Source organism: Cricetulus griseus, assembly GCF_003668045.3.
Source record: "Cricetulus griseus strain 17A/GY chromosome 1 unlocalized genomic scaffold, alternate assembly CriGri-PICRH-1.0 chr1_0, whole genome shotgun sequence".
NCBI classification, from domain to species: Eukaryota; Metazoa; Chordata; class Mammalia; order Rodentia; family Cricetidae; genus Cricetulus; species Cricetulus griseus.
This window is the reverse complement of record NW_023276806.1, coordinates 41,502,201-41,790,558: the sequence shown is the minus strand read 5'-3', so window position 1 is coordinate 41,790,558 and position 288,358 is coordinate 41,502,201. Positions and strand designations below refer to the sequence as shown.

The window sequence follows — 288,358 nt, the reverse complement described above, 5'->3', positions numbered from 1 at the left end:
GCCCAGGGAAGGTGTGGAAGAACAATTGATCTCTCTCCTTCCCCTCTCCTCTCCTCTCCTCTCCTCTCCTCTCCTCTCCTCTCCTTCTCGCTCCTCTCTCCTCTCCTCTCCTCTCCTTCCTCTCTCTCCTCTCCCTCCTCTCCTCTCCTCTCCTCTCCTCTCCTCTCCTCTCTCCTCTCCTCTCCTCTCTCCTCTCTCTCTGGGTACACTGCCCCGTCCTCCCAGCACCTCCAAGGGTTCACTAATTTGAAAGCTCTCCAAGTCACGAGTTTGTTTCATTAAGAGGTCCTATTTTCTAGGAATAGTTGATAAATCACAAGACGTTGGTGATTCTGTTAAATCTCCACCCCCTCCCTTCTCCTCAGATGGGTAGGGCCGAATGCAGGGACAGCTTGGTTTCTCATCCACCATCACGAAATCATCTGGATCACCCCCAAAATATAAACTCAGATGTAGTCTGAAGCCCCTTATAGATTATAGATATTCTTATGACCCTTATCAGTAAGGAGCTTTTAAGAGTTTTGGACGTTCTGTATCAGGAAGCAGGAACAAAGACCAAATACGTGTTTTATTGCAACAAATAGAAAAGAAAGCCTAGGAATTGTTAGCAGAAGTCTTGTAATCTTGCAGTTTTCTAATGCACTGAGGGAACTTGCCCCCCCCCACACACACACACACAAGCATGCGTTAAGACTTTCAAGCACAAACTTTGCAAACTCTACACTATCAGTTAGCATTTATTATATCATATGAATCAGGAAGAGGCAGCTAGAGAGGAATCAGGAAGGTGCGGAAAAGCAAGGAGCTTCCACACTCTCGATAGTGTAGCCCTCCCAGCCCATGGGGCCAGAGAACATCACTAAATTTTAGACGATATTTAAATATGAGGTATCTTAACTTAGGCTCCCCTGAAACAAAGATTCAAGTACAAGTAATTTATTTGGGAATTACAGGAAGCACCATCTGGAGAATGGGGGACAATGAGGACAGGAAGGAAGAAAAGACAATCGATAGAGGATGTGTCTGCAAGCTTAGCAACCGCTGTGATCAACTGGAACATATTTCCCATGGATACACTACACAATGATGTAAAACCACTGTCTTAAGCTCCACCCACCTCCTCTTTCCCCAAATAGAAGATTTACCTACCAGCTCCCATGACCCATTGGTTGAGAGCTGTTCCCTGGGATATTATCCTGGCACTTCTGTTTGATGCACGCATATAAGATTCAAGAAACAAAAATAACCCCACACATAGAGAGAGACAATGCAAGCCAGAAGGGACAGTGCATGGGACCAAAGTTAACAGAAAGGTATGAGAAAATAGCCGGATTTATTGTGTGCCTCCCCTTGCATACATGAGACCTCCTGATTCAAACCCCAGAAAAAAATAAAAATAAAAAATGATAAGCATCTCTGGATTATTCAGATAAAATGCTGTTTCTCTGGATTTGGGGGGATAGCTCAGTTGGTAAAGTGTTGCTGCTCAAGCCACTGCCATCTCTAAATTCAGTTTCCAGCACCCATGTAAATAGCCAGGTATGGTGGCACACTTGTAATCCCAGTGTTAGGGAAGCCAAGGACAGGATCACTGGGGCTTGCTAGTCAGCCAGCCACACCTAATCCATGAGCCCAGGTCCTAGTGAGAGATCCTATATCAAAAACAAATAAAACAAGGCCAACAGGAGGAGGGACATCCAGGCTGTCCACTGATCTCCACATCTGCCTGGGTACAAAAGAAAGCCTATTAGAGGTATGACACTAACATACCTCTTTGTGTGTGTGTGTGTGTGTGTGTGTGTGTGTGTGTGTGTGTGTGTGTGTGTGTGTGTGTGTGTGTGACAGAGGGGGGGGAGGAGAGAGAGAGTAGTTTCTCTGCTGCCTTTCCTAGCGAAATTCCTCAAAATTTTTCTAGCTTCTGTCTCCAAATGTTCTCAGCTTGTTTTCACTTTACATACTGCCCTTAGATTTCTGTACCACATCACACCAAAGCTATCAAAGCAATCCTAGAGGCTGTCACCAGGGGCCAGGCTAATTTCCCTAATTCTTACTCTTCACTTTACTTCACTTACTAGCGACACTGAACCCTGTTTGTTTGTTCTCCCCCTTTCCAATCACTCTCTTCCTTAGCTTCCATTATTAATCTACTGGTTCTTTCTTTGTCTAGTGGACTCCTACTTTGATCGACTCTGGCCTTATTTGCTCAGCTTTCTAAAACTGGAGCACTGGGAGCTCAGAGCACGAATGCTTCTGCTTCAGCCATTCCTTTTATGACCTCATCTAGTCCTGTGACTTTTGACGGTGATCTGTATGCAGTCTTGCAAATGTTGTTCTCCAGGCCGAAAACTTGTGAAGCTGAAAATAAAAAGTTTAATCCCTGTACAAGCATCACTTCATTTGATTGACATTGGGCCTTTCCAGGGCCTTGGGCCTTGGATTTATCTTTGACACCCTCCTTTGTCACATGACACATAGAGTCTGCAACATACCCTGCCGCCTGTAGCTTAAATATGTATTCAGAGCTAGAAATGGTAGCTCACACCTATAATCCCAGCCCTTGGGAGGCAGAGGCAGGAACTTGAGGGTTCAAGGTCAACCTTAGCTATTCGGTAAATGTCTTAGTTTTCTATTGCTGTGATAAGATATCATTACCAAGGCAACTTAGAGAAGAAAGAGTTTATCCTGGGGCTTATGTTTTTAGAGGGTAGATTCCATGATGGCTAGGCAAAGGAATAGCTGAGAGCGCTCATCTTGAGAAACAACCAAGAGACAGACAGATACACACACACACACACACACACACACACACACACACACACACACACACACACACAAGTGCTATGGGTGATTGGGGAGGAAGTGAAGATGAAGGAAGGAGAAGGTAATCAAAACATATATGGACTAATGAAGTTCCCAATAAAATTGGCAATCGATAAGGTGAGAAGAATCAGAGGCAACCTGATAACCACATCAGCCTCCACTCTCTTCTCTCACTTCTCTTTCTGTGGCCTCCCTGCTTCTCAATCCTTCAGTGGAACCTTGGCTCTGAGGACAGTTACCACTCAGGAGAACCTTTACCAGGTGCTGTTCTTAGCTGTATGACTGCCCTACATTGTTTCACGGAAACTATGCTTGTCTTCTTTGTCCAATGGGAACAAATGAAAGAGCTGTCAGGCCCAGGCCTGAGAGAGAGCATTCCAGCTACAGGCTGCAGGCAGCAGGTGCCAGTTGCTATTCTCACTCAGTAGGCCTCTAAATACTTGTAGTATCAGGAAGGTCTTATAAGCAGTGTGAAAGGATACTGTAGAGTGAGGCTAATAACAGCAGGGCCTCTGCAACTCTTCCTAAAGGTTCTAAAATGTAGAACTAGAACTGTAGTACTGACCGAAACATATGGCAGACCTTGAAGTTTTAGAGTATTTAACTTTTTCCCACAACTTCTAAAGGATAAAAGAAACACACAGCCACACACACACACACACACACACACACACACACACACACCACACAAATTGGGCAGTCATCTACTGTGCAATGAATTCAGAGAAGTCAGAAATGAAGTGGTTTCTATGAAACACAGTAAATTTTATCTTGATGGCAAACAGGACAAAGGGACACTTACCCACAAAAATATATACCTGTCAAACTCCCTTTTTCAAAAAAGGGCAACATCTTTGACATTTAGCCCATTAAACATTGTTATAGGTCATGCACATAAAGGTGTTTCAACTCCCTGACAAACAAACATGCAAATTCTAGTTATCATTTCTTAAAATGCCTCCAGGTATGTTAAAGATACTCACATGCACACGTATCTCACTATCCTAAAAATGAAAACAGGCAAATCAATGGCTTTTTTTTCAACACAAGCTATTTTAAAAACTCACAGGGAGCAGGCAAAACAGCTTCTGAATTCTGAATTCTGAATTCACACTGACCTGCAATCTGTGGAGCCCATACTTCCTCTTCTTCATAGGGATACCCTCCTGGGCTGTACGGACCCCACATATTCCGAGTTACCTTTTCATCCTTCTGGGTGGCACAAGCCTGTTGTACTCAGGTGAGAAGACAGAGGAATTCTTCCCTATCACATGGGCAGAGGTGGTATTGGATTACCTTCTATCAGATAGATTATGGGGTTAAGGAACTTGATCAACTTACAGTCTGGGAGTGTTCAGACACCGTAATGCAAGCAAAGGGGTGGATGGCGGAGCACTAATGCTCTGCATTCAGGAGACAGCAAATTGAACAAAGAATGTGCTAGTTTTTTGGTTTTTTGGTTTTTATGAAACCATAACTGTCCAGGGACTATTGGTGAATCGGAAGTGGAGAGAGAGAGGTTGAAGCCATGATGTCTTTGGTAATGAAGACGGGCTGGCTGTGCCGGAGTTTGTCAGCCTGCATCTGCTATTTATAGCTCTACTGTTTACTCTGTGTCAACACAGCCATCTTGGGATTGGAGACGACTAACAGTTTGGGTTGATTTGGTTTAATTAGATGGGATTAATATGGCCACTGCACAGTTGTGTGGGAGGACCCATTAATTAATCATCTCAACTAGATGTTGCTGTTTTAGCGTGTAAAGCACTCTTCCCCCAGCTTTGGATTGAATTTATGCACTTGTACGACAACCTCTTTTCCCTCAGATTCCCACCAGAAGCCTGTAGCCCACACAAGCTCACAAAAGCAACTACTAATGAGCTGAAGGGAGAGCTCCACATCTGAGCTAAAACTAAAGGTGTCACTGGTGGTGAAGATGAGGAGGTACAATTCCTGGGTTCCACAGAAAGCCCTGCTCTCACCAACACAAGACAATGTGATCTGGTCCATTCTCTAGTTGAGGTTTCTACTTCCTAGATGACTTCAGGTCTGTGTCAAGTTGACAGCTGAATCTAATATGGCACCATTCATCCATCTGTTTGTCCATCCACCTGAAAAATGCTCAAAAGTGTGCCTATCTGTCCATTTCTTCATGATGTGCCTGGCACTGAGAACATGGAAATAAGCATGATACTGTTTTTCTTCATAGTATTGTATTAATAATAAAGAAAGAAGTAATTTTAAGACATTTTAAGCTACTAGAATGAGACCTTGCGGAAAGCTTTCCATCTCTTGTCCTTTCACTTGCCTGTCTTCTTTAGCAATGCTAGGCATTGAACCCAGAGCTTCATGAACACTAAGCAAGTGTTCTACACTGCCCCCACCAGACGTTGTGTGGGTGTCTTCATTTGGTTCTTAAAATTTAATCTCAACAGGGGAGAATGTAAATGCAGTCCCCACCACCACCACCACTGCCACAAATTGTGCAGTTGAGTTTATAGAAAATGCAAGGGTCAGCACATTTGAAGTGCATTGGATAAGCCTCGCCATGGGAAAACCACCTTCATTATCGTGGTCTCTCCCCTGCCAGGTAGTATGTATGTGTTTCTTCACCCCACCAAACTTATCTCACCTCTAAAGTCAAGCTGATAGTGATGTCTACCCTTTGGGGGTTTCAGAGTTAAGTGATATAATCAGTTGAAATGCCTGCCACAGCCTGAACAACAAATGCCAGACACTATTATTAGAAATAGCAATGGATATTAGGCTGAAGGAAACTTTATAGATAGGCTCTGATGGACACATTTAGATTGGCATATGCAGTAGACAGGGCTTTTAAGCCTCAGCTCTGTTCACAATTTCTTCAGAGATGGAACCCAGGGCCCTTGCACATGTTAGGCGAGCATCCTCCCTCTGAGTCACACCCCTAGTCCTATCTGTCCATAATTTGGTCTCAATAATTCTTCGTTGTGGGGGGCTGTCCTGTGTAGCGTGGGGTGGTTAGTGGCATCTCTGACTCTAAGCCGCTGCATCTCCTCTTCACAACTGAGACAAAACCTCTTCAGATGTTGTAGAGGGTCTCAGAGTGGCAAGATCACCCCATTTTGAGAATCTCTATAGAAAACAATTGGTTACTGCTTTGAAAACATATCATCTTTGTCATATCAATCTCTCTATTTGCCTACTTAGCTATATCCTGTGTAGCTAAATGATAAATTACACAATAAAAATGTCTTAAAATTACTTCTTTCTTTCTTATTAATACAATACTATGAAGAAAAACAGTATCATGCTTATTTCCATGTTCTCAGTGCCAGGCACATCGTAGAGAAATGGACAGATAGGTACACTTTTGAGCATTTTTCAGATGGATGGACAGACAGATGGGTGAATGGTGTCATATTAGATTCAGCTGTCAACTTGACACAGACCTGAAGTCATCTAGGAAGTAGAAATCTCAACTAAAGAATGGACCAGATCACATCGGCTTGTGTTGGTGAGATATTTTCTTAACTGCTAACTGATAGAGGAGGATCTGGCCCACTTCTGGCAATGCCATCTGTAGGCAGGTGGGCCTGACCTATGTAAGAAAGATAGCTGAGCAAACCAGAGGGAGCAAGTCAGCAAGCAGCATTCCTCCATGGTCTCCACTTCCTAATTCCAGGTTTCTGCCTTGAGTTCCTCCCTTGGCTTACCTCAGTGATGGAAGTGTAATGTGAAATGAACCCTTTCCTCCTCAAGTTGCTTTTTAGTCATGGTGTTTATCAAAGCAACAAAAAGATAACAAGGACAGAAGGACACATGTTTGAACATTTTCAGGTGTGTGTTGTGCGTGTGTGTGTGTGTGTGTGTGTGTGTGTGTGTGTGTGTGTGTGTGTGTGTGTGTGTGTATGAATTTACCTTTGAGTATTTTCACTTGGCTAAACCATTGTGATCACCATGTGAAGTTTACTCTTACTCTTTGACTCCAGTCCACTCACAAAGGAGCTAAGTCTGGTTGCATACCCACTCACAGACACAAAGAAACATGGCAAGCTGGCCTGGCACCATGGAACTTAGAGAGGAGAGCAAGGCCAGAGCTGCCATCCACAGACCTTCACACACAGTAAGGAGCCAGAGGCTAAACACAGATTGTCTCCAGGAAACTGAGCCAAGGTTCTAGCTATGGTCAGAACAACAGAGAAGAAGGAATGGGAACAGGAAGCGGCTCAGAAAACTCCCACAGTTAGGCAGAAAGGCATTTGGGTGTTCCAGAGAATGTGTGATTTGATCAAGATGGGATAAGACCTGTTGTCTGAATTAACCCCACAACTTAGCATCAATAGTGTCCAGGATGGAGATAAACAGGGAAAATAAAACTTTTTCCTTAGACACTATTATTTGATTAATGGCCCATTAATTGAAAGTATTTAATTATGTAAAGAGCAACATAAACACAGAACAAAATAACGCATGATTTGTGTCGTTCAGCAAACAATTATCAAGTGAACATCCTTTCAACTATTTCCATATGAATCAAAGAATGATGCAACTGTGCCAGCCGATTGCACGCTGTTTCGAAGGCACACAGCCAGGGTTCTTAAATCCCTGGTTATTTGCTACTGCGGCATAAATTGGTAAACAAACACCGGTCTCCTGAGTCTTATCATGTACACTCACTGTTTCCTTCATACCTAAAGCACAACTTACATTCCCTCATTATTTTATTCAATTAAGACTTATTTCCTTTTAGTTTTATACCCATTATTATGAAAAGTTTTGTGGAAACTGTGAAGATATTGAAACATAGAGTGTCATATGAGAACTTTCTTCTGGGGGGTTATGTCTTAGGCAAAGCTGTGTATACTTTCCCTAAGAAGCTGAGTGTTTGGAAAGGGTAGGAGGGGTGAGGAGAGATCGATGTATACATATCACGTCTCCCTTTTCACTTTCACCCGGAATCCTAGACCAGTCTTGAAACTTAATTCTAGGGGTTCACTTGAGTTCTACTTTTATGCCTGGCCATGACTTTCTACTGTGGTTCTTATTTCTCTAGGACTGATTTATAGGTTACTATTTTAAAGTCTGTGTTTATTATTATAAGTGACCTCATGTACTTTGAAAAAAATTGAAGCAAGATCTGAATAAAAATTAAATAAAACAATGATCAAAAATTTTAAAAAATTACCTAGCCCTATTTTTAGAAGAACAGGACAAAACAGTCTTGGGCAGATAATTTGTGGGGAAGAAGCATTGGGAAGCTTCATTCATTTAATTACTTATTTGTATATTTTAGTTTTGAGAGCTTTTGATTTTGAGAATTCATGATAAAAAAAAAAAGCATTCAATTAAGGAGGTAACCTAGTAGTAGAGCACTTTCGAAGTGTGCCCAAAAGCCTAGGTTTGGTCATAGCCCTGAAAAGGCAAAGCAAACAAACATTCTTTGGAAGGTTAACATGTTAGACTTTATCATGTTGCAGCTTCCTGGGTACCCACTCCTATGTGCAGAATTGTGTATGAGATTCTGTGAGAAAGAAAAGACACAGAAAGGGAGGTAGGGTAGAGTTGAGGACTAGCTTCACTTTGTATTTATCAACATGACTCTGAAGCCTCAGGCCACGTTTTACCATTTCTTTATCAAACCTGGAGACCATCTGCTTCCACCGTCCTGAAGGGATAACTCCAGTAATGGAACTTTATTCTGCAAGAGAAGCCTTTGGCCAGAATGCAGCCAACTTTCAGTTCATCTTAGTGTAACAACACAAAAGTTTTGTTATTCAACCTAATTCAGCATCAGAATCCCAAAATGTAGGTGGAGTCAGTGATAAAAATCATAGTGTTACTAAAAATATTAACCCTGGTGTCTGAGAGATGACTTATGGGATGGGTGGGACTAGAGGCATGATTCCATAGTGAAGAAGCCATGCTGCTCTTCCAGACGACCAGAGTTCTGCTCCAAGCACTCACATCTGGAAGCCCACAACCAACCACCAGTAGCTGCAGCTCCAGGGGGCTCCAGCACCCTCTTTTGGCCTCTGTAGGCCTCTGCATTCACTTGCACATACCCATACAGAGACACAGAGACATATGCTTAAATGAAAAAAATTCAGTTTAAAATTTATTCTTTTGTTTTGTTTTGTTTTGTTTTTTGAGACAGGGTTTCCCTGTGGCTTTGGAGGCTGTCCTGGAACTAGCTCTTGTAGACCAGGCTGGACTCGAGATCTGCCTGCCTCTGCCTCCCAAAATATAAAATTGATTCTTTAAGGGCTGGAGAGATGGCTCAGAGATTAAGAGCACCGGCTGCTTTTCCAGAGGTCCTGAGTTCAATTCCCAGCAACCACATGGTGACTCACAACCATCCATTATGAGATCTGGTGCCCTCTTCTGGCCTGCAGATATACATGGAAGCAGAATATAGTATACATACTAAATAAATAAAATCTTTAAAAATTGATTCTTTAAGGAAAATATTATCCCTGGTTAAATCTGAATATCATATGTGAGCTGAATGCCACCTGCTATTCATCCTGTGAAAACTGTAGAGTATGTTCTATGGATACATACAGAGGGTAGATTCCCAAACATGTCTATGTGAAAAGAATGTCTATTCCCTAGGATTTGGTTGAAATCAGTTGAATGGGCATGGTTTGAGTTTCTACTCTCTTCAAGGTCATTTGTAGGGTGACTTGCGTGGTTCTCAAAAACTCCTTGAACCTCAGAAGCAGAACGTTGAGAGTGGCAGCTAAGCTCGTCCTTTTGGCTGATGTCTATCTTACAGTAACTGGCGTGAAGAGGGCACCAGACTTACCCCTGGAAAGAAAAGGGGAAAGTGAGGTTAAATAGAATTCAACATGCACCGAATGCGCTGAAAGGGGAAGGGGAGGGGGTGGGATTAACTTCTCCTAGCTCTTGATTTGGCCTAGCCACAGCCCTGGTTTTCCAACTTCTCTTTTCCTGGAAATAGCTATTCAGTCTTAAAATTAATACTAAAATCATCATCGCCTGGTCTCTGCTAATCATCCAGTAGGATCTTCTCCAGGTCACACCTGCATTCAAATGAATACTCTCTGTAGAGAATTCTATGCCAGCCCAAGGCTGTAACTTCTTCCTGGCCACTTCAGCGGTTCTATCCTTGTATCTCTGCTGTTGTTTTCTTTTCTTTTTTGGATTTGCTTCATTTTTAATTAGTGGAGGGGAGAGGATCTATGTGAGTGCAGATGCCTATAGGGGCCAGAGAAGGGCATTGGATCCTTTAGAGGAGTTGTGAGCCACTCAACATGGGTGCTGGAAACCCACAGGGGCTTGTTCCTAAACTACTGAGCCATTTCTCCAGTTCCCAACACCCAAATTCAAGAGTCAGAACTATTCCTCTTCTCTCCCAAGCTCATCCTCCAACTGTATCCACTTCCCATCCCTTTGCTCTGCTGGTATAAGACCTTGACCTTGATACCACCTGTTGTTCATGCTCCCAAATCTCCAGTTTCACCATTTGTAGTGACTTCACTTCATCTTGTAAATCAATGAACCCAGCTGTCTACTACTCTAAACATTCTGTCAAGGACACCTCTGAAGGCAATGAGATTATGTGCGAGCGCGCGCGCGCGCGCGCGCGCACACACACACACACACACACACACACACACACACACGCCCGCACTCTGGAGTGTACCCTTCTGAAAAGAGACTACTCTCGATGACTCCTGACCATGGGTGGTAGCCCTGTTAGGATGACTCCCTAGTGACTTCAAGGTTTATCTCTCTTCACAGGGAAGAAAAGACAACGCTAACTTCTGATGGGACACACTGACAATTAACTTCTAACATCTCAGTAATTCACACAACTATGATACAGCAAAAAGAATAGACAAAAAAAACCCCTAGAATATTAGAAACAAATTTTGTAGTATCTATGTTATCAAGTTAAATCAAAATTATCACTCGATGACTCTTTCCAATCAGAGCATCAGTTGTGACTGAAGAATATAGCCCATTGCCTGGAAGCTCCACAGGGCCTTCTGTACATCTCAGCCCTGGCTCATACATACATCGGCTCTTTCTTATTCTCTGGGCATCTAATCTTATCATCCCAGAGCCGGGTCAGTCAGTACACCTTCCATTGGCATTCTGTCACCAGGCCCAAAGTTGAGAGTGGGCTTTTGTCTCTTCAGCTATTTTATCTTGCTGCCCTCAAAAACAAACACCAAATCAAAACAAAACAAAGAAGGATATAAAATAAATGTTGAGGTTTTCCTGTTAATATTATGGAGCTGAAAAGGACCAAAGCAAATTACGTAGAAGATTTCAAAGATAAAGAAACCCCAAAGCTTCCCCAACTTAACAGTCTTGTCGGACTGTGGCCCCGGAATGGATTCCTGTTTTCCATTTGCTCTGTGTGGTGGGGTTTTGTTTTGTTGAAACAAGGTCTCATTCTCTAGCACAGGCTAGCCCAGGACTCACTATATAGCTGTTCTTGTACTACATACCTCCTATCTTAGCCTCCCGGGACTGCAGTTGTGTGCCACCAATGTTTCTTTATACAGAGTTCAATCTACCAAACTTCTTGCTTCCGTTGTGCCCCTACATAAAGGGGGAAAGTGTGCTCATTCATGTCCTGCAATGTTATTTCCCAAAGTCTTAAATTAAATCAATGCAGAACAGCAGGCAACATTCCCTCAAGTAGCCCTCACAAGTTTCAGGAATGATCAGAGAGGGAAAGTGGCATGAGAAATGGATCAATGGACAAGAGTGTTTGCTGCACAAAGATAAAGACCTGAGTTTGATTTCCAGCACCCAATTAAAAAGCTAGGTACGGTCACAAAGCCTGGCTTTGTGAAAGCCATCTTAGGGATTGGTGGCTGCCAGCCTAGCTCTAGGTTCAATGAGAGACCCTGATTCAAAAGAGTGATATAAAATGTGACGGAGCAAGACTCTGATGTCCTTTGGCCTTCCCATGGGCACAGGTGCACATAGCCACACATGCATGCCCATATACCATATGTATATACCACAGACACACACAAAAAGAATAATCAACTCACAATAGTCCTTGATACATTAACGTTGGTGTTAATGCATCAGCAAAGTCCATGGAAATTGGGGCTAGAGAGATGGGTCAGAGGTTAAGAGAGCTTGCTGTTTATGCAAAGGACCTGAGTTCCATTCTCAGAGCTCAGGGCAGGCTGATCACAACTGTGTGTAGCTCCAGCTCAAGAAGATCCAAAGCCATCTCCTTGATTCCGTGCCATCTGCACTCACATTGCACACACCCATAAGCAGGCATGTACAAGTACAGTTGATCAAAATAAATCTTTAAAACTAAGTTTGTGGAGGGAGGGTGGGCAGCAGCTAAGCAAGCCTTCTCTGTCACAGTTTGGACTTCTGCTCTGTAAATCACTTCTGCTCAGTACTTCTGCACACTCTCGGCCAACTTCTTGCAACTACATCTGAAATTGCAGAGTTACCCACACAAAAAAGTAAAAGTCTCTAGGCATGTCTTGGCCAAACACACTCCTGAAAGTCTTGTTTGCTGGGGAGGGGGAGCACCATAGTAATTCACAGGCCTTGCCCCAGCAGCAGAGAAATGCAAAGAGATGACTCTAGTCACTTGATCTTTAGCAGGGTAGGGTAGTCAAGTGTTCAGGGTGGATATGGTGCCCACTGTCCGGATTTGAAATATGGTTCACTGGGAATGAACTTGTCTCTCCGTTTCTACATCTGTCACAACTGACTGTAGTGAGGATTACATGAATAAACAAATATGTCAAACACTAAGAACAGTGCGGGGTATAAAGTATTTGATATTGTTAATAGATCCATTAGCATTAGATTTATAGGATAACTTCCCCTTCCCCCTCCTCCTCTTCTTCCTCCCCCTACCCTCCCCCTCCCCCTCCTCCTCCTCTCCCTCCTCCCCCTCCCCCCCTCCCCTTCCCCCTCCCAATTCCCCTCCCTCCCCTTCCTCCCCCTTTCCTTCCCTCTCCCCCTCCCCCTTCCCCTCCTCTTCTTCTTCTTCTTCTTCTTCTTCTTCTTCTTCTTCTTCTTCTTCTTCTTCTTTTTGCAAAGTCTCATTCTAGACTGGCCTCCAGGTTCCTACACAGTGGACAATGACCTCAAACTTCTGATCCTCCTACCTCCAACTCCTGAGTACTGAGATTACAGGCATGGGCCACCATGCCTGGAGTACATAATGCTGGGGACCAAACCTAAACCTGGAGCCTTGTGCATGCAAGGCAAGCCTTTTTAACTCTTTTCTTAGTAAAATTCCCAAAGCACTAAATACTAGTCACAGACTTCTTCTTTATATATTTTATTTTATGTATGTATTTTGCTTGCATGTATGTCTGTGTACTACAAATATGAAGTACACCTGGAGGCCAGAAGAGGGTGTCAGATCCCCTGAAACTGTAGTTCAGTTGTTGGTGCTGGGAACCAAACCTGGGTCCTCAGGAAGAGCTGTCAGTAGTACTCTTAACCACTAAGCCGTCTTTACTGGTCCTAGTTATACATTTCTTAAAAAGAAGAAGGGTAGGAGGAAATAGTAGGAAAAAAGGGAGGAGGGAGGAGGGAGGAGGGAGGAGGTGGGAAGACTGTGGAGGATAAAAAAAAAAGAGAGAGAGAGAAAACAAACTACCCTTTACTCACAGCTGAGCTCCACTTTGATTATTTTCCCAGTGCCATCTATCCTGTCCCCAAGATCTAAGAATTTATTAAGTCTTTAAAGTTCAGTATTGTGGCACATGTACCTGCTACAAGGTACCTATAACACAGAAAATGAGTGCTTCACATCAGAGGTATTTGACAGATAATTGTTGAGCAGATGAATGAAAATAATTGGGTCTACTCAGAGATAACATATAATTCTAGGAGACAGTGTGTAATTAAGGACTGAAGTCTACAACACATTAGAAATTCAGAGAAGACTAGAGTGGGGGCTAGAGAGCTCAGAAAGGTTACTGAGAAAGGTTGATTTGGACTGTATTAATAAATGTGAAGGATTGAAAAGGCAGAATGGGAGGCAAAAGGGTTAAAGCAAAGGGATAATAGGAACAGAATCTCAGAGACAGGAAGGAGGATAGCATTTCCTACAGCAAAGAAGAAACAGCATGATGACAGAGAAATTATGCCAGCCTTAGTGAGCTTTAATACTAAGACTCTCAAGAGCCAGGTATGGCCAGGCATGGTGGCATGTGCTTTTAATCTCAGCACTCTGGAGGCAGAGGCAGGTGGATCTCTGTGAGCCTGGTCTACATAGCAAGTTCCAGAACACCCAGGGCTATGTAGAGAGACCGTTTCTCAAAACACACACATACACACATGCCAGGAGCCAGATATGGTGCAAACCCCTGACTCAGTAGTCCCTGGAGTCATCAAAAGCTGTGTACAAGATTAGTCTGTATCTTGTGCTTGGATAAATGGAGAAATAGAGGCAATACTAAGAAGGGGCCATGCTGGAGCTGGAGAGATGGCTCAGTAGATAGACACTTGCTACCAAGCTTTGCTGCCTAAGATCAATCCCTGAGCGAGACTCACATACTGGAAAAGGAGAATAGACTCCTGCAAGTTGTTCTCTGATCTCCACCTCCATCCCAAGGCACACATATACACACAAATAAAAATTAAAGTCAAATAAATGTAAAAAGGTTTTCAAGACTATGATGTCCACCTAACCACCAATGGTCAGGGCTATTAGAGTAACTAAGTAAAGGAGAACAGGATAAGGGACTGGGGGCAAAGCTCAGTTGGTACAGTATTTACCTAACTCATACAATGCCCTGAGTTCAGTCCCCAGCACCACATTAAACAAGGTACAGTGTTACCTGTCTGCCATCCCAACACTCCAGAGGTACAGGTACCCTTGGATACACAGCAAATGGCCAGCCTGAGCTATAGGACACCTTGTCTCCAAAACAAAATAAAACATGAAAGGGGCTGATTAGTTGATTATATTTTGAACTTAACCTTTCTTTTTGTTTCCATTGCATAAATATACTTCACTCCATGGACTCCTGGGGCATCTCCTCCACATCAATGCCCACTGTGTTCAGGAACCTATCCTGGCCTGTCCTTGGGGTTCTGACAGGATACGTCCTCAGCTGCAGCCACTAAGAGCACCACCTGTGCACATTCACTGTGTTCTCTTTTAAAAGCGCCCTGTTTACCTCCCATCTTTTTCTCTTTCTCTGATTCTCTGCCTGTCTCTCCTTCTCTCCCTCCCCCTCTCCTCTCCCCACCCCTCCTTCTCTCTGCCTCTCTCTTCTCTTCTGCAGCTCTTATCCCCAGAGGCCAGGCTCCCTTTTCCTGTTCACCTTCCCCTAACAAAAACCCCTCCACCCAAGCTCTGTCATCTCTCTCTACAACACTGTGTAACCATAAACTTCCAAGCCCATAGACTCAGCTCTTGTCTCATCCTCAGTATCTAGACACATCATGGGGCCTCATGCTTCTTAGATCAAGACAAAACAACAGCAAAGGGAGTGAGAGGAAAGGAACTCAGAGTGGGCACTGGAGAAAGGGCAGAATCTGATTTTATTCTAATTGGATTTGGGTTGAAACAGTAAGAAGAAGCTTACTGGAATTACAGTAAGCAGCGATGCCTCTGCAAATTAGAAACCATGCATTGAGTGGTACTCTCCAGGACTCACAATACCTTTGCTAACACTAAATGAAGATAACTGTTCATGTTCCTACTTTCATGTGGGTCTCCTGTCTTAGTTATGGGTGTCATTGCTGTGATAAAACACCATGACTAAAAACAACTTGGGAAGGAAAGAGTTGATTTGGCTTGCACTTCCATATCACTTTTTATCATCAAAGGAAGTAAAGACAGGAATTCAGATAGGATATAAACCTGGAGCAGGACCTGATGCAGAAGCCATGGAGGAGTGCTGCTTACTGGCTTAGTCCCTATGGCTTGCTCAACTCGTTTTCTTATAGAACCCAGGACCACCAGCCCAGAGATGGTACCACCACAAAGGGCTGGGCCCTCTACCATAAATCACTAATTAAGAAAATGCCCTACAGTCAGATCTTATGGAGATGTTTTCTCAATTAAGTTTCCCTCCTTTCTGATGACTTAGCTAGTGTCAAGTTAACATAAAACTAGCCTGCACATCTCCCTAAAGCAGTGGTTCTGAACCTTCATAATGCTGCAACCTTTTAATACAGTTCTTCACATTTGTGGTGACCCCCCAACCATAACATTATTTTTATTGCTACTTCATAATGGTAATTTGTTACTATTATGAATCATAATGTAAATATCTGTGTTTTTCCATGGTTTTAGGTTTTAGGTTGAGAACCAAAAGCCAAACTAGCAGAACCTGGCTGGATGCATGTGGGACTCTCATACCTGTCTTAGGGTTACTGCTGCTGTGATGAAACACAATGACAAAAGTAACTAGGGGAGGAAATGGTTTACTTCATTCACTGTTCATTCTCAAAAGCAATGAACTCAAACAGGGTCAAAACCTGAAGACAGCAGCTGATATAGAGGCCATGGAGGGATGCTGCTTACTGGCTTGCTCTCTGTGGCTTCCTCAACCTGCTTTCTTATAGAACTCAGGACCACCAGTCCAGGGATGGACCTACAATGAAATGGGCCCTCCCCCATCAATCACTAATTAAGAAAATGCCTTACAGCCAAATCTTATAGAAGCATTTTCTCAATTGAGGTCCTCTCCTCTCTGATGACTGTAACTTGTGGCAAATTGGCATAAAACTAGCTAGGACACACACTTTTTCCTTATCTTCCAACAAACAAGCAGACGAAAAGCAGGGCAGCAGTGTAGCTAAGTAGTATGTACTTGTCATGGATCTATAAGGCTCTAGCACTTCAATAAATAAGTAAACAAACAAGCTATGTATTCGGCAGACCTCTCTTCACTTACTTTATTTTTTGTTGTATTTCCTGTTTAATTTTTCTTTACTAAAAAAAAAAACACTTTTGCCTCAGACCTAGGACTCATAGATCTGAGTAAGCCCAGAACACAAATGAAGACACAAACGAATCACTCAGGTTTATCATGATATCCAGTGGAGGGACTCAGAAGATTCACTATCCACTGAAGAACAAAACAGCTTTTATTTCTGCCATCTGCTCTCTGATCTGGAGACAGTAGAGTCTTCCAGAGCCTAGAAGTCACTCAGGGAATTCTACTACTGGTCTAGAAAGTAAAGTTAACTAATAACACTTTTGAAGCATCCTTCCTGAAGGAAATAAATATAAAGGGAAAACTGGACAACTGGCTGGGTATGGTTGTGTATGCCTTTAATCAAAGTATTTGGGAGGCAGAGAAGAGAAGCACTGGTAAGTTCAAGGTCAGCTGGGTCTGTGTATCGAGTCCCAGGCCAGACAGGGTTACATAGTGAGACTCTGTCTAATAATTAATTAATTAATTAATTTAAAATCTAAACAACTATTTTGACTATAATCCTTTTAAAAGAATATTTACTTGGGGCTGGAGAGATGGCTCAGTGGTTAAGAGCACCATCTGCTCTTCCAGAGGACTTGGGTTCAATTCCCAGCACCCACATGGCAGCTCACAACTGTCTGTGATCTGGCACCCTTGCACAGATATACATGCAGGCAAAAATTTCAATGCATATAAAAAGAAAGAAAGAAAAATAAACCCTTTTTAAAAAAGAACATACTTATACATCTTCCATTTTACATTATTCATTGCCTTAATTAGGATATCTATTGCTACAATAAACACCATGACCAAAGCAGCTTGGGAAAAAAAAAAAACAATGTTGTTTATCATACACTTCCAGTATACATCATATACAATCCATCTCTGAAGGAAGTCAAGGAAGGAACTCAAGGCAGGAACCTGGAGGCAGGAACTGAAGCAGAGGTCATGGAGGAGTGCTGCTTACTGGCTTGTTCCTCATGGCTTGTTCACTTTGCTTTTTACACATCTTAGGACCACCTGCCAATGGCACCACCCAGAATGGGCTGGGCCTTCCCACAAGAAGAAAATGCCCCACACCGATATAGGCATTTTCTCATTTGAAAATGAGGTCCCAGATGACCTTGTCTTGTATCAAGTTGACAAAAACCCAACCAGCATATTTATCTTGTTTTACTTTTTTATTCAAGAGTGGAAACAGAACCCAGTACCTCATACATGCTATGCAAGTCAGAGTACTTGAGCCATTCCCCAAGCCTTCTGCTTTTATACATGAAGAAAAACAAATTGTTGCTATCATCCTGTCTTCACAGGAAAGGTAGTTTAGAGAACCTAACACTTTAGGTTGTAAGAATCTCAGAGTGTCTTGTGTCAGTGATTGAGCCAGTTCCTCACATATAACAAGCACAGGCGTTACCACTGAGCTAAACTTCAGCCTTTACACTAATTGATTGTTAAATTGTGTGTCCAGGGATGGTGATGTAGCTCAGTAGTGGCAAGCCTAACTGATATGCATGAGGCCCTGGTCTTGACAGTGATGAGGATGAAAAGAAAACAAACCTTTTGGAAACTGGCCATGTAGAATCTTAGGCCAGTGTAAACCACATAGTGAGACCCTGTCTAAAAATAAATATGTACTGGGAATATGGCCCAAATCCTCAACCATTGGGGAAATGAAAGCTAAAACCTACATTGATATCATAAATTAAGACTGCATTGGGATTCCAATCATTCCTAAGTATGTACCTAAAGGAACATTGCAGCATACGATAGAGATGCCTACACAACCACATTCACTATGTCAGTATTCACAACCAAGCTATAGACTCAGACTAGGTTCTCAGCCAAGGACAGGTGGATAAAGAAAATGTGGTGCCAACGAGGTGACTCAGTGGGTCATGGTGCTTGCCACCAATGCTGACAACCTGAGTTCAATCCCTAGGATCCCCATGGTGAAAGGGCAGGGCCATTCCCCTCAAGTTTTCCTTGGATGTCCACCTGTGCATCATGGCACATGTGTGCCCACAGATACACACAAAGATAAATAAGTACATTTTAAAAATATTTTGTTATTTATTATGTATACAACATTCTGCTTCTGTGTATATCTGCACACTAGAAGAGGGCACCAGTTCTCATAACGGGTGGTTGTGAGCCACCATGTGGTTACTGGGAATTGAACCGAGGACCTCTGGAAGAGCAGTCAGTGCTCTTAACCTCTGAGTCATCTCTCCAGACCCAATAAGTACAATTTTTAAAATTTAAAAGCATACACAAAAAAATTTTCTATTTGGTGTGTCTATTTGACAGATTGTTATCCAGTCATGAAAAAATGAAATTATGTGATATGCAGAAGAATTGATGGGACTGGCGAGCATTGTGCTAAGCACAGTAAGCCAGACTCTGAATGATATATATTTATATTCTTAATCATATTTATAGTTTCAATGTAAAATATGCCCTCGAAGCCTCCTATTTCATTCACAGCTAAAAGGAATGATTTCAAGAAGGAAGGAGTAAGAAGATGGAGTGGATGATGGGAGTAAAGATGAGCCAAACACATGCACTTAAAACCCCAATTGTTCTGTACACTTATTTTCAAAAAGTAATTAAAAAAAAAAGAGCTTAAGACAAGCATGGTAGCACATGACCATAATCTCAGCACTTGGGAGGTATGGCAGCAGGATCAAGAGTTCAAGGCCATCCTCGAGATTTATAGCAACATGGGCTACAGAGTGAAGCCTTGTTTCAAAAAGCAAAACAAAACCCTAAACACAAAGTTGAAAGTTTAAGAGAAATACAACCACCTCTGTACTTTTTAGAACGGATGTCATCCTATGAAATTATAGGACCAAACTGATAAGGATGAGCAGCAACACAGGCTGCATTCAGGACTGGTGAAGATGCAGCCATCCCATAGATGGCCCAACAAGTCCTTGTGAAAGTAAACATACTCTTGCTATATGCAACATCTGCTTTCCTTGACATCCACCCAAAAGAGCTGAAAACTTATGATCGCACAAAGCATGGGTGTGTACACACACACACACACACACACACACACACACACACACACACACACACGCACACACACACACACACATTTGCACATACACACATGCAAACACCTGGAATAGCTATAAGACCATCATAGGAAATCTTTCAACCCTTCACACCAAAAAAAAAAAAAAAAACAAAAGCAAAACAAAACAAAAAAAGAAGACAGAATAAATGGAGGACATACTACGTTTATGAATTTAAAAAAATCACAGATCTGTAGATTCAACTTGATCCCATTAAATATCTATCTCGTTTTTCATACAGATGGTTGCTATCTACATCATCAATTCCATGCCATGTGGCTGTTTGTTTAAACAGTCCAGTCCCCTTTAAAGAGCTTTAAGGACAACAGTAATGCATCCATTTACCAGTGGCACTGCCATTTCTGATATGCCACCCTTACAGGTGCCCATTTCTTTTGTGTTATTTTCTCCTTCTACCTAAGGGACTTCATGTAACATGTTTTTGTAGTACAGATCTATTAAGATTAGTTATTTTGGCTTTTACAGGTCTGAAAAAGTATTTCGTCGTCACCTTAAAACATATTTTTATCTATAATTATTTTTTTTTTAAGTTTCCAGCACTTTGAATATATTCCCAAACACTTTCTGCCGGTGTTGCTGAGAAGAATCTGCTGTGATTCTGTCCTTGAGACTTTGGAGTTTCTCTTTTTGTGTTTGGGGTTTGCTGAGCATGCGTGGGTTCATAGTTTCTATCACACTTAGAAGGACATTGTCATCATTTGCTGTTTCCTTTCCTTGCTCGCTATGGTTACCAATATATAGTTATATTAGCTTGACTTGCCCCCCAGATTCTGCTTTCTGATTTCCCTTAAAATCTGATTTTTTTGCTGTGTGTTTCACTTTTAAATGAATATTTTATTGCTGTGTCTTGAAGTTTACTAACATGTTTTTCTACAATATTTAATTTGCCTTTAATTACTTTCTGTGTCTTAGTCATCTCACATGGAGTTTTTGTCTCTTTGTCTTTTGTTATTCAGTCTGTTAGTTATGTCTTGTTTCTTTTTCTTTTGTGGCTTTTCTGAAAAAAAAAATGATCTCAGGCTGACCTTGAACTCACCATGAAGACAAAACTAACCTTGGATTCCTGATTCACCTTCCAAATGCTGAGAGTTCAGGCTTGCATCACTGGAGGTAGCTTGTTCAAGTATCACAGATTTCATCCCTGAATTTTACTTGGGTTCTTTCTATGTGTTCCTTGTCTCCAACCAACATGTTTAACTTTCCCTTTAGCTTTTGAACACATGGAATATAGTTACAATACTATTTTAATAGCATCTGCTAATTCCTACATTAGTATTAGTTCTGAGTGTGTTCCTATTTTTTTTTCTAATCCCGGCTCATATTTTCCTGCATAATTGCCTGGTGATGTTTGTCAGTTCATTTGCTTCCATGCTAAACATGTTCTCTACAATCAAGCTATTCCTTGACTTTGGTCATTTACTTATTTTTTTTTTATAGTTAACACTGTTGGGATTTTTATCTTTTTGGTGGCTGGATTCTTTTTTTTTTTTTTAATTCTTTGAATTTGTTCTGGGCCATAATTACCTTACTAGAGAATAAATGTCCTTTTGGATGTGTCCTTTTGACATGGTGGCAAAGTACTACCCAGGTAGGAGGCATGTCTGCCCTGAACACTCTGCACACAATTCACTTATCTGAGAATCGTGGTGTTTTCCAGGCCTGTAGGAGTGCATTTCCTCTAATCCTCTCAGATGACTCTTCCCCAGCCTAAGGTAGTAAGGTTCAATGCTCTACAGAGTAGGTGAGGGGAAATGTCTGCAGGTTTCTCTTTAAACTTTCATATTTGTGATGCTTTTTCTCATCTCTCTAGTACTCTGTCCTGCCAACTCTAGGCAAGCAAGTCCCTTCAATAGTCCATCAATATCCTCAGCTTGACAAACTACCATCCATGTAACAGGGGTTAGTTAGGTAGAGAGTTAGAGACTAGGAGGGAGGGAGGGACCTCCCTAGGAAGGGGAACTAGGATAGATGGTTGTGGATGGATAGGGTATATGTGCTGGAATGGGAGAGCCAAACAGGGAGGAGGAGAAGGGGAGAAGAAGACAAGGGAGGGAATATGGGGAAGGACAGATAAAACTAAGGGCTATTTGAGGGGCAGTAAAGAGACCTGATACAGTAGAAGCTTCTTAAAATATATGCATATGTAAAGGTGATCTAAACAAAATTCCCGAATAACAAGGGAGACAGAGCTCCAGCTGGATATCTCTTGTCACCAAATGAAGCTTCCAGTACCAGGAATGGATTACATCTAATCAAACTCTTGGCCAAAAGGGTCCCAGGGGAACCACCAAATAATCCAAGCTATTGCCGAGGCTCTCCCGATTGCTGAAGACAACACCTACACAATACATTGAACATGGAGAAGTTGAGCTTGTGCCTACCTAGAGCCTTCACCTTTACAGACAAGTGTCCATGGTACTGCAAGGTGCTCTGCAAGCCACCAAAGGAAAAAAGTAAACAACATCCCAGCTACAAACTCTTTGATGTACAGTAGTGACCTGCCTGCAAAATACTCTGGTGTAATAGTGGAGCAAAGCTTCTGGGAGTAACCAATCAATATCTGATTTAAGGCCCATTCCATGAGATGGAAGCCATACCCAAGAACTGAGACTAGATAGGCCCAAGGACCTAGGAGAAAACCAAATACTGCAGTTCTGCTAAAGGAAAGTAGCAATTAAATGACTTCGAACAACATGCCACCTTACTCATAGACCCACGTCTTACTCAGCCATCAGCAGAGAAGCTTTCTCCTGCAGGAAATAGGGACCAATACAGAGACCCACAGCCAGAAAATATGCAGAAAGTAAGAGACCTTGCAACACTAAGTCCCAAAAAGATGTCTCCATCAAATCCCACCCCTTAGGGCTCTGTGGAAGAGACAGAAATAATGTAAGACCCAGAGAAAATGGAGGACACCAAGGAATCAAAGCCTTCTTGACACAACAGGGCTGGTGCACCTATGAACTTACAGAGACTGAGGCAGCAGGCACAGGCCCCCACACAGGTCTGCACCAGATGGGGTCCTGGAGCTGAAACGAGAAGTAGACACATGCCTTCACCCCTAACTCAAAAGCAACCTCCAGTTGATAGCCACTTGCAAATGACAAATTTGTTTTTTTCCAAGGGAGTCTCATAAGGGTAGGCCCCATACCCAAGAGTAGATGGCCAACAGAAAATGAATCCATGGCACCCTTGAAGTTCTTGTCTGATAATGCTAAGTCAGGGCATTCTTTTAACGGTACAGGACCTTTGCATATATATTATGACTTCCTATTTTGTGGTTTTGTGGGCTTCCTCTGTGTACAAAAGTGTGTCTTGGTCTCTATATGCATTTCTTCTGCTTTTTCTTTGGCTCTTCTTTTCTTTTCTCTTTCTTCCTTTTTTTGATTTTTTTGGTATATAGATATAGATATAGATATAGATATAGATATAGATATAGATATAGATCCCCATAAGATCCACCTGGGTCTCTTTTCACTATACTATGCACTGAGAACTTTATCTTGGCTGCAAAGAACAATCTGTGCTTGTTTTCCGTATCTCAAAGAAGACTGTCTCTCATTGCTTGATAGCTAATATCTTGAAACTTATCATGCTATATCTGGCTCACAGTTTAAACTATCACAGGAAAGGGAGTAGCTCTAATTTCTCTCTGTCTCCTGTGTGTGTGTGTGTGTGTGTGTGTGTGTGTGTGTGTGTGTGTGTGTGTGTGTGCGCGCGCTCACATTTATGTATGAGTGCTGGCACATGAGTGCCATGGTGCCCTTGTGAAGGCCAGAAGCTATCTCTGAGCCAGCCTTTACCTTCCACCTTCTTGGTACAGGTCTCTTTTTTTGTTTGATGATTCTCCTTTCCCCTTCTCCCATCTACTGTAGGAACACTGGGGTTACAGGTGCACACCACAATACCTTGTACATGTGCTCTGGGGATTTGAACTCAGGTCACTTGCACATCAAGTACTTTGCCCACTAAGACATCTCCCAGGCCTCTAATACCTCTTACTGCACTTTGGTTGGAAGCAGAAGTCTGATCCTTTGTTTTTACTGCAATATTATATAAATATATATAGAAAGATAATTATATGCCATTTTGCATATGTTCTAGTTTGATTTTCCATTGCTGAGAGAGGATTTATTTCGTCTTGCAGTTTACAGACCGTCTTCAAGGGAAGTACAGGCCCAAGCTGTTTGCCAGTTTACTCCTTTGCTCACATTAAGCTGCCTTTCTTACATGGCCCAAGCCCACCTGCCTAGGAATGGCACCACCCGCTGTGGGCTGGACCAAACCTATATCAATCTGTTGTCAAGAAAATGCCTCACAGACATGTTCATGGCGGATGAGGGAGGCCCCTTTTCAGCTGAGGTTCCCTCTTCCCAGGTGAGTCAGGTGGACAGGACAGCACATAAATCTTTGTATCATTTATTGTTTATAATGTATGGGTGTGCATAGTGTGTGCAGACACATGTGCCAGTATGAATGTGGAGGTCAGAGGACAACTCTGTGGAGTCGGCTCTGTCATTCCACCTTTACATGGGTCCTAGGGATGGAACTTGGGTGACCAGGCTTCAGTGACAAGGTCTGCTGCGCTATCTTTGGGGCCCACATATAGCTCTTAAACAACTAAAAAGGCTGTTTTTACATTTCACAGATGAATTCTAAAAATCCAGAAGATAAACAAAAGTCAAGTTAATTGCTTCAATTGTAGGTGACAAATATGATTTGGGTTCAAACTAGACAAAGCACTGACTGCTGTGTTCCAGGAGTGAACGGGCTTTCACTCCGTGCACTGTCATGATTCATCTCCCCTCTTCATTTGTCTGTGTGAATCACTGAAGAACATCCATTCATCTGCACAATGTACCATGACGTCAGTCAGCCTCCACTCAGTTCAAATACATCACTTACGAGATGAGCCTAGCCCCGCTTTCTTTGCTGCCTGTGCAATTACATGTGTAGCTGAATATGAGATTGTGACAGTGCTTGGCTATTCAAAAGGGCATGTTAATCATCCTGAATATACTTAGGTATTTTTTAAATAATCATTGACTTAGAAAAGTGAACTTAAAAAATAACCCCCCAGAAAACCATGCTGTTTGATATAAACGCTTTCAAAACAGGACCATAAGATATTTCTCAAGTTGGTTGCTGTGTTGAGAAGGTCATAGATGCATTTGAATCAAGAGAACTGTTAAAAAGAGGTATCCAGTTTGTTCAGAGGCCCTGATAATGAGGAAGGAATAGAGCACAAGGGTGTAATTAACTACATCATTCTTATGAGAGAAAAGACGGGAAATACTAAGAAATGACCTAAGCAACTGCACAGAGCAGAGAACATGATGATCCAAAGAGGTAAGAGGGGTTCTTTCCAAAAGGGACAAGACAAGGGGTACAGTCTGGCCTGAAAGAAAGGAAAGGAGAAGACAGAGGGAATAAAGGAGAGGTTGGGAATTTGGAAAAGAAAGAGGGAAGGAGTGGTGAGGGAAAGGAAGAGGAGGGGGGAGAAAAGGGAAGAGGAGGGGATAAAGAAAAGGTAAAGTATCCAGGATCATTGTGACTAAGGAAGGTATGACAAAGGCAAACGAGGTAAACTGGCTGAAGCTTTATCAACAGCTAGAATGTGTGTGTGGATCGTGAACGGGACAACACTGAGGCCTCTGACGGAAGGTGAGTTTGGGTCAGCCTGTTCTTGTATCACAATTCAGCAAGACAGCAAAAAGCATCTTGAGACACTACCTGCCTGAGGTAGACTGCAGCCATTCAGGATCTCTGTGTCTATGGCACTCTGTATATTCTTCTGGTTTTCCTCGCTTGATCTGTAATTGCTCCTCAACCTCTGCCTTTCGATAAATGTTGTCCTACTGTGTGACTCGAGAGCCCTTCCATCTTCTTTTGTGCTTCATTCTTGGCATACTCACTCTCTCTCTCTCTCTCTCTCTCTCTCTCTCTCTCTCTCTCTCTCTCTCTCTCTCTCTCTCTCTCTCTCTGTGTGTGTGTGTGTGTGTGTGTGTGTGTGTGTGTGTGTGTGTGTGTTTACCTGTATACACACTTGTGGAAGCCAGAGTCAATGTTAGATCCCTACTTCACTCACTCGCCATCTTGGCTTTTGAGACAGGATCTTTCACAGAACTGAAGCCCACCAGTTCAGTCCCCAGGATCTGGCTGTCTGTTCTCTACCCAGGACTGGGGTTACTGGCACCTTTGTTGCCTGGCATTTGCTGTCTTTGATGGATCCAAACTCTGATCCCCATACTGGCTAAGCAAGACTTTTACTCCCAGAGCCACCTCACCAGCCTTGGTGCTGTTTTGTGTCTTTGTTTGTTACCCTATCTTGCCTATTCTCTTCCTCCTTGATGTTGTCTGTGGACAGTCCTCTAGAGAACAGAGAATTCGCTAGTATGCAGTGGGGGAAAGGTAGCATTCAGCCAAAAGTATAATTCCCAGAGTGAGGTCCTTGAGCCAAAAGAACTCAATAGAATGCTAGGAAAACTATCTTGGTTAGCCCTTTAAACCCCAAGCCGTCTTGGCAAGCATGTATGACTTGTAATTTTAATAACTATGTAAAGCCAATCAAATAATCTGAAGTCTACTTGAGAGAAACAATCTCAAGTGTTTGATTCTCAGAGCTATGCAAGAAAGGTCAGTTGTCTACATCAACTGGACAATACACCTTGAAGTTGGGGTGGGAGATTGCCAGAAAAGTAAGAGAAAGAACAAACAAGTTAGAATCCAGGCTCCTAGGCTTTGATAGAAACTCTCTTTATATTTTCTGTCATTGACAGAGGATGGGGAAATCTGAGCTGCTCCAGGAAGGAGATGAGATGCCATGTCCTATTTCAGCTCAAAGCCTCTTCAGGAAGGTCACGTCATTCACTGTTGACACAACCTGCTTTGGAGGCAGGGACAGTCAGTGTGACACAACTCCAGTTTCTCATCACTGGACACTTTTACTGTGACGGTAAGTTCACTGAATACATTGGCAGGATAATTCCTGCCTTATTGAGTTCATGCAAGAGCTGCCATCTAAAATGATTAAATATTTCAAATCAAATTATATTTCTATAGCAATATACATATTTTTTCCCAGGGACAGAGAAGTGCTTGTGGCCAAGCCTGATGATCCAAGTTCAATCCCTGAGTCTGACATGGCTGAAGTAGACTTTTATATTATCCCAGTGAAATAGCCAAGGTTAGGTTATTAACCTTAAATAGAAAACGGAAAATCAGTGAGGCTGGTTTTGAGTCAGATCTGTCTCTGCCAGCTCTGGAGGCAGCTGTGATATGGTTGTGGAAGAGCAATCTGATACCAGCATGCATTGTGCTGTGGGCCTTTCTCATGCCCATAGACAACTGCTCTGCAGACCCAAGCTGGTAACATGAGCACAAGGACGAGCTACTTTTTGAATCAATGCTAAGCAGAGAAGGAAAAGAGATTTTGGGTTCTCTTTCTTCTTGTGTTTCTGAAATCTGATTCTGTCAACAAAAACTTGCACCTGTTTCTTCCATGTCTTAACTTAAATTCTCCCTTAATCCTTCTAGCCTCAGAACCACCTGAAAATCTGGGCTACTGTTCCTCAAAGGTGTGACCTTTAAGGGACCTCTGAAGCCTGAGTCATACCGGAGTCCTGTGGAAATATAAACAGATTGGGACCATTGAAATGGGTAAAGGCACTTGCCACCAAACCTGACAACCAGAGTTGGATCTGTGGGACTGGTGTAGTAGAAGAGAACCAACACCCAAAAGTTGTCCTCTGACTTGACACACATGCCATGCCAAGCATGTGTGAGACTGTGCACACACACACACACACACACACACACACACACACACACACACACACACACACTGTGATATATTGTTCATGATCTAACAAAGCCACTGAAGATCAGAATGCAAAGCTAGCCACAGCCATAGAAGCTAGGAGGTTTCGGCACACACCTTTAATCCCGGAACTCAGGAGACAGAGGCAGATGGATCTCTGTGAGTTCAAGGCTACTCAGAAGTACATGAGAGTGAATCAGTCTAAAAAAGAAACAGGGCTCATGCCTTTAATCCCAGCACTATAGAGTTATATAAGGTAGGAGCAGGGCATTCAGTCTTGGCAATTAGTCTCTAGCTATGTTGAGTACAGGATCCCCCCCCTTCTAGCCTGACTACTTTGCTTATCTGATCTTCAGCTTAAATGCTGATATCTATCTCTGGGTTTACATTATTTGTGTTACACACACACTTGCTAAATTACTATAATAAAAACTACATATCCCTGGGTCACACCCAGATCTACCCTTCAGAATGTCCTGGGAGAGGAGTGGACTGGACTTTTATATCTATAAAGATGTGTATTGCACTGAAGCTTGAGACTCACAGAGAAACAGCATCAGGGGGAACAGAATTAGTTTCAGCCAGAGTGATTGGGACATTACAGCACTGCAACCCCAGTTAAATCATCAGAGCCTCCAATGCTCCTTTCCTGGTGAGGGAAACTGCCCTGCGAGCACCGCCCCTTAGAACCTGTCTTGGTACGTGCCTATAATCCCAGTAGTGAAGAAGGAAAAACAGGAATATTGAGAGTTCAAAGAAGTTGTGCTACATTGCAAGTTCAAGGCCAGGGTGAGCTACAAGAGCCCCTGTCCCAAAAGCAAAATAATAAAAATTATCTTCATTTTATTTTCTTCACAGCTTATTTTGATATGTTTTTCTAGGCACATGGGAACTTGAAAAACAGAAAAAAAAACTGAACTATATGATTATCCTAATTAGACAAATGTTTTGATAAAGTACTTTGTGTGTGTGTGTGTGTGTGTGTGTGTGTGTGTGTGTGTGTGTGTGTGTGTGTTGGTTTTGTTTGTTGAAGCAGGATCTCACAGTCCAGGCTAGCCTTGAACTTACTCTTCCAAAGTTCAAGAATTACAGAATTACTGGTGTTTATAGACATGTGTGACCACACTTAACTTATATACATATAAAAGCTGTTTTATCCGGGCATGGTGGCATACACCTATAATCCCAGCATTCAGGAAGTTGAGGCAGAGCTATGAATTCATTGCCAGCCTGGGCTGCATAGCAAGGCACTATCTCAAGAAAAAAAATACATTTTCCCTAACATAAGGATGACTTAGAAATTATGTCTTGATCAGAAAAATGCTGTCTCAAATACCCATTGGAACAGACATAGTTACGTGGGTTGAAACATCATAGTTGGGGAAGGAAGCCCATATCCTAAGCACACATTTTCCAGGCAGCTGCAGTTGCCATCTCTTCCACTGTCACCAGCCTGCCTCAGGGTGGTTTTCTGGTCTCTCCCAGGCCAAGGCGCTGCCTAGAGGGCTCTGTCCTGCACTCAGCACCAGGACAGCTAGACCAGTGTCAGAGAGAGAAGTCCATGCTGCCGAGCCCATGCATAACCCGTATCCCCTCTATTGCAGCCACTGAAACAGCATGAAGGTAACTGCAAATGACCCGACACTGGTCATTTGGTTCCCTGGATACTAGAAGGCTCCTGCGTGGTGGATACTTTTTGCTGAGTATTCACGTGGGCGTGTAAAACGGGATATCGGGATATCGTGTATAGAGTACCCACCCTCTGCTCTTCACAGTATTCATTCATAGCTCTCTCCACCCCATCCTCCTTGTCATCAACCTACAAGACATTTTTCCAAGTCCCCAGCCAGTGACAGTCTGTGAGTCCCAATACTTGGATTTCAGTTTTTCTAACAGACGAGAGGACAACTAAACCGAATGACATTCTGAGCAGCAACAGCAGCTGGATGGGGGTGCGGGACTGCAGACGTCTGTGTCTATCAATGCTAACACACTGCACTCATCTGCAAGTGATGTCACCTTCCATGAGCTGCACATCATCACAACTTCTGCTTTACCTAATCTCATCTTTCCACTTGGTGCCGCATTGCTGACGCCTCATGGGACAACCTTTATACATAGGTGGTTCAGAAAACACCCAGTTCGTGACAGGCAGTTCCATTGTGTGTTACCATATGTCACATGATCAGAAGTTCAGTCTCTGCCATGGCCTGGTAGCAAACCAAGATCTGCTTCTACAAAGAATAATTAACCGATTCCCAAACACTGGGTCTGAGCTTCTGCCACTCTGCTATAGCAGCCTCTAAATGCTTCCTGCTACCTCTGGGCTGAAGAGTCGCTGTCCCCTCAGGGATGTGCTGGATTGGTGGCTTGGTTCTAATTAATTGAAAAATGGAAGGATTACGGGATAGCACTTCTGACTGGCTTCCATTTAGGGGCTGTCTTTCTCTCTACCTTTCCCTTGGATCACTCACCCTGAAAGCAGCGAGCTGTCATGTTGTGAGAAGTCATGGCAAGATCCAGGTGGCATGGCAAGGCACATATTACTCCTAGCTTATCAGCATGTGACAAAACAAAATCTGACAAGGATGAGTAAGGTTAGCCATGATTCTTCCCCCTCATGCACATCTGGAGATGACTGCAACTCTGCCAAAAGCTTGAAGGCAATCTTATGATCTTTAGCCCGAAATAACCAGCTAAATTGCCCCTGGATTCCTGAACAACATAAATTATAGAGTAATAAATATTTGTTGTCTCAAGGTGCTAAATTTAGGGGGTGGGACTTGTTACACAGCAAGAAACAGTTGAGAGTGTCTGTGGACTTATGGGTACCCTACACCATATTGCTTCTGAGGAGAAATCCATTTCTCAGCCATACAGTTGTAACATGGCTATAGGTTGTTGGTCTTGTATAGTAGCATCTTTCAGAGAGGACAGGGCTATGAAACAGCTTACTAAAGAAAGGTTCACAGTTGCAATTGCTAGTTGAGGACAAGACTCTGGAAGGCTAGACCCTGTCCTTTAGAACATGTGCTATTCTTAGATTCAGCAAGGAACATGGGGTACGCTTTCTTCCACAGACAGAATGCACTGCACAAAAGAACAAAATGGGGATGGCCTCCTCCGCTGTTACAGTTTATTTCCAACCCACAAACCCGTGTTTCTCACCCTGCAACTCTAATCACTATAGTTTACTTGAATTCTTCCCCCAGAGGCCACAACAATGGCTCCACTGAATTAGAAGATGAAATTTCCACAGGCCACACTGAGCTTTTTGTATTATTAAACCAGCAAACAAAGAAGGGCTCATCATCTTTGCTGTAAATTGCTCCAAGTTGCTAAGGGTAAATTGAGTGCCTGCCACGACAATGGAGGCTGGGAAGCCAATGTCCAAAGCCTAAGATGCTCTGAGGTGCCGTTGAGTCCCATCAAACCCAATACTAAGCATTAAAGCAAACCGTGGCAGGAAGTATAAAATGATTACTAATATTTAGAATCTTGGGAGCAAAGAACTGAATTAGTCCACTAAGAATGACTGGTGAGACTCCATTGCCTGTGTAGCAGACATAACAACACAGGACTGTAGCAACTACATAAATTGTCTTCCTTGCTTGCTATGTGTATATTGATATTTGCTTTTCTCCTCTCCTTCACTGCTGCCCACCTTTCTTTCATGTCAGGATTGTTAACTACCTCCCAACCAGCTAGTTTCTGGTCAGGAAGACCTCTGAGGCATCTAAAACAACACCAGCTATTCTCATTCCTCCTGGCTGTCCACCAGAACCAAATCCTTTCTGCTGGAGACACCACACACGTTGGCCCATGACAGAGAACTCAATCTTGAGCTGATCAGGAAACTCACTGCTGTTCAAAGTGCTGAGAATAAGTGACTGTGGATGCTCTGTGGAAGGCAGGACATCTATATCTACTCCCCCACCTGACCCCGGCCTCTGTGGACAACAAGGACAGGAAGACTGGAAGAGCCAGAGGATGGGGAGGAGGATGAGAAGTGCCGTCCTCTGGCTGAGGCACATAAGAACCCACAGCAGCAGGCATTACCTGCGCAAGATGAGGCTAGTCAAAAATTCCAGCAAGGAGGGATGAGTTCCTGGGAACCCACTCTTAGCCGGAGAGCTAGGGTTAGCTGATGGGTGTTGGGACAGGCACTTTTCTTTGGGAGTGTGGCCACTGGCTGGTTACTCGTGCCCCAGGGGATGAGCGCACATCCATATACATCTGGCAGCACTAGTTAGACTGGGTGGGCTAAAGGAAGAAATAACTAAATAAATCATCAGAAAGAGGGACGTGAAGTTAGGAGGGAAATTTGATGAGAGAATCCTCTTGGAGAGGAAGATGGGGAGTGAATATATTCAAGATACATTATTTACATGTATGAGATTTTCAGAGAATAAATAGATACTTTTAAAAATATTGTTACTGTCCTTAACTTCGTAAGTCACTGCTTTAGAATGCCTGGGTGGGACTGCATAGAACCGGCACCATCACCCAAACAAGGCTATGGTGACAAATCTTTTCAGAAGATGGAAACATCTTTGTGAAAAGGGTGGCTGTGTCTTACTGGGCCAAAGAAACATGCTACCCAAATAGAGGTGTGTAAATAAGTGCTGTATTAGTAACTTTCCTTCATGGTGTGATCAAATATCTGAAAAGAGCAACTTAAGCAAGGGAGAGTTTATCATGGCTGAGAGCACAGTCACAGCAGGAGTGTGAGGCAACTGGTCACATGACATCCACAGTCAGGAATCAGGGAGTGATGAACACTGGTGCTTAGCTTGCTTCCTCCCTTGTACTCTGTCTAGGATTTCAGCCCATGGCATAACGCTGCTCACATTTAACGTGGGTCTTCCCACCTCAATTAACCAGTCAGAAAACATCCTCTGTCTTAGTTAGGGTTTCTACTGCTATAATAAAATACCACCACCAAAGCAAACTTGGGGAAGAAAGGGTTTATTTGGCTTATGCTTCCTTCTGTATCATAGTCCATCACTGAAAGAAGTCAGGACAAAAGCTCAAGCAGGGCCTTGTCTTAGTGTTTTCATTGCTGTGAAGAGATACCATGACCACAGCAACTCTTTTTTTTTTTTTTAAGAATTATTTATTTATTTATTTATTTATTTATTTATTTATTATACAGTCTTCTGCCTGCAGGCCGGCAGAGGGCACCAGATCTCATTCAAGGTGGTTGTGAGCCACCATGTGGTTGCCAGGAATTGAACTCAGGACCTCTGGAAGAACAGTCAGTGCTCTGAACCGCTGAGCCATCTCTCCGGCCCCACAACAACTCTTATAAAGAAAATATTTAATTGGGTGGCTTGCTTACAGTTTCAGAGGTTCTGTCCATTGCCATCATAGACGGGAGCATGGCAGCATGCAGACAGACATGACGATGGAGCGGAGAATCCTAATCTTGACTCAGAGGCAACAGGAAGTTCACTGACAGTCAAACTGAGTGAAGCTTGAAAAAAGAGACCCCCAAACCCCCTCCCACAGTGACACTCTTCCTCCAACAAGGACACAATTCCTAATAGTGCCACTCCCTTCGGGGGCCATTTTCTTTCAAACAATACAGATGGGAACCTAGAAACAAAAGCTGATGCATCGACCATGGAGGAGTGCTGCTTACTGGCTTGCTCACCATGGCTTACTCAGACTGCTTTCTTATAAAACCCAGGACCACCTGCCCAGGGATGACACCACCAACATTGGCCTGGGCCCTCCTCTATCAATTACTAATTAAGAACGTGTCCTGTAGCTGGGTCTCATGGAGGCATTTTCTAAATTGAGGGTCCCTCCTTTCAGTCGACTCTGGCTTGAGTCAAATTGACACAAAACGAGCCAGGACAACCTCACAGACACACCCAGAAATGTGTTTTTATGTGATTCTAAATCAAGTTGAGTTAACAATGTAGATTAACCATCATAGATGCTGAATGAACAAGGAGATAGATCAGTCTCATAACTTAAGCATTATCCCTCCAAACTCTTATTTCATGGTTGAGGTGCTATCTATAATTTCCAGACTTCCTTCCCACATGGCTTACAGTTAGGGCTTCTGAAAAGGGGAAGGCCTGGGTGGAAAGGGGAAGAAGGTAAGAAAGAAAGGGCTTTTCGGGCTTCCAGTTCCTCTTGGGTCCTTTGCAGCAGCAAACTATGGTTCTGTGCTTCTCCAGCCTTATCTCCTGCCCTGCCATGCCTTCGCTATGTCCCTTGGACAGTAGGGATTACCCCCCAGTGTGCTCTACACCTTCTAGGCCTTGCCATCTGAACCATAAAAGCACCTGCCATATTGCATCTGCACCTGGATGTCAGCCAGAGTGCTCTAAGGCTCCATCACCTGCTGAAAAGCAGCCTTTCCCAAAACATGTCAGCCTCAAGGCAGGGGCTTCCCAACTCCTCAGTTCTAGCGTCAGCACCTGACCCTTCTGTCTTTCTAACCCGAAGAGTATTAACTGCCCCTAGCACTTTCTGAGCTCAGGCTACCTCAATGTCTCTTCTTTGTTCTTTTAACTTTATAGTAACTACAGAGCTAGTGTCCGGTAGAAGATCATCTGCTTGCAATACCAAATAATAATAATAATAATAAATGTTTACAGAATAGGCAAGAGCAAACTTAGCATTTTGAACCTGATTGACTTTGGGGACTGTTAAAAACAATAGTAAAGAAAACTCAAATTAAGCTTCATGAGTAAACCCTGATGGAGGACTGCCTCAGTTTCTACCCTGAACTCCTGCCTCTCAAACTCTGTCAGGCCAATAGTCTGCATGTGTCTGGTCAATAGTGGGTTAAAGTTACTATAGTTCACAGTGGTCCAGACATTTGTGTCCTCTGACTTCCTGCTGAGGTGCTGTAGAGTGCCTGAACTTTGCATGTATTAAATGAGATGTCCATACTGCTGCCCAGTTATGACCACAGAAGATATCTTCGAGGGTCCAAATAGAAAAGGGAGAGGTGGTGCTACTGTTGCAAGAGGAAATGCTGATTTGGAAAGTCTCCAGGATGGGAATGGAGCTCAATGGTGGAGCTTGTCTAGGATGTGGGAGACCATGGAGTCAATGCCTAGCATTGCAAAATAAGATAAAATGAATTTACATATATGCACACATGTAATTAACACCATATAGCGTCTGTCTTACTCCACTTTCTTAGTTAGCTTTCTATTGCTATGATAAAACACTAACCAAAAGTCAGGAAGTTAGAACAGGAATTAAGCATGCATCTGGAGGCAGGAACTGAAGCAAACATCCTGGAAGAATGGACTTAGTGGCTTGCTCCCCATGGCTTGCTCAATTTGCTTTTATACAAGTCATGACCAACTACCTTGGGGTGGCAATGCTCACAGCATGCTGGGCCCTCCCACACCAATCATTAATCAAGAAAGTGCCCCCACAGATTTACTCACAGGCCAATCTGATAGAGGTGATGCCTTGATTGATGTTTTCCCTCCCCTGATAACTCTAGCTTGTGTCAACACCTTGTTGGCATCTGCAAAGACTACATATTAACATTTTCCTTTCACTATTGCTCTTAATGTTCATTTTAATCTGAACACAGAGGGGACAGGGGGACTTCCTGGTCCTTCCTCCCTCCTTTGCTGTAGGGAGACTCTTCTTTGGGTGAGGTGAACTATCACTAGGAAGTCAGATACTCATCTACCAGACCTTTTGTTTTGTTTTGTTTGGTGTCTATATGTGGTGTGGTTTTTTGTTTTCAAACTAAGACCAGCTATCATGGATGGATTGCTGGAATAAAAGCAACATGTAGTGGGAATAACAGCAAAAAAGCTATCAAGCAAATATGGGACTTAAACTGTGAGGATTATTCATCAGCTATTCCTGATATAGTATAGAGCCTTCACTTTTTGCATCTGGTAGGAAGAAGGGAAAACAAAGAAGTGACTGGTTCACAGTCAGTGCTATACTTCCAAAGTTGATCATTTGTTTATTTCTTTTAAAGATTTGTTTATTATGTATACAGTGTTCTGTTTGCATGTATTCCTGCAGGCCAGAAGAGGGCACCAGATCTCATTTATAGATGGTTGTGAACCACCATGTGGTTGTTGGGAATTGAACTCAGGACCTCTGGAAGAATGGGCAGTGCTCTTAACCCCTGAGCCATCTCTCCAGCCCTTTTTTTTTATTATTAGTTTTAAAGAGCTTAAGCACGCTAACAGGGGCTGTGCTGGGCATAGCTCAGTGGGTAGAGTGCTTGCTGTGCAAGCAGGAGGATCCACACTTAGATCCTTAGGACACAGGTAAAAAGCTGTTGTGATGTTCTGGAGGGGCAGCTCAGAGGTTAATAGCACTTGCTGTTCTTCCAGAGGACCCAAGTTTGGTGGGGTTTTTTTTTGGGGGGGGTGTTGCTTGTTTTGGTTCTTTGGGGTGGGTTGGGGATTTTTGTTGTTTGGTTGATTGGTTGATTGGTGGGTGGGTGGGTTGGTTGGTTGGTTGGTTGGTTTTCAAGACAGGGTTTCTCTGTGTAGCCCTGGCTGTCTTGGAACTCAGTCTGTAAACCAGGATGGCCTCCAACTCAGAAATCTGCCCGCCTCGGCCTTCTCTGAGTTTTGAGATTAAAGGCATGTGCCACCAACCACTCAGTTCCAGGTTTGGTGCTTATAACCCTAGCTCCTGAGGCAGGCATCCTCATGTGGACTCTCGGCATCCACAGATGGAGTACTCCCTCCCCCTCCCCCCGGCCGCCCCGCGCCCGCCACCACCACACACACACATACCACATGCTCACATACACAACAGATGATCTAACGGGCTTTCACAAATGTTTCTAATAATCATAAACATTAGCTTTATTCACAGATGCACTGCTAAAATGATGATTTAACACTGAAGCTCATTTTATATAATATACAGAGACATAAATGTGTATCTTTGAGTAGGCTTTCAGAGAATAATAAATGAAGTTTCTATTTCTGGTGCCCTGGAGATTTTTACAGTCTAGGAGAATGCAAGGTAAAATAATAGCAATATTAGAATGGGGACAAAAAAAAAAAAAAAAAAGACTCTGTAAAGAGGAAGAAGAGCAGGTTGTGCAGGAGAAGCTAAGAACCCACTAACCCGATCTGCTTTCAGGCACCTCAATTTGAGGAAGAAATAAGTAAGCAGGGAAAGTTGGAAACCAGTTCTCTAAATTTACTACCGACACAGGCAAATAGAAACCAAAGACTTGATAAAAAGCAAGGTTATGAGTTTAAAGAATATTAGTTTTAGTTTTTGTGGGCATGAGATTCAACACAGGTCCTCATGAATACATTACAAACACTCTATCAGTGAGTTACATTGCAGTCCCTAAAATATTCTTAAAGAGCCAAAGCAGGCTGTTAGGGTATGTCATTAGTGCCGCAATACCAGCACTTGGGAGGTGGAGGCAGGAGGATCAGCAGTTCAAGACCAGCCTTGGCTAAATAGAGAGCACATGGCCAGTGTGGATTGTATGAGAACCCTGTCTAGTAATGTTAAAAGAGCTGTCCTGAGTCAAATCCACAGAACTGTTTGCTGGTCTCTTATGAACACATGGAAATAAAAAGTTTTAATTAAAATAGAAGCTGAATTGTTTTAGAAAAATGCAAACTCAGTTCCCTGAGGGAATAGCAAAACTTTATGGTTGTCCTTTCTTGAATAGCTGAGATCCAACAGTGGCATCCCTTCCAACATCAACCATACTCTCACCATCCATACTGTTGAGTTGTAAGTCTCGAGCTCGGATGCACAGGCTGCTCTCCAGGTTCCCTCAGCACTGCTGACAACATCCTACCAGCAGAAAGGGTCACACCAGCCTGAAGGAGACCCTGAGTTACCATAATTCTAAAAGCTTTACTCTAAAGATCAAATTCTATCTCCTAACTCAATTACTACAGAGCGAGCAACTTACAAGGCTTACTTACTTTAGGAATATGTAATTAATTATTCTTCATCTATGATGAAAACTACACCTACTATCCCAGGCTATAGAAACCATTGGCCAGGATAATGACCATGTTTTGCTCCTAGCAGACTGGTCCATACATAGAAACTCAAACTTCCTGGATATTATTTCAGCACCCTCTCAGGATTGACTTGGACCAAGACAGATCCATCCACATTTTTATGAACTACACACAGCACTGACATACACAGCATACTGAGCTGAAACATCAGACCTGCTAGGGATACTTAACGGAAGCACTTCTTTTGGGTACACCTGAGTGGTCAGTGCCACTGCTCCTGCACACTGGAGCCCTTATTAATTCTAGCGTCATTTGAATGCAAACATTGTAATACTACAACAATTGACCTGACAAGCAAGCAGCTACCAAGTGTGTAATGAGCAAGGAAGTGGCATGGGTAATATTGATATACTGCACAAAGGGATGATTCCTGTCCCAGGTGGACACAACAGAGGGTATGCAATTTCATCACGCTACTCAGAAAGGAGCTGCGTTCAAAACTGATGGGTTAACTTACGTTTTCTACTTAATATTTCAGGACCAAAGTTGACTCTAGGTAGCTCAACCTACAGAAAGTAAAGCTGCAGGTGAGGTCACTAGTACCACAAATTGCAGATCAAATCTATGTCCCTGGTTTAGTTTATTACATTAAAAAAAGAGACAAGTCGCAGCACATACTTGGAGTGTAAACAACATTTGATTTCAATACTTTAATATTGAAATTTATTGTCATGTCCATCCAGTTTGTATCTTGGAAGTTATTCGAGAGGAACATGATGAAGCACTGTCAGCAGCTGAAACTACTATACTTCATCTCCAAATTCAGTCCTGAAATATCTTACTTCTTATTCACTGTGTTGCAGCAGGTATAAAATCAGTTAGTGCAACATGGAGGCACCGCTTAGGTAAACACCCTAGAGATGCGGATTTGCCATCCCGATTCCTTCACACTCGATGATGTAAGCGTCTTTGGAGGCATCTTCTTCCTCTTCTGATTTCTTCACAGTAAATTTGGCCTGGAAGCAGAACATTAGTATGTAAGGACACATGAAAAGCACAGAGTGACAATTCTAGAACTCCAAGGAGACAGGGTTAATATCGAATCCATTTGTTGAAGAAGGTACACACATAAAAATCAAAGGACTTGTGAAGAAATTCAATAGCTTATTTTGTCCTAGGACCATGGTTCTTGTTCACGGTTATGGAGTCTGTCAGAACAGAGAAATCAAGCTCACCTCCACGCCCAGTGATTAGGAACACAGAGGCATGTGAGCCAAGGCAAGTGTAGCTCCTGAAGCATCGATTGTTGTCGGCACCTTTCTCTTCCCCTTTGTTTTTCTAAAACATGGGTCTGAATCACTTACCTGTCAGATATGACAGTATTTGCTCTCAGTAATTTTTCCTGCCATTTAATTCTCTAAATGCATAATTCCAGAAGCTAGTTCAGAAAGGGTAGGTGAGGCGGAGGGTGACTAATATCCTTCATCAGTGAGCTTAACGCTCTAGTTCTCACTTGTTTGCTAAGCTGGCTTGGGAATATGTGATCTATCATGCGCTCTGAAAGCATCATTCTTAAGGTAAATGCAGTTCCTTTGAACAAAACTGAATTTAAGTCAAAACAAATGAATAGGTTTGAGATTCATTATGCCTGAAGTTTTAGGAGTCTCTAAACTACCACTTGAAACCATCCTCCTGTGGTCTTACTGACAAGCTTTCAGTTTTTGTTTATGTAACCGTGTGCTGTACAAGTGAGCATCTAAAAATCACTGTGGGATGAACAAACACTGAACACGGAGCAAGGGAGTCAAACTCTTCATGTAGTTATGCGTCTGCCTTTTTCAAATTACAAACATGAAAATATGAAAAACAAGTAATACGAATCATTTCAAGTTTATGTTTAAGGATACTTCCAGAGCCTAAAAGATGATCTACTTGAAGTCCCATATTTTTACAGATGTGCTAGTTGCACTGAAGCACAGAAAAAATGAAGACACTTTGGCCCAAGTCACCCAGTTAAAATACAACAAAGAGGCTGGGTGTGGTGGCACACACCTTTAATCCCAGCACTCAAGTTGTGAGTTCAAGGCCAGCCTGGTCTACAAAGCGAGTTCCAGGACAGCCAAAGTTATACAGAGAAACCCTGTCTCAAAAAACCCACACACAAAAAGAGCCAGGTGTGGGTGGTAAAGACCTGTAAGCCCAGCATGCAGAAGGCTGAGTTTGAGGCCAGCCTAGACTATAGTTAGTAAGACCCCTTTTTAAGAAATACCCCCCTCTCCCGGCACACACACATATGCAAGCACACAGTTGAATAAGAAACAAAAGCCATAACTGCCCCTGCCCCCCAGTTCAGGGTACTTTCTGCTCTGTACTCACCTAAGTGATATGTAAGTGGCCATGAATATACAACACGCTGTAAAATGTACCATGTGGACAGAGCTGACCTCTGACCCCCAAGTGCTGGATTCAGGCATTCACTACCATGCCACATGTGAATCACTTTTATTATTTTAAAGAAAGTCAGCAACCTCATAAAATTTGAGTCATAAATTTTACAGAATTATATTACAGAGGATACAGCATCTGGGTGTGGTAGCTCCTGCTGTATCCCAGCACTCCAGAGGCTGAGGCCAGAGGACCCCAAGTTCTACTGGTCTACCTAGGAAGTTCAAAGTCAGCCCAAAATACAGACCGAGACCTTGACTCAATAAAACTAAACTAAAATCATGCAAAATATAAAAAAGAAATTCCAAAATAAAAATATGCTACGGTACTGGAAAAGGAAAAGAAGAAGCTGTGTGTATTCCTAGTAAAATACAGTGAGAAGCAACTTGAGAAGGAAAAAAACTCGACAGTGGCTTTACTGGCCACAGGAAATATTTTATAAATTTCCTACAAAGAAATTAACGTTAGTTTCACAGCAAAGAAAAGGTATAAACATGAGCTCACACAGTATTAAAAACAGAATGCCTCCACTGATGGCTGCAGAACCACAGGGCCTTCAAAAATGTCCTCCTGATATGTTCAAAACCCAGGCTGTGAATAAGAACTATAGACCTAAAGCAATCTACTCTCTGCCTTGCTATACTCACAGGCACCCACCGTGGTTGCACAGAGTATGGCACAGACAGATGCTGAGGTAGCTAAGAGCCCGCTATGCTTATGGGTGGTGTCAACTGTGATTACTACTGGGTTTCCTGTTTATTAACCCAGTTGGTCTTTCTAACACAATACTCACCTTTGCTAGTTGCTCAGCAAAATGTATAGCAGTCTGAGTGTGGAGTGTAACTGGTCCTGTTTTTATTCTGGAAATTCCATTTGCTAGTGCCATGAAAATAATCAGCTATTAAAAAAAAAGAACAAAGAAGAAAAATCTCACAAATATGGTAATATTCAAAATTTCAAATTCTATGGCCACCCATAAGGAAAATGCTACTAGAAATCAAAACAGCTTTTAAAGGGAATTAAAAGAATAATTTCCATTTTCTTTATGTTTCCAGAAGCTTTAGAAGGAGACGGAGAGTATGTGTCAACCAGAGTCTATGACCTGATGAATGTTTAGCCAGACTGACTTTAAAATCTATGTTTAAGAATAAATTAGAGAGCTGGACACTACTATACTAATCAGACTGCATATTTCTGCCAGCTGGTATGCTTGACAAGTTTTTCTACTCTGCTAAAATTACATTTCAAAAGGTAAATGGAGACATCAGAGTTCCTGGGATTATGGACTTCGACCAGAAGGCAATGACTAAACATAAGGAAAACTGTCCCAAGAAAATGGTCAAGAAAACCTGAAGAACCCTTCCTCTTCCCTTTTCTTCTTCGTTCTGAGGATCAACCACATGATTCTAGGCATGTTAGGCAAGAGCTCTACCACCAGCAGCCGTAGCACACATTTCTAACAGTAGACTGCGAACTAGAGAAGAAGGTATGGTAGAAAGGAAAACACACAGATAGTGAAGCATAAAAACCCGTCTCTGTCAGGACTGGCAGAGCACACCTGTAACCCCAGTGCTTTGGAGGCTGAGGGAGGACAGCCAATGTGAGGTCACAGAGACCTTGTCTCAAAAGGAGAGTGGAGGCATAAGTGTTCAAGAGCATGTCCCAGTGTGGGTCCATCCTTGAGAAGGTGTGACATAGCCCAGCCAAGGCATTCACAGGAAAATAATGATGAGCACTTAAGAAAGGTCTGGGCAGTGACGAATCTGGGAGTTGTCACTATACAATTGGTACTTAAGTCATGAGACTGGAAAAGGTAACCAAGGAAGGACAGGTAAGAAAGCAGGAGCCTCAGGCGCTTTAAAACTGACAAGAGAAAACAGCAACTAACTAGCAAAGTGACTAGAAGAGAAGAGAAGAGCATTTCAGAATTAAGCAAAGAAAACATACCAAGAAGAAAGCAAAGGTGCTAAAGCCGGGCCAAGAAAGGCAGGGACTCAAATTCCAGAAATACAATTTTTGTTTTCTTTTGTTTTTCAAGGCAGGGTTTCTCTGTGTAACAGCCTTAGCTGTCTAGCAACTAGTGCTGTAGACCAGGCTGGACTCAAATTCACAAAGATTCATCTGCCTCTGTCTCCTGAGTGCTAGGATTAAAGGTGTGTGCCACCACTACCCAGCCAGAAACGTAAATTCTAAGAGAAAACTTTTAAAATGATTGAAATAAGACTTTCTACAATTAAATAGCATGTGAAAAAACTATATTCAAGCCAAGTATGGTGACACATATCTGTAATCCCAGTATTCAAGAAGCAAAGTGCATGTTGAAAATTCAAAGTTAGCTTGGACCAGAAAGCAAGCAAGCTCCTGTTTCAAAAAAAAAAAAGTTCCAGTATAGACACATCTAGACTGGAAATACCTTGCACTGAGACCAAGAGAATGAGACAAAAGTGTCTGTATACTTGATGCCACAGTTAAAGAAATCTGTATTCAACATAATTGTGTTCAAACCTAGCAAGAAAGATGGTTTTGACCCTGAAAGTGTCGTTGACGTTACCTGGTCTTGCAGATACTCGTCCACAGTGCCGCCATGTCTGAGATTTGCTAATAGCACTTCAGCAGCTTCAATTCCAACCTTGTCTGCATTCACACCTAAAACACCAGGAGCAATAACAAACAACATAACAACAAATTACTCCACGTCACCAAGTTTAACTGAACTGAATAAGGTGATACACCCTTGAAATCACAGCACTTGGGAACCTACACAGGACTGTTCCAAGGTCAAGGCCAGCCTGGGCTATAAGAGTGGAATTCTGTCCCAGAAAAACAACCAGAAAGTTTATTTAGTACATCCATTTCAGTTAGCACTGAGGTAACATGTTTTTAGGCTCTGGACTTAACCAATGCACTTTTTAGGAAGGATCTTACATTATTTAATCTTCTGAAACTTGAGAAATGCCAATGTGTCAATGCCATAAGTATAGGAAAAATAGATTGTTTGGTCCCTGCTTAAAAAACACTAATTATGGAGTGAGATGGTTCAATTAGTAAAAGTACCTGTGGTCAAGCCTGATGAACCAAGTTCAAGTCCCAAAAACCACACGGTGAAAACATGTGAAAAACACGGTGAAAACGGACTCCTGACCTCCACATGTGCTCTGTGGCATGCATTTCTTAAAAACAGTTCTCATGGCTGGGGATGTGGCTCAATGCTGGAACACCCACCTTGCATATGTAAGGCTCTAGCTTACCCAGAGCTATGAAAAAACAAGTACAAAAACAAAACCACAACAAAAACAAAAAAGCAGGGGTTGCAGACAGGCAAGAGCACTGGATACTCTTCCAGAGGACCCAGGTTCAATTCCCAGCACCCACATGGTAGCTCACAATTGTGGGTAATTTAGAGTTCCAGAGGGCCCAACACTCTCTTCTGACCTCCCTGGGTACCAGGCACAAAAGTGCTGCACAGACATATATGTATGTAAGCAAAACACTCATGCATACAATTTAATCTTTTAAAAATTAATTATAAGGTCAGACATGTCCTACTCATTTTGAATATGTCCCTTTTCTTCTGTTTCCTACTTTTCTATGCATCCTAAGTCTTTGGTACAAAGATGAACACAAAGTAAGTCTATCAGAAGTAATGAAAGTCAAATTCTCCCATATTCTTTAAAAGAAATACTTGGCTGCAGATAAAATGTCTTAGAAACTCAGAATAAGGCAATTTTGTATTTATTTTATATCTTTACATTTACTGGGTCATATGTATGATCAAGTGTACACACACACACACACACACACACACACACACACACACTTTGAAAAAATTGTCCAGAAAAGCTGTACACAAAATCATCTTTGCAAAATCCCTCCTAAAAATGTTCACAGGTAAGCCCTGAGCATGAGACAACCAGACAAACCCAAACCTCAAGGAATTTTGGTGAGAAAAATGTCCTGAACTTGTCCAAATGTCAGTGTCGCCAGAATTAAAAAGAAAAGTCGAACAGAGAATCCTGTACTAAAGACAGGCTCAGCAGGCACAGAGGCACACACCTGCAATCCCAGCACTTGGAAAGCTAGGACAGGAGGATCGCCAGGCTGGGTTACACAGTGACTACCAGGCCAAAAAGGGCTGGTAGTCTTGTCTGAAGAAAACTAAATAAAGTAATAAAGTAGAATGAAAGAGTCAATAATCACGACATCCCAACACTATGTCAACATAAATAAACAAGTACATCTCACATTGTTTCTAGGCAACTTAAGTTAATGTGTGGGCATGTCTGTATAACAAATTCTTCAGGGGTAAGGCTGGCATTGTGAATCTGTGGGTATTGGGAAATGCAGGCTGCAGTTTCATGATGGAGGCCTGGCACCCACAATGAACACTGAAACAGTTCAGAAATGTACAAGACACGAAGCTAAATATTCACAACTGGTATACCTAGGAGAGGGTGTGTGAATGACTACACCCTAGATGTGAGGTCTTGAAATTTTCTCAAAATAAAAGTTGGGAGAAATGAAAAATGTGCTAACTTTTATACCCGACTCTCTCTTTTAAATATGTCAGTCAGCATTCTCAGCAGTCTACCATGAAGAGATACAGATGTTTTTAGTGACAGTGGGAATTACAGACCCCTCTCCTTCATCTTTACCTCTTTTGCCAAGTGATGAGCCAGCAAACAAGCAGCCAGTAGATGTCTCAGCAACAATGCTACACAGGAGGAAAAAGATATAATTACCCCCACTGTAATACTCTGAATTTCACATACAAGAGGCTAGTTCTTGTTAAACAGGCAACACTGAATCTGGTCACTACACTGCAGTAGTGAAACTCTTCCCACTGACAGTGAAGTCACTGACAATCCCCCATCGGCCCTCTCGGGGCAACAGGACTCCTCTGGGCAAAGTGTCAGCAGATTCTAACCCACTCACATGGAGAGTGCCGCTACCCTCTCCAAGCAGTGCTGTTCGGTCATCAGCACTGAGTGTCTACGAACACTCAATGTTACAATGCACTCTGTGGTCATCTTAAATAAAAAGGTATTTTCACAGCCTTGAGTTTTGCTCTAGGTTTTATAGCATTTTTATAGCATAGTATTATAGGCAAAGAAAACAAGCACTTACTTTAAACTTTGTAAATTTCTGAATAAAGTAACTTGAAATGTAAGTATCCACAAAATACTGTACTTATACACCTCAAAAACATCAAAGAATTTTTGTAACTTAATTCCTAACTGGATTAACATAATATTTTTAAAGACATCATTACCATACTAAGTATTTGTAAATTAATTTCATACTTAAGTTATCTTAAAAACTGGAAACATTTCTGTTAGTGTTAGTTTCAAAGATTATTTCTGATTAGCTTAAATATTTCAATTCAGCAGGCTAGAGAGACAGCTCAATGGTTAAGAAAACTGCTCTTGCAGAGGACCCAAGTTCAGTACCCAGCACCCACTTAGGGCAGCTCACAGTGCTTAGAACTCTAGATGCTTAGAACTTAGACCTGATACTTTCTTCTGTGCTCCATAGATGCCTGCACTTACATAAACATACCCACATGAAGACACACATACACATAACTAAAATAATAAATCTTAAACAAATTTCAGTTGACCACAACTGACCCTCAGTATTCATGGGGAGTTCTTTCCAGGATCTACACAAGGATACAGAAATCAAGGATGTCCAAGTCCTTTATTTAAATGGTATCCTAACAACTAGCTCACACCTCTAATTCCAGCAGTTGGGAGGGGAGGCACCAGGATTGCTGACAATCTGAGGCCAGCCTGGACTTGATAAAGAACCCAAGCTGCCTTCAAGCTTGCTATGTAGCCTAAGTCTAGGCTGCCCTCAAACTTGTGACTCTTGCCCCTGTCTCTTGAGTGTGGGACACACAGGCAGGTGACACAAGCTCCTGCCAGAATAATCACATTAACTCACTAAACTGTTGTTTTAGGTAGAAATGTCCTTACAAATATGCTGTAGAACCCTAAACCGAGCAAAAGGCCTTTAATTCTTTGATGGATAATGACTTCAGGATAATGTCTAAGTCCATGCTCTCACATGATTCCACTCCCGTTGCCGAAGGCTTGGTCCCTGGACTCCTGCAGAGGCTGGATGTTGACGTACAGATCCCTGATCTCCTTTCTGATGCATCGTACGGCTGCTGCTGCCATATCTTTTGCTACCTATTTTGGCAAATCAGAAAAGGAGAACAAACTCATCACTGACTATTTGGACAATTTGTTTTTAAACTTTATTGGTCTTTTTTTTTCCCTTTTTTCTTTTTATCTATTTATTTTTATTTTCCAGATAATGTTTCACTCCTGGCTGTCACAATCGCTTTCGATGCTTCAAAATCATGTAACATAGTTAATTTTTCCATGCATCGTTTTAAAACTTCTAGAGAACACTGACTTTCAAGAAAATTTTAGAAGAAAACACTTTCACATTAAGTTCTGGGGAACTGGGGGGATCGTTCAGCAGTTAAGAGCACTGGCTGCTCTTGCAGAGGCTCTGAGTTCAGTTCTCAGCCCCCACACCAGGGCTCACAACCATCCCTTAACTCCAGTCCACATCCTCTTCTGACCTCTGCAGGCACAGGCACACACACGCAGTGTACATACATACATGAAGGCAGAACTCATACACATAAAAATAAAATAAATTAGGGGCTAGAGCAACAGTTCAGCAGTTAGAACACTGTCTCCTCTTCCAGAGGACCCACTTTTGATCCCAAGCACCCACGTGGCAGCTCACAGCTATCTCTAACTACAGACCCTCTTCTGGCCTCAGAAGACATTACATATACATGGAACAAATATACATGCAGGCAAAATACCCATACACACAAAAAATAATAAAACAAAGTTTACAAATTGGGCGGTGGTGGTGCATGCCTTGAATCCCAGCACTTGGGAGGCAGAGGCAGACGGATCTCTGTGAATTCAAGGCCAGCTCCTACAGAGCGAGTGTCAAGCAGCCTCCAAATCAATACAGAGAAACCCTGTCTTGAAAAACACTAAAAACAAACAAAAAAAACCAAATAAATATGTTTCTTGGGCCATCTTGGTTGAGACAGCTCAGTGGGTAAAAGCACCTGCTGCCAAGCCTGCTGACATGAGTCAGAGACCCAGGGCTCCCATGACGGAGGGAGAGAAATGCTTCCTGCAGGTTTACCTCTTTACCTCCACAAACACTCCATGGTGTGTGCTCCAACCCCTACTTCCACATGTGAGCCATGCAATGCAGCCCAATCCCCACCCACACAAAAGAAATACATGTGATTAAAAATAAAAGTTCTCAAACTGGACATGTAGCTCAGGTGGTAGTATTTGCCTAGCTCACATAAATCCCGGGTTTACTGGGCCTGTAAGTTCAAGACCATCACCAACTACATCAGAGCTACATGGGTCCCTGTTTTGAAAGCAAACAAACAACATTTAGAGGCAGAGATGGGAGGAGCAATGAAAGTTCAAGACTGTCTGATCTACCCAGTAAGTTAGAAAAAGTCTGGGTTATTTATGAGACCCTGTTTTAAATAACAACAAAAAAACCTCACAAAGGAAGAAAATTAATCAAACAAAACCTCAAATTGGCTGAGACTCTTATTTTGAAAGAAAAACAGAGTATTCGGAAAAAATTCAATGTTGTAGTAATATCAAGGTGTTCATACACAGCATTAAGGCAACTTACTTTTAATGGCAAAACTCCAGCAACAAAAGCTCTCCCATAAATCTTGGTCACAGAGCCACGATCAGTCAGATTTATTGGGTCCAACTGTTTAACTGGTGACATTCGGACAATCACCTCACCGCCCCCTTTTGGGTAATAGCCCCTAGGAAGAATAGAACAAATATCTACTTCGTAACTGAGTACATAACAAAGTAAAGTTTGACAATACATTATAGTAACAGGAATTATAACAAAAGATACATAAATTGTGGAGATTCATGGAAAAGTCAAAATAGTATTTGCAGTCTCTGGATGTCCCCTGAGATCTTAAGATACACGTGACTAGTGAAATTATAGCCAGAAGTATAGCTCCGAGATAGAATGCATACTTAGTATGTGAACAGGAGGCCCTGGGTTCAACCCACAGCACTCAAAGAAGTCACTGTCCCAGCTATGTGAGACTATTTCAAGTGTTCAAAGGGTACAGCACAGTGACAACTACTTAAGACAGTGTAGACCATTTTCCTCGATATAAGACACTTCTACTCAAAGAGCTGTTTTGGCGCATAAGCTCTGCAACACTGACTCTGCTAGTTTCTGTCTTCCTGGCCTAAAACAATAGCTGGCATATGACAAGCACTCAGATTAACACCTGATGAATAATATGTAAGCCACCAAACACTAATAAACTTTTAGCTCAGTTCTATTCATCGATTGCAGATGCTGAGAAGCACCTTCCATCCTCAAGAATCTCCATTTGGTAAGGAGATGACGTAGTTTACAACCTACTAAGATTGTAAGTATTGCTGCAAGGAGGTACCAGCAGATGAGTAAGCATGGATACATCTATCAACAGTCCAAATAGGAACTATTATTTCTGATTATTTATTTATTTATTTTAGTTTTTTGAGACAGGGTTTCTCTGTTAACAGCCCTAGCTGGTAAGGTCCCATAGCTTTACATGTTATCTCTAATCCACAAAACACAATTACTTTCTGTAAAAAACTTATCATGAAGTCAGAGGTAGTGGTGCACACCTTTAATCCCAGCACTCAGGAGACAGTGGCAAGAGGATCTTTGTGAGTTTGAGGCCAGCCTAGTCTACAGAGTGAGTTCCAGGACAGTTATATAGAGAAACCTCATCTTAGGGAAGAAAAGAGAAAAGAAGAAATTAAAACTAAAATTTATCATGAAAGACAATTCATTACACATTAACAGTATCAGAGTAACGGTTCTCTAAATGCAACTTTTCCACTAATTTTGGAACATGTAGTAGACGAAAAAGGTTAAGGACTGGAGATGTAACCCATCGACAGGGCATTGTCCTGGCATGCACAAGCCCCTGGGTTGGGTCAGATGGCTGGGGTGGGGCACTAAGAACTGCGGAACTTACCTCATTTTAATGTCACAATCAAATTTGAAACCAAATTTCTCAACGATTGGCTTGAAAACCTGAAAAAGACAGTTGTTACTTTAGCCACTAGTATGCAGATTCATCAAGTTCAAATGTTTTTCTCATTATTTATTCTTTTAAATTTCATTTTACATTCCAACCACAGTTCTCCCTCCCACACCTCCTCCCCGCCCGAGCCCACTCCCAATCCACTTCTCCTCACCGGTAAGGGCTCCCATGGGGAGTCAACAAAGTCTGCCACAATAGGTTGGGGTAGGGCCAAGACCCTCCCCCACCAAGTTCAATTATTAAATGGTGCCACAGACACAAAGGGACAACAAACACTGTGACCAATTTTATTGTTCATATGAAAAATCTGTTACACAGCTACTCATTTAACATTTAGTTAAACAAGTCTATCTAATAATCCCAGACTGTATCAAAAGTGTACACGAAAAAACACAAGAGGGCGCTGGTGAACAGCCTTCCGTTATGCAGTTTCTCAATACTACAGAAATCTTATTAGACAGACACTTCACCCTCGATTTTTCTCATTTTATATTAGAAACATTTTTTTTTCATGACATCCTAAATTCTTCCCAAGCAATATTTAAATAACATGACACCTGAGCAGAATTTATTGAACCCTCCTCTAAGGCAGTGGTTCTCAACCGTCCTATATTGTGACCCTTTAATATAGCTAGCTGCTCATGGTCTGGTGACCCCCAACCATAAAATTATTTCATTGCTACTTCATACCTGTAAGTTGCTGCTGGTGTGAATTGTAATGTAACTATCTTAGATGCAGAATATCTGACATTCGACCCCCAAAGGGGTTGTGACCAACAGGTTGAGAACCCCATCTAAGGTGTCATGCCTAGGTATGCCATACAGTGACACCACAGTTTATACAAGGCTATGCTCAAGGATCTTTAACATTCACCTTTCACTGTAGCTTATACTGAGTAGTTTCCTCTATGTGAACGAGTGGGTAGAGGAAGAGACTTCCATGACACATCTCAGCACACTGACTAAATAGATGACGCCATCCATCAGACCAGCAGTGCTTCAGGAGACGGTAAAACATAAGAGCCCACAAAAACAAAAGCCATCCTCTCAAGAGTTTTGTTCCTTTCTCTAGGTTATCTCCATGTGTATAGGAGGTATAGACAGCACTAAATTTCTGGATTGTTTCTTTCAAAAACAGGAGTGGTGACAGAGCCCACCAGGGCACAGCACTTGCCTAACAAGTATAAAGACCTGGGTTCCCCCCATCAAACATTTCAAAAACTCAAACTGGGGGGTGTGGTGGGGGGGGTGACTTAAGCACAGAGGCCATCTAGTGCTGGGTAAAACGCAGGAGAGGGAGCTTTCATGGGATAACAAAAGGACAGGGCTAAAAAATACTTTGGCAGTGTCTGCACATCTCAGTAGTGAATTTGTTCCAAATTGCCAAAAGATGGAAGCAATTCAAGTGGCCTTCAACTCATGAGCAGATGAACAAACTGGTTCATTCACAGAAGGAAAACCACTTGGCCTTTACTGCAGTAACACTATTGAGTCTCAAATTTATTATGCAAGTGAAAAAAATTAGATCCAGGAACTAGTAGTATGGGAGTTCCATCGGTAGAGCACTTGACTAGCAGGCACACTTGGCTGGCATGCAGGCTAGAGTATCATGCACCAAGTCATTTGCCAGCATAAGGTGGCCATGGTGGTGCACACGGGCAACTCCAGCTCTGTAGATGGAAACAGGAGCATCAGAAGCGCAAGGTCACCCTCCCTACATAGCAACTCAAGGCCAGCCTTGGATACACTGACCCTGTTTGAAAAGAGGAAAAGAAGTTCTAATTCTAAGGTTATATATATAGAGAGAACATTTCTACTTTAGATGATATTGTGAAAAAGGCAAAACTAAGAGAAAGTAGAATAGCAGTTGCCAGGAGTTGGGACAGGTCTAGCTACAAAGGGTATGCAATTTTTTAAAAAGAAAACTATCCTACATTTTAGCTACGGAAATTGGTTCACAGCTATCTATATGTACAAAATTCCTAAAACTACATTCAAAGGAATAAATTTAATTATAAAGAATTATTGTGGTGATTTTTTTTTTATGATCTAATAAAGTTTGCCTAAAGATCAGAGTGCAAAGCTAGCCACAGCCATAGAGGCCAGACAGTGGTGGCACACACATTTAATTGCAGCAGCCACACTAGCTAGCCATAGAAACTGGGTGGTGCTGGGCATTGGTGGCAAATGCCTATAATCCCAGCACTCAGGAGGCAGAGGCAGGTGGATCTCTGTGAGTTCAAGGCCAGCCTGGGCTACAGAGTAAGTTCCAGGACAGGCTCTACACAGAGAAACCCTGTCTCGAAAAACAAAAAAAGAGACTGGGTGGTGGTGGTGCATGCCTTTAATCCCAGCACTAGAGAGTATTCTGTCTGCAGTCACTCTGAGGTAAGAACTCTCTAGTGGTTGGTTGCTTTGCTTTTCTGATATTCAGACTGAACCCCAGTATCTGTCTCTCTGTTTTTATTATTCATGCTACAAATTATGCCACAATTAGTACAGACTGAATGTCCTTACCTGAAAATCTCAGACCCACAAGTGCTTTGAGCTTCTGACTTTCTCAGATTTTGTAGTATTTGCACATACACAACGATGGGATGCAAACACAAAATTCACTCATGTTTCATACTCGTTATACACAGAACTTGACTCAATGAATGCCACCTGTACCTGGGTTGTTATCATAGCTCATCACATGAAGTCAGGTGGGAAATGCTCCACTTGTGTTCCTCGAAGGAAGGGTATATGTGCTCCTGCACTGGTGTGGTGGTCAGCTCTGGCCTTCTGCTGTGTGTTCTGGGGGCTGAACTGAGGTCAGTTCAGTGCTTTTACCCAGTGAGCCATCTCACTGGTTCAAATTCTGGTTCACTTAATATTTCAGTGGTACATTCAACCTGTACCATGTCAATACTAAAGTAAAAATAGGTGATTTATATAACAACTGATTTTATATGTATGTATGTATGTATGTATGTATGTTTGTATGTATGTTTTGTTTGTTTTTTGAGACAGGGTTTCTCTGTGACTTTGAGGCTGTTCTGGAACTAGCTCCTGTAGACCAGGCTGGTCTCGAACTCACAGAGATCCGCCTGCCTCTGCCTCCCAAGTGCTGGGATTAAAGGCATGTGCCACCACCGCCCAGCAACAACTGATATGATTTATATAATTATACTTTCAGGTCCTTAAAAAACTCAGTCTGAACACTATCCTAATAACGCAAACCCTAAAGTAAACCTTAATCTGTTCCCTCTCCTGAAACAGAACCAAAAAAAACATGCCTCAACAGGAATGTCCACGAAAATATTCCAGCCATATTTAAAGATGTGCCCCTTACCATCATGGTGTAATCAATCTGCGGTGCCATTTCAGCATTAGTTCCACCTTTCAAGCGAAGCTCCGATGGAGAAGCAGCAAACAGAACACAAGGCATTGAAACCTGCATCAAGAGGCACACACTCCTAAGGGAAAGGCAGAACACGCATAACTGTACTATCTTTTGAGTCTCAGAACAGCTATATTCGTTACTGCACCACAGTGACTTGTAGCCCAGACAATGGAGAAGTCAGAACACTACAGTGTCTGAAGGGTCAAATCCTGAATCTTAAGGAAATATTGTAAAGTAGAAAGACGATAAGTAAACTGGATTAAGGCAATAAATCAATAGGAAAAGGCTTGAGCCTCTCATCTGTGAGGCCTTAGTTGAGTACCCAGCACCACCAAAAAATAATAAATTAAAAATAAAAATGTAGCTGGGCAGTGATGGTGCGCAGCTTTAATCCTAGTACTTGGGAGGCAGAGGCAGGAGGAGCTCTGTAAGTTTGAGGCCAACCTGGTCTACATAGCTAGTGCCAGAGCTACATAGAACAACCTTGTCTCGAAAAACCAAAATAAATCATGTAAGTAAATAAAAATGCAAATCTAAGTTTGGATTGAAGGATAAACACATTATCTATGTGACTCTGGCTAAGTTCTGATACTTCATAGTATCATTGTTATTAATAAGTAAACAAATAAAGAATAAAAGCTTCAAATCTTTTTCTAAAAGTATTCTTGAAAGCAGTTTATGAAAATGCATTCAGAATAGCCAAGACTAGAAATATTCAACTGCTTATACCTGGGATGTTACCAGGCACAAGACACTGCTCAAATATTAAGTCACAGCGCGTTCCTACCATCAGAGTTCATAGGTCAGGGTAGCCTTTTACAAAGACTGGAAACTGGACATTTCACATGGAGTTTCTCATTATAGTCAACATGAAGAATCACAAAAAAATTAATCACAGAATATAAAGTGTTTTTAAAAATGAAGTATTTGGTCAGATTGTTTAAATGAATGGTTATTGCCCTTCTTCAAAATGAAAACGATCACATTCCTAAGTAAGTCACAGTTTTAAAGGGAATTAGATATAGCATCTATAAACAAAAGAAATTCTTTTACAATATACAACAAAGATACAAGTACACTAAACTACAAAGTCTCTATTTCTGGACCCTGACTGCTTCTCAAAAAGACTCTTGTTGTCTGTCTGTCCCCAGTGTTAATAACTTCTAATGAATCTTTTACTCTAAAGGACATTTTAAAGTCTCTATTACTGATAGGTAATTTCATCAATTCTCTAAATATTCATTGGCTGAGTAATAAATGTAGTATTGGAAAAGAAAATACAGGCAATGTAATATATTCCCCTAAGAAATGGAGTCTAGGAGCAAACAGAAGAGATGTTTAGCTTACTTACAAACCAGTATTCAGTCTCTTCTAAGCAATCCAACATTTAAAGTGCTTATGTTCTCCTAGATAAAATTAGAGTTTGAATACCTCACTTTTAGAAGAGTAAGGAACCACAAAACCAGACACAGGACAAAACTCTCAGTACTGCAATCACAACTAGGGATAAAATGCAGTGTGATAAAAAATAAAATGGGCTTTCCTGCTAGGACTCTACTTCTCTCCTATGTAGAAGTGGACTATCAACTTCAAACTAATGCCTTAGCCAGGAAAGGCACGTGCCACAAGCTAATGAACTGAGTTCAATTCCTGTGACCAAGATGGTAGAGGAACAGAAATGATTCCCACAGGCTGTCCTCTGACCTCCACACACTCCGCAGTGTTTATGCACATGCGCGCGCACACACACACACACACACACACACACACACAAATAAATGTAACTTTTAAAAATTAGGAGGCAGGGCGGTGGTGGCACACACCTTTAATCCCTGCACTCGGGATGTAGAGGCAGGCAGATCTCTGTGAGTTCGAGACCAGCCTGGTCTACAAGAGCTAGTTCCAGGACAGCCTCCAAAGCCACAGGGAAACCCTGTCTCGAAAAACAAAAAACAAAAACAAAAACAACAACAAAAAAAATTGCAGTTTTAGGCTGGAGAAATGGCTCAGAGGTTAAGAACACCGACTGCTCTTCCAGAGGTCCTGAGTTCAATTCCCAGCAACCACATGGTGCCTCACAACCATCCCTTATGAGATCTGGTGCCCTCTTCTGGTGTGCAGATACACATGGAAACAGAATGCTGTATGCATAATAAATAAATAAATAAAATCTTTAAAAAAAATAATTAGGAGACAAAAGGCTTAAATTCTAATGCCAGTTCTTACCCTAACTCCAAGACTGTGGGCAAATCACTTAACACCAGGGGGGTTTGACTCCCTTATTCACAACATGGAAGCGTTATATGATATTTTGTTATCACACAACATGGAAGGTTTGGAATAAATGCTTTCTCTTACAGCTTCAAATTCTATGACTGCTTTAGTTCATTTTTAGGAAGATAACTATGACTTTTTCCTCCTTGTTTGTACAGAATAGTAAATAATGGGCTAATGATAATATACCTGAAATTCTTTCCTTACCTTAGTTCTCTCTTCACAGATGAGAACTGTGAAGAGGCCCAATCACAGGCCCCTCTGCACTGAAGTCTACTAATACCATAGCTCAGATCTCACTTGTTACTAAACATCTTCCTAAAATAGTCATAATTCATTTGAAAAGTTACTTCTGAACTGACAAGAGGTTTATAATTTTCATGTCTTACTTAGTCAAATTCTTAATAACAGCACATTACAGTTAAAAGAAAAAGCTACTTGAAAATGCTATCAGGGCTGGGGATGAATTTCAGTGGTGGAGCACATGCCCAGCCTGCTTGAGCCAATGGGTTAGTGCTCCAGTACCAGGGGCAAAAGATGGATGCAATCAGCCAAATAGCTCACAGAAGCAATATAAATACTGGTTCCTCTCCACATTCTGTTATGGTCATTCTGCTGTTATTGGGGGATGACATGAGGGATACTTAGAAATTTGTTAAGATAACCATTTCCCAAAAGGCTGGGTGGTTTTCGCTGGGGGTTTCGTTATCCTTGTTTTGTTTGCTTTCTGGTAGTGGGAATTGAACCCAAGTACTTCTACATGCTAATGTAGCACTCCAGCACTGAGCCAGGCCCCCAGCTCCACTTCCCAAGGGGAACAGGGGTAATCAGGATATCTACAATTTCTAGGCTTGAGCACTTTGTCCCTCCTGCAGTGCTAGAGATTCAAGCCAGGATCTTGGACATGCAAGGCAAGCCTCCAAAACTTCCTAGAGTCAAACATATGTTTATTAAGACAATAAGGGGAAACCATCTGTACAGTGCTCAGCACCTGGGATGGTGGAACAGGAGAATCATGAATTCAACATCAGTGTGGAAGATATAGGAGACCTGGTCTCAAAAAAAAAAAAAAAAAAAAAGAAAGAAAGAAAGAAAGAAAAATAATAATTGCTACAACTGCCAGGTGCAGTGACAAATGCCTTTAATCCCAATATCAGGAAGCAGAGGCAGGTAGACCTCTGAGTTTGAGGCCAGAGTGAGTTGCAGGGCAGCCAGGGCCACACAGAGAAACCCTGTCTCGATAAATAAATAAATGCTACAGCTCAACAAGCAGGCACCCAAAGGTTCACATCCCTTGTCTTGAACCTTGAAAGGTCTATTATTTATATTTTAAAGGAGAGAAAACTGAATATCGAAAGGGTTAAAGAGCATCCCCAGGAAGCAACAGGACTGACATCTGAGAAGCCTGGATGGAGTATTAGGGAGACATACCCTGCTGTCTTCGTATCTGCAGTGTGGATTCCACCTCTGATCTTCTCTGGTATGAAGGTTATCTCTGTTGAGCCGATTTCTGCCCCCTCCAGGTGCCCATCACACAAATCTCGAACCATTTCCAGTCCAGATAAATGCTGAGGCCTTCAGGTCATAATACTGCATCAAGACGTGTGTGATCAGACTGCCTATACCCCACTCTATGGCACAGTTACAAAAGCCACGGCCAGAAAGCAAGTGTGGTATCTTCAATGGCAGAGCTCCAATTGGAGTTTTTAATGCACTTGGACTCACTGTTTATGGGCAACTTAAAGGTTCCAAGATTGGTTATTTAGGCTACAAACACACACTGATGAACTGTTACAAATCCCAAGCGTGCAAAAAAAGGAAAAAGAAAACCACCTCGAGCCACCGCCCTTGTTTGCATTCCACTGAATAACCAACTCATGACACCTGTATGGCCTGAATTATGTATTATCCCCTAAATTTCTATGTTGAGGCGGCAACCCACAAAAATATGATCATTTAAATACGACCCTTTAACTTAAAGGGAGGCTACGAGGGTGTGGTATCTTCAAATTGTTAGGTGTGCTAACAATTTGACAGCTATTCTTATAAAGAGATTGATTGACGGCATAGGGGTGTTGATCAGTGCCTACAGTGCTTGCATAGTATGGAGGAGGTCTTAGGTTTGGTCCCCAGAACCACGTGAACTGGGCATGGTGGCACACAGTTGTAATTCTAGCATTTGAGAGGTGAAGGCAGGAGAATGAAAAGTTCAAGGTAATTCTCCCCATCTAGGGAGTTCGGGATTACCCTGGGCCTGAGAACTTGCAATAAGAATGAGATCCTACAAGGAGACACCAGTGGACAAACTACCATGTTTCGATGCGTCCCAAGGACAACCCGCAGCCTGTCTTAGGGACAGAAAAAGAGGGCAAGGGCTGCACTCTGGACACTGCCGGGGTGTCCTCCGCCCCACAACCCGGGCACTGATCCCGGGCCTCCCAGCCCGCCGACCTAGACTCTGCCAGGTCCGGCTCCCCGCCCGCCCTCGGTACCTGAGGCCCGGCGTGCTGCGGCCAGCGCGGATCTTCTGCACGCGCAAGGGGAGGCCCAGGAGGCAGCTCAGGGCGGTGGAGACCCTGAGGATCTGGCCGCCCTGCAGAGCACCGGGGAGAAGAAACGAGAGACGTTGAATGGAGGCCCCACCGCCACGCCACGCCTCGCCTCGCCCCGGCCCCGCTCAGCCCGGCACTCACCCCTTCCATGATCCCGCCGTCCACCTCCACCCGCTGCCCCTCCATCGCTGGCACGCGTGAGCCCGGCCCGCAGCGACCACGCCCCGACTGCCACCGGGGAAGGACAAGGAGCCGGTAAGTCCGCAGCCCCGACACTGCGCTTCCGGGCCGAGCTTGCCGGAAAAAGAAGGAATTAGTGCCTCCGGGAAAACTCTTCCCCCCGGAACAAATATCTCCGTGGACCTGGCCCCCCGCAGCCTGTACGCATGCGCGCTGCCCGGCGCTCAGAGAGGCTGCGCACGGAGTAGCCGGCCTGCTTCCCAAAGTCATAGGGAGCTGGGCTGACCGCAAGGGGGTGACACAGCCGCACCTTCAGGTTCCAGAAGACATTTCCCCAACAGGTACATTCTTCAGTTGCCCCTCAGTTGCTAGTGTTTTTTGTTTGTTTGTTTTGTTTTGTTTGTTTGTTTGTTTATTTTTTATCTCTCGCCACAGTTGTGTAGCTCTTACAACAGCATCCTCGAGTACCCGAAAGACTGGGAAATGAGTCTGAATTGTGTGATGAAAGCATCACTGTCTTCTAATCTCAGAATTGTGCTACCTCGATATTCTGGGAACAGGTAGATTACTTCTAACCAATCTAGAACATGCTCCAAGATACTAATCATGGAAGTATTCATAGTTGAGATTTGGAATATTAGCTACGGCTGTATGGTTACTTGACTTGTTACCGTCAGAGCCCATGCTCTGGAAGCCCTAACAAAGTAGGTTCAGCCATCCCTCCTCAGTAGCTAATCCAAAAAAAAAAAAAAAAAAATGAATAATAATGAAAAGCAGAAAACGGAGATTAAAAGCAGAAAACCAGATTAAATATGGCCCCTTTGACTATCTGTAATAGCCAGAAACTGGAAGCACACTAGATGCCCCTCAACCGAAGAATGGGTGGAGAAAATGTGGTACATTTACACAATGGAGTACTACTCAGCAGAAAAAAAAAAAAAAACAATGGAATCTTGAAATTTGCAGGAAAATGGATGGAATTCGAAGAAACCATTCTGAGAGAGGTAACCCAATCACAAAAAGACAAACATGATATGTACTCACTCATATGTGGATTTTAGACATATAGTAAGGGGTTACCATCCTACAATCCACACTGCCAGAGAAACTGGTAAACAAGGAAGACCCTAAAAGAGACAAACTTTGTCCCCTGGAGAAGGGGAAAGGGTCACCATCCCCTGAGCAAATTGAGAACATGGGAAGAGGGGGGAGGAAGCTACGAGAGTGAGAAGGGGAGAAAAGGAAGGATGCAGAGGTCATGAGGAAGCAGAAATTTTGAGTCAGGTGTAGATTAGAAGAAAGGACATATGATAGGTAGGATTTTAGTTTGGGGGGTGGTAGAGGAGGAAGGGAGGGAGAGGGAACTGGGATTGTCATGTAATTCAATCTTGTTTGTAATTCAAATATATATTAAATAAATAAATAAATATGGCCCCTTTGGGAAGAGACCAAATAGACCATGTCTATCTTCAGGATCCTGATGTAAAGTTTAGGTTTAAGTAGGGGGCAATAGAGACACACAACTAAGTAGCCCTGGTTAAGGTGTGGTCCAGGCCAAAACCAGGCCATCATTGACTGAGTCTCTCCTGCAAGGTGGACTAGCAGTTTCCAGAAATGTGAAATCTCTTCCTGGGAGGCAAGCTTTTTTTTCTCCCTCTGGCTGGCACGAGGACCCCAGCTTTTCCCTTGTCCCAGCATAAGACTCTTAAGAAAAACTTCATTGTCTTACAGTGGCAAAGCCCTTTATCAGTATGAAGAAGATGAATTAGAGGCCTAAGAGCCTAACGGAAGAAATACCAGTGATGTAATTTTACAGGCAAGAAATAATGAGAAGTTGAAGCAAGGCTGTGGCTTTGAGAACAGAATGTAAATGTTGTGCTTTTTTAAAAATTAGTTTTTTAGGTATATCTACATATTGCCTATAAATGTCTCTGTGCAGCACATGTGTGCCTGGTGCCCACAGAAGCATGAAGAGGGCATAGAATTCCCTGGGACTGGAGTTACAAAGCACAAAGTGGGTGCTGAGGATCTGACCTGGGTCCTGTGGAAAAGCAGCCATCTCTCAAGCCCCCTACCCCACCTTGATTATCTTACATATTAGGTTCCTATTGCAGAAACATAACCTCCTCTGAAGAAAAGCTTATCCTTTTTTTTTTATTAAATTATTAATATTTTCACATATACTTTCCCTCTCCCTCTCCCTCTCCCTCCCCCACCCCCATTCCTTCTCCCCCACCTCCAACCTACCCCCCACCCCATCCACCCGCCACTCCCCAGGCAGGGTAGGGCCCCCAACCAGGGTTCCACCAAGTCCACCAAATCTTCCTGTGCTGGGCCTAGGCCCCTCCCCATGTGTTCAGAGACAGAGCGAATCCCTTCAAGTGGGATGGGCTCTCGAAGTCCCTCCCACCCACCAGGGCAAAACGCCAGTCCACCTCCCTCTGGAGTCATTCATGATTTCTAGTTTCCTTGGGGTAGAGGATTATAGGCTGGTAAACCTTTGCTCTATGTCTAAAAATCCCAGGAGTGCAGGGGCCTCCCCATTGGCATCCATGATCAGGGGGCTGGATTAGTCCTGTACTGTCCTCCCAAAGAGCATCTGGGGTCGATATGCTTTCCCTTTTTCAGGCCAACTGTTTCTGTGGGTTTCTCCAACCAGGTACAGACCCCTTCGTTCTTCATTCCTCCCTCTCTTCAACTGAGTTCCAGATTTCAGCTCAGTGTATTTCTGTGGATGTCTGTCTCTGCTCTCATCAGCCACTGGATGAGGACTCTAGAATAGCATAGAGAGTATTCATCAATCTCATTCTAGGGGAAGGGTTTCTAGGCCAACTTCTCCTCCACTGCCCAGACTGTCAGATCGTGTCATCCTTATAGGTCTCTGGAGATCTTCCTAGTTCCAGATCTCTTCTCGGACCTATAGTGACTCCCTCTGATATGGTATCTCTCATCCTGCTCTCTCTCCTCTATTCTTCCCCCAACTCAATATATCTGCTCCTCCATTTCTTCTCCTCTACTCTTCATCTTGTGCTCTTATTGTGGCAGCACCCACTTCCCTACCCTCATGCTCTCAATTAGCTCGGGAGTTCATGCCATTTCCCATTCCTGGGGTCCATTTATCCCTTAGAGTCATTCATGATTTCTAGTTTCCTTGGGGTAGAGGATTATAGGCTGGTAAACCTTTGCTCTATGTCTAAAAATCATATATGAGTGAGTACATACCATGTTTGTCTTTTTGTGATTGGGTTACCTCACTCAGGATGGTTTCTTCTAGTTCCATCCATTTGCCTGCGAATTTCAAGATTCCATTGCTTTTTTCTGCTGAGTAGTACTCCATTGTATAAATGTACCACATTTTCTCTTTCCATTCTTCAGTTGAGGGGCATCTAGGTTGTTTCCAGGTTCTGGCTATTACAAACAATGCTGCTATGAACATGGTTGAACATATGTCCTTGTTGTATGGACAAGCAGTATTTGGGTATATACCCAAGAGAGGAATGGCTGGATCTTGAGGTAGATTGATTCCCATTTTTCTGAGCAACCGCCATACTGATTTCCAAAGTGGTCTTACAAGTTCACACTCCCACCAGCAATGGAGGAGTGTTCCTTCTTCTCCACAACCTCTCCAGCATAGGTTGTCATTGGTATTTTTGATTTTAGCCATTCTGACAGGTGTGAGGTGGTATCTCAGAGTTGTTTTGAGTTGCATTTCTCTGATGGCCAAGGATTTTGAACACTTTCTTAAGTGTCTTTCAGCCATTTCAGATTCCTCTGTTGAAAAATCTCTGTTTAGTTCTGCACCCCACTTTTTAATTTCATTGTATGGTGTTTTGGTGGCTAGCTTCTTGAGCTCCTTGTATATTTTGGAAATCAGACCTCTGTCAGATGTGGGGCTGGTGAAGATTTTTTCCCATTCTGTGGGTGGTCGTTTTGTCTTACTGACTGTGTCCTTTGCCTTACAGAAGCTTCTCAGTTTCAAGAGGTCCCATTTATTAATTGCAGACCTCAGTGTCTGTGCTTCTGGCGTGATGTTCAGGAATCGTTCTCCTGTGCCAATTTGTTCAAGGGTTGTTCCCACTTTCTCTTCTAAAAGATTCAGTGTGGCTGGGTTTATGGAGAGATCTTTGATCCATTTGCACTTAAGTTTCGTGCATGGTGACAAGTATGGATCTATCTGCAATTTTCTGCATGTTCGAATCCAATTGTGCCAGCACCATTTGTTGAAGATGCTATCTTTTTTCCATTGTATGGATTTAGCACCTTTGTCAAAAATAAGGTGTTCGTAGGTGCGTGGGTTAATATCTGGGTCTTCAATTCGATTCCATTGGTCTATCTGTCTATTCTTGTGCCAATACCAAGCTGTTTTCAGAACTATGGCTCTATAGTAGACCTTGAAGTCAGGGATGGTGATGCCTCCAGAGGATCTTTTATTGTAAAGAGTTGTTTTGGCTATCCTAGGTTTTTTATTTTTCCATATAAAGTTGAGTATTGTTCTTTCAATGTCTGTGAAAAACTGTGTTGGGATTTTGATGGGGATTGCATTAAATCTGTAGATTGCTTTTGGTAGAATTGCCATTTTTACTATGTTAATTCTGCCTATCCAAGAGCACGGGAGATCTTTCCACTTTCTGGTATCTTCTTTAATTTCTTTCTTTAAAGTCTCAAAGTTCTTATTGTACAGGTCTTTCACTTTTTTGGTTAGTGTTACCCCCAGATATTTAATGTTGCTTGTGGATATTGTGAAAGGTGATGTTTCCATGATTTCTTTCTCATTGAGTTTATCATCTGTATACAGTAGGGCTACAGATTTATTTAAGTTAATTTTGTATCCTGCTACCTTGCTGAAGGTGTTTATCAGCTGTAGGAGTTTCCTGGTAGAGTTTTTCGGGTCACTTATGTAGACTATCATGTCATCTGCAAATAGTGAAAGTTTGACTTCGTCCTTTCCAATTTGTATCCCTTTGATATCCTGATCTTGTCTTATTGCTCTAGCTAGAACTTCAAGAACAATATTGAAGAGATATGGAGAGAGTGGACATCCTTGTCTTGTTCCTGATTTTAGAGGAAATGCTTTGAGTTTCTCTCCATTTAGTTTGATGTTGGCTATTGGTTTGGTGTATATCGCATTTATCATGTTTAGATATGTTCCTGTTATTCCTGTTCTCTCCAAGATCTTTATCATGAAGGGATGTTGGATTTTGTCAAAGGCCTTTTCAGCATCTAGTGAGATGATCATGTGGTTTTTCTTTTTCAGTTTGTTTATATGGTGGATTACATTGATGGTTTTTCGTATATTGAACCATCCTTGCATCCCTGGGATGAAGCCCACTTGATCGTGGTGGATGATTTTTCTGATATGTTCTTGGATTCGATTAGCCAATATTTTATTGAGTATTTTAGCATCAATGTTCATGAGAGATATTGGTCTGTAGTTCTCTTTCTTATTCTTATCTTTGTGTGGCTTGGGTATCAAAGTGATTGTAGCCTCATAGAAGGAGTTTGGCAATATCCCATCTGCTTCTATTGTGCGGAACAGTTTGAGGAGTATTGGTATCAGCTCTTGTTTGAATTTCTGGTAGAATTCTGCAGTGAAGCCATCTGGTCCTGGGCTTTTTTTGGTTGGGAGGCTTTTGATGACTGCTTCTATTTCATTAGGGGTTATGGGTCGATTTAAATTGTTTATCTGATCTTGATTTAATTTTGGTAAGTGATATTTATCCAGGAAACTGTCCATTTCCATTAGATTTTCGAATTTTGTGGAGTACAGATTTTCAAAGTATGACCTAAAGATTCTCTGGATTTCCACAGTGTCCGTTGTTATATCCCCCTTTTCGTTTCTGATTTTGTTAATTAGTGTGCTCTCTCTCTGCCTTTTGGTTAGTTTGGCTAGAGGTTTGTCTATCTTGTTGATCTTCTCAAAGAACCAACTCTTTGTTTCATTGATTCTTTGTAATGTTTTCCTAGTTTCTACTTTATTGATTTCAGCTCTCAGGTTGATTATTTCCTGGCGTCTACTCCTCCTTGGTGAGTTTGCTTCTTTTTGCTCTAGTGTTTTCAGTTGTTCTGTCAGTTCTCTAATGTGACTTTTTTCTAGTTTCTTCATGTGGGCACTTAGTGCTATGAACTTCCCTCTTAGGACTGCTTTCAGAGTGTCCCATAAATTTGGGTATGTTGTGTCTGCATTTTCATTAGAATCTAGGAAGTCTTTAATTTGTTTTTTTATTTCTTCCTCAACCCAGGAATGGTGCAATTGGGTGTTATTCATTTTCCAAAAGTTTGCAGGTTTCCTGCCATTTGTATTGTTGCTGAATTCTAGCTTTAATGCATGGTGGTCTGATAAGATACAGGGGGTTATTTCAATTCTTTTGTAATTGTGGAGGTTTGCTTTGTTGCCTACTATGTGGTCAATTTTGGAGAAGGTGCCATGTGGTGCTGAGAAGAAGGTATATTCTTTTGAGTTTGGATGGAATGCTCTATAGATATCCGTTAACCCCAGTTGGGCCATGACTTCTTTCAGATCCTCTGTTTCTTTGTTAAGTTTTTGTCTGGTGGTCCTGTCTAGTGGTGTAAGGGGGGTGTTGAAGTCTCCTACTATAAGTGTGTGTGGTTTTATGTGTGGTTTGAGCTTTAGTAATGTTTCTTTCACAAATGTGGGTGCCTTCGTATTTGGAGCATAGATGTTCAGGATTGAGATTTCATCTTGATGGACTTTTCCTGTGATGAGTATGAAATGCCCTTCTTCATCTCTTTTGATTGATTTTAGTTTAAAGTCCATTTTGTTAGATATTAGGATTGCTACACCTGCTTGTTTCTTGAGGCCATTTGATTGGAAAATCTTTTCCCATCCTTTTACTCTGAGGTATCGCCTGTCTTTGAAGTTGAGGTGTGTTTCTTGTAAACAGCAGAAAGATGGATTCTGTCTTCGTATCCATTCTGTTAGCCTATATCTTTTTACGGGTAAGTTAAGGCCATTGACATTTAGGGATATTAATGTCCATTGTTCGTTGGTTCTTGCTTGGTTTGGATTTATTGTTGGTGGTGTCATTGTGTGTGGATTTTGCTCTCCTGCTTCTTTTTGTGTTTGGCAATATTAGATTATCTATTGCCTGTGTTTTTGTGCATGTAGTTATGTTCCTTGAGTTGGAGTTTTCCTTCCAGAACCTTCTGTAGAGCTGGATTTGTGGATATGTATTGTTTAAATCTGTTTTTGTCATGGAAAATCTTGTTTTCTCCATCTATAGTGATTGAAAGTTTTGCTGGGTACAGTAGTCTGGGTTGACATCCATGCTCCCTTAGTGCTTGTAGTGTATCTATCCAAGACCTTCTGGCTTTCAGAGTTTCCATTGAGAAGTCGGGTGTGATTCTGATTGGTTTGCCTTTATATGTTACTTGGCCTTTTTCCTTTGCAGCTCTTAATATTTTTTCTTTATTCTGTAGATTTGGAGTTTTGATTATTATGTGTCGGGGGGACTTCTTTTTGTGGTCCAGTCTGTTTGGTGTCCTATAAGCTTCTTGTACTTTCATAGGCATATCTTTCTGTAGGTTGGGGAAGTTTTCTTCTATGATTTTGTTGAATATGTTTTCTGTACCTTTGAGCAGTGTTTCTTCACCTTCTTCTACACCTATTATTCTTAGGTTTGGTCTTTTCACGGTGTCCCATATTTCCTGGATATTTTGTGTTAGGGATTTGTTGGTCTTGAGGTTTTCTTTGGTTGATGAATGTATATCCTCTAGCGAGTCTTCAATAGCTGAGATTCTCTCTTCTGTCTCTTGAATTCTATTAGTTATACTCACATCTTTAGATCCTGCTCGTTTATCCAACCTTTCCATTTCCAGCATCGCTTCATTCTGTGTTTTCTTTAATGTGTCTAATTCAGCTTTCATGTTTTGAACTGTTTCAAGAGCTTCCTTCACTTGTTTGGTTGTTTTATCTTGGGTTTCTTTAGCTTCTTTAAGAGATTTGTTTATTTCTTGAATATTTTGGTTTGTCTTTTCCTCCATATCGTGTAATTTTTTGCTTACTTTTTCTTCTATTTCTTTAAGGGATTTTCTTGTTTCCTCTTTGAAGGTCTCTATCATCTTGCTCAGATAATTTTTGAGGTCCATCTCTTCTTCATGCACTGTGTTGGGCTTTTCAGATCTTGCTGGAGTGGAGTCCCTAGATTCTGGTGGTGTCATATTGGTCTTTCTGTTGTTGAGCGGGTTCTTATTCTGTCTTCTTCCCATATCTTTTTCCAGTGAGTGCAGGTAGGATCTCTCTATCTCCTCTTGTTACTCTGTAGTGTGTGTGGGCCAGGAATTCAATGTCCGAAGCTCTGGATGGTTTTGCCTCTCCTCGTAGCCTCCTCACTCTGATGGCGTTAGGCCTCTTGGTGGATCGGTCGCTGGTCTGCGGTGAGTCCACGGAAAGGGAAGGAAGAATGTCCTGAACCAAGCCAGATTCAGGAAGCTCCACCCTGCCTGGGCGTGTCTGTTTCAAGCAGGGACAAGCCTGGAGGGATCTGGGTGGATGGCGCTTAGGACAAGAATTGGGTAAAAGCAGGGGGTGGCTCACCTGGTCTGCGGTGAGTCCACGGAAAGGCAAGCTTATCCTTTTTTAAAAAGGATTTTTTTATATTTATTTAGTATGTATACAACATTCTGCTTCCATGTATATCAGTACACCAGAAGAGGGCACCAGATCTCATAATGGATGGTTGTGAGCCACCATGTGGTTGCTGGGAATTGAACTCAGGACCTCTGGAAGAGCAATCTTAACCTCTGAGCCATCTCTCCAGCCCAAGCTTATCCTTTTTATTTATTTGTTTAATCACAGTGCTGGGGACTGGTGTTGAGATTTCATGCACACCAAATAAATACTCTACCTGAGAGCTGTGCTTCCACCCCAGCTTGTGCTTTCTAATTTCTAACTCTGCCTGTGAATCCTTGGCTCTGATCTGTTTGCACCATTGTAGCTTCTCTAGGTGGTAGGAGGAAGTGGACAAGATAAAAGTATGGGGTAGAAACCAGCCAAGAAACTATAGATAATATTGTAAGGACCTTGCAGGAATGAGTGAAGTCTGCAGACATTTGAAATTGGGATTTCCCCAGGAATCTCATGATGGAAAAAGGAGGCTAAAGCTTGGTGCCAGCCAACAAGAGAACTTGTCTACAGGAAAGAGATTTCACACAGTTCTGACAACTTGTCGGACCACCCTGCAGGACAGACTGGATCTGAGACACAGATGCATCATCAGTAATGGGCAGGATCACACCCTGGTGGGACTGCTTAGCTAGACAGTTCCAGCTACTACTTCACACCTAAACTACAAAGACTTGGAGGTGTCAGTTGGGGTTTTTATTGCTGTGAAGAGACACCATGACCACAGCAACTCTTATAAAGGAGAATATTTAATTAAGGTGGCAGCTTACAGTTCAGAGGGTCAGTCCATTATCTTCATGGCAGGGAGCATGGTAGGGTGCAGGCAGACATGGTGCTAGCTACATCTTGATCAGAAGGCAACAGGAAGTGGGCTTTGACACTGAAAGCAGCTTGAGCATTGGAGAACCCAAAGCCCACCCCCATGGTGACATACTTCCTCCAACAAGGCCATACCTCCTAATAGTGCCACTCCCTTTGGGGGCTATTTTCTTTCAAACCGCCACAAAAGGGGTTATTGGATTTTCTCGTTCCTTAACTCACCCCATTGTGGCTGCATTGCAAAATGCCTGTCTCTCCTTTTTCTCTCCTCTTCCCCCTACCCGGTCCTCTCTTAGTCTCTTAAAATGGCTTGTTGAAGATGAGTAACTGAGCCTGGCTTGTTAGGGCTTCCAGGGCACACACTCTGACCCTAATAACACTTATAATGATAACAAGCCTATATAGTTCTATGCTAATGACCACAATAAAAGCTGTGGGGTTGGTGTTCCTATCTTTGAACCCTTATGGGTTCCAGGTCCAGCTCTATGTATGCATTCTAAATGAATTTCCAAAGGACAGATCCACAATCAGGCTTTAATCACAGCTCTGGACAGAGGCAGAGGAATCTCTGAGTTAGAGGCCAGCCTGGTCTACAGAGCAAGTTCCATGACAGCCAGAGCTGTTATACAGAGAAATCTTGTCTCAACGCCGCCCCCCCCAGCAAAAAAACAAAACAAAACAAAAACAAAAACAAAAACCATGTGTACTTCAGAAACAAAAATTATCCCAGAAAAAAAGTCTGGGATAGGAAAAATGGTGAACTGAGAAATTGTCAGTATGATGTAAAATGACGTAGGATAACAAAGCAATGTAAGTCAAGATGTGGAAGACTAAATTTAAAGAATCCTCACATCTCTATTGGAGTTAAAGCGTAAGTTCAGGCAAATTGATGGGGTTATGACTGTTGACACACTATCTGGGTGGGGTGGTGCATCCTTTAATCCCAGCACTCAGGAGGCAGAAGCAGATGGATCTCTGAGCTCAAGGCCATCCTGGTTTGCAAACTGAGTTCCAGGACAGCCAGAGCTACACAGTGAAACTCTCTCTTGAAAAAAAAAATAAGGAAAGAAATGCTGTTGATACAAATTGCAGTTCTCATTTAAAAGGGCATAAGAAGCTGCTAAAAAGTATCATGCTGATCCTGTATCCCTGGCTTTCCAAGGATCATGCCTGAGTGGGTCAGTGGCCAAATACACAAGAAAAGATAGTAGCAGTCTCAGTGTTAGTCTTGGAACAAATGGGAAAAGGGCATATAGAAGAATCTAACAACCCATTGAATTCTCTTGTTTTTGTGATTAAGAAAAGCGAAGGAAAATGGTGTTTGCTGCAGGACTTTCTATTGTCTTAAACCCAAGTCTGAGCACTCTCTCTGGTGAATACCCCACAACATTGTCTCAAATAAATAAATAAAATTCAGTATCACTCTATTAGGCTTAAAGAAAAGTGCCGCCATTGACTAAAAACAGTCAAATAGAAGCATATATATATATATATATATATATATATATATATATATATATATATATATATCATCAGGTAGATAGAAACCAAAACTATCGTGAAATAGCATGTGAAATCTGCTAGGATGACTCCAAAGAAGATAACGACTAGTGTTTAAGGATGTGAGGAAACAAGAGAATCTTCATAAACTACTTACTGCTGATGGGGATGCACAACGATAAGTCCCTTTTGAACACAGCCTGACACACTTCCAAAAGGTTGAATGTTGTATTACCCAGGACGTTAGCAATTCTGTCCCTGACAGAAATGAACATGTGTTTACACAGCTGGGCAGTGGTGGTGCACTTCTTTAATCCCAGCACTAGGAGGCAGAGGCAGGTGAAGCTGAGTTCCAGGCCAACCTAATCCACAGAGCACAGGACTATATAGAGAAAAACCAACAAGGAAGGAAGGAAGGAAGGAAGGAAGGAAGGAAGGAAGGAAGGAAGGAAGGAAGGAAGGAAAGAAAATGTGTCTACACAAAAGCTTTTGTCTAAATGTTCAGAAGCAAAATTATTTGCAACAGTCCAAAAACAGAAATAACAGCGATGTTATAGAAACAAAAACAAATACAAAAAAAACAAAACAAAACAAAACACAAGATCATTTAAGTTAGAGCTTTCATGTTATTGTGTATATGAGAACTGGAAATTGTCAAAGGAAAACATAGCAGGAAGTCTCAGTTTTACAGAAGTAATTGCATGGGTTTAGAGAGTTACTATTCATGTCAACAAGAAAATCACAAAGAAGTCTGGGGGTGCAGTGTGGTGATATTTTGTTTAATATCTAACAAATAATTGGCTTGCCTGAAGAGCAGCATGCAAAGTTAGCCACACTAGTTAGCCATAGAGGTCAGGCAGTGGTGGTACACACCTTTAATCCCAGCACTCAGGAGACAGAGGCAGATGGATCTCTCTTAGTTCAAGGCCAGTTTGTGCTACATGAAATTGATCCAGTCTAAAGAAGAACAGAGTTCACACAAAGATGATCTTAGCACTTGGGATCCCAAGCCTTTAATCCCAGCACTAGAGAGGAATATAAGGCGTGAGAAGACAGAAGCTCAGTGTAGTTGTAGGATTGGTGGAGTCAGATGCAGTTTCGAAATGCAGTCTGAGAACAGGATCGCCTCTTTGGTCTGAGCATTGGTAGAGGTGAGAGCTCTCTAGTGGCTGGATGCTCTGCTTCTCTGATCTTCAGCTTTAACCCCAATATCTGTCTCTGGGTTTTTATTATTAAGACCAACTAGACATCATGCTCCAGTGGAGCTCAGTTGGTAGAGTCTGCCCAGCAAGCACCTCGGGACTTTTTTTTTTTTTGCCGCAATGGTACATATTCAAGGAAAAGGGGTGCTACGTGAGGCCCTGCCCCCCCAAAAAGAATAAACCAATAAGAAAGAAAGGAAAAAAGGGGATGCACCCATCAGAGAGGAAACAGGTTAAAAACATGAAGGGAACATTTGGAAAATCAATAACTGGGATAGGTATGGGTGGTGTGTGCTGTTAATCAAGAAAGGCAGCTAGATCTCTGGGAGCTTGGTGAACACACCAATTCCAGAACAGCCAGGGCTACAGAGTGAGCCTGCTCACAAACACCAAGAGAGACAAAATGAACCAATATACATGTTAAACCTCATCAACTTTATTAATAATTAAGAAACTTTAAATTAGCACCATAATAATGTTATAGTTAAATCTCTTTTAGCCTTTCAAATGAGAAAGAACGCTCCCACATACAGCTATTGCACAAGATATTTTGTACAATCACATTGCTAAGCAATCTAGCATTATCTAAGCTAGAGCTGAAGATAAACATTATCTGTCTCAAAATTATACTTTTTTAAATGCTGGACTTGGTTGTTCAGGCCTGTAATCTCAGCTGCTAACCTGGCTGGGACAGTAGAATCATAAGTTCAAGGCCTCCCAAACAGTTTATAGAGATCTTATCTCAAAATAAAAATAGTAGATTAGACAGGCAGATAGCTGGGGATGAGGCTCAGTGGTAGTGGTAGAATGCTTGCTTAGCATGCACAAGACCCTAGGTTCAGTCTCTCTCTCTCTCTCTCTCTCTCTCTCTCTCTCTCTCTCTCTCTTTCTCTCTCTCTCTCTCTCTCTCTCTTCCTTCCTTCCTTGATCCCTCCCTCCCTCTTGATCTCTGGTCCTACTAATCAAAACACCATCAGCTAGTCAAGAATTGCATCACTTGGTGCTTGTTAGAGATACCCCATTCTGCTCTAATGAATAGGTTCCAAAACACTGCTACAAAAAAAAAAAAGAACACAATCAGATATGGAAACAATATCTACTGAGATGTGATGATAAAGGAAGGGAGTAACCTAGTTATTTCCAGAAAAGAAGATAGGATTAAGGGAAACCTAAGAGGAAGAAAGTTACATAGTTATCTGGCAGGAGCCCATTGTTTACTTCAGAGGAACAACTACTGTCTTATTATACAGGCAGGAGCATGTGGGATTATCGTGTCTATTCAATGTGCCTATAAGAAGTTTAATGCAAAAAGTTTTAAAATAAGTTTTTGATTATTGAAGGGTTTTTATGTGTATGTGGGGGGGTTCTTTGTGTAACACACCTGGCTTTCCTGGAACTCACTCTGTAGACCAGGCTGGCCTTGAACTCACAAAGATCCACCTGCCTCTGCCTCCCGAGTGCTGGGATTAAAGGCATGTGCCAGCACATCCAGATTGTGCAGACTTTTTGATAAAGGCAATGATTTATACTTATTGCCCACAGTAGATGTTACACTGACTGACAAAAATAGTGCATCTACGTGAACAAGTTGTGAAAAACATGGAATTTTGTTTCCCAACCACTAAGATTTTCCAGTGCTAAGGAAATATTACCCCTGCTTCCTCTCATTTTATTCTCTCTAATCCCTTAGATATTGGTGCAGATTTTTAAGAAGCAAAGAATGTCACTGGACATTTATACAACTATATTCATGTAATATATATATATATATATATATATATATATATATATATATACCACCTATTAAAGAAAACTCTAGTTTTCTCTTATTCTCTCTCCCTCTTGATTTTGTTTTTAAAGAATGGACCTCACCATGTGGTTCAGACTAACTGGCCTTTGATTCTTAATACCGTATCTCTCTATACCCCACCACCACCACCACCACCACACACCATGCACCTTCTCAGTGATGGGTTTCTGATGCTCCCTTTACCGTTCTACTTGGGCTTAATTTGACATTTCTTTTTTGTTTGTTTGTTTGTTTGTTTGTTTTTCGAGACAGGGTTTCTCTGTGGCTTTGGAGGCTATCCTGGAACTAGCCCTTGTAGACCAGGCTGGTTTCGAACTCACAGAGATCCACCTGCCTCTGCCTCCCAAGTGCTGGGATTAAAGGCATGCGCCACCAACGCCCGGCTTAATTTGACATTTCTTCAAGAGGCAAAGCAATTCAGGGTTTTAACTTTGTGACTCATTTCTTATTCTAGGCTGCTGTATCTGACCACACTCTCTAAGACTGAAAGTCAATGTGCTGGCATGTTTATTTTAGATGTGAGAAGCCAGTTTGGACAGCCTCAAGGACACTACACAGGAGGAAGAAATGCTAGTCATGGACAAGTGTTCCAGTATGGACTTATGAAAAAGTCGTGCTTCAGAACCTTGTTACAAAATATAAAAACGTCCTATTTTTCTGCCTTCAGTGTAGTAACAGCGCAACACCATTAAGAACATCTTACGACTGACCACTCAGGTCTTCAATGTGTGCCCTTAATTTTTAAAAAAAGAATGGTGATGTATGTATGTGTGCACCTAAGTGTGTGCATGTCGAGCACATGCATGAAGTAGGTGCTTTGAGATGGCCAGAAGAGGGCATGGGATCCCCTGGAAGTGGAGTTGTAGGAGGTTGTGAGCCACCTGATGTGAGTGCTAGAGACTGAACCCTCGTCCTCTGCCAGAGCCATCCCTGCAGCCCCTAAACGTGATTTCTCTCCATTATCTGAACTAAAAGATGGTTGTTGGTGAGTATGTACTCACACAGAAACTCCTGGCCAATTGAGCTGCCCTCCTCCCCACTTCTACCCTCTCCCCCAATCCTCTTCCACAGAGCCTCGGGGCTGCAAGCGGCCCCGCCCCGCCCCCTGGTTGGCTGCTGGGTGGGAGGCTCGTTCCTTCGCTCCCATTGGCCGCTCAGGGAGGTGCGTCTCGCGTCTCGGGATTGGTCACTTGGAGGAGGCGTCTCTCCCAGCTGGGCGGCTGGTGGCTATTTCCGGAGTAAGATGGCTGCAACGCGTGTACTGGGGACCTGGAGCCGGAATGCTGTCAGACTGGTAAGCAGGATTGAGCGGGTCTGAGGTTGAGAAGGAGTGATTTAGTTAGGTGTCACCTGGAGTGGTGCGTTGCTTCCTTCTTCGAGTGCCACGCATCCTATGAGTAAGCGATGGAAAGATGCATGCAGACAGAAGGGCAGCGAAGGTGGAGCGCCAGCCAAGCTGGAAACAAACTCCCTGTTCCTACCTGGGCGCGCTCCTGTGGCGATTAACGTTCCTCCCAGCGGTTCCACGTCCCTGCCTTTCGCCTGCTTTACTTTTGCTTGAGCACCTTGATTCCAGCCAGGCATTGTCATAGGCGCTGCAAACACAGAGCGACATTCTTTCGGGATTTGTTGTGTACCCACCACGCGCCATACGCGGACACTGTTAACCTGACCTGAGGCAATTTTCCGTGGGGGAGGAAGAGAAGAGAAAAGGAAAACTGTACCCTCCAGCTTGAGAGTCACTCGGAGCTCCGCTTCTCTCCTTGGTCCACACCACACAGCGTTCCAACTTCTTATCATCAATTTACCATCTCCACTTGCCTACAGTTCCCCCCTCACTCACATGCTTTTAGCAACCATGGTGGATGTATCTATCCCATTAAGCATTCGGTTTCTTCCTCATTATATAACTTCTTGGATACTGACTTTTCCCATTCCCCTAGATGTTCCTGCAACGGTGGCCTTCTGATCCCACAAAACCTTTTCCCAGCCTGCTGTGTGTCCTGGGCACTGGGGATATAAATATAACACAGAAGACACCATCCCTTTCCTCCTGAGACTGTAATGTAGTGGATGAGAGCAGGGCAGAGGGAGGCTAGGAAAGACCAAAAACCACGGCTTTAGAATCCATCGGAGAAGTGCTCTCATGGAACAGTGCTCAGAGCTACTGTGGCACATGCAGGCGACCCCTGTGGAGGACTGGGGCTCAGAGAGGAATTCCTGGAGGGCAGCGAGTAAGGAGAGTGGGAAGGGGGAGTAGCAGGTAACCAGCTGACTCCTGTCAGCAGCACCTTACTAGGTATTATTGGTGGCCCTTCTTTTGAGAGCTCTCCATTCCTTGCTTGTGAGACACCCGCTCCCCAATGTTATTGTTCCTACATTTTTTGCTTCGTTGTTCCACTGTCCTCTTTCTCCAGCTTCTAAATACTGTGTTAAATACAGTTATACACTGCACAAAGACTTTTCAGTCAGCAGTGGTCCCAGAAGATTACGACAGATCCGAACACTTCCTATGACCTTTTACGTGTTTTTATATGTGTAGATACACAGACAGTTACAGTTGTCTATGGTGTTTAGTACAGTAACATGCTGTACAGGTTTGTGGCATAAGAGCTAGCCTATAGCTTAGGTGGGTGATAAGCTAAGCCATTTGGTTTGTGTAAGCATCATCAAATGATGTAGTTCTCACAGTCCTGTCATTAAGTGATGTGTGCCCACTTCCTTATTTCCTTTCTAAATATGGCTGCTGCACTTTTCCTACTTACTGCACTCTCTCTCCCTCTCCTTTGGATGTAGTCACCAGCTGTGCTAATGCTTCCCTGATGTTTCTTAGTCTTCCAAATGGGTCCACAGAAGGCTCATGTATTCTGCCGTCCAAGAGATCTGCAATTGCATGCTATAAAGTGTTTTTCAATTACAAGTAACACAAGTCCAATGAATGACAGGACATCATCTATGCATACAGATGACAGCTGACATACGTGACAGTCATCATCAAGGCTTTTGACCTTTTCCTATATGGCCATAAGGGAACTGCAATAACTCAGTCAGTGTTTAAGGCTGGAAGGAGGAAGGAATACTTCCAGGCTAACTTAACCAGCTAGAACAGCGTTACGTGGCTACTGCTAGCACAAGGAGCCTGGAAAAGCTAGCCCTCAGCCATCTCACAGTGTGCCATAATGCCTCAGGGATGCAGACTCTGGGCTCCAGGATAGAACTCTCAAACCTGTTTCTCTTGATTCTAGCTTCTAACTCTGAAGAAATCTAGCCACTGTTCACCGCCTCACTCTTAATTGAGGTGTCTTAGTCTTTCCTAATTGGGCCACTTGCTTCTGATCTGCCCCTTTTGTAGTTTATTACCCATAGGTTAGCCATGATGATCTTATAAAGTAAGGCACACATTAGCTCATGCCGTGTTCTTGCTTAAGACAACTCTTTTTTAGAAATGCTCACGAGCCACATGACCTAGGAAATTTATGCTCTGGCTTCTTCAACATGTCAGTCTTCATTCTTTATTAAAAACTTGCTCATTCTATACTTGATTATTCTCTTACCCACCCTCTTTCAATTTCCTTTTCTACATCCTTAATTGTTCCTCTTCTACTTTTGTGCCCCCATTTGTTGTTGTTGTTTTATTTTGTTTTACAAGATTGGGTTTCTGTGGCTGTCCTGGAACTTGCTTTGTAGACCAAGCTGGCTTCAAACTCAGACATCTGCCTGCCTCTGCCTCCCAAGTGCTGGGATTAAAGGCGTGCACCACTACCACCCTGCTTATGAGACAACATTCTTTATTTGCCTTTGTGTTTATAGTTTATTTCACTTGATATGATTGCCAGTACCACCCATTTTCTTGAAAATAATATATTTTTTATTCTATCACTTTACTGGGCATTGATTATAAACATCAATGAAATAAGATTAGAGTAAAAAAAAAAAGTAAACACTTTTCACACACAAACACACATTACTCATTGCAGCCCCAACTCTGACTGTGCTCACTTGTCGCACACTAAATTGCCAGAGAACTCTGTGAAACAACTAGCTGAGCACACACTGTGCTCTCTTGATTCCAGACCTTTGCTCATACATTTCCTTGGCCCTGAAGACTCTTGCCTCATCTGCAGCACCTCTCATCTCCTGGGTTACTCCCACTCAATCTGCAGTCTTACTTCAGGTTAACTCTCTCCAGAGGTTCCCTTAGCACACCCTGTTGTAGCAGTGTTAATGGCCTGTGTGCTTCACTGCATTTTTCATTCTACTAGTGTCTTAGAGGTTTCTATTGCTGTGAAGAGACACCATGACCATAGCAGCACTTATAAAGAAAACATTTATTTGGTGGTGGCTTGCTTACAGTTTCAGAGGTTCAGTCCATTATCATCAAGATGGGAAGCATAGCAGCATGCAGGCAGACATGGTGCTACTGGAGTAGCTGAGAATCCTACATCTTGCAGGCAACAGGAAGTCGACTGATTTACTGGGTGGTATCCTGAGCACGGGAAACCTCAAAGCCTGCCCCCACAGTGACACACTTCCTCCAACAAGGTCATACCCACTCCAGCAGAGCCACCCTTCTAATAGTGCTAGTCCCTGTGAGATTATGGGGGACAATTATAGTCAAACTACCACAATTAAACACAACATATGGGCAGGAATTGCATGTGTTTCCTTCTATATGTAACCCTGAATTCTGCACACTGTGAGAGCACATAAATATTTGTGAAATGACTCAGTAAAAGACGATTTTGTTTTGCTTTTTGTTTGTTTGTTTTTGTTTTGTTTTGTTTTGCTTCAAGATAGAGTTTCTCTGTGTAACAGCCTTGGCTGTCATGGAACTCTTTCTGGAGGCTAGGATGGCTTCAGATTCTCAGAGATTCACCTGCTTTTGCCTCCTGAGTGCTGAGATTAAAGGTGTGTGCTACCACTCTCAGCACTTGATTTTTGCTTTTTTTTTTTTTTTAAATCTTATACAAACATTTTTAAAGGAAGAGGGCTCAGCGCCTGTGATAAATTAATCATATCCAAGGGGTTTCCTGTTTGACTAGGAGTTACACATTTGGTTCCTAATTTAGTCAACTATGCTCCATTGAATTTATTTATTTGTTGTGTGTATGGAGGGGAACACACAAGTATCATGATACAAGCCAGGCAGTGGTGGCACACGCCTTTAATCCCAGGCAGAGGCAGTTGGATCTCTGTGAGTTTGAGGCCTGCCTTTTCTACAGAGCGAGTACCATGATAGGCTCCAAAGCTACACAGAGAAACCCTGTCTCAGAAAACCAAAAAAAAAAAAAAAAAACATGATACACATGTGAAAATTACAGGTCAACTTAAAGGAGTCAGTTTTCTCATTCCACTATTTGGGATCTGGGGATCGAACTCATGTCCTCAGGCTTGGCAGCAAGAGCCTTTACTCACTGAACCACTGAACCATCCTACTGGCCCCTGTGTTATATTTTTAAATGATATTTGCCTTCCTGTTCAAAAGACTAAGTAATTTGAACTTACTTATTTACTTCTTTTTTTTTTAAGATTTATTTATTTATTTATTTATCATGTATACAGTGCAGGCCAGAAGAGGGCACCAGATCAGATGAGTGTGAGCCACCATGTGGTTGCTGGGAATTGAACTCAGAACCTCAGGAAGAACAGTCAGTGCTCTTAACCCCTGAGGCATCTCTCCAGCCCCATTTATTTACTTCTTTATTGTGTTAGTCAGCTAAAATTTTTCACCTCCATCTTTTTTTTTCTGGTTATAGACATTAAATTATTAATACAATAAATCGCTAAATATAAATTGGAATTATCTCAGGCATATTGGGCCAGTTAATCTCAACGGAATTGTGTCTGTTAACTATTGTTCATGATTCAGTGAAAGAAGTTTTTGTTTTGCTTTTTATTTTCTGCATAAGTTTGTAAGGGGGGAGAGCTTGATGCCTGAGATAAATTATATGCATGGGGTCTTTGTGTGTCCGTTTCCTGCTTCTCTAGGAGTCAGACATTGGTGTCTCAAATATAAAGCTCTGCCAGTTTGTCCTTTAAAATCTGAGGCTTCTCTGGATCTGGTGGCACATGCTTTTAGTCCCAGAGTTAAGAGGCAGCAGCAGAGCTCTGTGAGTGAGGACAGCCTGGCTGACGCAGGGAGTTCCAGCCCCCCAAGGCTATGTAATATCTCAAGAAAAAAAAAAAAAAGGAGTGGCACCAAAGGCCAGTCTCTTCCAATCACTTTGTACTGTTTGGAGGAAAATAGTCCCTATCTTCCTGTTCTTAACTAGTATGATTCTATAGAGGAAATGCCTCCTCAGGTTTAAAAATTCATTTTTCCTCCTTTCTATTGCCTTTTAATCTCTTCACTTTTGCTCATTTTTAATTTCCCCCCTCTTTCTCTTCAAAGTCATCCAGTGGCTGCTAATCACATATTGCCCATTGCAAATCAGTTACCTTTTCTCTGTCCTTGTGGATCAGATTCAGGAGCCCGTGTTTCATGTGTCAACTACTACAGTCAGCCTTGCCCTTTCTCTCTGGACTTTACCTCTAGTAACCTATCCTATGAGCTAAGCAGACTGTGTCCTAACCCTGTCCTAACCCCCCAAAAGCATAAATTCCCACTCCTCATCCTGTCATTCACAGACATGAGCAGCCATCTTGAGTAGTCACTGCTTTCCTTGACAAAGCTGATCAAGCCACGCCCTGCTCCTGCAGCTGTGTTAATCACATTCTTGCTATGTTTACATCACTTCCTGTGCCTTGGAAGTGTCCTTCTGCTCTTCATTATTCAAATTTATTGTGTAAAGCCCAGTTTAAATCTTCTTTAAGGTCAAGCTAATTCTCCCTCACTTCTCTTTTGTTTTGGGTTCTTCTTCTTCTTCTTCTTCTTCTTCTTCTTCTTCTTCTTCTTCTTCTTCTTCTTCTTCTTCTCTTCTTCTCTTCTCCTCCTCCTCCTTCTCTCTCTCTCTCTCTCTCTCTCTCTCTCTCCTCTCTCTCTCTCTCCCTCTCCTAGATTATGTGTTAGACCCCCGAAAACTCAAGTATCCGGGGTCCCAGGCCACGTTCGCGGTCACCCCAATCACCAGGCGGATTCGAGAGCTTGCTGCAAACTGCACGAGGCTTTATTGTAATTTAACGAGCTAACCCCATGTTAGCTCGGGTCTTTCACCCACCCGCCATGGCGGACGGCTAGAAAAGACGGCTTGAAGCTGCTGCGCATAGATCTTTATAGGGCAGCGTAAGGGGAGTGTCTAGGGGTACGCACAGGCTCACGATTGGTGTGCCTCCAGGCTTGGAGGGCTTGCCCTGTGTTGATTGGTCAACTGGTTGTTATGGCTCATAGGCCCTCCCAGGGTGGTTGCTATGCTCTCTACGTCATTGTCGTGCTCTTGTCCGTAAAGCACACCCAGGGTCGTAAAGCATAGCGCCACCAGCTAACCTCTGATTGGCTCCCTGTCACGAGACAGGCATCTGACTTTCTAGTTTCTAGGACAAGGTCATAGAAGCACATGTTGGACCGTTATGGCTTCAAAAGGGAAGCTGGTTACTTCAATTGCTTGGAAAGAAAGGATTCTTTCTCCGGACAACATGATGTGTTAGGAAGAGCCTAGGCTTCAACATCAGGTTTACTTGTCTTCAAAGCTTCATTTTACCCCTTGATTGCAGCATGACCTTGCACTAGTAACTGCCTCTTCCATCACTTTTCATCTTCCAGGAGACATTCCAGGAGCTGGAGAGAAGGCAATGTACCTGGTACATAGCAAGAGAGCACTCAGTGGGTTCTAACTGGATGGTTTGTGACCCCTGATCTATTAGTAGCTCCTCAGCTGGAGCTGTGTTGTTGAAGGGAAAGAAGCCTTCTGTAGGTTAACTTTCTCCAAAGGTTTTAAAGTGTGAAGTATATTATTTAAGTCAAGATGAATTTGTATACTGCATTAGGCATCTCTATATTTTCTTTCTGAAGAAGCAGAGGTGATTTGTTGTTTGTTTCTGCAGTCCTAGGGTGAAGTTAGGGCCTTATGCATGCTAGCTGAGCTACATCTACAGCCCCAGTTTTCCTTCATCATATTCATTCAGGAATTCTAACTACTTAAGTATACCTACTCATGGAAGCATAAGGAATTCGGGACAATGTTTTAAACATACAAACATATGTGCCTCAGTGGGTGTAGTGTGGTAGAGTTTGAGGTCTTTTGATTACCAGGACAGAGCAAATTAGAAAACGATTAGTTTCATCAATTTGATTGTTCCTGCTGTTAACTATTCTGAATTTTCCTAAATAATTCATTATTGACATGAGTATCAGTCGAAAATAGAACTGAATGAATTTCATTATTACTTAAACAGCCATTAGAATAGTCTCTACTTTTATTTGGGGTATGTGGGTGAACCCGAAGCTTTCTGCATATGGGACATACATTCTGCCAATGAGCTTTACTCCAGCCTCTGAGGATTTGTAAATGCTTTTTTTGTCTTGTTTTTTCTTTGATAGACTTGTGTTCGCTATTTCCAAACATGTAATAATGTACATGTTTTAAAGCCAAAATGTGTGTGTTCCTTCGGTTATTCTTTGCTCAAATACAGTCAACCACATCTCTCCCTGAGAACAGCAGCTGGTGAGTATGCTTCCCAAATAGCATGGCAAATAATGTTATCTTTATTGACTCTTTTTCTTAGTAACTGAAGACTTGCCAAAGTAAAAAAGTTGAGCCTATATTTCTAGCGTGGCTCTCCCTACCTCTATCCATTTCTTCTTTTCTTTCCCCCTCCACTCCATAGTTTCTCTTAGTGTTGGTCTTTCTCCAGTTGGGGCTGGGTTATACCCAGTCATTTGTTCTTTATTCTCTGGTTTTCTAGGGTACAATCATTAGCACTGATGTGACCCTCACAGTTAAGCTAAATTGCTGACTTAATAGAAGCATCTTAATGTCCTTGTGCAGTCACTCTGCTTGTGACATGAAAATTAATCTACTGTTAGGATGGCATGATATAATTAATCACTCTGACTGTCCCTGAATAGAGAGCTCCTTGGCTTTTATCTACTTACCTTTCTCCCAGCTACCCAGCCTCTGTAAATAACTTGAGGCTTCAAGTATTAGATTTGGCAAAGGCATAAGAGCTTTTTTCTGCCTATGTATTAAGAACTCTGTCAGAGAACCCTAGATTTCTTTATATTCTTTAGCATTTGGTAGATACAGAGGCACTGGCAATTGGAAATCAGAGGAATTATAGGCAGATTCTGCCCACTTTTCCATGCTTTTATATGCTATCCTCAATTAGCACCACATATACAATATCTATAGTAATTTATTTTGGTAATTGTATGGATGGAAAGTGTGTGTGTGTGTGTGTGTGTGTGTGTGTGTGTGTGTGTGTGTGTGTGTGTGTGTGTGCTGAAAATACATATGTGTGGTGCTGAAAATAAAACCCAGGACTTCACACATGGAGGCAAGCCAAGATTACCATTTTCTAACCCTGATCACATGTTACTTCCCAGAGAAAGTAGAGGCCACTTTGGGAGGAACAGCAAGTTCCTGCTTTGTCCTCTAAACACTTCTTGTGAACTCTGGGTCTCTGTTTATCAATTGCAGGTTATGTGGGCTACTGTGTGGCATTGGTTTGTTTTGAGACAGGGTTTCTCTATGTAGCCCTGGATACCCTGGAACTCACTCTGGAAACCAGGCTGGCCTCAAACTCACAGAGCTCTGCCTGACTCTGCCTCCTGAGTGCTGGGGTTACAAGTGTGCACCACCACTGCCCAGCTTCCTGTTTTTTCATTATTAGCTGTGTAACACTGAGAAAGTGGCTTGTCTCTGTTTCACCATCTGGAAAATGAGTAACCATAGTATTTAATTCAATTGTGCTGCTGTGAGCATCCATTCAGGAAGTGAGATCACCTGTGTGCAAGGCACTGCCTAAGGCTGTATCAATAGACCAAACAGAACTTTACATTGGACACATTAAACAAAATAGGGTGTATGTTTAAGTACCTCTGTCTCTGTCACTCACCATCTTTTAAAGTTTCTTTTACTCTGCTTAATGGAGAGAGAAAAGAAAAGTCTTAGAGATGATTTGGCAGAACATAATTTGGACATATTAAAAAATGTTCAGTGGGCTGGAGAGATGGCTCAGTGGTTAAGAGGTCTGGCTGCTCTTCCAGAGGTCCTGAGTTCAATTCCCAGCAACCACATGTTGGCTCACAATTATCTATAAGATCTGGTGCTCTCTTCTGGCCTGCAGGCAGGCATATATGCAGGCAGAACATTGTACATAATAAATAAAATTTTTTAGAGAGAGAAAAAGAGAGAAGGAAGGAAGGAAGGAAGGAAGGAAGGAAGGAAGGAAGGAAGGAAGGAAGGAAGGAAGGAAATGTTTAGGCATGGTGGTACACACCTGTAATCCCAGCAGCACTCTGTAGACCAGGCTGGCCTTGAACTCACAGAGATCTGCTTGCCTCTTCCTCCTGAGTGCTGGGATTAAAGGCGTGCGCCACCAACGCCCGGCGGTTATGTCTTTTAAAGTTATAAAATGTTGGATTTTTTAGTTTACTGGGTTTTGGTTTTTGTTTTTTCATTTGTTTGGCTTGGTTTGGTTGTCTATAGGATGGAAAGATTTCTGCCTCTATTTGAGAACATATTCTAATTTTAGAAATAAAAGTAGTTATTGATAATACATATTTAATGATATCATTTCCCATTTATTTTTGAAGTGCTACAGGGACAGGTTGTTCAGTTCAAACTCTCTGACATTGGAGAAGGGATTCGAGAAGTAACTATTAAAGAATGGTAAGTTAGTCTCAAAGTAATTTTACATCAATGTAAAATTAATTGGATATGTAAAAAGTGAGACTCAAATTAGGAAACTTCTTTGCTGATATTCTGGTAACAGAAGTTATTTCTCAAGTCTCTTTCTTTGATGTGATTTATTAGTGATTGTTACTTTATTTTATGTATGTGTTTTGCATGCATGTACGTCTGTGCGCCGTGTGCCCTCAAAGGCCAGAAGAGGGTACAGATCCTCAGGAACTGGAGTTAACAGATGGTTGTGAGCCACCATGTGGGTGCCAGGAATTGAACCCAGTACCCTTAATGGCAAAGCCATCTCTCCAGTCTGTTTCTTTCTCTTTAAAGTCCTTGTACTGTCTATTCTTTGCTTCAGTTAAGAAAGAGATTGCTTTCTAAGTGATGATAAGTTGATATAAAACCAGAGCAATGAAATAATCAAATCCAGGGTAGTGAGCCTGCAAACTAAGCACCTCTAAATGACACCAAGCCCCCATGGTTTTGAAAGAATCTAATGTATGAACTCACAATTTCCTTCCTAATATCTTCAAAACTCCTGTCATCAAACTCTCTATCATACTGAAGATGGTTTTCAGTAAGAAGATGGTTTTCAGGTTTTCATGGTACCTGGCATATCTTGCCCGTAGATACTTTACCTGAAAGGCACAAATCAAAAAATCTTCCTCAAAACCTAAAAAATTAGGACTAGAGAGATGACTCAGTGGTTAAGAGCATGAACTGCCCTTCCAGAGGTCCTGAGTTCCTTTCCTGGCACCAACATTTGGCAGTTCACAGCTGCCTGTGACTTCACCTCTAGGGGAATCCTACGCCTCTGTCTCATACATACATGCCTCATACTTACATGCCCCCATCCCAGTTAAAACAAAAACTTTAAATTTATATAATATAGATATACATACATACATACATACATACATACATACATACATACATGCTTAGAACAAAAGGAAGAAATCCTCTACTGTCTTTGATATTCTCCACCCTTTTGTGTCTTTCTTCTTTTGGGAAAAAAAATCCCTCTTGTCATTGAACTAAGTTTTAAGGGTTTTTAGAAGTAGCAGTTATGATGGTTAAGGAGATTTCTCCTCATAATTCTTTATTTTTTGCACCTCAAGATTTTTACTCTATAACCCAACCTAGCCTTAAACTTGCCATCCTTCTTTCTCAGCCTCCTTAATGCTGGGATATTGGTTATGTTCCACAGTGCTTGGCTTAAATATTCTACTGAGGCCAGTGAATGGCATTTTCTCTACTTAGCATTCTTTGCTTTGTAAGCAGAGGGTTTCAGTAAGTACCTATCCTTACAGTTGTCTTTCCTGACACTGTGTCACTGTGAGGCAAGCCAAGGACTCAGAAGAGCCTGGCTTTGAACCTTGTGATGCAGCTCTTCTCCACTGAGCCACTGCCTCTCATGGTGTAGAATCAGGTGACAGTCAAGAGTGGCTCTCCCAGCTCACGGTGGCTGTTAATACAATTAAATGTAATATGTAGGAAAAGTCTTACCTCTCCGAAGGACTGTATATATTTGACTTATTGATGCTTTACTTCAAGACCAAGTTTTCTTCTAGACTAAATTAAAATTTAACTTCTTAATTTCTATTTTATTAATTTTGTAGATTCACATCTATAGTAAAGGGGTTAAGGCTCTTAGAAGATCAAATTATTTTTTTCCTAATGAGAATCTTAAGGCCAGGCCTGGTTTTCTCAGCTACTTTGGAGGGTGAGGCTGGAGGATTTCAAGTTTGAGGTAAGCCTGCCCTACACAGAGAGAATCTAAATAGTTTAGTTTTTTATGTTTTATTTTTGAAATGGGGGTATCTTGATACGTAGCCTAGGCTGACCTTGTATTTATGATCCTCCTGCCTCTGTCTCTTGAGTGATGGGATCATCACTGTGCCTGGCTCTCATGCCTGTCTCTGCTGGTATCAAAGGCGTGCGCTGCCACGCCCCCCCCCCCCCAGCTCATGTTCAGCTTTTTAAACTATCATTTCTGACCCCGTCCCTTTCTTTCCAATGGAGACAGCAGCATTTGTGTTAGCATACTTTATGACTTTGTCTCAGAAGTCTCTGAGATTGGTTCATTTTTCCTTTGCCGTTCTCAGATCTCAATTGACTGATCCTCAGATTCACTGATTTTTCCTTTTACCAAAAAGAATCTGCTGCTCAACCCTTCTAGTAAATTATTTTCATTTTAGTCCATCTTTAACTGCAAAATTTGGTGTGTATTGTCATGTATCTATTTCTGCTGCTTTGTTGCTGTTTTCTATTTAGCAGGGTATCATTTTCCCATGCTTCCTTCAATTTTGGGACATTATTTTAGTTCTTTGTTCCTTAAGGCTACAGCTGTCCTAGGCCAAAATAGGATGGTACCAGAGCAAGTTAAAACCACAAAGGATGCATGTTGAAGACATCATCATTGTTGTCATCATTATTGTTATTTATTTCCAAAAACTGTTCATTCTTTAAGTCTGACAAAAAGTTAATACGGGTTGAATATCCTTTATCTGAAATATTTGGTTATCAAATCTACTTCAGATTTCATATTGTAGATTATAGACTACTTGCTTAGGCTTCATCATTTGAGCATCCAGAATCCAAGGTTTTGAACATCACTGTTTGGATAGAAAAAAAAATTCAGATTTTGCATTTTCTAATTAGGGATGCTCATTATATAATTTTATGCAAGAGGAAATACCACTTTATTTTCTAAAAAAAGTGGATCAAGCAGAATTAAACCTGGAGGTATGGGGTTTAGTTTTGGTTTTTAATTTTAGCATTTGTTAGGGGTTTGTCAAAGAAACTTTGAAAGCCATTTTCATCTTTTCTAAAACATTTCCTTGTGCACCATCTGGGCGTCAGAGCTGGGCTAATGGTTTTTAATGTACTGTGAGGCATTTACAGGAACATGCAAGGATGATTTATCGTGACTACTCATGTAAAAGCGTCCTTGTCTCTTCCTTCCAGGTTTGTAAAAGAAGGAGATATCGTGTCTCAGTTTGACAGCATCTGTGAAGTTCAAAGTGACAAGGCCTCTGTCACCATCACCAGCCGTTACGATGGTGTCATTAAGAGGCTCTATTACAATCTAGACGATATCGCTTATGTGGGGAAGCCACTGATAGACATCGAAACAGAAGCTTTAAAGGGTAAGTGTGTCTTGCTGCATTTGTCATTGCTGTCCTTTTGTTGTTGTTAGTCCTTTCCGGGTGTGGTGATCCCAGAGCTTGTCAGGTGGAAGCAGGAGGATTGTAAGTTTGAAGCCAGTTCAGGCTACTTATCCTGGGCTACAGAGAAACTCTGTCTCAAAAATAGGATAATTCTAACTCACAGAAGCTGGGATGGGGGGCTGGAGAGATGGCTTAGTGGTTAAGAGGTCTGGCTGCTCTTCCAGAGGTCCCAAGTTCAATTCCCAGCAACCACATGGTGGCTCACAACCATCTATAATGAGATCTGGTGCCTTCTTCCATCCTGCAGGCAGAACATTATATACATAATAAGTAAATAAAAAGAATCTTTAAAAAAAAATCCTTTCATTAAAAAAAAAAAGAACCTGAGCTGGGGATTAAGAACAGGAAATTAGGAAAACTGAAAAGATTTTCTGTGATATCTGATTATCTTTCCATCAGATACTACAGCAAAAACCTGTACAGTAAGACTTCATCTGTCTGAATGTCTGACTTCTGGAAACTTTATGTTCAATGAATCAAGAAGCCCTCTCAGGGACTAAAGATTGAGATGCACAACACTGGTTAGTAAGAGCACAAATTGGAGTCTAGAAAAGTTGAACCTAACATAGTAGGTTCAGTGTTTCACATCTGGAATCGTCACTGCCTTCGCCTCTTTGTGGATGGCCAATGGTGATAGACACATCATCGCAGGATTTTGTGTAGAGGCAGGAGTCACCTCTGTGAACCAAGAGCAGAGAGAGAGCTTCAGGGTTGCAGGAGAGAGAGCACACCTCTGCGGTGTCCAAAGGACAACTCACTTGGTCCCAGTTCTTAAAAATTCCACAGCACTTCTCAGTATTCCCTCCCCCAGGATCAAGTCTCCAGTACAGGACTCTGGGGGAGGGTGGAAGAGGATACTCAAACCATAACAGCACAGACACATATTTTTATTTTTTTCTGTAATACACATGTGCATTTTCCACTGATGGTGACCATGAAAGCCACAATGCCTCAGAAGCAGAACAGAAAATAAAGAAAATCAATGTACAAGAAGTGATTGGGTAGAATTAGCTGTCATGGCGCTTACAAGTAGATGTAACACAGGGAATTCATTATGAGAACCAGAGGGAAACAGAAACATTGGGCAGTCCCATCAGTGGCAGAGAGCTAGCTTTCTTTCTCAGAAGTTGATCGAGTTTATCATCTTGAAAAATAGCTTCAGCATCAGGTTAGGAGAGCAGTGGGTTCTGTGGTAGCGACTGAGGAGATGGCTAAGTAGGTAAAACGCTGCCATAGAAGCATGAGGACCCGAATTTGGATTCCTAGAACCCATGAAAAAGCTGGACATTGCAGAGTGCATCTGTGTCCTGAATTGGGTGAGAACAGAGAGGCAGATCCCAGGAGCCTACTGGCCAGCCAGTTTACCTACAAAGGGGAAGCCCAGGTTCAGTGAGAGACCCTTTCTCAAAAGCTAAGGTGGAAAAATGATTGACAAAGACATCTGACATTGTCCTCCGGCCTTTGTATATGCATCCATGAGCAGGAGTGCAAGTGGGCTCACATACATACAGTAAAAACTAGGGCTGGTGTGGTGGCGCACACCTTTAATCTTAGCACTCAGGAAGTAAACACAGATCCCTCTGAGTTCCAGGCCAGGTAAGGCTACATGAGACCCTGTCTGAAACAAACAACCCAGTAAGCATTAAAAACTCTTAAAATACATCAATAATGGGGTTCATAAGGCAGAATTTGTTATATGTGAAATATTGAATAAAGATATAAGTAGCCTACTTCAGAAGTCAGGAGAGTTTGAATGATAGTGGCAGATAGTTTTTCAATTCCATTATTTATATAATAATAATACTAATATTATAATCACTTTCCAGAATCACATTTCTTGTAGCTTGAGTAAGAATGACCCCCTTCATAGGCTCATATATTTGAATGCTTATTCACCAGGGAGTCTTTGATAGGGTTAGGAAATGTGGATTTATTGGAAGAAGTGTGTCACTGGGGGTGGGCTTTGAGGTTTTAAAAGCCCATGCCAGGCCCAGTCTCTCTATCTGCTTGCAGATCAGGATATAGCTTTCAGCTACTGCTCTAGCTCCATGAGTACTGTCATGATATGATACTGGACCCACCCTGTCTGATACTGTAAGCCAGCCCCAATTAAATGCTTTCTGTTATGAGTTGCCTTGGTCATGATGTCTCTTCACAGAAATAGAACACTGACTATGACAACATTTTATGCCCATTTTGTTTGTCTTTCCCTTCAAGGAATTCTAATTTGAAAAAAAAAAAGAAGAAGAAAAAAAGAAAAAGGGAAGAAAGAGAAAAAATAGAAATTAAGAAACAGACCCAAAAAATATATTTATTTAGGTAATCCATTGAATAGTAACTGATAAATTAGGAAATGTCTGATGATCAATAACAACCTGTAACTAATCAGTTGTTGCTTTGGCGGGATAGAGAGAAGTGAGAAGGGTTGGGAAATACTACCAAGAAATTAAAGGGCACTTAACTTTATATACATATTATTTATTATGTGTGTGCGTGTGCATGCCACCATTCACATGCAGTGATCCGAGGAAAACTTTTGGGAATTGGTTTTCTCCTTCCATGATGTAGATCCTGGGGATCAAATTTAATTTGTCAGGCTTATGACCCTTTACCTGATGAGCCACCTCTTTGGTCCCTGGACTTTTTTTTTTTTTTTAAGATAGAGTCTCACTATGTGCCTCTGGCTGATCTGAACTCACAGTGTAGACCAGGCAGACTTGCTGCTTCCTCCTGAGTGCTGGAATTAAAGTCATATGTCATCATGTACTGCTCTAGACACTTTTGAGGGTGAAAATGTGTCCATTCTCTTGATCATGGCAATGATTCATAGGTTATAGATATTTAAACCTTACCAAATTCTCTATTTTACATATGCAGTATAGTATCTTTGTTAATATCTCAGCAACAAAATATCTCAGTTATATCCCCAACAAAATTAATGAAATTGGATATTGATGCTAGTGGATTTAGTAACTATTCAGGACAGTTCTGTTGTATACTGATTTTATTTTGCATGCATGTGCATCTTTTGCTTTCATACTTTTACCTTTTTTTTTTTCAAGACAGGGTTTCTCTGTGTAGTTTTGGAGCTATCCTGGCAGTCGCTCTGGAGACCAGGCTGGCCTCAAACTTACAGAGATCTGCCTACCTCTGCCTCCCGAGTGCTGGGATTAAAGGCGTGCGCCACCAACGCCCGGCTATACTTTTACTTTTTTATAATTTTAATTTTCTTCCCGGAACAAAGTCTTTTAGAAGCATGAATTATATTACTTACGTTTTATATTATTATATTACCTATGCATGCACATTCAGCCACAGAGGCCAGAGATATCAAATCCACTAGAAGAGGAGCTATAGGCAGGCATGAGCCCCCTAGCCTGAGTGCTGAGAACTGAATTCCAGTCCTCTACAAAGCAGGACAAGCTCTCAACTATGAACCATCTCTCCTACCCCTAACCTAGCATTTGGAAAGTAGAAGCAGAATGACTAGGAGTTCAAGGTCATTCTTAGCTACTTAGAGAGTTCAAGGCCAGCCTGGGCTTTACAAAACCCTGTGTCAAAAACAAAACACAGTACTGGGTGTTAATATTCTCTCTTCCAAACTTCACTCCCAGCACTGAGGTTTTGAATAACCTTTATCTAACTTTCGTAGTGCTGGGAATTGAACTCAGAGCTTGTGCATGTCACCAAACAATATTCCCTAGCCCTGTTCTCCCATCTGAAGAGTCCAGAGTTTTGTTTTTTTTTTTTTTGTTTTTTTTTTTTTTTTTTCAATACAAGTCTTTATTGTCCCAAAAGACACACCAAATCGTACTTAATTCAGGATCTTGTTTCTGGAACTGGTTAACTTAGGTCTTACTCATCAGCCTGCTGCACTGTTCCCTTTTCAGACACATAGATACCATCCAAAAACTTCCTGATATCTTTGTTTTTAACTGTTGTGGCTTGCTGAATCAGAGCCGCTGAATTTGAAACAAGTTCAATATCATTTCCTTCAAGGATTAATTCATCCTTTTGGGCTTGAGAAACAGAACAAGCAACACCTGTTCTCATCCGAACCCTGCGGATGTATTTTTCACCCAAGAAATTTCGGATTTCAACCAAAGACCCGTTCTCCTGAATAACAACGTTGATGGGGAAGTGAGCATACACAGACCTCATCTTGTAGCGGAAGCCCAGTGTGACTCCCTTGATCATGTTCTGAACATGACTGCAGATGGTCCGGACAGTGGCCAGTTCTTTTCTGTTACCCCACCATTTGTCTACCCGGAGCCTCTTCTTCTTCTTCCCGAGGAGACTCAGCTCTACATTGATGTGATTGAAGTCCCTTCGGAGGATTCCTCTAGGGCCCTTCACAATGACTGTGCGCCCCTTCAGAGTGATGTCCACATTTTCTGGAATGTCGACGGTCTGATTGCTGAGAATGGTCTTCATTCTCGCAGTAGATGGGGCAAAGAGACGAGTCCAGAGTTTTAATCATAGAGGATCACTAGTGTGTGTGTGTGTGTGTGTGTGTGTGTGTGTGTGTTGTATACACTTGCTCATGTGTTATGTGAGTGTGCATGTGGAAGCCAAAGGTTGATATCAGGTATCTTCCTTCCTCCATCACCTTCCACCTTATTTTGAGAGAATGTGTCTCTTGATGAGTCTGGAGCTCCATCATCAGTTCAGTGCTGCTTGCTGGGCAATGCGCTCCAGGGCTGTGCGCCTCCATACAGTGCTAGTGTTACAGACACACAAGGATCCAGACTCAGGCAGTCTGGCCAGCCTGACACTAAGCTTTTTGAAGAGATGCTTTGGATTGAAGTTGTCTAATGTTGCTTCCAGATTCAGAAGAAGATGTTGTGGAAACTCCCGCTGTGTCCCATGAAGAACACACTCACCAAGAGATAAAAGGCCAGAAAACACTAGCAACACCTGCTGTTCGTCGTCTGGCAATGGAAAACAACGTAAGTCTTCTTAAAATTGAAGTTTGAGATTACATAGAAAGTATACATTTGTATTGATGGGAAAAAATAGCTAGCTCTCTGAAATGGTTCAAGCTGGAATTAATGAATGTGGTTACTATAGTAAAGTGACCTTGGCACAAAAGTACTTGGGAGGGGGCAGGAGAGATAGCTCAGCTATTAAGAGCATTTGCTGCTCTTCCAGAGGATGAAGGTTCTGTTCCCAGCACTCTCGAGGGTGACTCACATGTGTGACTCCTGCTCTGGAGCATCTGGTACCTCTGGCACCTAGGAACACTTCCAACATATGTGTGACATAAGTTCACACAAACACATCAATAAAAACAATTTTTTTTTTTTTTTTTTTTTGGTTTTTCGAGACAGGGTTTCTCTGTGTAGCTTTGGAGCCTATCCTGGCACTCGCTCTGGAGACCAGCCAGACCTCGAACTCAGAGATCCTCCTGCCTCTGCCTCCCAAGTGCTGGGATTAAAGGCATGTGCCACCAACACCCAAAAATAAATCTTAAAAAAAAAAAAAAAAAAAAAAAAACACACTGGGAAGAAATGACAGGACAACATGAACTTAGTGCTTAATGTTAATTGAATAACATGGTGTTTTATTCTTTCCCAGAGCCTGTAGCAGTAACAGCTAACATTTCTTGAGTCTTGTGTCTTGGGGCTGAGGAGATAAGGTGACTCAGGCAGTGAAGTGCTCACTGCACAAATCTGAGGACATGAGTGTGATGCCCTGCTCCCACATAAGAAGCCTGGCGTGGTAGTGCACACATGTAATCCTAGCATTCAGGATGGAGAGGTAGAGAATCCCTGGGACTCACTGGCTGCCAGACTGCTCTAAATTGGCAAGTTTCAGGTTTAGATCCTGAGAAATGACACCAGAGGTTGACCTCTGGCCTTCAGATGCACAGGCTTATGTATGTGTGTACCCATCCTCACATGAGCACACACACAAGCACGTCAAACAAGCAAACACATACATACCAGTATTTTAGATGAGGTGAACTAGAAGCACAACTTAAGAATCCAAGTGCCTGTGACTTTCTTTAAGAACCAAAAATCAGTAAAGGGAATGAAAGGCTGGCAAAGGGAAGAGACTAACGATGGAATAGTCGTGGGTGTGGTAACAAAAATCTGCCAAACTACACTGTGCTGAGACAAGGAGATATGTGTTAGTTAACTTGGCATGACTACAAGATACCTGAAACAAACCAAATAATAATAAAGAAGATGTTGAGTTTGGCCCCTGTGTCCTAGGTGTGTGGTGGTGTAGTCCATCACGGTATGAGTGGAGTGCACAGCAGAGCAAGTCATTCTCCTCATAGGCGGGAATTGAAAAGGTCATGTCGAAATCTCCTTTGATGACATACCAGTAGTAACTGGGAAATCTCCCAATAGACCCCAAGTCAAAGTTTCTACCACACCTTAGCGCCACCAAATTAGAACCACCTTTCATTTTATTTATTTTTTGTTTTTATGCATGTTTGCATATTGTTTTACAGATAGGATCTCACTACGTGGTCCAGGTTGGCCTCAAAATCACTGGCCCAGGCTATCCACATAATCTCTATTCTCCTACCTCAGTATTCAGAGTACTGGAACTATAAGCATTCATCACCATATCCTGCTGGGCACAAGCCTTGAACACAGACTTTGGGGACATTCCAGATCCAAACCATAGCCTATTCTGTGACTATGTGGCAGGTAAAATGCCAGGCAGCATGGCTCCTTGACACCAATAAGTACTTCGTGTCCCAGTTAACCTTCCAGAGAAGGAACTACTGTGAGATCTACAGTGGGAAAGTGGCCAGGGCGTTCCGCAGCTGACAGTGCACAGGAGCCAGAGTTCCATAGAGGGACTTTCGTCTCATTTGTCATTCATTTGTTGCCTCAACAGTCATCACATTCATTATTTTAAGCATGTGTATGCCAGACACTGTATGCATTATCCCTTCAGGGTGGTTGGTTATAGAAAGGACAGAGAGGGTTGTTAATGTGTCTAAACCCCCAAGGAAATAACAGAACTGGGCAATTAAGGAGAGTTCTGCTTACACAGCCTGAGTCCTTCCCACTCTGGCCAGCAATGAGTAGAATTTCTGAGAAAAGTAGTTGTCTCATGGGGAAAAAACAGAAATTTGTATCATGCACGTGTATAATTGACTTAAAGAAATATTACTAGAGTTCCTCCTGCCCATGAGGAACTATTCAAGGGCATACTCTATGCCTTGCATGCTCATGGACAAACTGATCTACTTCCCTACCCCTTTTTAGGGAGGGAAGTTTTAAGTAGATGCTACATATCCCAGCCTCATCTGGAACTTGCTATTGTAGCCCAGCATGGCTGCTCCTAAATACTAAGATTATAGGCCTGTGTTTCCATGTCTGGCTTCTCTGTATCTTTTCTTTCACATTCATATTTTTTGTTGGTATTTGTATTTTTTTAATTTATTCTTCTCTCATATAATATATCCCAACCACAGTTTCCCCTCCCTCCACTCCACCCAGAAACACGCTTCTTCTGTTTCCCTTCAGAAAAGAGCAGGCTTCCCTGGGATAGTAACCAAACACATCATAACAAGATACAATAAGACCTGAGGCATAAACCCTCTTATCAAGGTTAGGTGAGGCAACCCAGTAGGAGGAAAAGGGTCCCAAGAGCAGGTAAAAGAGTCAGAGACACTCCCACTCCCTCCATTAGGGGCCCTACAAATACACCAGCCTACACAACCATAACATATATGCAGAGGACCCAGCACAGATCTGTGCAGGCTCTGTGATTGCTGCTTCAGTCTCTGTGAGCTCATATGAGCCCTGGGTAATTGATTCTGTGGGCTGTGTTCTACTGTCCTCAATCTCTCTGGCTCTTACAGTTCTTCCTCCCCTTCTCCCTCAGGGTTCCCTGAGCTCCAAGGGGAGGGATCCAATGGAGATCTCCAATTTGAGCTCTCTCCCCATCTAATGTTTAATTGTAGGTCCCTACATCTACTCCCATCAGCTGCCTGAGGAAGCCTCTCTGATGACCACTGGGCTAGGCACCCATCTATCACATTCATATTTCTTTAAAAAATATGTCAATTATACAAAATAGTGGGTTTAATTTATAAGCAATAAGAATTATGGGAGAAGGTCTGATGAGATGGCTTAATGGTTAAGATCCCCAGCTGCTCTTCTAGAGGACCCAGATTTGATCTACAAAATCTACATGTCAGCTAACAATTATCTCAGGTCCCAGGGTATCCGGAGTTCTCTTCTGGCCTCCTTGGGCAACAGGAACACAAGTGATATACAGATATATGAGCAGGCAAGACACACATAACAAATAAAGAAATAAAAACTCACAAAAAAGAATTATGAGCGAGCAGAGCATAGTGGCACGCACCTTTAATCCCATCACTCAGCAAGCAGAAGCAGGTAAATCTCTTGAATTTCTGAAAGACCCCTGGAGGCTCAGGCCCCTAGGATCTCGGTCCAGGACCGTGGCAAACCCAATCACCAGGCGGAGGCAAAAGCTTGATGCAAACAACAAGAGGTTTTATTGCAGTTGTTTAACAAGCTAACTCCATTTTTAGACTTTCATACATGTTAGACTTATCTATCTTTACATAGATAAACCCTAAAATACCTGTTACTGGAATCTGTTTTGCTTTAAGCTGGCAAGACTATCAGTCGTCAAAAGCATCAGAGTTCTTGAGAAGGATAAGATTTTACCTGAATCAATGATTAAAGAATAACAGAGACTTGCCAGCAGGCTGCATGGACAGCCATCCCCAAGGTCCTCCATCCATAGTAGTGGGCTGCAGGATATCTGCCTTTTTGCTGATAACTTGTGACCTGTGGATTATAGACTTTGGGAAGACTTGCCTACCGTTGGCCCAAGGAACGCCGGGAAAGTCGATTCCATCGTCCTCTTGTCCATGGTCTGGAATACTTTGTACCAGTTGAGGTGAAGGGCAGGGTTGCTCAGTGACCAGCTTTGTCACTGACCCGAGATGAAGTTTCTTCAGTGCCCGTCAGTCTTCTCGGAGGAAATGGGGTGGGGCCAGCAGCTGGCCTATCTCTCTGTTACAAAAAGCTTTTTAACAAAACATTTTAAATGCCATATTCTCTAGATCTCTGAGCATTTGAGGGCTGTCTGTTTAGTATCTTAGTAGTTAAGTTTGCCTTTGGTTAGAGAAAAATTCCTTTTTGTAATAAAAGCTGTACCTTTGTAAAAGGCTTATAGGATAAACTGAGTGGTATAAATATTTTGTTAATTTGAATAGACTTTAAATGTTTATCATCATTTAAAGATATATAGCAATTTAGAAATATGAGACTTAATAGTTTAATTTAAGTTGTATATAGAGCTAGATAAGTATAAAGTTAAATTAGGTACAGAGATAAGCAGGACTGGATAACAGTAAAGGGGGAGTCAAATTGTAATCTCTGATCCGTACATTGTAGCAAACAGACAGGAGATTTAAAGAGACAGAGTAAATAGAGGGTCCTGGAAAGGCACAGTATTTAGTAAACAAGCCATGAACAACAGAGCCAGTGAAAGAAGAAAAAGACAAAAAATAAAATAAGAAGAAAAAGACAAAAATAAAATAAAAAGCAAAAAGATCTGGCAGAAATCAAAAATCTGGCAGACAGGTTTGTTCGATAGGCCGCTGGAGCTGTGCGTGCCTACAGGTAGGTCACATGACCAAAACAGCGGCAACCGTAAACCGCTTTTGTCTGTTAACCTGCTTGTTGGATGAAACCAGAAAGGTTCCTCTATGCATTTCCCATGGGTGAGGCAGGTGGAGAACCGGCAAAAAGCTCCTCTACGGATGCACGTCTGCCCGTGGGAGTTGCCAGGGGCCTGGCCCCGAAGGGGACACAGCTGTCCCGAAATCGAAAAAGGACCCAGCAGTCCGAACTGAAAAAAGTAGAAAAGCACCGCTCCTGGAGCGGGATCCCATGCCTGACCTTTAGGAAATGCACCCAACAAGTGAAAGAAATAAAAAGCAAGATGTCAGGTGGCAGTGTTTGAAGTGAGTGGGTAGGCCTAAGCTAGGTCACATGGTTATGACCAAGATGGCGGCCCCCAGGTTAGCACACGTGGCCGATGGCGACCCCCGTAAGCACATTCTCAATTGCCAGAAAAGTTTCAAACCAGCAAACAAACAAAATGGAAACCAGCAAATAAACAAAACTCTCAGAGCATCTCAAGCAGACATTGCCAACCAAGAAGAAACAGTCAGAGAAAGAACAAACAGAACAATGAGGGACATTCTCAGGTGAAAGAAAGTTCCCACTGGGAGGCAGAACTCCGCTCATTTACCTACTCGCTGCCAATAACCGAAAGATCCCGTAAAAATGTATTTCCCGTGGGCAAGGCCGAAAAATGTACAGATCGCCCTGTCTGAGAGCACCCGGCCCGAAACCGAAAAATGGACCCAGATTGAACAGCGCTGGGTCTGCCCCATAGGAACGGTTTGGGTTTCTTACCGGATTGTAGCGAATAGGCAGATCAGTGAGTTCCAGAAATACTTAGTTGGAAAAGCCGCAAGTTGAGTTCCGGCATCTCAGGCTGTTGCAGGCAGGAGGGAGTACCAGGAAAAGCGGAGATGGAAGTGGATTGTAAGGTTACCCTTAGCCTAACATGCGCCCGCCAGCAGGTCGCAGAAGGTATAAGGGCAGAGCCTTTCCACGTTGGGCGCCAAAATGTTATTCTTTTGTTTAAAAAGAAGAAAAGAGAAATATTGAGACAGACATATTGACTATAAGTTTATTATAAGGCCCGGTAGAATGGGGAGACTAAGAAGAGGAACAGGATAATGGCTGACCGCCATGGCCGGTCGCCATAGAGAGACAGAGCGGGGAAACAGAGAGAGGGGACAGAGAGCAGGAACAGGGGGAAAGAGCGAGAGAGAGAAAGGTGCAGGGGCCTATCTTTTAAAGGGGTCCTCTGCACCTGCGTGCAGACTTCTTTCCCATGGAACCTTGGGCTGACCAGGGTATTGCCTGAGTGGATTCCACCAGGTAACAGGGGCAGGCCAGCATAATGCCTGAACCTTTCACCCACCATGGCTGATGGCTGAGAAAAGACTCGGAGAAGCCACGGACCAAGATCTTATTGGGCAATGTAAGGGGAGTGTCTAGGGGTACGCACAGGCTCAGGATTGGTGTGCCTCCAGGCTTGGAGGACTTGCCCTGTGTTGATTGGTCAACTGGTTGTTATGGCCCATAGGCCCTCCCAGGGCGGTTGCTATGCTCTGCACATCACTGCTGTGCACTTGTCTGTAAAGCACACCCAGAGCAGTAAAGCATAGCACTACCAGCTAACTTCTGATTGGTTCCTTGCCACAAGTCAGGCATCTGAACTCCTAGTGACCAAGGCAAGGTCAGGCAAACACGTGTTAGGTTGTTATGGCTGCCGAAATGGGGATCTGGTCCCTTCAGTTCAAGGCCAGTCTGATCTATCTATAGTTCAGACCAGCCAAAACTATACAGAGAGACCCTAGAGGGTGGGGCAGGAAGGAAGGATAGATGGATTGTAGGAGAGAGTTAGAGCTTTAAATGGGCAAATGGACAACAGTATACATAAAAGTAACAACCACTTACACAGAGATCCTGAAGCTTATTTTTCAAAATAATGAAAATGTTGCTTCCTCAAACTAAGTTCTTGGACAAAAGTTTTTAACCTTTAATTGATTATGCTCCATTTTTAAGTTTTGATGATAGATTTATTTTTTAGCACTAAAATGTGTTATATTTTAGATTAAGCTGAGTGAAGTTGTTGGCTCTGGAAAAGATGGCAGAATACTTAAAGAAGATATTCTCAACTTTTTGGAAAGGCAAACAGGAGCAATATTGCCTCCCTCACCAAAAGCTGAAATAACACCACCTCCACCACAGCCCAAAGACAGGACCTTTCCCACGCCAATATCAAAGCCTCCAGTATTCACAGGCAAAGACAGGACAGAGCCCATAACAGGTATGGTAACAGCAGTAACATGAAACCGTGCTGATTTGTTTCAGGGAATCCACCTCAGGAGGTGTGTGTTCATTGTATCAGATGTTTTCGATTATTTTTTGAGCCAGTGTCTCACTATGTAGCCCTGGACCTAAATAGGTAGACCAGGCTGGCTTCAGACTCACAGAGATCAGCCTCCCTCTGCTGAAGGAGGCTCTGCAGAGGTTCCCTCCCAGAATGTGGATCAGGCACAGTTCACACCCAAACTCCTGATTTCACAAAGAGATCCTTTATTGAGCATGGAAGAAAAGTGGCTGCTTTCTGACTCAGACAGAAAACAGCAGCAAATGACCCTGCAGGGGTAATTTTTAAGAGGAAAAGAGGGAGAGGGAGAAAAGAGGGAACATTCTATGTTAGAATGTTCTAGGATTCGTTGGTATATCTTGATTGGGCATGTTAATTAGGTGAGCCAAAGGTGGCTTTTGATTGGTGGACCTGGGTAGTCAGCCTCAGGAGGAGGAAGTGGACAAATAAGGAAATAGAGCTTGGTGGCTAGCTTTAGAAATGTAATCTAATGGTTTTTGGAATTGGGGAGAAGGGCAAGACCTGCCAGAGCCATATTCTAGTGGGCTAGTGTCCCTTCATCTGCCTCCCAAGTGCACCACCGCTGCCCAGCTTTCTATCCTTACTAACAGAAAAGTTCAAACTCATCATGAATATAATGATGCAATCCATAGTTTGTCTAATTTGTATTGAAGAATAATGTATTATTGGATTTATATAAAAGGATGGAGTTTCTTCTAGGTTTCCAAAAAGCAATGGTCAAGACCATGTCTGCAGCCCTGAAGATTCCCCACTTCGGCTATTGTGACGAGGTGAACCTTACTGAACTGGTTAAGCTTCGGGAAGAATTGAAACCTGTTGCTTTGGCTCGAGGAATCAAACTCTCCTTCATGCCCTTCTTCTTAAAGGTGAGTTTCACTCATTCCAAACGAGGCCCCAGAGGACATTGACACTTGTTTTGTAAAGACATAGTAGGTTAACAGGTTTTCATTAAAATACTACTTCATGAGCTGGAGAGATAGCTCAGAGATTAAGGGTACTGGCTGCTCTTCCAGAGGTTCTGAGTTCAATTCCCAGCTACTATGTGGGCTTGCACAACCATCTGTAATGAGATCTGGTGCTCTCTTCTGGCCTGCAGGGATACATACATGCAGAATACTGTTACATAATAAATAAATCTTAAAAAAGAAAAGACTACTTTATACCATATCGTCAGAATTAGAAAAAATAAGTTCAAACCCACCATCTCTTTGTTTCATAAGAATTTAACAATTGAAATCTGTGTTATGTTTTTATCTTCTTAATCTTCTTAGCTCCTTTTTTTTTTTCTTGGTTTTTCAAGACAGGGTTTCTCTGTGTAGCTTTGGAGCCTATCCTGGCACTCGTTCTGTAGACCAGGCTGGGCTTGAACTCACAGAGATCTGCCTGCCCCCCTCCGTCCCCCACCAGTGCTGGGATTAAAGGTGTGCATCACCACTGCCCAGCTCTTAACTTCTTTTTAAAAGATTATTTTTGCTTTATGTTTAAGTTACATTTATCTATATATTTTGTGTGTGTGTGTGTGTGTGTGTGTGTGTGTGTGTGTGTGTGTGTGTGTGCGCGCGCGTGCGCGCGTGCATGACTGTATGTTTGTGTGCTTGTGTGTTCAAGTGGACTCAAGAGGACAACTTGAAGGAGTCTTTTTCCTCCTTCTACATTGTAAGTCCCAGAGATTGAACTGAGATTGTCAGGCTCGGAGGAAAGTGCCTCATTGAACCATCTCGATAGCCTAAGATGGATGGATGGATGGATGGATGGATGGATGGATGGATGGATGGATGGATGGATGGATGAGGCAAGGTTTCACTAAGGAGCCCTGGCTTGCCTGGAACTTACTATGTAGGCAAGGCTGCTTTCAAACTCACAGATCAGTCTGCCTCTGCCTCCCAAATGCTGGATTTAAAGGCATACACCACAATATGTGGCTATTTGTTTTTTAAGTGTGTGTGTGTGTGTGTTCATGCAAGTGCCCACAGAGCACAAAAGAGGGTGTCAGTCAGATCTCCTGGAATGAGAGTTACCAGGCAGTTGTGAGCCATCAGCTTGAGTCCTAGGAGCCTGCAAGAGTAGCACATCCTCTTAACCACAGAGCCATCTCCCTGCTTTAAACTAGGAAGAGAATTGTGCTGACAGTAGGGCAAGCCTTTCACTCTGTAAGGGTCATAGGAAAGTTCTGGCTTGAGCTAAAAGGAGGCTTCGTACAGCACATTCTCACAGGGGGCCTCTGAGAACCATTTTCAGCGCTGGGCCTTGGAACCAGTAGCTGACCCTGAGCAACTGGCAGTGTGAGTCTCACTAATGGCACTGCAAAGTACCTACTGTGCTAGGCTTAGGAAAGCATGCTACAGTTACCCCTTAATTCTCAGAGTATCCCAGACATGTAGATATTACTGTCCCCACTTTCCTCCAAAGAGGCCTCCGAGAGGTTGAGAATCTTGTCACCGCCCTAACTAACAAATGGAAAAGCCACATGTCTGGTCTGGTCTGGTCTGGTCTGGTCTGGTCTGGCCTCTCATTCAGCATGGCTCTGCTTGCCCTTTCTTCACAGTCTACCAAGACAAATCATTCTTTCAATCAAGTTGTATCATTTCCGGATTATTTTCAATACTTTCCATTCAGTGCTGTTAGGATGGTATCCTAAGTCCTTAGTGTGACATACAAGTTTCTGCTAGCTACCCCTCCAGTTTCCTCAAAGCCACTCCCTGTTTCAGTCACATTGAGCTACACACAGAGTTACTGGATTACACAATTTTACCTGAAATACCCACTAGTTATTCCCCACCTCCCATTTTGTTTTATTTGTTGGTTTTGAGACAGAGTTTCACTAGCTAGCCCAGGCTGGCCTGGAACTCAGTCCTTCCTGCCCCAGCCTTCCCAGTGCTGGTATTATAGGCATGAGCCATCTCACCTGACCTTCTTTTTGAAATATGCGTGCAACTCAAGTATCAAATCAGTGCAGATATAGACTCCAGAAACCTGCCCAGCATATGGGCAGGAGAGAAATGATATAAAGAGAAAGGAAGTATAAAGAAAAGCAGGGGAAAGATCGAAGGGGACAAACAGGGATTTGCACCAGCAGGGTGAGCTCCAGTACATATTTGAGCCAGCTCTGCCCTTGACTAGGCCAAGGACACCTGTGGCACACTGGCCTCTAATGGTCACTTTGCAATCGTTATTGTGTATTCTTCCTACATGGAGAAAAGGTCTACCTGCCTTTTTTGTTGTTGTTGTTGTTGTTGAAATTCCTAGACTATTTTTAAACTATTGGCTTGCTTCTCATAAACATCTAAAGCTACATGTTAGTGAGGAAATCACTTGTAATTGAGATATTTTCTTTGGTACTTTGGCAGCCTGTGTGGTTATTTTGATAAATCCCTTTATGTTTGCAAGAGACCTGACCACTTTATCATTTGTTTTTAAATGATTAGGGCAACCTAGTTTCACCTTCATTGGAGATAAGAGTGGAAGTGATTTACCCAGGTATGTGTGGCCCTGACGTTACACTCAGTTTAGATTAAGGGTTCTCTTCCCCTTTCATTTTCTACCTCCTATTGCTTCTAGTTCTGTGGCTGTGTGAGGCAAAAGTGCTCATGCTGCCTTATTTTTCTCTTCAACAGGCTGCTTCTTTGGGATTGCTCCAGTTTCCAATCCTCAATGCCTCTGTGGATGAAAACTGCCAGAACATCACCTACAAGGTCAGCCATGCATTGTGAAAATCCTCTCTATAATAGAAGATGGTGTACATGTGCTTGTAGGTTAGAAGCCTCTAGGATACTCAAACAATGACCCTTGTTCAGGCAGGAATGAAAAGTATAGCATAAGCCATTAAATTTAAATGCAATCTATTAGCTTTGTTGTCACTGTTTAACGATTTTGTTCTGGTGTGCAGCCTTTTAACGTCCTGTTGATTTTCATTTAAAATAATGGAACTATGCAAATGTGAAGTGTGGATTGTGCTACTCACTCTATTTAGCATCGCAAAATAATCACCTCTCTCATGATTAAATTTCTGGAATTTTAAGGAAGAGAGCTATCTTAGTTAGGGTTTCCATTGCTGTGAAGAGACACCATGACCATGGTAACTCTTATAAAGGAGAATGTTTAGTTGAGGTGGCAGCTTTTATTTTCAGAGGTTTAGCCTATTATCGTCATGGCAGGGAGCATGGTGGCTGGAAGTTTGGTGTCGTATAGGTAGACATGATGCTAGAGAGTTCTATATCTTGACTCAACAAGCAACAGGAAGTGGTCTGTTATACTGGGTGGTATATGAGACCTCAAAGCCAGCCTCCACAGTGGCACTTTTCCTCCAAAAAGAGTACACCAACCTAACAAGGCCACACCTCCTAATTACTACCACTCCTCTTGGGGGCCATTTTCTTTGAAACCACCACAAGAGCAATTTTTTTTTAAGTATGTATAGGTAGGAGTATATTTCTGCATGTGGGTATGTGCCCATAAGGTGCCGGTGCTTACAGAGGCCAGAGGCATTGGATCACTTGGATCTGGAGTTACAGTCTGTTGTGAGCCTCCTGATGTGGGTGTTAGGAAGTTAATTGGGGTCCTCTGGAAGAGCAGCAAGGGCTCTTAACCACTAAGCCATCTCTCCAGCCCAAAAGAGAGTAATTAATAATAATTTCTTTAAGTAATACATTTGAATTCAGTTTGAGTGAAGTCTTCTGTTTGGAGTGCAAGTTTCTTAAAACAGAAGTCTTGCAATGCTGATTCTTAGATTCCTTCCTCATTAGCAATACTCAGCTAGCAGTAAGCTTAGGGGCTGCAGGAAGGTGGCTCAGCGGCAGAGTTCTTACCCAACATCACCAAAACACAAAAACTGAAGGTAAGCTTAGGTAATGCAGGCAGTCTCATCAAAGCTATTGCAGTGTGCCTAATAACAGTGAACTGTTTCTTTTTATCTCAGTCTTTCCTAATATAGCTTATTTTAAAAATTTAGAGAAAATAATCGACCTCAATCCTGTGGCTCAGATACTCCCTGTTCATACAATATTCTTCCATGAATTCATTTAAGTAATACAAATTTTTCTTTAATTTGCTTTTCTCTTTTTTATTTACTATATTGTGGATATCATCACACATCAATAGAGTGATATTGTCATTTATTCAATCAGTGACTTACTGGCAAATATTTTAATTGTTGTAGAACTATCTGGTGCTGCCCCTAGTTAGTTCCTTTGTTCTTTTGAATTTATTTCCTTAGCACAGTTTTTTTTTTTTTTTAAATATTGTACGTGTCTTCATGATGGAAGGAGAGAACTGACTCCTACAAGTAGTTCTCTGACCTCTGCATGCATTTTATGGTGTTTTTATGCACACACACACACATAAACACACACACACACACACACACACACACACATACACGTAAACAAATGTCACTTTAAAATTTAAAAAGACACTATTGTTTCTAAAACAATCTTTTAAGCTTGGTTAAATTATTGTTTTTAAAAATTTACATTTATTTTATTGTGGGGAGGAAACTGGTGCCACTGTATGTGAGTGGAGGTCAGAGGACAACTTGCAAGAGTTTGTCTCTCCTTTCACTATGTGGGTTCAGGAGTTTGAACTCAGATTAACAGCATATAAGTGCTTTTACCCATAATGCCGTGTTATCCACCCAAACTGTTTCTTCCAAATGACTTCTGCTCTAGTCAAAATGGTGACTGTTTTGTCTTTTGGCCTTTTGGCTTTTAGAGATATGATCTTGCCATATGGCACAATCTGGCTTCAAACCATCAGTCTTCCTCATCCAATCTTCCTGGATATTGGCATTACAGTGTACCATATGCCTAGCTTGATGAAATGGTTTAGTATCTTTGTTCTACTGGGTAATTTTTATTTCTTAGGCTTCTCACAACATTGGGATAGCAATGGATACTGAGCTGGGGTTAATTGTCCCCAACGTGAAGAATGTTCAGGTTCGCTCTGTGTTTGAGATCGCCATGGAACTGAACCGCCTCCAGAAACTGGGTTCTTCTGGTCAGCTCAGTACCACCGATCTTACTGGAGGGACATTTACTCTTTCCAACATTGGATCAGTAAGTCGTGGTGTTCAAATTCATGTGTAACATGCATCTCTGATCATATGCTCAAAAAAATACAACCTATCGTCTATCAGGATTTCCCTGAAGGCTAAATTTTCCCATTCTTCTCAGATTGGTGGAACCTATGCCAAGCCAGTGATATTGCCACCTGAAGTGGCCATCGGGGCCTTGGGAGCAATTACGGTATGTATAGAGAGTAACTGCAAGACAATTTCAGCAAGCTGGAAAACTGAACACAAAGAAGACTCAGCACTGAATATTTTCCTTTGCTTTCTAGTTTTGAGTTTGTGGAGTTTGGCTGTTTGCCTATCTTCTCTCTAGCTCTCTCTCTTTCTTTTCTTTAAATGTGCATTGATGTTTTTGCCATGGGTGCTAGGTCCCTGGAACTAGTTACAGACAGTCGTGATATGCCATGTGGGCGTTGATAATTGAACTCAGGTCCTCTGGAAGAATTGTCAGTACTCTCAATCACTGAGCCTCCTCTCCAGCCCCAGTACACCTATTTCTTCCCTTCTTGAATTAGATCAGAGGCCACTGTATAGGCCCAGCTGGCTCAAATTCTGGCTCCTCCTGCCCTACTGGGATTACAGGTGTGTGCCACCACACCTGACAAAATGATGATTTCTTGGGCTTGAAGGCAATTGTATTTTGAACAAGAATCTAGGTGACTCCAAAAACAGGATTTGTGGCCATGCTTTAGAATTTTTAGAATAGGTTCTCTCTCTCTCTCTCTCTCTCTCTCTCTCTCTCTCTCTCTCTCTCTCTGTGTGTGTGTGTGTGTGTGTGTGTGTGTGTGTGTGTGTACATGCACGTGTTTCACACATACACAGGGGCTACACACACACACTCACACCATAGCACTTATGTACAGGTCAGAGGACAGCTTCAAGAATCAGTTCTCTCCTTAAGTATAAGGGGTGGGTTCTCAGGTTCAAATTCAGGTGGCAGGGCTTGGCGGCAAACACCTTTATTTGTTGAGCCATCTTGCCAGGCCTTGAAGAAGTGAAAGCTTCAGACACGATCTCCCAAGAGCCGGGAATTGGGAGGCAGCATTTTCCGAAGCCCTGGTGGATGCCCACTCACTGGCAGGGACGAGGGGTTTCTGATCCTTATACCATGGGATACCCACTCACTGGCATGGAGGAGTGGTTTCTGGATCTTATACCCTTGTTGCCAGATCTTCCTTCCACTATGAGTGACGGCGAGTTTACCCTTGTTTATTTTTTGTTTTTTTCCCATTGCTTCTAGGCCCTTCCCCGATTTGACCAGAAAGGAGACGTTTTTAAAGCACAGATAATGAATGTGAGCTGGTCAGCCGATCACAGGGTCATTGACGGAGCCACAATGTCACGCTTCTCTAACCTGTGGAAATCCTACCTGGAAAACCCAGCATTTATGCTGCTCGATCTGAAATAATGTTAAATAAGGCATCCTTGAACCTTTTGCGTTTCCAAAGAGTGCGTGAGGCCTGGCTGTGCCAGCACGTGTTCTTGTTACACTTGCGTTAGAAATGATTGAGTTCCCGCTTGAGGTCTAAAGCACAGTATTTACCACTGGCATGGTAGGCTCTTGGCTGAAAATGAACGATGGTGTGATGATTGCCCTGGGGTATCACACTGTGTAGGTCACAGGGTGACTTCTCAATATGGTGCTGAGATCGTGTTAGTTGAAACAGGCAACAACAACAAAAAAATTGTTACTAAAAGGCAAGAGCCAATATACACGTGGTATTTGCCATCTTCCTTTTTTTAATTTTTTAACTAACTTTTTTAGTGAAACTTTTAAATTCTATTTCATTGGGGAAAGGAATTTATATACCAATGTTTTCCATTTCCCTATAATCATGGTAACTGTTCCACAAAATAAGTGCAATTCTGCTTATCTTTGTAGATGATAAGGTGTATACTCTTGCCTTATGTGTTAAGTATTATCTATAAATGTATTATAGCTGAAACTAGCATTATTTAAAGGGGAAATTATAATCTGGTCTTAACTATAGTTTCACAATCAGTAAGGCTGTTACAGGTAAATGTTTTAAATGGATAGACTTCTAGAGCTGTGGTTATGCTTTGGCAATTTGCTGGGAAATACTTGACTTTTCAAACTCACTTTGTGACATAAAATATCATAGATACAGCAGCTGTTGGCTTTTTTTTATGCTTAGAGATCTGTTGCCTTTTAATTTTATTGATCTTCAGCTAAACATAAGAAAGGGACTTGGAATCTGTTCTGTTCTCCTGGCCCTCAGCAGGAGTGAGAAAAAGAGGGTCAAACAAGAAACTGTGGACATAAAATTAGTTTATACAGAAACGCTACTAGTGACATCTTGATAAAGATCCACTTTAGTCAGATAGCATCAGGATTAATCTAATTCAAGGTTGGGCTAATTCCCAGCACTCGAGAAGCAGAGACAAGTGAATCTCTGAATTTGAGACCTGCCTGGTCTACATGGTGAATTTCTGGATAGCCAGATGCATAAAGAGACCCTGAGAAAGAAAGAAAGAAAGAAAGAAAGAAAGAAAGAAAGAAAGAAAGAAAGAAAGAAAGAAAGAAAGAGGAGAGAATCAAATTCAACATTTTGAAGTCTAGGTTTTTTGTTTGTTTTTTTCTAATATTATCTAATTGAATATATCATGACAAAAATACTTGTTTAATTGAAGTTTTGTGACAGGAGGGAAAAAAAGTCATTTTAATGCATCCTTGATTTTTTCCAAAAATTTAAATATTTTATAAATTAAGTAAATGCTGTTTATTTGGAAAGTCACACCATTATTTTTACATAAAGAAAATTAACAAAAGAAAACCAATGCAGAGCCAGGCTTTGTAATCCCCACAGTTGGGAAGCTAAGGCAGGAGAATCCTGAACTCAAGGCCATGCTAGGCTACATAGTGAGACTCTGCTGAAGAAAAGGAAACACTTCAGATAAAACGGAGAGTAACAAACTATTACCTATTATCTTAGCACTGTTAACCTTATAATGTATGCCTCTGTATACATAGCTATTCTTTTATAAAAATGAGATCATAATGTATCTACTATTTTATAATTTGATTTTTAAAAATGTATCATCATTATAGACACCTTTATGTGTCAATAAACAGTTCTACATTACTGTACTTTATGTAACTTGTGGATGTTACTTTTTGCTACTTATTTATTTAAGTGGGGGGGTGGGGTGTGCGTATGCCCAAGCTCATATGTGGAGGCCAGAGAACAGCTTGTAGGTGTCAGTTCTCTCCTATTACAAGTTTGTTGTTCGGGTTGCTGTTTTCCTTTTATTTATTTATTTATTTTGTGTGTATACCATTGCATATATTTATTCTACATTCACATATTTACCATCGAGCTGAGCTTGGGGACAACTGTGATCCAGGCATTTGGTGGGCTGAGGCAGGAAGATTGTGTGTTCCAGGTCAGCTGGGCTACATAGTGAGACCCAGTCCTTACTATCCCCAATTAAATAGCTGCTGTAGTTTTAGTATGGAGTCAAGCATTGGTCATATAACACATGCCACCTTGACCTCTGCCTTGATTACACTTAATAGTCTAGTGAAGGGGACAGATATTAAATACCAATATATATATATATTATATATATATATATATATATATGTACAAGTACACCATCATGATGAAAAGACATCCAACAAATAGGGTGCTGTGAGCCATGTAAAAGAAGCTATCATGTAGGGAGAGTTGGAAGATTGACATTCCATCATTAAATTCACTCCCCATCCAGGTAGTTGCAGAATTTAGAGTGAAGGATGACATGATCAGTAAAAATTTACTCCTTATTTGAAGAGAAAAAACAAACAAACAAAAAAAAAAAAAACAGGAGACAGGCATGCTGTGGGGAAAACAAGTATGCATGCAACATACTCAATAGAGGCCCAATGTTACTGGCTCAAGTTGTTTCCTACGTTACCAGAATAAACTTGGGGCGGTCCAATTCTCCACTGTTACCATCTTTTCTTAATTATCATCCATTGAGAACAGTGAGAAATTCATTTCCTTTTATGTCCAGGGCCTTGGGGAGAGCACATGTTCTTGGAGGAATTCAGGAGCCCAGAGCATGGTTGCAGCAGCATGGCTGAGCCATCGCAGGAGGCTGGGACTGGGGTAGACACCTGGGGCTGGGGTTGAGTGAACAGAGCCCTTGCTGTGCTCCTAGAGGTGAAATTAAAGTTCAAGTTCTTCATTAACATGGAAAAAGTGGAAGTCACATGGTACATATACATCGGGTGGGAGGGAAAACCAGTCATTGCTGGGAGGAGCCAATGAGAAAGGCAAGACTTCATTCACTGGTCAGAGGGATTACTATGCAGAGCATTCCTTGACATTTGCTGAAGAAGACAGTTTGAAAGACTTAAACTAGAAGGGGTATGAATGTCCATCAGAGAGACCCCAAAGCAACTTACACTGAAACTTGTGTAAGCTATGGTTGTGTGGAAAAGGCAAGGGGACAGTGTCTGGGAAGCCACTGGCTGTTTTAGAATGTTGCAGTGTACATTCCAAGGCCATGTAACTTTGTGGGTTTTCTTGCTGCCTTCTAAGTGATCTCTGTCAGAAGGAGATGGCGTTCAGCACTACCCCTCCACTGCCAGGAACACAGACCTTTCCTAGATGTCTTCTAAGCCTTGCTAGCATTCTTCCACACTTAGTTCATTCTATGCACATTTGGGCTCTTTGCAGTGGTACCTGGACCAGCAGCTGCAGCTGAGGTACTTTGGTCTCCTCTGTATGTGTTGTTTCCCTTGGCCAAAGCCACACTGAGCTATCGCCAAACTGTCTCCAGCATTCAGTGAAGAAATTCTGGCAAAGGCCTGGAAATGCACAGCTGATTTCCATGGCAAATACAGCTATGCCACATCAGCCAGTCGGGGCACTTTCTGTGGACAAACATAGAAGCACAAATTGGAGGAGACCAGAGCCTGTGTGGACCCGGAGGCAGAAGAGATCCTGAGTTATAAGAGATTGATTTCAACCAACTCACAGTTGATACCCTGTAAAAGTACTATGTACCCATCACATATGTTTATTGAACATAAAGTACTTCTAAATAAACAGCTGACCTGAACATCAGGGAACTCTTGCTCACCAGACTGATAGCTGGAATATCAGCATGGTACTGATCCAGACCCCAGGAACATAGGTTTTTGTGAGGAAACCACGGAAATCTACGGAACCTCCTGTAGAAGTTCAGTACTTATCCCTAGCATAGGTGTGGACTTTGGGAGCCCATTCCATCTAGAGGAATACTCCCTGAGCCGAGACACACAGGGGTGGGCCTAGGCCCTATCCCAAAGGATACAATAGACTCTGGTGACACCCTATGAAGGCCTTAACATCCAGGGGGCACAGAAAGGATATGTGATAGGTAGGGTTTTAGTTGGGGGTGGTGGTGGTAGGGGAGGACAGGTGGGAGAAGGGAACTGGGACTGTCATGTAAATCAATCCTGTTTCTAATTCAAATAAAAAAGTTGAAAAAAATAAAATAAAATACGCAAAAAAATGAACTATTGTGGGATGCTATAGTGTTGGAATCCAGCCCCCATAGGGTCTCTAAGAGTTGTTTTCCAGCATAACCACAGGTACCTCCTGCTTTCCTGACCTCACTCCACTGGGATCAATATCCTGTTGTGAACCCTTTGACCTGGGGTTTTTGTAAGTTTGTATATAAGGCTGCTCCACAATAAAGGTGAGAGACATTCTCTCAGAAAAGGACCAGGAGTCTTGTGGTTCATCCAAATCTCCAGGCTTTCGCCCAATACTCGGACTTAGTGGCCAAGAGCAGCCATACTATAGATGTGTCATTGTGATTGGTTTAATAAAGACCTGAGTAACCAATAGCTGTGCAGGAGAGAATAGGCAGGATTTCCGGGGAACTCTGGGAAGAAGAGAGGTGGAAAGACACCAGTGAGACATGGAGAGAGCCAGACATACAGAATGAAAGAGAGTTAAAAGCCACCTGGTAGGATGTAGATTAATAGAAATTGGTTAAGTTATAAGAGCTAGTTGGGACAAAACCTAAGCTAAAGGCCAAACTTTCGTAATTAATAAGAAGTCTAGTCAGTTTTTACTATGGTCATGTTCTAGTGTGTCTCCCCAAAAGCATGTGTTAGTGCCGACTTTCATTGACCTATGCAGATCTGTGTCCAAAAGACCCAGGATTAGAGGACCTTAAAGAATGGGGTGGACTACAGTCTCCTGCTATTGACAGGTTTACTTTAGCTTCACTGTACTTTTATACAGAAATGAAACAAAGAAAGTAATGATCCAAGGAAGATTGTTTGAGTTGACCAGAAAAACATGTAAATAAACACTAGTAAGCACATACGAAATATTAACAAAGCATCCCTTTCCCAGAACTTTCTCAGGACAGACCAATTTAAACACAGTTGCCTGGAATGTACTATAGATTATTTCTGGGAAAGCATAAAAGCAAGGCAGAGGCCATATCCAGATTCAGGCTACACTGGCCAGATTGGGTTCTATAGCTATGATCTGACATCCAACAAGAATAAGCATGCCTTATAAATTGAATGCAAATATTTGTTTCAGGGTTAATGAAATGTCATCCAAGAATAATCCAGGGAGCAAAATGAACTAGAGGTAAGAGGTCTTCTGCCTTTTTTTCTGAAGCCTCTCTCACTTTTCACCGTGTGTCATTTTTTTTTTTTTGACCATGTTCTGACATGTCTGTAACTTAATCCCCCATGTAAAGTGTTGGGAGGGAGGCCGTGGTAGGCAGGATGCTTAGGTCATGAGGATGCCACTCTTGTGAACAGATTAACACAGATGGTAGAAGGGCTGGAGGCTGCCAGTTGTCTCTCTCTTCCTCTCATATGTGATGCCATTCACCATGCTGCGATGCAGCAAAAAGGGCCTTGACAGATGAGGCCCCAGTCTCCTGAACTGTAGAATAAATCTTTGTTCTTTAAAAGTTCCTTAGTCTCACTGAGAGCAACAATGAACAAATGGGACCTCCTGAAGCTGAGAAGCTTCTGTAAAGCAAAGTACAAGGTTGACAAGACAACATGGCAGCCTAGAGAATGGGAGAAGATCTTTACGAACCCCACATGTGACAGAGGGCAGATCTCCATAACACACAAAGAACTCAAGAAACTAGATATCAAAAGACCAAATAATCCAATAAAAATAAGAGGGTATAGATCTAAACAGAGAATTCTCAACAGAGGAATCTCAAATGGCACTTAAGGAATTGTTCGACATCCTTAGTCATCAAAGAAATGCAAATCAAAACAACTGTGAGATACCATCTTACAACTTTCAGAATGACCAAGATCAAAAACACTGATGACAGCTTGTGCTGGAGAAGTGGAGTAAAAGGGTAACATTCCTCTGCTGCAAACTTGTGCGACCGCTTTGGAAATCAGCATGACAGTTTCTCAGAAGATTGGGAGTCAGTCTACCTCAAGATCCAGCAATACCACTTTTGGGCATATGCTGAAAGGATGCACACTCACAACACAAGGATATTTGCACAACTATGTACAGGGAGACACTGTAACCACGCCTCCTAAGGGCTGGCTACAGGTGTGCCTGACCACACCTGTCAGGGCGTGGTCAAGGTGAGGTCAGAATGACTCGGGATAGGTTTAGGTTTTTTAAGGGGCTGCAAGCACATGGGAGCCCTCTCTCTGGCCTAGCTGCCCCATGGCACGCTCTGGCTTGGTTTGGCTGGTATTTAACCTTACAGACTAGGGATCATCTTCGCTCTCATCATAACTATGTTCATAGCAGCATTATTCGTATTAGTCAGAACCTGGAAACAACCTAGATGCCCCTCAACCGAAGAATGGATAGAGAAAATGTGGTACATTTACACAATGGAGGGGGAAAAAAAAACAATGACGTCTTAAAATATGCAGACGTATGGAGGGAACTAGAAAAAGTCATCCTGAGTAAGGTAACCCAGACCCAGAAAGACAAATACAATATGCACTCACTCTTAAGTGGATATTAGACATAAAGCAAAGAACAACCAGCCTACAGGCCACAACCCCAGAGAATCTAGGTAACAAAGAGATCCCTAAGAGAGACATAAATGGATCGACCTAGGAAGGGGGAAAAAAAGACCTCCTGAGTAAATGGGGAGCATGGGGAGCAGGGGAGAGGATGGAAGGGGAGAGGGATGGAAGGAAGGGGAATGGGAAAAAATGTATAGCTCAATTTAAAAAATGTTACCTAGTCTCAGGCTGAAGAGATGGCTGAGAGATTAAGAGCACTGACTGCTCTTCCAGAGTTCCTGAGTTCAATTCCCATCAAATACATGGTGGCTCACAACCATCTAGAGTGAGATCTGGTGCCCTCTTGGGGTGTGCAGGCAGACATGTAGATATACATTTAAAAAAAAGTTACCCAGCCTCAAGTAGTCTGTTACAGCAATCTAAAACAGAAAGCAATGGTTTTGTTCCTTTCCTACACATGCTTTTTAAAAAACTAAGATTGGATCATTACATCTTTCTTTAACTCTAGTCTGTCTCATAAACCCTACCTTACAAACTATCTGACCTAATATTAGGACCTACTGTGTCCCAAGGCCTCAGTAATCCTCCATCCAAGCTCTTGGTATATCTTTTTCCACCTTTATTTTTTTTCCTAAATCCTATAGAAAAAAAAAATGAAGGAAGTCCAAAGAAAACCCAGAAAAGCTGGAGGGGCAGCTGGAGAGATGGCTCAGTGATTAAGAACATTGACTGCTCTTCCAGAGGACCCAGGTTACCTACATGGCAGCTCACAACTGTCTGTAACTCCAAAGTCTGACACCCTCACACAGACAAACGTGCAGGCAAAACACCAATGCACATAATTTTGATTATATATGTATATGGTTATATAAATAAAAAGTTAGTTTAAAAAAACAGGATACTGCCAGGCAGTGGTAGCACATGCCTTTAATCTCAGCACTTGGGAGGCAGAGGCAGGCCGATCTCTGTGAGTTCAAGACCAGCCTGGTCTACAAGAGCTAGTTCCAGGACAGCCTCCAAAGCCACAGAGAAACCCTGTCTCGAAAAACAAAAAAAACAAAAAAAAAAAAAAAAAAAACAGAATGCCAACTAAAGCATGACATGAACACACACAGCTCTGTCAGGAAGAGGTCATCTATATCAGGCTTTTACAGAGTGCCATGAGGAATGTTACAATTCAAAACATGGGCAACAGCTGTCCTTGGTGGTAACAAGAGATGGGAGAAGGGACACATGGAGAGCAAGGATTCAGGTTCTAACAGCAACTGAAAAGAAAGTTCTCAGGGAAAAAAAAGAAAGAAGAAAAATAAGAGCTTGTATGTGGGGGAAAGCTGGGTAGGTTGAGGCAGTCTCCTTCCAACGGATACCCTGAGTGGTCTCAGTCATCCATACCCTCGGGTAAGTACTGTTATACCAGGCAGCAAAATATATAACTTGAAGTTTGCTTCAGGATGCTTTCACAATAGGTCTAAATTTATGATAAGTGAAGTTGGGAAAGACCAAGATTATAAAAAGGAATTGCAAGAATGTAATTAAACAAATGGCACCTGCAGGGTGGCAAGCTCTCATAACTACTGAGCCACCACTCCAGCTCCCAAAAGTGTCATTTTAAAAAATGTTGACTGCATCATTTCTCACACAGTTTTATGTCTTTAACAAATGATAGTAAAAGCCAGGCCTGGTGGCATGCACCCACATTCCTGGCGGTGTGGAAGGCTGAGGAAGAGGAATCATTTGAGACCAGGGGCTTCAGACTGACCAGGACAACACAAGAGGACCCTCGCCTGAAAAAAAAAAAAAAAAGAAAACTGGGGGGCTAGACTGACTCAACAGTTAAGAGCACTGGTCCCTTTCCCAGTTACCCATAGGTGGCTCATATCCATATGCAATTCCAATGTTGTTGTTGTTGTTATTATTATTATTATTATTATTATTATTATTATTGTTTTTTGAGACAGGGTTTCTCTGTAGCTTTGGAGGCTGTCCTGGAACTTGCTCAATAGACCACATTGGCCTTGATATCTCAGAGATCTGCCTGCCTCTGCCTTCTGAGTCGGGGGGGGGGGTGGGGGGACGAGGGAGGGGACTGTTAGAGGCATGTGCTTTTATTTCCATGGAACTAAAAGTAGCCCACTAATATAAAGCAGAATGAACATCCCTTTTGAATTTGCTATAAATGCAATACCTCATTCAACATACAGGGAAGGACTGGGGCTGGGGCTCAGTTGATGAATTGCTTGCCTAGCATGCATATAACCCAGTATGGTGGTATATGCCTGTAATCCTAGCACTCAGGGGATGCATGCAGGAGGATCAGATGGAAGGCAAGTGTTGGGGAGGATGTGAAGAACACTTACATCCCCTGGTGGGAAAATGATATGGGCATAAATATCTCAATCTCTCTCTGTCTCTGTCTCCAGGGTCTCATGTAGACTAGGCTGATCTCTAGGAAAGAAATGTTATAATGAAACCCATTATTTTGTATATATATATGCTAACAAAACATGATGATATATAGTTCTATAGAGCTGTGGATGTAGCTCAGTGGTAGAGTGCTTGCCTAGCATATGCATGGGCCTCCACTCTAGTACTAAGTACTAAGAAATGTGTGTGTGTGTGTGTGTGTGTGTGTGTGTGTGTGTGTGTGTGTGTGTGTGTGTAGATACAATGTGAAAATGAGATTTGCTATCTTTTAAAATTTGTCCATGTACAGATGCATACAAAATTTAAAAACTAAATGTTAATTCTTAAGAACAAATAATTAGGTCTCATCTATGAAAGCTGAGAGATAAAAATTGAAAGTTAATTAAATTTGAGGCTACAGGCTTGGGAGGGAACCTGAGAGGCAAGAAGATGAATATGAATTCAATCTCCAGCATGCTCCCAAACTGAAGCATAGGTGCAACTTAAATTGGGGCTCCTCGGCATAACTTCCTGGTTCGTTTATCTGAAGCATTGTTCAATGTAGGGGCTTTGTACTGTTGCACATCAGTGTATTTTGAAGTTTTGCTTGGCTTCAAATAGATCCACTACATTCTGTTAAGTACATACCACCCGTAAGTCATGCAAAGTGGAAGACTTATAGAAAGAATGTCTTTCTAGTGCTTAGCCATAGTTCTCCCTCCATGGGGCTGAAGAGGTGTCACAGTGGTGAAGAGCACCTGTTCTTGCAGAAGATCCAGGGTCAATTCCCAGCATTCACATGGTGGCACACAGCCATCCGTAACTCCAGTTCCAGTGGGTCCAACACCTTCTTCTGGTCTGCAGGGCACTGCATGCATGTGGGGCACAGCCATACATACACACAAAACATCCAAACATAAAACTTTAAAACTAAATGAATAAAAAAAAGAGAAATAGTTCTCCCTGAAAGGTTCCTAGTGTCTCTGGCATTGTCTACACAACACACTCACATACATTATCAGTTGAACCTTTCCACAGAAGCCCCACGTGACTCTTGCTATTCTCAGCCTTGTCCGTAAGCTAAAATTAGAACTAAGCTGACATTACTTTTCACTTGGTTACAGCCCGACAGAGGATTTTAGTTATTTGGATCCGCACTGGAAAAAAATTCACCTTGTGTTTCTAGCTGAAAATCGGGAGCTTTGGGTGTGTTGGCTGCAGCATCCCCCAATGGTAAGTGCTTTTCCAAAACAGTCTTCCTCCATTCCTTATGCATAAGTGAATTGCCAGTGATGACTTCACTGTGTATAAGCCCACCAATGTAGAACTGAACTTGAGTTTAACTTATGAGCCCTTTAGGGGGCTTGTCATCACTCACATTTTTGTCATTCTCTGGGACATAAGAGATAAGCTTCCCTGCAAGCAAGAAGTTAATATTGTGTTTCTTTAGCTATTTCTCTAACTTTGGTATCGGCATGCTTACCTCAGGGCTACACTGAGCGCTTTTCCTGCACAAAGCAGTTAGATGAAGAAATGCTTTGGTATGAGCTTGATTTTTTTTCTGATGCAGAACTGTCATTTTTAGGAAAACTAATATTAATGATGACCCATATTTAATGTCAAACAATGAAATAAGTTAACAAATGTGAGTTTATATGTAATAAAACAATAGATATATGAAGATAGCTCCCGTTCTTTAAATATTCTCATTTTATGTTACGGAAAGTATTTAGCACTCACTTCAGTTTTATTAACATCTGAGACAATAAATTATAGGTGACATGTCCAGGCAATTAGGTCACCAGTACATGTCCTCTAAGACTCCTTCCCTACCACCAACTCTCCCTTTCTTCTTTTATCCCTCTGTTCTTTCCTGCCTTCCTTTCTTCCTTCCACTTATTTTGGCAGGATATTGTTATGCACCCCAAGCTGGTCTCAAACTTACCATCCCCTGCCTCAGGCCACCAACAGATATGTACCATTATGCCTAACACCAAGGTTTATTGACTGCAGAAAGAGTTCACACTCAGTTCCTGTGTGTAGGCTTCATGCATTCCTTAGGAATAGTAGTTCTCCTATTTTTAACAAGCTACTTATTTATTATATTATTTTTGAAACATGTGTTTATTTTTGTGAGATTGTATACCAAGCACTAGTGTGTGTGTGTGTGTGTGTGTGTGTGTGTGTGTGTGTGTGTGTGTGTGTGCACCTGTGCACCTTTGGAGACCAGAATATGGCTTTAGATCCCCATGAACTGAGTGGGGAGCCTTGTGATGTGGGTGCTGGGAATCAAACTTCTGTCCTCAGGAAGACGAGCAAATGCTCTTAATCATTGAGCTGTCTCTCTAGCCATCAAAAAACAAAAACAAAAACAAAAACAACAAAACTGGTTTAATTATTCTTGTGTGAAAGCCCTATGTGGAGGACCCAGTTGGAGTCTGGATCCTCTGAAGGATGTCAGACTTGAGGGTAAGCACCTTTTCCTGCTGAGGGCCCTAGACTTATGTGTCCATTGTTTAATCACTCTCCCATAGTTGCATGCAAGTCTAGTTACAGGTTTTCATTATTATGAACGACATGGTAGCAAAGGAAGACGATTGGGCAGCAGCTCTGGCTCCTACCACATGTGTTCTTTTAAGTTCTAGTTTCCTTGTGTGAATACTAAAGGCAACAAAAGTGCTCAAATCATATTTTACGTGGGTTTAAAATAAGATATGGCAGGCAAACACATGCGGAATAGCTGGACATGCTGGTGTGAGCCTCTAGTTCTATCTACTTGGGAAGCTGAAATCAGAGGACTGCTTCAGCCCAGGAGTTTGAGACCAAGTAGGCAACACATGGACCTTGTCTCTGAATAAACAGGGAAGGAAGGAAAGAAGGAAGGAAGGAAGGAAGGAAGATGGAAGGAAGATGGAAGGAAGGAAGGAAGGAAGGAAGGAAGGAAGGAAGGAAGGAAGATGGAAGGAAGATGGAAGGAAGGGATAAGTAATAAATATAGTTTGGGAGAGATACAGGTGTTCAACAAGCATCACCCCTCATGATTGCTATGGTGTGTGCAAATATTCTGAAACACAATGCTTCTTCCCCTCTTGTATACTTAGGTCTTCTCTGAGGTGGCCTGTGACTCAGCTCTTCAGAACTTAATGAAGTAGATGACTTACTACAATGTGGAAAAATCATGACAGAAAATGTGGTTTGTTCTGGGGCCGTCAATGCTGTAAAGGAAGTCTGGGAAGAAAGAATAAAGAAACACAATGAAGTGGTGAAGCGAGAGAAGGAATTTCAGCACAAGTATGCTGTGACATTTTATCTTAGATTAGTGGAAACATAATCTCATTATCGTAAAAAGATCATTTAGTAAGAGCTCCACTGAATTTGATAGATTTTTATTTGCTGAAAACTCAAAATAACCTATTTTATTTTATTTTTGGTTTTTCGAGACAGGATTTCTCTGTGTAGCTTTGGAGCCTATCCTGGCACTCGCTCTGTAGACCAGGCTGGCCTCGAACTCACAGAGATCCACCTGCCTCTGCCTCCCGAGTGCTGGGACTAAAGGCATGCACCACCAACGTCCGGCTCAAAATAACCTTTAAGATGCTTCATTTTTATTTAATGTGTATGAGTATTTGACTACAGGTAATTTGTCTACCACATGTGTACGGTGCCCACAGAGACCAGAAGAGGGCACTGGATCCCCAGGAACTGAAGTTACTAACAATTGTGAGCTGCCATATGGGTGCTGGGAACTGAATCTGGATCCTCTGGAAGAATATCAAGTGGCCTTAACTACTGAACCATCTCTCAGCCCTCAAAATAGTCTTTAATTTTTTCTATATTACTATCTTATTATTTTGCATGTGTGCATGGCTTGCCTGCCTGTATGTCTGTGTACCTCTTCCATGCATTGCCCTCAGAGGCCAGAAGAGGGTGTCAGATCCCCTGGAACTGGAATTACAGATGGTTTTGAGATGTAGTGTGTGTACTGAAGAGTCAAACCCTGGTTCTCTGGAAAAGCAGCCAGTGCTGTTAACCACTGAGCCGTTGCTCCAGCCCTCTGGAACTATTCTTAAAGGAAATAATTGACTCAGACGGGACATTTGTGTTGAGAGTAGCAAAAGGATGTTTGCATGTGGACGCAGAACCCCGCTTAATACCCATGGAAGTTTGGTTTCTGTGACAGTATAATTTTCAGGATTACATCCACAAGAAACATAAAGCTGCACCTCAAGCAGAAGTTGGACACATTCCCCAAACTATCTGAATGGCTGTGAGCTGGGGCCAGGGCCCCTCTGGATCACATGATTTCTTGATAAAGAGAGGGCTGTGTTTTAATATTGGGCTCTCATTTCTTCTGAAATGTTAACATTTTACCTACTTTCCTGATTGGTTGTCTTCAATAGAATCTTGCAAGAATATCTCTCTTCTCATTCATGAAACAGATAAGTTCTACTTCAGTTGCTCCAACTGGGAGGGGGGAGGGGGGACGATGATTGCAAAAGTGGCCAAAGCACAGACTCCACATTGTAAGACTCAGTTTCTGTCCACCTCCCTCTTCCAACTCCTGCGTGTGGATCAGCCCTCCAGTTAGCCCTTTTACACCTCAGCCGTGTGTGTGTGTGTGTGTGTGTGTGTGTGTGTGTGTGTGTGTGTGTACCCAAGTGTTCAGATTATCTATCCAAGAAATGAATACCATGAAGACCTCAAAAAACACTATTACCCTTAAACACAATTTTATTGCAAAATCACGTTATAGCATTAACAAACTTGGTTTTGCCAGGTGTGGTGGTGCATGTCTGTAATTCGAACCTTTGGGAAGCTGAAGCAGGGGGACCATAAGTTTGAGGGCGGCAAACACAGGGAGAAAGGGCTGTGGAGAGTAAGTAGTCAGATGTGACGTTGGGGCCATGCTGTTCTGTTGGTTCATCAGAAAGTTCCAATATGACTCAGTAATTCTCCTAAGAATTTAGCCCTAGACATAAACATATACAATCTGTGGAAGGTCAAATTGCAATTAACTTTAAAGACGTGTGTGTGCATGTGTGTGTGTGTGTGTGTGTGTGTGTGTGTGTGTGTGTGTGTGTGTGCATGTGTGTCTGTGTGCATGTGTGTCTGTGTGCGAGCATGTCCCTGTGTGTGTGCGGGGGGGTAGGTGTAGGTATTCATGTGGGTGTATACATGTGCAGAAGTGTATATGTGCATGCAAAACCAGTCCAGAGGCGGATGTCAGCTGTCCCCCTGAGTCACTCTCCACCTTATACATTTGTGTGTATATGTTCATGTGTGAATGCATGTGAATGTGAGCATGTAAATGCATGTGCAGGTTAATGTTGGGTGCCTTCCTCAGTTACTGTTCACTTTATTCTTTTTTTTTTTATCACATGGTCTCTCACTGAACTTGTAACTCAGCTAGGCTGGGTGCCCGGTGAGCCCTGGGCACCCTCTTATCATCCCATCTTCCTTCCTCTGGGGTTACAGATGTGTCATGGGTTCACACTGGTGCTGGGGATCTGGACTTAGGGCCCCATTTTTCTAGCTCAGCTCCTGTTTCCAAAGACAGCAAGATGATCCTAGACTCAGGCAGCACTCATTCTATGAATCTAAGTAAGAACAGATTGCTTTTAAATACAGAAAAGGGCTAGGAGGGGCAAGGAAAATCATAGAACACAAGGCAGCTTGGCCATTCCAAAGTTATTTTTCCTATAAAACCAAGACAAGAAGACAGAACTATAAAAATAAACAGCTGGGTCATATCACACTACCTCATGCTCCCTTTAGGATTATGTTAAGATTATGTGTTAGGATTATGGCAGAGGGAAATTCATTACTAAACTAATTGGAGCTATTTTGGTTGGGGAAAGTGACTGTCACCTGTCATGACAGGTGCATCCTCTTTCTGCATCCTCTCTCCAGAATTCTCCTTGTCTGGTAGCCCCCCCTATACTTCCTGCCTCACTATTGGTCAATCAGTGTTTTATTAACAAACAATAAGAGAAACATATTAACAGTATACAAAAGGACATCCCCCACCAGGGCATGGCTTGAGCATCTGAGACCTCAAAGTCTAACCCCAGTGTCACACTTCCTCCAACAAGGCCACACTTATTCTTCTCAAGTAGTGCTTTTACCTAATGACTGAACATTCAAATATATGAGCTTATGGTGGGGGGGGCATTCTTATTCAGACCACCACAGAACTTATTTTGATCTTTAGTCTGATTTGTTTAGGTACAGTGTAAAAGCTAGGTCCAAAACAATGAATGACCTTTAATAACTGCTATTTACAAAGAGACATGTACACAAAGGTTCTTAGCAACATGATACAGAAGAATCAAAACATAACAATAGTCAGCTGATGGATAAACAAACAAATGTGATAGATCTGTACAGTAATGCCATCCTACCATCAAAGGAAGTACATTGCTGATTTGTACCATACAATGTGGATGAAGTTTGAATTGTGCCAAAAAGCCAGGCACACATATATATTGCCCTGTTTACAAGAAACACAGAACAGGCAAATGTATAGGTATAAAAATAGTGATGATCAGGAAGAGAAGGAGGGATGAGGGATGTCTGTTAATGAGGATTGAAGGGGATTTTTGAGTGATAAAATATTTTGGAATCAGATACTAGAGACCATTGCATGATGTGAATTTACAGATAAAATCATTGACTTGTATTTAAAAGGTTGAATTCTCTAGCATGCAAATCAGATCTCACTCATGCTACTAGAAGGAAAATATATGAGAATTGTGATGCTTTTTAAAACCTTAGGGCTGAGCTTAGTAAATGCAAGGTACTGTGCTACCCCCGGCACCAGAGCCAATAAGCCAACCTTGAAACAATTGTGTTAGTGAATCCAAGACACTGCTGACTGCTCAAAGCCAATCAAGTGAGAAGAGGGCTAATGTGAAGGTTATTAAAGGGCCAGCCCCTTAAGAAAATAGAGGGCTGGGCCAGGCGTTGGTGGCACATGCCTTTAATCCCAGCACTCGGGAGGCAGAGGCAGGAGATCAAGGCCAACCTGGTCTCCAGAGCGAGTGCCAGGATAGGCTCCAAAGCTACACAGAGAAACCCTGTGTAGAAAAACCAAAAAAAAAAAAAAAAAAAAGAAAGAAAAGAAAATAGAAGGCTGTGTGATGGGGGAAGTCCTTGTGTGTATGTTTGTCTTATTGGTTGATAAATAAAGTACTGTTGGCCAATAGGGTAGCAAGATAGGTAGGACTAGGAGTCGAGGAGGAGTCTGGGAAATGTAGTAAAAAGAAGTCTTGTGATCCAGGCCGGAAGTGGCATAGCAGGCAGACTCAGATTATAAGTAGGGAAAGCAGGATATCACTGTCTTCCTCTTCTTCCTCCTCTCTTCTCTGGAGCCACCATGTGAGCCCGACAAGAGAGGATGCATCCCACCAGCGTCCTTGATAAGTTTTATAAAATATATAGATTAATAATTATGTTTGATACTTAAGATAGAGATAGCAGACAAGAAATCCTAGTCATTGGCCAGCAGCATTGTACCTAATATAAGTCTGTGTGTGTTACTTGGGACCTTAACAGGGCTCCAGCAGATTGGTGGAAAGATTTATCATTATGTGTGTGTGTGTATGTATGTATATATATATATATATATATATATAATATATATATATATACTCAAAAAAGACCGTCTTAAGTGGCTTAAGCACACAAAGAGATTTTAGAGGATGTGGTGGTTTAAATGAGATCGATCCCACAGATTCAAGAGTGAGCCCCAGTTAATAGAACTGTTTGGGAGAAATTAGGAGCCATTGCCATGCCAGTCTGCTCCCTGCCATGATGACCACTGAGCCGATGGTATTAAAAATCAGCTGAAGGGCTGGAGAGATGGCTCAGAGGTTAAGAACAACTGGCTGCTCTTCCAGAGGTCCTGAGTTCAATTCCCAGCAACCACATGGTGGCTCACAACCATCCGTTATGAGATCTGGTGCCCTCTTCTGGTGTGCAGATACACATGGAAGCAGAATGTTGTATACATAATAAATAAATAAAATCTTAAAAAAAAAAAAAGAAATCAGCTGAAAGGTGGTTGCATGTGTCAGCACTGGCTCAGTGGTTACTTTTTAGTTTTTTTTTTTCTTTTTTGCAAAATGACATAAATCTTTCCTCTCTTCAACACTTCCCATTCAACCTTAGCGCTCTCTTAAATTCATGCATGGCCTCTATTTCTTTCATTGTTGTATCAGCTGTTTGGATGGACATTTTGAAAGCCACTTTTGTCATTACCTATGAATACAAATATGTCCTGGTGTCTTAGGCTAGTGCGGATCTGGGAAGATCGAGTAAGCTTAACTAAGCTGAGAGAAAAGGTCACCAGGGAAGATGGAAGAGTCATTTTGAAGATAGAAAAAGAAGAGTGGAAGGTAAGTGCTCTAGAAGCAGTACTTGATTGCTCACGCTCTGGAGAGTGTGAAGACCTGAGAGGACATGAGCCTAGGTTTAAGAGTAGGATAGTTAGAAATCTATTAATAAGTGAATTTGGCCAACACGAACAATGGGAAAGAAATGTAACTGCATGAAGTTATTTTTTGTCAGTCTCTTTGCTCCCACACTAGAACTCAAATCCCTTGTGATATTTATTTTCTAATTCCTTCTAATGGGCAGATATCCCACTGTGCTCTACAACAGTGATGTCCAGGCTAAATTGAATCACATAGCTAAACTATCAATTTAGACTTTAAAATGGAAGGGGACATTTCTTGTTAGGTATTGATACTTTTTTCTCCCTCATATATGGATGAGCACACATGCACAGGTGTGCTTAATTAGATCAGACAGGGTAATTTTTACAAGGGCTTCAGAGCCTTGACTCAGTGTTTGTTTTTCACTCATGGAGGCATCATTAGCTATGTTGTCAGTTTCCTAGTTAATTTTCTATTTTCTCTTTGGCTTATTTTAGGCTTTAAAGGAAAAGGTATAGAATTCAGAGTTTAAAGAAAAAAAAACTTTTTAAAAAACTCATAAAATAGGCTGGAAGTGGTGGTGCACACCTTTAATCCTAGCACTCAGGAGGCATGGGCAGAGGTAGAGGCAGGCAGATCTCTCTGAGTTCAATGCCAGCCTGGTCTACATTGTGAGTTCTAGGACAGCTAGAGCTCTGTAGAGACCCTGGCTCAAAACAAACAAAGAAACTCTCAAAAATACTTAGTAATAGAAGTGGAAGAGAAATTCAAATTACTAAAATGCTTTTTGGAATATTCTCATTTTCAATTATGTATGTGCTCTTGGATAGTCTAATAAATACAACAGAATCATTCATTAGGACAGACTTCTATGTGCATCATTTTTGGACAAAATCTGGTATTTTTCTTTATTCTACAATGGTTGAGATTTGAAGATTTAACAATAAATAAGGTAAATAAATAATAACTTGTAAAAAACTGAGAATAAATTTTTAACGATTAAAAATAATAAAAGTCAAGGTTTGAGTAGTAGAAGTAGCTCAAAGTACCTGGAAGTGTTGCCAATTAAGGGGAAACTATTGTCAAGTGCTTCTATAAATCCCATAATATCACAGCAGTGCAATACAATGCTAGAATAATTCAGGCAATGCAATGTAATGTAATGTAATGTAATGTAATGTAATGTAATGATTGTCCACACATTTTTTTTTATATATATTTTAGACTCTCCCTTCTTCTTTACTGAAACTGAATCAGCTACAAGAATGGCAACTTCATAGGACAGGGTTGTTGAAAATTCCTGAATTCATTGGAAGATTCCAGAATCTCATTGTGCTAGACTTATCTCGAAACACAATTTCAGAGATCCCCCGAGGAATTGGTGAGGATGATTGCTTTTATCCCTGTGCTATCTTATCTACCTGCCAAATGTGCTTTTTTCCTTCTCTCAGCCGCCCCCCCCCACACACACTTAAAAAAAACAGGGAATAAAGATCTCCCTGAAGCCCCAGAAAAAGTGTAAACATTTATCTAGCTTAATGCTTCTGCGGATTCAAACGTATACTGGGTGATAGATCAGATTTCAGTTGAGAGAAGCTTTTGGAATTATTCTGTATATTTTGAAAACAATATTGTTGGTTTAGCTATTTAACTTAGAATACACTAAAGGCAATAAAGGGGGGGGGGGACTCATTAGACAGTGGGGAAATGCTCCCAAATGAAAAATTGCTTAGGATGTAGTGTTCTGTTGGGGGTTTTATGTTGGAGATCAAGGCCAGTGAAGGGGACTCCCCCACAGCGAGGGCTCACTCCCATACCCGGATTAAACACAACCCCCACCCAAACACCTGTTTCACCGAGAGATCCTTTATTAAGAGGGCAAGAAATGGTAAAGTGGCCGCCTTCTGACTCAGACAGAAAAACAGCAGCGAATGACACTGCGGGTGCAATTCTTAAGAGAATAAGGGGGTGTCTGTTAGAATGGGCTAGGAGGCTGTGGTAAAGGAGATAGGGAATTCGGAAGAAGGGGAAGGAACAAGAGAAAAGGGCAGGGGTATTTGTCCTGGAGGAACAAAGGACTGTCTCCAGAGAGGAGACAGACGTGGCCCCTAGGCAAATGGTGGTTTATAAAGGTAAAGGGAGAAACTTCATGTTAGGAAGAGGTGTTTACTTTTAATTGGACATGTTGACTAGGTGAACCAAAGGGGGCTTTTGATTGCTGGCTTTGGTAGTTAGCCTCAGGAGGAAGTGGCCAAATAAGGGAATAGACCTTGGTGGCTAGCTACAGGAATGTAATCCCCCTTCTCCTTCGGTTTTTCAAAACAGGGTTTCCTGTGTAGCTTTGGAGGCTGTTCTGGAACTCTCTCAGTAGACCAGGCTGGCCTCGAACTCATAGAGGGCCTCCTGTCTCTGCCTTCCAAGTGCTGGGATTAAAGGCAAGCACCACTACTGCCCGGCAGGAATGTAATCTTAACAGTTTTTAGCAAGGCAGAGGGAATTGGGAAGAAGGGTTAAGGCCTGCCAGAGCCACAGGGTGGGCTTGTTTCCCTTCACCCAAGGTCTGGTACATGCTAGGCAGGGTCTGTACCATCCACAGCCACCTTGATCCAGGATACGTGGTATAGATAAAGCAGAATGAAAATACCACTGCCTCTCCTCCTACAGCATGATAAACTTGCCCCTGGTTTAGAGATGAGAAGAGGGTGGGGCTGGAGAGCGGGCTCAGAGGTTAAGAGCACTGAGTGCTCTTCCAGAGGACCTGGGTTCATCAATTCCCGGCACCCACATGGCATCTTAAAACTGTCTGTAACTCCAGTTCCAGGGGATCTGATACCTTCACACCAATGCATATAAAATAAAATTAAATAAATTATTTAAAAAAGAGAGGAGGGAAGAGAATAACTGAATTTGTCATTATGTACATAAGGAATGTAAGCAGCACTTAGTGAGAGGAAACACTAAGTCCACCTTCTTCCTATTGTGTGGTGTTATTATTATTTGTTGTTGTTGTTGTTGTTATTGTGCAGGACTGCTCACCAGACTGCAGGAACTGATCCTTAGCTACAACAAAATCAAGACTGTCCCCAAAGAACTGAGCAACTGTGCCAGCTTGGAGAAGCTAGAACTGGCTGTGAACAGAGATATAAGTGACCTCCCTCCAGAGGTCAGAAGGTCTAAACATCTGTTTTGTTTACATCTACTATAGCTTGCTTCTCAGGCATGTGATTGTTGGGAAACAAAAAAACAAAACAAAACAAAACAACCTCACGAAGCAGTGCTATGAATTGTATTTTAGGAAAGGAATACTTAAGAGAAAAGCATTTTCTACCAGAAGGCAGATCTTTTCTTAGAACAAACTCTACTTGGCATAAAAGGTTCCTGTACTTCTGTCACCATTCTGCATTATTTGTTGGAGAGAAGACTGAGAACTTTATGTAATTTAAAATTCCCATGATAAGGAGAAGCCTGGGTTCCTGTAGGGGTTATTCATACATGCTTGATTATTTGTCACTGCTAGGGATTGAACCCAGGGTCTCATATATGCTGCACAGACACTCTGCTACTGAGCTGTATCCCCAGTCATTGAGGCTTTTTTGTCTGTCTGTCTGTTGTGAGGCAGAGTCTCACTGTGCAGCTCACCCTATTTAGTCTAGGTTGGCCTTGAGCTCCCAACTCTTGCTCCTTAGCTTTTTGAGTGCTGAGGTTATAGGTGTACATGATGTCTGTGATTTTGAATCCACTTGATGTTGTTTTGAATGAATATGTGTGTGATTGCTATGAAGAATAGACAATGAGATAGAACAGAAAATCTCTTTTCCTGGTTGATTTTTATAGCATTCTCACTCCTGAGACAGACAGAAAGGATGATGAGAATTGGAGGAAGTGCATCATGCTGGCATCCCAGGCTTTTCTAAGTAAAAAGTAAGGTAGCAGGTTGGAAAGGCTCCTGCCTTTGATTTGATGTCTTGTCATTGGTTAAACTAAATTGATGAAGAAGACATCTGTGTTACCTTTCAAACAAGCTAATGCTCTTAGAATCAGCAAGAAATGCCTATGGTTTTTCTGCCTTGAAAACAATGACTTTGCAAGACCAAAGTTAAGAAATACAATAAAATTGAGAACAAAAGGTACAATTCCATTTTCTTACTTCATCTCTTAGTAGATCAGATTTATTTTACTAAACCACTGGCATGTTACTAGTAATAGTCAACTCCTCCCAGTTTGCTCTTGGAAACATAGCACGTGTTTCATCATGTTAGATTATTTTAATGCAAACACAAGGAAAATGGTGATAGAAACAATTTATATGTTTGGTTGTGAGCCTAGCCTTTAATGGCTAAGCCATCTCTCTGCAGCCCAATAGGAACAATTTATCTATGTGGGAAGGCCAGTATGCATGTTTTCTAAAACTTGTGGTTTTGTTTCTAGGAAAGGCTCTGTCACTAACAAGCTATGTGAACTTGGACATGATGTCATTAATCATTCTCTCCACCTTAGATTCTCCAGGAGACAGGTTACTATCGTGTGATAAGACTTTTCCTGGGGATACACAACACACATGTCTAATTAGTCCTGAAAGGGTACCCACAACAGCCCCAAACACAGATCAGACCAAAGTCCAACTAGGTGAACAATGAGTTTTACTGGGGTTACTTGCAGGAATATGGGTGAGGGTTAGAGGATCAAAAATGACCCCAAGAGAGCTGCATCACCAAAGTCTATCTCACTAAAGCTGGGAACTAGACTACACTCACAGCCTGCAGGCAGTTCTGCAAGTTGGAGAGTGTCCTTTCCAAGTGACAAAGTTGGTCTAATCCTCTTCTAGGCAGTTCAGCTGGTTTCTGCTTCTTCCAGGTATGGTCTCAGAGTCTTCTTTGCTTCTTGGCTTGTGTGAGTGTGACTCTCAGCAGTCTTTGTAGTTCACTCTTGGGAAGGAGGACCCTAGTGAATCTGGTCAGTTTCAGGTATTTCCTGGACCTTATTTGAGTTGTTTACCTGATGGCTTACAGACCTTCCCTGCAGGATGGGATGTTTCAGCCTCAGAGGAAATTGCTACTAAAATATTAGAAATACTATTCTGAGATCTGATCCAAAGACCATTTAATGCCACAGTGTATCCTCTGAGTAGCTATGTGTCCTTGGACAAACCCTCTAATATTAGATTTTTGTTTTCACATAGAAGGCTGTTAGACAGATTTACTATCTTTTCAATACTCTATAATGAAAAGATTCTAGACAGGTGTGGTGGCTTTTAACCACAGCACTTGGGAGGCAGAGGCAGAGGCAGGTAGAACTCTTTGACTTCTTGGCTAGCCTGGTCTACATAGCAAGTTGTAGGCTAGCCAAAGCTAGAGTGCTAACCTGACTCGGAAAAACAAAATAACAACAAAAAGGATTCTAGTACTACTGAGGGGTCAGCAACTGAGGATTTCTCTGTCAGACATAAATTGCACCTACCTCATTAGTATATGTACCTATTAACAAAAATTTGAAAAGTCTGGTAACAGTTTTCAGAAATGCATTTTTAGTCATGGCTTGAATTAAAAAGCGGGAGAAACAGCATCACCTACTAGATGGAATCATGCCACCTCCCATGTCTGTATTCACATTATGTAGCCGTGTGTGTGTGTGTGTGTGTGTGTGTGTGTGTGTGTGTGTGTGTGTGTGTGTAGGCCAGATGTCCTAGGTGTCTTCCCCAATCACAAGCCCCGTGGACTTGCTTCCCAGCACTAGGTTTTCAGGTGTGCTACACATACAGCTTTTTACTTACTGCTGAGAATCCAAACTCAGGTCCTAATGCTCACTAAACATTGAGCAACTCACTACTAAGCTATCTCCTCAGTTCCCTCATCCTACTCTTTTGCACTACTACAAAACACTGTATTTGTATACTTCTTGGTGCAGATGGTACAGAAGGAATTAAAAATACAGAACATTGACCGCCAAGTTGTTTTTGTTTGTTTTGCAAATGTTAATTAAATTCTTATAAGACCTCCAGTAGGATAAAGAGGAAGGAATTTTGAGGCCTTGGGTCTATAAAACTTGAGTTCATCGAGTTAACATGAACTCTCTGAGAGATTTTATTCATAAAACAGAAATAATGACACTGCCTTTGTGTGGTTGCTGTCATAATTATTTACTTATTTAAGTACAACAGTGGGCCAATCATATAATTAGTTTTCTCAAAAAAAAGAGATGAGGAATAGAAATAACTTAATCGATATTTTTTTATGTGTATTGGTCTTTGCCTTCGGGTATGTCTGTATGAGGGTATCAGAAGCCCTAGACCTGGAGTTACAGACAGTTGTGTCAGGTGGGTGCTGGGATTTGAACTAGGGTTCTCTAGAAGAGCATTCAGTGCTATTTATCACTGAGCCATCTCTCCAGCCCCCACTAATAGATATTTTTAGATGAAAAAACAAAAACAAAAAAAACTGGAGCTCTAGTCATTACCGGGAATACATTTTAAGGCTGATGAGAGAACCCGGGCACGGTGATGTATACCTCTAAGCCCAGTGTTCTGGAGGTAGAGGCAGGTAGATTTTTGTGAGTTCTTATTCTTAATCTGAGCATAGTGCTGTGTGTTATAAAATCTGCAGTCACTCATCACACTTTCAAGCAGAATTATTACAGAGTGAGCTTGATGTTTGAGATAGTGAATGTGAGTAAGTCAGTAAGGTTATCTTTTTTGTTGTTGTTTTTTTGTTTTTTGTTTTTCGAGACAGGGTTTCTCTGTGGCTTTGGAGGCTGTCCTGGAACTAGCTCTTGTAGACCAGGCTGGTCTCGAACTCACAGAGATCCGCCTGCCTCTGCCTCCCGAGTGCTGGGATTAAAGGCATGCGCCACCAACGCCTGGCTCAGTAAGGTTATCTTGAAGAGTCAGTTTTTCATATAATTTTCAGTCAATGGCTGAAAGTAAAGATGAGAAATGCTTCTTGGGGTGGGGATGCTGCTTTTGCCACACAGGTCCTATTAGCCCCAAAACTTGGTTATCTTGGAAGACAAACTGTCTTTGAATAAAAACTTTTCATTTCCTTTTACTGGCATCCCAGGTTACTCAGGTCTTTTTTGTTTTTGTTTTTGAGAGAGTCTACTGTGTAGCTGTGGCTGTCTTGGAACTCACTGTGTAGACCACAATGACCTTGAACTCAGGGAAATCTGCTGCCTTTGGCTCTAAAGCTGGGATTGAAGGCGTGTGCCACCATACCTGCCTCCCCCCTACCCCCTTTGAAACAGTTCCTTTATAGCCCAGGCTACCCTCGGTCTCTGGGATTATAGGCATGTACTTCAGTTATCCTTATATTTTATTTATTGTGGGCAGCTCAAGTATAATGCCAGAAGTTATTCAATTTTATGTGTGATTTGTGGACTCTATTTATGTAAAGCTCATGGAATATGAGCTTTTTATGTGAAATAGTTCATCAGTGTAAGTCTTCTAGTAATGTACATTGTGGATAATTATTTGTAAAACCCACTTTCCTCTTTAGCTCAGCAAACTGTTAAGACTCACCCACCTTGATCTGAGTATGAACCACTTCACTACAATCCCTCTTGCTGTCTTGAACATGCCTGCCCTCGAGTGGCTGGATATGGGAAGCAACAGCCTTCAACAACTTCCTGACAGTCTAGAAAGGTAAAATAGGTTACTTTATGCTACTGATGATTCAAAGCCACCTACGAAAAATAAGAAACAAGCCGGCTGTTGGTGGTGGCGCACATCTTTAATCCTAGCACTTGGGAGGCAGAGGCAGGTGGATCTCTATGAGTTCGAGGCCAGAGTGCCAGGATAGGCTCCAAAGCTACACAGAGAAACCCTGTCTCGAAAAACCAAAACCAACCAACCAACCAAACAAACAAACAAAAACAAAACAATAAACCAGACACCTAGGAGCCCACGATGATCACAAAAGACCCAACTAGTTCAAAATGTATCATTTCAACGGTTATTTTCATTTATTCCAAATTACCAAGAACACGCCGTAGTAGCCACACTGCTTAGAGCATGACAGGCATGCCAGGATGAGGGAACTGATGCAAAGATGTTTGTCACCTATGCCCAGGTCTCAGTTATCGACATTAATTGGATTTGAACCTAGAAATTCTGACCCTAGTCCATACTGCGTTGCCTAGGATGGGCATATATTATCAGCCCTTGATTTTTAAGATTCATATTAGGTGACATTGACAGCTGTTCATTTAGAAAACTATGAAAAACATGCGGTATAAAACATTGGCTTCATTTTTGCAACTGCATGAAGGCTAGTCTTTAGTGAATTCCCTGATGTATGTTTCCCCGGCAATTAGGTCATAAGAAAGAATGAACTCCACTAAACAAATAAATACATTTTATTAAGTGTTAAATAATTAACTAAGTAAATAATTAAGTGAATTAAAAATTGAATGTTAAATGTAACAATACGATGAGGCCAGCTTTTCGTATTCAAGTTGACTGGTTGCAGAATTCTGATTTTCCAGAATGCAAAGTTTACATACATTGTGGCTACAAAGGAATGAAATAACTTGCCTGCCAGAAACAATCAGAAATATGAAAAACTTGGGGACTCTCGTTCTCAGCAACAATAAACTGCAAGATATTCCAGGCTGCATGGAAGACATGACAAATCTGAGGTAAAGGGTACAGTTACAGCATGGCACACTTAGTCCTGGAGGCACAATGGAGGAATACAGATCCTGACCAACACATTTGGGTTGTGATTGATATGACTGCATATATGTATATTTAAAATTTCCTTTTGTGTGTGGGTGTTTTGCCTGCACACCATTTGTGTGCCTGGTGCCCATGGAGGCCAGAAGAGAGCATTGCATCTTTTGGAACTTGAGTTACAGAGGGTTGGGCTGTCACGTGGGTGCTGGGAATTGAACTTGAGTCCTCTGTTAGAGCAGCCAATGCTCTTAACTATTGAGCTATTTCCCCAGCTTGAGTGTATATATTTTAAACATGTATTTCAGTGTTTTAATAATTTCATGAATATGACTCATGTAACATAAATCTAGTTTATTCAAGAAGTAATTCTTGAAAATAAAATGGTACTGGCATTTATCAGTTTGAAGAAATGTCTTTTGTTGGTGACAATGTCATGGAAATTCTCTTTATATAGCTAGCAAACACGTTGCAATACAAAAAACCAAAAGAATAAAATAGTGACTATTTTCCTTCTGAATAATTACAAGTAGGCACAGGTATTATATTAGCCTATAGAAAGCAGACTTTTTTTTTTTTATTTTGCTCTTTAGTAGAACAGCAATAAAATTTTCTCCAAAATGCAACTTTCTGATGGAATAAGGCAATGGGTACTCAAACTCAAAACCTCCATAACAAAAATCATTCATTCATTTTCTTATCCAGCAATTTTAGTTTTGTACTTGATGATTAAAGCATTCATCCATAAAACAGGCACAAACTATATTCATAGCATTCATTAATCATATGTTTATAATACAACTTACTCTCATCACATTAACTGTTATGTAAGCTTTGGGGGGCGGAGATACTGTCTCTTCTTGGGGTATATTAGATTTCAGCAAGATAATCAGTTATTGTAATACAGTATACTGTTATCTGATCTTTTTCCAGGGAAATAAATGTACATGTACTTCTATGGCACCTATAAAAACACTGTTTTCTGGTGAACTGCTAGGTTTGTCAACTTTCGAGACAACCCACTGAGACTGGAGGTGACACTTCCTCCCAGTGAAAACACAGAAGGAGAGGAGGAGCAGGAGTTGTTTGGGCTTCAGTTCATGCATGCATATATACAAGAATCACGGAGAACAGGTATGAGATTTTAAACAACACAGATGAAATATTTTTGGAAGAGAGTGTATGCAATTAAGTTCTATCTTTCCATTTATTCTTTTATGGATTTCTCATTCTGTCTTGTCTTTTCCACCAAATTGGCCAACCCTGAAAGGGGAAAATGAATTTTGACTTCGTTCATAAGTCTGGTAAGCACTAGCAGAGAAGCTGCAGAGATGGTCTTTCAAATGGAATCAAGGGAGTAACTCCTCAGAGGTACTCATTGCACAATCAAGGGAAGGAAAATATGCTTCTTGTTTCTCTCTGTAAACATGATTCTGCTGTGTCGGGGCTCAAATCCACAGCAAGTGCCCTGTCACTGAGCAACAGCTACAACCTTGGCTTGATTTAAATTAATTTCTTTTATGTGTATGGGTGTTTTGCTTGTATGTGTGTCTGTGCTGAATGTGCATGCAGTCCCTTCAGAATCTAGAAGAGGCCATCAGATCCCTGGAGTTACAGAGTTGTTAGCTGCCATGTGGGTGCTGGCAACTTAACTGGATCCTGTGGAAAAGCAACCCGTGCTATTAACCACTGAGCCATCTCTCCAAGCCCTCAAGATGGGGCATTGGTGGCGCATGCCTTTAATCCCAGCACTCGAGAGGCAGAGGCAGGTGGATCTCTGTGAGTTTGAGACCAGCCTGGTCTACAGAGCGAGTTCCAGGACAGCCTCCAAAGCCACAGAGAAATCCTGTCTCAATACCCCACCCCTACCCCCCCACCCCTGCCAAAAAAATCATTCCTTTGTCTACCAAGTGGCAGACAGCTCAGATTGAGCATGAACAGGCCTTCCTCATCATTCTGTGATACAATAAATCATTCCGCCACCCACTTGAGTTCTGCCCGCCACGTGGATGGACAAAATAATACAGAGACTTATATTAGGTACAAATGCTGCTTGGCCAATGACTAGGATTTCTCATTTGCTAGCTCAGTCTTAATTATCATAAATCTATATATTTTATAAGACTTATTTTATCGGACGCCTTCTATTGGCGTCCTCATCTCTAGGATCACATGGTGGCTCCGAGCAGCGAGCAGGAGGAAGAGCGAAGGGGAAAAGGAACCACTTCCTGCCTGTCCTTGCTTAAATATGAGTCTCCTGCTATGTCACTTCCTGCCTGGATTACCACTTCTTTACTACATTTCCCAGAATCCTCCTTGACTCCTACTCCCGTTTAACTTGCTGCCTCATTGGCCAAACAGTACTTTATTCAACAATCAATAAGATGAACATACACAGAAATACATTCCCCATCAATTCTGCTTTTCTATAATCTACAAGTAATAATTAAAAAATAATTTGCTTGGGGGTGAAAAATACTGAGAACATGGACTTTATTCAACAGTTAGAATCTGAGGCATAATATACAGATGGCAACCATTTCATCTCATAATTTAGAATTAAACATTTCTATAATCAAGGAAAGTTTTAAAATTGAAACAAAGTCAGAGGAATAAGGCAAAGAGCACCATTTGTTAGTAAAAGCAGTGAAATAGCAGCATAGAAACAGAAACCTTGGCCTTGTAATACAAAGGTGAAGAGCTATGGATGGAAAAGGCAGATGTTAACTTGCTCCATATGAACAGTTACTTTGAAAAGGAGTGTAATCAGAGAGAACAGTACAGCCATTCCTCTAGGGAACCCTTTCCAGAATCCAGAGGATGCTTAGGGATGTTCACTTCAGAAGGGGCCTTTGATGCTTCTGTGGGTCACTGAAGCAGTAGTGTGAACAAGCTGGGGAAATGGTCAGCAACAAAGTTCAAAACAGTTTGTGGCCTAGTTTTGGGAAAAAAGGATAAAATATCTGAGTCAAGCAGGAGATAGAATGGATAATCATGGAAAACAGTGTTTAGGATGAATCTGTTTCCATCTGGGACAACTGAACAGTAATACTCCACTTGGAAAATGAGGTACCGAATCTAGTTTGATAGGCAGAATGAGGAGGGAAGAGACTCAGGAAGAGTTGTGATGTGAGTTTGATGTACCTATGAAACTTGTATGATGAAGTAACTGTGGATGTGAAGTTCAAGGGAGTCTGCTAAGCATAAAAAGTCTGAAAGTCAAGAAATACACATGCTAGCTCACATTCTTATGTGAGGCAAGAAAAAAAGAAAAAAAAAGTTGGAAAAACTGTAATCTTGATTTAAGATTAGCACTCAAAGAACAAACTTATTTCCCCATAATGTACTCAGAACCATTATCAGAACATGTACCTGAAATGAATGGCTCATAGGACTGTATCAGTATAGTCCATGTGGTTGCTGGGAATTGAACTTAGGACCTCTGAAGAGCAGCCAGTGCGCTTAACCACTGAGCCATCTTTCCAGTCCTGGACATAAATTTTTAATGATACACAGTTTGTGATACAAGTAACATTCATGGCATAAGGATAATTCTTTGTTTGTTTTGTTTTTTTGAGATAGGGTTTCTCTGTGTAACAGCCTTGACTGTCCTGGAACTCCCTCTGAAGACCAGGCTGGCCTCAAACTCACAAAGATCCACCTGCCTCTGCCTCACAAGTACTGGGATTAAAGTCAGGTGCCACTACTACCTGGCAAGGATAATTCTTAAACAATGAGTTATCTTAATTTATGTTCCCTTGATTGGGGAATCTGAGTAATTGACTTAAAAATAATCAATATATGTTAACAATATTTGACATAAAAGTATAACAAGAAAAAAGCAATAATTTAAATAAAAAGTAAAAGTCTTATATTAAAATAGACTAATCAATTACTATTCTCTCTCATTAGTATTTACTCTGTGCTTATAACTGTTCAAATTGCTTTCCCTGGGCTGTCTCGTGTAATATACACAACCTTGTGTATATTACAGAAAGTTGAGGCACAAAGAGATTAAGTAACTGGCCAGCTGAGAGATGGTAGGGTTGGAATTTAAACTTAGGCAATCTGACAACACATGAGGTTAAACTAAAACAGAAAGCCAGGAGTTAAACTGTGTTTGGCTTCTTCCCTACCTAATACAGTTACCTCAGTGTCATTCTAGTATCTAAAACTAGTGATTCTGCATCTTTGTCTTTACATATTTACCAACAACTAAAATAATGTTTACAAACAAATGTAGAAACAAATCTAGGGTAAGATGTGGAAGAGGAACAGTCTTATGACATGTCTGGTTTAATATCTGCTTGTGTACAGAAATTGCTTATCAGTTATGTAAAGCCCAAATGTGAGGTTCTGGTTTCATTATCTAATTTGTATTCTAATCCAAATCACTTTTCCTGCTGGCAAGGAGTACATGATTTTAATCCTGGCACTGAGGAGGAAGAGGTAGGGGTATCTCTGAGTTCCGGACTGGCTAAGGATTACCAAATGAGACCCTGTCTCAGAACACACAAACAAAAACAAATTATTTTCCCAAACAGGAGAGAACCTTCCTTTTTTTTCTTTATAGTTATATTTATATATATGAGACTGGTAAAAAATACATGATACTGAATTAACTTTAGAAGTTACATGCAACTTTCAAATTTGATTTGTGATTTATGTTTACAAATAATATTCTTTAGAAGTTTGAACTAGATAATCAGAAGACCTAAAGTAAGATTATTTTCCCCTTGAAACCATTTCTTCATTTTTGGAGTCAGGGATAGACTCTGAGAGTACAAACACAGGTATGGCTCTGGAACTTTGATGGTGATGTCTTTTGCCAATTCCTCCATTTCTAAATTTGCATTTGTGAAAATTGCAATTATTCTTTATAGACCCAATTTGAAAAAATCCCCCACTTAGATTGATCCTTGTTACAAATTGGCATTGGTTATTACAACTAGAGCTCAAAAATTAAAATATATCAAATAAACCAAAGATAAAATTTGCAGATTAATACACAAGAGTTTAGACTGTAACTATATGTTGATGTATTATATGTGTTTCAGATGACCAAGTCAACGGTCTGACTCTGCCAATCTCTATACATTCTGATGGATAAAGTAATTCTAAGAGCCCTGCTGAAAGGAATACTTGGAGGACATGGTGAATTCTCTGTTTGGACTTTGGAAGTAAAAACAAACAAAACAAAAAACTCGCTATCTATATTTTTGTGAATATAAAAGCATAACTTAAAAAGAATGAAATATTTTTGTTTGCAGAAGGTAACTGATGTTCAGTTTCTTTTCCATTAATGAGTTGCTTCCTGCGATGACAGATGAGCTGGTACAGCAGTTAGTAACACGTTTTCCAGAGATACCGATGGGTCTGTATAGTACTGTAAAGCAGGACTGAAGCCTTTCTGTTGTAAATACTGGAGTCGGCCTTGGTCAATCAGCAATTTGCAAAGATGTCCTATATTCTTTTTCTCTTCAGCAGTAAGAATCCTAGTGAATAAACACACAGGGAATTAAAGCTTTGTAAAAGTTCCTAAAAAACTTGGTCACTGCTGTTCAATAACAAAGCTACTAACTAGCCAGCCATACACAAGGTGCTGTCTCTTGCTTCCCAGACTTGTCTTTATTTTTTTTTCTCAGACTTGTCGTTATGATCACAACTAAAATGTGTTTTAGCCTACTCCAAAACTAGACCATAAGATCTATTTTCTTGACTAAGCTGTTGACAGCAGTAATCTGAAAAAAGAACCTTACTCAGTTTCACTTTCTATGCTTGATCTTAGCCAAAGACCAAGAAGCAACTATTCAATTCCATTTTCTCTGTTTCTCTTGCTTAAGGTCCATCACAGTCTGAAAATATTAAAAGGAAAATTCCCAAAATGAACCTTTGGTAATGCCATTTTGACTCGACTCCTACCTGGGGAATGAACCTTTGCCTAGCACATGCTCATCTCAAGAATATCCACACTGTGTGTTACTCAGTCACTAGTCATGCACAGCCATCCTGGTTATTAAATTGACCGATGGGGCAACTATAATGCTAACATGCGCGGTTCTGTTTTATCTAAGGCTCTAGGCAACTTCGGGAGATCCTGAACTGTTACCCACAGGGAACAACAGGGGGACTACTTTATATTAATACAGTATTTCCCCCTTCAGTGTGGGGCATTACAAAAGCCATCACTTACCCAGGCACACCATCAGTGCTGCCATCTGTGAGTCTATCTCCCCCATCATCATGCTCGTCATTGTCAGAATTCTGATCATCTTTTCTCTTTGTAGTAATATCTGAGGCTTCCAAAGATGTCCTTCTCATTCCACATGTTGCCCAACTACTCATTCTCTGGAAATAGTAGAAGTCCACTGCCCCAAGGCCTAGAGCCTTGAAATACTCTTTGCCCACATAATGTCTCCAATCACACCTGTGATGACAACAGAGTGCAATGACAATACCGGCCACAGGGGTCCACATCTCTGGGATATTTTTTTCATTTCCTTCCTTGAACAAAATGTTACTTTCTTTTTCTGTTTTATCATTCTTTATGCGTTTGGCTAAAGGTTCTTCATTCCTTTCTTCAAAACTGGCAGCATAGGTTTCAACCAAACATCGTAATGCAAGATCTGCAAACACAATCATGTGGCCCCCAAGCCACATCATCTTTAAAAGTATTCTTCAGATTTCTTAAGCAGTATGGTTAAAAACAAAACAAACAACATAAACCAGCAAAAATCTACTTAGCTATATAGTGTAACAATTCTACCATACGTTATAAATTTTTCTCAAACTTGCCATCTTACTTTAATTTTCTAGTGATTCATTTTTCATAAAGACTACTTCTCAATAAAATTAAAGCAAGCTTAAACCCTATGATTTGAAAATTTTCTTTCCAACTACTTACATTGTCTTTCATTTCTCCCATCCTAACTAAAGTTATGAGCTTAAGAAATTCCAAAGAAAGAAAGGAAGGAAGGTGTTTTTACTTAGAATACTGACCCAGGTTTGAGAAGGTAGTTTTTTTGTTGTGTATCTGTTTTATTTTGAGATGGGTTCTGTATAGCCCTTGCTTCTATCTCCTGGTTTGAGGCTACAGGTGTGTGTCAGCACACCTGGCTAAGATGCTAGTCTTGAAATGTAGGCTGGTCACAGCAAATAGTGATGAATTGAAAAGGTGAAAAAAGGAGATTCCAATATGGAAAGCAGACCAGTGGCTTTCCTGAACATAGGCATTTGTTCAGGAAATATTTGCTAAATGCCTTGTATGTTCAAAACATGGAGGATGCAATGAATAAAACTGCCATACGAGGGGCTGAAGAGATGGCTCAGTGAAAAGCACTTGCTGTTCTTGCAGAGTACCGGGTTTAGTTCCCAGCACACACAGGGTGGCTTAAAAGTGTCCATAACTCTAGTTTCAGGGGATCAAGCACCCTCTTCTGGCCTCTGTGGGCACTGGGCAAGAATGCATTGCACTTCCATATGTAGACAAAATATTCATACACATAAAAATACATTTAAAAAAAAATAAGTACCCCTAAATTGCTACACTGATAGCTGGCAAATGGGAAAGATCACAAATGTAAGCTGTAAAACTTATATTTTATTTGATTAGATTGTTATCATACTCTAATTAAAAGCAAATGTTATTCTAAAATGTTACCCAGTGATATAAAATGGATATAATTTATGTGATCTTTATATAAAATTTTAATTGTACCAACAAACATTGTTGGTAACTATTATTTAGATAAAGTGATAGCTAATTTAGTAATTACATAGTCTGTCTGTGTCTCTCTGTCTTTCTCTCATATGAAAGAATGGGTCTCACTATGTTGCCCAGATTGTGAATGAACTCAAGTGATCATTTAGCTCAAGTTATCCTCCTGCCTCAGCTTCCTGAGTTATCTGGGAGTAAAGGTTTGTTGCTTCATCCAGGTCTATCAACTTATTTTCTGTTTTACTTATATTTAACTTAAACATCATTTTTAAGATTTATAATCAGAAAAATTACTAAAAGGATTAAGTTATTTCAGAAACAAAGGAAACATTAGCAACCTCAAGTTCTTTTATAGTGACCTTAGGGACCTTCTTCTTATTAGTAACAAGAAGGGAGCAAGCTGGTGGCCAAGATATTCATTTAAATTATTCACCAAGTCCCTCTTATAACAGCAAGCATTGTATTAGCATATGCACTGTTGTTTTTTTAAAAAGAATCCCAGCACAATTTCTAATAGATAATTAGAAAATAAGGAAAAGCTATGCATAGCATATCTTGATGAATCTCCCGAAATGTGGAGAAAGCTGAGTTCAAAGATGAGCAGGAAGCTAGGCCAGTTCTTTCAAATAGGTGACAGTGGAATTCTAGAAATGGCTGAAACAATATGGCATTTGAGAAAAAAGACATGGTCCATGCTGATCAACAGTAAACCTAGACACAGACTGAGAGTTTCAGGAAGGGGAAGGACACAGTGTGTCACAGGAGGGTCTAAGTACTAATACTTCAAGCACAGGGAGCAGAAAACGACGGAAGGAATGGAAGGAATGGCAATGGTGAGGGGAAGCACCAAGACAAGAGAAGGCAACTGCAGCAGAGTGAAAGGGGATTCAGATCAAGCGCACAAAGGATAGAGTGTATGGAATGTGGGAAGCAGCCACTGGAGGGTTAGGTTTTTGAGAAGCATGGGTTAGATGGGAAGAGCCAAAGATGTGTGCTTGCCTCCACCCCAGATTTTAGAAAGCTTTTACGTGGGCTAAATGAGAGGCAAAGTGACCCCCCCCCCCCGCCCCGCGATGGGCCATCAAGGCTCCAGCTTAGTGTGTTAGTTTAGAGGTTACCAAACGTCCACCTGGCTTACCTGTTGCGACCCCACACAGATGCTTCCCAATTCCTACCACAGGCAGTCTTCCTTCTTGTAGCACAGGAATCCTGTCTGAGACAGAAAGAATAAGAATTACGTTAGTTTGTTTATGATACAAAGTATTAATGTGTCCTTCCAAAAGAAGGGTTTTTAGAATTTTTGAATTTGTGAATGAAATATGTGAAAACAAACAATTCTCACAGAATCCAGTAAACATCCTAAAACTGTATCTGTGTTTAGCACATGACAAACAAACAAATTTCCCCTGTCTCATTATGTAGTACTGGCTGGCCTGGAATGCATTATGTAGTCTGGGTGATCCTCCTACCTCAGCCTCCCAAGTGCTGGAATTACAGGAGTAAATACTATCCTTGGCTTCAGTTGAGCAGAAGAAAATACAATGATTTATATACAAATGCTTGGTTGCTTCTCAAGACTAGAATAAGATTAGTGAATGGAAGATATTTGTTGATGTTTACACTACTATCTTTTCAAATATGAAGAGCCAGCTGTGGTGGTACACACCTTTAATCTTACCACTCAGGAGGCAGAGGCAGAAGCAGGCAGATCTCTGTGAGTTTGGGGCCAGCCTGGTTTACAGTGAGTTCCAGGATAGCCAGGACTACATAGGAAGACCCTGTCTCAAAATACAAAGAAGAAAAGAAAAAGAAAAAAAAGTTAGAAAAAGTATAAAGAAAAGGCACTAAAGAGAACGACCAAGGGGTATGTGTATGTGATGGGGGAAGGCCTTCTGTGTATATGTTTGTCTTATTGGTTGATAAATAAAGCACTGTTGGCCAATAGGAAGGCAAGACAGGTGGGACTAGGAGTCAAGGAGGATTCTGGGAAATGTAGTAAAGACAGAATCGCCATGTGATGCCGGGAAGAGAGGCCGTGTGCTGCTGATGTCCTCAATAAAATAAGTCTTTATAAAATATATAGATTAATGGTTATGGTTGATACTGAGGAAAGAGCTAGCAAATGAGAAATCCTAGTCATTGGCCAGCAGCATTGTAACTAATCTTAATCTCTGTGTGTTATTTGGGGGCCTTAACGTGGCGGTGGAACTCAGGCAGCTGGCAGAAAGACTTATCACTACATGTATGCATGTGTGTTCGTGTGTTCGTGTGTGTGTGTGTGTGTGTGTGTGTGTGTGTGTGTGTGTGTGTGTGTGTAATTGTGTACATGTGTGGGTGTGCATGCATGTGTGTGTGTATGTGTCTATATGGAATGTTAATTCCATAGCAATAAGCTACTTTCTTCGTGACATAATTCTTTTATATACTACCCACACAGAGAACTATCTCCTCTAATGATTTTGACAGTCATGTTAACTATAGTCTGAAGGCTAGTTTAAACATTTCAAGTTAATTTTTTTGAGACAAGGTCTCACTATGCAGCTCTGGGTGGCCTGGAAACCACAGAGATCTACCTGCCTCTGCATCTTGAGTGCTTGGACTAAAGGTGTGCACCATCATACTTGCCTTACTCAAAATTAATAAGGACTTATCAACAGTTTTAACTTCCTGCATATCATACTACACTTTACATATACTTATATTAACAAAGCACTAGTGTTACTTTGTTCTTCCTAAAGCACAGGTCTGTGGGAACAGAATTCTAAGCAGCCCCCAGAGTTTGAAATGTCTGACTTAGATAGAGTATTGGAAAGTTATGCGACTTACTCAAACACAAGTGTTGAATATCAATTTGAAGTCTTTCAAACAGTGAGTTCTTTTTTCTGTGTTTACCATCTACCTGCATAAACAGGGCATTACTGAATTAGCATTCTTAATGTTCAAAAATAACTTTAGGAAAATGTTTCTATTTGTTTTCAAAATTCAGAGTAAATATACCTAATTTTTATAGTTAAAAAGAGAATGAACAACAACTTAGAGATTTATATTTTTGGGTGAAAACTCAAAAATAACACCCATTTTATAAGGCTAGAAAGTCTATAGGTTATTACTATTACATATACACATTCTCTCTCTCTGAGATCAACCTGCCTCTGCCTGAGTGCTGGGCCACATTATTTCTCTTAACCACAACAAAGGCTTACAGATGTTAGTGACTATGGTTACTTGTGCATTTCTGTCTTTATCACCCCTGGTTCTACTATAGCTCACTCTTCTTATTCTCTTTAAACACAATCCTTTAACCATTATACCCATGTGCCTATGAATATTGGTCCAGATTTCTCTAAAAATCAGATACATTAGTCCTTCCTCCACCTCCACCACCCCACTTTTTTTTTTTTTTTTTTTTTTGACAGTTATTGGGATTAAAGGCAGACCTTATATATGCCATGGCAGCAACTGACCACTGAGCTACAGCCTCAGCCCCCTCTTAAAGTTTTTTGTTTTCAGTCAGGCAGTGATGGCACATGACACACCTTTAACCCTAGCACGTGGGAGGCAGAGACAATTGGATATCTAAGTTTAAGGCCAGCCTGGTCTACAGAGTTACTTCCAGGACAGCCAAAGCTACATAAAGCAACTCTGTCTTGGAAAAACAAACAACAACAACAAAATCTTTCTTCTTTCTTCTTCCTCCTTCTCCTTCTTCTTCTTCATGGTTCTGACATTCGAACCCAGGGCCTTAAATGTTAGGCAAAAAATCTCCCACTAAGCTACAGTCCCAAGCCCTGAGAAACATGTGGGCAGGAAATTAAGCACATACAGAAGAAATGAATTCATGCTTTTCCTCCTTAAGAATACCCTGTGTCCAATTAAGCCAGAAACCAGCCCAGATTACTGCTCTCTCAAAAACAATGAATATCAAAACAGTAAGTCTTATGACTTCCAACATTTTAATATTTCTCATTCTTTCTTTTCTCTATAGTCCACTGGATGGCCTTTACTCTCAGAACATTTCTTACTTGTACTATTGAATAAAAATTTTCATATTCTCAATTTTCCTAACAGCATTGCTAGGATAGCATCTAAAACACATTTTTACATGTGTGTGTGTGCACCATGTGCTATCTGTGGGAGGTGCCTGAAGAGGTCAGAAGATGGTGTTGGATCTCCTAGAGCAGGAATTATAGAAGCTGTGAGATGCCTGACAGTGGTGCTAGGAACCAAACTCAGATCTTCTGGAAGTGCGGTAAGCACTCTAAACCACTGAGCCAGGGCCTGCAGCTCCACAGAAAGTTTTAAAATCATTTAAAAAACTTCCTCCGTGACTACTGATGAAGACTGAGGTTAGCTCTCTACCTTCATGCTCTTGCAGCACTGAGTACTGCTCATAGGTACAACATACTTAAATAGAGAACTAAAATGCTGCATGGAAGCCTCTATGAAGCAAGAACCCAATCTTCTCCTGTATCCCTAACACAGAGCAGGACAAAGCTAAGAATACAACAGGAGACCTTTCTAAACCAGCTCTCTTTCCTGGTTCATACTGCCACATTCTACCTCAGGCATTAATGCTTCCTTTGTTATTCCAGGCATGTGGTAACACAGTTCTTATTTCTCAGAATGCTTCTAATGCCCTATCTAGCGAATGCTCATTCATTTTTCAAGATGACCATAGGCGCCATCATGGTCATTCTCCACTGCCTCCCTGTAATAAAGCCTATCACGCCTTCCTTTGAGCTCATCCATACTCTGCAGGACTAACTCTTTCTTTAATACTTTCCTCACGTACTCATATAGCTCCCTTTTTTAAAGACATGCAAGAGCACAGCTGCCTTATCAGTATCTGTCTGTATATACAGTGTGCCTATCACGGTGTACAAGAATATGCTTCAGAAGTCTTTAACAACAAAAGAGTGTCAGCAGTGGTAAATGTAAGCTTAGGATGTGGCTTAATTCCTAGCTAAAGCCCGGTTCTGTCCAGATTTTCTTGTCTCTGCAAACAATTTTAAGAACTCAGATCATGAACTATCAATACTTAAATTTAAAAATTTACCTTTAGTTTGACCAGTACAATTAGAACCAAACAAATAATAACAACAAAAATTACAGTCAAATATATAAGAAAGGAAATTCATTTTAAGAGACAGGTTCCTATCATTTTTTTTTCCTACAGGAGAAAAATATGTTTGGTTATTAAGCTCCTACAATGGATTTACTTACCTTGAATCTTGTGGTCACTTTTTCTACCAGGAGGAAGTGAACGTTTTCAGCATCTTTTAAGGCAATATCAACCCAGTGAGATAATTTCCCCTTTCCCGCTCCAAACTCAACAAAGCATCTTCTTGGACCAAGTAACTTTAATTTTTCAATGTTACCTAAAATAGAAGCCTGCAAACTCCACAGGATTATTTTATAAACTACAGCAAAGGAATCTGATTTAAATTCAAAAAAACTCCATGGGATTAATTTATAAACTACAGTAAAGGAATTCGACTCAAATGCAAAAACAACAAGGTAATCTCTACACAAGGCAGAATGCTTTCACTGACAATTTCTGAATGGCTAAAACATTTTTTTCATTTTATTTTAAAATAATATCTGTATTCAGGGTCATATCCATGCTGAAATTTTTACTTTATATTCACATATAATTTTGAATGAAAGTATTTTGTTCACTTAAAAAAATAAGTAATTATACTCAGAACAGAATGTTATTGCACTTTTTAAATTGGTTTTTTTCAAGACAAGGTTTCTCTCTGTAGCCCTGACTCACTTGTAGACTAGACAGGCCTTGAACTCAGATCTGCCTGTCTCTGTCTCCTGTGTGCTGGGATTAAAGGCATGTGCTACTACACCTAGCTAGAATGTTACCTTTAAAAATTACCTTTATTTATTGTGAGCATACACACAGGTGTATGCCTTTACAAGCCAGAGGACCATCTACAAGAATTGATTCTCTCCTGTCACCAGGTAGGTTCAGAGTACTGAACTCAGGTTATCAGACATGGTGAGCCATTTCATCAAACATACAAACGAAGGTTAAGTTACTGTGGTCTAAACATACCTGCTGTTTTAGGTGCTTGACTGCACAATCACCATTTTTAGGGTCATTAAGGGCATCATTTAATGATGGATGGGACATAATGTGATCTTCAAGTGTAGAATTCAAGCCTGTGCCAAAAAAAGAAAAACAAAAACCCCACAAACATGATAGCTTAAGCAGCCAAACATGAACTATGGGACTCTGAAGAACAAACAGAAGATATCAATTTATACACCACCTAGTCCTTCTCAAATAATTGAATTGCAACTTTAGGCAGACTTACCTTCACTTGCTTTTCTCAATTTCTTAATTAAGTTTTCCAACTGTTCTTCAGATAGAGAAGAAAATGGAACCTATACACAAAAACATGCCACAACAAAAATGAGTAGAAGCCTACCATTGTGCCGACCCTTGCCAGTTTAAGTCTTCTTCCTGACAAGACTTCGTTCCTAGGTAGCCATCGGAACTACCCAACTGTGAAGGCACCACTCAATCTCTTTAACTTCCCTCATTCCTTAAGGGTCCAGAAGTCTGGGCTCAGTTAGCTCACAACAGAGACATATTGCAGTTTGCTATGGGTCATAAGCTGGTCTGGGAACTAACAATCACTACCATCAATGGTTCTATAAGGAAATACACCCTAATGTCAAAACAACAGATCTTTCCAAACAAAAGTAAGGAATGGTCAATGTATAAGGAGATAGCTTATAAATACCACTTGGAGTTTAGTATTAAATAATATACTTACTAATTGTTCAGGATTTTCCATTTCATCCTTTAATCCTGCATTTATATCTTGAATAAAGAAATCCTTGACAAAACCAAAATCATAACATATTATTAATATGACATTCACAACAATTAAGCTGAAGAACTGTTTCATCCCTTCATCCTACCACACCACCACCCTTTTCTCAATCACCAAATGTTACTCCACCAATACCATGGTGACTGGTTTGCTCGAATTACCATAGTAAACAACAGAAGAGACAAATCTCTCTCTACCTTCATGGATCTTCTAGTGAGGGAGTTGTATAAAGAAGCATTTACAGTCTTAAAATTTTACCTGTTTAGAGGTTAGACTGAGTATTGTGCTAATGTTGCATTATGGCATTAAAATAAAAATAAGATTTTCTATATTTATAAACATTTACATTTTTATATTTATATACAAACACACACACTGCTCATTGAGGATGCAGCCTGACCCCAAACAGACAAAACATAGCTATTCTAATGGCGTAAGTCTGATTTATTTTAAAATATTAAGTATCGAAAGTAAAACTATCCTTTGACATTTTAACTAATATAATGAGATTTTATTAGTTCACTGGCAAGTACAGAAATTTTAGGTGAAGATCAAGTCAACACTGTCCAGTAGAACAACTTTCTGCAATGATGGAAATGTTCTACATCTTCCCTGACTGACAAGGTAGCCACTAGCTGTAAAATAATGGCTACTGGGGCTAAGAATTGCATTTAAATTTTATAAATTTTTAATTAACCCAAATTCCAGTAGTCACGTGTAGTTAGTGGCTACCCTACAGGATGGTACACACATACAGAGGCATGAAATAATATGATGTCTATAAATCTTGATTTAATGCATCTCTTATGGACACTGTATTCCTAACAGTTATAGATTTTGTTAAAACAGATGGTAGAGGTGCTAACATCTTGATTGTATGAGGAAACTTTTTTTTTTTTTTTTTTTTTAAGGCAGTTTCTCTGTGTAGTCCTGGCTGTCCTGGAACTTACTCTATAAACCGGGCTGTCCTCAAACTCAGTGATCTTCCTGCCTCTGCCTCTGGGATTAAAGGAGTGCTCTATCATGCCCAGCTATGGAAGGAAGTATTTACTGATATGTTTAACAAGGGACATTGTTAACTGAGTGTAAGAGGTGAAGCTGCAGTTATCACAATGTTTTGTTCAGGGACTGATAAAAATATAATTGAAAATTAGCTCCAAGTATTAGCTCTTTGTTGAACTCTTACCTTAAAAGTGTTCTAAGAAGTACTCAGGGTAAGCTGTATTGTAGATTGGATTTTTTTTTTAATTTGTTTTTTTTTTTTTTTGAGACTTTTTTTTTGGGTCTCTCTATGTAGCTCTGACTAGGCTGGAATTTGCTACGTAGACCAGGTTGACTGGAAACTCACAGAGATCCTCTTCCTTCTGCCTCCTGAGTGGTGGGATTATAAGCCTGTGCCACCATACTTAGGTTCAGATTGGATTTTTATTTTTTATCATTATTTTTTAAGATTTTATATATTTATTATGTATACAGTCGTCTGCCTACACACCATCAGAGGCCACAAGATCTTATTCAAGCTGGTTGTGAACCACTATGTGGTTGCCGTGAATTGAACTCAGGACCTCTGGAAGAACAGTCAGTGCTCTTAACCGCTGAGCCATCTCTCCAGCCCCAGATTGGATTTTTATAAGTAAAAATTATCTGTACTAATTTATCACAAAATAACTTTTATTTGGTAAACAAAAATTTTATAAGTAAATGAAGAACTTGCTAAACTCAAGCAAAACAATGATAAGACCCCCCAGACACCGGGTTTCACATTATCCAGAGTGTACCAGATACAAACACTGCTCTGGTTCTTGCCCCATGCCGTCACCCCACTGCTTTTCTCCTCTTTTTGCCACCATGTCGTCACACACACTGGAATCTTGGGAATTACGGCATTTTTAGTAAATTGATTAGTAAATAGATCTCTTCTCAAAGTTTTTCCAGAACAAATACCCCATCCACTTGAAACTTGACCCATAGGGTGAGGAAGGTACTTGAAGTACCTTCTCACAGAACTTAAAGGCTGCTTGTGGTGAAAGCACCAGCCCTTCACACGGGTCTACCAGATGTCTGATGGGAAACTGATCCAGGATAAAGGCTTGATGTCTCTGCTGTCTACTGCTCTGGTTGTGCTACTTTAAACTTTGGAAAGATCCCTACTAAACTCTGTTAGTCGTTTCAGGTTTCTCTATCTAAAAACTGGTAATGTAAGGTTGCTTTACCTCATCTCTTTATTCCCCTCCAAGAATGAAGATACTAAGATAAAGTAAGCTACATTAGGGATCCCAGGAACAGGGAGTCTTGGAGGCAGGTTACTCTAAGGTAGTAAAGGAGGCTGTCTCAAAAGGGAGCCTTATCTCATGGGGCCTCGCTGGAGCCAGAACAGTAGCACCAATGGCACTGCCTACCTGAGGCATAAGATGTTCTCTGAGCCAGCAGGACCCCACAGAACCAGACCTTAGGGAATGGTCAGTCAGCCCTGTCTGAGACCACTTCTTGTGGCTTCTGTTACTTTTCTCCTATGTAATCAGCATTATGTAAAACACAAGGCAGGATGGTAACCTCCTGGCTCTTTTTCATTATGATCATATTAAAAAAAATATTTTTTAACTTCATCATGATTGACCTTTTGAGGTGGTGAATGGCTGAGTCTGGTCCATTGGTCCCTCAGGGTTAGGCCTCTGGGATCAGTTTAACTTCTCTCTGTACTAAAAGAGCTAAGTCCTAGGAGGTCATTGTTTTTCTTGTACATTGTCTTAATGTTAAAATACCACATTTTTTCCTTTGATAGAGGATCTGACACTGAAGCTCAACTGGTAGCCAAGGCTGGCCTAAAATTTATTATGTTGCCTAAGCTGGCTTTGAACTCAAGGTAATTCTCTAGCTTAAGCCTCCCAAATGCCAAGTTTACAGGTGTGAGCTGTCATGGACAACTAAAATACTTTTAGCTCATAGCATGTAGCACAGCGGTTCTCAACTGAGAGACATTTGTCAATGCAGAGGATATCTGTTGCAAAATGACTGACCAGAGGGTTGGGTGCTGTGGTACAAGCCTTTGATCCCAGCACTCAGGAGACAGGCTGAGGCAGGTGGATCTCTGTGAGTTTGAGGCCAGCCTAATCTATATAGTAAGCTCCAGGTCTACATAGTGAGATCCTGTGTTTTGTTTTTGTTTTGTTTTTTTTTTTGTCTCCCTCTAAAAAAACAAAACAGAGAAGAAGTGCCTCTGGGAGTCACTTCTGTTGAGCCTTTTGATTTCCTACAAGGCTCACTGGGCTTCAGACTAGCCTTTCAAGAACAGCAGTACACCAAGCACCCTTACAAGACAGAAATGGCATTTCTTTCTAGATCGAATGGCAGGCTTACTTACTGGACAGTATAATAAAAACGTCTTCCTATGAAAACAGTTGAGGCAGGTTTGCTTACTGCCCCAATTTAGAAGGAAAAAGTATATCCTGAAGATGGGATTTCTCAGCTTCAATACAAGTCACTGCATATGCATTATTCCCAGCAGAGCCCCAGAGCTGAGTCCATAGGCTTTGAAATAACAATAACTGACAAGAATAAGAAGCCCTGCTTCTTCTATCAGGTGAATAATAAAAATTCCCAGACTGTGGCAGTAGCCTAGTGGTAGAGCCCCTGACTACAGGCATTTCAGCCTTTGTCTCTGTCTCTGACCCTAGAGTCTCCTAATTTCTGCTGCCATCCATAAAACTGTGTCACATGCTAGCTTGTGACAAATATGGTGTGTGCTCTCCATTATTTACTCCCAATAAAATGAATACACTTCGTCTGACAACTTCTTTACCTGTAGATATTTTTAGATACATAGCCACACACATGAATTTTATTGATCAGGATGATAGCTGATGGCCAAATTATTACTATATGTGTTCAACATTTCACTTTGGTAGTATCATTAAGACTTTTCTATTCTTATTTTAAATTTCTTTGAAAAAAATGAATTTTATATTATATATCTGAGATTACAATACGATGCTGGGCAGTGATGTCGTATGCCTTTAATCCCAACAGAGGCAGAGGCCAGCCTGGTCTACAGAGCAAGTTCTAGGACAGGGCTACTACATAGAGAAACCCTGTCTCGAAAAACTAAAACAACAATAACAAGAAACCCAACATGGGATCTTGGAGTACATATTGTAAAATGCTTCATATTATGAAGCAAATGAACATACTTACCATTCTGTACACTTACCCACCCTCATCCTATTCTATTTTGTTATCAACAGAAATATGGATTTTTAGCTCTTGCTTGGGTGAACACTGTGAAGGACTCAATATGAACTGGTGCTAGCTCAAATTCCCTATTTCTGTACTGAGTCTAAATCTCAAAGACGACCAGCAGTTAGTTTTTACAACCTTAATTCTAAACTTTTACCTCTGATTCCAAATCTCTTGTTGCATCATCACCCCCTCCACCCAGCTATCAAGCTGGGTGTGGTGGCATACACTTATCACCTTAGCACTTGGAAGGGAAGGCACAAGAAATGTTTGAGATGAACTGAAGACTAGCTTGGGCAATACAGCACAGTTCCCTACCTCAAAAGCAAATAAACAACAAAAATAAAATGTGACAAAATACTGGGCAGGTCAGGGTGGCACAAAGCAGTAATCTCAGTACTTGAGAAGCTAAGGGAGGAGGGCCTTAAGTTTGAAGTCATCCTGGGCTACACAGTGAAAGCCTGCCTCAATCTAGAAAAAAAAACAAAAAACAAAAAAAACCCCAAAACCCCAAACAGACAAAACACAAGAATAAGAAAGAAGAAAAGAGGAGGCAGGAGAAGAAGGAGAGAAGAAAAGTACAGTTATCAAATGAGAACTTAAATACATTTGCCAAACTCAACCTACACCTTATAATACTAAGACACACACAGACACACAGACACACCACATACCATATGTTTTAAATACTTACAGGCTTTGGCTTCTCTCTTGAGTTACATTTTTTTAAATGTTTTGCTAGTTGGTCTTCATATACAGTGCTAAATTTAAAGAGAAAATTTAAGAGAGAGAAAATCTTAAATGAGCCTTGTGAAGTTACTCTTTCTATTACATCACACCCCTACACGCCCATACCTACTCCCCAAATGACAACAAAAAACACTTATTTGAACCCATACTTACTGTTTTGGATCTAAAGGACACAAGATTCTTTTTCGAGCATTTTCTCCCTAATAAATTAAAAAGGATACATTTATTAATGCATCAAGTTTATTACATTCAGATGTTAGATATACCCACAGTGTACCTCTATTCCCAAAACAAGGTAAGGAAACTTTAAAAGGACATAATGAAAAATAAGCAAGATCAGGTCATGTTTATAACAATAAAAAAATCTGTCATTGGCTCCTGTATAAAAGAAAAAATACTGTTTTGGACTGCTTCTATAACTTTGCATCAGAGATAACACCTGCTAAAAATGGGTGCAGTTATTACATGCGCCACTAAGAAAAGGTGTTAACCATTTACTTCAAATTAATAAAATATTGTATAATATTCATCATGTACAAAATTATCTTTTGAAATACTTACTATAAATGGCTAAATTGTGATGACTAACATACATACTACTTGAATACTTAATTTTGGAAAATGTTGCCCATTTAAATTAAGTTGTTGATTTTTAAAATGCACATTTATCTCTAGGTTGTTACGATATGGGGAAAAGCTAGGCACAGAGAAACATAGTTTGAATTTCAGCACACTAGAGGAGAAGCAGGCAGATCTTGAGTCAAAGGCCAGCCAGTGTTACATACTGAGACCTTGTCTCAATAAATAAATAAAATACGGGAGGGTGGGTGGTAGTAGTGCCTTTAATCCCAGAACTTAGGAGGCAGAGGCAGGTGAATATCTGAGTTCTCGGCCACCCTGGTCACAAAGTGGGTTCCAGGACAGCCAGGACACAGAGAAACGCTATCTTGGAAAAAAAAAGTATGAGAGGAAAAATGAGGCATGGAACTCTTAACAATTTAGAACAGGTCATATCCACTGGCTTTGCAACTTTTCAATATGCTAGTTACAACATTCTGAGTCATACACATTTAACTATAGGCACTGTGAGAAAAGAAAGGAAGACAGAGGGCATTGACATTCTACTCTACAGACGCTCTGAACATGACGGTACAATTATTAAAGCCAGAGACCAGCAGAACTGCTTAGGTGTGGTTCTCAGTTCTATGACCCTACAGGGGCTCACTGCCTCATGTGAAAGGTGAGAATAATAGTATGATTCATTTCCTAAGGATTATGAAAATTGAATGTTTAAAAGCAAAATAACAACACTTAATATAAGTCTCTGTGTGTTTTTCTTTGGGACTAAATGGCGGTGGGACCAGGGGGAATAGAAACTCTGTCTTCACAACACTGCTTAGCATACTGGTAGTCACACAGCAAAAGCTGACCAAGTATTTACTCTTAATTTTTTTCTCAATTGTTTGTTTCAATCAATTTCAGCATGTTCATGAATTTATGCACAGTGAATTTTAGGGAAACTTAAAATTATTCAGTATTTAAAAAATAATATATATGATTTCCTCCTGATGTAAAAATCTTAAAACTTAATTTCAAGTTTGGTTCTTTGGTGGAGACCAGCTGCTTGTGAGGCTGAGACAGGAGAATCTCTGAGATCAGGAGTTCAAGGCCAACATGGGAAATATAGCAAGATCCCTGCCTCAATAACAAACAGGAAAATTACCTAATAAAATAAATAGGCTTCTATTCTAATTTGCAAAGCCCAATCACGAGCGCGAGCATTCAAGAACACACACACACACACACAAACACACACACACACAAACACACACACTACACACAAAAGCATTTTTAAAAATACATTGAGTTTAGAAACTGTGTATATCGTGTACAAGTACCATTGTTATTGAGGTGTTTTCTTTTTTGGTGTAGAGGGGGATGAGGCTGTCCTGTGATTTGTAGCTCAGCAAATTTGTCCTCTATTCACCAGAAGCCACTAATAAATATTTTGCACTTACAGTCAAGATGTCTTATGGCATTACCAAGTGTCTGCTGGGCGACCACCCCCCCCCCAAGACCCCAAGAAACCAATAGCGCACTTTGCTTTCAACTTCAGAGTGAACTGTTATGTGCATTACTTTTTTCCCCCCTTCTTCGTCCCAGAATAATAATTATAAGTTCATAAGGTGCTTCCTGGTGAAGCCCGAATGAGAAAATTTCAAAGTTTTCGCCCCGATGCATTCACGAGTGGTTTATCCTCCACAAAAGCACTAACCAAAGCCCAGTTAGTGAGACCTAGTGACTTCAAACACCACTCGGTAAAAATAACCACTTCCCACGAGGGCAAGAGTGGAAGGATGGGCACTGAGATCTCTGAGAGCGCACCCCAGGGGGTGCATTACTCGGTACGAGAAAACAACGCTCCCCAGGGGGGGCTCGGCGCGGGGCGCGGCGCCGCGTCTGCTCGAGTGACAGCGGCGAATCGGTGGGACAGAAGCAGGAACCCGTCCGAGAGGGGCGAGCACCCACAGCCCCGGACACGCGGGAGGGGAGGGCGATGCCAGACCTCGGCGGCTCCGGCGTGCTCTCCGCAGAACCTCTTGCCCGCGGCCGCCACCATCCTGCAGAAGCGCCTCTTCTTCTCCACGAAGTAGCTGCACCTGCCCTCGGCTGGAACGCCGCTCGCCGCGTGCGAGGTCGGCGCGGGACCCTCCATAGCGCTCGACCGATCCTTTCGGCGGGCGGGCGTGCATCCGGCACGCAGCCCAAAGCTGTCACTTTCCTCCGGTCCCCTTCCCTTAACAAACGTGGCCGCCTGGGGGGGTGTGTCCGAGTGTGGCCGTGCCACCTCACAGGTTAATGATAGGAAATACGCCATCACCGTAGCGCGTTCTCTCTCCTGAACCGGAAGGGGTTGATGGTGGCTGCCGAGGTCCAAACCTCCTCCGTTCCTTCTGTTTATAGTTCTCCCTCCTCCTCCGCGGGAGCTGAGCGCCAAACTCAAACGCTGTCAGGACCGGGACTTCTTTCACGCTGGTGCTGAGGCCCAGGCCTAGTGGGCTTTTTTTCGCACACCGGTCGCGGCAGCGGTCCGACATGAGCCAAGTTCTCTTCCAGCAGCTTGTCCCCTTGCAAGTGAAATGCAAAGACTGTGAGGAGAGGTGAGGTCCGCGTCTCCCGGGGCCGGCGGGTGGCGGTTGGGGTCGAGCCAATGGGGAAGATGGCGGCTCGGTTCCGCGGGGATCGGTCCGCGGCCGTGTGGGACTCACTGCCCGGACGCCGGGAGGGAGGGACCCTGCGGGGACCTAATGTCGCCGGGTCGGCTGTTGCGGAGGGGACGCTCGGCAAGGGAACCGGGAAATGGGAAACGGACTCCGCTCAGGCTGGTGTGGTATCTGAGCGGGACTGAGCCCAGCCTGCCCTTTCTGGGTGGGAGCCCTGATCCTCTCCACTTCATTTCCGAAGCTTCACGGTGGCTCCGGGGAAGGGTCCGCGCCAGCCCCTCCCTCCCTCACGCCCTCCTTTGGAGCTGCAACTAAAAACAAAAAAAAATAATTTCACTGATATGCTTCGGCTCATCTGCACATCAGTCACAAAACACAGAGGCATTTAACCAACCCCAAACACTGCAAAGCCAGGAACTCTTTTCATTCAATAAATACTGTGAACCCGTAAAGCACCTTGTTTGGACCCCCCCCCCCGGGGACCCTGTGGTCTTCATGGAGTTAACAGTACAGCAGTACGGTAGAGGGCATTAAGCCTATCTCACAGATACAGGCAAGCTTGCAACTTTATTCACAAGTGATGCTATCACGGCTTAAGTAGATTGATTAGAAGTTAGATCTGATTTTCCCTGTTTTGCCAGTAATTTTTTTTTTTAGCTGTTATTTAGTTTCTGTGAATCCTGTTTACTCGTTTGTAAAACTAATTGAGCACACCTACCTACCCATGTGATTGCAACGAAGATCAGGTGCGAAAAATGAATGTAAAAACTGAACGGTGAAGAAATGCCGCATCAAGTAATGAAGACACTGATTTATTGTGTTGCCGGTACTGTTAAACCATGGCACACAATTTAGAATGAGGTCCAGAATCAACTGGCAAAGAAGTCAGAATGAACAGTCGTATATGGGAGCTGTAGATTGTTCTCATTGTCTAATCGTTGTTGACTTTGGCAGTTGAGCTTACGCCCTCACTTGGCACGCTGTACACTGATCTATAACCCGTAGCCTCTACTTGATTAGTTGTGCTGTCCAGTATAGTGGCCATTAGTCACATATAGTTATTGAATGTGGGCTAATCCAAACTGATGTCTCTAAGTATAAAAATTCATGTTAGATTTTGAAGACATGGTAGTAACAAGAATGTAAACAATCTCAATTTTATGTTATCTGTCACAGCGATTTTTAGGGTATATTGGGCTAAATGTATTCAAGTTAATTTTACTTTCAAAGCTAGGGGTTTTCTAACTTAGTTTAAAATGACATATATGACTAACACTTATGGCTTTTGTTTTGTTTCTGTTGGACAATGTGGGACATTACTTGTGATCGCAAGCTTGACACTCCTAACTCTTCTCCTACACATTACATTGTAATCAGAGTTAATCATATTAAAACACAATTTCAACTTTTAAAATTTGTTTAGAAACCTGATAGGAATCTGTCACCTGTGGCAAGGATCAACCTACTGTTCATAAATCAAATTTTACTGGAACACAGCCATCCTCCTTTGTTACCAACTGTCTGTGGTTGCTTTGTCTCAAGGACTTGAATGAGCAATTGTATGGGGTACTAGCTGGAATGTAGCTCCGTGGTCTTTATGGTAGAGTGCCTGTTTGCCCTCAGTACTCAATAGCAGCAATAGCAGAGACAGAGGAGAGAGGAAAACAATTGTGACAGAAACTCTATAGTCTTCACAGTCTAAAATATTTACTCTCTGGCCTCTTGCAGAATAATTTTGCTACCTCCTAGCGTATAGGAAGAACAACCTACATTGTTTAGCTAGGTATTCAAGACCAGTTTACTTCAACAAATATTTGCAAATGCCTACTGTGTGCCAAGAACTATCCTAGGTGCTGAGGGTGTGACACTTTCTTTCCTATCCCCAACAAGAGCAGGAACAAAATAACAGTCTTCATTGTGGTTCTCAGGGAATGCACAGCCTTAGAACTGAGATTTCCCTTGGACAGGAAGCATAGCACAGGTTACAAGTTTAGGTCTGACGATAGATTGCCTGGGTTTAATTTAATTCCAATTCTGCCACTTGAACAGTTTATTTACTGTGTGTACTTATGTTTCTGTGGATTGACTCATTCCCTTGCAATATGCTATCATGGACTTTACCCCCAACATCAAGCTTACACAATTTATTAATTTTTTGTCTCATCTTTAAATTCTGAATAATAGTACCTACCTCATAGGATTATTATTGAACATGAAATGATTTAATACATACAAAGTGCTTAAAATAGTAGCTGATATATACTAAATATTCCCTAACCCTTAGTTATTAGTAAGGAGTGATTGCATAAGTATTATAATAAAGGCATAGAGGAAGGGAAGGCACTTGGGTAGAGGATAGTGCAACTGTCAGAGATCCCTACCTGGTGAGATCTTTAAAGCCAGATTGGATAACCACCTGTTCTCTCAGTGACTTCGAAGGTGTGTGTGTGTGCCACCTGTTCTCTCAGTGACTTCGAAGGGGTGTGTGTGTATGTGTGTATGTATGTCTGCCTGTCTGTCTCTGGTGTGCGTGCATGTGTGCATGAGTATGAATGAGTGTGGAAGTCATAGGTTGGCTTCTAGTATCTTTTTTAAAACAATCTCCACCTTAAAATTATTATTTTTTTAGAAGTTGCACGTATTTATTACTGTGTGTGGAGAGGAGGGTATGTGTGTACCACAGTGCTTGTGGAGGTCAGAGGACAACTTGCAGGAGTCTGTACTCTTCTTTGACCATGTGGGTTTTGTGGGTTCCAGGTATTGAATTTAGCCTGTCAGGATTGGGGGGGGGGGTCTTTCCTATTGAGTCATCTTGCTGACCTTTCACCTTATTTTTTGAGACATGGTCTAACTAAACACCATACCTTACAAATTAATTGGCTAGACCAGCTGGCCTGGCCCTGGGAAATCTCCTGACACTACACTCCCCCACTCCCTAGGGTTACAGATGTATACAAAACACATTGACATAGAAAAATGTGCGTGCGTGTATGTGTGTATGTCTGTCTGTCTTAGCATGTGGGTGTATGCATGTGTGGTGTGTGTCTGTCTTAGCTTGTGTGGTGTGTTTATGTTTTAGCATGTGGGGGGGGGTGCAGGCATACGTGCCTGGAAAGAGAGGAGAGTGTCAGGTCTTTCGGAGCTGGAGTCAGGCCTTTGTGGGCTGTTTGGTGTGGGTGCTGGGGTACAGATTCTGAAAGAACAAGTATGTGTTTTAACCACTGAGCTGTCTCTCCAGTCCCACACCCAGCTTTTGTTTGGGTACTGGGGATCCAAATTCAGATTGTCATGCTGGTGTGGCAGGCACTTTACTGACTGTGCCATCTCCTCAGTACCCCGAAGTGTAGCTTACATCCCTTCCCAGTAAGGATCTTTTAAAGTTGCCCAGGATGGCCAGGTGTGGTAGAATTCCAGCACTCAGCAGGGGCAGGTGACTCTGAGTTTTAGGCCAGCCTGGTGGCAACTACAAAACTAGGTGCCTAAATTGAAATTAGTTGTCATTAATCATTTATTAGGTAGCATTATGTAGGGAAGAAATGAGTTCAAATGAGACCTTGTAATGTGCCTCAGGTTCTTCCTCTCTGAGAGAAATAAATAGCCACTAAGATTATTGCTGACTGGGGTAAATCTCTCCTCCTCCTCCTCCTCCTCCTCCTCCTCCTCCTCCTCCTCCTCCTTCTCCTTCTCTTCATCTTCCTCCTCCTCCTCCTGCTCCTCCTCTTCCTTCCCCTTCTCCTCCTGTCTGTCTGTCTGTCTGTCTGTCTGTCTGTCTGTCTCTCATCCAGCCTGGTAAGTACTTAGACATTAATAGCTCTTCTTTTCCTTCTCTTGAGCCCTAAAACAATCAGAGGAATCTAGGTAAGAACTTTGTCTGATTTCAGTTTGCAGACATGAACCATGTTTACTTCTGTTTGTATCCTTAGCACCCAACAGCTACCTGGCTTACAGTAGCTTTTGTTTTCTGCACTGAGAGGATAAAGTCACAGCTTCTAGATGACAGCAATGGGCTGAAATCCAGCTCTGGCGTCTAATATTTAAGATCTTTATTTAAAAAAAAAGCCAACCTGGCTCCATCTGGCTGACCTGGAGGGTGTTATTCGGTTACAAACAATGTTTAAGGTGTGACCTTCAGTGTATTCATTGGGATTTTGTTTGTTTTAATGCTTTTATATCATGAATCTTTCTAATACAGAAAATAAGATTTGTGGTTGAAATGATATATCTGCAATCTTAGGTTTTCCTACCACATATTTCTAGAGGTGGTTTTGGGTTTTTCAAGACAGGGTTTCTGTGTGTAGTCCTAGCTTTCCTAGAACTTGCTCTGTAAACCAGGCTGGCCTTGAATGCAGAGATCTGCCTGCTTCTGCCTCTGAGTGTTGGCACTAACGGTGTGTGCCACCACTGTGAGACTCTAGGGGTGTTTTTAAAGTAAATATGGAGAATATATTTAGTTTAGGGCCTTCCTCAAGTTTCCTCCCAACATCTAATCCATTGTAGGTACTTTGAATGTATACAACAGTATTATTAATATGAGTGGTGAATTGTTATAGTCAAATAATTTTTAAACTTAGGTAAAGGGCATTTTATTTCTCTTTGGTTTTTATGTGTGTGTGTGTTCTTTTCATTCATACACACACACACACACACACACACACACACACACACACACACACACACGCTTTTGTTTTTATCGAACTGATTATTCTTTCATGTTTCTAAATGAAGTTATGAAGTACAGGACTTTCTAAGCTGTAAGACACAATAAAAAATTAGATGTCGATTTAAATATCATACCACTATAGCAGACACCACTCTGTCCTAGATAAACAAAAAAACCCTCTATCTACGAGAGCCCATTTATCTCTTAGTTAGGAAATTGGGGTGTTTTCTTTCAAAAAGAGCATAAGTGAAGTTGGAGTGCTGTTCCAATTTGCTTCACATACATTGCTGCAGGCAGTAGAGTGATGGCTTTGCCTGTGCAGAGTGCCTGTCTAGCATGCATAGCCTCCAGCTTTCATCCCCAGCACCACAGAAACACTGAGCTAGGATAACAAAAGCTCTCCTGTTTGTCATGTAGCAGCTGCCTCCTTTCAGCTAGCATATAGGAGTGATGCATTCAGCTTCCTCATAGGAACTGAGATATAGCTTCCAATTAATAATCAATGAGAAATGTAACTGGTCTGGGCCTGGTGGCACACAACTTTAATCCCAGCACTTGGGAAGCAGAGGCAGTTGAATCTCCTGAATTTCAGGCCAATCTGATCTACACAGAGAGTTCCAGGACAGCCAGGACTACATAAAAAAGACCCTGCCTCAAAAACCAAACAAATGAAATAAAATGACCCATTTTAAAACAATATAAAATTGCAAATCCAAGCTTAAGAAAAAAAGATCTTAGCAGTTGAATCTTGTCCAACTGTTCCAACTTTCCCAATCCATTGTCAGTTGCTGCATCTGTTTTATTCCTGTTGTAGAGAAGTAGGATATGAAAAAGGTTTAAACCATTTCAACTTGAACAGATTCAATTTTGTTTTAGTTATTGTTCTATTGCTGTGATAAGAGATCATGACTACGGTAACATATAGAAGACATTACTTCTTTCAGGCTTAAATTTCAGAGTTGGGGTCCATGATGACAGAGCACCAGACAGAGAGAAGGTAGCAGATAGCTGAAGTACTGTCTGAGAGCAAACAGGAGACAGACCACACTGGGAATGGTCCAAGTCTTTTGAAACCTCAAAGTCCACCCTCAGTGACACACACCTCCCCAAAGGCCACATCTCCTCATCCTTCTGAAACTTCTGCCAACTTAGGACCACAGATTTAAACATAGCCTGTGGGAGCCATTCATATTCAAACCACCACAAATTTGTTTACCACCCCTACACACAGACACACACACACACACACACACACACACACACACACACACACACACACATATCAGAGAAAGACCATTGTTACTGAATTTAGCAGTTTTGAGATATGTAAACATTTTTCACTAATTTAATGTTATTACTACTTTTAGTCTATTCATAATGGATACTGCATAGAGTGTGGAGTGTTATGGCTTCACTTTCTCAGACAATTACTTGTGAATGAGACAAATAGTAAACTTGTTGAAAATATTTATGTGGATATATTACATGGAGAATTTTGTTTGTTTGTTTGTTTTTTTCGAGACAGGGTTTCTCTGTGTAGCTTTGGAGCCTCTCCTGGCACTCACTCTGGAGACCAGGCTGCTCTCGAACTCACAGAGATCCGCCTGCCTCTGCCTCCTGAGTGGTGGGATTAAAGGCGTGCGCCACCAATGCCCGGCTGAGAATATTTTATATAGATTTGTTTTGGGGTTTAAAATATTTTGTGAATGTAACAGGATGATGATTGTCATTTCCTTGGGTCTAAAAATAATGTAAACATTGTAATATTTTAACTTTTTAAAAAAGATGTTATTAATTATGTATATAACATTCTGCCTCCATGTATGCCTGCACACCAGAAGAGGGCACCAGATGTCATTATAGATGGTCATGAGCCACTATGTGGTTGCTGGGAATTGAACTCAGGTCCTCTGGAAGAGCAGTTCAGTGCTCTTAACCTCTGAGCCATCTCTCCAGCCCCTATTTTAACTTTTTAAGGTGGTATCTGTCTGTAAATCAGTTTGATCATTGCAATGGTATTTTCAGATCTCAAAGTTGTTACTAACTTGATGGTCTGTCTCTCAGTAGATGCTCTTTAGAATCTGTCTAAAGTTATTCACCAGAATATGAGCAATAGGCACCCTATTGTTCAACCCATTTAGTCACAACGTCTTCATTTAAAAGAGACAAAATTAACCCTTCCATTCAGAATTACTAGGGTACTTATTAGAGGAACCGAGTCCAGCGTGCGTTCTAAAATCTGTTCCTAAGCTTGAGGGCACCTGTGGAGAGGCTTGTGGTCTGAGGTGGAAATGTTAACTGGTGTACGGATAGTGAACTCATGTCACACGAATGTTTCTGAGTTCTTCATGTCTTTTCCTCCAGGAGAGGAAGTGTTAGAGTGAGCATTGAACTACAATCACTTTCTAATCCAGTACATAGAAAGGTTGGTATTTATTTCCTTTTCAAATATGATTATTTGTGTGTGATGTAATTATTGTTGTGGCTTTGTTTTGTTTTAAGAAAGTGAGATCTGTACTAACTATACTTAGTCATACTATAATCACTAAGGCTGGTTTTACTGGGTGAGTTTTATAGATAATATAATGATTATATTCCACATATGCTGACTTTTGCGGTTTCCCCAAATATGAGAGATTCTATTGTCCTGTTTGTGATTGTGGTGGACTATTTGTGTTCTCCCTCATCTCTTTGGTACTGTAATAAAATTATGGATTTTTAAAAAGGTGAATCCACTTTTTAAAAATTTGGGTGGTTTTTGTAGCTGTTGCAAGCCTAGGGTGGTGAAATCTAAGTCAGCAATTTAAATATAATTATACCATGTATTACCAAATCCAAGAAGAATTAGGGGTTGGTATAACAATCTGGGTTTGCTCTGAGCATTTAAAAGATTACCTTACTTTACATTCTGATTTAGAGTGAGAATTCCATGTGAACTTCAAAATTGAATTGACTATGGTGATACATGCCTGCAATCACAGTATTCAAGAGGAGAAAGAAAGAGAGAGAGTTCTTTGGCATCCAACCTGGGCTACATAATTGATGCCATATCTTTAAACAAACAAAATCAGCACTAAAGATATAGACCATAGGACTAAGTGTAATCTGTTTTCTTTGTTGAAGCTTTCCCTGAACACATGCAAACATCTCGTAGCTGGCAGTAACTTTAGGTTTTGATTTGTTGTTGTTTTTAGTAACATCTGAGGTGAATTTCAAGAAGTACTTAAGTAGAGGTTCCTGGACCACAGGCTGTTCTGAGGTAGAGCAAGGCCCCAGTTCGTTGGTTTTCCAGAACAGAGAATATACATTCTTACATGTTAATTTTACACATGGTACCTCTTCAATTTTTTTTTTGTCTCATTAATAAATTGCTCAATGTTTCCAGTTCGCTTTGTTAAGGTTCTTGGTTAGTCCTAGCCCCTTGCACAGTGTGCCAGTTTGCCTGGTGCCAGTGTTCTCTGAAGTGGATCATTTTTATGTACCTACCTGTCAGGTGTGATGCTCTGGCTCACTCTAAATTTAACAACCTGACAAGTGTCTTTATGAAAGGAACCCATTTCATTAGAAAAGAAAACAGATGGATAGTCCCTTGAGTGACCAGCTGGAGTGGGAGGCCTCCTGGGAAGCCCTGGAAACATGTTACCTGATACCCATTTTCTATCTGAGCCACAAAAGCTCCTTTTCTTGAGTAGATGATTGTCAGTTTCGCTGTTTAAATTTGCTGCTTTTGAAATACTTGACCAGTTCATTTGAGGGAAACTGAAAATACAATCATTGAGTCCAGCCCTGGTGCCACAGAGTGCTAAGCCATCTACACTTTTCTGACCTCATAGAAAATCCTCTTAGCTTCCAGCATTTTGACAGCTTCTGCACACCTCATATGGCTCTCATGGATCCGAATGTCTGCCTGTTTAAGATGCTCATTCCCTCAAGACTTGTAAAAATTAGCAGTGCTAGCAAATAGGACTCTGCCATACAACTGATATGTTGATGTTGTTGAATAATTTCACTTTTACAAAAGATCTACCTGAAACATTTAAAAAACCCAATCTTTTCTTTAGGATTTAGTCATCCGTCTGACTGATGATACAGATCCATTTTTTCTGTATAACCTTGTTATTTCTGAGGAAGATTTTCAAAGGTAAGTTTACTCTATTATTTGATGGCCCTATGTAGTCTAGAAATTACTTTCTAAATTTTATAGTGTATTTACACTGTTATTTTCTGAAACATTTACCTATTCGGATGGTAAGTCAGTCTGGGAATACTGACTTGTCTTGACAGGGTATTTTAAAAGATAAATATTTTATAGCTTATCAGACTTCCACCTAAGCAGCTCACAAATTTGATGATTTTCTGAATTTCTTGATTCCTGTTAGATAAGGTTAATACAAATCAAAAGCTGCCTAATTTAGTTTTTTAGAAAATAATGACATTAGTAAATAAAGAATATTTCAGTCTATGAATGGTAACTAAAAATAGTAATTAGGTTTCTGAAGAACTGTTTTTTTGTTTTCTGTATAGTTTAAAATTGCAGCAAGGTCTCCTGGTGGACTTCTTAGCTTTTCCACAGAAATTTATAGACCTCCTTCAGCAGTGCACGCAGGAGCATGTGAAGGAGACGCCAAGGTGAGGCTTGGAGTGTCGGGGCACTGTACCTCTGCTCGGACGCCCTATGAAAGATGGTTTCCATGGATTACAAATACCTCAGGTTATTCTTTTAAAGTAGGGTTCAGGCTCAGTTAAACCCCAAATTAACCCGTACTAACTGCTCTTCCAGAGGATCCAAATTCAGTTCCCAGCACCAACATGGTAGCTCACAACTGTCTGTGACTCCAGTTTCAGGGGATCCAACACCCTCATACAGACATACATGCAGACAAAACACCAATGTATATAAAATATAAAAAGAAATCTTGACTTAAATAAACATTTAACCCTTAATTTACATGGTTTAATTCAGCTTTTAAAGTTAGTCAACTTTAAAAAAATTTTTTTCCTAAGATTGATTGATTTTGGTTTCCTGGCACAGAGTTTCTCTGTGTAGCCCTGGTTGTCCTGGAATGTACCATGTAAACCAGGCTGGTCTCAAACACACAGAGATCCACCTGCCTCTGCCTCCCAAGTGCTGGGATTAAAGGTGAGCACTAAAATTTATTTCTTATGAATGTGTGTCTGTATGTAGGGCCTTTGGAGGCCAGACAGTGTGTCAAATTTCCTAGGGCTGCCGGCAGGTATCAGCACCCAACCTGGGTGTTGAGAACTGTCCTTAGGTCCTCAGAAAGAGCATCAAGTACTCTTAACTGCTGAGCTATCTCTCCAGCACCAAACTAGTTGAACTATTTAGTAGCATTTTTTTTTTTATAGTGATTGCATTTATGTTCATGGTCATGTGCTGCTGACACCTGACCATGTAAAGTTCAGCTGGAAGCTTTTCTTGGCTTAAACAACTGCTGACTATTGTTTAAAATATTGCCATATTAGAAACTCTGAAATAATTTTTCTGGGTCCCCACCCCCACTTTTTTTGGGGGGGACATCGTTTCTCTGTGTAGTTCTTGCTGTCTTGGAACTCTCATTCTGTAAATCAGACTGTCTTACTCGAACTTACAGCTATCTGCCTGCTTCTGTCTCAAGTGCTGGGATTAAAGGAGTGCACCACCAATTCCCAACTCCTCTTTTTTGATACAGGATATTAATATATAGAGCTGGCTGTTTTGGAACTTACTAATGTAGACCAGACTGACCTCCAATTCACAGAGATCCAACTGCCTCCACCTCCCTGGTGCTGGAATTAAAGTGGCATGTGACCCCCACCCCCACCCCAGGCCCTTTTTTCATGTTTATTAGGTATAATTATTTTTAAAAGAACTTTTTCTTGTGAGTCAAGCTATGTGATCATTCTGAAAGTTTAGAGGGAAAAAGGATAGCCTGTAATTTAAAGGTAAGTTGTCAGAGTAAGGAGCTGGTATTCTGGTCACCCCTTTGGTACACTGAGTTTTTGTTTTTGTTATTTTTTTTTTTAATTTTATGTGCATTGCTGTTTTGCCCATATGTATGCCTGTGTGAGGGTGTCAGATCTTGGAGTTACAGACAGTTGCTAACTACCATGTGGGTACTGGGAAATGAGCCCAGGTCCTCAGGAAGAGCAATCAGTGCTCTTAACCACTGAGCCATCTTTCCAGCCCTAAGTTTTTGTTTTCTCTCTGTTTCCTTTTTTTCTCCCACTGTGAACTCAAGGGCTGCATTTCATTCAACACCCTGTCATACTCCTCTTTATCTTTTTACATAGCCCCTATGGTTTTTAATTTCTCCACTTCATGGTCTAAGTTGGGAAGTTCATGATGCAATGGGACGGTTTCAGTTTTGTGTGCTGTAATGTGGCTTTTCTCTTCAAAGGTTTCTGCTGCAGCTTATTTCTTCATCTGCTCTTTTGGATAACATGCCAGTATTTTTAAATGTTGTGGAGACAAACCCTTTTAAGCATCTTATTCACCTATCATTAAAGCTTTTACCTGGAAATGATGTAGAGATAAAGAAGTTTTTAGCAGGCTGTTTGAAATGCAGCAAGGTAAGATTTTAAATTTGTCACTCTTGTAAACTATGCACCTATGTACTTTCTAAATCATTGTGGAGCCATGTTGCCCTTTCTTTTTTTGTAGTGAATTTTATTGGTTTTCATTTAGCTACTTGCTATAGCTGTAAGTCTACAACTAGATCAGCAATTGAGAAACTTAGGGTCCAGGGTATTTACTACTTTGCTCTGGCCTTAAGTACCTAAATTCCATGTTGCCATTTTATCAGCTGGCAAATATGTTTGAAAATGTGTATGAACATGTTCTGAATATTGTAAAATGCTACATCATAAAGAACAGGATGGTTTAGTGTTGCTGCTTAAGTAAAAAATGCCAGGCTGGGTGGTGGTGATGCATGCTTTTAATCCCAGCATTTGGGAGCAGAGACAGGTGGATCTCTGTGAGTTTGAGGACAGCCTGGTCTACAAAGTGAGTTCTAGAACAGCCAAGGAGACACAGTGAAACCCTGTGTAAAACTCCGTCTTGAAAAACAACAATTTTTTTTTTTTTTTTTTCAGATAATGGTTAGAACATTGCATAGCAAGTGCTCATGGAGCACAGATCATCTGGGGTCTTGTGAAAATGCAGGTTCTGTTTTAGAAGGCCTGAGTTTTTGTACGTCCAACAGGTTCTTTGCATGATGCTGGTGCTGTATTTTGCTACACTCTGAATAGCTTGGCTATGGATGATTGTATTAAATTGTAAGCTGCATAATTTTATTTTTATAAATAGGAAGAAAAATTATCATTGACTAAATCACTAGATGATGTTTCCAGGCAACTGCACATCACACAAGAGGTAATTCAAATTTCATTTTGTCTTCGTAAGTCATCCAGGCATTGGTTCTGAACTCTTTCTTGAATTAAACCCAAACCTTTGTGTATCTTCTTTCAAAATATGTTGCCATGGAATCTCATCTCTTTGCCCCTTTCCCCTACTAGTTAATTATTTTAAGTTGATGCTTGCTTTTAGACATTTAATCCCCCCAAACATTTCTGCCATCCCATCATATGACACATTTTCTAAGTTAGCATCAAGTAAGACAATGCTTAGCATCTATCACTTATTCTCTTTCCTTTAAAATTGTATTACATTTATTTATTGTGTGTATGTATGTATGCTTCAATTTGTGTGTAGGCATGTGTGTACCATGGCATGTGGGAGTTGATTTTTCTCCTTCTGCCATGGATACCAGGAATCAAACTCAGGTCATCAGGCTTGGTGGAAGCTCTTGCTGGCCCTTTCATTTAATTCATCTTTTTGTCTGCCTTAAAATGGCATTTTAGTTCCTATCTCCCTTTCCCTTCTTTCCTGTATTAAGATTAGAATCAGTCCTTTGATGGGCTCAGCGTGGTTTCGGTTGTGATCACTACACTTTTGCCCTTCACCTTTGAAATCTAGGGTGAAAGTACTTGCTCAACAACATGGCTGCAGGCAGAAATACTCCTGTGAAGCTTGGTCCCTTGGAGGCGACCTTGCTACTGTACTTACATATAAGAAGTAAACTTAGGAGAGACAGTATATCCAGGTTTCTTAATGTCAGAGGAAAGAGCTTGGTGCTGAAGAGCTAGATGAAGTTAAGTTTAAAGACAGTTTAAGCTTCACCTGTAGGCCTATTGTAGCTCTAAAATTGTTTTTATTCTTATCTTGAATTTCTTAAATTAATCTGCAGGGAAAAGTTTGAGTATGTATTGGAAAGAAGAAAGTTTCTTTCAGTGTCCTTGTTAAGTACTCTGTGCTTTCATCTGAAATGTAGCATATTAATACCTTGTACTGACCTCTGATATAGATGCTATCAGAAAAAACACAAGAATTAGATAAATTGCGGAGTGAATGGGCCTCACACACAGCATCGTTGACAAATAAGCATTCTCAGGAATTAACGAATGAGAAGGAAAAAGCCTTGCAGGTGAGCATTAAAGGTAATTGGAAAATGCCATTTTAAAAATTATTCTTAGTTATTTCATTAATTATAAAATTAATAAATGCTTGCTTTAAAATTTTCAAACATCTAACAAGTGCATAAAATGAAAATTAAAAGCTTATTTTTCTAAGTGTTACTATTCAAAGGTTATATAGTCATCCTAGTCATTTTATTCTGTTCAGCTTCCTAGCCATCAGCCTTACCCCTCATGGATGACCTGCTGGTCCTCCGTTAAGGTCATCATATTGATTCTCAACTCAGTGTAGATAATTTGATATCTTTTTCTAGACTCCTCTCTGTATATATGAGTGACATACAATTTACAAATAATTGTTTATAAATTTGTAGCAATGTAAGTTATAATTATAGAGTACATTTGGGGTTTTATTCTATGCTAATAAAATTTTATTAGATATAATTGACTAAGTTTTTTTTTAAAAAAAACTTAACATATCATTCTCTATCAATTCAAATACTCCTTTTAGTGCTATACAGCTATTATTCGTCATTCAGTTGCAACTTAAAATTAACCACTTACAAACTGGTAGACATTTAAATGCTTTGAGGTTTTGGTTACTGTGAGCAATCACTGAGCTTTCTGTTCACATTGTAATACATCTACATAAAATTTCATTGATAGTTACTCATCATCTAAAAGGTTATGTCACATGGGAATCCCAAAAGACTAATTCCCTGTGCTCCTGATACTGTTAATCATCTTTGTATTTGTCACCTTGTGTGCACTAAAGCTTGGATCGATTCTTGTTATATCTTTGTGTAAAACTAAGCATCTATTCACATGGTGTTTTGTCATTTGCATTTCTTCTATGGATTACTTTTTGATCTTTCCTCCATTTGTTCTTTTGTAGTGCGATTTCTTACCTTCTGTTTTATAGCTTTAATAATAAAATTTTAATGTACTTAATACTAGCTAGTTATTTGCAGCTAAGGATATAATTGGATTTTTTTTTTTATAAGTATAGCTCTAATTCAAATTAAAATCTAGAATATTGTGTCACCCTTCAAGACTGCCTGATGTGTTTTCCCAGTCTGTGTGCTACTCTTACAGGGTGTCTTAGTTAGGGTTTCTATTGCTGTGAAGAGACACCATGACCATAGCACGTATTATAAAGGAAAGCATTTAATTGGGGCTGGTTTACAGTTCAGCGGTTCAGTCCATTATCAGCATGGTGGCATGCAGGCAGACAACATGTTTCTGGAGAGGTAGCTGAGAATTCTACATCTCCATCCACAGGCAGCAGGAAGAAATAGTGAGCCACTGGGCCTGGCTTGAGCATGGAAACCTCAAAGCCCACCCCCAGTGACACACTTTTTCCAACAAGGCCACACCTCCTAATCCTTTCAAATAATGCCACTCCCTATGAGCCTATGGGGCCATTTTCCTTCAGATTGCTGAATGGAATCATCTTTCTGACTGCTGCCATCATTGCTTGGTTATGTTTGTTCTAAGCGTAAGTTGAATCAAATAGTACATTTTTATATCATTTCCTTCCCTCAACATAACAGCTCTGACATTCAGTTGTATTGTTTTTTATTATTGTATAGTATTCTATTCTATGACTAGGCCATGACTTACTTGTTTTCTTCTTGACTGACCTTGAATTATTTGTGGTATTATGTTATTATATGTTAAACTGATATGAACAACATACTACATGTCTTTGTGCAGGTATACACTCCCTATTCTTGGGCACAATTTACTGTTGAAATGCCTGGGTTCTAATAGAGGCATGTGTTTAACTTTAGCAGGAACAGCTTGTTTTGCCGTGGAGGTTTACACTGCCGCTCTGTGGGTTTAAAACCCTATCACATAATAATGAACTTTTCTCATATGCATATTGACCAGCTTGATTATGCAGTGCCCATTCCACATGACCATTATTAATATTTTTCTTACTTATTTTTAAGAATTATTTGTATATCCTAAACATGAATATTTTTGTCAGGTATAGGTGTCACTCAGTATCTATACGAGAGCAATTTCAGGGGCTCTCTTAGGGTACTGAAGGATACAGAGACTCAAAAGTCCCTTCTATAAAGTGGCATACTCTATTTACATATAACTTGTGTATATCTACACTTCCGATCATTTCTGATATATATCAGATATATTATATATAATATAATACAATATATTATATTATAATGTCTAATATAATATATATGCCAAGCAAACAGTTGTACAGTGTTGTTTAGTGAATAATGGCAAGAAAAATCTATATATCACAATATAGATAAAACTGCATGGTACAGGAATGAGCCATAAGGGTAAATGACACTCCAATGACTGAGTACTGAATGACTGAGCCCTATGTACTAATGGCAGAATGTTACAGCAGAGTATCACACATACCTCTCTGTCTCCGTGTATACAACCCTGACTACCCTGAAACTCAGAGATTCGTTTGCCTTTACCTTCTGAGTGCAGGATTAAATGTGTGTACTACCACACCTGGGCCCCAACTTTTCTTTTCTCTTCTCTTCTACATTCTTATTAAGCAATATTTGTGATTGGGGATCTTATATATTTTTACTTTGTAAAAGTGAGACTGTCACTCTGCCTTGACCTCTCTGGTTACTCTGTTTTTGTTTGTTTGTTTTTGTTTTCAGATAGGCTAGCCTTGATCTTTCTGTGTAGCAGAGAATGGCTCGAGTTCTGATCCTCGTGTTTATACTTGCTGAGTGTTGGGAAATTACCAACGAGACAGTGGTGTTAAATTTAAATATACCTTTGTTTGCCTTACTTGTTCTTTCATGAAATCTGTAATTGAAATAGCCTTTTTCTAAGCAGGGAAATCTGAAAATGATGAAGAAATTATGATTGTTTCTCTTCTGATCTTTCCCTATTTATGTTTCTGTTCCTTCTTCTTTGACATATCGTTCTATAACAGGCACAGGTTCAGTACCAGCAGCAGCATGAACAACAGAAAAAGGAGGTGGAAGCCCTCCATCAACGAAATGTCCAGCAGCTTCAGAACAGATTGTCTGAGTTAGAGGCAACTAATAAAGACCTCACTGAGAAGAAGTATAAAGGAGATGCCACTGCTAGAGAGCTGAAAGCCAAGCTTGCTGGTGTGGAAGAGGTAGAGTGCTGGCTGCTTCCCCGACACACTTGTGGACTGCTGAGGTTGAGTCACTGGTTTCACTTCGGTTACTGTACTGCTGAGTAGTGGTGCTCCCTTGGAGGCTCTGCATAGATCTCTTGGCCCTGTAATAATCCTCTCAATGCAAAGAAAATAGGAATAGCAGATGTGATGAAAGTGCTAAGTCAAGAAGGAACTGAGATGGGATAAACTGTTTTTTTTTTTTTTTGTAATTTATTTATTAGTTCTAGTTAGGGAACAAGCTTGTTTCACATGTAAGTCCCTTCTCCCTCTCCCTCCCCTCAACCCCATCCCTCCTCCCCCACCTCCAGCCTACCCCCACTCCATCCACCTGCCACTCCCCAGGCAGGGTAGGGCCCTCAACGGGGGCTCTGCCAAGTCCACCAAATCTTCCTGTGCTGGTCCTGTGCCCTTCCCTATGTGTCCAGGGCCAGAGTGTAATCCTTCATGTGGGATGGGCTCTCAAAGTCCCTTCTTGCACCAGGGAAAAATACTAATTCACCGCCAGAGGCTCCCTGGAGTGCAGAGGCCTCCTTATTGACATCCATGTTCAGGGGTCTGGATCAGTCCTGTACTGGCCTCCCCGACAGCATCTGGGGCCGATGTGCTCTCCCTTGTTCAGGCCAACTGTTTCTGTGGGTTTCTCCAACCTGGTACAGACTCCTTTGCTCTAGGATGGCATAAAAAGAAGTCATCAATCTCATTTTAGGGAAGGGTTTTTAGGTTATCCTCTCCACCATTGCCTGGATTGTCAGATCGAGTCATCCTTGTAGGTCTCTGGAGATCTCCCTGGTTCCAGATCTCTTCTCGGACCCATAGTGGCTCCCTCTGATATGGTATCTCTCATCCTGCTCTCTTTCCTCTATTCTTCCCCCAACTCAATATTTCTGCTCCTCCACTTCCTCTCCTCTACTCCTCTTCTCTTGCTCTTATTCTAGCAGCTCCCTCCCCCCCTACCCTCATGCTCCCAATTAGTTCAGGAGTTCATGCCACTTCCATTCCTGGGGACCATTTATCCCTTAGAGTCCTTCATGTTTCCTAGTTTCTTTGGTGAAGAGGATTGTAGGCTGGAAATCCTTTGCTCCATGTCTAAAATTCATATATCAGTGAGTACATACCATGTTTGTCTTTTTGTGACTGGGTTACCTCACTCAGGATGGTTTCTTCTAGTTCCATCCATTTGCCTGCGAATTTCAAGATTCCATTGCTTTTTTCTGCTGAGTAGTACTCCATTGTATAAATGTACCACATTTTCTCAATCCATTCTTCAGTTGAGGGGCATCTAGGTTGCTTCCAGGTTCTGGCTATTACAAACAATGCTGCTATGAACATGGTTGAACATATGTCCCGTTGTATGAACATGCACTATTTGGGTATATACCCAAGAGAGGAATGGCTGGATCTTGAGGTAGACTGATTCCCATTTTTCTGAGCAACCGCCATACTGATTTCCAGAGTGGTCTTACAAGTTCGCACTCCCACCAGCAGTGGAGGAGTGTTCCTTCTTCTCCACATCCTCTCCAGCATAGATTGTCATTGGTATTTTTGATTTTAGCTATTCTGATAGGTGTGAGGTGGTATCTCAGAGTTGTTTTGAGTTGCATTTCTCTGATGGCCAAGGATTTTGAGCACTTTCTTAAGTGTCTTTCAGCCATTTCAGATTCCTCTGTTGAGAATTCTCTATTTAGTTCTGCACCCCACTTTTTAATTTCATTGTTTGGCGTTTTGGTGGCTAGCTCCTTGAGCTCCTTGTATATTTTGGAAATCAGTCCTCTGTCAGATGTGGGGTTGGTGAAGATCTTTTCCCATCTTTTCTGTGGTGGTTGTTTTGTCCTACTGACTGTGTCCTTTGCCTTGCAGAAGCTTCTCAGTTTCAGGAGGTCCCATTTATTGAGTGCAGACCTCAGTGTCTGTGCTCCTGGCGTGATGTTCAGGAATCGGTCTCCTGTGCCAATTTGTTCAGGGGTAATTCCCACTTTCTCTTCTAGAAGATTCAGTGTGGCTGGATTTATGGAGAGATCTTTGATCCATTTGCAGTTAGTTTCATGCATGGTGACAGGTATGGATCAATCTGAAATCTTCTGCATGTCTGAATCCAAATGTGCCAGCACCATTTGTTGAAGATGTTGGGTTGGAGTTTTCCTTCCAGAACCTTCTGTAGTGCTGGATTTGTGGATATGTATTGTTTAAATCTGTTTTTGTCATGGAATATCTTGTTTTCTCCATCTATAGTGATTGAAAGTTTTGCTGGGTACAGTAGTCTGGGTTGACATCCATGCTCCCTTAGTGCTTGTAGGGTATCTATCCAAGACCTTCTGGCTTTCAGAGTTTCCATTGAGAAGTCGGGTGTGATTCTGATTGGTTTGCCTTTATATGTTACTTGGCCTTTTTCCTTTGCTGCTCTTAATATTTTCTCTTTATTCTGTAGATTTGGTGTTTTTTATTATGTGTCGGGGGGACTTCTTTTTATGGTCCAGTCTGTTTGGTGTCCTGTAAGCTTCTTGTACTTTCATAGGCATATCCTTCCGTAGGTTGGGGAAGTTTTCTTCTATGATTTTGTTGAATATGTTTTCTGTACCTTTGAGCAGTGTTTCTTCACCTTCTTCTACACCTATTATTCTTAGGTTTGGTCTATTTATGGTGTCCCATATTTCCTGGGTATTTTGTGTTAGGGATTTGTTGGACTTGAGGTTTTCTTTGGTTGATGAATGTATATCCTCTAGCGAGTCTTCAATAGCTGAGATTCTCTCTTCCATCTCTTGAATTCTATTGGTTATACTCACATCTTTAGTTCCTGATCATTTATCCAGCCTTTCCATTTCCAGCATCGCCTCATTCTGTTTTCTTTATTGTGTCTATTCAGTTTTCATGCTTTGAACTGTTTCAAGAACTTCCTTCACTTGTTTGTATGTTTTTTCTTGGGTTTCTTTAGATTCTTTAAGAGATTTGTTTATTTCTTTAATTTTTTGGTTTGTCTTTTCCTCCATTTCGTGTAATTTTTTGTTTGCTTTTTCTTCTATTTCTTTAAGGAATTTTCTTATTTTCCTCTTTAAAGGTCTCTATCTTGCTGATAATTTTTGAGGTCCATCTCATCTTCATGCTCTGTGTTGGGCTTTTCAGATCTTGCTGGAGTGGAGTCCCTAGATTCTGGTGGTGTCATATTGGTCTTTCTGTTGTTGAGTGAAATCTTATTCTGTCTTCTTCCCATATCTTCTTTTAGTGGGTGCAGGTGGGGTCTCTCTATCTCCTCTTGTGACCCAGTGGTGTGTGGGGGCCAGGAATTCAATGTCCACAACTCTGGATGGTCTTGCCTCTCCTGGTAGTCTCCTCACTCATTGTGGATCAGTTGGCGGAAAGAGATGGAAGAGTGGGGTGTTTCCAGATTCAGGGAGCTCTTCCTTGTCTGTGCGTGTCTACACCAAGCAGGTAGGCGCAGGCCCAGGGTAGTCGGGGTGAGTGATGGTTTGGGTGGGGGTTGGGTAAGGGCAGAGGCTCACTCACCTCGGGTCGGTGGGCGGAAAGGGATGGAAGAGTGGGGTGCTAGCAGATTCAGGGAGCAGGGAAGTCCTCCCTGCCTGGGCGTGTCTACCCCAAGCCGGCAGGCGCAGTTGGGGGGGGCGGTGGGTGGGGTGGTCGGGGTGAGTGATGTTTTGGGCGGGAATTGGGTAAGGGCAGAGACTCACTCACCTAGTTCCTGGGTGGGCAGAATGGAAGAGTGGGCTTTTTTTTTTTCCTTTTTTGATATTTTTAAATTTAAATTAGAAACAATCTAGCAGTTTCTTTTACTATAAACTGGGTATTTTAGTTTGGAGTTTGAGCAAATATTGAATAAAAGGGCATCTCCCAGATGCTTTCAGTGTATTTTTTAAAATTAGTGTAGTGGCTGTCTCACAGGTGTAGTGTTGACAGATTTAGGCTAGCAGCTGTATGAAGTTGAATGACCAGTGAGACTTCCACTCATAGACAATAGCCAATGCTTGCTGAGCATGTGTAGGGTAATGGCAGAGACAGTGCCATTGTAGAGATAATTGGGCCACAGCACAGAGTTTTGTTGTCATTTGCTTAAGATCCTACAGCCCACAAGAGGAAGAAAGGGTTGTAACCCGTTTGTTATTTGCCTGTCTTTCTTTCAAGCATCCAGGATTGTCTGTTTTGCATTGCTGGGATTTAATCCAGGACCTCCTATATACTTGGCCAGTGCTGTGCAATGAGCTTCTTACCCTGCACATCAGAGAAGTTTAAATAGTGTTGGTGTTTGCCACAGCACATTTGTGGATGCCTTGGCACTAATGATAGTTTCTTCTTAGCATTAGTAGAAGGTACTTTCAAGATTTTTTTATTTTTTGAGACAGGGTTTTCTGTGTTCCCCAGGATGGCATCAGACTCCTGAGTTCAGTCCAGTAATGACTTAGTGGCTAGACTACAGTCAAGCACCACTAATTCTGATTTTTGTTTGCTTTTTTTTTTTTTTTTTTTGAGACCTCTTTTCTCTGTTTAGCCCTGGCTGTCCTGGAATTCTGTAGACCAGGCTGGCTTTGAACTCAGATCCACCTGCCTCTTAGTGCTCTGGTTAAAGGCATGAGGCACCATGCCTGGCTTGGTTGATTTTTTATTGTCTATCTAACATTGGAGATCACCAGAGTTCTATTTCACTAGTGTTTAGAAGCTAAAGCTTCACTCATTTTATGTGTAGATCCTTGAAGTATTCTGCATTGACAATAGATGTGTACATTTACATCCTATGCCCTTCGGGTGGTAGGTAGTGCGACATTTCTGACTTATTGCATGTTACCTTGGTAGGCTAATGGCTGCATTATAATGCTATATGGCGACTCCACCTTCTTTTTCTCTGTATCTCTGTTTGGATTTCCTGCCTAGCTATATTCTGCCCTGTCATAGGCCAAAACAGCTTTATTTATCAACCAATAAAAGCACCACATGTTTGCAGCATCCAGGAGAACCTCCCGAATCAGTCTGTGTCCTGTCAAGGCCTCTACCCTGCTGTCCCTGGCAGCTGTCTTGTCCCAGCCTAGCTCCCTTCTGACTTCTGTGCTGCTCTATATCTTGTTTCCCAATGCAGCTTTTTTGAAGGGTGATTCATGTCAGCTCCTTCCCAGGAACCTGCATTATTAAAGATTGTTTAAAATTTCACTTATTTGTGTGTGCATGTGTGTTTAAAAATGAGTGCACACATGTCAAGACAACTTTACAAATTACACTAAAAGAAGTTAAGTATTTCCACACTTGCCCTGTACGTGTATTCTAATTTGAAGTCTGATATCAAACTTTGCTCCAAAAACCATTGGTATGCACTATACAATTATCTAAACATTTTTTGTTAAAACAATTCAGTAGGTATTACTTATTGGACTTAGGTCAGTTATATTTAGGTTGCTATTATCTTATTGAGAAGTGATTTAATCTAGATTTTTGTTTTGAAATCTATTTTTAGTTAACAGTTATTATTTTCTTTTTTTCTTGCTTTAAATACAATCCAAAGAGAAATTCAAAAATGTTAATATTTATTGATGTGGAAAATAGTTTTAGAATATTATAAGATGTGAATAATAAAATTACACAGTATTGGGCTAGAGAGATGGCTCAGATGTTGCTATTGCAGAGGACCCAGGTTTGATTCCTGGTACCCATATGGTGACTTATACCCATCCATAACTACAGTTCCAAATCTGGTATCATCTTCTGACCTTCACAAGCACCAGTCATACATGTGGTGCACACATATACATGCAGGCAAAACAATCATACACATAAAAAAATAAATAAAAAGAAGTTGTGATATTTTTCGTAAGTCACAATTGTTTTGTTTTTTCCTTTGTATAATTGAATTCAAAGTATAGTTTAATGTTGTGTTCAGATCTATAACTTATACAGTACACCATTGGAGAGATTTTCATGGCTTTTAAAAAACATAGTAGAACCTCAAAATTACTAAAGACTGCTGTTTGGCTTAAGATAAGCTTTATGTAGCCCAGGCTAGCCTCAAGGTTATATTGACTCCTCAGCGGGAATACTGTGAAGACAGTTACCACTTGACCTGTCTTTGGAGATGTTTTTGGTGTTTAAGACATCTGAGAAAGTTTCTTTTTTGTTTGTTTTTTGAACTCACTTCCTAGACCAGGCTGACCTTGAACTCACAGAGATCTGCCTGCCTCTGCCTCTTGAGTGCTGGGATTAAAGGCATTCTCTACCACCAACCACCAGGTAGAAAGGTTTTTTTAAGTAAAGAATATTTTGTTTGTTTTTTAACCTTTTGTTTATTTTTATGTGTTATGGATGTTTTGCCTGTATGTACGCCTTTGTACCATATGTACTTGGTATCTGTGGAGGCCAGAAGAGGGCATCAGATTTCCTGAGACTCAACAATTAGAAACAGTGTGAGCTGCCTTGTGAGTGCTGGGAATTGAACCTGCATCCTCTGGAAGAGCAGCCAGTGCTTTCACCCATTGAATCATCTCTCTGACCCCAAGACACCTTAGTTTCAAAGAACCAAGTGACTCACTTTTCCTTATACAAATACATGATAATCCCTTTTCCCACCCACCCACCCCCAGGAGTTGCAGCGGGCCAAGCAAGAGGTCCTTTCTCTGAGAAGAGAGAATTGTACTCTGGATGCTGAATGCCATGAGAAAGAAAAGCATATTAACCAGCTACAAACAAAAGTGGCAGTTTTAGAACAGGAAATCAAGGATAAAGACCAGCTTGTCCTGAGAACAAAAGAAGCATTCGATACAATCCAAGAACAAAAGGTCTTCTGTAAAAATTTAAAAAATAAATTGATGGAATTTACTAGTGATGCTGCCCCTAAATAAACACAGTGTCTTACTCGTGTTTTATTTTTTTATATTAGGTGGCTTTAGAAGAAAATGGTGAGAAAAATCAGGTACAACTGGGAAAACTTGAAGCTACAATAAAATCGTTATCAGCAGAACTTCTGAAGGTTCGATTTGAAATGTTTAGCAGAATGTTAATATTTCATTGGCTTGTACAAATATTCATATGAGGTTTTTTTTTTATAGGCAAATGAAATTATTAAGAAGTTACAAGGAGATCTTAAAACTCTCATGGGTAAATTGAAACTGAAGAATACAGTTACTATTCAGCAAGAAAAACTGCTGGCTGAGAAAGAGGAAATGCTACAAAAGGAGCGAAAGGAATCACAGGATGCGGGGCAGTCTCTTCGAGCCAAAGAGCAAGAGGTGGTTACTGTCTCCTGCTTCTGGGTTGTGACTGCTTTGTGTACAGTTAGTGAGCTTTCCCACATAGATGTTAAAACCAGCTTGGTTATATGAAGACAGTTGCTTTGGCCTTTTTTTCCTCAAATAAAAAACCAAGTAGATTAGGTAGACATTAATAACCCATTTTAGTTTGCAAATTTAGTTAGCAGTACTCCAAAATGAACAGAATGGATTGGTAATTGTGTAGGTGTGCTCCTTTTAAAGATTTAAATATTTCATTACATAGTTAAGTTTTTATTTAGTGAGCTTTTTTGTTGTTGCTTTTTGTTTTTTTGAGATAGTGTTTCTCTGTATAGTCCTGACTGTTCTGGAACTTGCTCTGCACACCAGGCTGGTCTTGAACACACAGAGATCCTCCTGAGTGCTGGGATTAAAGGTGTGCGACACCACTGCCCAGCTTCATTTTGTGGTTTTAGTGGTAATCAGTTATTTAATAGTATAATACAGTTCTTTTGTCTTCAACTTTTATTGACTTGAGATGATTGGCATATTTCAGGTATGCAAATTACAAGAGCAGTTAGAAACTACCGTTCAGAAACTTGAAGAAAGTAAACAACTTTTAAAAAATAATGAAAAATGTAAGTAATGTTACATTTTTATGTAAATGAGGCTTATGGCTTTATTGTTAATGTGAAATTTTTATTTGAATTAGTGAAAATGCAGGTAAATGAAAATAGTGCAATATACAAATAATTTCTGCTTTAAGCTTGCTCTTTTTGTTGTTATTTTGTTTGTTTTGGAGATGGTCTTGCTGTGTAGCTCTGCCTGTTCCTTGCCTCCTGAATGCTGGGATTAAATTTAGGTATGTGATACCATGCCTGGCAAACTTTCATTGATTATTTTCTCAGTTCTAAGAACTAGGCATGAGACATAGAATTATGAACTTTAAGCATCTGAAAGATACTGTTTTAGAAGCAAAAACTGGCATATTTTGAGTTGTAGAAGTATATGCTCTGGAAAGCAACAGAGTACTAAGTCTCATGTGGCAGTTGCTAAAAGAAGCATCTTTACTCCAAACATTATATCCAAGCTTCTATTGTGTGGCTGCTGTAAATCAGGTGTAGAAACTGAGTATTGCAATAACTATTTATAGTTGATGTGGTCTTGCACATCAACTTACTTACAATCTGAGCCTTTGAGAGACTGAGACAGGAAGTGCATTAACTGTGGGCCTGTCTGGCTACAGTGAAACCTGTTCGGAAAAAACCCAAAGGGAGAAAAGTACTAATTATCCATTTAATTATGTTAAATTATTAAAAAAAAACTAAAATAATATTCTGTTCTGCTTTTTATTCTCCTGCTTAAGTAATCACTTGGCTAAACAAAGAACTAAATGAAAACCAGCTGGTAAGAAAGCAAGACACATTGGGAACCTCTACCACTCCACCTGCACATTCTAGTAGCAACACCATCAGAAGTGGGATTTCTCCTGGCCTGAATGTGGTAAGAATTAAGATGAGGTGTGAGTGATGTTACTAGAGTCCAACAGTTATTTTTAGTAGGAGGTGCGGGTTCGACACACATGATCTTAACCAAGAGGCTGTATTTCCAGGACACTTTTCATGCCTCTGTGTGTTTGTGAATATGTTGGCTGTGTATGTATACTTATATGTGTGAAGGGCACACTTGATAAGCCTTTTTCTAAAGAAGTCATTATTTTGAAACTTAAAAATATATATATGAACACACACAGAGAAAGATTGTTTAGAAAACTTCAAACAGAAAATTCAGGTTTGAACTCAAGCTTGGAACTACTGTGGAGAAAAACCTGCACTGATTTGGTCAGCAAGCAAAGTGGGGAGGCAGTTTTATTAACATAGATTAGTTGGTCTTACTGTCTGAGCATCCTGAAAGACATGTCTACCTTTTTCCTCACAGGATGGAAGGGAGAAGAAAGGCAGCTCTTCAGAGCAAGGTGGTGGCCTGGTATTAGGAGGTGGCAAGACTGGGAGGGATAGCACTTGCTTATTACAGTTAAAAGACCCACACTCCCTCTTGAACATAACAATTACACAGAATGCCATCATCAGATGTGGTCTCGTGATGAATTGACACAAAAACAAGAGCACTCTTCAATCATATCTGAACACAAGTCTGCTAGGCTACAGAAAGGGCCAGACAGCCTTCCGTCCTGGTTGATGTTTGTAGTTGTGGCTTCTCTAACCACTTAATACACTTCCCTACCTTAATCATCAGTAAGATATAATTAGAGACTCAGCCACTTTATGTCTACTCCCTAGCAGCTTGTAAACAATCCATGGTAAAGTCCCACTTTCTTTAATCTTTCCCTCAAATTCCCTGACATTGCTAAATTCAGTAAGTCCCTTTACCACTTGCTGAGACTCCTGTGGTCCCTCATAGTTTGCAGGCCCCATCATGGAGCAGTAATCCCAGCTGGGCACCAGAGGGATGTTGCTGGCTAGGAGGGATTGCCACTGATTGTTAAATTTAGGTGTCTAATTGAATTTTTAATCTACTCTGATAAACTACTACATTGTGGAAAGCTTGGAAAAGATTGCTGCTCAGTTGGAAAGGGGTACGAAAAGAAATGGCTAGGGCTGAGTTATAAACTTAGAAACAGCTGTGCTGTTAAATAACTGTGTGAAGGCGTTTATAGACCAGACACTGGTGTTAGAGACATTTCAAATGGCTTCTTTTAAGCAACTTTCTTCTCATAACATTTGTTAATGATGGTGCCATGGTATTAAAATTAGGACAGAGCACCTTTTTCAACTTGTCTTTATTCAGTCTGACAAAATTATTTTATCTCTGAATGGACTGTGGATGACTCCTCATTCTTATACCTTCTCTCTCAGTAGGACTGGATAAAGAAGGTGCCTCGGCAGTCGTTTTATAAAGAAGGTGCTTCAGCAGTCTTTGTTTTAATCCCACTCAAAGGCAAATCTGATAGTTGCTTTGGCCCATACTTGCCATAACTAGTCTAGAAGGCCCTCTAGGTGGACCAAAGAAGCTCCAGTCTCTGATTATTAAAAAGCTACACTTTGTGGTGTCTTCTAGAGAAAATAGATATTGCTAGAGAAATGAGATATTGTTACTAACTAGTAATAATTACTAGCAGACACTTTGCCTTCTAGGGCAGCAAATACTTCAGATTATTATTTAGAAATATTTCTCATCTCCAATCATTTTTTATTTTGGTTTTTAGGTTGATAATAGACTAAATTACCCAAGCTGTGGAATTGGGTATCCTGCCTCCTCTGCGTTTGCATTTCAGAATGCTTTTCCCCATGTCGTATCTGCCAAAAACACCAGCCATCCAATCTCCGCACCAAAGGTAGCCAAACAAACTGTTTTGAGAAATTACAGAAACTTATTGGCGTATAAGTATTTTGTGCTTTTTTAAAAGGGCGTTTGTTTGGTCAGCTGCTGCCTGCTAGCCAATGTGTTAGATGAATACTGAACATCTAGTATGTGCTTAAAGGAAATAGAAGCACAAAGTGTTTGTGCAATCACTGCAGTTTGTAAAGCCTAGATTGTTGTAGAATATTTCTTTTTTTTTAAAAAAAATTGTTTATTTTAGTTCATTTCCATTGGTGGTTTGTCTGCACATATGTTTGTGTAAGGGTGTCAGGTCCCCCTGGAACGGGAGTTACAGACAGTTGTGAGCTACCATGTGGGTGCTGGGAATTGAACCTGGGTCCTCTGGAAGAGCAGTCAGTGCTCTTAACCACTGAGCCATCTCTCTAGCCCGTGGACTATTTCTTTAACTAGGCATTTGTTTGTGCTGCAGAATATTAGTTTAACTATGTAAAGGTGTGTTACACTTGTTTGTGCTGCATTTTTTAAGGCTGTAAAGATGGGTTGCATTTGTTTCACCTTGCCGGCCTAAGATACCTGATTGGGCTAATAAAAAAGCTAAACGGCCATTAGTTAGGCAGGAGAGGGATAGGTGGGGCTGGCAAGCAGAGAGAATAAGTAGGAGGAGAAATCTAGGAGGAGAGAAAGGGAGAGTAACGCCTAGGGCCAGCCAGGCAGCCACCAGCCAGCTAGACAGAGTAGAACATACAGAAAGAAAAGGTAAAAAGCCCTGAGGCAAAAAAATTTAAAAAAAAAAAAAAAAAAAAAAAAAGGTTAAATTTTTTTTTTTGGCAGATTTTTTAAAAATTTGAATTAGAAATAAGATTGTTTTACATGACAATCCCAGTTCCCTTCTCCCTCCTGTTCTCCCCTACCACCATTAAAACTCTACCTATCCTTTCTGCTCCCCCTGGATGGTGAGGCCTTCCATAGGGTGTCATCAGAGTCTATCGTATCCTTTGGGATAGGGCCTAGGCTCACCTCGGTGTGTCTTGGCTCAGGGAGTATCCCTCTATGTGGATTGGGGTCTCACAGTCCACACCTATGCTAGGGATAAGTACTGAACTACTACAGGAGGTCCTGTAGATTTCTGAGATTTCCTCAGTGAAATCCATGTTCCTGGGGTCTGGATCAGTCCCATGCTGGTATTCCAGCTATCATTCTGGGGAGCAAGAGTTTCCCGATGTTCAGGTCAGCTGTTTCTGTGGGTTTCACCAGCCTGGTCTGGACCCCTTTGCTCTTCACTATTCCTTCTCTGCATCTGGATTCCAGTTCAGTTTAGTGATTAGTTGTTGGTGTCTGCTTCTGCTTCCACCATCTGCTGGTTGGGGGCTATCGGGTGGCATATAAGGCAGTCATCAATCTCATTATCCAGGGAGGGCATTTAAGGTAGCCTCTCCTCTGTTGCTTAGATTGTTAGCTGGTGTCATCTTTGTAGATCTCCAGACATTTCCCTAGTGCCTGATTTCTCTGTAAACCTAAAATGTCTCCCTCTATTATGGTATCTCCATTCTAAAACAGGTTAATTTTAACTAAAGGAAAAAAGCTAGCCAGAAACAAGCATAAGCTAAGGCTGAGCATTCAAAACTAACAAGGCTCCGTGTCCTGATTTGGGAGCTGGTTAGCCAAAAAAGAAAAAGCCTGGTACACTAGATATCAGTTTATGGAATCTTACTTCTATTCACCACTCCATTTATATTCATTGTTTTACCAAGTCAACAAGCTGAAGAAAGAGTGATAAATTTATACTACTAGTATATTCAATTTTCCTATTATCAGAATTTATATGTCTATAGGGCTTATAGCCAGCAAATTCTAAAATATAGTTTTGGTGACATTGTTGCAAGTGGTATATAAATAGCAATCCTCTCACCCTTGATTTATTAGCAATGATTTTTTCTATCCAGTTTCTTTTTGTAAATTTATTTAACTTTATTTTCTGTGCATTCATGTGAAGGTGTCCAATCACCTGGAGCTGGAGTTATAGACGGTTCTGAGGTGCTGTGTGGGTGCTGGGACTTGAACCCCAGGTTCTCTTGAAGAGCAGCCAGTGCTCTTAACCGCTGAGTTGTCTCTCCAGCCCCCTTTTTGGAGCCTGTCCTGGAACTCATTCTGTAGACCAGGTGGTCCTCGTACTTACAGAGATCTTCCTGCCTCTACCTCCTGAGTGCTGCGATTAAAGGCATGTGCCCCCGCCACCACCACCTGGCTAGGGCTATACAGAGAAACACTGTCTTGAAAAACTAAAAAAGAAAATAGGATCTGGATGGGCATGGCATCAAATGCCTGTAACCCAGAGGCTGAAGCAGAAAGCTCAAAGCCAGCTTGGGCCGGCATTGTGGTACATATCTTTATTCCCTGCACTCAGCAGGCAGTGGCAGTCAGAGCTCTGTGAGTTTGAAGCCAGCCTGGTCTACATAGCAAGTTCTAGACAGTCAGGGCTACAGAGGGCTTGTATTTAAAAAAACAAACAAATCAACAAAAACATCTGGCAGACTTTCCCAAAAGCACTCACAGTATATTACCAGCAGTCTCATATTTAAGATCTATGTAGCCCAGGCTATCCTTGAACTCATGTTTCTCATAACGTCCTTAGTCCTCCTGAGGGCTGGGATTGCAGGTATGTGCCACCTATATTGTTGATGGCCTTTTGAGTCATGGAACTTTAAAATTTAACAGAAAAAAGTCATTTTGTTTTATGTGTATGGCTAGTTTGCCTGCTAGGCAAGCACTTTGCCATTGAGCTACATTCTCAGCCTTAGTTCTTGATGTTTATAGCTAGGGTCTCGCTCTATACTCACACTAGCCTTAAATCTACCCTCCTAACCTCAGCTTCTCAAATGCTAACATTAGATCTACATTTACCACCATGCCCTGCTAAGATTTCTTATTTTCTTTGTTGGCTCCATTTGACTCTAGACTAAACTATCCATTGGTTTTTTTTTTTTTTTTGTATGTTGTTTTTTTCAGTTTTAAAATCCTTGTTTTTTTTTTTTTTTTCTTCCCCTTCTGTTATGGCCAAGGACAGAATCTAGAGCTTTGTGCTTGCCAGGTGTTAAGTTTCAAACCCTGGACAAACAGCTCTGGTGCCTATTTAACATCTCAAAGCTGGACCTGGCCACCAGGTTCTCCCAGCGTCCCTCAGTCCCTGCCTGTTACAGAGTATGGCTGGCATGTCCAGCCCTCTACCCTGAACTCTCCAGCCCAGGGACTGAGCTGCCCTTCCCCCAGAGGGTCACCCTATATAATCCAGACATTTTGGTTACCTGCCCCTTCCCTTTTGGACCTTTGGCCTCCTGGCTGCTGCACTTGGTTCCCCTCTCTCCTCCATTCTATCTCCTCTCTCCCTTCTCCTCCCCTTCTCCCCACATGGCCTAGCTCAGTCTGGTCACATCCGCTCTGGACTCTCCCAAATGTCCCTGCCTCTGGCTATGCTCTCCCGAATATCTACAATAAACTTTCTCCTCCACCATACCTGGAGCAGTCATTCCCTGCCCTTTCCTTTTCTTGTTTCTTTTTTTATTCACCAGGCAGGTGGTCTATCACCAAGTTATATACCCTCAAGCCCTACTTTTTTCCCCCTCTGAAACAGGGTTTTTCTGTGTATCTTTTGAGCCTGTCCTGATCTGCCTGCCTCTGCCTCCTGAGTGCTGGGATTAAAGGTGTGTGCCACCACCTCCCAGCCCCTCTGTTTTTTGTTTTTTGTTTTCCCATTTATTTATTTATTTATTTATTTCGCATTTGTTACATGAGTGTCCTGCTTAAAGCATGGTTACAGTGGGGCTATTAAAGCATGTTCCTGCAATCCAATGTTTGTGTCTTTGAGGTTCTCTTTTCAAGAGAGCATGTTACTTAGATTTTCCCGGTCCTTTGTTAAGTAGAGGATTATATTCTGGATAGTTTGTTCAAATGGTGAAGAGACTTTTTAAAAAATTTTTATTTAAATTAGAAACAAGCCTACTTCACGTGTCAATCCCAGCTCCTTCTCCCTTCCCTCCTCCCCCACCCCCACCAGTTCCCCACCCCATACCCTTTCCACATGGAATGGGCTCCCAACGTCCAGTGAAGAGACTTTTTTTAATTTTATTTCATTTATTTTTAAGATTTATTTATTTATCCTGTAAAAGTGTTCTGCAGGCCAGAAAAGGGTACCAGATCTCATTACAGATGGTTGTGAGCCACCATGTGGTTGCTGGGAATTGAACTCAGGACCTCTGGAAGAGCAGCCAGTGCTCTTAACCGCTGAGCCATCTCTTCAGCTCTGTGAAGACTTAAAAAAGATTCTTACTTGGGCTGGAGAGATGACTTAGAGGTTAAGAGCATTGGCTACTTCTGGTTCAGTTTCCAGCACCCACATAGTGATTCACAATTGTCGTATGAGTCCAGTGCCAGGGGATCTGACATTCTCACATAGATGTACATGCAATCAAAATGCCAATACACACAAAAATAAAGGGAATCATTAAAAAAAAAGATTCTTAACTCAATTGAAGTTTCAAGGTCTGATTGTTTCTATAGGCTGTTTTCTGTGTCAGCTGTTTATATAGGATTACTGTGCCATTTGTATCTGTACCAAACATGCAACAGCCATTGACCATTCTGTGACCTGTGAGCAGAACCCCTTTGCTTCACTGGTTGGAGTCAGATTGTGCATGTATTGTAGTGTGTATTTGGTGCTAAGAATCACAGCTTGTTTCTTACATGTGCTGTGCCCACACGCTACCACTGTTTTAGACAGTTTTAGTGTCATTGTGTATGATCTCAAGGTTTATCCTGTTCCTATTTGTTTACTGTATTTGCATCTTCTCTTCTCTCTTGATTTTGAAGACTGTTGGTGTTAGTGTGTGTTGGTATATGTGTCTGTAGTATTACACACACCATATTTTCTTCCTATATTTTAATGGGCACCTAGGCTGATTCTCTGTTAGCTGTTGTGATGCGGTGAACATGGGTATCCATTTATCTCTTTTGTATTCTGGTTTTAATCCTTTGGGTGTAGACCCAAGAGTGAAATAAATTCATAGTAAATCCATGTGTAGTGTTTTGAAGAGCATCTGCGTTGATCTTTACAGTAACTTTGTTCATTTACATCTTCGCTAGCAGGGTATGAATTCCTTTTTTCCAAATCCTCACCAGGCTAATTTGTTTTTATTTTGATAATTGCCGTTCTGTCTGAGGCAAGAAGTTACTTCATTGTAACTCTGATGCTTAAATCATTAAGCAGTTTTTCCATATTGGCTATTTTTATTTCTTTGGAAAAGTATCTATTTAATCGCTTGTATATTTTAAATTAGATTCCTTGTTTTGTTGAATTTTTTTGGTTTGTTAATTCTGGGCATGAGTTCTACTGGATATGTGATAGCAGGTATTCTCTCCCATTCTGTTTGTTTCTTTTGCCTGGAGAAAATTTTTGTAGTTCCATTTGTCAAGTTTTGCTTTTCTTTCCCATTCCATGCTCTTGTGGTTCTGTCCAGAAATTATTGCCTGTCCACTGTCTTAAAGTGTTTTCCCTTTAGTAGTTCCAGAGTTGCTGGTCTTGCATTAAGGACTTTTCATGCATTTTGAGTGGTTTTTATATAAGGCAAGAGGGGAAGTTCAGTCTTTGGCAAGTTAGATATCCACATTGCCCAGCACCCTTTCCTGACAAGGCTATCCTTTCTCTAATGTATGTCTTTGGCACCTTTGCAAGAATGAGTTGACTATAGCTCCATGGGTTAGTCTCTGGGTTCTGCCTTGTGTTTCATCAGTGTGTGTGTCTTCTCTTGTGCCAGTATGATGCTGTTTTGGTTACTGTGGCTCTGTCATGTGCCTTGGGATCAAGTGGACTGATGTCTCCAGCTCTGCTCTTGGCTCAGATTTCACCCTCTGCTGGGTCTTTTGTGCTTCTGTATACATTTTAGGGTTTTTATTTTCTGTTTCTTGGAAGAGAACGTCTTTGGGATTTTGATGGGAAATTTGTTGAGTTTGTCAATGAATTTGAGTAGAATGAATATCTTAACTATATTGTTTAATACTTTCATGTTTTCTTTCTTCAGTGCTTTCAAGTTTCATTGTAGTTTTGTACTTAATTTTTATTCCTTGGTATTGCTTGGGTTTTTTTTTTTTGTATTATTTTTGGTTATTTTAAAATTTAAAATCAAATACCTTAACTTAGCATTCAAAGTGTAGCAGTCTTTGAAAGCCCTTTAAAAGGCTTGGTTTTTCAGAATACACAATGTACAACTATTGTTGTGATAAATTGTTTTGTTGTTGTTTTGAGAGAGCCTTGCTATGTAGCCCAAGCTGTCTTCAAACTCTTGATCCTTCCAGCACATGGGAGCCAGGCCAATCAAACCTTGGGTAGTTTCAGTTCTGTAATTGACCGGAATGCACTAGTGTTGACGTTAAAGAACCCGTTGGGAGAATCACTTGTATTCCTCATCTCACTTGTGTCATGTGAGCTTTTGTGTGAGGGTAAGTCAGGTTCTTTTCACAGATCAAAAGAATGTGTTTGCGCTGTAAAATATAGGCAGAACCTTTATTTTTATTATCTGAATTTATCAAGAAGTAAAACCTAACCACTTAGCTCAGCATGGAAATGCGTCAGTTCTGAGTTCATGAACTATGTTCTCTCCACAGGTTCAGTTTAACTTGCAGCTTACAAAACCAAGCACATTGCTAGATGCACAGCCAGGAACAGCTATTAGCAGGCCTTGTTCATCTGATAAGGAAAAGTAAGTACTCAGTGAATTACTCTTTGCTATGAAAAAGCCATTTCTCTTGTGTATGGTTTTAAATTATAGGATACCCTTAGATGTATGTAAAAGGTTTTCTTATAAGATTGTTCTTGTAAATATGTGGATATGTACATAGAAATCCCTTTTAAAGCTAGGCATAGTGGCAAATGCCTTTAATTCCGCTATTCAAGTGGCAGAGATGGGCAGATCTCTGTGAGTGCAAAAGCCAAGACCTTGTCTCAGAAAGAGATGGTAACAGCCATGGTTCAGTGGTGTTCTTCCAGAGGACTTGGGTTTCATTCCCACAGACACCTGGCTGCCCACAACCCTTTGTAACTAACTTCAAGGGAGATCTGAAGCCTTTTTCTGGCCTCCAAAGGCATTGGACACGTGCAGAGACATAAAAATGCAGGCAAAACACCCATACACATAAAAATAAACATACATGCACAGGATTTTTTAGATTGCTGGTTTCTCTTGTATTTTCTCATCTCCCTCCTCTGTGTGTTTGCCATGGTAATCTATGGTACTTACAGAATTTTCATTTCTCGTATGGTCCTTATCCCACTTCTTAGCATAAAGCTTAATCCTTTTTTAGAAGGAATGTATTATACACATTTTTTATTTATTTAAACAAAGTAAAGAGTACACAGGTTAAGTGTCCTTTATTCAAAACATTTGAGACCAGTGATACTTCAGACTTTTGAAGCTTTAGAATTTTGGAATATTTGCATAAATTATCTTAGGATGGGACCTAAGCCTAAAAGGAAAGACTAAGGTTTCTCCTATACACAGCCTGCAGGTATATTATGTACTTGGGCTTTTCTTGTTTTTGGTGTATCTGTTTCACTGGAGCCATCCATCAAATGGGGTCAACATTGTTGACAACTTGTGGCATCATGTGGGTGGCCAAAAAATTTTTGTACTATGGTATTTTAGAGCATTTTGAATTTGTCCACTAGGGACATTCCATACACATTCATAGAAAATGAACAATAAAATGAAATTTAAGATTTAAAGATAACTTTTTTTTTTTTTTCAGTAGTGAAAATTTAGGCCTGGAATCCAAATACTTGAAGAAAAGAGAAGATAGCATTCCTTTACGTGGGCTCAGCCAGAATCTATTTAGTACCTCAGGTGAGGAGACGCCTGTACTGGGATGGTGTAGTTTAATCATTAGATGTGTCTAAGACTGAAGTAGTAACAGGTTGTGTGTTTTGTCCTCTTTTGCAGACCATCAGAAAGATGGCATGCTGGGAGCACTACAGACATCTTCCAAACCCACAATTCTCCCCTCTTCATCTTCAGCATATTTCCCTGGGCAGTTACCAAATAGTTAATGCAGCACCTTTCATTTATTACTGACAGTTTAGAGATTCAATCGGCTTAACAATCCACTAATAACAAAACCAATTTTCCTCATTCCTGTTAGGTCATTTGGATCCTTTGTAATAGTACTGCCATTTACAAACATAGAAGATTGTCAGATTCTGAGTAAATGGTATTTTTTATTCTGTAAACAGAATGTTTCAAAAAATATCACTGAATTTTATCAGATTCTTAACCAGTTGGTATAAATGAGAAACACCCTAATGAAAAATCCACCCTGTAAGGGAATAGTAACATGCTGAAAAATGCTTGTGATCATATTATCACACTTATTAGTAAAACAATTCTCATTTTGCCACCTGAGAATTGGGAGAAATAGCTTCCGCCTATGATTATTGATCTTTACACTGAAGTCTTTTGCTTGGTTTTTTGTTTTTCTTTTTTTATATATACTGGTTTTTTGAGACGGGGATTTTGTTTATTTTTGTTTTTTAAGACAGGGTTTTTTTTTTTTTTTTTTTTTTTTTTTTTTAATGTATCCCTCGCTGTCCTGGAACTCACTCTGTAGACCAGGCTGGCCTTGAATTCAGGAGATCCGCCTGCCTCTGTCTCCCAGTGCTGGGACTAAAGGTGTGTACCACCACCATGCCTGACTTATACAATATATTTGGACTTAATTCTTTCCCTTCCTGTCTCCTCCCAGATGGTCTACACATCTCTACCTACCTAATTTCAAATTCTTTCTCCCGCAAAAAGAAAAAAAAAAAACGAAAAACCAGTAAATCAAAAAATACCAAACCAAAACCTGGCTATGGACTCCACCCTGGAGTTTGGTTGATCTACCCAGTGACGCTCTTAAGCACTTTAAATTGCTGATATGAATTAAGTATTTATTCATAGTGAGTAAATTATTTTCCCTGAAACATTTGATCTATGAAATAATTTTTATATAAAGATAATTTGGACATTGTGTTTACGTGGCTAAAGTGCTTTAGTCATCTGGGCTGAGCTTAGAGCACAAAAAAACCTTCAGTGTAATGGCATCATGAGTATTCATGGTATTTTTATAGAATTAAAAATTACATTCAGTGTTAAGAAGAAAAATTAACGATTGGAATTTACAACTTCCTTTCTATTACTTGGAAATTAGTTTCCAAAAAAACAAAAACAAAAACAACCCAAAAACTTCACCATTGAGGCTGGATAGATGTTAAAATAGCCTGATAATCCACTGTCCTCAGTATACACCGCACTCGTATGCAAATAAATACCCATGTATGAACAGACATACAAAACACAAAATTTCCTAAACTTAAGGGTCCCATTTTGTTTTCTGTTGACAACTACCCAAAGGAAATTAAAATCCTCATAAGACCCCAAATCTTGTAAAATGCTAACAATTATGTGATAATTTTAAAAAGAAATAGTTCAGTAGTTGATAGCTGTTCTTCCAGAAGACCTGGGTTCTATTCCCAGCACCCACCTGGCAGCTCACAACTGTTATCATCTGTTGCTCTCCTCTGGTCTCTGAGTGTATTAGGCATGCACATGGTATATTAATCATCAGGCAAAACATTCCTACAACTTCAAGGTAGTGATGTGTCAACTTTACTAGGGCCACAGAAGACAGGGATCTTTAATCTCATTTTTAAGATGCTGGTAGCTGCCAGCTTGCTTTGACAAGGGGTGTAATTACAAGTCCAGTGATGGTTAAGAATATTGTTACAGAGCACTTAATTCTGGAAAGAAGTCTCTTGGCAATGTGGGACTGTTGTAAATACTGTGTAATATACATATGGGGCTGTGGCAGGCTTTGGAAGGGATATATAACATATATAGCTTTTTAGAAAAGATACCCCCACCCTTACTATTTATAAACACACATTTCTAAGATAGGATAGTACATTTTTCACAGCGGCTATACAAGTGTCTCTGTGCTAACTGTCAGTGTACACAGGCTGCACCAATTTCTTGGTCTACCTCTTCCACTTTTGTTTGAAATTGTCTTGTGGTGTATAACTGTACATGTGTTAATAAATGTTGCTGTTAATGCTATTTTTAAAACTGTGACCTCTCTTAGTAAAGTACAAACTAAAGAGTTTTATATTCCAGAAGCATGTTTAGAAAATAAAAGACTGCCTTGCATCGTCTGTGCTTAGGAAATCAAGTGTTTCTAGTTGGTTTGCAAATGGCACTTTTTTTTGGGGGTGAGGTGAGGGTAAACAAATGGATTGCAGAGGTAATCTAAGGCCAAGACTTGTTTCTGTAAAAATTGTTATGGTACCAAATAAAGCCCAAACAGGCCTTATAGGGACTCACAGATCAAGACTTTTTTAAAAAGAAAAAAATCATTAAAATATTTAATTTTATTAACAGAATATTTACATTTTGAGACCTTATTTAATCATAGTGAATGCTCCAAGTTTAAAAAGCATTAGGCAGTAACCACACACAAGATGAAAACAGTGTAAACTATACAATACTTTATGTACAATTTTTACAAAGTAACACTTTTTTAAATAATATAACTGGACACAAAAATATACACTTTAGAGAAATTCACATCAGTAATTGTATAAAGCTCTCTTCTAGGGTCCTGAAAATTTAGGACAAACATTAGCTCTGTAAATAAAGTGTTACTGTGACAGTCCTGAAAGGCCACTATATATATTTATCTACATAGAGATATCACATTGACATTTTCAAGGCTACCAGCTTTACTATATAATTTTTAGATTATGTATTCAAGTGTTGAGGTCCTTATGATTATGGAAACATCAAAAGAATAGTGGTATAAGAAGCAGAACATGGATCTTTAGGCTCTGACCACCCCAATTTAAATTCTAAGTGGCTGATATTTCCATACTTCAAAACAGTAGTGAATAATGTTTTAAATAAAATTATGGCAAACAGGCTTGGAACATGATTCTGGTTTTCTACAATTTTCACAAGTTTTTGTTGCTTTAAATTCAAACAATTCTTTACCATTTCTTTATCCTAGTGCATCTGCGTTAAGGCTTTGAATTATTTGACCCAAGATTTTACAATATTAAAATCTGACTCAGGCTTTTACAATGTTAAAGTGAACAGGTCCACAACCATATTACCCACTGTGTCACTGAGTCAGCACAGAGGTAAAAGCTCAACACCTTAAGGAAATGGTAGCAGACACGTGCTAACAGCAGAGTTACATATATAGCCTTTAATTAAAGATGTATAATAAAACAGTTTAGTGGCAAGAGATTGGTGCTAATAAACAAAAGGTTTCTTTTAGAAAGAAATTGTAACATCTTTGGAAAACTGTCCAGTTCTTTCTTTAGTTCCCACGGAGTTCATGCAGATATTTCTTAAGACAATCTTAAAAGTACATTGTAGATGGAAATGGAATGTACATCCAGAACTATAGGTGAAAACTAAGACCTGGGTGCTGATAGAAAAGTCTTCCTGATTTCGATCATCACACATTTGTGTCCTGGAGTAAAGGTTCTTTGGCCTCTCCTGGTGCTTGTGTACTGTGAGGATGGCTGTGACCACCACAGTGCTTTCTCCAACTGCTGGACCTTAAACTTAAATTAGTATGTTCCGGAATAAACAAGGCAACGAGCAGAGCCAGCAGTACTGAACAGGCTCCAAAGAGGAAGGGGGGACCAGGGATGATGGAATTCTGAGGAAGAAACAATAGTTAGGGTTTTTGCACAGGTACTTCCTCTCCCTCCCCAAGAATTGTTTAGCAACTGTTTCCTCAGTTTGTTTTTTTTTTAAGACAAGGCTTCTCTGTGTAACAGCTCTGGCTGTCCTGGTGGCCTGCAACTCACATAGATCCTCTTGTGTGACTACCACCTGGTGCTCAGATTTTTTTCTAAACCAGTGTCTTATTAAATCAACAGTTATAAATTCTTACTGTAAAGTCCTGCACACAAAACCTGACAAAGTAACTTGACCAACTGTACTGCTTTTAGCACAGAACCTGAAAACCAGTGTTTTGTGCACCTCTTGTGCACCTCCACTCAATCTGCTATTCCCAGAGGAAGACAAGTACCTCAGAGTAAGCAAAGCTATACATATAACACCATAGAATCAATACCTTTTTTCAATTTGTTTCAGAAACACAATATTGCCAACCATAAAAATTAAAACAGGTAAACAGGTTTTTATTTGAACCCCAAATAACATTCATCCTGACACAAAGCCCTGAACTGTCAGTTTTTGTTGTATGTGACCCACAACTTCTTTTTTTTTTTTTTTTTCCTTTTAATTTGGAAATAAGCTTGGCTGGAGGAAACTCTTGCTAAATCAAGGAAACCGAAGAGCTGTTTGTATTGGTTCAATGGTTCATGTGGTTTGGCGTTGGGAATTTCAGTTATAAGGGAAATAAAGCAAGCACATCAACAAACGTCTGCATAACCGACTCTGCCTAGAGAGATGGGTGACAACTGTGACACTAAGGAAGTCAGAAGAAAGGCAGCAGTGTGGAATGAGAAATGGATAACATGTCACTACATACAAACTGACAAAGCAAGCTTTTAAGTGATTTTTCATTCTTAGAGGAAAAAGTGACCACAGACAATTTTGCAAGGAGGTACTCAGAAGACTAGTCTCTTAAACTTTAAAGATTATTTTAACAATGTGGGGCTGAATCTAGGGCCTGTACATGCTAGGCAAGCACTCTATAGCAGGGCTATAATCTGAATCTATTTGGGGTTTCAGTTCAACTAAAAGTAAATTAAGAACTTCAGATGGGCACCATGGCTCATTCGTACTCTTGGTATTCAGAAGGCTGAGGCAGAAGGATCAACAAGGGCCACACAATGAGTTCAGCCTGGCTGGGACTACAGTGAGGCTCTGTCTCAAAATAACCAGAAGTTTTACATTTAAGCTTTTGTTTTCAAACCCATCCTTTAGTCCAGCCAAAGAAATAGAACATTTTAACATGCAAATTAAGAATTACCTGTTCAAAGTGGTGCTGAGGGCTTGTGTTTGTCCCCAGGTCTGAACCTGTGATTGGCAGTTCTTTAAGTTCCACATGGAATATGTAGAAAATGAACCCATAAAGGGCTGGTCCCAGACCATTGCACAATCCTCGGATTCCTGTTATCATTCCTTGAACAACACCTACGTGTTTAAAGAAATCATGTAGCACATTATCCTTTTTCCTACTCGGAAAAACTGCAAACGTTAAATCTAAATTGAGATTGTTACCAGTACTAGCAACTTACTCTAATGGTAAGTTAAAAAACTACCGAGAAGCCATCAAATATATACTGAGTTTGACTTCAATTTCTTTAGCATCGTCTTGCTAAATAAAAATGCAACTTGTTTTTACCACAGGTCTTTCCTTCCTAAGTGATCATTTACTAAGTGATTTACTTTTTACTGTTCTACCCTCTTTTCTCTTAGAGCCAGATATAGGACCCCTTTTCCATGCTAACAACTAAATGGTCCTACCACAGAACCCTTTCATGTTTACTCATGTCTTGTATCTATAGATAACTGAAGCTACAGCATTTTAAAGGGTTACAATGAACCAACCCTAAGGGACCTATCACAATAACAAAATGACAGTGAAACTTCATTAGCAAATCAGGTCATGAATATGCACTGTCCCTCACAGGCTCAAGTGTAGAATCTCAGTCCCTATTGCAGATGCCCTAGAACCAGAAACACAGGCATAAGTTCTTGGAAATATATCTTGTCCCTGGCTCTTGGTATCTACTCTTTGTGAGTAGCTTCTACAACATGCCCCTGCTGGACTCACAAACCATGAGGCCAAGCAACCATGAACTGAACCCTTTAAAAACTCCACATAAAAGCACTGACTGCTCTTCCAAAGGTCCAGGGTTCAATTCCTGACACCCACACACAGCTCACAACTGTCTATAACTCTAGTTCCAGGTTATGCGACATCACACAGACATACATGTAGGCAAAACACCAATCAATGCACATTAAAAGTAAACCATTAAACAAAAAAACTCTATAACCAATATAAATCCTTTAAGCTGTTTCTGTCAGTTATTTTGTCACAATGATGCAAATACCACTAATAGCCAAACATTCAATATTGAAAAGGGGCAGAAATTAGTATCTCAGATGATGCTTTAGCACAGGCAGCAAACTTGGAAGACTACTTTGGAGTTCCTATCAACTCACCCTGTTGATCAGCATCAGCAGTTCGTGAAACAAGGGCACTAACAGCTGGAAAGGTAATGCTAGACATGGCTGCGACTGCCCCAGCAGCCCACATCATCCTGTAATCAAAGCAGTAAAACAAAAATTAATGCTGCTCACCATTTTACCTGACAAATCAAACCAAGTCATCCTGACTGTACAATGGCTGTGGTACAGAAAAGAGAAGTGTGCTTTCTCTGTTACTCTAATTGGCTCTTGTCAAGTTATGTAAAGGTATGACCCTGTGTACTCTGGAAACAGTAACCACTTGTTCACAAAGACAGTGTGGCATTTTGTTGTAAAATTAGATTGTCAAGTTGATGTACGTGGAACATTCTGTGGGAAGTTGAGAGGCTATGTTGAGGATTATACATAAAATTAATAAGAAACATCAAGTATATTTAAACATTGAAGCCAGCAATCACTCAAAGTTCCCATGGATTTGTGTTTCAGTTTAAAGATCACTGACTGAGGCGGTGGTGGCGCACGCCTTTAATCACAGCATTCAGAAGGCAGAGGCAGGTGGATCTCTGTGAATTTGAGGCCAGCCTGGTCTACAAAGCGAGTTCCAGGATAGGCTCCAAAGCTACAGAGAAACCCTGCCTCGAAAAAACAAACAAACAAACAAACAAACAAACAAACAAAGATAACTGACCAAATATAAATCTCAAAAGTATAAAGGGTAAGTAAGCTGGAGTTCCTGGCTTCTTGATGGAAAGAAATATTTCACATTTGTACCTCTGCAAAGGCTAGACTTGAAAACATCACCCACTAAAACACATTCTTAGTGTTTAATAATAATACCCAAGCCCAAAGAGGTGGTCAGTCCAACCCAACCATCAACACCAGCCTGCAGGACACTAGCCTGCAAGATAAGCTGAGCTTGGTCATGAAGCCAGCATGGAAGTAAGTGGACTGTGCTCACTCTCATCTCAACCTGCCAGTGAGGAATATTAGTCATCTCATCCCCTTCCCCAACTAGAAGAAAACAGATATAAAGCTGTCTTTGTTGCCACAGAATCCTGTGCTATTTCCTGGTAACACTGATTAAATGCACCTTACAGATTCAATAACTTAATAATCTCATGTAAGAAACAACAAACAAAAAAACTGCCACTATTTAGCCAGCCTATCTAGGAATCTAGGATATATAAGTATATGTGGGAAACTGTACTATGCACAAGTCAACGGCTTAGCTGAGAAGGAAGAAAGGGGCAGGGCTGGGCACGGTTGTGCACACCTGTAGTCCAGGCACTTGTAAGGCTTGGGCAGCCTTAGCTTAGAAAGAAAGAAGGAAAGAAGAAAAAAAAAGGAACATGTCTCAAAAACAACAACAACAAAAAAACAGAACAAAAATTTTTTTGATATGGGTGTGGCTATAGTAGGCTGCCCATGCTCAACATTGTGCCATGCTTACATGGATAGTACTAACTGGATTCTGGGTTAAATTCACACACACCACAAACAAGTGTCTATGAGGTTGGGAGAGAGATGCTGGGGAGTTGGGAGAGGATTGGGAGTCAGGCAGTAAAGGGCTAATGTGATCAAAATACATTATACAAGTCAGTGAAATTTTCAAAAAAACAAAAAAATTAAAATGAACATTACAATATTTATACCTACCAAGGTTCTGAACCAAAGCCATACCATGCCAGCTGCAATATTTGAAATCCCAGACCCAATAAGATGGTATTCTTATTTCCAATTGATCTCATGAGTAAACTCAAGACTATGGTCTAGAAGACAAACACACATATATGATTATCAGTTCTGTTTGTTTTTTCTTAAAATTGCATTTACTTATTTACAGGAATTAGTCCTTTCCTTCCACATAAGGGTCCCAGGGATTGATGGCAAGTACCTTTACCCACTGAGCCATCTTACTGGGCCTTATCACAAAGTTTTTAATAGGAAAAAACAAAGGGAGGGGGTGTATAATTTCTTTCACTCTGATGAAATACCTTTTTACACAGTGTGGTTTTTCACCAGCAACAACCCCAACTAGCTCAGAGCTCAGTGCTCCAGGCTAAGGCATCTATCCAGAGTCAGAGCTACAACACTTGAATCTAGCTTTCTAGCCCCTTAGCACACTTGCAATGAGAACCAATACTGACCAAGAACTCCAACCACTATGTAACAGCATGAATGAAGCTTCATGGCCAAGTGGTTTGGATGAGAATGGCCCCATCCAATTATCTGTTTTCAGTAGTTGGTCCCCAGTTGGTAGACTGTTTGGGAAGTACTAGGTATGACCTTGTTGTAAGAGATACTGTCACTGGGGTGAGATTTGGGATTTCAAAAGCCCACAACCACACTCAGCCTCCTGCATGTGGACCAGATGTAAGCTCTCAGCTACTGCTCCACCATCATGCCTGCCTACCGGCTGCCATGTTCCCTGCCATGACAGTCATCAACTCTGTGAACCCCAGATTAAACTCTTTCTTCTGTAAGTTGGTTTGGTCATGGTATCTTATCACAGCAATACAAAGTAACTAAGACAGACCTCAGTACTATCCAACAGCCCCGTGACCACCACAACTTCATCTAAATCTGCTGTTGAAACCATGAAGATTCTATGAAATGTATAAGAGTTTAATAAGTATGATTTGGGAAATTTTTATTTAAGACCATAGACTGAAAAAACATGATCTTTGAGACCCTGGATGATCTACTTTGGTTTTCTCTTGCCAAGTGAAGCTAACAGCAGCAATTTCAGAATTCAACACTGGATGAAATAAAGCAAAGTGCTGTGAGCTGTCCCTGGCACATAACAAACATTTAATAAATGGTTTTGTGAACAGATGGATATTCCTCCATTTCAAATCAAAATGAAATTCAGCACGGATTGAGGCGTCAAAAATAAGTTTGCCATTCTAACTAATGTTGAACAAACCACACAAAAGAGCTACTAATAAGTCTGTAGATGTGGTACCGATAATAACTCATTACTTTCTCACACATCAAATAATTACAAAGTCTAAGCCAAAATTTAGTCATTTAACATTTTATGAGATTTGGTAATAAATATGCCAGTAAAAAGTAAGTAAAACTGCTTTTATGTCTAGGTGTGGTGACTTGGGTCTGTAATCTGAGGCTGAGTCAGGAGAACTAACCTGTGTTTGAAAAGCCTAGGCTACAGTTGAGTTCTACGCTAGTAAGAGATAGACTGAGTCCTTGCCTCCAAAAAGGTTCCCAGGAGGATTTACAGACGATAACCCATGATAACCAGCTCCTAGAGGACCTGAGGACTCATCTCTCGTAAAGACTGGTAAAAGTGAAGAGCATACAGGGCCAGAGTCCCCAAGCCTGCCACCTTGTGGGATTAGACTCTTTGGTAGCCAATCCACAAGAGCAGCAGGTTGCCAGAACAAGTTCAACTCACTAAAAAACATCTGGGTGAAGTTACTATTTCTCAGTCTAACAATTATGTGAAAAACGTCAATTTTTATTTGCCCTAATAAATTTTTGTTACGTTAATTCCTTTTAAGGCAATACATAACACACTTCCTTTTGCTTATATGTGGGGTACAGTGGACAGTATTACAGACAACTTATATACTGGAAGGACTAGAATGCAAGAATTTCTGCTTTCCTTATACAATGTATCAGAGACAGACTAGTTAATCAAAAGAAAACTTTACAGTATACTCAAGACTCTGTGTTAGGTCTCAGGCAGTCCACATGTCCAGAAATGACAGTCTTGGCTCAATTCAAGCTGCACTAGAAAAGGATTTCTGGTCATTAGATTAAGAGCTGACATTCTTCAGGCACTTGTGCAAATATTCCATCTGCCAAAAGGAGTCATTTCCCTTGCCTCTGGCAGAAGGGACATACGGTTGGTTCACCGTTGACATATACTGTGGTGGCATATCAAAGCTCATGCTGGCCTCTTGGCTCCCTGATTCCCTATTCACAAGTATCCTTATAAGGTTTCTGGCCCTTCCCTCCTCACCCCTAGCTATGTATCCTTCTTACAACCACTATTTTCTATTCCGTCTCTGGCTATCTTTTGCTATTCACACTTCCCTAGCCCTAGTCATGTCCAGTCTGTTTCTGTTTCTCTGCCCTGGACTCTTCCAGATGCCTCCGGCCGTTCTCTCTTAAAGACATCATGCCAACGGAGCAGCTATTTTAGTAATTTCTTTACTATGCCCCTTTGCATACACTGTGGCATCCAATTTCTGGGAAGAATGAGGATGCAAAGCTTAAAGCCTATCCCCAAACACAGCACTTAGGTCTCAAAAGTTCTGCTTCCTTTTAAGGCTCCAGAGCAGTGCTTCTCAACCATCCTTGTGCTGTGACCCTTCAATACACTTCCTCATGTTGTGCTGACTCCCAATCCTAAAATTATTTCTACTGCCACTTCTTAACTGTAATTTTGCTAGTTATGAACCGTAACGTAAATATCTGATGTGCAGGATGTCTGATATGGGATCCCCAAAGGCATCACAAACAGCAGGTTGAAAACCGATGTTCTTACAGGTTCAGAGGGCTGAACACAAGCTCTCATCATAGCTGCACCCCAGAGAAAAAGCACTGCCAAGAAACAGATTCACTCCCATGGGGATCCCTGCAGCTTCAGGTAAGAAGACAGGAGGCTGGCCTCATACACAGTTGGCAGGGGGCTGAAGGACCAGCTGTGGGCAGAGGCATGCACTCTTTGGAACGTGAGGCAAAGGAAGCTGGGGCTTTCCAAACATAGATCACGACTACCACCAAAACCTGCTTACAAAGCCGCACCTCACAGTCCTTTATTCAACTCAGTCAACTAGTAATTGTTGATTTACAGAATTCATGTTTCTCAATTTAAGAAGTCATGAGGGACCAATAAATCCTAATTCCTGAAAGGTTATAAAAAGAGACCCTAGGCTCATTCCACTCAGCAACAAAACCTCTCTTTGTATATTGCTAGCCTGTTTACAGACTTGCAAGGAGGAACAAAAGGTAAATGTGCTTTCTTAGGGCCACAAGGAGTCATTCAAGTCAGAAACAGAATTCAGAAACACAGGTCTCCTCCCTTCCTGGGGTCATATCCTGTGTACAATTACCAAGGCTGACTCACAGTGAGAACAAGACTAAAAGACCCTCCATATCAGCAATCACTGTTTACCTGCGGGCTTCCCAAGGGTTTCCTGGAAGCTGGGATTTACTTGCTAGACTTCTTTCCCTTATCGACACCAGCAGTACCAAAGAGACCTCTGCTTTCTTACTCACACTCCAGCACTCTCAGCCTTAGGACATCATTCCCATCATTCAACCACTTAAAATTCTCTTTCTGAAGCTATTTCTATAACTTATTCTGCATATCCTTGACCAAATGCCACCCTGTACACCAGGACCCAAATTCCCATCCTAATAAATAATACTAAAAAAATAAAGCCTTTCCCCAAGTTCCTCTACCACTTCTCCCTTTCTTTGAAGTTTTCATGGTAACTGATGTTTCCAAAAGTTTACCTACATCATGTTTCATCCCCTAGAACATAAACTTTAATCAGCAGGGATCAACACCACTGTTCTATCCACAGTGCCTGCTGTACTATGTATGAGACACTCAGTGGATATTTGTTGATGAGTGACTTCACAGATCAAGAAACTCTGATACAAATCAATAAACTGTCATTCTTATTATACATCACATATTCACTAATGGGAATCAATTACTAGCTATGTTAATGTAAGTTTTAAACCTACAGAGCAAAGACTTGTGTCTTATCAGGCATGGTGGCACATGCCTTTAATCCTAGCACTTGGGAGGCAGAAGAAGCAGGATCTTTGAGAGGCTAGCCTGGTCTACATAGTGACCCAGCCCAGAGGAGTCAGGATGACATACAGAGACCCCATCTATAAAACAAGGAGATTCCCCCAATATATCATCACTGCATGAAGCCTCCTTTGGATGGGCTGCCCTCTATGAAATCATTCTAACAGAAACTCACCTGTGCAATAATGGACAGAATGCCAAGGACTGCTATAAAGGCTGCAACACTTTCTGGGGAAAATTTCATTATCTAGAAGGTTTGCAAAACAAGTAAAATTAATGAAGAAAGAAGCATAACAAACATCATGCTCATGTAACTACTTGTACATTAATATTAAATGGTTAGAAAAAATGCTTATTGACAACTTCTAATTCTAATTTTTATTTACTTACACACAAAGGATTCTTCAGAAAAATGACATATGGAAAATGCCTTCTTATATTTAACAGATCACTTTTATTTGTCTATACACTAAGCTATCACACACACAAAATCACTTTACAAATAACTGCAACATGAGATGTTGGATTTTGCCCCAGTACCAAAGATGGGGAGTAGAAATAGGTACTCTGAACAGGAGGTTAAATTCTTGTTGGCTACTATATGGAGGAATCCTGTCTCAAAAAATAAATAAATAAAAATACTGGCTATTGTTTATAAAATAGTATTGTAATTGTTAGGATTTTTGTCAACTTGACACAAACTAGATTTATCTGGGAAGAGAAAACCATATTTGAGAAAATGTCTCCATCAGACTGGCCTCTAGGTAAGTCTGTGGGACATTTTTTGATAAATGCCCAATGTTGGAGAGTCCAGTACTCTATGGGTGGGGCCATCCTGGACCCTGGGCAAGGTGGTCCTGGGAGGTATGAGAAAGGGAGCTGAACATGAACCTGAGGAGCCAGCCAATAAGCAACATTCCTCCACGGTCTCTGCTTCAGTTCCTGCCCTGCCTTCCTTCAATGATGGACTGTAACATGGAAGTATAAGGCAAATAAAGACTTTACTCCCCAAGTTGCTTTTGGCAAGAGTGATTTATTCCAGCAGTAGAAAGCAAAGCAGACAAGCATTCATTTTACAGATGAGTACAGCTCCCTGAAAATGAAATACTGTTCTTATGGCACTAAACATGACAAGTCTACCGTGGGAGGACTTACCTGTCTGAGGTATAAGAAGAAGCTGGAGTACTGGCCTGCCTCCGGTAGGTAGGAGAGAAACACCGTGATACAAATCAGCAGCACTATGGAATCTTGGCCCACTTTTTTTAAAGACTAGAACAGGAGAAACACCAAGACACACTTATGTCAAAAACTCATGACTAGCTTTCTCTTTAATTCATCCTCCCCAAACTAGTCTAGAAAATATTTCAAAATGTTAACAAATAAAATATCTTCAGCTTTGTATGGTGGCTCATACTTAGAACTGAAGAACTCAGGAGACTAATACAGAATGACCTCAAAGAATGGGCCAGCTTGGGCTACACAGTGAGACCCCGATTATAATAAACATGTAAGTAAACTTTAGGGTGCTCTTCCTGAAAACCAGCCAGAGAAAAGTATTCATACCCCACTGAATCAGGTATTCACTCTTTTGCTAAGAAGAAACTTACTGCAAAGGGGTCGGCCTGCTCCCAGGAAATGGGAGCTCCCCAAGATGCTGGCCGCATCTTCTCAGGCAATGACTCTGGTACAGCCACGAGGATGAAACAGATGTCTAACAGAGCTATTGCTGTAGCGAGGACCACCACCAAGCTATCCCCATACACTCGTCCAAGGTAAGCTCCAATAGCAGGGCTGGTGACTAAGCTGGCAGCAAACGTGGCTGAAACCTGCAATCAACAACAGAGAGTGGGGGATTATATGGGCGTCCCCTGCCAGCGCCCATCCACCGTCATCCTTCACAAGCCATTTGCGTCGGCACTCTTCTTGTACTCGCCTACAGAAAGATCTAAAGAGATGACCTAGCCTCTCAAACTTTCTTTTAAACTTTGGAGCCTTTTGGGTGTGTATATCCTACAGACAAATCATAGGAGAAGAGACATGCAAACCAACAAGAAACTAAAAGCTGATTTAGCTGAGGCAAAGTAAGGCGCCCAATATGCCCTTCCTGTCAGTCACACTGGTCTTCAGCACAGCCTCCATCCCTTGCACTTTCAATATGCAGTCTAAAACCACTCACTGCTACAAGGAGATTCAATTTCGTTGTGATTTCTCTCATCAAAATTAAATGGATAATTAAATGATTATGACACATTCAGGACTACCTGAAGTCAAACTTAAAAGACTGAACAGCAGGATTAGAAAGAGCAAAAATACCCAGGACTGAGTCCCTCTCTCATTCTCTGAGGAAGTAGGGACAAGCAGATACAAAGATCAGAGAAACCGGGTTACCCCAGACACAGCTGCTTTACCACACCGATGAGCTGCAAATCAGCAGATGTGAAAGCAGATAATGCCCAAACAAAACCACACTCTTCAGAAGGACCTAGAAACTAAAGCTAGCTGCCTACTGAGTGTGAGGCCCTGCGTTCACTCTCCAGCACAAAGAGGAGACAGAAGAAATTAACCAGGGAAATTTACTGTTTCTATGCCATTCTGGCTTTTGAATGTAGTTAATAGTTTATTTGCAACTTTCTGATAATGGTTAAAATGGATACAGGCTTTTTAATTGTTTTACATTTATTTACACATGTACTCATGTATTGATGTGTATGCTTGTGCATATGCACAGAGGTCAGAGACCACCTTGTCATAGTTGGCTCTCTAAGTTTGACTATGTGGGGCCTAGGAATCAAACTCAGATCACCCCTTCTGATCTTCACAGGCAAAGCACCCATGTACATAAAATGAAATAAAAAAGCTGCTACTCAATGGTGAGTCTCTCACAATTAAACTTGAAAAAACCTCTCTTAATTTAAGCACCCATAAAGAGGCAGTCACTTCTCGATAAACAAAATGTAGTTTGTCCCAAACAAAGAAACAGTGCACAGCAACACAGATGGATGGATCCAGTAAACCTTAAGATATACTAAGTGAAAGTCCTAGGCATAAAGACTGTCTTATACTATACAATTTGTATGAAATGTCTACCAAAGGAAAAAGCAGAGACAGAGCATGCAGATTGCTGTCTGGTCTCAGGGTGGAGTGAGGACAGATGATAAATGGGTCTGAAAGCATTCCCTGGGTCGATGGAGATCTTCAAAAACCAGACATAGGTAGTATGTCATTAGGGACCAGAGCACAGCAGGAGCAGAGTCCAGCACTTGTATGGGGCAAAGGGCACTTAACTTTGACTGTGCAAATCAGATGAACAAAAGCCCAACCAGGGTCCATTGGTGTTTTACCTGTCAATTCTACCAGCCTGTGACCATTTCTTTCTGGCAGAAAGAGAAAGGACCACAAGGATCACCTTTTCCTTTCTCTAGATCCATATTATCCTATGTCAGTATCATTTGCTGGGTTATAACTTTAAAGGTAGGAAATTCTTCACTTGACCTTTGCCAAAATTAAGAAGTGTCCAGACCTGGAAAAATTTTGGTGTTTTTTTTTTTTTTTAATTTTTAAATTTTTTATTTTCAAAGGGTCTCTCTATGTAGCTTTGGCTGGCCTGGAAATTGCTAGATAGACCAGGCTGGTCTCAAACTCTGCCTCTGCCTTTGGAGACCTGGGATTAAAGGTGTGCATAATGATACTAGGCTTGGGAAATTCTTAATTAAAACTCTGAGTATCCTTGTGCAGTGGTTTTTGTCTATAATCCCAGAACAGAGGGGTAGAAAGAAGTAAGCCAGTCTGGACATAGTAAGGACCTATCTAAAAATAAAAGGGTTTTGACTTGGGAGGACCTAGTTACTTCCATATAACTTTAACCTCAAACTATATTATGGTGATGGATGGATAACTGTTCAAGCTTACTAAATTCACTGACAATACACATAAAATGGAGAATTTTAAGTATATTTCATGAATTTTAAGTATACTTCAATAAAGCTGGGGGATTTTGTTTGTTTTTTAATCATGGCTATCATCAACCTCATTACCATTTTTAAGGTTTAACCTTATAACTAAAACCATTAGTACTTTTTATGAGTTTCCTCCCTATATACTCCCTATACCTCCTGTACCAAAGCTTCCCAACAACATTTTTTGCAGTACTTTTGAATCAGATGTCAGTCTTTCATGGAACTAAGACTCAATCAGATATAATACCCAGCCCTTACTTATCACACATGTATTTTGTATTTGCTGAAATTCACCCCTGTCCTACTTCTGGTTATTTAAGTGACAGTACATTAGCATGGTTATGGGAGCCATTTTATTCCTGGATTTGAGAGGAGGGCACACTGTACCGCAATTAGTCACTAGACCTGTTCAGGTACTGGCAACCAACTGCCTGTGAGCCACATGAACTAAGAAGGTATTACACTTTTTTCTTCAATTCATAAAGTGTGTGTGTAAGGAGGGTGCACCATGGCACACATGTGGAGGTCAAAGGAAAACCTGGAGGAGTCGGTTCTTTCCTACCATGTGGGTTCTGGAGATCAAACCCAAGTTATCAGGTGTGGTAGCTTAGCCGTCTCTCCAGGTCTGATTAGTACATTCTTAAAGAGTTGTCGACACACACTAACACAGACCATACCAATGGGACACAGACTGTACATGGCTCACAAAGTCTCAGAAAAGGCTTACTGAACCCTGATCTAGATGTTAGCCTCTTACATTTAAATTAATTCAAGGAACTATTAAATGAGTAGTAATTTTATCTCCTTATTTTTAGGATTCCAATAAAAAAAAATCTGACAAAACATACAATCATTTAAATTCTGTTACCACTTATAGATATTCCTGAATGGTAACTATCAAAGCTTATATGGCTCTAGGCTTTCATGGAGTCTTGTTTAATTAGCTTAGGTTAATTAATTAATTGTTAGCCTCCTTAATTCTGAGATTATAGGCACATACCATAACAACTTTAAAGAGACTTTTAAATGCAATCTAATGAGTGAATATAAATTAGTACTTCTTGCAGAAAGGGCCACAATACAAGGCATTCTGCAGCAGACACAAAACACTGCAGGAAGAAGTAAATATACATACCAGCCCATAAGCCATACTTCTTTCATGTTCTTGAGTTATATCTGCTACATATGCAAATACCACAGAGAATGTCACTGCAAAAACCCCAGAAACAGAGATAACAGCAAAGTACCACCTAAGAATGAAAGGCAAGCAAGGAAAAAAAATGATTAGAACAGCAACCATTACTTAAAATGACTCTTTATGTCTCTAGTTACAGTAAGAGTGACTCATTTCAACCAAGAACTTTCTAGGACAATGCAAGAATTAACACAAATTCTAGGCCAGTTACTATGAAAGCATATGTAAAAACTAATATGCTTCACTTATTATGACTTTCCATCCAAGTACGTATACAAACAAAATCCAGAAAAAAAAAATGACAACAAAAACTGACAAGTCACTGCATGTTTACAGTGAGCCTATACAGAGTTGCATGTTTCCCTTCAATTGGTTTTGGTTCTTCAATTGTTAGTGAAACAAACTCTTTACAGTGAAGAAACCTGAATGTCAGGGTTGATAAAATCAAGACAGTTACTATGAAGAATTAATAAGGGGCTGGGAAGGTGGCTCAGTGGGTAACTAGCTTGCTGCACAAGCCTAAGAACTGATTGTGGACTCCTAGCACTTACGTAAAAATGTAAAGAGCTGAGCATCTATAACCCCAGCCCTGGAGCATGAAGACATGCAGATCCCAGAAGCTCAATAGCCAGTGCAATCTAGAATAAAGAGCATGCACTAGATTCAGTAAAAGGCTCTGCCTCAAAACATATGGTGGAGAAAAAATCGATACTAACAGCCCAATAGTAATCTCTGGTCTCCACATGAACCAACACACGCACGCACGCACGAGAGCTATTTTTAAAGGTTAAAGGCAAGTTGTATTTTACTAAATTGACTGCAAACTAGCTAGCTAGAATAGTAAAAAAGTATTGTAATGGTGACATTTAGTTTACTTCTTTTTTTTTTTTTTTTTTGTAAGATTTATTATTATGTATACAGTGTTCTACTGGCATATATGCCTACATGCCAGAAGAGGGCACCAGATCTCATAGATGGTTGTGAGTCACCATGTGGTTGCTAGGAATTGAACTCAGGACCTCTGGAAGTAGGGCTCTTAACCTCTGAGCCATCTCTCTAGCCCAACATTTAGTTTTCTTAAGTCACACTTAATCATTATAGACTTTCACATTATCATTGTACCAGCTACTAAAATATTTTCAAAAACACTCCTTTCCAAAATACATTTTTTGTTTATCCCCTAGATTCCTTTGGTAAGATTTCATTTGCATCTTTCAAATTCAGTCTTGGTCTTTAAAGTTTGATTCTAACTTATGAGAGGAGAAGACCCTTCCATAAATCCCCTAGATCTTTCCAGACACTCACTAGAAATACACATCTATACCATGGAGTAGAACAAGCATTAGAGAAAAAAATGTAGATATACAACTATGACCCTGCTAGCTTTGGGCATTTGTTGTTCGTGTGTGTGTGTGTGTGTGTGTGTGTGTGTGTGTGTGTGTGTGTGTGTGTGGTGTGTGTGTGTGTGTGTGTGTGTGTGTGTGTGTGTGTGTGTGTGTCTGGGTGTGTCTGGGTGTGTCTGGGTGTGTCTGGGTGTACACACCCACCCAGACACACACCCAGGAAAGGGTTTCTTTGTGTAATCCTGCAACTCATTCTGTAGACCAGGATGGCCAAGAACTTGGGAGATCCACTTGCCTCTGCCTCCCGAGTGCTGGGATTAAAGGTGTGCCACTACCCTGGCTATAACCTTAATTTTAATCACAGTGGCTAAGAATGCTTTTCTAACAGAAACATACATATACCTGAAATCTGACCAAAAATATACATTAGGTAAGTAAAACCTGGATTTCAAAGAAGGTGGCACCAAAGGCTGTGGTGCATGTAACACAGCATTCTCTGGGCCTGGGCAGGATTTAGAGGTCAAGTCCAGTCTGTGCTTCATAACAAGATCTTACTGCAAAAATCAAGCAAAACAAAACAAAACATACCAAACCCCCAAAAGTCTATAGCCATACTTTCCACAGTGCTACCTAAGGTTGGCACGATAGCTGATACTTCAATATTGCTAAGACAGCTGAGACTGGAAGAGTAGAAAAGAGTACAGTCTTGTTCACTGTAACTTACACACAAGCTCTAGACTTTAACTCCAGAGCCTTTTTGATATGAAAAGATTTTTAGCAACTACCATTTTGGGTGTTACTAATAAAATCCATCCTTAATAAATTCAGACAGTAATGAACTGTACAAAATCCCTACTTAAGAAAATAGAAAGTTATCACCTCTCTCCAGCCTCTAAAATACTGTTTTCAAATTAGGGCTATGAAATCCAAAAGCAGGTTTAATGGTGGTCTAGATGCTTCTAAAAGTAGCATCTAATTCCAAATCCTCATGACCATTACTTGGGTCCTACTCCCTATGTTCCTCTCTCCCCCTTGAGGTTCATCTTTGTCAAAGAATAAATATACTAAAGAATAAAAATAATCTGTGTATTCGAAGTCAGCCTGGCCTACAGAGCAAGTTCCAGGACAGCCAGGGCAACACAGAGAAACCCTGTCTTGTCTGGAAAAACAAAAGAGGTGGGTGGAGGGGGAGAGGGGGGTAGAGAGGAATAGAGGTGTGTGTGGGGGAGAGAGAGAGAGAGAGAGAGAGAGACAGAGACAGAGACAGAGACAGAGACAGAGACAGAGAGCGTGGGAGTGCAGAAATAGTTACTTAGTTGCTACATAGAGCTGAGCATATACATACCAGGGGCTGATCTTCATTAGAGGAATGGGGGCACATGTGAAGAACACTGTTAGCAGCAAGAAGGATTTCCGGCCCCAAACATCAGAAAGAGCACCAATAAGTGGGGCACTGAGGAATGACAACAAACCCTAGAAGTTCAAATTTAAAAAAAGGTATGTTGTATATGCCTGAGATAACAATGAACTACTTTGCTACAACAACAAAAAATTTTAAAGCAACTTTACTTCTAGAATAAATAAATCATTAAGCTTTCAATAAACAGTAACTTATTTCTTGCGGAAGTACTGAAGTGTCCATAGATTGATTAGATTCTTTTGGCCTCTGCCTGGGCATTAAATATGAAGTGATAATGTAGTTCCAATTAAAGAAACTAAGCCAGCAATTCTAGAAAACTATCACAGGCTAGTTACTGGTTTTGCACTGGCAAATAGGCTACCTGTTTATGAAAAGATTGTACTGATGAAGAGTTTGGGAGTAAATTTTTTCTTTTCTCGTAGCTATCCTTATTGCTTAAATCTGTATTGTTATAAGAGCATTGAAATCTATTATAAGACAGGAAATACAAAATGATTATATACAGTTGCCTATATCTGAGTCAAATCTTATGCAAAACCCAGAGTCCAAAAAGCTATATTATCTAGTTAAACCTCGTGGATTAGGCAATGAGTATACAAAAATTACATTATATATATATATATATATATTATATATTTTATATATATTATATATATATACACACACACACACACACACACACATATATGAAAGTATGTATGTAGATACATGTATACATGCACATACACACATGATCATACCTTTACTCCTTGAATTAGGCCATTCATCAGAAATGTATGTTTAGGGAAGGTTTCATGCAATACCTTAAAGAATAAAAAGCATATTATATTTTAGTCTCAGTAAAATTTCTACATTAATATTTTCTAAACCTTCCTCCACGGTTTTTCAAGAAAGGGTTTCTGTGTAGCTGTTCTGGAGCTTGCTCTGTAGACCAGGCCGGTCTTGAACTAAGATATCTACCTGCCGCTGCCTCCCAAGTGCTGGGATCAAAGGCATGTGCAGCCACCAGCCAGCTCAAACAACCTTTCCTAATACAATCTAGTTTTATTTCATATGAATTTCCAGACTAGCATGGTGCTGTGGAATCTTATAGATGGAGCAACTGAGCTCTCGCTTGACCCGGAAGCCAAGGTTCCTTCTACTCAGTGCTGCCTGCAAGACAATGGGGAACGGCCATGAGGGGAAGGAACACTATTGCGTGTACCCCTGACATCTTGCAAAATCTAGAAATCTTCCCTTTCCTTTACTTCCTTTTTTGGCCAACAACAAGAAATCTCAGAAAGCATACTCATTGTAATAAAAATGAGAACTTAGAATACTGAAGTATAGCTCCATGGTAGAGTCCTTGCCTAGTATGGACAAGGTCCTGGGTTTGACACCTGGTAGAGGCAGAGAAGGAAAGATGAAGTGAAAGATGACAAAACAAGTAAAATTTAAAGAAACTCACTGATAAGAAAAATTACGTTTATTTTTAAATATTCCCAACCAAGGAGCTTTATGTTTCATCACAACTTGGAGAGTAGGAGGGCAGATATTACTAGCATCTACTAAGTCAGCAACCCTGCTATGCAAGCTGCTACACACAGGCAGTTCTCTTATTTGTTGGGGATAATAATAATTATCTGGCTTCAAAATAGCAAAGTGACAACTGGAGGATGTAGGACACTTGATTAGCATGCATGTGACCCAACACCAATACCCAGTATGGAAGCAAAGGAAGGAAGGAAGGGAGGGAAGGAAGGGGAAGGGAGGGGAGGGGAGGGGAGGGGAGGGGAGGGGAGGAAGGAAATGCTAGCTTGAGGTATCTTTTTCTTTTTTTAACCAATTTTTATTTATGTGTATGTGTTTGTCACATGCTTGGGGGTATCTATGGAGGCCAGAAGGGAATGTTGGGTCCCTTGAAGCTGGCATTGCAGGTGGTTTTGAACTACCCAACATAGGTGCTAGGAACAAAACTAGGGTCCTGTGGATGAGCAGCAAGTTTTCTTAACCCCTGAGCCCTATCTCCAGCTTCTGAGATATCTTTCTGTTAGTTACAATAAAGACCCAAGGAACTGAAGCAGGGAGTCTGCAAAAGTCCTCAACATGTTATACATCAGCCCTTAAACCACGTTATCAGGCCTGGGAATAGTGGCAGAGCACTTGCCTAGCTTGTGTGAAAAACTAATGATACATTTAGGTAAATTAGTTGTACTTTTTAAAAGGAAAAGGATCTTAATCAATGTACCAAATTGGCCCTCTTTTTTTTTAAGATTTATTTTTTTATTATTTACTTATTTATTATGTATACAGTATTCTATCTGCATGTATCCCTGCAGCCAGAAGAGGGCTTCAGATCTTATCACAGTTGGTTGTGAGCCATCTTGTGGTTGCAGGGAATTGAACTCAGGACCTCTGGAAGACCAGCTAGTGTTCTTAACCATTCAGCAATTTCTCCAGCCCCCAAATTGGCATTCTTATAACTCTAAATACATTACTAAGAGAACTATTCTAACTTTAAATAAATGACAGTTTATTATAAACAAAAACCAATTATTTGAAGATGATTATGGCCTGTGTATTCAAAGTAACAATGTGAAACACCAATATTTTATACACAGAAAGCAACTGTTATGTAGGTGTAGATAAATCTGCCAAATATGGACTGTAAACAATTTAGACTCTTGCAGTCTCCTTATATGGTCATTTACGTTTTCCATGAACAATCTTTGAAGCCTCCTGAGTATACAATGATCAAGTTTGTGAACAACACACAAGAAAGTAAACTGTTTTAAAGTTCTCTTCTGGTGGGCTGGAGAGATGGTTCAATGATTAACGGCATTCACTGGCTGCTCTTCTAGGGGACTCTGAATAGATTCCCAGCACCCACATGGTGGCTCACAGCCATCTGTAAATCTACTTCCAGGAACCTAATACCTCCACAGGCACCAGGCATGCACATGGCACACATACATACTTAGGTAAAACACCCATATGCTCAATATTTAAAAAAAAAAAAAAATTCTACTCTGAGATTCTGTAAGCTATATACTTAAACTAATTATTCCTTTCAAGATACAGACTCTTTCATAAATGGGAACTTCATTCTATTTCTTTTTCCTGCACTGACAGGAGGAGATTAACTATCACCTGAGCTTTCTGGTTCAGTAAATCAGTCTTCTACGATTCCAAATCTAGGAAAATGTAGGTAACATCACATTTAGTCTTTGTAGATCTTGAGGTCAAATGAAAAGAAACTTGTCTTGGGAAAACAGTTACACAATTTACCTCCAAATTATTATGTTGAGTAAAATGGGCCCTAAATTTCACCTTCCCTAACCTATCAGTGTAAAGATCCCTCCTCTCTACCCAACAGTGGTGATTAATCCTCTGCTTGGACACATCCTATGACAGGCCCATTCACACACCCGAGCCACCACCCCAGCTAAGGGATTTGTAAAGGCTGGAAGAGGTAGCTAAAGCACTAAGTGTAGGCCACTTCTGGAGAAATGACCCATTAGCATTGGTTAACCATGGAAAGGAAAACAGGCCATCTTTTTTTGCCATAGAAAAAGTACATTAAAGATTACTTACCACCAATGTGGGTGCTGTCAGTAGTCCCCAAGCAAAAAACTCCAAAAAGATGACAATAACCGCATGATAAACACTAGGGGAGCCTATTCCTTGAGGCTGTAGAAAGACATTATTTTCAAAAGTTAAAAGAGCAATGGTGAACTCCTGAATAACTAACAATGATAAGCATGCACTATCTAACATGGGGATAGTTAGTCTAAACTGCTGTTTGGACTCTTCAACCAACTTTAATATTTCAGACGAGGATTGGCATGCAAGCAAACATATTCCACCACTGAGGCTTTCAAACATATTTAACAGCCATATGGAAAGTGCTAGGATTTTGTACAGGCCAAAATGTTGCATTGCTCTTGATACACCGTCACAAAGAGTCACCATTAAAACGATATACATATCTCCCACACCTACAGAATTTAAGGACCTACACCCCCATCCCAAGCATGAAATCAGAGGAACCTGAAATCTGGAGGAGGGGTGTTGAAGGACCAGGGCTGGGAACCAATTTATATAAGATCTTTTCATTTGTTCACCAAACATCATAGGGTATATTCTATGAAGTTCTATGACAATAAAAGCAAGACACTCCCAGTTCTTAAAGTTCATACCCTAGAAAACACAAATCCAATTGTATCTACTGGCATATGGGTAAGTAACTTAGAAAGAGGTGAGCAGTGTTATATGCAGATATGGATTATCCCCTGGTCCACAGTGTAGTCATATTGAGAGGAAACCAGTTCATGAAAGAGCTAGCTTCATCACCAGTATGTTAGGACATTGATGAGTCCACAGGGAACAAGCCATATGAGGAAGCGGGACTTGGTTGAGGAAACGGTCTCTCTGTCTCTCTTTGCCTTCTGTAAACCTAAGATGAGCTGCTCTGCTTTACCACATAAGCCCAGCTATGGTGTTCTGCTTAATCATGTAGGCTCCAAAGCAACAGAGCTACTGATTATTGTCTGAAGCCTTTGAAACAGTGAGAGAAAAAAAATCAAAGTTGTTTTCTTAGGCACTTTGTCACAACAAAGACAAGCTAACTTATACACAGGTTAAGAAGAAACTCTTGAGATCTACTGAGAGCATGATAAATATGGTTGATAACAATATGCTATATTTTAAAAGTTGTGAGATAGTATACTTTAAGTGTTCTCAAAACAAAAAGGATGAATATGTGTGATATAACATGTTAATTGGTTTAATTTAGCCATGCCATTTGTGAACATACTGTATTCTGTATCATAATTGTGCATGGCTTTATTTATGAACTAAATAAATAAATGAAAAAAAAAAAAAAAAAGAAGAAACTCCAGGGACTGGAGAGATGGCTCAGAGGCTAACTAGTACTTGTTATTCTTCCAGGTGACCTGGGTTTGATTCCCAGCACCCATATGGCAGTTCACAACCATCTGTAACTCCAGTTCTAGGGAATCCAATGCCCTTTTCTGGCTTCTGCAGGTACCAGACATGCATACAGGTGAAACACCAATACTCATAAATAAATCTTTAAAAAAAGTAGCCAGGTAGTGGTGGCTCACACCTTTACTACCAGCACTCAGGGAGCAGAGGCAGGTGGATTTCTGTGAGTTCAAGGCCAGCCTGGTCTACAGAGCAAGTGCCAGTATAGTCAGGGCTACATAGAGAAATCATGAAACAACTCAATGAATGCCACAGTATATTACTTTCTTAGGTACAGAAATTCTGTTTTTTCTTTTTGTATTCTAAGGCATAGATAGCAGAATGGCTAGTATATAATATCTAATACCCATGACTTGATCCCTACTGATAACTGACATGTAGTTGCTAGGTGACTTAGGGTAGCCTACACACAGTCCAGGACTAACAATGGCTCCACTTACTGTTTAAACCTTTTTTTTTTTTTTTGTTCATCTTCTGTGGTTGGAGGACTGTTTTCAACTTTACAACAGAACAAAGGATATATATATATATATTATATATATATATATATATATATATATATCCAGAAGAAACCAGACTTCAAATTTTGACTTCTTTCCAGGATTTGTGATATATAGCACAACACTCTCACAATACTGGGCAGTGGCTGCAAGCCACAGATCCCCAGTCAGCCATGTTAAGCTCAAGGGCTAACAACAGAAGTTCAGTAGTACCCTGGGTGACACTGCCTCCAAGACCTCAGCTCAGAGTCTCAACTGTGTTTTGAACTGTACTTCTTTTTGCTCTCAGAGAAAGGTACTGAATTAATCATGGAAAACAAAAACTTCATTAAGTGCTTAATTTGCATATTTCTTTTATATAGCTGTGTATTCCTCAGGAGAAAAAGAGTCTCGAGTGGAAAAGGTTTATTAAGGGGACTTACCTAATGCACCCCTTTTCTACTCTTAGTGGTCAGGGTGTGGCTATTCCATCAAGTTAAGCAACAGTGCTATGTTACTGGAATGCCTACAAAGTGAACTCATTAAGAAAGATAAAACTAAAATTTACAAACAGCTAACTAAATCCAAGTGATCATCAATATCTAGGAAGGAGCCTAACTTCAGCACTTGTCTTCATATTACAATGTCACTTCTTATTTTAAAATTAGACTCCAGCCAAAAAATTTCAATTAATGGAACTCCTAACTGCTTCTATACCTTGAGAAAGTCATCCCACTATGAAGGATAAGAAACAACGTCTGCTTTCAAAAGGCATAATCAATTTCAGGGATGTAGATGCACACTAGCCTAAAAGTACCAACTCTGGTTTTGAAGGCCCTGCACATACTGGACAAGTGCTCAAGCTATACCCCCAGGCCAAGCTATACCACCAGGTCTTAAGTCATATTTTTACTGACACTTCCAACTTGAAACCATGCTAAAAACAATTTGTGCTTTTAAATAATTGAGAACTTTAAGTCATATGTACTTGCCAGACTACTACTTCAGAAAAGCTATTTGTTTTATTCAAACTTCAAACTTTTGGCAGCTACAAACAAGTTATACACAATAATCTGCAATTTCTGGCAGATACCATGATTATATTAATAAGCAGTACTCCTAATGACATTTGTTTGAAGAAAATACATAATCTGAGAACACTGTTTGTTAATCTATCGCATACACCCATTGAAAGCAAATGCTAAAGCATAAGCTCTGGAGATACTGCCTGCCACACACCTACCAAAGACAGTGCAGCTGGTACCCAATAGCCAGAGATTCTGCATCCAGATCCAACCAACTGCACATCTAAAATAAATGTTCAAGGTGAACATATGCAGATGTTCTGTCATCATTCCCTAAGAAATATAGTATGCCAACCATTATACAGCAGTGACACTTCATTAGATAATACAAGTAATCTGACAACAAAGAAAGTAAACAGGAGACCATCTATCTTTTTTAAATAGAGGCCCTGAGTTCAATCTTCCAGAGTAGAGGTCGAGGAGGGTATCTGGTACTCTGCTTCTCTGATCAGACTTCATTTTGCAAATGATATAGAAACTACTATTTTAGGTATTTCCAACCAAGCAATTTCCATGAGCCAACACCTGAAGGCTAACAATAATCTCTAACTCCAATTTCAGGAGATCCAACACCCTTCTCTGGCCTCTACAGGCAAGGAACGAATGTGGTGCACAGACACATACAAGCAAAACACTATACACATTAATTTTTGTTTTGAGACATGGTTTCTCCCTAGAACAGTCCTGGCTGTCCTGGAACTCACTTTGTATACCAGGCTGGCCTCAAACGCACACAGATCCTCTTGTTTCTACCTTCTCAGTTCTGGGACTAAAAGCGTCACATTAAATTTTTAAAAATAAATCTCTAAAGTAGTCTGGCACAATGGCACATCTTTAGAATCTCAGCATTTGATAGAAACAAAAGGATTGGGAGTTCAAGGTCATCCTCACCTACATAGTGAAGTTCCTGGCCAGTCTGGGCTGTAAGAAAGTCAATCTCCCTAAGTTACTACATAGAACTATACATTTTCAAGTATACATATATGCATTATAGGCTATATATACACATGATGGCGAATGTGCATTTTCCCCCGAGTTTGGGTTACCTCTCTTAAAATACTTTCTGGGTCCTTCTATTCTCTTGTAAAAATTTCATAATTCCATTTTTTCTTTATAGTAGAATATTCCACTTTATACATGTGGCACATTTTCCTTAGCCTTTCACCTGCTGGTAGACATCTAGATTGGATCCATTTCTTTGCTTCCAGGAATGTATAAATTTATAGTGTAAGTAAGTCAGTATAGTGTACCATTTAGAAAGGAGACTAAGAGAAGGTAATGTTAGGTGATGAGGAAACAATTAAATGCAGGCACAGGACATAGGAGTCACAGAAGAGGATACAAAGCTGTTCTTCTAGTTTCAATTGTCAGGTTGGTTTATTGTTTGTTTTTCTCCTTGCTTTTTCTGAGGCAATGAAGAGCATTAAAATGTAATAGACAGTTTCAGCTGGTAAAAGCACCTGCTGCAACAAACCTCAAGGCCTGAGTTCAATCCCCAGAACCCATATAAAGCTGGAAGGAGAGGTAAAGGTGGAAGAACCCACTCCTGAGGCTTTGTGGCACATGAGCACATACTCACGTACACATGATAACATACCTATAACAACAACAACAAGAAGAATTAACAGATATGAAAGTATAAAACCTTAATGGACACTCCCTGGTTTCAGAATGGCCACTCTAACTGTAGAGAAATTCACCGAGACGTGTAGAGTTATAACAGGGCAAACATTTGAATGGCTACCTTAATCTTGCTGTGTCATGATTTCATTTGTGGATTCACTAACAATGAAGTGATTTTATTTAATACAAAGAACTATCTAGTTTATCAGTGGTGTAATCCCATGCCTGTGTTTAAAAAAACCAATGAAGATTTTACAAAAACAAGTCAACTTGGGCTGGAGAGATGGGCCAGTGATTAAGAGCATCTGCTCCTCTTCCAGAGGACCCGGGTTATAGTCGTAGAACCTACACAATGGCTCACAACCATCTGTAACTCTGTAATTCCAGTTCCCAGGAATCCAGTGCCCTCTCTGGCCTCTGAGGGTACCAGAGCACACAGCAAACAGACATACATGCAAGCATATAAACACACACACACACACACACACAAAAAAAAAAAACATAAATAAGTCTAAATAAACAACAAGTGTATTTTAAAAATCTAACCAAAATAAAATTTCAACAAAATATATAACTCATTTGAATAACTGTGTAGCTCACATTCTTTAACAGGAGTGTTATAGTTAATTTACATCACAAATGATAATGATTTAACAATAAGAGGATGTATTCGGAAATGTCACAAGTTGATTTTAACCCAACCACCTTTCTTTTCCTGTCTTTTTGAGACAAGGTTCCACACAGCTCAAGCTAACCTGGAATTTGCTATGTAGAGCACAGTAGCCTTCTCCTTCACAGTCGTCTTGCCTCACCCTCCTTAACATTGCTCTGATTTTAGATGAATGCTCCCATTCTCAGCTTTACTTCTTCATCTTAGAAACTTTAACATGGTCACCATGTCTTTAAATACAATAAAACTTAGAGCTACAAATTTTACTGGTATGTACAGATCCTTCAAAAACAAATTCAACTGTGTCATTATTACTTTCATTGGTGAAATGGTGGCCAATAGATTATACAGACACAAGTTAACATATAACGATTGACTCTACAATTACTTATGCTGTTCTTAAACAGACCCACTCTTAAATTTGAATACTAAACAGGGAAGAAACTCAGAAATGTTTCTACTAAAATCAGAAACAAGAAAAGGGTGTCACCGGGCAATGGTGGCACATGCCTTTAATCCCAGCACTCGGGAGGCAGAGGCAGGCAGATCTCTGTGAGTTCCAGACAGCCTTGTCTACAAGAGCTAGTTCCAGGACAGCCTCCAAAGCCACAGAGAAACAAACCCTGCCTTGAAAACAAACAAAAAAACAAACAAACAAAACAAAACAAAAACAAAAAAAAAAGAAAAAGAAAAAGGGTGTCTAGTTCCTTCACTTCTTCAATATAGTGAGTGCCTGAAGTCTTAGCTAATGTCTAAGATAAGCAAAAGGGATACAAACAGAAAAGGTCAACTATTATTTGCAGATTATATAATTATTTAAATTAGACCCTCAAGGGAAAGCTCTTAGTACTGATAAACACTTTCATTAACATACAAAAATTAACAACCTTCCTACTAAGACACAACAATACCTCATCTCACACTATTTGACAGAGATATAGTCAACAAAAACAGTATGGTATTATCACAAACAGGCATGAAAATGAAAGGAGATCCCAGAAATAAACCCATATACAGCCACCTAACTTCTAACAGATGCATAAAAACCTGTGTTGGAGAAAGGACTGCTTCTTCTAACAGATGGTGTTGGATTTCCAAATCTACAAGAATGAAACTAGATCCCTAGATCTCACCTTGCACAAAAATCAATTCAAAATGAGTCAAACACCTGAACCACTGAACCCACTAGGGGAAAGCACTTCAGCACACAGGTGTAGTTGAGGACTTTCTAAAAATGACACCAATAGCACAGAGAAAAACTGTTAAGAATTGACAAATGGGATTGCATTAAATTCAGACACTTCTGTAGGGCAAGGGTGGACACAGTCTAGAAAATGGGAGATAATTATTCACCTGACAGGTAAGTAACATGTAGAATATACAAAGAAATACAAAAACCTAAACAGAAAGTCTATTGTGTGAAAGTGTATTGCTGTGATTGGTATAATAAAGAGCTGAATGGCCAATAGCTAGGCAGGAGAAAATAGACAGGATTTCCTGACAGAGAGAACTCTGGGAAGAAGGGAGGTGGGGAGACACCAGTGAGACAGGGAGAGGAAATAGGAAATGTAAGATGGAAGAGAGCTGCTGGGCATTGGTGGTGCACACCTTTGATCCCAGCACCCGGGAGGCAGAGAGGCAGGCAGATCTGTGTGAGTTCGTAGCCAGCCTGGTCTACAGAGAGAGTTCCAGGACAACCTCCAAAGCTACAGAGAAACCCTGTCTCACAAAAAAAGAAGATGGAAGAGAGGTAACTACATGTGGCAGAACATAATAAGTCATTATTTGGGGGCTGGCAATCCAAAGATAGTCCGACAAGAAAGATTACTCCATAAATCAAACAACCCAAGCAGTAAGCACTGATATGCCGATTTGGGCATCTCTGGGTAATAGCAAGATGGCTCGCCATAAAGAACAGCTAACATGGTCAGGCGGTATGGTACATACCTTTGATCCTAACACTGGGGAGGCAGAGGCAGGAGGATCTCTGAGTTTGAGGCCAGCCTGGTCTACAAAGTGAGCTCCAGGACAGCTAGGGGTACACAGGAAAAACCCCATCTCAAAAAAAACAAAGCAACAACAAAATAACTAAAGGGTTTGTATTTTTTAAAAAAGGCACAACTAGAGACATTAAGTGGATTAAATGAGTCTCAGGAAGACAAGCCATGTTTCCTCTTACATATGATTCCTTAATTTTATAGATACACAAAATCATGGATGTATTTATGCCATGAAAGTAGAATTAAACTGACCAAAGAAGACTTGGGAGATGACAAAAAAAGGGAAGGTAGGAGGAGTATGGAAGCACTGTATCAGAGTACATTACATACTGAATGGAACAGTAATGGACGGAGGTAATGGATACAAAATTTCTAAATTTCTAAAAAGGTTGTATGTCTAACTAAAAAAATAACTTCACAGTTTTAGTGTATTTCACATGAACAAAACAGTGATTTTACTTCTGTGTTTGCCTGATAATCTTTTGCTTTCTATTCATAGGCTGACACATTGTTTATTACTATGTATTTCATTTATATTTTACATTTGGCAATTTTACATTTATATAAATATATCCTTAATATATGTAATATAAATGTTAAATATATCTTCCCTTAGCTTAATAAACTTAGTTAACTACTTAAAACCGTATAAAATCTGCCAAGAAAAATATACTAAGAAAATTCTGCAAAGACCTTCAAAGTGAACCGATGCAGTTAAAACTGATACACTCTGGAGACTGAGGCTCGGCTGTAAAGTGCTTGCTTAGGATTTGTGAAAACCTGGGTTCATCCTCAGCAACCTCAACAAAACTCATATATACCATCACACAACTTAATGTGACTTAACCTTTGTTCTACATTACTTAAAGTGCAACAAATAAGCTTTATCCAGACATCAGAGCAAACTGGATACAATTTCAAGGGGAAATAAATTAGTAGCACACCATTAGGGTGCCGCTTAATGGTAGCATGCTTGCCTAGCACATGTGAGGTCATGAGTTCAATACCTAGCACAAGTAAGTTATAACTAACCTAGTTCATTCAGAAGAATCCATTTCTTCAGTTGATAACTATAAATCTACTCTAATTTTTGCCAAATCACTAGCAACTTTTGGTTTCAACAATATTAAAATTGGTTGAACAAACTTAGAATATTAACCCTAAAAAGAAAAAGAGAATCAGACTAATCATTGATCACCTAGTCAAATACTGTTCAAAGATTGTCAGACTGACCACATAGTCCCAGATATTTACCAGCCTCTGAATGAATCCAAGGGTAAAATGTCTTTAAAGGCTGAAATTGTAATGTCAGTAATAGCAGCTCTAAAACAATTCACAACAAAACACACAATGTAAAAAACAAAAGTTAATTTACCCTTATAAAAACCCAAAGAGAGATGGGCATTGGTGGCACACACCTTTAATCCCAGCACCCAGGAGGCAGAGGCAGGTGGATCTCTGTAAGTTTAAGGCCAGCCTGGTCTACAGAGCAAGTTCAGGGCAGGCTCCAAAGCAATATAGACCCTGTCTTGAAAAACCAAAACAACAAACAAACAACAACAAAAAACCCAAAGAGGTGCTGTAGAGTGGGGAGGACTGGAAAGATGACCTAGTGTTTAAGATCACTTTCTAGTGGCTTTTTCAGAGGACCTTGGTTTCATTTCTAGCACCCACATGGTGGCTAACTACCAACAATAATCCCAGTTCCAAGGGATCTGATGGCCTCTTCTGGCCTCCAAAAGTCACTGCACTCATATGGTGAGACATACAAGCAGGCAAAACACCCACATGTCAAATAAAAATAAATTTTAATGTTCACAACAGTAATCTAACTTACATGTAGAAGCAGAAAAGCAGTGCCATCTTTAAACCTTCATATGTTTGAGAGAGAAAGTGATTATATATATATATATATATAATCCACCCATCCACCCACCCAGGCCCTGTGGGATTCTACGATAAAAAACAAGGCTCTTACTCTGGAGCCAGTACCACTGCTCTTAAGAATGCAAACTGGAGATGGCTCAACCATTATGAGCACTTGTGCTCTTTGCAGAGGACTCATGTTCCGTTCCCTGAACTCAGAAGGAGTGAAAAAACATCTATAACTCAAGTTCCAGAGGATGTGACTCCCTCTTCTAACCTCCTCAGGCACGAGGCATGCATGTTAAGCACATACATACATTCAGGCAAAATTACCCATATACATAAAAATTTGAAAGAAATAATCTCTATCTCTCTCTCCCTCCCTGCCTTTCTATCTCCCTCCCTCCCCACCCCCTCTCTCTGAGTAGCACTGGCTGTCCTGGAACTAGCTTTGTAGACCAGGCTGGCCTTGTGAACTCACAGAGATCCACCTGCCTCTGCCTCCCAAGTGTTAGGATTAAAGGCGTGTACCACCACCATACATAATCTTTTTTTTTTTTTTTTAAAGAAGAATGGAGAGGAAAACAAAGTATAGTTAGATGGGAAAGGGCAAGGCTCTAAGTAAGACATCAGTCCTCAAGAAACGTTGTCATTGATTTAGTGTTCCATTAAGACATTATGTTGTTACTAGTGAAAAGTAGTATTTTGTGTACTAAAGCAAGCTGTAAATTTGCTGTATCTTTATAAATAGCAAAAATTTAAAAAACAAACAAACAAACAACAACAAAAAAACAAGACCCTCTTCTTGTCAGGCCTGGTAGCACATCCCTATAATCCTGAGCACTAGGAAGGCAGAAGTGGGAGGATCTTAAGCTGAAGTCATTCTGAGCTACCTGACAGCTCTTCTAAAACTAAGAATGCAGTAGGGCTGACATAGGTTATGAGTTTGAACCCCAGTATCTCACTAAAACAACAACAACAAACCTTTACAGAGCAAACCAAACAAAAATCCATCAAAGAGTCAATAAAACCACAACTTTTTTTTTTTTTTTTTTTTTGGTTTTTCGAGACAGGGTTTCTCTGTGGCTTTGGAGGCTGTCCTGGAACTAGCTCTTGTAGACCAGGCTGGTGTCGAACTCACAGAGATCCGCCTGCCTCTGCCTCTGGAGTGCTGGGATTAAAGGCGTGCACCACCAACGCCCAGCTAAAACTACAATTTAAAAGGTGTTTCTGAATAATCTTTCATTCTTGTCTTTTGCAAACATCTTAAACATCATCTGGCTTCTTAAGATAAGATGTGTGCTTCGTTAAAATTTTGTCTTCTGTCTAGCGTTTGTGGCACACACCTTTAATTCCCAGCGCTTCCGGCAGAGACAGGCGGATCTCCGAGTTCAAAGCCAGCCTGGTCTACAGCGCACAGTTCGGGGACAGCCAAGGTTACACAAAGAAACACTGTCTCAAAAACAAAAATTGTCTTCCTATAGCTGACAACATTCTCCTTTTCTCCTATATAATGCCTACCAACCTGGTCCAAACTGCTAACCTGAATTCATCAGATCAAAGTAATATTTTAATCCGGTACAGTAACAAGGATCTGAGAAACATGGAACTTTCTTTTGTCAATAAATGTCAAAAGTTATGACAACTTAATAAACCTGACAGTTAACCGAACACACTCTGAAATCATTCCATATGTACCAAGCTTTCTAAATGTTTGGCAGTTGGACTAGGCCATGTTCTGAAATGTCAAAAGAAAGTTGTCATTTATTTCAAATTGAATTCAGCAAATCCTCAGTGGTGGCCTACTTACATTTTTAGTGCTTTGATAGCATTGATCGAGGCTCCATTAAATTACAAACAAATGGATGAAAGGAACCAAGTCTGCAACTTCACGGCAAAGACACAGACACATCTTATTTTTCCATTCTGTTTCCGAACGTGATACCAAAGGATTCAGCAAAGATCAGCGTGTGAACGACAGGGAAATCTCAGCACAACAAAAAGTGTACGCTCCTTTGCCAATTACAAATCCTATATCCACTTCTGGTAACCCACTGCACACTGCATAAAGTTTACTGCGAATAACGACGGTCTAAAAGGCACATTTTTAGCCTTAGCCCGCCTGCCTTTCAAAGAGTCGTCTCTGGTCCTCAGGCCATGACAAATTAATGACTGTTATTTTGAGGCACAAGCTGACGACTTCTCTAAAAGAGGGTATGTGTAGGCCCCAGGTAGTAAGGTCAGGCTTCCGACGCCGGGAGCCAAAGCGAGCCCACCCCCCGACAGGGTCACCGAGCCCAGGGCAGTTCAGAGCCGTCGTTCGGGCTCCCGGCGACTACGACGGGACGAGGCACGTACCCTGGCCCAGCGGGCCGCGGCGGCGGCGGCCCCCCGCCACAGCATATGGAGCGCAGGGCTGCCCGGCCTCCCCGCGCGCCGCGCTGGGCCTGGCAGGGCTACCGAGGGGCCGACGCCTCCTCCTGCGGCCGGTGCACGTGGGCCGAGGCCGCAGGCTCCCGAGACGCCGCGACCGGCCGCAGGTGCGGGCGGCGTCCCAAGAAGCCAGGCCGCGGAGGCCGCCGGTGGAGACGGCGGCAGCGCGGACAGTGCGGGCGGGCTGGGTGCTCCCGGCCGGCGAAGGCGGAAGCAGGGGGAAGAGCGAGCTGGGCCCGCGCCGGGGCCGCCCTGCGGCGCCGAACCAAGACTCACCGTGCCTCCGTCCTTAATGATGATCTTTTTGGCCAGCATGATACTGCGGTTCGCGGCCCGTTTCTTCTTCTTCCCCTGGGTCATTTTACCATCCTCGACTCCCGGCGCTGCAGCAGCCACTCAGGGGGCGGGCGGCCCCAGCGGCGAGTGCGGTCCCGCCACTACTGCCGGGCCGAGCCGCTCCGGGCGCACGCCGCCATCTTGAGGGCCCGGCCTGCCTCCGGCGGCGCGTCACATCGTGCGATGGGCTGAGCCGCCCGCCCCGCCCCCATGACGCGGCCCCGCCCCCGCAGTGCGGCCACGCCCCTCAGAGTCGCTACACTAGCACAGAGGGCAGGGAGGAGGCCTGGGGCCTGGGTGGAGTCAGCTGGTCATTTGTAAGGTGCTGAGCTGAGCAGTGGATATGCTGTTTCTCCTTTGCAGATGAAGGAGATCAAGTTTCAAAAAGTTATTACCTGCTCAAACCTGACAGTTTCTCAGAATCTCTAACCAGATGTCCCAAACTTATCAGCATCCGCGTCAACTGCTTCCCCACCAAAACCGAACTGAAGGGAACAGTGTTACAGGAACTAGCAGGTAGAGGGGTTTTTGTTGTTTTGTGTTTGTTTTTTTAGCTGTTGATCTGATGCCCAGCTAGGTCATGCTTACTTACACAACCCCCTAGTCCCAGGCCATTTTATCCCCCCGCCAATCTAAACAAGATACTTCGAAGGCTCTTGTTTAAAGAAATCAGTTTGACTACAAATCTATTCGAAAGAGCATGGATACAAGTGGAATATGAAATATAAAGCATTACCACAGTGCTAACTTTTATTTTTTATTTTTAATATTTATTAATTTTTTGAGACAGAGGCTCATTATGTAGACCAGGCTGGCCTCAAACTCAGACATCCTCCTGACTGCCTCCTATGCTGTGATCAAAGGCATGTGCCACCATGCCCGACAAAATTTTGATTTTAGCAATTTTGAAAACCTTTTTCTTAAGTATACTTTCAGTGTTAGGTCATGAAAGAGCACAACACATGCGATCGACACTCAAACTGATGAAGGGAAGCTGGTGGCAAAGCAAAATGTGGCAACAGTGAGCCTGGATGCGGTGGTTCTAAGATACATTCACAAATACAATATTCCTCCCCGGAAGTGGATTAGGCTTCCTCTCCTGGCTTGTGACCTTGTTAGTGATGTCCTTCAGTTTTAACAGATTGAAGCCAAAGTGATAGTGCTGACTTCAGAGGCTAGGTCATAAAAGGCACTGGGTGTTTTTGCTAGGACTTTCATTCACCCCAAGTCAGGGGGTGTCACTTGCTATGGCATGATACTAGAGGAGCTATAGAGGTGCAGTTGTGGAGGAACTGAAATCGCCTATATGAAGTTTTGAGGTTTTTTGTTGTTGTTGTTGTTGTTGCTGTTTTGGTTTTTCGAGACAGGGTTTCTCTGTGGCTTTGTGGATCATCTTGGAAGTAGATCCTCTAGTCCCGCTCAAGCCTTGAGCTGACCTAGACAGCTTGAGTATAATTTTATGAGATCTTCAGCTAGGACCACCCAGCTTAGCCAGGGATGTAGTTCTTTTGGAGTGCCTATCCTGCAAGCACAGGGCTGCAGATTTTATCCCCAACAATGGATAAACCCAGCAGGGAAGAGCATGCCTGAACCCTGGTACTCAGGAGATGGAAGCAGCAGAATCAGAATCTCAAGAACACATCTGAGACCAGCCTGGGAAATATGAGACCCTGTCTTGAAAATGGGTGAGGGGTAGATGTTTCAGGCTACCACACTGGGCCTGCTACATGGCTATAAGTAATTAATAGAAAAGATAAAGGACAAAGTATAGGGTCCATGTGAATGTCTGCATTACTGCAGCTTTCCCATAAATTTCAAAATAAAAACAATAAACTTGATTGGATGCTCTGTTCCTGCTACTTCCCTGCTGACAAGAAACAGAAACCAAACTAATCTTCGTAGTGGGAGAAGAAAACATCCTGACCTGATGAGTAAGAATTTATCATATTTACTTTAAAATAAAATTCTTACATAGAAACTTTCTTGAAGTCTAACTTGAAGCTGTTGAGAGTGGGACAGACTCCCTAACTGACTTCCAGGAACTATTTTGAATGGGTACAAAGGGCTGAGATTATTGTAAATTAGGTGTGGTGGTACATACCTGGGATCCTGGCATTTGTGATGTATAGACAGACTGATCCTGATTTCAAGGCTGGCCAATATAGCAAGTTAAGGCTAGCCATGGGCTACATGAGAGCAGGTCTACAAAAAATTATTGTATGGTTACTCCAACTTTCATAACCTCTAAACATCATACTTCAGCTATACCAAAGCTACTGGTCAGTTGTTCAAAGCTATTTGAGTATCTACAATAGTGCTCATTGGCTCTTTTCAAACCAGGGTTGAAAAGGTGTGTCTACATGATCCCATCACATAAAAACAACACAGCTGGGCAGTGGTGGGGCACAACTTTAAACCCAGCACTTGGGAGGCAGAGCAAGTTTCAGGACAGCTTGGGCTGTTACATAGAGAAACCCTGTCTTGGAAAAAAGAAATGACACAACTAAAAAGATCTGACAGGATAGAATGGGGGGTGGGGGTGGGGTGAGAGTGTTCACTGAATTCAGGCACACAGACAATTCAATGAGAGTCAACGTGAACAAATCAAGTAGAAGTTTAAACCACCACCAACAAAAGGAGCTCCAGAAGCAAAGTGACTGGGTGTCAAGTTAATCACTAAGAATGGACAAATGTCTTTTTTTGTAAGAAAGCCTTACAGAAGAGAGAACACGTTTGTAAGGAAAAGCACCACAGTAAATATAGTGACACACATATGTTGGCCTTTCAGAAAGAAACAACCTAAACTGGTGGAAATTATTCCCCACAGAAGGTGCTTGGGAATGGAGTTGAACAGACCTGGCTTTTCACTCACATATTTTTAACCTTTGAATCAGGTAAAATGGTTTTACATGTTCAATAATAAGAGCTTAAATTTACAAAACTAGATACAAATAAAAACTAGTAAACCTATTTTTTATTACACCAATAACCATATAGAGAAGACCTGAATTCCATTAATGCTTTATTTTCTCCTGAGACAGGGTCTCATTGTAGGTCTGGATGGCCAGAACTCATTATGTAGTTCCAAGCCCCCTTTATTGCTAACAAAGATCCTCCTGCCTCTATCTGAGTCCTGGTATCAAAAGTTGTGCTACCATGCCTGACCTTACATTTGCTTTTAAATACATATTTTGAATATACATTGGTATTGGTTGGCTACATCCTAATAATAGAAATGCAAATAAAATTTGAATTTCACAGAGTATGTTTGCCATTAGAATATTAGCATTGTAGCATTTAGAGTCAGAATAAGACACAAGTATGTTACTATTAGAAGCCACATTGTTTCACTGTACAAGGATAGTCAGATATAACTAAAACCATGATATTAAAATTTAAAGCCTGTAATCCCACCATTCAGGCGGCTGAGGCTGAAGGAACACAAGTTTAAGGCCTACCTTGGCTGTTCTGAGAGCTCCAGGCTAGCCTATGCTACAATGTATCTTTTCTAAAAATAAAAGCAAAGAACTGCATTGCACAAATTCAGTTGGAAATACTGATTGGAATGCATAGCCTTAAAAGATGAATTGTAGCTGAGCATGATGGTCTATGACTTTTGATCCATAACTCAGAAACACAGGTAGGTGGATCTCTTCCAATCCCAGGCCAATCTGATCTACACAGTGAGTTTCAATATAGTGAGGACTATATAGAGAGACCCCATCTTTAAAAGGAAAACAAGAAGTAAAACATCCTGGACTAAGACATTAAGTCAGAGCATGTGGCTTCAAGATAAAACAAAAGGGCCTAAGTCAAACAAAGGAATCCACACAAGTAGTACCAGAGTTTCTGAGTCTTCAAAAGTCCTATTGGGGAACAGTGTTTTAGACCAGATAGAAAACACAAACTTCAATTGTATTCTCATTCAAACCCCAAAATCAGTAAGACTGGGAGAGGTGGTGGTTCATGCCTTTAATCCAAGCACTCCAGAGGTAGAGTCAGGAGAATCTCTGTGAGTTTGAGGCCAGCATGGTCTACAGACTGAGTTCCAGGACAGCTAGCCTACACAGAAAAACCCTGTCTCAAAGAAAAAAAAAAAGAAAAGAAAGAAAAGAAAAGAAAAAACAAACAAAAAATACAACTGGAACTATTCCAGTATGAACTTGTTTTTGTAAGTGTGATGATGGAACTGAGGCAAGGGAGGGAAAGGTTGTTTTGGAGGCAAAGCTCTTAGAGCTGCTAGTTGTTAAATCTGGGGTATGTTAATCTTTCAGCTTAGCCATTCCTGAGAAGACCTGAATTTGGCTCCTAGTAACCTCATCGGGCAGTTTATGACCAGCAGTAATTCTAACTTCATGGTATCTGACACACCATTCTAGCCTCCACTGGCACCCACGCTCATGTACACTTACCCATACACAGACATATGCTCATATACAGAATTAAAACATCTTAAAAATGTTTACTGGGGGCAGGTGAGATGTCTCAGCTGGTAAAGGTGCTTACTGCCAAGCCTAATAATCTAAATTTGATCCCAAACCCAAATTTACTCTCACAAATTGTCCTCTGACTTCCACATTGGCACCATGACATGCTCCCCTCTAAGTGTTTTAAAATGTAGTGTAAGGAGGCTGGAGAGATTGCCCAGTGGTTAAGAGCACCAACGACGCTTCAGAGGACTTGGGTTCAACTCCAAGAACCCGTGTTACAGCTCACAACTATCTGTATGTAAATTCAGCTCCTTGGGGCCCAATACCTTCTTTTGGCCTCCTTAGGTATCAGGTATGAAAATGGCACACAGATCTACATTCAGGCAAAATACTATGCATATAAAATGAAAATAAAAAGTAAAATGTAATTTAAAAAATTATTTTACATGCTCTGCCAGGTGTGGTGGGGAAAGATTGGTGCCCAGGAGGCTATGACAGCAGCAAACACTCGAAGTCATCTTTAGCTACATAGCTTTAAGATAACTCAGGTTAGACCATGAGACACTGTCTCAAAACTAAGTCAACAACAAAAGGAGTTCTTTAAAAATACTGTCTTTGGGGGCTGGAGAAATGGCTCAGTGGTTAAGAGCACTGGCTGCTCTTCTAGAGGCCCTGAGTTCAATTCCTAGCAACCATGTGGTGGCTCATAACCATGCATAAACAGATCTGCTTCCCTCTTCTAGCCTGCAGGCTGAATGCTGTATACATAATAAATAAATCAATCTTTAAACAACAACAACAAAACAAAAAACCCAAAAAATATTTTCTGAGTTCACAGATAGAACCTATGAAATTTTCACATCTACACTGGCACAGTCCATTGCATCAAGATTAAAGATAATGAAGTGACAAATGCCACATAAAACCAAAATATTTAATACAAAATCAAATTTAACTGATAAGGAAAATGGAGACAAATAACAATTAAGTGGGAAACTAAACACTCAAAGATATAATTAAAAAGAAAGTAAAAAGGAAAGGAAGAAGGGAGGAAAAGAAAGGAGAGAAAGAAACAGGGAGACAGGGGTCCACTGTGAGATGCAGGCTTACCCTCAGACTTGCTGTAGCCCACACTGACCTCAAGTAACCCTATTGCCTCAGTCTCCAGAATGCTTGGATCATAGGGCTGCACCCTCGCTGTGCTGTAACTCCCTATATGGACCATTATGGCATCAAACTTAAGATAACTGCCTGCTTCTGCATGCCACTATGCCTAGCAAACTTTTTTTATACATATATTTGACTTTATTTTTAAGATTTTATTTATTACGTATACAACATTCTGCCTCCATGTATATCTGCACACCAGAAGAGGGCACCAGATCTCATAACAGATGGTTGTGAGCCACCATGTGGTTGCTGGGAATTGAACTCGGGACCTCTGGAAGAGCAGTAGGTGCTCTTAACCTCTGAGCCATCTCTCCAGCCCCTGCCTGTAAGGAGACACTCTAGCCCCGCAATTGTAGGGAGACACCCTAGCCCTGCCCAATGGCAACCCGGACAGGTGCCAGGTGGACCCGGGACTGATTCCCAATATCCAGAGAGAAGGGGCCAGAGTCTCCACGTGCAGCCCTTAAGAACCTTCCCTTTACGTCACCCCGGCTTCCCTTCACCCCGCCCTTATGGATGAGTCCCGGGTCCACCTGGCACCTGTCTGGGTTGCCATTGGGCGGGGCTAGGATTTCTCCCTACACCCGCCTGGCAAACTTTTGTTTTTATTTCTTTGTTTTTATTTAGTTATTTATTTGATAGGATATCACTAGGTAGGCTGGCCTTAAACTCACAGAGCTCTACCTGCCTCTGCCTCCCAAGTCCTGGGAATAAAGGCGTGTGCCATCACGCCTGGTTTTATGATTTTAAATTATATGTAGGTGTGTGTCTGCATGTGGGTATGTGCACATGAGTACAAGAGCTGGTGGAGATCAGAGAGGCCTCCGATCCCCTGGAGCTGGTTGTGAGCCTCTTAATGTGGGTGCTGGGAAAGAAATGTGGGTCCTCTGGGAGAGTAGTAAGTGCTCTTAACCATTGAGCTACTTTTCCAGTCTCAAAAGAAACACTAACACAAAAAATAACATTGGAGTTTCACTTAGTGCTTCTCATGAGAAAATACCTTTGTAAAATGCTGAGATTGTATCCTTTCTGAGCTCTTGAAGTATTCCGTGTGTGTGGCTACATCAGAGTAGAAGTAGGGATAAATATGGATGCCACAACAGAAGCCATCACACTCAGGCAGTGAAGGGAAGGTCCTGAGTAACTACTGAACCTGGCCGGCAGCAAAGAAGTATTTTATTTCAAACAAAATCCCTCGGGTTGTGATCATTATATAGGCAGAGAAATTCTAACCAGTCTGGTAAAACAAAGAAAAGGAAGAAGAATTACATGTGATACCAAGTTATCAAGGGATGAAGATGAGCAAGTCATTCCTGAAATATAAAAATAATAACTAATCCATAGATTAAATCAGACATAGGTAAAAAAGGGGAAAGCAGAAATATAGGAAAATATAGTCATTTATAAAAATAATCTTTCCCTTATCTATTAAATGTAGGTAATAATGGATTCTGAAAAAAAAAACGACATGAGGAATTTATCATTTAAAAAGCCACTTAATAAAAGACCAGTTTATATATTCCTTTGAAATATATTTGTAAAAATTTAAAAATACAAATCACATTCCCAAACCCCAAAGAATCACTTTACGTAAATGATGTACAGACATAGATCAATTTAGGGTCAAAATCATTTTTAAAATATTGTTTTAAATCACAGCAAATTATGTCTTACAAGAAAAGAAACAACAGACGGACATTTATATACAGTTGTTAAAGTCTCAAACCTGAATCAAGGTGTAGGTATCACAAGTCACTTAAAAAGTGCTATTCACAGATACTTTGATAGGATACTCAGTATCAGTTTGCTAGATTGTGGATTTAAAGAGCAAATGTTGAAACAACCAAAAGCTACAATTATAGTTACTCTGTTATTTTTTTTTTAAAAATCCCAATTTCAAGTATGTGTTTAAAGTTGTAAATTACAGAAATATTCTCCATAAAAGTCAGGTATTTATTTGGTAAAGCAAGGCACATAGGACCAGATTGTGGTAAAGGTGCATTTTCTTTGGCCCTATAACTACTTTAAATATCTTGGAGATTCTTGAGATGACTTTTAATACAACATATTTTTTACAAATTCAATGTAAAGATACAACTATAGAAGTCAAATATTTTTACAATGAATGTTTAAATAGAATGAGTGATGCCAAATCCTTTCTTTAAAAACAAAACAAAACAAAACAAAACTCAAAGGGAATGGTAGCACACACCTTAAATCCCAACACTTGGAAGGCAGAGGCAGGCAGATCTTTGTGATTTGTTGGCCAGCCTGGGCTACATAGCAAGTTCCAGGCCAGCCAGAGCTACGGAGTAAGACCCTGCCTCAAAAAAGAAAAGAGAAGACCTCATTCAAATGATTATGTATTGACATTTAAAGTCTACTAACTTGATTTGTAAGAATAGCAAGCATTCTACTTAAGTGTTCAGAGTAGAATGTCAATTAATTTCCTTTTTGGAATTTCCTAATAGACTCTGGCTTAAATACCCAACTGCCTTTTCTTTATATGAAATTCTGTGACATTCTGTAGAAACTGATGTAAACATTTAAGTTATTCATTTTAAACTACTATTATATTATTAAAGTAACTTCCGGCTTGAAAAGCATTCAGTACAAAGCTGCTATGCTGCACCAGGGCTTGCTGGTGCGTCAAGCTCTTTGCCAATGTTCTGTGCCTAACTTTAATGCAGCTCTCGCTGGTATTCTTTCTCCATGAATTGACACATTCCATATTAGTTAAAATAGCTGAGACATAACAAGCACACTTTTAAAAGCATCAAATTTAAATAATCCAAGCGTTATTATAAAAGCATGACAAAATCACAACATTGAACATCATCAAAACACAAAGCACATTACACAAAATTTCAGTATCAATACATATGACACAATCTAGGCTACAAGCCCATTTTTCCCCCAAATGTGATTTTTTTCCTTATAAATTTCTAAACTATACATTCAGCCCAGTAACATTTTTAACTGACTAGAAAAGAAAAATATAAATGACACCTAATAAAAGATTTTCAGACACCTGAAATGTGCTATTAATTTAACAACCTTAATACCCAATAACTTATTTGTATATATTTCTGTGGGGTTAAGACAGGGGTCGGTAGATCTAAGTAACCATTAACTGTGAATCCACATGGTATTAGCACAGTTACACACACAATACTTTTGTGAGCCAAATATCAATCTGTATTCATGAATTTTGTATATTTGCAAGATCTAGGTTGCACTTAGTTGTAGGTCCTAGGCCATAGTTTGAATGCTGTGGTGGCCTAATACCATGCTCCAAATGGAGTTATTCAATCTCCAAAAGTTATTCAATCACTGAAAACCATAAGCCTGGCATTCAGAAAACCTGGTATCACTCTGTCATCGATGGTGCAATAGCTTTAAAAACACTCTGAAATTTTAAGTACTTTGAAATTGAATGGACTTGGTTAGGCATGTACACTATTGAGAGTACATGCGCACTAACAAGATCATAACAGTCCAAGTTAGCCAAGGGTACCTACCTTGCAGTTCTTAACAGTAGTACTTTTGAGTCAACTCCATTTAACAAAATCTATTAGAACTACCTAAAAAATAGTCATCTTTTTATAGGTTTGTATCTATTACAACAAACTTTTAAAATATATACAATATAAATGAAAAAATAAAGTAAAATACATCTTATATTCAATAGGTAATTCTGCATATAGTCAATAATTAAATAAATTATATTCCAAATATAGGTGCATTTTTGCCTCCCATTTTTCTAATATATTCTCTCTTTTGAATCAGTTTATTAAATAACTTATAGTTTGTATTCTCAACGTCAGTGTTATAAGAAACAAAATCTACTATTTTAAAGCAAATGGCTGCTCCTTCCCAGCGACACTCACGGGGACATAGAAAGGGAACTCAGAATGCCACCACCTCTTACAGATATATGATCAGAGTATTGCTAGGGAAATGGGCTTTTAAGACCTAAAAACTTCTACACAGCCTCTGAGCTTAAATTACAGTACTACTTAAAATAATGTAGTGAGCTGGGCAGAGAGACCCATACCCTTAATCCCAGCACTCAGGAGGCAGAGGCTGGTAGATCTCTGTAAGTTCGTGGCCAGCCTGGTCTAAATAACGAAACCTCTCCTTAAAAAAGAAAGTAATGCAAAGGATACCATAGACTCTGATGACACCCTATGGAAGGCCTCACCATCCAGGGGGAGCAGAAAGGATATGTGATAGGTAGGGTTTTAGTTGGGGGGAGGGGTGGTAGGGGAGGTCAGGAGGGAGAAGGGTACTGGGATTGTCATGTAAAACAATCTTGTTTCTAATTCAAATAAAAAAGAGAAAGTAATGATAAGACAGTAGGATGTCTATAAGAAAGTCAGCTTGTTCTTGGTCCACTGATGTGACTAGTACTGTTTTTTTTTTTGTTGTTGTTGTTTTGCTTTGATTGTTGCTTCTGTCAACAGTTGCAGAGTAAAAAATTCCTACTGCAAAATAACAAAATTCTTCATTTCAAAACTATATACAGTATATGCTTCATAGTTCAGATTTCTCCCCATGGAGACTGGACAGTAATCATTTTGTTTTCAATTATTAAATGAGTACTTAATCCCTTTAAATTCATTAAAAAGTTTTAATGGCAACACACACAAATTCAATTTAAGGTAATAATAAGAATTTCTCTTATATATGAAAAAGAAATACAACTGGAAAATGATGGGTAAACTTCATTAGTGTCAAAGTCACTGGCTACTCTAGTATATGAAGAATCTAACTGCATTCAGCTGTCTCAAAGTGGTAAGTGGTCTAAAGCTGTACATGGAGAAATAGATTCTCTTTACACTAAATTTAAATATGAATCAAACCCAGACTACTTCATCAAGTTTTATGTAACCGAACAAATAACATTTAGCAATCTTTTGCTTAGCAATTTTCTGTATGAATATAAAAATCCCAGATACATGAAAATGGTTTTATATTATATTTGTTTGTTCACAGCTTTATAGGCAATTATAATCTTCCAACTTCAAATAGTCCACATAATTTGATATATCTGTACAGAAAGAGTAAGATTAAGAACATGTGATAAGAGTAAGTAGATCTGCCTTGCAAACATTGGTATTTGCATTTGTGTGCTCTCACAAAGGCTGCACTGGACTGTTCTGCAGCAACCAAAACGGTGAACCTGTTATGAGCTCAGATTTCAGGCCTCCTACCCGTATCCCTCTAACACTACTCCCTGAACACACTTCCAAGCTTGAGTTTCCAGATGATATACACATTTCATGGTGAAGCCTATACATTTTCAAATCATTTGAACAATATGATCAGATTTAGCATGATGGTATCTTCACAGAATCTGCAGAAGTCCTCTGTGCAAGATTAATGTTGAGATTCCTAGGGCACCATCGTGAAAAACCAGCTAAAGATAGTACATGACTATGCTTTAATGGGATTTCCTGCAGGTTTGGGATCATAACCATATAAGAAAGTAGCTGCTATTACAAGGATGGCTCCAAGGAAAAAGACGCTAAATAGGATGAAGGAAAAAAAAAAAGAAAAGAAAAAGTCAGATTAAAAGTAATTAAGTTCTTTCAATATATTACAATTGCAGTTTGCAAAAGAAATATTCCAGTAACTAATAAATGTTGAGTATGTTCTATGTTCCAGGTGCTTGGCTAAATGCTTTTACCTTTGGGGAAAGGGTTTAAGGACGTAAAAAACTTGCCCAAAAGTCCCAAATAAGTAGGAGGTTGGATTCAGTCACTGGCTTTGAGCTTGCACGGTCATCTACTGCACTGTCTCCAGTGCAGTACCCTCACCTAAATGTGCATTCTGAATGGGATTTGTCAGTAATAAAACACCTGAAGCTTTAAAAAATGGAAAATGGAAAAGGAAAAGTTCATCCTTTTATGCTAAACTTAGGTGAATTCTGTCCAAAATCCAAGGTAATAATAACCAAAGCTCAGGCCCAATATTTACAGAATGTTTAACGGAAGGGCATTAGATCACATGGTTTCCTCTTGGTCTGATATATGTAGAGATACAATCTACTTCACAGAAACAGGACATAATCCAGACTAGCAATCGTCATTTGTTAATACACATTTCTTTAAATGCTGCCAGAGGCATGGATTAGTCTTGGCTTTAAGGTTTCTATTAATGGTTTGAAGTCATTACCCTCAACCTAAAAAAAAAGAACAGGAATCACCTGTCTTTACCCCTTTATAGAAACAGAGGCTCAGCTTTGCTTTATTTGTTACAGGGTTTCACTGTGTAGGCAAGCTGATCTCAAAGGGCCCATTGGAGCTACAGACATGTGTCAGTGTGGTCCATCCAACATCATCCTCCACACTCTTCCCATCCATTCCATAAATCTGACCCCTTGACTCCATGTACTTTTGCATGATGTTGTCATGGTAGACACTAGTCCTCAACCACAATTCCCTTTCTCTCAACAAGAGTTTATTGATTCAGGTTTACTGTCCAAGTCTCACTCACTCCCCAAGAGTGTTTATCACATTGTGATTAATTAATACATTATTTACATATTTGTTACTCTGCTCAGTTATGTACTTTTCGTTGATTACAAACAGAAAACCTAGCATTTCAGTGATTTGAGTCCCCTCTTTAATGAGCTGATATATACTTTCATTGATACTCATAATTTCTCTTGTGTCTGGTTTTCTAGTCACTGTGACTTTCTTGAATATAACCATCTCATTGATATGTTTCTTTTTTTCCAGACTCCAAGAGTGATTGCTGGAACAGAATGGCCATTTAATAAACTTTTGGAAATGAATAAGCAAACCTAAATGGAATCATGTTAATACCAATAACAAACTAATACATACAGGAAAAAGTAAGAATGGAAAGAAAAAAATAAATAGAAAGGCATATTTACCTGGTTGGCACAAAATCTTGCAACCAAAAATAGGATATAACTGTTGACAATATTATGGATAAAGAGGTGGCAAATCCTTTTAAAATATTGTCTGCATACTTAATGACAGCAGCTATTACAAGGCCTCCAAGCGCCTGTAAAAGTTGTAAGAGAGTGTTTTTTAAATGAACATAAGAATGCTTTTCCAAACGATTTTATTTCTCAGAGAAGCTTTAAGGCTTCTGTTCTACAAATGTAACTATATCCTAGCGAATGATTCATATGAACAGAAAATAGCACATTTGCAGTTTTGTCTTATAGCCCTCAATGTAACCATCAACGCAATCTACAGTTTGATGTAATAAAATTTGATCACATTACAAAAAATCTATTTTCACCAAATTCAATAAATAAACATGTGTTTGGACAGCTTAAGGACGAATGCATACAGGGTTTAAGTTTGGATAAAAAACACTTTTTTTTACTACCTTTCCAGCAGTCTTCTCCCATTGTCTTCTTTAATTTTCTCTCCATTCTAATCTACCTCTTCTTGCTGTCGGTGCATGGTTTGGCTTGTTTTTTTGTAGTACTGTAGACTAAACACCAAACCTATCCCATGGTAGGTAAGTTCTCTACCACTGAGCTATCTCCACAGCATATAAAGAACCTTCTACCAAATCATTCTCAAATTCTAGATAGTGGCTACTTACAAATGTGAAATGTGGGAAGCTGGACAGATGGTTGAGTCATTAAGGGTGCTTGCTGCTCTTATAGACGTCCTGGGTTTAGATCCCAGCACCCATGTCAAACAGCTCACAACCATCTGTAACTTCAGTTCCAGGAGTTCTGATGCCTCATCTGACCTCTGCAGACATTGTATGTACACGGTGTACATATATACACATAGGCACACACATGTACACATATAATTAAATAAGTAAAAAAATCTAAAAACCAAACTTAATGAGTGATGGGTAGCTCAGTAGTAAAGTACTTGCCTAGTAGGTGTGAGGGCACTGGTTTCAATCAAGTAACACACACACACACACACACACACACACACACACTCACACACATTGGACTTTGCTATACAAAAATCCAAAATCCTGAGAAAATCCAAAATGTTCCAAAACCCAGCACTTCTTTGAGCAGTGCCATTAAGCACACATAGATGTAAAGTCTACACCTGCCTCATGTGATGAGTCAGTCATACAATGCAGGTGTACTCTAAACTGTATTAATATTACTTCCAAGCTATGTGTATGTATATACATACAGAAAGCAAAATTTTGTTTAGATTTGAGTCAGTCACAAGGTATCTCATTATGTATATGCAAAAATCCCAAATCTCCCACCCTTAATTAAAACAAAACATTTCTCAGATAATAGACAATTTGTCTGGCCTGGGTTTGTCTTCTACCAGACCCTGTATATCTGTTTCCAAATCAGGGGACCCACTCTAACTGCCTTTCTTTGATGATGGAAATCTAATTTATAAAAGACATGAGTTATGCCCACTGGGCTTGCTATAAATTATGTTTGAATCCATATCTTGGGGAAATACTGTTTGTTATTCATCTATTTATTACCTGTTGGATCCTTTATACGAGTTATATCAACTTTTTTTTTTTTAATGTTGCTTTAACATTGCTCTTGGAAAGGAGGTGGTGGTGCAGACCTTTAATCCCAGCACTCAGGAGGCAGAGGCAGTCAGATCTCTGACTTTGAGGTTACCCTGGTCTCAGAGTGAGTTCCAGCCAGAGCTATGTAGAGAGACCTTGTCTCAAAAACCAAAACTAAATATAATTTTTTTAAATTAAAAAAAGAATTTTATCTTTTAGCTCTCTCTTAAAGGACGGCTTCCTGATAACTAGATAAAATATATCACATAAATTCTCTGTGTTTACCACACCTTCACTTTAAAAATTTTCTCCAAAATTCTCATCAGTGTTCTTTCCTCCTTTTATAAAAATGGAAATACCCTTCCTACTTTTTTTTTTTTTTGGAGACCAGGTTTCTCTGTGCAGCCCTGGCTATCCTAGAATTCAAGACCAGGCTGATCTTGAACTCACAGAGATCCAACTGCCTGCCTCTGCCTTCCCAAGTGCTGGGATTAAAGGCGTGTGCCACCACCCTCACCCTGCTTCCTACCTTTGAAGTACCACTTTCCCTTGACACTTCCTTACTTTCTAGGTCCTATGGACTTCAAATATCTCTAAGAAAGTAGGCACTGAAGAAAATCACTTCTTCCTTCATTTTTATATTTTCCAAAATGTCAAGACATACTTTTGGAGATGAAATTATTCAACTCTGTTTTGTTTTGTTTTGTTTTTCGAAGCATGGTTTCTCTGTGGCTTTGGAGGCTGTCCCAGAACTAGCTCTCGTAGACCAGGCTGGTCTGGAACTCAGACATCTGCCTGCCTCTGCCTCCCGAATACTATAACTAAAGGCGTGCAACACCACCGCCAGGCCGAAATTATTCAACTCTTAAACAATTAAAACCATATTCACACTTGAAGAAATTTGACAGAAATGTTCTAACATTTAAATATGAAACGAAGTTTAAAAACTTGTATAATTATCTCCATTGGCTCCTTCCATCTTTAAAGGGCTGACCATGACTTTTCTATACAATGATAATTGTAGCAGAAAAATTGAAAGTTATATTTACTCTTAGTTTTTTTTGGGGGGGGTTGAAACAGGGTTTCTCTGTGGCTTGGAGGCTGTCCTAGAACTAGCTCTTGTAGACCAGGCTGGTCTCGAACTCACAGAGATCCGCCTGCCTCTACCTCCTGAGTGCTATGATTAAAAGCTTTCGCCTTTAATTAGTTTTGACTAATTTTTTTTTTTTTTTTGAGACAGGGTATCTATGTAATCTTGGCTGTCCTGGAGTTTGTTCTGTAGATCAGGCTGGCCTTGAACTCACAGAGATCCATTTGCCTCTGCCTCCAGAGTGCTGGGATTAATGGTGCATGTCACTATGTCATGTAACTACTTAATTCTTAAACTTACATTTTCATGGAACTTAAAAGATGATTCATCGATTAAGAGCAGTGGCTGCTCTTCCATAGGACCTGAGTTTGGTTACCAGCATTCACTTTAGTGGCACAGAACCATTTGTAACTCTAGTTCCAGGGGATATGACCCCTCTTCTAACAAACATGGGCACCAAGCACATATTTGGTGAACATACATACATGCAGACAAAACACTAATATACATAAAAGTAAATAAATCTAGAAGTAACAACAACAACAATAATTAAACACTTGCATTTTCATGGCATTGAAATAATGGCAATTATTTCATGGCAATAAAACCATGGAGTTTTATTCATGACCCCTTTCAAAGTCAGTTTTCATTGGGCATTAAGAACAGCTGTATTGTAACTTCCCTGAATAAAGTAGGTATTATGAAAATAGGAAGGACCCTACCCCTTAAATACCAGCACACCAGTAGCCACTTTAACTCTCTGCACTGAAGCAATATTCTTTACCTGCAGAACAACAACTATCCACGTCAGTTGATTATATCCCTGAAAAAATCCATTCTTTGATACCAATTCTCCATCATAAACATATACACCCATTAATCCAAATATACTCCCAAAGAAACCTAAAAGAAAGTAAAACATAGGTTATATGGCAGTTTTCCTGAGAAATGATTTTTTGTTGTTGTTGTTGACAACCCAGTCTCCTCCCCCTGTTCCAATTGGCAGGGTCCTGGTTTGCACTGGAGGCTGTCCTGCAACTTAGCACGTAGCATGAACTGGGCTGGAACTCTTGCTTTTCTTGCCTCAGTCTCCCAGTACTGTGGCTAGGGGCCTGCACAACTTAACAATTTCTTTTTGATGAAATTTGAATACTTTAAAAATATTTCATTCAGTACTGGGCGGTGGTGGTGCACGCCTTTAATCCCAGCAATTGGGAGGTAGAGGCTAGGTGGATCTCTGTGAGTTCGAGACCAGCCTGGTCTCTGGAGTGAGAACCCTGTCTCGAAAAACAAACAAAAATTATTTATGCCGGGCGTTGGTGTCGCACGCCTTTAATCCCAGCACTCGGGAGGCAGAGGCAGGTGGATCTCTGTGAGTTTGAGACCAGCCTAGTCTACAAGAGCTAGTTCCAGGACAGCCTCCAAAATCACAGAGAAACCCTGTCTCGAAAAACAACAAAACAAAACAAAACAAACAAAAAAATATTTCACTCAGCCAGGTGGTGGTGGCACATGCCTGTAATCCCAGAACTCAGGAAGCAGAGGCAGGTTGATCTCTGTGATCTACAGAGCAAGTTCCAGGACAGCCAGTGCCACATGGAGAAACCCTGTCTTGAAAAACCAAAGAAAAAAAATGGGAAATTATTGTTAGAAGAAGTTATCTCCTGGGTAAACTGGGGGCAAGGGTAGGGTTGGGGGTGTACATGAACATGAGGGACTGGGTTGGGGGTTGGGACAAAGCAACCCCCAAGTTACTCTCCCTGGACAAAGCAGGGAGAGTAATTAAAGAGATTTCTTGAAGGAGGGGTGCATTTCCAGGTTAGGGAGAAACCTGGTGCCAAGGAAACTCCCAGGAATCCACATAGAGGACCATGCTAAGACTCCCAGCAATAATGGAGAGGGCGCCTGAACTGGCCTTCTTCTGTAATCAGATTGGTGACTACCCTAATTATTATCAGAGAGCCTTCATCCAATAACTGATGGAAGCAGATGCAGAGATCCACAGCCAAGCATTGGGCTGAGCTCCAGACGTCCTGTTGAAGTGAGCGAGGAGGGATTGTATGAGCCAGGGGATCAAGATCATGACTGGGGAACCCATGAAGACAGCTGACCTGAGCTCATGGGAGATGATGGACTCTGAACGAACAGTCAGGGAGCCTGTATGGGACCAACCTAGGCCCTCTACATGTGTATGACAGTTGTATAGCTTGGTCTGTTTGCCAGGCTCCCAGCAGTGGGATGAGGACCTGTCCCTCGAAATTGAACTGGCTTTTGGGAACCTATTCCCAATTCTGGGTTGCTTCATCCATCCTTGATGCATGGGAGGAGCTTGGTCCTGCTTCAACTTAGTGTGCCACGCTTTGTTAATGCCCATGGGAGTCCTGCCCCTTTCTTAATGAAGACAAGAAGTGAATGGGGGGAGGTGGTAAGATGGGATGTGGGGGAAGTGAGCAGGAGGGGAAGAAGAAGAAAAACTGGTAGGTATGTAAAATAAATAAGAAAAAACATTAATTAAAAAAACATAAGAAAGCCTTTAAAACTTACCAAGTTGAATGTTTCTTATCCATACTGATTGTTTTGTTTCTTTTAAGATTTTTTCAAAATAAACTCCAGCAAAGCCACTCGAAAAACAAGCTGTGAGAACTGCCATGAGGCCTACAAACTGTGAGCCAGTTGAAAGTTCTTTGGAGTGCAGTTCTTGAGAATCTGAAGGCCACTGAATAAAAATAAAAACAACACTGAAGAGGGCATTGACATGGCTCAGTGGGTAGGACACTTGCAGCCAAGACTGACAACCTGAGTCTGATCCTTGGGATCATGGTAGATGGAGAGAAGCAACTCTCACAAGCTGTCTGCTGACCTCCACAAGTGCACCACTGTGCTGCTCCAGCAAAAGCACACACAGATGTAAGAAGAAAAGCTAAAACAACCATAGTAAAAAGACAAGCTAGTGGGACAGGAACCACAAACACTACAAGGAAAATGAAAGACTGGGGGCTGGAGAGATGGCTCAAAGGTTACAAGCATAGGCTGCTCTTCCAGAGGTCCAGAGTTCAATTCCCAGCAACCACATGGTGGCTCACAACCATCTATAATGAGATCTGGTGTCCTCTTCTGGCATGCCGATAGAATATTATATACATAATAAATAAATCTAAAAAAACAGAAAATAAAAGACTGTAAAGTTACTGTACCAGACATGGCACTCATATGATTTGTACATTACTGACCACGGTGTATCAACTGACACCTTTGAACTATTGTTACACATTGTCTGTGGGTCCTTTTTATTTTCATATTTAATTTAGAGTTTTCTGTCTCTCTCTCTCCATGACTGGGTTTCTCTATGTATCCCTGAGTGTCCTGGAACTCACTCTGTAGACCATGCTGGCCTCAAACTCAGGGATCCACCTGCCACTGCCTCCCTAGTACTGGGGTTAAAGATGTACACCACCAGACATAGCCCCTAATCTAGATTTTTCAAATTCAAAAAAATATTATTTGTTTGAGTCTATTCTAATTTGTTTAACACAATGACCTCCAGTTCTACATTTTGTATAATTTCCTTTTTTATGGATAAATAAAATTCCATTGTGTATATATACACCACATTTATATTATCCATACACACAGTGATGGGCATCTAGGCTAATTCCATAACTATTTTGGGGGGAGGGGGTGGTTTCGAGACAGGGTTTCTCTGTGGCTTTGGAGGCTGGCCTGGAACTAGCTCTTGTAGACCAAGCTGGTCTCGAACTCACAGAGATCTGCCTGCCTCTGTCTCCTGAGTGCTGGTATTAAAGGTGTATGCCACCACTACTTAGCCTGATTCCATAACTATTGTGAACAATCCTGCAAAAAAAAAATTAGTATCTCAGTAATGTGTTCAAGAGTCTACTTTGAAATGGTATAGCTAGATCATATGGTATTATTTTTAGTAACTGAGACGGTTCGGTGGAGAAAGTGCTCACTATGCAAGTCTGACAACCAGAGTTCAATCTCTGTACCGCACATAAACATAAAGGTGGAAGGAGAACTGACTCCACCAAGCTGTTCTTTGACCTCTACATGTGCTGTGATACTCATGAGACCCCCCCTCCCTCTCCACACACACACACACACACACACACACACACACACAGAGGTAAAATGAATATCTTCCCATGGAGGAATCTCCATACTATTTTCCAACTGGCTGCTCTCAATTATATTCTAACCAGAGGTGTACAAAGATTGATTTCCCTATCATCCCCACCAACAGCCATTCTGATTAGGGTGAAATGTAATATCAAAATAGTTTTGATTTACATTTCCCTAACAACTAAAGATGCTGAACATAGCTGGGTGGTGGTGGCGGTGGTTCACGCCTTTAATCCCAGCACTCAGGAGGCAAAGACCAGCCTGGTCTACAAAGTGATTCCAGGATAGTCAAGGCTACAACAGAGAAATCCTGCCTCAAAACAAAACAGATGATGAGCATTTTAGGTACATTCACTAGCTACTTGTATTTCTTTTAAGAGCTATCTGCTGTGTTCACTTGCCTGATTATTGATAGGCTTGGGACTTTTGGTTGGTTGGTTATTGAATTCTTTATATAAGTGGATATTAATCCAGACTGATGAAGAACTAGTAAACACCCATTCCTCCTCCAAAGGAGTCTCTTCCATCTGTTGTTTTCTTTGTCAAGCAGCTTTTACATTTCATGCAATCATATTGTCAATTCTTGCTACTGTTTCCTGGTATTGGGATCTATCAAAAACTCCATCCATTCATTATCTCTGTTCCCTTTTAGTCTCCAAGGGCTTAGGTTAAAGTCTTCAATCCATTTGGAATGGAGCTCTGCACTGGGTGAGACAGAGTGGGCTAGTCTTAGTCTTGCACTGTGGATGTATATGTATAGCTTCTGAGCACCATTTGTTGAAGAGGCTCTGTTCTCCAATGTATGCTTTATAACCTCTGTCAAAACTCAAGTACCTGTGGCAGCATGGGTTTATTTCTGACACCTCTCTTTTCATCCATTGGCCTACAAGTCTGTTTTTGTGCCAGTACCATGCTATTTTTATTGTCACTGCTCTAAAGCATAATTTGAAATCAGGTACTGTGATACCTCCAGCATTGCTTTGTGGATGGGGTAGAGGGCAGGTGGAGGCACGATCTCACACTGTATCCTATACCAGCCTAGAATTCACGAGGTAGCCCAAGATGGCTTCAAACTCATGGCAATCCTCCTGTCATGCTAAGATTATAAGCATGAACAACCATGCATGACTAGTATTGCTATTTTTACTTAGGACTGATTTGGCTATGCATGGTCTTTTGTGGTTCTATATAGAAGTAGCTGAAATATTCCTCAGTTATATTACCCACATATTATTTTTCCCACAGGTTTGTTTTTTTATGGGGGAGGCGATGGAAGGAGGTTTTATTTAATTTATTCTCTGTCTTTCACATTTGTCTTTTGACCTAAAACGTGATCGATTTTGGAGAAAATTCCACATCTAAGAATCTGTATTCTTTACCTTTAGATAGAACATTCTGTATCTACCAGAAAAGTATGTTTGCTCTACTATATGGTTTAATTCAAGTCTATTGATTACTTTTGTTAATTATCTACCTATTGCTGACAGTTAGGTGTTGAAGTCATCTATCTACTTGTTACATCTGAATTTATCTCTCTTTATGTCCTGTAGTGTTAAAATAATACTTTTCATAGTTACCAGAAACTTTTCAATGTTAAATAGGTTTTTGGTGGTGGGAGTACGGGAATATGTTATCATGGTCCTGGATAGCTTTAACTCACAGCAATCCTCCTGCCTCAGCCTTCCAAGTGAGGGGATTATAAGTATGTGCCACCACACAAGTTTAAACACTGTTTCAAAAAATTATTTATTTATTTTCACTTTTATGTGCATTGGTGTTTTTGCCTGTGTGTATACCTGTGTAAGGGTGTTGGAACTACACCCCTGGAACTACAGTCACAGACATTTGTGAGCCACCATGTGGATGCTGGGAACTGAACCTGGGTCCTGTGGAAGAGCAGTCAATATTCTTAACTGCTGAGTCATCTCTCCAGTCCCCTTAAACATCTTTAACAATGAAAGATTCACTTCCTACTCAGTTTGCCTTCACTGCATCAACAGGATAGTGAGGACTAATTCCTTGACTGTTAAAAACTGTCCTCTTTCTCCCTTGCCCTCTCCCGTGTATCTACCCAGTATGCCTTCTGTGAGGATAGAAACATTCTAGGTCTCTACTATTAGTGTAGCTGCTATCTTACACTGCTAGCAAGTACACATACACACACACACACACACACACACACACACACACACACAATAAAAAAGGAACGTAAAAGCTGGGGACAATGACTCCATGAAGAATAAGAATAAGCAATCATTAGAAGCTCTGAGAGATGAGCAAAGGGTCCATACCAGGCTGGTGAAAATCAGGGAAACAGCTGACCTGAACAAGGGGGAGCTCTTGGTTCCCAGACTAATAGCTGGGAAACAAGCATGGAACTGATCCAGACCCCCTGAATGTAGGTGTCAGTGAGGAGACCTTGGAAATCTATGGGGCCTCTCGTAGTAGGGATCAGTATTTATCCCTAGCATAGGAATGGACTTCGGGAGCCCATCCCAAATGGAGGGATACTCCCTGAGCCTAGACACAAGGGGGCTGGCCTAGGCCCTATCCCAAAGAATATGATACACATTAAAGACCCCCCCCCATGGAAGGCCTCACCCTGCCTGGGGAGCAGAAAGAGTATGGGATAGGTAGGGTTTTAGTTGGGGCGGGAGTGGCAGGGGAGGAGGGGAGAGAGAGGGACCTGGGATTGACATGTAAAATAATTTTCTTTCTAAAAAAAAAAAAAGAAAGCTGTGAGAGTTAGAAACAACAGTATCAATAAAGACAGTAGTTGTTAAAGGGATCAGAGGTGCACAAATCATCTCAGAGGTTCCACTGTTCTCATAAAACTTTAGCTTCTTTCTTTTATATGCTGTCTTTTGGTTTGGTTTGGTTTGGTTTTGAGATAAGTTTCATTGTGCCATGTCTTAATTTCTTAGACTGTTCTTTCCTTTTTCTCTCTCTCTTGCATTCTGGTTCACACCTACAATCCCAATATCTCAAGGCTGAAGCAGATGATGGTGAGTTCAAGGCTACATAGTGAAACCTTCTCACATGGGCTGGAGAGATAGAACAGCTGTTTAAGCAACAGCTGTTGCTCTTGCAAAGGATCTGGGCTTTGTTCCTGGCACCCACATTTCAGCTCACAACTATTTGTAACTCCAGTTCCAGGGGATCCGACATGTTCTGGTTTCCATGGGCTCCTGCATTACGTAGTATAAACTCATGCAGACTTACAAACATACATAAAAAGTTTTTAAAAAATTTAAAGATGGAGATATATATATCTTTAGAATTAGCTCAGCAGTTAAGGGCATGTGCTGTGCAATAACAAGGACCACAACTTGGGTCTGAAAACTCACTTAACAGGTTGTGTGTCCTGTACATACTTGTAAGGTCCGCTCAGAAGAAGGCAGAAATAGGAAGCTCACTGGGGCTTGCTGGCTTCCCCTACCCATGAAAAGGTTCAGGGAGAGGCTCTGTCTTAAGAGAACTGGCAGAGAATGATAGAGGACACCCAATGCCCTCTCGTCTTGCCTCTACACATATATGCATACACTCACAGACAGACACATACAAATAAATTTAAAAAAGAAAAGTCAGGCATGGTGGCACATGCCATGTCTGTAATCTCAGCACTCAGAAGGCAGTCAGGAGAGTTACCAGAGTTTGAAGACAGACTCATCTGCAAAGGAAGACCCAGGCCAGCCACGGCTACAAAACATAACTGTGTGTGTGTGTGTGGTACTGAGGACCAAAGCAAGCCCCCTGCCAGCAAGCTATGCCACAACCCAACTGTTCAGTTCTTTACTATGAAAATTTCATTCATGTGTTTACTTATTTATATCACATACTCTCAATATGATATTTGCTGACAGGGAGCCATAAAAAACTATCTGTCAGCATTTACTTGCTTGAACAAGTAATGGAACCATATTCTCCATGCAAAATAAGTCAGGTTTTCAAACTGTAACAGAAATGAAAGGCATACTTATCCTGAATAGTTACCTGCACAAAAGCAACTCCTGCCATCAGAATTACTAGGGAGAGCCACTGGTACACACCTAATTTTTTACCAAGCATAGACACAGAAAATAACGCTGTGGTAAGTATTTTCAACTGATATGTAACCTAAAAAAAGAAAACAGCAGTATTATTAATGTTTGAATTTTTTTGTTTGTTTTGTAAAAGGGCGATTAGAAATATACTTAGGTACCTGATAAGTAGCTGCATCTAGGTTGGACAGTGCCACATAGAGTAAATTATTCTGAAGTGTATATATCCCTGATGGAATAGCAAGCTTAAGTGTTTCCATGGGCTTATTAAGAATTTCATCATGCAGTACTCGGTTCAGTGTTCTCACACTACACTCTAGAATAAACAAATTGGGGGAAAATCAGTCAAAGTATCTTCAAAGAAGTCACAAGCTCCTTCTCTATAGGCCTCAGTTTTCTCACTTTAAAATACAACAGTGGGGACGGGAGAGATAGCTCAGAAATTAGGAGAAAGTATTGCTCTTGTAGAGGACCAGAGTTTGATTCCCAGTCCCCAGACTGGGTGGCTCAAAGACACCTGTAACTCCAACTTCAAGTGGATCTGACACTTCTGACCTTCAGGAGCACCTGCACTTAGGTACAAAGACAAACTCTCTCTCTCTCTCTCTCTCTCTCTCTCTCTCTCTCTCTCTCTCTCTCTCTCTCTCCCCCTCCCTCCTTCTCTCTCTCTCAAAATTAAAATTTTAAAATAAAGCCTTTTTTGTTGTTTGAGACAGGGTTTCTCTATGTAGACTGCCTCCCTAATGTTGGGATTAAGGCATGCACCACCACACATGGCTAAATCTCTAAAAAACAGGAAAATGTGCTACACTGGGATATTTTTCAGTATAAAACATACTTCTTGATACAGATTGTTTAAATGTTAAATATTACAAAGTAGCATATTGATATCATTATCTTTAAACTCTTTTGTTCTAGAAAATAACAAGATTGAGTATGTAGGAGCTGGAGAGACAGCTCAGCAGTCAAGAGCACTGGCTACTCTCACAGAGGACCAGGATTCCATTCCCAGCACCTACACTGTGGTTCACAACCAGATGCAGTGCCATCTTCTGACCTCTGCAGACACCAGGCACATATGTGATGCAATTACATGCAGATGAACACAAACACACACATAAAAAGCTGTGTGTGTGTGTGTGTGTGTGTGTGTGATAAAACAAAGGAAAAGACTATGTAAGTACACATGCACACATACAAATGCATTTCTGATAACCAAAAGCTCAAATTATTAATCAAACAAGTATTCTTTTATTGTAGTAACTTTCTAAAACTCTGAATTTTATTTATTCCTCAGCCATCCTGTCAATTAATAATTGTGAAGACATTAATCATAAAAAGAAGGCAAATGAGCTAGGGAGTGGGATTGCTATAAACAACAGGAAACTGAACTACTACTAGCTCAACTTGTCTCTTGTAGCATAAGTCAAGATCTAGTAAAATGGCCTGTTACAGTCATTCTTCATCTGCCATTAACCTGCACACACTCAGCCCAGCCAGGTATGTTTCCTCCTCTGAGAATTACCCTTCTAGATCTTTTCTCACAACTTGCTGTCTCTTTCTTACTGTGCTGTAGGTCTCTGTAATTCTAGGTACTTGTTGCTGGTTATGTGTGGGGCCTGTTTCCTCACTTGGTTTGATACACTTTTTTCAGATATGTCTCTCAAAATGCATCCCTGCCCCCCTAAACCACACTCTCCTTATGTCTTAGTTTGCCTTTATAGTTGTTTGAGATCATTCACAGCTCCGAGGTCACAATGCATCTAGGCTTGGTTCATTGGCTTGGTTCATTGAAGCAGGTCTTGTTATGTAGCCCTGGACCTACAATTCTCTTTCCTTGGTCTCCAAAATACTAGGATGATATATGTGAGCCACCATGTCTGGCTCTTTTCCTTCCTTCATTTTTTTCTTCTTCTTACCCCCAATAGTCTTATGATGCATATCAGACAGGCCTCAAACTCATGATCCTTTCACCCCAAACTCCCAAGTAGCAGGGCTATAGGCATGTGCCACCCTGCTCAGCTTGGCTTTGATTTCAATGTCAATATTTCTGCTCCCTGAAACTGGTTTGTTCTTTTGCAACAGGATCAAGAGGAGCCCAGATAGCTTCAAACTTGTTATGTTGTTATGTAGCCAAGGATGACCTCAAACTTCTGATCTTCCTCCTCAACTCCCAAGTGCTAGGTAGTATTACAGGCATGTTCCACCAGGCCCAGCTTTACACAATGCTGGAGATGAAACTAAGACTTTACTAATGCTAAGCAACTATGCTGTGAAATACGAACTAAACGACTTCCCTAGCCCTGGGATTTACCTTGATGTACTGTGAACATCATGTTTCAGCTCACTAAAAGCTGGTTTCAGCACATCTAGCCACAATGCAACTATTCATGGGTTCCAGTGTTAATGCAGTAGGTACTTGTAATATCTAGACCTTAGCAACAAAAGCTAACCTGCTTTCCTGTTACATTGTCATGGTTTTCTGTCCTGCTGGTAGCATCTGCATAGTCTGCTTTTATTGATCACACCTTCTGAATCCAGCTTCTGAGTCCTGGGAGCAAGCCAGGGCTGTTTTTCAGACTTCTTATTCTCTAAGTGTACATATTACCTAGTCTCATCCTTGGCTTTAAGTACTTTGCAGGTATCTCCAACTTAGCAGGCACCCAAAATCTCCAAATCTATCTTCTCTGTATCTTTTTCTGTCATACTTACATGCACAGCAATTTAATCTAAAAACCTACAAATCATTCTTAAAACTGTATGTGCCCTCTTTCCTTACCTTCACAGATATAATCTATTAGCCAAGTCATGTCAAATGTTCACTGTTATTAACAACTAGAGATGTGCAAGTCAAAAGCACAATGAACACGTCTTCATACCCACTAGAAGGGCTATAATGAAGGGTGGGCGGGGACTGGAGCACAACTCAGAGTACAGCCATTTGTCTGGTATACATGAAGCTGTAGGCTTGAACACACACACAAGAGAGACAGAGACAGGAATAAGAAACAGCATGATAGGAAAAAGAAGTGGTGAAAAAATGGAAAGCTCATACATTGCCAGAAAAAATATAAAATGGAAACCAGCAAGATGATCCAGTAGGTGGGTAAAAGTGCTGCTGCCAAGTCTACAACCTGAGTTCAAGCTGCAGGATCCACATGATAGAAGGAAAGAAGTAACACTTACGTGTAAGTCCTCTGACTCTCACACTTGCACAATGGCACACACTCATACATGTGCCCTCACAATGAATAAAATGTAATGAAAAAGTTAGTAAAATAAAACAGAATGGTACAGATACTGTGGGAAAAGTTTGATAATTCCTTAAAAAGTAAACAAAGATTCCTAGCAAGATGACTCAGTGAGTAATGGCACCTGCCACCAAATCTAATGACCTGCATTCAATCCTTGGGACTCACATGGTATTAGAACAAAACAGCTTCTCACAAGTTGTCCTTTGACCTACGTACACATGTCATGTTACACACACACCCAACACATGCATACATGTAGTACATTTCTTTTAAAACATAAATGAAGAACAACCAGATGACAATGACCCAGCAATTCTGCTTTGGGGGAGGCAGGTTATGTATCCTCCAAAATGCAAGCAGAAATTCCAACAGATACTTGTATAGCCATAGCAGCATTAACAGTTGGTTCTGACATGGTTCATGGTATCCAAAAGGTATAAATAACCAGCATCTACCAACATATGACTAAGAAAACAAAATGTAGTATATTATACAATGAAATAGTATAAAAACAATGTTCTGAAAGATAAGCTTTGAAAATATTATGCTAGTGAACTAAGCCAGACAAAAGAGAACAGCATCATATAATCCATCTTATATGAGTGTTGAGTATTATGTGATGTGTGCGCTCAAAGATGATCTGTAGTCCATAAGGCTAAGATTTCTTTATTCACATAAACACCAGCCCAAACACAAGCCAGAGCGTGCCCAGAGGTCGCAAGCTAGCGTGGCCAGAGAGAAGGGGCTATCCACTCGTGCTGGGTCCCTTAAGAATTGTTCCCGAATCATCTTTGACCTCCTCTGACCACGCCCTCATGGGCGTGGCCAGGCATACCTGTAGGGGCTACTAGGAGGCGGGGCTACAGTGTCTCCCTACATATGACATATCTAGAATAGGTAAATTCAGAAGTAGAAAAGGTGAGTGGGGAATTACTCCTTAACAGTCACAGACTTTCTACTCAGTGTATTGAGACAGTTTTGGAAATAGTGATAGACGTACAACATTGTGAATGTAAAAATACATTGTACAGCTATTGCAGCATTAACCACTGTTGGTTCCAACATAGTTGCCAACAATGGCAAAACTTCACATACATGTGGACATACACATTTGCATTGTGTATGAATGCAATTCATACATTGAGGCCAGCTTGAATGACATAACAAGGCACTGTCTAAAAAAAAAACCACAATTGAATACCCCAAAAACCTGCCTGTCAAAGCTAAATTGAGGCTGGAATATACCCCGGTGGTAGAGCAAGTGCTGAGCATATGCTTAGGACATGCAAAGCCCAACACTCAATCTCGACCACCAAAGAACAAAGGTACAATTCATAATTTATATCCCAGTGAAACTATTTATTAACTGTATTGAATGAATGACTCACTGTTGCATTAGTCAATAGAACTAGAAAAAGTCTTTAGTAAAAAATTATTGTGAACTCTATAATTTGAACAAAAAATTTGAGAAATTACTTTTTCTCAAATTAATAAACTATGAATGCAATTGGATTCATATGCATAGCATTAACTGGGTATGGATCATGTTACAGACTGAATACAATGGCTTTAGTGTCACAAGGTGGTGGCACACACCTTTAATTCCAGCACTCAAGAGGCAGATACAAGCAGATCTGTGAGGATTTCTGAGAGTTTAAGGCCAGGCTGGTCTACAGAACAAGTTCCAGAACAGCCAGGGCTATTTTACAGAGAAACTTTATCTAAAAAACAAATGAACAAACAAATAAATAAAAAACAAAACAAACAAAAACCACCAGAATGGATTTAGTGCCAACCAAGTAAAATTGGTACAAATTAAATTGTGTGTGTGTGTGTGTGTGTGTGTGTGTGTGTGTGTGTGTAAGAGAGAGTGTGTGCGTGTGTGTGTGTTCGTGTTGGCTGTCTTCCTCAGTGGCTCTTTACCTTATTTTAGTCAAGGTCTCTCATTGAACCTCAAGCTTGTCAAGCAGGCTCCTGGGGTCTTCCTATTTCTGCCTCCCAGTACTAAAATGACAAGCTCACACTGCCATACCCAGCTGGTTATGTGGATGCTGAAGATTCAAACTCAGGCCCTCACACTTGCATGACAAGCATTTTACCAGCAGAGCCCTCTTCCTGGGCTCTGTTTTAATATTTTTTTTGATACTGAAATGTTTAGAGAATTTAAGTAATGTCTAGAGAAATAATGCAAGAGATTAAATATGCATTTACAAATATATTTACATATATAAAAATTAAGCTAATCAAAATTAAAAGCAAAAAATACCCTAGATACCTACTACTGTCTTTGTAGACTAAAAAGATGCAGGCCATTATCTTAAAAAATTCAGCCACAACTACTGCTGTAGAAGATAGGTAACGAGGACCCTCCTCTTTTAAAGTCCTAGAATAACGCATCGTTAGAACCAAACTGGTAGTCTGAAACACCAAAATTCCCAAGGAAAGATATTTTAGGTTGGCGGACATTGTTTTCTCTTCATTTGTCTGAAAAACAAAATAAACAGAGAAAGTTAATCAATATTCTGTATTTAAAAATATAGAAACTAACATCCAACAAGAGATGGTAGTTCTAAACAAGATGATACAAGCATCTTCTTTTTTTCTAATTGCAACCAAAAAGCCTGGACCGCAGAAGACAAAGGCAATTCCCGGAAAACTCAAGCTGAAGAAAAGTCTAAGGGATGAACCAGTATTTAATTCTTGGAGACTTTTGGTTACCTATGTTTTCTACCAAGTGCTACAGTACCATATAATTTGGAACTGGCAGCAGTGTATACAACAACAAACAGCTGAGGGAAAGGCAGTTGTCCTAAAAACTGTTACCATTCCAGCTGAATAAACTGTAGGGGAAAGAAAGCCTTGCTAACTCTCAGCACCTGAGCCAATGAGAGCAGAGGTGTCGACCCCTCCCTCTCCCACTAGACTCTGCAGAGACATTTGAGAAACTAAGCTAGGGAGATCACTTAAGCCCAGGAGTTCAAGATCAGTCTCACAAAAAAGGAAGAAGGAAGGAATTTGTTGAAAGGAAGGAAGAGCAGGAAAGAGAGATGGGCAGGAAGGAAAAAGATACCATGAGAAAACTATTTTAAAAAATGGACTTATATCGGTCCTGCAGCGGGCACCCGAGCCTCAGGTGAGTCTGGGCACTGCTCTGCCCCCCCCCCCCCCCCGCCCCAACCTCTCCCATCAGCCCTGCTCACTTCTGCCTGAAACCTCCCTCCCGCCGCCCTGCCCCCCAGACAAAAGTGGACCTGCCCAGACCGGAAGGCCCACCCTGAGTCTGAACACACCTCACCCCTGTCCACAATATACTCTCTGTCCTGCAGTGGGCACCGGAGCCTCAGGTGAGTCTGGGCACTGCTCTGCTCCCCAACCTCCCCCATCAACCCCTGCTCGCTTCTGCCTGAGCCTTCCCAGACCGGGAAGGCCCACCCTGAGACTGGACACGCCCCACCCTTGTCCACCTAGCTTGTGCCATCTAGCTGCCACCAGAGAGAGGGAGAGACCCCACCTATGCAGGGGACAGTAAGCCACACCTGCTAGAAGCTGGCTACAGGTGTGCCTGAACACGCGTGTCAGGGCGTGGTCAAGGTGAGGTCAGGATGACACGTAATAGGTTTTTAAGGGGCTGAAAGGCACATGGGAGCCCCTACTCTTTGGCCTGTCTGCCTTGCTGCCCCTGGCATGCTCTGGCTTGCTCTGGCTTGTGTTTGGCTGGTGTTTATCTGAATAAAGATATCTTAACCTTACAGACTACGAATTGTCACGTAAAATCTGGTGCCCAATGTGGGGCCATGTCCGTACCATAGAGATCATGATAAAACACAGAAATCTGACCAAGTCTTTGTATTATCACTTCTGGAACTCTTAATCTCCTGCTGCCTTTTGAAACCTTTTCAGATAGCTTCCCCTGCCCAGACTCCAGCATCTTGCACACTATAGTCAATGTGGGCTGCATGCAAAATCCATTTTTCTAGCAGAGCTGATCTGATCTTTAAAGGCAAAAGTATTCTTTTGCATATTGGGTTTGCATTGTCATAAGCTATTGTATATACAATCGAATGTCTTACTGCTGGATCTGTTACTTGTAATTCTACTGCCCTGGTCAACAGGTCTAAGAAGTCCTGGAATAGTTCTGTTAGTCTCTGTTCTATTTTGGTATAAGCTTCCAGTCGTTCCCCTGGCTCACGAACCTTATCCCAGGCGTTTAGTGCTGCTTTCCTGCATAGGGACAGTATACAGTCATCATATTCAGCCTGAACCTGTGGGTCAGCATAAATACCCTCACCCAGAATCTTACCCAGGGGAGCTTCATAACCGTCTTTAATGGCCTGGCGTTCAAGAAGCTTTTCCTCTTCCCTTATCAATCTGCCGAGCTTGGTGTCCACCCAGTACTGTTCAAAGTTTTTCCCATACCTAGTAAACACACCCCCCAATCCGTTCTTAACACGCTCTGTAAGGGTTTTTTTAGGAAATTTCAGGACCAACTCAAAACAACTGCAACTGAAAACCTGTACCACCTGCTAGTCAAAAGCGGTTATCGCATCTGGAGTGGAAGCAGCCTGATTCATCTACCTGAAAACCTCCTGCCGCATCTGGAGTAGAAGCTGACTGGTAAATATGGCTGAATATTTATCATTCACCTTAATTGGTAACATTTTCGATTCTTATGTAAATTCAATGTTTGAGGAAGGTGCTGATCTGCCAATAATTGGCCTGTATGCCTTACTAGCTGTTAGCGTACTAATGCACGCATTATCACTAGCCAGAGACCTCAAGAACAGGGATATAGTTAATTTCACCACCTAACTACAAGACATACAAGCTTTACATAATGAGGTTTTGGAGACCAGACTGACCCATGATATGTTTATACAGCATGTAGAACAAAAGCTAGATGATAGGCTTTGCTCAATGTCTTATACGATACAGGCAGAGCTGTCTATTACCCAAGTTGAAATGTAGTGCATTTATGATAAGATAAACTCAGAGAGATGCTCCATTTTAGAGGCGTTAGAGGCTAGACGGTTAGAGGACTGTGATGAACTAAAGAATATATGTAGCCAACTGGAAACTCAAATAGGCTCTGTGTCCTGTAATCTGGATACTAAGATGCAAGATACCCAGGATAGGTTTAAACAATTGGATAATGCCATTAAATCAATGGCTGAAAAATACAAGGGGGCAGATGATAGAGTTGAATCCAGGTTCTATTGTTTACAAGATGATCTACAGAACAGGGCTGACAAATTAAAGAGGTCCATCAAGTCGACTGCTGAGGCAAATCACAATCTTGAGTCTAAACTTCAATCCCTGGACGCTCCAGAAGGAAATTGGGCCATACTTCCTAGACTGCACTGGATACAACTTACTCCATTTCAACAGACACTTCGACCAGAGCTTCAAGTACTGACTTCAATCAAGTTGAGGATTTCAACCCAGATCTTCAATCAAGCAAATCCCATCTAATGGACTGGATATAATCCATTAGATACTTTCACCATAATAACATTTTCTTCCCACAGGACCCCATGAGGCTACTGTCTTCCCATTTCAGCAGAAAGTAACGTGGAGGATGCTATATCCCCGTCCCCCATTATTGTCTATTAGGGTAATGTAAGCCTAGTTAGGGATAACTTACTATTGTTTATGGTTGGGATTGGAAGGAGGCATTCAGGCTTGGACACCTCTTTTCAGATGACTTTAGGGTTTAGCTGATGTAGACATAGTTAGGATGTGTCATAACAGATTATTGTATCTTCTTGTATTTCACCTTTATGACTGTTAATTTTGGATACTTTATACTGTTAAGTTTTAATCCTCTTTTAGACTAAAAGGGGAATTGTAGGCACAGTAAGCCATGCCTGCTAGAAGCTGGCTACAGGTGTGCCTGACCACATGTGGTCAAGGTGAGGTCAGGATGACACGTAATAGGTTTTTAAGGGGCTGAAAAGCACAAGGGAGCCCCTTCTCTCTGGCCTGCCTGCCTTGCTGCCCCTGGCATGCTCTGGCTTGCATTTGGCTGGTGTTTATCTGAATAAAGATATCTTAACCTTACAGACTACGAATTGTCACATAATACCACCTGCACTCACTGGAAGAAGGGATGGGAAGAAGACAGAGTAAGAACACACTCGACAACAGAAAAACCAATATGATACCACCAGAATCTATCTAGGGACTCCACATCAGCAAGATCTGAAAAGCCCAACACAGAGGATGAAGAAGAGATGGACCTCAAAAATTATCTTAGGAAGATGATAGAGACCTTTAAAGAGGAAACAAGAAAATTCCTTAAAGAATAGAAGAAAAAACAAGCAAAAAATTACATGAAATGGAGGATAAGACAAACCAAAAAAATTCAAGAAGTAAAAAAATCTCTTAAAGAATCTAAAGAAAGCCAAGAAAAAACAACCAAACAAGTGAAGGAAGCACACGAAACAGTTCAAGGCATAAAAGCTGAAATAGACACAATTAAGAAAACACAGAACAAGGGATGCTGGAAATAGAAAGGCTGGATAAACGATCAGGAACTAAAGATGTGAGTATAACCAATAGAATTCAAGAGATGGAAGGGAGAATCTCAGTTGTTGAAGACTCAATAGAGGATATACAGTCATCGCCCAAAGAAAATCTCAAGTCCAAAAAATCCCTAACACAAAATATCCAGGAAATATGGGACACCATGAAAAGGCCGAACCTAAGAATAATAGGTATAGAAGAAGGTGAAGAAATACAGCCCAAAGGTACAGAAAACATATTCAACAAAATCATAGAAGAAAACTTCCACAACATACAGAAGGCTATTCCTCTAAAATCAGGAACAAGACAAGGCTGTCCACTCTGTCCGTATCTCTTCAATATTGTACTTGAAGTTCTAGCGAGAGCAATAAGACAAGAAAAGGAAATCAAAGGGATACAAATTGGAAAGGAAGAAGTCAAATTTTCACTATTTGCAGATGATATGATAGTCTACATAAGTGACCCAAAAAACTCTACCAGGGAACTCCTACAGCTGATAAACACCTTCAGCAAAGTAGCAGGATACAAAATTAACTCAAAAAAAAAAAATCAGTAGCCCTACTATATACAGATGATAAATCCAATGAGAAAGAAATCAGAGAAACATCACCCTTCACAATATCCACAAGCAACATAAAATATCTTGGGGTAACACTAACCAAAAAAGTGAAAGACCTGTACAGTCAGAATTTTGAGTCTTTAAAGAAAGAAATTAAAGAAGATACCAGAAAATGAAAGATCTCCCATGCTCTTGGACAGGTAGAATCAACATAGTAAAAATGGCAATCTTGCCAAAAGTAATCTACAGATTCAAGTCAAAATCCCAACACAGTTCTTCACAGACCTTGAAAGAACAATACTCAACTTTATATGGACAAACAATAAACCCAGGATAGCCAAAAAAAAACTGTGTACAATAAAGGATCTCCTGGAGGCATCACCATCCCTGACTTCAAGCTCTATTATAGAGCCATAGTTCTGAAAACAGCTTGGTATTGGCACAAAAATAGACAGATAGACCAATGGAATCAAATTGAAAACCCTGATATTAACCCACACACCTATGAACACCTTATTTTTGACAAAGATGCCAAATCTATACAATGGAAGAAGGATAGCATCTTTAACAAATGTATTGGCACAACTGGATTCAGACATGCAGAAGATTGCAGATAGGTCCATATCGGTCACCATGCACAATATTTAAGTGCAAATGGATCAAATATCGCAACATAAATCCAGCCACACTGAATCTTCTAGAAGAGAAAGTGGGAGATACCCTTGAATGAATTGGCATAGGAGACCGCTTCCTGAACATTACACCAGTAGCACAGACATTGAGATCTGCAATTAATAAATGGGACCTCCTAAAACTGAGAAGCTTCTATAAGGCAAAGGACATAGTAAGACAAAACGACAGCCCACAGAATGGGAAAAGATCTTCACCAACTCCACATCTGACAGAGGGCTGATTTCCAAAATATACAATGAGCTTAAGAAGCTAGCCACCAATACACCAAATAATGAAATTAAAAAGTGGGGTACAGAATTAAATAGAGAATTCTCAATCTGAAATGGCTGAAAGACACTTAAGAAAGTGCTCAAAATCCTTGGGCATCAGGGAAATGCAACTCAAAACAACTCTGAGATATCACCTCACACCTGTCAGAATGGCTAAAATCAAAAACACCAATGACAATCTATGCTGGAGAGGATGTGGAGAAAAAGGAACACTCCTCCATTGCTGGTGGGAGTGCAAACTTGTAAGACCACTTTGGAAACCAGTATGGCGGTTGCTCAGAAAAATGGGAATCAGTCTACCTCAAGATCCAGCAATTCCTCTCTTGGGTATATACCCAAGTAATAAGCATCCATACAACAAGGACATATGCTCAACCATGTTCATAGCAGAATTGTTTGTAGTAGCCAGAACCTGGAAGCAACCTAGATGCCCCTCAATTGAAGAATGGATAGAAAAAATGTGGTACATTTATACAATGGATTACTACTCAGCAGAAAAAAGCAATGGAGTCTTGAAATTCGCAGGTAAGAAGAAACCATCCTGAGTGAGGTAACCCAGTCACAAACATGGTATGTATCACTCATATATGAATTTTAGACGTAGAGCAAAGGATTACCAGCCTACAATCCTCTTCACCAAAGAAACTAGGAAACAAGGAGGACTCTAAGGGAAAAATGCATGGACCCCAGAGAATGGGAAGGGGCATGAACTCCTGAACTAATTGTGAGCATGAGGGGAGAGGGAGCTGCCAGAATGAGAGCAGGAGAAGAGGAGAGGAGAGGAGGAAATGGAGGAGCAGAAATATTGAGTTGGGGGAAGAATAGGGGAGAGAAGGATGAGAGATACCATATTAGAGGGAGCCATTATAGGTCCAAGGAGAGATGTGGCATTAGGGAGATTTCCAGAGACCTACAAGGATGGCACAAACTGACAATCTAGGCAATGGTGGAGAGGATAACCTAAATGCCCTTCCCCTATAATGAGACTGATGACTACCTTTTTTTTTTTTTTTTTTTTTTTTTTTTGGTTTTTCGATACAGGGTTTCTCTGTGTAGCTTTGGAGCCTATCCTGGCACTGCTCTGGAAACCAGGCTGGCCTTGAACTCACAGAGATCCGCCTGCCTTTGCCTCCCGAGTGCTGGGATTAAGAGCGTGCGCCACCAACGCCCAGCTGATGACTACTTTTAAAAGCCATCCTAGAGCCCTCATCCAGTGGCTGATGGAAGCAGAGGCAGACACCCACAGATACACACTGAACTGAACTCTGGAACTTAGTTGCAGAGAGGGAGGAATGAAAATCAAAGGGGTCGGGACCAGGCTGGTGAAACCCACAGAATCAGCTGGCCTGTACAAGGGGGAGCACATGGACTCCAGACTTCTGTCTGGGAAGCCAGTATAGGACTGATCCAGACCCCTGAATATAGATGTCAATGAGGAGGCCTCTGCACTCTAGGGGGCCCCTGGTAGTGGATTAGTATTTTTCCCTGGTGTAAGAAGGGACTTTGAGAGCCCATCCCACATGAAGGGATGCTCTCTCAGCCTGGATACATGGGGTAGGGCCAAGGCCCGGCCCAGGATGATGTGGTAGACTTTGGGGAGCCCCCGTCGAGGGCCCTACCCAGCATGGGGAGTGGAGGGTGCATGGGGTAGGGAGGAGGGGGGGAGGGGAGGGAGAGGGAAAAGGGATTGATATGTAAAGCAAGATTTTCCTAATTTGAATAAAAAGAAAAGACAATTGGGAAATGTCACATTAGGAACTAATACCAGTTAATTACTAACCTATATAGAGAGAATTTTCATGATGTAGAAAAAGACAAAAATCAATTTAAAAACTGGCAAAAGGTATTTCACCAATAATAAAGACAAATGAACCAATGAACCAATAAAGAAAAGATGTCTGGCTGGAGAGGTGGCTCAGTGGTTAAGAATACTAACTGGTCTTCCAGAAGTCCTTAGTTCAATTCCCGGCAACCACATGATAGCTCACAACCATATGTAATGAGAAAAGATGTCTGATATCGCAGACATAAAAATAAAAATTAAAACCACAATAAGCTATACCTACTAGAACTGCTAAATTTGGGGGAGTGGGAAATAACATTTAGAAAAAGCATTTTCAAAGTGGATCGTGCTTTAGAAACTATCTAAGGCAACTGGTTTTCATTTTAAAAATGAATAAAATAATGAAATCTGAAAACTTGTTCTTGGTCACTTAGTTAGATATTAGAAATATCAGTTCATCTACTTAATAGCTTTCTTGGCTCACAGTACACACTATTGTAAAATGCTAGTATACTATGATGCCTTTTTCTCTACCCAGAGAGAAAGTTGCCAGCCACCCCAGAAAATATCAGAACGATTTCAATTACATTCAAGGAAGTTGGTTACCTATTTATTCTGTGCTATTAAGATCATTAGTACGCCAATTTTAACAACTATGTTCCAATTTATTAGCAAATGAAAATTTAAAGTTCAGTTTCTAAACAGGCATGGTGGTACATGAATGTAATCCTAACACTTGTGGGTAAGTGGCAGGAGATCACCACAAATTCTAGAACAGCTGGTTTGCATAGAGTTCCAGGCCACCCAGGGATACATAATTAGAATCTGTCTCAAGAAATAGAGAAGTTTCTAAGCCAGTATGTACTTTCACAACTTTGCTTTTCCATTCCCAAATGTCTGTGTACACATTCTCAAATATAGGGCTTAGTAGTGTTTCAGTCTCTTACTTTTAACCACAGTGATGTGATGGCAACCACACAGCTCCTAACTTTCAAATCCTTTCTGTCCTCTGGGCAGGAAATATTTCTAGGTTTGGTTAGGTTCTCTTATAGACCTCCCCTTCCTTTTTGTTTGGACTGATCAAACTCAGGTCCTGGCACATAGTAGGTCAGTTCTTTGTCACTGAGTTACAGTCCCAGCCCTCATCAACAAATCTTGCACTTGCTTACTAATTGTCATATATTTCATCTGAACTGCTAAGTTGTTACGATAAATCTTTTTGCCAAATGCTGTCTGAGCCCCACTATACTAAGTACATTTAACATTTATAAAGTTGAGTTTATTATTTTTTAAATCTCTCAAGGGAAAATATACAACACAACTTCATTGCCCTAAATTCCATTATTTTAGATTCAATAGGTTCAGATGGTGGCTTGATCAGAACTTTCTTTTACATTTGGAACAAAAATTTGCTGACCTTACGTCATATTCAAAGAGACTCTCAGTAATTATTTAATAGTCTTCAGAAAAAAATGTAGGGATAGAGTCATAAGCTAAGAGGTATAGCACTTGCCTAGTGTGTTTATATGAGGCCCTGGGTTTAATCCAAAGGAGTGCAAAAAAAGAAATAATTGCTTTTCAAATATACTGGAGGCCAGGCATTGTGGTTCATGCCTTTAATCCCAGCATTCTGGAGGTAGACAAACAGATCTGAGTTCAAAGCTAGTCTGATCTACATAGTTTGTTACATAGCCAGCTTCGGCCAGCCATGGCTAAATAGTGAGACTCTGTCTCAAAAAAACAGTACAAAACAAAACAACAAAACTACAAATATACTAGAACCTACAATTTAAATATATTTATATGATAATTATGTCCTTCATTTTCATTAAAGAAGTTCCTTTAGAATCCAAAGATCCTTGTTTTATAAAGATTTGACAAGCAATTCTAAGTTACTACAAGTGTTAAAACAATAGTAATACATTATAGGGCTGGTAGTGTACTTTGATGTTACAGTCCCTGCCCAGGCTGCACGAAGTTGTGGGTTTAATTTGCAGCACTGCAACACACCTGCATGCTATAATGCATATATATCATTACATTATTACTGTTTACCACCCTCCCCCAAATTACTCAGGATTACTAAGACATTAGCTGTATATATGATCATAAGTTGAATTAAAGATACATATTAATTTCTGAAATACTCATTTACACTGCTAGATATAATGATACATGCCTTTAATCCCAGCACTTGGGAGGCAGAGGTAGGAGGGTCTCTATGAATTCAAGGTCAGTCTGGTCTATGTAGCAAGTTCTAAGACTCTCAGGACTACATAAGAGAGACCCTGTCTCAACACAAAAACAAAAACAAAAATATCACACACCAATCATTTCTATTCATCTTTTTAGGTAGGTCCTTATAGACAAATCTGAAAATCTGAACAACTGCAGACTGACTTCCAATGATTTACTAATGTGTAGTCAGTATAATTTTTAGGCCTGTATATGAAGCCTCTCATGCAGAGACAATAGCTGTTATAGTGATACGTTTCATGTTAACAAAATCAATAGATATGTTTACACAATGTTCTCAAAATGTAATAAAGTCATGACATGGTACCACACATCCCAACATTCAGGAGGCTGAGTTAGGAAGATCAAGTGTAAGACCGACTGGGCTACATAGCAAGATGCTATAACAACAACAACAACCAAAAAAACCCCCAAAATCCAAACATACATTTTAAAAGACTAAGTATTAAAAATATGCCGAAATTTTCCTTCTATTATAAAAAGAAACTTGCCCGGGCGTTGGTGCCCACGCCTTTAATCCCAGCACTCAGGAAGCAGAGGCAGGCGGATCTCTGTGAGTTTGAGGCCAGCCTGGTCTACAGAGCGAGTCCCAGGACAGCCTCCAAAACAATACAGAGAAACCCTGTCTTGGAAAACCATAAATAAATAAATAAATAAATAAATAAATAAATAAATACAAACTCTTAATTTTAGAATAAGCTATGTTTACATTTTCTAAATACTAATTATGAAATATACACCCTTAGTAAAATAGCCTATTAAAAATCAGCAACACAACAGAGTAGGCATGAAGACACAAGCTGGATGAATGGCACATCCTGTAATCTCAGCACTCAAGAGGCTGAGGCAGGAGAATTGCTGCACGGTGTGTGGGAGGCTGGTATAGGCTATAAAGTAACATCATGTCTCATACTACATCATGTACACATACATGTAAGTTCACACCAGCTACTAGCTGATGTAAAACTACTGATGTAAAACAGACCTCTTAAGGTTTTTCTAAAATAAATGAACAAAACAAAGACATTCAAAAATGTTAAGGTAAGTTGCTATTTTGTTGTTGTTGTTCACTATCTTCCATGTTGCTCAATCTTACAAACTTTAACTGTGTTAGTACAGAGCAAAATTCATCACAACCGATTTGGTATCTGACACTACACTCAAAAGTATACATGGGAGTAGGGTTTACATATACGGGTTAGGCTGCTCTTAGAGAGGACTTTGGTTCAGTTTCCAGCATCCACATGGATGCTGGAACTTCACAGTTTCAGGGGATCTGCTACCCTATTTGGCACCCTCAGCTACTAGGCATGAACATAGTGCACACACATACATGCAGGCAAACACTCATACACAACATTTTAGGTATATATGCTATACAAAAAAATCCAAATAATATCCTGCTCTTGAAATACATAATAATCTTGTGGGGAAAATACAAAAATATTTTTGTTAGTGAAGGAAATGAAGTAATTCATGATACTGATATGATCAGTTTTTATTCTATATCTGAAAAGTATGTTATTATAGCTCAATCTTAAAAAGGGTATTGATGTTTTACTTTTATTATTATTTTATTTGGGTTTTCCGAGACAGGGTTTCTGTGTAGCCCTGGCTGTCCTGGAACTTGATATACAGACCAGGCTCAGGCTAGCCTCAAACTCAACCTTTCTCTGTCTCCCAAGTGCTGGGATTAAAGGAGCACACCACCACACTTTGCTTTATTTTTAGTTATATGTATGTGTTTGTGAATAGTGCAGGTACCCACAGAAGCCAGAGGTACCAGATACCCCTGGGTTTGTGAACTGCCTAATGTAGGTACTAGGAACTGAACTCTGGTTCCCTGGCAAAACAGTCTACGTTCTTAAAGGCTGAGCCATCTCTCTATTCCCTGTTGTTTTCAGACAGGTCTCACCATATAGTCTAGGCTGGACTCTAACTTGCAACAATCCATGTGCTATGCTGAGTGCTGATTTAATCTTAGATACATAAAAGGTCAATAACCCTAAAATAAGAAAAAGGCAACTTGGGGCTGGGCAGTAACAACACACATCTTTAATCCCAGTACTCAGAAGACAGGCAGGAGAATCTCTGAGAGTTTAAGGCCAGCCTGGTCTACATAGTGAGTTCCAGGTCAGCCAGGGTGGTTACACAGAGAAACAGAAAAACTTTGTCTTTGTCTTCAAAAAAAGAAACCACCACCAAAAAAAAAAAAAAAAAAAAAAAAAAAATTGGTTTTGTTATGCTGTGAACCTAAGGCCTTGTACATGCTGGCCAAGAATTCCACTAAGCACATCCTCAGCCAACATTTTGGTGCCTACAAGTTCCCAGTGTATTTTCACTGTTCCTCGATGCCCTTTCTTCCCCAAGGTGTTCCATGTCTGTTTAAACAAGACACTATCACTGGTGGGAGTTACAGCTCTGTCAATTTTTAACTTGTTCTTTTATAGACTACAGAAGTTCCATTATTACATTCAAGTAAAATCGTGTTCAAATATTTCTTCAGCTATACAAATACAAAACCTATTTCATGCCAATTTATAGATAAAATTTGTTCAGCATTCAGTGTTATGGAAAACAACAATGTGGCCTAATTAGAGAAGATTTACCCTTCATTGTGTGGTCCTGCAGCAGTGAGCTCCACATACTCCCATTTCCTGCCCTGGACTATTCTGCACTGTCATTTCCCCACCACTAAAGGCAAAAGCTAAAGGCACCCTCCAAAGAACAGAACAGAACATAAAAGCCATGTAATAGCAAGAAACACTAACTACTATGAAAAATTCAAAACCAAGGAGACAACAATTTAAAAACATAAACAAGTCTGGACTATCCAGATTGGAATAAGCCATCAGATATGTAAATCACACTTAGTATGGTCAGACACTGTTGTTGGCACTGGGTACACAGTAAAAATCAAAACAATCTAAACCTGTGTCAGGAGGGTCACTTAGCAGGTTTTTTTAAAATTTATTTATTAGTTCTAGTTAGGGAACAAGGTTGTTTCACATGTAAGTCCCTTCTCTCCCTCCCCTCACCCCCATCCCTCCTCCCCCACCCCCAGCCTCCTCCCCACCCCATCCACCTACCACTCCCCAAGCAGGGTAGGGCCCTCAACGGGGGCGCCACTTGGCAGGTTTTAAATTAATTCTCCAATACCTTCTTCTTTCACCTTTATTTTACTTATTATTCTAACTGGAGAAAATGAAACTAAATTCACAGCCCAAGAGCCAGACAGAACCAGAAAGCGGTCTGTGGTTGTCTTCTCATTCCTTTGATAGCACAGCTAAGTTGTGGGACTCTCTCAGTGGCACTTTGACAAAGACTTATTAAGGTGCTTGGAGTGAAGGCTCAATGGTTAAGAGCACTTGATGCTTTTTCAGAGGATTCAGGTTTGGTTTCCACCACCCACATGACAGCTCGTAACCATCCAAAAGTTGAGTTTCAGGGATCTAATTCCTCTTCTGACCCTCACAGGCTCCTACACTCACATGGTGAACCGAAATACATTCCAGTGCGTATAAAAATAAAAACAAAAAACCCTTCCATTGCTGCATCTAAGTTCACGCCCCCTTTACTGTTCTCCATCTGGAGATCCTGTCTCCCTCATAGTAAGGGAGAACCAGGCACATTTAAGCTACCGGATAAATCAGCTGGCCAATAGAAGCTCAGGAGCACACCCTTGTGTTAGAATACACAACTGTCACTGAGTGCTACTGCTGGGGGTGGGGGGCAGGGGAGAGTGCTGCTGCTGCTGGGGGCTGGGGAGCAGGGGACAGTACAGATTTCTTGCCCACCCAGTGTGTGTACACACTTCTGCCATGCTATCAATTTAATAAAGTTTCCCCACAGAGAAGGCAGTCTTGGGATCCACAGAAAACACAGTTCTCTGCTTAGATCTTTTCATTTAAACTTGGTGAAAATAATTCTCAAGGGAAGCACCCCTCTAAATAAACACAAATGACAATGATGTGCAATGATGGATATGTTAAGAAAATCATTCCCTGATATACATAAAATCATTATGCTGTATACCTTGTATAGACAATTTCTATTTGTTAATATAACTCAGTAAAACAAAAATGCTTTTTTTTTTCTTTTTTTCTTTTTTCTTTTGGTTTTTCAAGACAGGATTTCTCTGTGTTGTTTTGGAGCCTATCCTGGCACTCGCTCTGGAGACCAGGCTGGCCTCAAAATCACAGAGATCCGCCTGCCTCTGCCTCCCGAGTGCTGGGATTAAAGGCGTGTGCCACCAATGCCTGGCCAAAAATGCTTTTTTTAAATGAAGAAAATAGTAGGAACAGTGATACATGGCTATAATTTCACTTACTCAGGAAACTGAGGCAGTAAGTTTACAAGGTCAAGGATAGAATACAGTGAGATCTTAAGGGGAGTAGGCAATAAGGAGGAGCACAGAGATTTGAAGGTGCTAGTCTTCAGAAACAGTCCTGCAGACACAAGCCAAGGAATGCTGGCAGCCACCAGCAACTGGAAGAGGGAAAGAATGCACACTTAGCTAGAGCCACTGGAGGGAGCAAAGTCCTGCTAACATTGATTTTGGATTCCAGCCTCTGGTAAGAGAATGAGCTGTTGTCTTAAGTTACCAAACTGTGTGCTAATTTTTACAGCAGCCACAGAAAACCTAATGTAGGAATTTAAGCCTGATATTTTTAAAAACAAATTAACTTTTCTCTACATCAAATTAGGAAGAAAGTGCTCAAGGGAAGGAAGGAAGCTGGTAAGAATTAAGCTTGGGTGTGTGTGTGGGGGGGAGTGTGTGTGTGTGTGTGTGTGTGTGTGTGTGTGTGTGTGTGTGTGTGTGTGTGTGTGTGTGTGTGTGTGTGCTTACCATGCATAAGGCCCTGGGTTTGATCTGTGTCACAAAGTACCTACATACATGCAAAGAAATGTACAGAAAACAAGTAAATTTCAGTACTTAAAAAGAATTAATCAGGGTGACAGCACGTCCACAGCACTCAGAAGACAAAGGTAGGCAGATCTCTTTGAGTTCAAGGCCAGCCTAGTCTACATAGTGAGTTCTAGGACAGCCTGGGGTATATAGAGAGACCCTGTCTCAAAACAAACAAAAAAAACCAAAAACATGTGGAAAAAAAAAACTTTTTTTAAAAAAGCAGAGGCCAGTCTGGTCTACAGAGTGAGTTCCAGGACAGCCAGGGCTACTACACAAAGATACCATGTCTTGAAAAAAACAAAAGAAAGAAAATGTAGACCCAGTAATGAAACAAAGATACCATATAAATAAAAATTACTTCAACCTCTCATGAAAAACCACAAAATTATTCATTTCCATACAATCAGAGAAACTTCAACAAATGTTACAAAGTGGTTCTTTACTATGTATTCTAGATTTTTTAGTCACTCTAGAGATAAAACTCAAGAGCCTTACCATGCTCACTCAGCAAGCACCCTAAAACTATGCTATACCAATCACCTCTTTTTTTTACTGCCACCATCAAACACTTACCAAAACATAAGATTGTGGTAGCACCTCCTACCACACAGATACTGTTCCAGTCTCCGAAGTTTAGATACACTATAATCTGATGTGCTTCAACTCAGTAAAATAGTAATTCCATTCATTATGCTTATTCAAGGCCCTTACCACACTGCCTGCTGACTGATTTGGACAGGCTCCAATTCTTCCAGCCCTAACTTAATCCTCCATTCAGCAGGTGTCTTAAGAAACATTTGGGGCTAGAGAGATGGCTCAGCAGTGAAGAGCATTGGCTGCTCTTCCAGAGGACCCAGGTTCAATTCCCAGCACTCACATGGCAGCTCACAACTGTCTGTAACTACAGTTCCAGGGGATCTGACACCATCTCACAGACATGAATGCAGACAAAAACCAATACACATTTTAAAAATTAATTTTAAAAAAGTATACATTTAATCACATTCCTTCCTTGTTTTTAAAGTTCAACTGACACCTTACCAAATAGAAGCTACATAGTCTCTCATAACCTGATCCTAGCCTAAATTTCCTGTCATAAACTACTATCTATCTCAAACCATTCATTCTTTTGTGTATTTTTTTTTGAACAAATATTTGTCTCTCTTAAAAAGCCTTCCTGGAAGACTTAGGAAAGTTCACTAAGAGAGGAACGTATTCTGAGTCCTGTAATATATACAGACCCACAAGCAGAGAAGGGCATGTTCCTCTCCACCGCCCCCCTTGGTATTTCTGGGACTTGCTGCATGCCAGGCACATGCTCTACCACTGACCTCCAGTCCTCTAGCATACTCAGACCCTTCCCCATGCTCTGTGCTTGTCTTTATAAGAGCATTCATGGATTCTATCAAATGCACATTCTGCCAGCGACTTCTGAAACTAGTCTACTAATCAGCTTCTCTAGCTGTCTGCCCAGAACCACATAGAAGATTAGATACATCTCAGATGAAAACAAAACAAACAAACAAACAAACAAAACGATTAAGGTGACTATGTATCCTAGGTTAGGCAGCATGATAGAAATGTTCTTCTTTTCAGTATTGTATTCCCTTTATTGCCTCTCCAGCAGCACCTGTCACATTAGGCATTTGCTCTCTGTTGCATTCACAAAAGGCTAGATGAAATCCTTAGTATTTAAATCCTCCATAAGGAACGATCTCCTTGTGAACTAAGTCTTTCCTAAGGGCTCTGGAGCATTCAGGGTTCAGGATAGTGAACCCTGTACACAGGAGACAGACAAAGGTTCTTACTTAATAGTTTCTAATAACACAACTTCACAAGCTAAGAGCCTTGAGCATCTGTAACATGTCAGATTTCTTGACAGTCATCACACACAAATTTATTCATTGAAATACAATTTACTTTGAAAAGAAGGTATCCTTGCTTTTCCAAATTAAGAAAGTGAGATTCTGGGACTGGAGAGATGGCTCAGTGACTAAGACACACTGACTGCTCTTGCCTGGCACCCAAGTTCAATTCCTAGCACCCACATGGCAGCTTACAACTGTCATTACCAGTAACTCTAATTCCAAGGGATCCAACGCCCTCTTTTTGGCCCCAGAGGGCACTGTATACAAGTGGTGCATAGACATAAATGCAGCCAAAACTTTCAGATATATGAAATGCTAAAATAATAACTAATGATAATATTAATAACAAAAATTCTAGCCAGGTGATCTGATGCCCTTTCCTGACATCTGTATACATGTGGTGCAGATGTACAAACAGGAAAACATTCATATGAATGAAATAAAAATACCTGCTGAGCCATCTAACTGGCTCCAGAAAAAAAGTATCTTATCCAACTTTTAAGGGGAAAAAAACAGAGTAGATATAAAGTTATATGTGACTCTTTCTTTATGGAATAAACTTGTTTCTTGGCATTTATCTGATGTGACCTAAGATTTCAATTTTAGATCAACTCTAATTAATTTCTAGCACTTTGCCTAACCTAGAATACAGTCACCTATCTTAATTTTTTTGTCTTTAGGTTTGGTTTGTTTTCATTTGAGATGGTATCTTCTATGTGGTTGATAAACAGTTGTGGGCTGACTACCAGAGAAGCTGATTAATATTCTAGCTTCAAATGTCACTGACATAAACACTAACAAGAAAACACATTTTAAAATGCCAACTAAAAATATATAACAGGGAGAGATGGCCCAGGGTTTAAGAGCATTGGCTGCTCCTCCAGAGGACCAGGATTCAATTCCCACCATTGGTGGTGTACAACCATCTGTAACTCCAGTTGCAGAGGACCCAGAACCTTCTTCTGGCCTCTGAGGGCACTACATGCTCGTGGTACACATACATACATTGAGGCAAATCACATATGGAAAATAAATGTTTAAAAATATTTTTAAAAAATTAAAATAAATTTTAAAATTTTAGTGTACACATATACAAACATACCAGTCATAGTGGCACAACCCTACACCTGTCTCCAACAAGTCTCAAAAAAGGAAAAAAGAAAAAAGGAACACACACAGATCCCAGAATTACACTCTTTCATTAATGGAGTGAATTAAGTTGAATAGACTTAGAATACATTTGCTGTTTTAGAACTGAAACCTAACATTAATCAGCCAATTCACATTGATCTGAACTTTGGGGGGAGAACACAAAATTATTTAACATGAAATAGGAACTCACCTTTCATAAACATAATCCTAGTTAGTCCTAGTTACCGAATCATAAATGAAGCTTTAAACTCAGAAGTTATTTCTATTGAGTCTATCACCTGGCCACATTCACTCAGGATATTAAATCCCTTAAAAGGCACATGCTTGAGGACATAGCATATCCATTTCAAACACAAATGAAGTACGACCTAGAGCAAATTACTTGGCATGTGCGCTCCTCAATAGCCATGTATACAATGGGCCCAATAATAATTGCCCTACTTTAGAGATAATTAGGACCCAATGGAAGACAGCCACAAGTTAGAGGCTACCCTGGATTACTTATTAAGTTCCAGGACAGCCAGGAGGACTATGATGTGAAACCCTATCTCAAGCTAAACAAATAAATAAAACATAAAAACAAAGATCCTATGGTTGTCTAACAACATACAATATGCTGGATAAAGTCACTTTAAAAAGAATGAAAGGATCACATTGATTTGAGTCAGGGGTTTTTAATATCTGCCTAGATTATTTAAAAATCTATTCTGGGTTAGAGGTATTTCTTAGTAGAAAAGTACTGACCTAACAAGCAGTATGCACTAAGTTCCATCCCCAGAACCATTAAGTAAATAAATAGTAGCTGAGTATTTCTGAGATAAGTGCCAGAGGATGGCATTAAATTTCCAGCTTCAAAAAGCGATTACAAAGAATTGGAGTTACAGCTCAGTGATATGAGTGCTCGCCCAATATTCCCACGGGGTTCACCCCCCACATCGAATAACAACATACACGGGGGAGGGAGAGAGGGAAAGAGAGAGAGAGGGAAAGAGAGAGAGAGAGAGAGAGAGAGAGAGAGAGAGAGAGAGAGAGAGAGGGAGGGAGAGGAGGGAAAGAGAGGAGAGAGAGAGAGAGACAGAGAGAGAGAGAGAGAGAGAGAGAGAGAGAGAGAGAGAGAGAGAGAGAGAGAGACCCTGCATATGCGTATGCCAGCATGCCAGCAGACCAGGGTAGTTAGTTGCAAGGCAGACACGCTAAAAGCAGCAAGTTCCCTTTTGGAAGTTATTAGTATAGTGCATCTGGAAGAGGCTAGAAAATAGAAGCAGACACAGTAGAAAACAAAAAATTAAAGAGAGGAAAGTTAGTCAAAAATGTAAACGTAGTATTCATTTGAAAGGAAACAACTTGAGTTTGCAGCGGTGAAATTAAGACCACCACCACGTGAGTGACAACCCTGTAACTACCAAACTAAGTGCCTATAAAGACACAACTCTGGGGCCAGGTTCAAATATTGCATTTAAGAGAATATAAATAAAGGACCCGCTCCTCAAAAGAAATAGAATAAGTGGCTTGCTACAGAAAGGCCCATTACTACATCTAATACTCCTTAATTCATTGAACTAGCAGAAACTTTGGTTGGCTTAAATGAGAATGTTCCCCGAACAACACCACTCTTAACACCCACAAACCCTGCGCTGCCCTCCCCCCCTCCGATGGAAACCTTACATGGTCTCAGACACCCATCGCCTTTGGTCTAACCTTACCCCGGGCACCCTTTCCAGTTCTTGAAGTCCCTGCAGCTTCTTGACCACAGAGTCCTCGCCGGGCAGACCCATCCTTACCCCAGCATCTCAGGCTGGGCGAGAGCTCCAGGGAAGGCCACGGAAGGACTGGCCGCCAGCCTGGCCCCCCTAGGCACTTGGCCCGCCAGTCTGGAGCTTGCGGGCACACCGCCTGCCACACCCCTCTCCTCCGGACCTTTTCCTCCTCCACCCAGAACGTTCCAGCTCGTCCGGGCTGAAGTACAAGGAGCCCCTTCATCTGCTCCCTCTGACCGAGTGCTGCAGCTCACGGCTGCTCTCCGGGTGGCCCGGGGACCTCATACCTCAGCCGCCCTCCCACCCCACGCCAGCCCAGCCCAGCCCTCAGCCTGCGGCCTCGGAGCCCGCCGCTCCCCGCCAGTGCCCTCCGCTCACCCGCCGTGCGGCTCGGCCAGCTGCTCGCACTGGAGCCCCGGGCTGCACGACACCGGGCGCCCCAGGCTGCCGAGCCCGCCGGCTCCGCCGCGTCCGCTGACCCGCAGCGCCGCCGGCTCCCGCCGTCTCCGTGGCCCGGACCGCCTCGGTGCGGCCCAGGCGTTTCCGGGTTCCCGCGGTCCCGTCCGCCAAAGGCTCCGGCTTCCGCCTCGGCCCCGGCAAACGCCGTTCCCGGCTCGGCTCCGGCGGCCCCAGCTTCGCGCTTGCCCGGCCGCTTCCCTGAGGCGATCACACCGGGGGAGGCCGGTGACAACCTCACCGGGACCTTGATAGGAAGGGTGTCTCTGCCGACAGTCCAGCTGCAGAAAGTGGCAGGATGACCCGCAACTTAAGAAAGGGCAAAGTCCTTTGGGTCAAAGAACCCTGATAGAGAACCGGGAGGCGGATCTTGGCTCCTGAAAATGACCACCAGTGAGTTGAAAACAAGATTATCCCTGGTGCAGGTTACCAACTTTAGTCTAGGAACCAGCTTGTTTGGTTGGAAATGACCCCTGACCCCACTCCAACCGTTCCGGAGAGTCTCAGGAATCCAAAACGGGCTTATTGTTGCTAAACCGGGGGTGGGGTGCAGAGAGAGAGACCACCATATAGAAGAGCCATTTACCTCTTCCTGTCTGCAAGGATCTCAAACATACTACTTGTTAAACAAAGCCTTCTTATATATTTCGAAAATCTTCCAACCACTGTACCCTATGCCAGCGACGGACAGGCTGAAATGTAATAATATTCTGGGTCCCGGTTTGATCATCGGATACAGCAGATTTATCCCTTTCCTGTTAACACAATGCTCCTAGAATTAAGTTTATGCTTCTTCATATTGCAAATGATTAAGCCATGACTTAGGGAAAGCATAGTTAGAAAATAGCAAAGAGAAAAATAAAATTAGATGACTTAGCATAGAATGCTTCCCTTTAAATCTTCGTGTAATCCAGTCTTTGGAAAACATCTGGATAATGGAATGTAAAGTAGATCTTGATATTTGCTTGGTCCAAATCTAAAATGATCCCTAAAAGTTGATCCTATGGTAAAGGCTGGTTGCCAGCTAATGGGCTTCAGGGTGGGAGAAGGGAGCAGATAGTGAAGGCCTCTGATGTAGTACATCCTTGAAGGTACCATTAGGAGATGGTGTAAACTGTGAACAGGCCTATTTGGAAGTGGCTTTGGGGGGTGTGTCTCACCCAGGCCCCTCCTCAGGGGCTCTCATTGCAGCCAGTATGCTTTTTGATAAATAACTGCCGCACCACATACACCCCAACCAGAGACCCAGAAGCAACGGAACCGAGCGACCATGAACCAAAAACTCTGCAATCATGAACCTAAATCAGTCCTCCTTCCCAAGTTGTTTCTGAGGCATTTTGTCACAGCAGCCAAAGAAAGTAAATAATACAATACTTATTACCTTTTTTTTTTTTTTTTTTTTTAAATACAGTATCTTACATTGTAGCTCCGGCTGGACTTGAAGGCCTTGACCTCCTGGCAAGGCCGGTCTCACCCTCTCTGAGCTGGAGCCACAAACTTAAGCTATCACCTCCTCTTTCATTCCTTACTCCTTTCTCCTCCCCCCCCCCACACCTCCCGGACGATGGGAAATTGAGTCCAGGCTTTTGTACCTCGTGTCCTTTCCCACTGAGCCTTTTCTCCACTTTTAAAAACAAACTTAACAGCTTGGCACTATTCTGAGGTGTGTGTGGGGGGGTGTATACAGGTACCCAGAAAACAGTTGGAATTCCATAAATGTGTGGTTATAAAGGAAAAGGAGGATTTAAAATTTATTAGCAAGAAAAATATAGCTTACAACATGAATTCTTTTCTGTTATTTTATTTTGGTTTTGAAGACAGGGTCCCCTTATGTAGTCCAGACTGCCCTGAAACTTGCTATATAGCTCAGGCTGGCTACAAACTTATAGTTCATTTTGGCCTTGGGCTCTCGAGTGCTGGAATCACAAGCAGATACTACCATGTTCACTGTCACAGATACACTGGTCAGAGAAAAGGAAGATTTTTCCCATTTTTTTCTGGGAAACTTTTAAGTGATTTTTTTTTAACTAGAAGCAGAAGCACCTATACTGATGTAGTTAGTGATGTGCTGTGCTGCCTTGGAAGACATGGAACTGAAAAATGACCTAAAACAGTGAAAATGTCACGTCTACACCACTGATGTAAGGCATGAAGTTACAAGCCCTGTGTGATACAAAAACGCAACTGTATTCCTAGCTGCTTGAGAATCTGAGGCAGGAGGATAACTTGAGCTGAGCAGTCCAAGGCTAACCTGGGCAACTTTGTGAAGTTCTCTCTCCCAGAGAAAGAGAATTTTCAAATTGCTTTAAAGACGTGGGAGAGGCTAGATTAGCTCAAAAAATGCTTGCTTAGCATGTGTGAGGCCTAGGGTCAGTCCTTAGGACTGCAAAAAAAGAAAAAAGAAAAAACCCATATGATGAGAGGCCAAAGGTCTGCTTAGGTTTTGTCTCTTCTTTAACTTTGGTGGTTTGGATGAATCCAGAAATTCATCCATTTCACTTAGCTTTTCTAGTTAATGGAGCACAGGTTTTCAAAGTATTCCCTTATAATATTCTGAATTTCTTTGATGTCTTTTGTAACATCTCCATGCTTATTCCTGATTCTATTAATTGGGTCTTACTTTTTAATTAAAAAAGTAATACTTTCACTGGCTCCACAGTTTATGGACCAGCACATAAACTGCTTCCCTGAGTACAGAATGTGCTTGACAATCCCCCTCCTTGGGTCTTCACCAACTTTAGAATGTTTTTCCAGTCATTATTGTTTTTATAGTTGGTCCACCCACCCAACTCAGATACCACCATCCTCAGACTTGAAGCATTTCTTGCCCCCTTTCTCTGAAGGGCCTAAATAGTGTCAGGTCATCCTGTGTATAGCTAGATAATTTCACTTCCTTTCTTGTACTGTGATTTGGTTTTCTATCCTTCAACACATCCCTTGAGGGCAATGCTATCCTAATGGTTTTTGGATTTCTGGCATCTTAAGAAAAGCACCTAGCACATAAAAATCATATGCCAGGCACAATGGCGCCACATTTGTGATCCTGTGACAACAGGACTGGAGCAAAGAAGTTATTCTAAGGAGACACTGGTGCCCCTCCCTTTAGCTATCAGACTCCTTGAACACTGGTTCCCAAGATATTGCAGTTTCCACAAGCATCTCAAACTAGGAGAAGGAAAATAATGAAGCCTGCGGTCAGCCAGAGGAAGACCTCTCTGGAAAAGAGATTTCAGACAGTTCAATTTTCCAAAACACCTTTCAGGAGACACTTGTACCAAGATAATGATGAGTCAATGATGTGAGTGAGCACACTTTGACCAGAACTACTTAGTGGAAAACATACTAGGAGAAAAAGAAAAGACAGAACTATGATACTGTCTTAGTTAGGGTTTCTATTGCTGAGAAGAGTCACCATGATCACAGCAACTCTCATAAAGGAAAACAGTTAATCAAGGTGGTGCCTTACAGTTTCAGAGGTTTAGTTCATTATCATCATGGCAGGGAGAGTGGAGACAGGGAGTATGACAGGTTGCAGGCAGACATGGTGCTGGAGAGGAGATAAGAATTCTACATCTTGATTCAGAGGCAACAAGAAGTACTCTGTCTCACTGGACATGGCTTGAGAGTATATATATGTGTGTGTGTGTGTGTGTGTGTGTGTGTGTGTGTGTGTGTGTGTATGAGACCTCAAAGCTGGCCTCCATCATAATACACTTCCTCCAAGGCCACACCTCCTAATAGTGTCACTCCCTTTTGGGGACATTTTCTTTCAAACCACCACAGATAGCATCTATTTTTTAAAGAATTTTTATCCAAAATAAATTATAGGAAGAGGAAAGAGAAGAGAGGAGAAGAGAAGAGAGAGAGAGAGAGGGAGGGAGGGAGGGAGAGAGAGAGAGAGAGAGAGAGAGAGAGAGAGAGGGAGAGAGAGAGAGCACATTTCAGTGTTTAGGGAATTGGGCCTCAGATGACCAGGCATCACTTTACCACATATTTTGTCCCTAAAGTATTATAGTTCTTAAAGCTATTGAATAGAAATTACAGCTCAAGAGCAAGAAAAACCAGTTTTGTCTTGTTTTGTACTTCAGAGTGCCAAGTGAATTGGATCTGACTTGTTCTGGGTAGTTCTTTAAGGGAAAGAACCAGTTAGTAAGTAAAGCTTCAAAGAGCCACTTGATTGTCTACGACTGGCCACAGTTTTCTTGAAAAGAATTTTAATTAGATTACCTGCATATCAATGCACAACAGGTAGTCAGCTGAGCCTTCAACTATGTTAGCATTTTTAAATGAGTTTGCTTTTTATTTCTTCTTTTACCTAGAAAGGCCACTTCAGTGATTTCTGCTTACTTGGTTTCCTCTGGTGTTGGAGTTGCTCTTCTTGGTTCTGTGTTATATAATACCCTTAATCTAGGTTAGAGTGCCAGGGAACCATCTCCTGGAAGGAGGTCATTTCCTTCCCTCTACATATTCAGAACCCGAGGTGGTTTTCCTACATCACTAGTGACCATCCATAGATACTGTTGACTCTGACCACAATTTCAGTTTCCACCTGGTACATGCTTTATAGTCCTTGGAGAGTCAAGGAATTGGTTCTATCTCAGAGTCAAAGTTAAATCTGAATCAAAACACTGGGAAAAATAAAGCATTTCCCTTTATGTGGCAGTTACTTGATGAAGTGACCACCAGCTCCTTTGCAAACACTGAAAGACAGGTGCAATATACTTGTTCTACTCAAGGTGGGGGGCGGGGGGCTCTTATGCCTCTGAATGGATTGGGAGCTGTGACTCTAGCCAAGCTGCTCTTCTATTCAACTAATCCTAAAATATATTTGCAGATGAAGTTCATTTGTGACGTGGATAATGCTATTCACCCAACATCCCCACAGTATCCTTGGCTGTCTTCTGAGTGACTATACCGTTGCTCCTGGACACAAGCTGTGGAGGTCTCAGATATGACTGAGACCTGGGCTTGGGATTTCCAGGTTGTTGTCACCATCAAGGAAAGACAAGAGATGAGACAGTGGGAAGAAATTTATTTTAGAGTGAAAGTGCACACTTATTGGGTGAGTGTAGATTTGCCTAAGCTTCCTGGGCAGCATACACACCCACTCTTGCATATGGGCTGACCTTTACACTGGGCCAAACCCAAAGTTTCCTGAAACATTACTAGCCTCTGCTCACCTTCTGAACAATAGATTTCCTTTCTCCATGAATACTCAATGACTGCCTACCAGTCCCACCTATCCCTCTCTGCCTACCTATTGGCCATTCAGCCCTTTATTAGAGCAATTAGGTGCCTGAGGCAGGCAAGGTGAAACAAATGCAACAACACATCCTTACATCATTAAACAAATGCAGCATAAACAAAAATAACACATCTTTGCATCATTAACAAAGTCAGCAGAAAGAAACGTAACACACCTTTACACAGTTAAAGTAATACTGGGTGCAGCATAAACATGTGTAACACATCTTTTTTAAAAAAATAGATTTTATTTATTATGTATACAATGTTCTGCCTGCATGTATGCCTACAGACCAGAAGAGGGCACCAGATCTCGTTATAGATGGTTGTGGGCCACCATGTGATTGCTGGGAATTGAATTCAGGACCTCTGGAAGAGCAGCCAGAGCTCTTAACCATGAGGTGAATGATTTTCCCATGAGTAGCTGCCATGGCACACTGCCCCAGCATGGGCCACAATGAGCTGATACCTTGGAAGCTGCAAGCTAAAACAAACCTTTCCTCCTCCTCCTCCTCCTCCTCCTCCTCCTCCTCCTCCTCCTCCTCTCCCTCCTCCTCATTTTCTTTTCTCTCCTTCTCCTTTTCTTCTTCCTTGTAAAAAATCTGTTATTAGAAATTGCTAATATGAACATGATGTCTAAAAACTAGACAAAAACATATACAGGATAATGTATGAGTCGGTTGTGGTAATGTATACATTTAATTGAGGTTGTGGCCTACAGTTTCAGAGATTTTGTCCCTTATCATCATGGCAGACAGCATGGCAGTGTGCAGGCAGACTACAGGAAGTCGACTGGGACACTGGGAAGTATCCTGAGCATAGGAAACTTCAAAGCCTGTCCCCACAGTGACACACTTTCTCCAGCAAGGCCATATCCACTCCAACAAAGCCACAGCTCCTAATAGTGTCACTCCCTATGAGATTGTGGGGGCCAATTACAATTCAAACTACCACAATATCATTACATGCTTTTGGAATGGCTACACAAAGGAGCAAACAGTTTTAACACGGCTATCAGGTGACAAGGATTTGAAGCAGATTAAAATACTATACACTTTTGGTAGGAAAAGAGTTTCGTGCAGCCACTCTGGAAAAACAGATTTGTTTCTTCTTCTTCTTCTTCTTCTTCTTCTTCTTCTTCTTCTTCTTCTTCTTCTTCTTCTTCTTCTTCTTCTTCTTTTTCTTCTTTTTTCTTCCTCCTCCTCCTCTTCCTCTTCCTCCTCCTCTGCCTCTTTCTTCTTCATCCTCTTCCTCTTCCTCTTCTTCTTCTCCCCACCCCCAATAGGATTTCTCTGTGTAGCCCTAGCTGTCCTGGAACTCACTCTGTAGACCAGGCTAGCCTTGAACTCAGAGATCCCCCTGCTTCTACCTCCAAGTGCTGGGTTTAAAGATGCACTATGCGGTCCCTACCACCACCAGCAGCAACAGTTTTGTATTTTTCTTGTGGAATTAGCATATGCTCAAAAGACCTTGGGGCCTTGCAGAGTTGTTAAAAGATTTAGCACTCTTGCAGAGTTTAATTTCTAGTACCTGGGTGGAACAGTTCACAACTGCCTGCAACTCCAGATCCAGGGGCATTCAACACCTCTGGCCTGTGAGGGCACCTGTACTCACAAGCATATAGCCATAAAAATACACATGCATACACCTAATTCAAAAAATAATAAAAATAAACCTTTTTCTTAATACCCGGCAATCCCACTTCCAGACATTTACTCAAGAGAACTGAAGCCTCCTATTTACACAACTCCTGGACTGGAAAAAAAGTTTATGGCAATGTTATTCACAATGGTCAAGACCTGGAAGCAACTGTGGTGGTTTGAATGAGAACGGCCCACATCGTCTCATATATTTGAATGCGTAGTTACCAGGGAATGGAACTGTTTGAGAGGATTAGGATTAGGTTGTGTGGCCTTGTTGGAGGAAATGTGTCACTGGGGATACACTTTGAGGTTTCAAAAGCTGATGCCAACCCCTGAAGTGTAAATCTAATATTAACCTTATCAATAAAAACCAGCAGCAGCCACAGTTGCTTCCTACGTCTATGGTTGCTCTGATCAAAAGGGATGAGATCCTCTCTTCACCCGCCTTATCACGTCCTGTCTCCTCTCTGTACAGACCTCCAGACTTCTATTGTTAACTAGTGCCTTGCTCTGAAGCTTTATTTGTCAGAATATAAACAAAATATCACATAACAAACCTCCATCCCCTGACTGCCTACAGATTAGGATGTAAAGCTCTCAGGTCTGCTCCAGCACCATGCCTGTCTGCTTCCTGTCATGATCATGGACTAACCCTCTAAAACTGTAAACAAGCCCCCAATGAAATGGTTTTCAGAAGAGTTGACTTGGCCATGGTGTCTCTTCATAGCAATAGAGCAGCATCTGAGACCCAACCCAAAGGGTGTTCCCTGTGTAAATAGATAAGTAAACTGTATACAGCTGTGTAGTGGGATGCATAATGATTTTATTTAAATCAACTCCAAAAGGGCAAACTTATAGGGACAAATTGTGGATGAGTAGTTGTCAAGTGGTGTATAGTTGTTCTGGATCTTGACTGTAATAGTGGCTACATAAGCTATGTAGGCGCTGAAACTATCAAAGCTGGACATTGGGTGAATTTCACTGTGTGTGTAATAATATCATTAACCAAAAAACTATAAACTCACCTTTATTATCAAAATGGTTTTGTTTGTGTTGTTGTTGGCTATTATCTTGGTGAGTAAAATAAAACAAGTAAGTAGTGCACTAGAGTTATGGTTGTGTATGTCTGTAGGTATGTGCTGTTCATACACATGTGTGATACTGGGGACTGAACCTAGGTTCTCAGACATGCTAAGCACATGGTATTCCACTGAACTACACATTCAACCCTATGCTTTCATGATTTGCAGCACTGGGTTGGAACCTAAGGCCTCATGCATACTAGCCAAGTTTTCTACCAGTGAGCTATGGCATCAGCCCCTTGCTTTCATTTTTAATAACAGGATTAGGAGACATTTAGGAATTGTGTATATAAAAGGCATTGGTGTTTCTCCCTCTTAGGTCCTCAGGTCACTCATTGAATTAGGAGGTACTCCACATCCAGAAGATTGTGCTTTCGTCTTCCTTGCTCCCAAATGCTGCCACTGTCAAGCAAACCATTGTTGCCTGACTAACACAGCAAATGAGCTTTCCCTTTCCACGGTTACATATTATGCTTCTTCCCAACCCTGACATCCGCTAGCCACATTTCCATATTTCTCAGCATGTGATTTAAGAGTCTATGTGCTATCATCCTCTCTAGCCATGGCCATGTTCTGGCCATTATCATGACTCTGTTCTACCTCTAAAACAGGAAACCCTACAGTGTGGCATTTATCCCAAACTTCCTTTCATTTATCGGTGTCACTTCTTTATCCAGGATTTCTAGTCACATTGGTTTTGGTTTTTGTTTTTCTATTTCATTTCTTTATTCTTTGTCTGTGCAGCTTTGAGCCCCACCACCAGAATTAGTCTAATTTGGATCAAAAACAATGATTTCCTTCCTCCCTTATTTATTCCAATTGACTAATTGGCTAAGGACTTTTGGAATAAACATTTCAACCCTGCAATTTAATCAATTTGAGCCTCCATGAGTCTCTGTGAATGTATAGCCTTTAATGGTAACTATTTATCTCCCCATAGTCTTTAGTATTTTCATTCACCTCTCTTTATTTCTCACTTCGAAATCTCACAAATTCCCCCTCACCTCCATATCAGCTCTCCCTCTCATAGGAACATCAGAGAAAATCAAAGTTGCCAAGGGTTGTAGGGTTTCTATTGCTGCAGTTTATTTGGCCTACACTTCAACATTGCTGTTGATCACTGAAGGAAGTCAGGACAGGAAGTCAAACGGCAGGATCTTGGAGGCAGAAGCTGATGCAAGGCAATGGAGGGGAGTGGCTTACTGGATTGCTTCCCAAGGCTTGTTCAGTTCACCTTCTAATAGCACCAGGCCCGGGGATAGCACCACCCACCATGGGCTGGGCCCTCCCCATTGATCACTAAAGGAGAAAATGCCTTACACCTGGATCTCATAGAGCCATTTCCTCAACTGAGTCTCCTTCTTCTGATGACTCTAGCATGTGTCAGGTTGACACACAAAATTAGCCAGTAGCATTTCAGCCTACTGCACTGTTCCTACCTGTGGTAAGCAGGCAGAATGTGAAGATGGCCTCCTGGCATCCCACTGTGGTATCCTGCCAGTGGTAAGGTTATTTTATGGGGACAGTGTGTAATTTTATTTGAGTTATGCATTCCAGAAAATAGTGATACCCCAAGGAATGGCTTTAACCATCGCTTTCCCATATTGTTCAACCCTTGTTTTGTTTTCATTTTTTTGAGACAGTGGTTCTTGTGTAGCTTTGGCTATCCTGGAACTCACTCTGTAGACCAGGCTGGCCTTGAACTCACAAAGATTCACCTGCCCCTGCCTCCTGAGTACTGCGATTAAAGACATGTGCCATCACTACCAGGCCAGATGCCACCTTCTTTTAACTTCTTGGCCTGCCTTTTGGTGATCTCTGTAAACTACTTAGATAATGTAAACACGTCTCGACTGATAGTCAAGAAATACAGTTGGTTATTCTTTTCTATTTTTGTCTATTACTATTTTCAAAATCAGACCAACTAAAGAATAAACTAAAGGTTTATTCTCAGTAGTGAAAGAATGCGCCACTGAGTTTTGTATTTCTCTTGGCTAAAACACAAAATTGGCTGAAGCTTTAATGTAGAAGTTACAGTTTCTAGATCTTATATACACTTATGTGTCTGTGAGTCTGTGATATTTCCAAAAGATATTATCAAACTAAACTATAAAAGTTGGTTATAGGGCTTGGAAGGGTTTAAAGTATGGAAAGGGAAGGGAGATATGTAATTATAGTCTCAAAAATTTTTAAAAATTTTAAAGGAAAAGAAAAAAAAGTTGGTTACAGAGCCTCTATTCAGGTTGTTTAGAGATAAATAAGCCCTACTGAAATAACTACCAAAATTCTAGAAATTTAAAAAATGACTCTGCCAATAATTCTAAAGTACTATAAAATTATTTTTAGGAATAAAGATGTAGCTCAGTAGTAGGGTAATTGGCTGCTCTGCACAAGACTTTAGGTGTGCCCCTCAGAAATACAAAATAAAAATATGGCATGTTGACACATGCTTTTAATCTCAGCACTCTAGAGGCAGAGGTAGATGGATTGCCATCAGTTAGAGGCCAGGTTGGTCCACACAGTGAGTTCCTGGACACCCAGGACTACATAGTGAGACCATTTCTCAAAAAAACAAAAAACAAGGCCAGGCAGTGGTGGCACAAACCTTTAATGCCAGCACTTGGAAGGTCAAGGCAGGCAGATCTTTGAGAGTTTTAGGCTAGCCTGGTCTACAGAGCTAGTACTAGGATAACCAAGGCTACACAAAGAAACCCTGTCTCAAAAAACCAAAACCAAACCAAAACAAAAAACAACCAAAACCAAAAACAAACCAAACAAAAACAAAGCAAAATAAAAAACATGAATACATAAATACATAAATAAATGTTACTGCCTTTATACAGACTAACTTGAATGTTTAGAAAGATGGCTAGTTTGAGGACACCTTAGGCTATATAGTAACCATCCCCTGTTACATATTGAGGCCCTTCTAAAAGAAGGTTCAAGTTTACATTATTCTAGTCAATCTTTGTTTGGCAAATAAGAAGTTTAGTATTGTTAGCTTAGTGAAAACATTATCTTCTGGCCAAGCATGTTGGCTACATTTTAATGCCAGCACTCAAGAAGTAGAGGCAGGTAGAGCCCTAAGTTTAAGGCTCACCTGCTCAACATAGTGAGTTCCAGGCCAACAAATACTGCATGGTGAAACTTTGTTTTTTTTTAAAAAAATAAAGATTAAAAATAAAACAAGAAGAAAATTCAGTGCTTTCTGAGGCACGTTCAAATTCACTTTTAACACATTTTAATTCTATTTGGCTGTTTTATTCCTAAACTTACATAGACTTATGAGTCAAATCAACTACTACAACATATTTAAGATTATGAAAACTTAAATTTTAGTTGTTAATCAAAACTGAGTTATTATTCTGGCAATTCCATTAAAGTCCTATTTATTTTTATTTTGTAAACATAGTATTTTGTCTGCATGTATGTCTGTGTGAATGCTTGATGCCTGTGGAAGTGAAAAAAAGGTATCAGATTCCCTAAAAATTGGAGTTACAGATGGTTGGGAGCTCCTATATGGGTGCTGGGACTCGAACCTGGGTCTTCTGTAAGAGTACCCCATGTTCTTAACTGCTGAGCCAGCTACCCAGCTGCACAAAGTTTATTTCAATAGTAGTTACGCTTTGTAGAATGTCAGCTAGGAAATACTATACTTTTAAAATATTTTTTGGTGTTTTTCCTAATTTATTTATTTATTTTTGTGTAAGAGTACTCTATCTGTATGTATGCCTGCAGGCAAGGAGAGAACAGCAGATCCCATTATAGATGGTTAAGAACCTTCATGTGGTTGCTGAGAATTGAACTCAGGACCTTCGGAAGAACAGCCAGTGCTCTTAACCTCTGAGCCATCTCTCCAGCTCTTGTTTTGTTTTGTTTTGTTTTGTTTTGTTTCTGTTGCTGTTGTTGCTTTGTTTTTGAGATAGGGTTTCTCTCTGTAGTCAGAGCTGTTCTAGAACTTGCTCTGTAGTCCAGGCTGATCCACCTGCTTCTGGCTGTAATTACATAGGAGAGGGGAACAAGGACCTCATAGTGGGAAACAGGTCTCATATATAGCTAAGGAATGTAATCAGTAAACTAGGACCTGTTAATGGAGAACAGGTATTTACACATAGCTAGGGAGTGTAATCAGTAAACTCCAAATGCATGGGAGAAATTGTTTCCAGTAAATGATCAGATAATGCTAAACTGTGGAAAGTAAATCCCAAGTTTGTTGCCAAAAGGAATAAGCTACAGGAGGAATCTACAGCAAGAAAAGCCACTTCATTCACAAGATTATAACAGGAAATGCATTTTTTGTACTAGTTTCATCCATCAGAAGAATCCTTAATTCTTGTGAATAGTCTCATGATATGATAGCTGTATAATTACTGTGTGACAGTGCAGCTTGTAGCACTTCTGCCTCCATCACCCTGCTGGAAATACTTTCTAAGATCCCTCAGTAACTTAAAACTTTGGACTGATGCTAAATTAAGTTAATTAGTTGATAGATAGTCATTAGATACCCAGCTGGTTTCCAGCCAAAGGAGAGTGAACCATGAATTAAAAAGAATAATTTAGAGCTGAGCATGATGGTGCATACCTTTAATCCCAGTACTCAGGAGGCAGAGGCAGGAGAATCTCTTCGAATTCAAGGTCACCCTAGTCAACAAAACAAGTTCCAGGACAACTAGGGCTGTTACACAGTGAAAGCCTGTCTTGGTAGAAAAAAGAATTTAAGTGAGTATCAACATGTGTCTGTGTTGTGGGATATTTGAACACTGTGAAGATGTATTGCTGTGATTGGTGTAATAAAAAGTTGAATGGCCAATAGCTAGGCAGGAGAGATAGGTGGGACTTCCAGGCAGAGAGAGAATGCTGGAAAGAAAAAAAAGTAGGGTTGTCTGAGGAAATGGATAGGCAGTACAGAGAGATGAGGTAACAATTCATGTGACAGAGCAAACATAAAGTTAACAGATGCCTTTTACCTTCTCAAACATAAAACAAAAAATATCTTTAGCTGACTTGTGCATGTTGTACATTCCATACTTGTGTTAATGCAGATATATATGTCATCTTTAAAAGTTTATGTGTTTTCAGAAAAAGGACCAACCACCAATGAAGACAAGTAGCCCAGATGATCCAGCCTCTTCTGTTACAGTTTCCTCAAAATTCTGCATCCAGAACATCTTCAAAGCTGCTAGTTGAGATGGTCCAGTCTCACAAGACTTCAGATAAGCTCTACAATTTCCCAACACATGGAGACTAAACAAAAAATAATACATCTAGTTCTCCCAGGAGTTGGCCATTATCACAAATGCTCAGGGTCCCTTACAGATGCCATCATGCCAAGACAACAGGAAGCAGTGTAGGGAATACAATGCCCACATTCCCAAGCAGTGGGGTGGATAGTTTTTGGTAATTTGGTGGGTTATGGATACTTGTCATCCATTGGGGGATTGGCTATAAGTTGTTATGTGATGACATGAAAATAGAAATGAAATTACAGGGAATTAACGAGGAAGGGAGAACTGGGTATGGGGGAATATGCTCAAAGTACATTATATACTTGTATGAAAGTGACCGTATGTAACTCTATAATAAAAATTAAAATTGAACTTTTATATATAATTTATTTTTATGTTCATTGGTGTTTGCCTGCATGGATGTGTGAGGGTGACAGAAGCCCTGGGACAGGAGTGACAGACAGGTGTGAGCTACCATATGGGTGCTGGGAATTGGGCCCAGGTTTTCATGACAGTGAAAGACACCTGCTCCTGGTAGCACCAATTTACTTCAAAAAAGGATGATGGACATCAAAGAACCCCCATATGGAGCTTTCTTTCTTTGTGGCAAAGTTAGCTACTGGGCAAGAAACTGTCCTTGCCTAGACTGCTGACAGTATGCTGGACAAACTGGACAAGCAGGACACAAAAGAAGGTGACTGCCAAACTTTGCCAAGACAAGATAGAACAGTCCTTCAAAATTCCTGTTTCACAGAAAAGTCTGTCAGATATGCTAGGCCTGTAGGCTGAAGATGGATGCCCCAACATTGCAGAGGAACCTTCGGTGACTGTACAGGCAGCCAGCTGTCTTTGTCATTGCTCTGCACTTCCTGTTTACTCAGGTAATATCATTCCCTAGTCTTTGATAGTGTTGAAGACTAGACAGTTATAGTTACAGTTTTCCTTGTCACCAAATTCAGAAAAGAAACTCACAAAAGAAATGTGAAGTATTTAAGGTTGAGAAACATAAAACTTAATTCGTCTATCTCAGAAAATGCTTTGTGATCTAAAAAGATAGTTTCGGGTTGGTAATATAAGTTAGGATAGAAAGTAAACTAGGTTCAAAGTTTTGACTCACCAAGATAGGATAGATAATGGAGTATTTTCTCTGAATTTGCCAAATACAGATAGACTGGACACTGTAAATGTAATTTTTACCTTATAATTGTTTTTATTGTATATAGTTTTACTATGTTAGAGTTAAAACCTTTCTTTTTATTTAAAAAATGAGGAAATGTTGTGAGATAATTGTACAACGTGAAGATGTATTGCTGTGATTATTGTAATAAAAAGCCGAACAGCTAATAGCTAGGCAGGAGAGATAGGTGGAACTTCTGGGCAGAGAGAGAATGATGGGAAGAAGAAAGGTGGAATAGGAAGTCAAACTTGGAGGAAACAGGATGGACAGTAAGGAGATACAAGGTGACAACTCACACAACAGAATGTAGATTATAAAGTGTGGCTTAATTTAAGTTATAAGAACTAGTTAGGATCAAGCCAAAGCTAAAGCTGAGCTTTCATAATTAAATAATAAGTCTCCCTGTCATTGTGAGCTGGCGGCCCCAAGAAAAGTACTGCTATATATGTGAGCATGTGGGTTGAATCTAGGCCCTGTATATGCTAAGCAAGTACTCTAATACTGTGGTAAATCCACAGCACTGAATTTTTTAAAAATTAGGTTCCAGAGAACCTGGGCCCAATTCCCAGCACCCACATGGTAGCTCACACCTGTCTGTCACTCCAGTGTCAGGGCTTCTGACATCCTTACATATCCATGCAGACAAACACCAATGAACATAAAAATAAATTATATATAAAAGATTAATTTTCATTTTATTATAGAGTTACATAAGGTCATCATACAAGTATATAATATACTTTGAGCATATTCCCCCATTCCCAGTTCTTCCTTTCTCATTAATTCCCTATAATTTCATTTCTATTTTCATGTCATCACTACACATAAAATACCTTAAAATTTGTCCTTAAAATTTGAGATAGAGTATCTCTAAGTTGCCTAAGCTGGTCTTGAACTCAGGCAGACCTTGGACCTTGGACCTTGTAATGGGATACAGAGAGGCTGATTACTTGGCTCTGCTAATGAATGTGTCCATTTTGTGACTTTGGGAATATATTACTGTAGAAGTTATGACATATATAAC

The 288,358-nt window shown here is 40.9% G+C and overlaps 8 protein-coding genes and 1 non-coding gene across 12 annotated transcripts; 3 read left to right on the top strand and 6 right to left on the bottom strand.

Annotated features, from left to right (window-relative positions):
• Positions 1 to 5,252: 5,252 nt before the first annotated feature.
• LOC113831833 lies at positions 5,253 to 5,417 on the bottom strand. The gene has a single exon (XR_003481330.1). It is a non-coding gene; the product is annotated as a U1 spliceosomal RNA (small nuclear RNA).
• Positions 5,418 to 38,214: 32,797 nt separating this feature from the next.
• On the bottom strand, positions 38,215 to 57,758 carry LOC100760159 (RNA 3'-terminal phosphate cyclase). Of its 2 annotated transcripts, XM_027395584.2 has the most exons (11): positions 57,528 to 57,758; positions 57,327 to 57,427; positions 56,266 to 56,409; positions 52,510 to 52,633; positions 49,107 to 49,165; positions 47,735 to 47,876; positions 46,103 to 46,227; positions 44,689 to 44,747; positions 42,588 to 42,682; positions 40,830 to 40,934; positions 38,215 to 38,607 (listed from the first exon to the last, which is right to left on the bottom strand). In XM_027395584.2, exons 1-11 carry the CDS (start codon positions 57,570 to 57,572, stop codon positions 38,506 to 38,508), a joined length of 1,101 nt encoding a protein of 366 aa, XP_027251385.1. In that variant the 5' UTR covers positions 57,573 to 57,758; the 3' UTR covers positions 38,215 to 38,505. The 2 variants fall into 2 exon arrangements, with proteins under 2 accessions (XP_027251385.1, XP_027251386.1); XM_027395585.2 differs by lacking the exon at positions 57,528 to 57,758 and having other exon boundaries at positions 56,266 to 56,424.
• An 11-nt stretch (positions 57,759 to 57,769) lies between these two features.
• LOC100759869 (lipoamide acyltransferase component of branched-chain alpha-keto acid dehydrogenase complex, mitochondrial) lies at positions 57,770 to 106,726 on the top strand. Its single transcript, XM_027395583.2, has 12 exons — positions 57,770 to 57,907; positions 71,993 to 72,832; positions 80,015 to 80,138; positions 82,232 to 82,307; positions 85,290 to 85,471; positions 90,380 to 90,501; positions 97,258 to 97,474; positions 98,258 to 98,424; positions 101,173 to 101,250; positions 103,417 to 103,608; positions 103,726 to 103,797; positions 104,863 to 106,726. Exons 2-12 carry the CDS (start codon positions 72,530 to 72,532, stop codon positions 105,028 to 105,030), a joined length of 1,701 nt encoding a protein of 566 aa, XP_027251384.1. The 5' UTR covers positions 57,770 to 57,907; positions 71,993 to 72,529; the 3' UTR covers positions 105,031 to 106,726.
• On the bottom strand, positions 89,306 to 90,014 carry LOC113833490 (60S ribosomal protein L9). The gene has a single exon (XM_027395586.2). It carries the CDS (start codon positions 89,984 to 89,986, stop codon positions 89,408 to 89,410), a length of 579 nt encoding a protein of 192 aa, XP_027251387.1. The 5' UTR covers positions 89,987 to 90,014; the 3' UTR covers positions 89,306 to 89,407.
• A 10,461-nt stretch (positions 106,727 to 117,187) lies between the features above and the next one.
• On the top strand, positions 117,188 to 136,216 carry LOC100767743 (leucine-rich repeat-containing protein 39). The gene is made up of 8 exons (XM_035451729.1): positions 117,188 to 117,300; positions 122,300 to 122,405; positions 123,669 to 123,825; positions 125,471 to 125,607; positions 129,932 to 130,077; positions 130,920 to 131,072; positions 132,104 to 132,240; positions 136,164 to 136,216. Exons 1-8 carry the CDS (start codon positions 117,188 to 117,190, stop codon positions 136,214 to 136,216), a joined length of 1,002 nt encoding a protein of 333 aa, XP_035307620.1.
• On the bottom strand, positions 133,576 to 153,510 carry LOC100760563 (tRNA:m(4)X modification enzyme TRM13 homolog). 2 transcript variants are annotated; one of them, XM_027395588.2, is made up of 11 exons: positions 153,227 to 153,510; positions 150,814 to 150,860; positions 150,605 to 150,671; positions 145,618 to 145,680; positions 145,153 to 145,222; positions 144,891 to 144,997; positions 144,047 to 144,214; positions 141,650 to 141,722; positions 139,962 to 140,036; positions 137,300 to 137,732; positions 133,576 to 136,601 (listed from the first exon to the last, which is right to left on the bottom strand). In XM_027395588.2, the coding sequence occupies exons 1-11, from the start codon at positions 153,374 to 153,376 to the stop codon at positions 136,406 to 136,408; spliced, it is 1,449 nt and encodes a 482-aa protein (XP_027251389.1). In that variant the 5' UTR covers positions 153,377 to 153,510; the 3' UTR covers positions 133,576 to 136,405. The 2 variants fall into 2 exon arrangements, with proteins under 2 accessions (XP_027251389.1, XP_027251390.1); XM_027395589.2 differs by lacking the exon at positions 144,047 to 144,214.
• A 78-nt stretch (positions 153,511 to 153,588) lies between these two features.
• Sass6 (SAS-6 centriolar assembly protein) lies at positions 153,589 to 189,314 on the top strand. 2 transcript variants are annotated; one of them, XM_027395587.2, is made up of 17 exons: positions 153,590 to 153,821; positions 160,909 to 160,969; positions 162,606 to 162,685; positions 163,069 to 163,173; positions 164,943 to 165,114; positions 165,851 to 165,916; positions 166,908 to 167,027; positions 169,955 to 170,146; positions 176,740 to 176,934; positions 177,036 to 177,125; positions 177,205 to 177,384; positions 177,920 to 178,001; positions 178,730 to 178,866; positions 180,590 to 180,718; positions 187,360 to 187,454; positions 188,500 to 188,594; positions 188,691 to 189,314. In XM_027395587.2, exons 1-17 carry the CDS (start codon positions 153,757 to 153,759, stop codon positions 188,795 to 188,797), a joined length of 1,971 nt encoding a protein of 656 aa, XP_027251388.1. In that variant the 5' UTR covers positions 153,590 to 153,756; the 3' UTR covers positions 188,798 to 189,314. The 2 variants fall into 2 exon arrangements, with proteins under 2 accessions (XP_035307619.1, XP_027251388.1); XM_035451728.1 differs by lacking the exon at positions 163,069 to 163,173 and having other exon boundaries at positions 153,589 to 153,821.
• Positions 189,315 to 191,133: 1,819 nt separating this feature from the next.
• On the bottom strand, positions 191,134 to 224,283 carry Mfsd14a (major facilitator superfamily domain containing 14A). Its single transcript, XM_027395591.2, has 12 exons — positions 224,048 to 224,283; positions 212,203 to 212,298; positions 209,370 to 209,432; positions 208,555 to 208,682; positions 205,807 to 205,921; positions 202,323 to 202,541; positions 201,871 to 201,984; positions 200,891 to 200,962; positions 196,578 to 196,690; positions 194,937 to 195,034; positions 193,735 to 193,898; positions 191,134 to 192,450 (listed from the first exon to the last, which is right to left on the bottom strand). Exons 1-12 carry the CDS (start codon positions 224,129 to 224,131, stop codon positions 192,244 to 192,246), a joined length of 1,473 nt encoding a protein of 490 aa, XP_027251392.1. The 5' UTR covers positions 224,132 to 224,283; the 3' UTR covers positions 191,134 to 192,243.
• A 10,382-nt stretch (positions 224,284 to 234,665) lies between these two features.
• On the bottom strand, positions 234,666 to 253,210 carry Slc35a3 (solute carrier family 35 member A3). The gene is made up of 7 exons (NM_001246818.2): positions 253,016 to 253,210; positions 247,644 to 247,798; positions 247,436 to 247,558; positions 241,847 to 242,018; positions 240,087 to 240,205; positions 236,612 to 236,745; positions 234,666 to 235,237 (listed from the first exon to the last, which is right to left on the bottom strand). The coding sequence occupies exons 1-7, from the start codon at positions 253,200 to 253,202 to the stop codon at positions 235,147 to 235,149; spliced, it is 981 nt and encodes a 326-aa protein (NP_001233747.1). The 5' UTR covers positions 253,203 to 253,210; the 3' UTR covers positions 234,666 to 235,146.
• Between the last annotated feature and the right edge of the window lie 35,148 nt (positions 253,211 to 288,358).

What these genes read in the sequence shown, in the direction of transcription:
- LOC100760159 (XM_027395584.2), bottom strand. Translation starts at nt 57,572, where the DNA reads ATGGAGGGGCAGCGGGTGGAGGTGGACGGCGGGATCATGGAAGGG. An exon ending in ACGGCGGGATCATGGAAGGG is followed by an intron (nt 57,428 to 57,527) that starts GTGAGTGCCGGG and finishes GGTGCTCTGCAG; the next exon opens with GGCGGCCAGATCCTCAGGGT. An exon ending in CTGGAGTTTTGCCATTAAAA is followed by an intron (nt 46,228 to 47,734) that starts GTAAGTTGCCTT and finishes TTGCCAAAATAG; the next exon opens with GTAGCAAAAGATATGGCAGC.
- LOC100759869 (XM_027395583.2), top strand. Translation starts at nt 72,530, where the DNA reads ATGTACTCACACAGAAACTCCTGGCCAATTGAGCTGCCCTCCTCCCCA. An exon ending in GTCTGGCAATGGAAAACAAC is followed by an intron (nt 90,502 to 97,257) that starts GTAAGTCTTCTT and finishes GTTATATTTTAG; the next exon opens with ATTAAGCTGAGTGAAGTTGT. An exon ending in TCATGCCCTTCTTCTTAAAG is followed by an intron (nt 98,425 to 101,172) that starts GTGAGTTTCACT and finishes TCTCTTCAACAG; the next exon opens with GCTGCTTCTTTGGGATTGCT.
- LOC113833490 (XM_027395586.2), bottom strand. Translation starts at nt 89,986, where the DNA reads ATGAAGACCATTCTCAGCAATCAGACCGTCGACATTCCAGAAAATGTG.
- LOC100767743 (XM_035451729.1), top strand. Translation starts at nt 117,188, where the DNA reads ATGACAGAAAATGTGGTTTGTTCTGGGGCCGTCAATGCTGTAAAGGAA. An exon ending in AGAGATCCCCCGAGGAATTG is followed by an intron (nt 123,826 to 125,470) that starts GTGAGGATGATT and finishes GTTATTGTGCAG; the next exon opens with GACTGCTCACCAGACTGCAG. An exon ending in GAAGACATGACAAATCTGAG is followed by an intron (nt 131,073 to 132,103) that starts GTAAAGGGTACA and finishes GTGAACTGCTAG; the next exon opens with GTTTGTCAACTTTCGAGACA.
- LOC100760563 (XM_027395588.2), bottom strand. Translation starts at nt 153,376, where the DNA reads ATGGAGGGTCCCGCGCCGACCTCGCACGCGGCGAGCGGCGTTCCAGCC. An exon ending in ATTGAGAAAAGCAAGTGAAG is followed by an intron (nt 144,998 to 145,152) that starts GTAAGTCTGCCT and finishes TTTTTGGCACAG; the next exon opens with GCTTGAATTCTACACTTGAA. An exon ending in TCAAGCACCTAAAACAGCAG is followed by an intron (nt 144,215 to 144,890) that starts GTATGTTTAGAC and finishes TGGAGTTTGCAG; the next exon opens with GCTTCTATTTTAGGTAACAT.
- Sass6 (XM_027395587.2), top strand. Translation starts at nt 153,757, where the DNA reads ATGAGCCAAGTTCTCTTCCAGCAGCTTGTCCCCTTGCAAGTGAAATGC. An exon ending in AGCTTGCTGGTGTGGAAGAG is followed by an intron (nt 170,147 to 176,739) that starts GTAGAGTGCTGG and finishes ACCCACCCCCAG; the next exon opens with GAGTTGCAGCGGGCCAAGCA. An exon ending in ATACAATCCAAGAACAAAAG is followed by an intron (nt 176,935 to 177,035) that starts GTCTTCTGTAAA and finishes TTTTTATATTAG; the next exon opens with GTGGCTTTAGAAGAAAATGG.
- Mfsd14a (XM_027395591.2), bottom strand. Translation starts at nt 224,131, where the DNA reads ATGACCCAGGGGAAGAAGAAGAAACGGGCCGCGAACCGCAGTATCATG. An exon ending in GAAGTATGGCTTATGGGCTG is followed by an intron (nt 202,542 to 205,806) that starts GTATGTATATTT and finishes TGTTGATTGCAG; the next exon opens with GTTTCAGCCACGTTTGCTGC. An exon ending in TCTTCTTATACCTCAGACAG is followed by an intron (nt 200,963 to 201,870) that starts GTAAGTCCTCCC and finishes CAAACCTTCTAG; the next exon opens with ATAATGAAATTTTCCCCAGA.
- Slc35a3 (NM_001246818.2), bottom strand. Translation starts at nt 253,202, where the DNA reads ATGTCCGCCAACCTAAAATATCTTTCCTTGGGAATTTTGGTGTTTCAG. An exon ending in TTTAGTCTACAAAGACAGTA is followed by an intron (nt 247,799 to 253,015) that starts GTAGGTATCTAG and finishes TGTTTATTCTAG; the next exon opens with AGTGTAGTGTGAGAACACTG. An exon ending in GGATAGTTGTTGTTCTGCAG is followed by an intron (nt 236,746 to 240,086) that starts GTAAAGAATATT and finishes CAACTTTTACAG; the next exon opens with GCGCTTGGAGGCCTTGTAAT.